At 35.5% G+C, this 288358-nt stretch overlaps 13 protein-coding genes and 1 long non-coding RNA gene across 19 annotated transcripts; 8 read left to right on the top strand and 6 right to left on the bottom strand.

Annotated features, from left to right (window-relative positions):
* Positions 1 to 9444: 9444 nt before the first annotated feature.
* On the bottom strand, positions 9445 to 12953 carry LOC146750371 (uncharacterized). Its single transcript, XM_085500861.1, has 9 exons — positions 12912 to 12953; positions 12306 to 12347; positions 12169 to 12218; positions 11547 to 11584; positions 11278 to 11348; positions 10877 to 11041; positions 10627 to 10692; positions 10124 to 10207; positions 9445 to 9714 (listed from the first exon to the last, which is right to left on the bottom strand). The coding sequence occupies exons 2-8, from the start codon at positions 12312 to 12314 to the stop codon at positions 10199 to 10201; spliced, it is 408 nt and encodes a 135-aa protein (XP_085356987.1). The 5' UTR covers positions 12315 to 12347; positions 12912 to 12953; the 3' UTR covers positions 9445 to 9714; positions 10124 to 10198.
* A 17982-nt stretch (positions 12954 to 30935) lies between these two features.
* LOC100378360 (carotenoid-cleaving dioxygenase, mitochondrial-like) lies at positions 30936 to 39592 on the top strand. Its single transcript, XM_002732578.3, has 8 exons — positions 30936 to 31008; positions 31963 to 32363; positions 32923 to 33064; positions 34060 to 34514; positions 35231 to 35342; positions 36499 to 36584; positions 37842 to 37953; positions 38915 to 39592. Exons 1-8 carry the CDS (start codon positions 30936 to 30938, stop codon positions 39067 to 39069), a joined length of 1536 nt encoding a protein of 511 aa, XP_002732624.2. The 3' UTR covers positions 39070 to 39592.
* An 8795-nt stretch (positions 39593 to 48387) lies between these two features.
* On the top strand, positions 48388 to 53547 carry LOC100377524 (patatin-like phospholipase domain-containing protein 4). Its single transcript, XM_002735818.3, has 5 exons — positions 48388 to 48451; positions 50604 to 50817; positions 51024 to 51365; positions 52255 to 52320; positions 52609 to 53547. The coding sequence occupies exons 2-5, from the start codon at positions 50629 to 50631 to the stop codon at positions 52939 to 52941; spliced, it is 930 nt and encodes a 309-aa protein (XP_002735864.1). The 5' UTR covers positions 48388 to 48451; positions 50604 to 50628; the 3' UTR covers positions 52942 to 53547.
* Positions 53548 to 55631: 2084 nt separating this feature from the next.
* LOC100377782 (patatin-like phospholipase domain-containing protein 4) lies at positions 55632 to 59995 on the top strand. Its single transcript, XM_002735819.4, has 5 exons — positions 55632 to 55733; positions 57013 to 57216; positions 57384 to 57725; positions 57866 to 57931; positions 58579 to 59995. The coding sequence occupies exons 2-5, from the start codon at positions 57022 to 57024 to the stop codon at positions 58948 to 58950; spliced, it is 975 nt and encodes a 324-aa protein (XP_002735865.1). The 5' UTR covers positions 55632 to 55733; positions 57013 to 57021; the 3' UTR covers positions 58951 to 59995.
* A 4753-nt stretch (positions 59996 to 64748) lies between these two features.
* On the bottom strand, positions 64749 to 81212 carry LOC100366968 (phosphatidylserine synthase 2-like). Its single transcript, XM_002735832.4, has 9 exons — positions 80879 to 81212; positions 78524 to 78625; positions 73734 to 73884; positions 72984 to 73115; positions 72210 to 72374; positions 69265 to 69383; positions 66884 to 66998; positions 66491 to 66636; positions 64749 to 66066 (listed from the first exon to the last, which is right to left on the bottom strand). The coding sequence occupies exons 1-9, from the start codon at positions 81121 to 81123 to the stop codon at positions 65748 to 65750; spliced, it is 1494 nt and encodes a 497-aa protein (XP_002735878.1). The 5' UTR covers positions 81124 to 81212; the 3' UTR covers positions 64749 to 65747.
* A 2162-nt stretch (positions 81213 to 83374) lies between these two features.
* On the top strand, positions 83375 to 88309 carry LOC100378022 (NEDD8-conjugating enzyme Ubc12). Its single transcript, XM_002735821.4, has 6 exons — positions 83375 to 83631; positions 85300 to 85394; positions 86619 to 86657; positions 86965 to 87068; positions 87315 to 87378; positions 88135 to 88309. Exons 1-6 carry the CDS (start codon positions 83529 to 83531, stop codon positions 88276 to 88278), a joined length of 549 nt encoding a protein of 182 aa, XP_002735867.1. The 5' UTR covers positions 83375 to 83528; the 3' UTR covers positions 88279 to 88309.
* A 3515-nt stretch (positions 88310 to 91824) lies between these two features.
* On the bottom strand, positions 91825 to 96271 carry LOC102801123 (23 kDa integral membrane protein-like). The gene is made up of 7 exons (XM_006817884.3): positions 96128 to 96271; positions 95207 to 95392; positions 94632 to 94706; positions 94385 to 94492; positions 93417 to 93521; positions 92358 to 92441; positions 91825 to 92009 (listed from the first exon to the last, which is right to left on the bottom strand). The coding sequence occupies exons 1-7, from the start codon at positions 96200 to 96202 to the stop codon at positions 91899 to 91901; spliced, it is 744 nt and encodes a 247-aa protein (XP_006817947.1). The 5' UTR covers positions 96203 to 96271; the 3' UTR covers positions 91825 to 91898.
* Positions 96272 to 96838: 567 nt separating this feature from the next.
* On the top strand, positions 96839 to 102309 carry LOC100367123 (uncharacterized). Its single transcript, XM_006817885.3, has 6 exons — positions 96839 to 97283; positions 98659 to 98982; positions 99717 to 100004; positions 100208 to 100243; positions 100433 to 100532; positions 100632 to 102309. The coding sequence occupies exons 1-5, from the start codon at positions 97196 to 97198 to the stop codon at positions 100495 to 100497; spliced, it is 801 nt and encodes a 266-aa protein (XP_006817948.1). The 5' UTR covers positions 96839 to 97195; the 3' UTR covers positions 100498 to 100532; positions 100632 to 102309.
* A 3015-nt stretch (positions 102310 to 105324) lies between these two features.
* On the bottom strand, positions 105325 to 142497 carry LOC100378169 (PHD finger protein 21A-like). 4 transcript variants are annotated; one of them, XM_085498989.1, is made up of 12 exons: positions 142313 to 142497; positions 141872 to 141904; positions 141673 to 141738; positions 120283 to 120336; positions 115962 to 116225; positions 114734 to 114874; positions 114444 to 114578; positions 114147 to 114207; positions 113252 to 113358; positions 111217 to 111360; positions 108450 to 108623; positions 105325 to 107949 (listed from the first exon to the last, which is right to left on the bottom strand). In XM_085498989.1, exons 1-12 carry the CDS (start codon positions 142379 to 142381, stop codon positions 107842 to 107844), a joined length of 1356 nt encoding a protein of 451 aa, XP_085355115.1. In that variant the 5' UTR covers positions 142382 to 142497; the 3' UTR covers positions 105325 to 107841. The 4 variants fall into 4 exon arrangements, with proteins under 4 accessions (XP_085355115.1, XP_085355118.1, XP_085355122.1 ...); XM_085498992.1 differs by having other exon boundaries at positions 108450 to 108620; XM_085498996.1 differs by lacking the exon at positions 111217 to 111360.
* Positions 142498 to 142968: 471 nt separating this feature from the next.
* LOC100367268 (nuclear pore complex protein Nup50-like) lies at positions 142969 to 161343 on the top strand. 2 transcript variants are annotated; one of them, XM_085498981.1, is made up of 8 exons: positions 143001 to 143049; positions 146057 to 146178; positions 151934 to 152126; positions 152770 to 152816; positions 155188 to 156116; positions 156279 to 156357; positions 156922 to 157037; positions 158396 to 161343. In XM_085498981.1, the coding sequence occupies exons 5-8, from the start codon at positions 155306 to 155308 to the stop codon at positions 158653 to 158655; spliced, it is 1266 nt and encodes a 421-aa protein (XP_085355107.1). In that variant the 5' UTR covers positions 143001 to 143049; positions 146057 to 146178; positions 151934 to 152126; positions 152770 to 152816; positions 155188 to 155305; the 3' UTR covers positions 158656 to 161343. The 2 variants fall into 2 exon arrangements, with proteins under 2 accessions (XP_002735880.2, XP_085355107.1); XM_002735834.4 differs by lacking the exon at positions 151934 to 152126 and having other exon boundaries at positions 142969 to 143049.
* Positions 161344 to 164057: 2714 nt separating this feature from the next.
* On the bottom strand, positions 164058 to 193744 carry LOC100367421 (uridine 5'-monophosphate synthase-like). The gene is made up of 10 exons (XM_002735835.4): positions 193359 to 193744; positions 187291 to 187551; positions 182319 to 182422; positions 180729 to 180888; positions 176749 to 176880; positions 168687 to 168820; positions 167400 to 167614; positions 167037 to 167135; positions 166030 to 166142; positions 164058 to 164966 (listed from the first exon to the last, which is right to left on the bottom strand). Exons 1-10 carry the CDS (start codon positions 193494 to 193496, stop codon positions 164871 to 164873), a joined length of 1452 nt encoding a protein of 483 aa, XP_002735881.2. The 5' UTR covers positions 193497 to 193744; the 3' UTR covers positions 164058 to 164870.
* A 317-nt stretch (positions 193745 to 194061) lies between these two features.
* On the top strand, positions 194062 to 242024 carry LOC100367576 (mediator of RNA polymerase II transcription subunit 25-like). Of its 2 annotated transcripts, none has more exons than XM_085498973.1 (18): positions 194062 to 194384; positions 212638 to 212686; positions 213112 to 213239; positions 213676 to 213783; positions 214453 to 214573; positions 215719 to 215872; positions 216863 to 217027; positions 222208 to 222258; positions 222884 to 223266; positions 227413 to 227539; positions 230238 to 230317; positions 232054 to 232194; positions 232314 to 232457; positions 233209 to 233316; positions 234239 to 234436; positions 235378 to 235725; positions 235932 to 236168; positions 240447 to 242024. In XM_085498973.1, the coding sequence occupies exons 1-18, from the start codon at positions 194266 to 194268 to the stop codon at positions 240714 to 240716; spliced, it is 2931 nt and encodes a 976-aa protein (XP_085355099.1). In that variant the 5' UTR covers positions 194062 to 194265; the 3' UTR covers positions 240717 to 242024. The 2 variants fall into 2 exon arrangements, with proteins under 2 accessions (XP_085355099.1, XP_085355094.1); XM_085498968.1 differs by having other exon boundaries at positions 232051 to 232194.
* A 10222-nt stretch (positions 242025 to 252246) lies between these two features.
* Positions 252247 to 253335, bottom strand: LOC144355164 (uncharacterized). Its single transcript, XR_013421162.1, has 3 exons — positions 253232 to 253335; positions 252908 to 253055; positions 252247 to 252787 (listed from the first exon to the last, which is right to left on the bottom strand). It is a non-coding gene; the product is annotated as an uncharacterized LOC144355164 (long non-coding RNA).
* Positions 253336 to 261867: 8532 nt separating this feature from the next.
* Positions 261868 to 275642, top strand: LOC100367679 (CD9 antigen-like). Its single transcript, XM_006818419.3, has 6 exons — positions 261868 to 262009; positions 270159 to 270374; positions 271448 to 271621; positions 273992 to 274114; positions 274612 to 274695; positions 275355 to 275642. Exons 1-6 carry the CDS (start codon positions 261941 to 261943, stop codon positions 275424 to 275426), a joined length of 738 nt encoding a protein of 245 aa, XP_006818482.2. The 5' UTR covers positions 261868 to 261940; the 3' UTR covers positions 275427 to 275642.
* The last annotated feature ends 12716 nt before the right edge of the window (positions 275643 to 288358 follow it).

The following is a 288358-nucleotide window of genomic DNA, read 5'->3' as shown; positions in this document are numbered from 1 at the left end:
TGGAATTACAACCACCGTTCACCAAATGCGGATTATCAAAATCCATTAGATCACGGTGACTTCCACCAATATAGTTTGATAAGATCATATATGCGTACAAGTAAAAAGTCAAAAGTGAAAATTGTTCAATTTATGAATAAATTGCCGTTTGTTTTTATTCTACTCAAGATTTCTGTAGTTTAATAAGTTCATCAAATAATGTGTTACGTACAGTATACTAGATGAGTATATTGCTATACTAGATGAGTATATTGCTATACTAGATGAGTATATTGCTATACTAGATGAGAACCTTCTGTGAAAAAATTGAAGTATTACGCGAAGTGCCAAAATGAAAGGCTCGAAAACGGCAAATTTGCATAAAAGTAATTTCTTGTCTTTCTACTCGTCTGGAAACCTTTTTGAAACGATATTTTTTTTCATGGTAATTCGATTAGATAATACTCGTATGTTTGACATCCCAATCGACGAAAATTATCATACTGTGATGATATTTATGGGGAAAATGCAACGAAGTTTCAGAAACCACCCGGTAAAATGGCTCCCCTTGTTTACTGAAAAAACATGGGAGGACAACGATTTAATCTAAAAATCACAAAAATAAACGCAAAGTGTTATGAATACGTGGGATTAGGTTATAAAGAAGAAATTCTAACCGCAGTCCCTCTATCTATGTGTCCTAACAGAGCTCGAAAGTTCTATCTAGTCCTCAGTCCTGTCACGTCCCGTTGGTCGCGTCCGTTGATTGAAAAAATAGTTGTTGCCGCAGCACCACCCATGTGAGCTATCTAAACTACGATTATTACGTCGATTTGTGTAATATTAATTTTCTTGGACAGCATTTCTGCTTCGTCCAAACACAGTCCCTCAACAAAGAGGGACTGTGGTCCAAAGCGTCATCGTGATCAGACTCGAAGCCAAAATCAGAGTCAGAACTTAAGAAAGCACTTGGTCGTAATATGAACCAGCATCAGATAATTTTAGGTCGAACTGTGCATCTGCATTCATGCGTTTTTTGTTTTTTTTGGGGGGGGCATGTTTTTTGTTTTTTTTACGAAAAACTGTTTACGATATAAACGTGTTAGCACCGACGGCAGCCATGTTGTTTATGTTATAACTGAGTAGAGCATACGTAGAACTCATCAACAAGAAGGAGGCAGTGATTTGCATAATCCTCCGTCAATCTATTTTAATTAGTCTCATCGTTAAGCCAACAGAAAAACAATGACACGCGTAGCTGTTTATCGTCGCATTTTTATTAATATTTAGCAGTTTTCTAAGTACAAAATTAACTATTTTGTTTTACTAGTGTGAAGACAACCTTGAAACATTTGAAAATATGCAAAAAAAAAATGTCCAAAAATACGCCACGAACCTGAGTATCACCCTTCACTCTTCCACTACGTGGTGCTTGACATAGAACTATTCTCTTAAGGTAATGTCTTGATCATTTCATTATGCGTTGAATTACGCCACCTGTGTATTTAGAAAATTAGAAATGACACACAAATGTGCAGCGTCAGCAAAGTTTATTCTCAAAAGAACCATAGGAACAGTCAAAAAACGAATGTTCAAACTTAAATCGAATGTATGAGCAGCAGCATTTTTTGCTGAGTACTTCTGCTAGATTGTTTCCCATATTTTATATGTTAGCCGTAAAACGTTCCAGTAAATCACAAGGTTTGTGTTCAATTAGGAAACGTTTCTGGTATGATATATCACAATGCTCAGTGACAATATGGTGAAAAGTTAATGTATATAATCTTTCGAGTTAACCTGTTCATATTTTGTGATGTTTTATAGAACCAAATTTGTGTCTATAAATAATGCTAATAAAATACTCAACAGTTTTTCACAAAAAAACAGGCATATAGTGAGCGCTCCTAAGCAACTGTATATTACTGCAATGATTAACTATAGCATTTCACATAGAATGTTCTAAATGTTGTGCCCTCTAATATGCAAATGGCTAATTTGAATAATTACATATACCACTCAGAAGAGTAACTGTGTTTTCAAGAAGCTTACTATCTCTATATTACATTAGTCATGTCATGTAATGACGTGCTCAAAATGTGAAATATAATAATAGTGGTAATTATCTACAACAATTATTCCATGTATAATTTTTAAGCTTTTAAAAAAGCAATATATTTTCTAGTCTGGTATTTATTCCATATCCTTTTCCATTGACAAAACTTTCATATGCAAAACATGAACTTAAACTTTAAGAACGGGGGGTTAGCTGAGGAAATGTAAAAAACAAAATGTCGGACACTGTTGATTCACAAAAGCAATATGTTGTTACTGCTCCTCATATCAAGTATACGCATATACATCAAAATGTAAATCAGTTTACACAAAATTACTGGGTGTGACTGTCACACACCCTGGATGGGGGGGGGGGGTAATTTTGTGATTTCTTAACTTCCCAGTCTCATCTCCCCATTCCCCTTTAGTTTTTTATCAGTGACATAACTATTGACTCTTGTGTAACGCTCGCGCACTCAGACACAATTACCGAAGATATTACACATCAAAAACCTACTGGCGTCATTTTGTAATGCATAACCGATGATATTGTGAAACAGTAGCTTAAATAAAAAAGTTGTTTAACCTTTTAATCAGAATGTTCTAAGTTGAACATCCACGATAATTCAGTAAAACTACAAGGCATTAGATGAGATGAAATTATCTACACAGCGCGCGTCTGCTCGATTCGGCAGTGACCACGTCAATTTTGAACTCTCGGGGCTCGACACATTTAGTGTTCTATGGAACAAAGTGTACACGACGATGCGCAAACGAAAATGCAAAATAAAAAACAGCGTTACTGGGTGGGGGTGGTAAATAGACCTCCTAAAAATGGTATGTAGCAATTTAAACATGTTTTACAGTATATTGTGCCTATTCTTGTGTTCCAGTTTTTTTATCAAAGTGTTCAACATATTCAAAATTTTGGATGATTTGCTGCCTTTGGTATTTTCTTTATTTTGATTTACCAGTGACACACAATTGAGACACAATTGCCGAGGTGACTGTATATCAAATACCCATTGGCGACATTTTTGTAATGCATAACTGATCTTATTGTACAAAGTAGCTTGAATAAAAGAAAAGGTGATTAACCTCCTGATCGCCAAATTTCAGAAGCATCTAAGTTGATCATACATGATAATGCAGGTATCAGCAAAGGTGAAATTATCAAAACCTCGAACACAGAGCGCGTGTGTATCGACGTCACTGGAACACATAAACTCATCAAAATGTACGATTATCGGTTTATATTTATATTGATTTAAAAACAAACATACCAGTAATGTTTAATTTAAGAATTAAATATGCTCTACCCTCGTCAGAAGCGTACTTTGTTTGGTCTTACTTCCAGGAAATTGTATATTCAAGATTCTGTCAACTTGCATACAGTAAACTCAAATATGCGATATTTTTTATGTCCTAATACCACGGTGAGCCATATTTTGTTACACGATTTTAGAAACTAAATCGAGTAGAAGTCTAGGTTATAAGGTTACAATTTACACAAATATTTCAACATATTTTGGACAAGCTCTAACAACTTGATACTTGATAAAGTACATCAAACAATTGTTCTTCGATTGCAAATTTGCGAATTAAACAAAAACACAGGACAAACAAAGGTCGTAGTAGCGTCAAATGCGAATATAGTTTTCACACTCAATAATGTGTAATACACAATTGATGATGGTCAATTGTGATGATGTATTGGTAATCCCAACGCCAAATTAGCAAATTTATAGTTTATTTATAGGCACTGAACAAGAAATTTAATTTGAAATATTCAAAATCACCGGAGATTGGTTCAGCGCCTTCAGTTCACACTTGGGGAATGTGATAGGTACACAATTAAACAGAACGATCCGTGTTTTAAAATTCGAATCACCAGCTTTTTTTCATCATGAATATGTTTTACGATAGACTTTCTTCAATACAAGCTCAGCCATTCGATCCATTTCGCAATTAATCTGATTTTTACCGCAGCATTCTATTTTTTTCATGAATAAATATGAAAATGGACAACAAATCCCCAAATGATACAATTACTATGCCCCAATGACCCTGCCAACCTTACACTTAGGTATTGCAGTGTTGTAACCCATATGGAACTGACATCAGTGGTAAATATTGTCGCTTCTTGTCAATGGTAGAGAGAGACCTAGCTCGAGCCATTCCATTAGAGCGCGTCCGTTCCATTAGAGAGCATTCCATTAGAGAGCGGTCACGTGACGTGTGATCACCTGACAAATGCTGGATACACGCTCTAACGGCAAATACCGTTAGGTTTAGCGAATTTACGAACCGTTACGAAAGAGTTTGCTCGTTCAAAGGCCGTTTTTGTAAAAGCGACAGCCTTGTTCGATACACTGTTCATTTACACAATCTTTCCTGGCACCATACGCACTCACACTGTTAGCGGCGGAGTGAAACGCGCCCATGTCATGCCATTAACCGATTACTGACGTCTATGTATTTCAACGCGCCCATGTCATGCCATTAACCGATTACTGACGTCTATGTATTTCATGTCTTTGGCATGAAAGCTATAAAATATATGAAATACAAGGCCTTGCTATCGTTTGAACATTTCAAATATTTAATTAGTGTAGCGTTTTTTTTTTCGCTCTTCATTCCATTACAGGACGGTATGAACCAAACCACCTTCTAACGTCGCTCTATTTACTTGAATTGATATGGGAGCTATTAAATATATTTAATACAATATATTCAAACAGTTTTGAACATTTCAATTCTTTAATTGGCCAAGCGATCGTGTCATTCCATTACAGACGAGTCGCTCTTCATTCCATTACAGGACGGTTTGACCAAAACCACCCTCTAACGTCGCTCTATTTACTTGATTTGATATGGGAGCTATTAAATATAATTAATAAAATATATTCAAACAGTTTTGAACATTTTAATTATTTAATTTGCCAAGCGATCGTGTCATTCCATTACAGACGAGTCGCTCTTCATTCCATTACAGGACGGTATGACCCAAACCACCCTCTAACGTCGCTCTATTTACTTGAATTGATATGGGAGCTAGTAAATATATTTAATACAATATATTCAAACAGTTTTCAACATTTCAATTATTTAATTGGCCAAGCGATCGTGTCATTCCATTACAGACGAGTCGCTCTTTATTCCATTACAGGACGGTTTGACCAAAACCACCCTCTAACGTCGCTCTATTTACTTGATTTGATATGGGAGCTATTAAATATAATTAATAAAATATATTCAAACAGTTTTGAACATTTAAATTATTTAATTAGCCAAGCGATCGTGTCATTCCATTACAGACGAGTCGCTCTTCATTCCATTACAGGACGGTATGACCAAAATCACCCTCTAACGTCGCTCTATTTACTTGATTTGAAATGGGAGCGATTAAATATAATTAATACAATATATTCAAACAGTTTTGAACATTTCAATTATTTAATTAGCCAAGCGATCGTGTCATTCCATTACAGACGAGTCGCTCTTCATTCCATTACAGGACGGTATGATCCTAACCACCCTCTAACGTCGCTCTATTTACTTGATTTGATATGGGAGCTATTAAATATATTTAATACAATATATTCAAACAGTTTTGAACATTTCAATTATTTAATTGGCCAAGCGATCGTGTCATTCCATTACAGACGAGTCGCTCTTAATTCCATTACAGGACGGTATGACCCAAACCACCCTCTAACGTCGCTCTATTTACTTGATTTGATATGGGAGCTATTAAATATATTTAATACAATATATTCAAACAGTTTTGAACATTTCAATTATTTAATTTGCCAAGCGATCGTGTCATTCCATTACAGACGAGTCGCTCTTCATTCCATTACAGGACGGTATGACCCAAACCACCCTCTAACGTCGCTCTATTTACTTGAATTGATATGGGAGCTATTAAATATATTTAATACAATATATTCAAACAGTTTTGAACATTTCAATTATTTAATTGGCCAAGCGATCGTGTCATTCCATTACAGACGAGTCGCTCTTCATTCCATTACAGGACGGTATGACCCAAACCACCCTCTAACGTCGCTCTATTTACTTGAATTGATATGGGAGCTAGTAAATATATTTAATACAATATATTCAAACAGTTTTCAACATTTCAATTATTTAATTGGCCAAGCGATCGTGTCATTCCATTACAGACGAGTCGCTCTTTATTCCATTACAGGACGGTTTGACCAAAACCACCCTCTAACGTCGCTCTATTTACTTGATTTGATATGGGAGCTATTAAATATAATTAATAAAATATATTCAAACAGTTTTGAACATTTAAATTATTTAATTAGCCAAGCGATCGTGTCATTCCATTACAGACGAGTCGCTCTTCATTCCATTACAGGACGGTATGACCAAAATCACCCTCTAACGTCGCTCTATTTACTTGATTTGAAATGGGAGCGATTAAATATAATTAATACAATATATTCAAACAGTTTTGAACATTTCAATTATTTAATTAGCCAAGCGATCGTGTCATTCCATTACAGACGAGTCGCTCTTCATTCCATTACAGGACGGTATGACCCTAACCACCCTCTAACGTCGCTCTATTTACTTGATTTGATATGGGAGCTATTAAATATATTTAATACAATATATTCAAACAGTTTTGAACATTTCAATTATTTAATTGGCCAAGCGATCGTGTCATTCCATTACAGACGAGTCGCTCTTAATTCCATTACAGGACGGTATGACCCAAACCACCCTCTAACGTCGCTCTATTTACTTGATTTGATATGGGAGCTATTAAATATATTTAATACAATATATTCAAACAGTTTTGAACATTTCAATTATTTAATTTGCCAAGCGATCGTGTCATTCCATTACAGACGAGTCGCTCTTCATTCCATTACAGGACGGTATGACCCAAACCACCCTCTAACGTCGCTCTATTTACTTGAATTGATATGGGAGCTATTAAATATATTTAATACAATATATTCAAACAGTTTTGAACATTTCAATTATTTAATTGGCCAAGCGATCGTGTCATTCCATTACAGACGAGTCGCTCTTCGTTCCATTACAGGGCGGTATGACCCAAACCACCCTCTAACGTCGCTCTATTTACTTGAATTGATATGGGAGCTATTAAATATATTTAATACAATATATTCAAACAGTTTTGAACATTTCAGTTATTTAATTGGCCAAGCGATCGTGTCATTCCATTACAGACGAGTCGCTCTTCATTCCATTACAGGACGGTATGACCGAAACCACCCTCTAACGTCGCTCTATTTACTTGAATTGATATGGGAGCTATTAAATATATTTAATACAATATATTCAAACAGTTTTGAACATTTTAATTATTTAATTGGCCAAGCGATCGTGTCATTCCATTACAGACGAGTCGCTCTTCGTTCCATTACAGGACGGTATGACCAAAACCGCCCTCTAACGTCGCTCTATTTACTTGATTTGATATGGGAGCGATTAAATATAATTAATACAATATATTCAAACAGTTTTGAACATTTCAATTATTTAATTAGCCAAGCGATCGTGTCATTCCATTACAGACGAGACGGTATGACCCTAACCACCCTCTAACGTCGCTCTATTTACTTGATTTGATATGGGAGCTATTAAATATATTTAATACAATATATTCAAACAGTTTTGAACATTTCAGTTATTTAATTTGCCAAGCGATCGTGTCATTCCATTACAGACGAGTCGCTCTTCATTCCATTACAGGACGGTATGACCAAAACCACCCTCTAACGTCGCTCTATTTACTTGATTTGAAATGTGAGCGATTAAATATAATTAATACAATATATTCAAACAGTTTTGAACGTTTCAATTATTTAATTAGCCAAGCGATCGTGTCATTCCATTACAGACGAGTCGCTCTTCATTCCATTACAGGACGGTATGACCCTAACCACCCTCTAACGTCGCTCTATTTACTTGATTTGATATGGGGGTTATTAAATATAATTAATAAAATATATTCAAACAGTTTTGAGCATTTCAATTATTTAATTAGCCAAGCGATCGTGTCATTCCATTACAGACGAGTCGCTCTTCATTCCATTACAGGACGGTATGACCCTAACCACCCTCTAACGTCGCTCTATTTACTTGATTTGATATGGGAGCTATTAAATATAATTAATAAAATATATTCAAACAGTTTTGAACATTTAAATTATTTAATTAGCCAAGCGATCGTGTCATTCCATTACAGACGAGTCGCTTTTCATTTTCTTATTTATTGAATCATTACATGGCGATTGAACATTCGCGTATTGTGTCCATTTCGTTTAACTTGTTTATTCTTCTAACCACCTGATAAAATAAATTAATTTTATATATATCCTACGAAAACACTTATGTAATTCTTCGTAGTACGTGTCGATTTTATTCCTTACAGTTTCTCCTCATTTCATTAGAACCAGTTTGTTTACAAACCACTGATTAAGTTAAATAATAGTTAACATATACCACTACTACTGCCTGTGCACAGAATTGCGCTGCTTGGTTCAAGTTAATTGTGGTGGTGGTTAGGTTATGAATTACAGCTATTAATTTGCTATTAATATGCTGAATAATTTGAATAGTTCATTGTTGGGACCTATTTATACCCTCCCTAGTTTGGGGTACTTACTCATAAGACAAGTGCGCATGGAACTACAGTGTTGCAAGATGGCTATCAAATTAACTACCTAAATAACAAACTAGTTTATTGAACGAACGGCTTTGGTGTGCACGCAATTTGAACCGTATCATTATCTGAGAGGGAGGATGAGAACACGCGTAAAAAATGCAAAATGTGACCTATTAACGTACGCAACCAACGTAGTTCACATAATAATCCATTTATTTGTTTATTTTATTTGAATTTGTATGCCAAATTGTTGTTGAAATACATAATGGCCAATTTTCATGAACCTGAGGAAATGGGATAAGTACAAGAACAACATATAAATATAAGAATTATCTTTGTTTGCACATATTACAAAAGTAATTACTATTGTCGATTTAGCTGAGATTTTTCTACATTTTTTAACTTTTGTTTGATAAATATAAACTTGATAGCGACATTTTCGGCGAGCCCAATGCGGAATGAACTCCTACAAAAAAATGACACGTTCTAATTCTTTAAATTAACATCTCAGTTGGTCTTTTAAGAAGCAAATTTTATAGCTATCTTGCAATGCGAGTTTACATTACTTTGACATGTATATCATGTTATTGGTGTTGTGACATTTATGATGCTAGAGTTTGATTCATCGTCATTACTTGAATATATAATCTAAATATAGTTAAAATATTGATGATGCTAGAATGAAACATGTTTATTATACAAAAGTGTATTTAATAAAGTAATGAAACGCAACGCAGTAGTAACAATTATATAACTCGTTTTAATAAGTATAAATTAAACTAACAACTTCGACTTTGTACACTATAATGTAGTGAGAGACGTACACCATGAAACATGCATATGCGACTGTAGTACACACATAACAATGAATATTTCAAATTTCAGTTTTCAGCTTGTCAGTTTGTCTGCACAAATCATCTGCCTCCTTTAAAGAAATGTTCAGTTTAACCTTGAGTAAATATGCGATACATTCTTTCACTAATACGTCATCCACAAATCTAGTTGCAAAACTGGAAAGAAAAATAAGAAATATTCCTTTTAATCAATTTGATTCATACTGTCAATATTGGGGAATAGCATTGTTCTTCACAAAAATATTAAAAAGCGTTTTTGTTTATTTAATTCTTTCATATTGAAAAGGAAAGTTATATCTGGTATCCAAATTGTCCACTGAGCAAAAACACAATTGATATTGTAAGCCGTATATATTATACATATGCAAATGTCTACTCATGTCCGACACAACTGGTCTAGCTAGATAATTACATTTCCATTTCATTCATTTAGAAACATTTCCCAGTTTCTTTAGGAGAACCGTTCATGTCGACTTTCGTATGTATTGTCTTAAATCATAAAAAGTTGTGTAAATGACAATCTCCCATGATTATGATTTGTTTGAATAAAGCAAAGTTAACTTACAACATAGGAGAATTCAATGCTTCTCTCTTCATATACACTTTTTTGCTTGTTGTACATGGCATATTCGTACTTGTTTCAAATATACTACAATTAAAAGACAATTAATTTAAGAAATACCATATAGAAACACTGTTACGACCACTTCATATTTAAATTCGTATTCAAATGTATAAGAGTGAACGAATCTATTCAAGTCTAAACAATCAACACATATACACTACGATAAATGATACAAGCATACAGAGAAAACAAATTTACATGAGCATTCATGCTACAACTGTCAAATTTCAATCATAGTACTAGCAAAATTTAGTTAAGTTTTTAATTAAATTGCGAGTTCGGATCTTGTGTTCGTTTACCTGTAATTATGTGAACGGCATATATATGACCACTTACATATTATATACACTGGGAAACATTGACGCCACAGATTGAAGAGACAACAATTTCACTCCATTCAATAAGTGTGTTTGCAAAATAACAATTTTGTAATAAGTGTTAACCTTTTGGACATTTTTTTTCTTCACCAGGTGTTCTTTTATCATTCGTTCTTTGATTTGTTCATGGACCTATGAAATGTATGAGGATGATTATAGGACAGTTAGTGGTGTGGGAAGTGGTTATACAAATAAATATACAATGTGAGATGTGAAAACAACAAATTTAACTTTATCGTGATCTCTTTATTATAAAGGAATATTGAATTTCCACAAGACAATTTAATGATACCCATAAATAATCAAATAAACTCACCTTATCTGACACGTATTCATTGCCATACCCATGTCTCACATGGGTAGTTCTTCCACAATAATTTTTGTTGTAGTCTGCCACAAACATGACGTGTCGATTTAAATGGCCAATACAATCTCCACTACACGTTATTATACCATCTGTGAGGTGTAACATTTCTTGGTACTATATTGTAAACAAATGCAAAGTATCGAACATTAGATCATTGTCAGAAGGTTGATTTGAATATTTATATTAGTTATGCAAATTACAAATGAAAACCCCCAACCCAAATAACGCTCTGTTGCTGGGTTCTTGCATAGATATAAAAGAAGAACTTACAAGACTTTACACGTTACAAAAACATAAATAATTTTAGTCATACACAAAGACTTTACGTAGTATTATTTTGTGTGTTTTACCTGATTTTCTGTAATTTCTCCAGTTATTTTGTCATTATCAAGATTTTCCATCTCTATTGATGAACTACAATCTGCAAACAAACGCAACAAACCATTGATATATCATTACATTTCAGTTATATAATCGAACTAGCATACGTTTCATGGCTTATTAGCCAGGTATTATATTAAATAATGTTGACCTAAAACGCATTTTTAACACATGACAATTAACAAAGAACCAAAATGTAATTTTTCAATATGAAAGATTTGAAAATGTTGATATTAACCTGAATCTTCAACTTCCCCAACTTCCAGTACTTGTTTCCTGTCAATAAATTATTTATTAAATATATATATTATGATATATCACCATAAGAAGTGATAAAATCAGTTTGAATTCTAAGCCTGATCTTGGCAGAAACAATGTCACTGATAAGATATATACAAAACCCCAAACCTATGATATGCATCTAAGGGTCATAGAGATATATTCTATTGATCATACAAAATGGGATAACATATCATTTACGATAAATTCAAGTGAAAAGAATGTTAGAAAAAGTTCCGGTTAGGATTAAGTATTGAAAGCAAGACTGGATAGATAGTAGTTAATTGTGGTTGAATGTTTAAATACATTATTGCAAAATATATGGAGTTTAAACTGCGGCACCACAATCCCGAGACTGCACAACTTTAACATGGGACACTAATGTTCATGTTGTTTACACTGTTTAACGGTTCGTTTCTGGTAATTTCAATACTTGTTATGTTTATATCAACTCAAACGCTGTATCATTATGTTTTCAAATTATCTTTTGAGACCAGCAATGTTTTGACATTATTGACACGAAAAATGAAAGTTAATAACCGTTCAAAATCCAAAATATTGTAGTCTTGCAATATACATACCATTGCAACAAGTCTGTTTTCACCTCTTCTCTTAAAAGCGTTGATTCGACCTACAAAAAATATTGTTTTAGTGTTATGTTAATAAAAATACAAGAAGGTAACCTGGAAAATGCTACAAAATATTCCGATTTACTCACCTTAAACATGATATCCTCACCAAGGAGACAACATTTCAGGTACTACATAACCAAAACACACATAGATATTGTAATAAGGTACAATAAAATGTAAATACAATGTTCAATTAACAAACATTGAAAGTATTATATATTCTAAAGGAGGAACAGTTCAATATGTGGTACTTTTTAAGTATAATATCAACTGATAATCAAATAAAAATTAGAGCAATCATCCTTGGATGTGGATGATTAATTGCCGTGTTTCGTTTCATTACATGAGCTCTAGTGGGGACTTAAGGCTAGAATCGTATACAGAGATGTGATATTGAAACACACACATTTATGTTTAGCCTGTTGGAGATTGCAATCACCATATTTTGTCCTTTTGAGACATTTGCAAATAAACCATTTTCTTTTTTTAATAGAAAACCATATTACGCTTTTCTGGAAGTATGTCGGAATTGCAGTGTAGTGGGCACATTATAATATTCACAATTTACACAATTAAATGATATTTACATGTGTATACACGTTTGGCAGAATGTAAGTAAGTATGATTGGTACTATATTATAATTGATTGATTTGACATAGTGTATGCGCCAGTGCACGTTATTACAACTTACCTTCAAAACAAACACGCCACAATCTTTATTATTGACCTGGCAGGGTAATCCCTAATAAATAAAATGTGATTAGGAAAAGGCAATTACAACAATGCAAGTTTATATTTGTACTACAATTACATTTAACCAATACACTGAATACAAATCATAATCAAAGAAAGCTTAGAAAGAACGTGTTGTGAGATTATCAAAATTAATTCAAAATTTAAAATTTGCTTTTCAAACAAGTAACTTGGCAAATAATTTGTGTCTGCTATTTGAGATTCATGAAACATGGAACAAATGTGATTCATACTATCAAAATTTATAATACATACAGAAAATACATTTTATTTATCATCCATTGTTTTTAGTCTAATTAGTTCCTAAGCACCTCTGTGATGAATTAAATTTAAATCTGATTTTTTTAGATATCAGAAATGGGCTAATAATAGATAATCAATATGCATGTTTATCAACATTAAACTAATCACGTCCGTGGATTACCTCAATGAACCAAATGAATTATTATACAAATTAAGCAATTATTACCAAACGCTTCAGCGTGGTATTAAGAATTTGTTTTCAGGGTTGGGTGATACCAAGGTTGAAAATGGGTGCACATATGGGTGTAATTCCTGGAATTGCAATAGAGAGGGTTCAAGCCGAAATACAATATATAGTGTTTCCATGTTTCGTCTGATATTTCTGTGGTATTCTGCTGCTGTAAATAATGCAAGATTTGTTCCGAAATTCAGTGTGTTGTGTGCACTCCAGGGTTATTCGTTTTTTTCTCAAAACACCCCTATTTTTTAATGGCAGAGTCCAATAGTTTCACCCCAACTGGGAAATCTGCATTGTTGCTTGAATGAGAGCAAATTAAACACATTTTCCAGACCGGCGAAAGTGTATGCAACAGCCAATTTTAACAGCCTGTCACGTGATTTTACTCTGAATGTCAACAAGAAAGAGGCTAGTCCATTTTACGCAGGAATAATTGGGGGTAGAGTATGTGAGGGATAGTATCAACAGAGATGTGTATACTGAAAAGTAACATCTATCCTTCTTTTGCATTACTTAGCATTTCTGTTTTAGTATACTGGTTTGAAAATGTTGAATTTGCATGATTTGCGATGTTTTTTTTAACTGAAACTCCCCTATTGATTGAATGTCGGGTTTGAAGAAGAACGGCACACCACGTGATTCGTTTGAATACAATGGTGAAGGGTTGACCCTGGGTTGACACAAATTTATGTTGAAGTTAAAAGTTTCTCCACAGAATTTTCCATTGGCAAACATGCCATGCTACTGCGGTACTCCACTGACGGGATGACTTTCGTCGACAGCGGTCGTCGCTGAGCCGCACGCTACAACTTCGCTTGTGATGTAACTTGTTAGCCGTGAATTGAATGAATCTTCATTACCGGTTAAAATGTTGTTCATTTGGCGTTGGTAATCTTTATTTGTAACTGGGTAACGTCGCAACGTCGCCAGCAGAAACATCCTAACTAAAACCGGGCACCGTATATGAAGTTCGCAAAAAACATTCAGTCTTTAGAAGTCACTTAATTGTATTGCTAGGACGTATTCTGCCGTTAAATGTATTATTTCCAACCGTTTTGCGATAGTATTTTCTAGATTGGAGGCAGCATTTACATTTCATTCAAAGTTCAAAGTTGCGTTGAGATTACGTTGATACAGTGTAACAATGTCGGCGCCGGTGATCTCTTACCAGTGCGCAACGCAGCCAAAATAAAAGGCATGATCATTTGGGCACTGCTATTACAAGACTGGTAGGAGGCAATAAATTTGGCGAAAGTATTCAAAAAACAGATTTTGGCTGTTGCCATGGTAGCGGTGGGTCAGGATTGTTTTTCCAATTAGTGATGGTACGACCTGCCTGTCAAGTATGAACAAAATCAGCCAAGCCAAAAACAAATCACAGAAGAGTTAAAAAGCCATTCCTGCTGAACAGTTACTCTAACTTCGGGGTCAACTTTCTCATTAATGAAACAAGATATCAAAAATTCAAATAGTAACTTTTTGCCCACACTCAAGCCGAGTACAATGAGCTATGTCTGAGGTGTTGTACCACAGGGAGTTGGACAAACTTATGTATTTTAATAAATTATTGAATAATAAAATGTTATATAACTTTTCTTTTACCCCCCCCCCCTTCCTGGTATCTATTTCAAGTATTTTTGTCAGGTTCAAATCGTTCACCAGCATTTTTGGCATGTTAGATGTACATCACATAGAATACTAGGATTGGGAGAAATTAATGTTTGTTGACCACCTGGAAACTGAGTTTTATAAATCCGCTGCCTGGACCCGCAGTAAAATCTCCGATTAATATGGAGCCGCAACCATCAACATCCATATACCATGAGGTTTCTGCTGGCAACGTTGCGGTGTTACTCAGTTCCAAATAAAGACTACCAACGCCAAATTAGCAAAAATTAACCGGTAACCAAGACTCAGTCTATCCACGACCAGCAAGCAACATCACAAACGAGGTTGTAGTGTGCAGCTCACGAGTCAGCGACGACCGATTTCAACGAAAGTCATTCCGTCAGTGGTGTACCGCAGTTGCACGGCATGTTTGCCAATGCACAGATCTGTGGAGGAACTTTTAACTTCAACATCTACCGTGTATCGTAGTCGCCCAGTTTAAGTTCTGGTTCTGTCGTGGTCCCAACTAAAGGGCGACAGTCGTCATAGCGACGTATACAACGCGTGTAAAATACATTGTTTATTTACATGAAATTCGAACACGCGCTGCGCTACGACCACCGCGCTTAAACATCCACGAGTTATTTATTCGGACAATGACTCACGTACAGCGACACGCGTTCTACACTGACAAGCGTTGCTAGGTCGCAGCACTGTCTTGGAGCATATTAATGGGCAATTGGGTTCCCCGATCTAAATTTCTATCCCGGTTTGTTGCACGTTCTTTTTTTAGTATGAAATAATCAAATATGGGACATGTGTATAATAACAGAACCCCACACCCTCCCCATGGCTTCGCTCGTGAAAGTACGGCAGCAGGATACACCGCATCACTCGTGAAAATAACTTCCATACGCAATGAAAGCCACGGGGAGGGTATCTGTCATAATACTTCATTATCACTAAAAACACTTTTCCCCTGAAATAAATTCCAGTGAATATGCCATTTCCCTCATACTCTATTGAGACACAGCGCAGTGAAAATTGGATTCACATGTAATGCTTGAAAACATGTCAGCAAAAATATTAAGTGAAATTCTACGTGACTTCATAATAGTTGGAAATGAACACATTACACCCGACCCTACCACTCCATATACAATGTAAACTACACCCCAAAACATCCTTTCACCCACAGTTACTACCGTGTTTCACCAGTGTATTCTATTTGACGTCAGGAGAAATTGAAATAAACAAATCAATTATAATTTCAGCCTCTAGTTGACCACTGATTAAATAAACTACCTCGTCTTTATGTCAACTTGCAGTTATTCGTTGCCTACATCAGTGACTTCAAAATATATGTTTCAATCCCAGGAATTTCACTCGCTGTTAATTGCATGCGGGAGTGCCAGTCTTTAATGAATTTCTATTGTCATGTCAATTTCTTGCGATTACTCGGAACATTAAGCTGTAACCACATGCCGCCTAGGTGCTGTAATTAAATCCTGGTGTAAGCACCATATGAACTATGAACAATGCATGTGAAGCCAGCTGTGGGGTATATTCAATCTTATAGATTTCTCATTGTTTGGTAACTATTTGCTGCAAATGCAACAAAAATCGATATAAAAAATATTACCCACACAGTATTCTACAGGTTACTTGTCATACATAGATTTAGGTCTGTATATCTTTTCTGGGTGTACATGTACAAAGTTTCATTATAATGTGATGATTATTCATAACTAAAATAGCGGTAAGCGAAAACGTAAATTATTATGCAAATTAGGTAATTATTATAGATGTATATAAACCTAAAACTAATTTGATCATCACCTTGTGTTAGAGTACATATGTACCAAGACTCACTGAATTATGATAAGTACTGTCACAGACCATCTTTATACGAAGTTTCATTGAAATGTGATTAGAACCAAAAATGATGATTTATTATGCAAATTAACTCAAAACTGAGCGGGTCTGTGTATTGTGTATTGTTTTAAGTATTAGTACTTAACATATCAAAATCTGAAAATTGATTAATTGTGCAAATTAGGTAATTAATATTTCACACATCCGTCTGTGCATCGTCCTATTTATCTATGCAAGTTTCATTGAAATGTGATGATTAGTACCTGAGATATCATTGGAAAAGCCAAAAATTGACTAATCAGTATGCAAATCAGGTTAATTATGTGCACAGCATCTATGTGCCAAGTTTCATCAATATCTAATGAATAGCTCTTTAGATATTAGTGGAACAGTCAAGGGACAGCTAAAAATTAGCTAATTATCATGCAAATAAGGTAATTAATATGTATGAATTTCAACCAAAACCTTATCAAATCTGCGCATTAGTCCAGAGCATCTATGCACCAAGTTTCATTAAAAACCAACATACGGTTCTTGAGATACCATTGGAACGGACAGACACACACACACACATACATGGAAATTGCAAAGACTCCCACGGGAGTCAAAAATGTTATTACCGTAATATAAGTAAATTTCCATTTGCTTTTTTCTCGAGTCATTATTTTAGTTTTTGATTCTTCCGATATGAATTTCCTGCAAAAATATAGATTAGATGATTAAAAACTAAGAAAGTGTTGCCGAGACGTTATAACGAGATAAAATCTTCCTCGGCTGCAGTAAATTAAAGGAAAGTAGAAATCGACATACTCCCCTTGATTATAATTTCAACAAATACTGGTTTCAAACTATAAATTATATTACATGCAAAGATTATCACTGACTTAAATCATGATTAAACAGACAAATTCTTATAACTTGTTTCTACCTTACCTGAGGGAATTTTCTATATAAGCATATTCTTTGCAAGGAAGCGAGTCATATATGAATACGTTACGCTGCTGAACATCAATCCGCTGCAAAAATGTTAAAAAACAATCAGCCGTTTAGTGGTTTGACTGCTGAAAATGTACTAGCTATCATCAACAACATCAACAGTTTGCAATATAAAGCAATATAAAAATGTTTTTGTAGTTGCTGGACCATGCAAAGTTTTATATGCATGTCAATGTGGTCATGTTCGTCATCTGCAGTAAGTCCATGAGCCTTAAGCTGTAGGGCTTGAAACCCATCATTGCTGCTTTGCAGCTATATTTAGGTTTTCAAGACACATGTCTTGGAAACCTATTGTAATCATTATGTTTTTTATTAGGTTTTAGGTTTTCAAGACGCACGTCTTGGAAACCTATTGTAATCGTTATGTTTTTTTATTATTATTCCGCCAGATTTTTCGCTAAGTGCTATTCGAACACCATTACACATATCTTGAAATTTTTTTCATATGTTTGTAAAGTTTGATGAGATCTAGTGCATATCCTAAGATGACGCATATTGGTCACGTGGTACGGCGGCCATTTTGAATTTAAGGCGGAAAATGGCATGCTCATTTAAACACCTTTCTGAGGGTCTAGGAGTCTCAAACTTTCGCTTAAAAGCAGCATTGGCCATAGAGCTATGTATTTCATGAAAAAAAAGTTGAACGGTCATGTGACTTTTTTTTCTAGAATTTTCTGAAATATTGTTTTGCATCTCATTTGCATAATTTTGATCGTATCAAAATTCCACACCATAATTTTGAAGAACATCATACATACTACAGATTAATCAAAGAATCATGAAAGTGCGACCAGTAGTTTTGGAGCAGTTGATTTATGAATATTTTTCACATTTTATATAAAATAGTCAGCAATGATGCATTATGGGAAAGGGGGAGGGCCCATATACGATACACATTGAATTGACATATATTGAGAACTATTGTATATACAAACATGGAACTAACACTATATTGAAGATATTGGACAAGAGAATTGACCAACATATAAAATGACCATATATGGTCATAGAACTCATTAAATATACATGTCTCTAATATCTCAGGCACTATTGCAAGTACAAACATGGAACCAATGCTATATTGAAGACATTGGACAAAAAGATTGACCAATACATTCGATGACCATATATGGTCATAGAACTCATTAAATATGCATATCCATAATATCTCGAGCACTTTTAAAGATAGAGACATGTACCGAAACCTATACTGAAGGCATTTGACAAAAGAATTGACCAACATTTTAAATGACCATATATGGTCATAGAACTCATTAAATATGCAAATCTCTAATATCTTAGGCACTATTGCAAGTAGGAACATTGAACCAATGCTATATTGAAGACATTGGACAAGAGAATTGACAAACATACCCGATGACTATATATGGTCATGGAACTCATTAAATATGCATGGCTATAATATCTCGGACACTATCACATATACAAACATGAAACCAACGTTAATTTTCAGGGCTATTGCAAACAGTCATTCATGGCCATGCATTGCATGTGACTTGGCATTGTGCCATGGTCTTGAAAACCGGTGATTGCTGCTATGCAGCTATATTTATGACTTATTTTTGGTTGGTGGGCTTGAGACAAACTTACAGCATAGGCACATGTAGCAACTATTGTATCTGTTATTACATAAATAAGTTGTGGTTAGGCTGAGAAAAAAAATATCCCTGTTTCTCGTTTCCACATGCATCATTTTGAACTATGCACCTTGAACGTTTTTTTTCCTTCTGAACATCCCAAAATGCGCTTGTACTCGCACTTGTCTCAAATTTCCCCCATTTTAGCTCAGGGAATAATTGATACAACTGGTTAAGTTGAGACCATAAATTGGCTAAATTCTAGAAATAGTGAAATTTTATAACATAATTTTCATTTCTTACTACCAAATATCACTCTAAGCTATAGATTTGGGAGAGGGATGTTGATTTTGTAAAATAATCATTAAGGAAATTTGAATATGTTATAGGAAGTTGTAAAACAGTGAAGTTCAAGTCTAACATTCGTATATGCACAGTGTTTTTATTTATGTTTTATTATAGATACCCATAAATATACTTTGTAAAGTATGTACCGGCATATTATTACTGTTTACGTCATATTGTTCTAATATATCAAATATAATCACAAGAAACTCATGGGCATCATTTTCCACAAGAGGATTAAATAATTCTGAACTTTTAATGTATTTCTGTATCTATGCTGCACTATTAAAACTGTTGTCACTCAAATACATCTGGATTATAAATGATTCCCATTCACATAACAAACAGGATGGTTTTATATTTTTTCTGCATTGATGGGTTTTGGATTTGGTAAGAATGTAGCTTGCAAATGCTGGAGTATGTATTTAATACTTGTATAATAACATTTTGATAACATGCAAGTCCAAGGTTTTGTATATCAGCACCAGGGAGTCCATTTATAACATTTATCCAATCAGTACTCACAATATTCTTTTGAAACAGGTGAAACTGTTTTAACAATTGCATTAGATTTGAAAATATTTCACTTTGATTTGTTAGTCTGTTAAGTTTGTTCATTAATTTATCCATAAGATTATCAACCTCATGGGTAACAACATCTAATTCTACATGATTGTCTGACTGAGGAAATACACTATTTACTTCAAGGTTTTGTTGTTTACTGTACTGTTGAGCCTGTGACTCGCATGCTCTTTTTTCCTGCATGTATTTACGTTTTTGTTCGCGTTTTAGTCTAAAACTCTTTTTTTTTTTAGGTCGAGGCATTCTAAATAATGATAATATTGGAATGACACTTATATAAATGAGCAATGTTAACTCAATAGTCTGGATATATGCCAACTTATAGTATAATTATCTTATGTGACTTAATAGGACATAACTGATTGTACAGTAATAACTTTAGAAAACTTATTGCACTGAAGAATATTCAATATGCATTATAGCAACTTATAGTATAATTATTTTATGTGAATTCTGGGATATAACTTTTTGTACATGTACAGTAGCAACTTTACAAAACTTATTCCACATAGTTTGTAACTCACTGAACAATGATGACTAGCGCCGTGTACAACTGCTTACAGTAAAATACTATCTTATAATAATGTTTAACCACAGTGGTCTTGAATATTTCACTGAACAATGAGGACCAGTACTGAGTACAACTGCTTACAGTAAAATACTATCTTATAATAATGTTTAACCACAGTGGTCTTGAATATTGACCTTGATCAGATCTAATTACCATACAATGACTTCTCACAAAGATCACATGTTAACTAATGTATAAATAAAAGGCATTTTCTAATAATGAATTCCAGATGGCCCCGATTATAATACAATGGAAAAACATTCTCAAGTCACACAATGGAAATGAAATGACACACATAGTTGTACAAAATTAACCCCATGCGGCTATTTGAGAAGATTACTGCTCAAAGTATAAACTCACATAAGTGTTTGAAAATAAATTGTCAACAGATCTAATTACCATACAGTGACTTCACACAAGGTCAAATATTAACTAGAGTAAAAACAAAGGCATTTTTCTATAATGAACTTAAGATGGCACTGGTACCAATAAGATGAAAATGTATACATAATCACACAACAATGGAAAATTCCAAAGGATTTCAAAACAAATGTTACACCATAGATTTTTAAATCCTGATACAGATTAGGAGGATTTAATTTCAAAACATTAAAATTACTTTTCTTTAACTACACTAAGCTTTCACAACAATTACGTTTTAACTGAAAAAATAATTACTACATATCTCATTAATTATGCATGTGAAGTGCACCAATATTGAACTTGGTTATCCTTACACCTTTGTTTATAAGATATATAACTTTGAAATTGATCATGTAAAAATTACTCGAGTTATTGCGCCCACGAGCGAAAACCAATCAGTAGCCATCTCTCATCAATTATGCAAGCAAAATGCACCAACATCGAACTTGGCCATCTTTGCATGTTTGTTTATAACATATATAAATTTGAAACCAATGGTGTAAAAATTACTCGAGTTATCACACCCACAAGTCACGCCAACAACAACGACGACGCCAAAATCTTCCCCTTACTATACCTTCCCTTCGTTTACACTACACTACGGGCAAGGCAAAAATCGCCTCGCCGCCTCATTCTAAAATTTCCATGAATCGAGACACAGAGATTTTTTGTTCATGGTCTTAGTGATAGGGTTTTGATCATATACTCACCACTAACACTGACTCTAGATTTCCAGTGTACAGAATATATGTGTTTTTGGACAGCATGCTTTTGGCCTTTCGTGGGACACATGGCACAGTGATATTTTTTGCATGAACAGTCATCATCGGTACATTCGTGTATACGCGTTAACAGTTCCTCTTCACTGGAAACAACACGTGGAGTGTCATCATCTATCGAATGATGCAATAAATAGGGAGAAGTAAATCAACTGGTTGTAATTTTTATGAAACTTATATTTGAGGATGGCCGTTGTGTTTATTAAATTCATATAATATCTGTGTGAAACCCAATCAAATAAAGGATGTTGATAAATCGTTAATCAACTGTGATGACATGATCGGGTATAACTGGCAACCGCGAATTTTGCATTCAGATTTCAGCACAGTGAGTTTGGCGGGCATTCTCTTTCCTTTTTCGTTTGAATATATTAAACCCAAGTACGCTTTAGATAGTTTGTCGAAAGAATAGAACCTTGCCTGCAAAACACTGATGAAATCTATCAACTCAGAAACGGTCAATTTCAGATACTTACTTTTAGCAAGAGCAGGCACGCGCTTCTGCTGTTCCGCCATTTCCAACATGAGCATCACGTGATTGTCATGACGTCAAACTGTTGCTCACGTGGCCAATTTGAATACAATTGGATTAAGGTAGCGGGACTATTATTTGCATACTTGTTTTCATCTTCTAATTGTGACTAAATGACTACAAATAGACCCAAGGAAAGTATATATTTTTAGAATCGCCAGATTTCAAGCTTTTCACAAGTGTATTTTGCATGCCCGTATCTGCATTCTACGACGCGTTACTCAATCAAAGGTGAAAAATTACCTTTTCTGTAAAAAAAATAATTACGCATTTACGCTGGCGATAAGAAGTATTTTTTTCACTTTTCCTAGTTGTTCAATAGTCTGGTAAATTGAATGTGTCTGGTCAGTTTTATTCAAGCAACGCGTTTTAAAAAATAGTGTGCTGAATTTCAATTACTGTTTTAGTCACATTGCCCCCAACTCAAACCACAACTCGTTGGTAAATAATCGATGAAATAGTTTGTCTGGACACATTCAAGTTCCTCTCATTGTCACCTTAAAGCTGTGAAAATTTGGTGTTAAACCGACGACAATAAGTATACGTTATTTTTTGTTAAAGACCTTGTATTTTGAAAAACATAAACTCCTAGAAAACGTCCATGAAGTAACAGCAAAGATTTTCAAGCTTCTTTATCGGCACAATCAATTTGTTTTCCCATCAAGGTCTGTTTTACCATGTGTAGGGGCATCCAAATGTGTAAGGCTATTAGAAACCAAAAAAATAAAGGAATGGGATAGCTATAATTGGATAAATTCGGCATATGAAAACACCAAAATCAATGATTTTTTTCAGTGGCCGTGTGACCTTGTGTCTGACACATTCATATGCAAATAACTAATCTGTGAAACAAACAGGGGCGGAGACAAACCACTCGAATGTTTAGAAACACTCATTGTGTGTCAGATAGCTACTGATAACACATCCTAACATTGCTTTGTCTTGAGTTTATCTTTGAAACTTATAGGCACACAGATTAAACCTGTATTGTTGATTTTGGAAAACACTACTGAGGCTGCCTTGCTTCCCTTCAGAAAATATACATTTTAACCAACTTACATGACATTCTATGTTATGTTGACTTTATCATATGAAAGTTTATAGTGCATTTCATCAATTAATAAATAAACATGAAAATCGTAATTTTCAACACAAATAATAGTCTCGCTACCTTAAATCGCGGCTCTACAATACAAGAGCGACTCGTCTGTAATGGAATGACACGATCGCTTGGCCAAATAAATAATTGAAATGTTCAAAACTGTTTGAATATATTGTATTACTATATTTAATAGCTCCCATATCAATTCAAGTAAATAGAGCGATGTTAGAGGGTGGTTTGGGTCATACCGTCCTGTAATGGAATGAAGAGCGACTCGTCTGTAATGGAATGACACGATCGCTTGGCCAATTAAATAATTGAAATGTTCAAAACTGTTTGAATATATTGTATTAATTATAATTAATAGCTCCCATATTAAATCAAGTAAATAGAGCGACGTTAGAGGGTGGTTTGGGTCATACCGTCCTGTGATGGAATGAAGAGCGACTCTTCTGTAATGGAATGACACGATCGCTTGGCCAATTAAATAACTGAAATGTTCAGAAATGTTTGAATATATTGTATTAATTATATTTAATAGCTCCTATTCAAGTAAATAGAGCGACGTTAGAGGGTGGTTTGGGTCATACCGTCCTGTGATGGAATGAAGAGCGACTCTTCTGTAATGGAATGACACGATCGCTTGGCCAATTAAATAACTGAAATGTTCAGAAATGTTTGAATATATTGTATTAATTATATTTAATAGCTCCTATTCAAGTAAATAGAGCGACGTTAGAGGGTGGTTTGGGTCATACCGTCCTGTAATGGAATGAAGAGCGACTCGTCTGTAATGGAATGACACGATCGCTTGGCCAATTAAATAATTGAAATGTTCAAAACTGTTTGAATATATTGTATTAAATATATTTAATAGCTCCCATATCAAATCAAGTAAATAGAGCGACGTTAGAGGGTGGTTTGGGTCACACCGTCCTGTAATGGAATGAAGAGCGACTCGTCTGTAATGGAATGACACGATCGCTTGGCAAATTAAATAATTAAAATGTTCAAAACTGTTTGAATATATTGTATTAAATATATTTAATAGCTCCCATATCAATTCAAGTAAATAGAGCGACGTTAGAGGGTGGTTTGGGTCATACCGTCCTGTAATGGAATGAAGAGCGACTCGTCTGTAATGGAATGACACGATCGCTTGGCAAATTAAATAATTAAAATGTTCAAAACTGTTTGAATATATTGTATTAAATATATTTACTAGCTCCCATATCAATTCAAGTAAATAGAGCGACGTTAGAGGGTGGTTTGGGTCATACCGTCCTGTAATGGAATGAAGAGCGACTCGTCTGTAATGGAATGACACGATCGCTTGACAAATTAAATAATTGAAATGTTCAAAACTGTTTGAATATATTTTATTAATTATATTTAATAGCTCCCATATCAAATCAAGTAAATAGAGCGACGTTAGAGGGTGGTTTGGGTCATACCGTCCTGTAATGGTATGAAGAGCGACTCGTCTGTAATGGAATGACACGATCGCTTGGCAAATTAAATAATTAAAATGTTCAAAACTGTTTGAATATATTGTATTAAATATATTTAATAGCTCCCATATCAAATCAAGTAAATAGAGCGACGTTAGAGGGTGGTTTGGGTCACACCGTCCTGTAATGGAATGAAGAGCGACTCGTCTGTAATGGAATGACACGATCGCTTGGCAAATTAAATAATTAAAATGTTCAAAACTGTTTGAATATATTGTATTAAATATATTTAATAGCTCCCATATCAATTCAAGTAAATAGAGCGACGTTAGAGGGTGGTTTGGGTCATACCGTCCTGTAATGGAATGAAGAGCGACTCGTCTGTAATGGAATGACACGATCGCTTGGCTAATTAAATAATTAAAATGTTCAAAACTGTTTGAATAAATTTTATTAATTATATTTAATAGCTCCCATATCAAATCAAGTAAATAGAGCGACGTTAGAGGGTGGTTTGGGTCATACCGTCCTGTAATGGAATGAAGAGCGACTCGTCTGTAATGGAATGACACGATCGCTTGGCAAATTAAATAATTAAAATGTTCAAAACTGTTTGAATATATTGTATTAAATATATTTACTAGCTCCCATATCAATTCAAGTAAATAGAGCGACGTTAGAGGGTGGTTTGTGTCATACCGTCCTGTAATGGAATGAAGAGCGACTCGTCTGTAATGGAATGACACGATCGCTTGACAAATTAAATAATTGAAATGTTCAAAACTGTTTGAATATATTTTATTAATTATATTTAATAGCTCCCATATCAAATCAAGTAAATAGAGCGACGTTAGAGGGTGGTTTGGGTCATACCGTCCTGTAATGGAATGAAGAGCGACTCGTCTGTAATGGAATGACACGATCGCTTGGCAAATTAAATAATTAAAATGTTCAAAACTGTTTGAATATATTGTATTAAATATATTTAATAGCTCCCATATCAAATCAAGTAAATAGAGCGACGTTAGAGGGTGGTTTGGGTCACACCGTCCTGTAATGGAATGAAGAGCGACTCGTCTGTAATGGAATGACACGATCGCTTGGCAAATTAAATAATTAAAATGTTCAAAACTGTTTGAATATATTGTATTAAATATATTTAATAGCTCCCATATCAATTCAAGTAAATAGAGCGACGTTAGAGGGTGGTTTGGGTCATACTGTCCTGTAATGGAATGAAGAGCGACTCGTCTGTAATGGAATGACACGATCGCTTGGCCAATTAAATAATTGAAATGTTCAAAACTGTTTGAATATATTGTATTAAATATATTTAATGGCTCCCATATCAATTCAAGTAAATAGAGCGACGTTAGAGGGTGGTTTGGGTCATACCGTCCTGTAATGGAATGAAGAGCGACTCGTCTGTAATGGAATGACACAATCGCTTGGCCAATTAAATAACTGAAATGTTCAAAACTGTTTGAATATATTGTATTAAATATATTTAATAGCTCCCATATCAATTCAAGTAAATAGAGCGACGTTAGAGGGTGGTTTGGGTCATACCGTCCTGTAATGGAATGAAGAGCGGCTCGTCTGTAATGGAATGACACGATCGCTTGGCCAATTAAATAACTGAAATGTTCAAAACTGTTTGAATATATTGTATTAAATATATTTAATAGCTCCCATATCAATTCAAGTAAATAGAGCGACGTTAGAGGGTGGTATGGGTCATACCGTCCTGTAATGGAATGAAGAGCGACTCGTCTGTAATGGAATGACACGATCGCTTGGCCAATTAAATAATTGAAATGTTCAAAACTGTTTGAATATATTGTATTAAATATATTTAATAGCTCCCATATCAATTCAAGTAAATAGAGCGAGGTTAGAGGGTGGTTTGGGTCATACCGTCCTGTAATGGAATGAAGAGCGACTCGTCTGTAATGGAATGACTATATCGCTTGGCCAATTAAATAATTGAAATGTTCAAAACTGTTTGAATATATTGTATTGAATATATGTAATAGCTCCCATATCAATTCAAGTAAATAGAGCGACGTTAGAGGGTGGTTTGGGTCATACCGTCCTGTAATGGAATGAAGAGCGACTCGTCTGTAATAGAATGACACGATCGCTTGGCAAATTAAATAATTAAAATGTTCAAAACTGTTTGAATATATTGTATTAAATATATTTACTAGCTCCCATATCAATTCAAGTAAATAGAGCGACGTTAGAGGGTGGTTTGGGTCATACCGTCCTGTAATGGAATGAAGAGCGACTCGTCTGTAATGGAATGACACGATCGCTTGACAAATTAAATAATTGAAATGTTCAAAACTGTTTGAATATATTTTATTAATTATATTTAATAGCTCCCATATCAAATCAAGTAAATAGAGCGACGTTAGAGGGTGGTTTGGGTCATACCGTCCTGTAATGGTATGAAGAGCGACTCGTCTGTAATGGAATGACACGATCGCTTGGCAAATTAAATAATTAAAATGTTCAAAACTGTTTGAATATATTGTATTAAATATATTTAATAGCTCCCATATCAAATCAAGTAAATAGAGCGACGTTAGAGGGTGGTTTGGGTCACACCGTCCTGTAATGGAATGAAGAGCGACTCGTCTGTAATGGAATGACACGATCGCTTGGCAAATTAAATAATTAAAATGTTCAAAACTGTTTGAATATATTGTATTAAATATATTTAATAGCTCCCATATCAATTCAAGTAAATAGAGCGACGTTAGAGGGTGGTTTGGGTCATACCGTCCTGTAATGGAATGAAGAGCGACTCGTTTGTAATGGAATGACACGATCGCTTGGCTAATTAAATAATTAAAATGTTCAAAACTGTTTGAATATATTTTATTAATTATATTTAATAGCTCCCATATCAAATCAAGTAAATAGAGCGACGTTAGAGGGTGGTTTGGGTCATACCGTCCTGTAATGGAATGAAGAGCGACTCGTCTGTAATGGAATGACACGATCGCTTGGCTAATTAAATAACTGAAATGTTAAAAACTGTTTGAATATATTTTATTAATTATATTTAATAGCTCCCATATCAAATCAAGTAAATAGAGCGACGTTAGAGGGTGGTTTGGGTCATACCGTCCTGTAATGGAATGAAGAGCGACTCGTCTGTAATGGAATGACACGATCGCTTGGCCAAATAAATAATTGAAATGTTCAAAACTGTTTGAATATATTTTATTAATTATATTTAATAGCTCCCATATCAAATCAAGTAAATAGAGCGACGTTAGAGGGTGGTTTGGGTCATACCGTCCTGTAATGGAATGAAGAGCGACTCGTCTGTAATGGAATGACACGATCGCTTGGCAAATTAAATAATTAAAATGTTCAAAACTGTTTGAATATATTGTATTAAATATATTTACTAGCTCCCATATCAATTCAAGTAAATAGAGCGACGTTAGAGGGTGGTTTGGGTCATACCGTCCTGTAATGGAATGAAGAGCGACTCGTCTGTAATGGAATGACACGATCGCTTGACAAATTAAATAATTGAAATGTTCAAAACTGTTTGAATATATTTTATTAATTATATTTAATAGCTCCCATATCAAATCAAGTAAATAGAGCGACGTTAGAGGGTGGTTTGGGTCATACCGTCCTGTAATGGAATGAAGAGCGACTCGTCTGTAATGGAATGACACGATCGCTTGGCAAATTAAATAATTAAAATGTTCAAAACTGTTTGAATATATTGTATTAAATATATTTAATAGCTCCCATATCAAATCAAGTAAATAGAGCGACGTTAGAGGGTGGTTTGGGTCACACCGTCCTGTAATGGAATGAAGAGCGACTCGTCTGTAATGGAATGACACGATCGCTTGGCAAATTAAATAATTAAAATGTTCAAAACTGTTTGAATATATTGTATTAAATATATTTAATAGCTCCCATATCAATTCAAGTAAATAGAGCGACGTTAGAGGGTGGTTTGGGTCATACCGTCCTGTAATGGAATGAAGAGCGACTCGTCTGTAATGGAATGACACGATCGCTTGGCTAATTAAATAACTGAAATGTTAAAAACTGTTTGAATATATTTTATTAATTATATTTAATAGCTCCCATATCAAATCAAGTAAATAGAGCGACGTTAGAGGGTGGTTTGGGTCATACCGTCCTGTAATGGAATGAAGAGCGACTCGTCCCCAATGGAATGAAAAAAAAAAAAACGCTAGACTAATTAAATATTTGAAATGTTCAAACGATAGCAAGGCCTTGTATTTCATATATTTTATAGCTTTCATGCCAAAGACATGAAATACATAGACGTCAGTAATCGGTTAATGGCATGACATGGGCGCGTTGAAATACATAGACGTCAGTAATCGGTTAATGGCATGACATGGGCGTGTTTCACTCCGCCGCTAACAGTGTGAGTGCGTATGGTGCCAGGAAAGATTGTGTAAATGAACAGTGTATCGATCAAGGCTGTCGCTTTTACAAAAACGGCCTTTGAACGAGCAAACTCTTTCGTAACGGTTCGTAAATTCGCTAAACCTAACGGTATTTGCCGTTAGAGCGTGTATCCAGCATTTGTCAGGTGATCACACGTCACGTGACCGCTCTCTAATGGAATGCTCTCTAATGGAACGGACGCGCTCTAATGGAATGGCTCGAGCTAGGTCTATACGGTTGTTGCTAAAGTGAAGGGTATGTTTTTTTAATTTATTTTACCTAACATTAAATTAGATTAGCAGCAACACTGTGTAATCAACTTTGTGTCACATTGAATTCACGACATGTATGTAAGTCAATTAGATTGTTTTACATTCTCCCCTACCCCGTGAAGCACGGGGTCATTCAAATAGATAGGTGTCAAGCAATCGTACTGTTGTCAAGTTGATTAAAGACAATTTTCAATTTAATAAACTGCGATTTCTTCAATTTCAAAACCAGTGGTTGTTGCGTAGAACAAATAATTACCATTTATTAGTTACCATGGGCAGTTTTTTATATACAGATAGAAGATTTGGTCATGATATTCGCTTTGTTTTTCTTTGATACTGAGAAAAAACAATGTAATGAAAACGTTAAATTACTGAATGCAAAAGATTTAGAGTAGAATATCTCTAGTTAGAGAAGACACACAATAAATGTACTTTAGCACATGAAGATCTAAATACGTGTATTTTCGTCTTTGAAACAACTGTGATTGTACCACACGCCGAATTATAAGAACGGGATTTATCAACCATGTATTGTGACAGGCATTTTGCATAGGATACAACAACCACATAACAACACGTACGACGCCCCATCTTGTTTGTAACCTACGAGTACACATGGAGTGGGGCAGTCCATTGACCAGACGAGACCTGAACTAATTTCTAAATCTTAATAGCACACACAAAAGTCGTATCTCGTCCATTTATCACGTTCTTATCAACATCGGAAACTAAACAAAGAGATAAAAGGGACGCGACTAGGTGAGCCAAGGGTATAAAATGCTTTGATTTTACAAGATAAAAAACAAAACAATGTATAAATGCAAAATACCGCGTGGCTACCACTAAGTACTTATAGTAGCGTTTCTATCGTTACTGACTATCACAAATGGTTGAACAAATTGTTATTGTTGGTTTATATCAGTTCCAAAAGTGTAAAGATGAGACATGGATAGCTATGGGTATTTTGGTCATTTATTATTAATATGACTGATTAATATTTTATTTAAACGTCGTTTTGTCAGTAAATAGAGTAGCATAGCAAATGCGCATGCGTACTGATTTACCTACGTCAGTGGATTCGCACAAATGTCAATATATAGCAATTTAAGGATTGTAATAATAATTATGAGTGAAAAAAATAGAGATGAACTTAGCATTAGAAAATCAAGGTTATTAATATTTCCACAGTGCGCATGACCGTACCTTGACAAGTGGGTCAAAGGGAATTGACTGCAAATACAAACATCGTCACCTTAACGTCCTTGTTTTCATTTGATTTCCAGCACTGAAAGGAAATAATTTGCGAATATTGTTTACATATGTTTTTAACAATATTAATGCGTTTCGTGTGCGGTTCTTTCTATCAATGTTTATACTCTTTTGGCAGGGTTGAGCCCATGTGACTATTTACGAATATGTTGTAGTTCAAGTGTATCCCAGCCCACTAGACGCAATAAACACTCATAAATACTCTTATATAGGCAAACATTATGCAAAAACCTAGCGGTGCTCATTTGTTTAATATTTCAAACACCCATTTGAGTAGGATCCTTAGGAAATATTCGGATTAATTAAATTAGCGATATATGAATTCATCTAGATTTGAAGAAACAAAATCTCTACTTACTGCCTTAATCTTCCCCTTCACATCTACTTGAGCTTGTTTTAGTTATGTTTGATAATCATGATAATCATGCAGTACTTATTAAAGTGAACAAAAACCTGTGCATTTGTTTTGAGAGGAGAAAAACATACATTTTTTCATAGAAAAACAAAACAAAACATTTTTCTCACAAAGGTATATAACATAATAGAGCACAATCCGAAGATCCCAAATAACTATCTTTCTATATGTGTGTGTATTTTAATAATAAGTTTTATAATTTATTATAACTATATTTTCATCTAATCAGGAACAATTCCGGAATGGCTAAATGGAAGTTTCTTACGGAATGGGCCAGGACTGTTTGAAATCGGGGAAGATTCATTCAACCATTTATTCGATGGAATGGCTTTGCTACATAAGTTTACTGTCAAAGACGGCAAAGTGACATATCAAAACAGATTCCTTACTAGCGACACTTACCGAAAGAACAAGGCGGCCAACCGTATCGTTGTGTCCGAATTCGGTACATTGTCGAATCCGGATCCAGCTGCGAATTTTGTGGAGAAGATGTTGTCGTATGTATGGCCACCGGTGCCGGAGGATAACTGCAATATAAGTTGGTTCAAGATTAGCGAAAAGTTCTGTGTGTGCACGGAGACGCCATTTGTGTGGCAGGTGGACCCCCATACTTTGGTGGCAACAAAAAAGGTCAATACATTGTAGTTTCCATTGAAATACATTGGGGAAAAGGAGTAAATCGATATTTTCCGGGTATCCATGGCGGTTCAGCTTCGGGATAGTATGTAAGCTGAAATGACCGTATTTTCATAGTTTCTTTATTTCATCTTAGTGAATTAATAACGCTAGTTTTTGAGCAAACAGATTTTGAAATAATGAAAACGCTTACTTGTACGAAATCCAAGACGTGTGTGCATTTTGCGTTCTCAAGATTTCTTCGAACGAACATTTTCATGTTTGCTACAAAAAACGTTAGTGTTATTTTTGTGTGTTTTTTGTTGTTCTTGTTGTTGTTTTTTTTTTTTTTTTTTATTTAGGATAAATCAAATCTATCGTTTTTATCAGCATGCAATTTGATTTCGAAATACTTAAACTGCATTTTAATGAAGGTGTAGAAGTAGTTTGTTTCAAACGCAAGCTACTAGAAAATTGTACATTCTCAAATTATGTATTCTACTCAATATGTCATATACTTCCGCATGTTAGCAATTCGGACAATGAACAGAAATCCTTTTTATATTTTTTGTAGCACGACTTGGCCAAGAAGATATCAATACACACCATGTCTTCACATCCGCATACATTGAAGGATGGCACACTGTTGAACGTCGGCAATCATTACGGTCCTGCGCCTACGTATAACGTTATTAAAATTAGTCCATCAGAAGGCGGTGAGTCAGTCTTTCCGTTTGTCGGCTAGTTCACTTGTTATAATAGACAAGCTAATTTATATTTAATCGGTGGATATGCAAACTAGAAATTATCTCAAGTTTTTTTGTTTTTCTTTCGAACAATGCAATGAATAGGGTAGATGGATGTGGTTCTAAAATAAAAGTTTAACGTTCCAAGTGTGATTGGGCGATTTTCATTGTTCCGAAGTTGTCTCCGGCCATTAAACAGACAGGATTTGATTTGATCAACTTTTGAATTTATAGATGCAATAATTTTCCCAATTTCTGACAACAGATTCTATGATGTCATACTTTACCCATGACTCTTTGCTTGAGAATCAAGATGGCTGACTACAAAATACTGATATAAAGTTGAATATCTAGAGAATGAAAAGTGATATAAAAAAACTGTAAATTGCATTCTCCTACATTTGTGGAACTTTTTCTTTAGGGGGTCATTATGTTGTTTGGATTGATGTTTCATTAATATTTTTTTATTATTATACCTTGTAGTTTTAAGTGACCTTGCTGCTGTACTTTCCAAAGTCAGTGTTGTGTCAATTAATAGAAAAATGACTCTGAGTCAATATTGAACATAGAGTAACCATGATTTAGTTTTTTTGTGCTGGCTTTGATGTTTACAAAAAAATGGCGTCTGTGACAGACTTCAAAGTTTGATTATGTTGTGAAAATGTTGTTGATTTATTCATTATATCAGTCAATAAACAGTTTTAATGGCCACCACAATAATTATCTACCTGCGCCAGGGCAGTAATTTCCCATTCGAGCCATTAAATCCGAATATTGGCCTCAACATCGGATTTTGTTTTAAATATTACACGTAAGGCCTGTGATATCTCATCGATTTTCTCTGATCTTAGTATTTCGCGTCTCGTAGAAATGCCAAAATCATTGGTAAACACGACGCGATATCTCGGACGTTTCCACAAAATAACACACTACTAATGTATTGTATTGCTTCCTACATGTCACAGGAAACGATCCATTCGAAAACACTCAAATAATTTGTTCCATTCCGGCACGTTATCGACTGCATCCGGGGTATTACCACAGTTTGTCCATCACAGAGAACTACGTTGTGTTCTTGGAGCAGCCGCTGATGACGAACGTCGCAAAGCTGATGACGGGCAGATTCACGTCCACACCTCTGAGCGGAGCACTGGAGTATGACGATAACATCAGCTCTATATTCTATTTAATCAGACACGATACCGGCGAATTGGTGGCGTCAAAATACGTCGCCGAACCGTTCTTCTCGTTCCATCACGTCAACGCGTTTGAGGATGGCGATCACGTAGTCGTTGACCTCTGCTGTCACAGAGACATGGATATAGTAAATAAGATGTCACGTAACAGCATAGAAGCTAATAATACTGATCCTGCTAATATCGAATTAAGAAGATATGTGTTTCCGCTCAATGTCAATACGGTGTGTATTAAAATATAGCGTCGGGACGGGGGGGGGGGGGTAACGCCGCAAACGTGTGTAGGTATGCACCCCTGGTACTCCTCTACTCAAACTAGTTACTCATTAGACAAATCAAGAGTTGCCAGTGTGCGTTTGTGTCGTGAGCTAATACAATACAATACAATACAATACAATACAATACAATATTTGCTGATTTTTCCTTACAAATAAAAGCTTGTTGAATGCATGCCGTAAAATTACATTTTTGTTCTATATGCTGTTATGGTTTTCGTATCCACTTGACGTCCAGTCGCTGTCTCGGCTACGTCATTCCGATCATCAGCATATACATCAGCCTGTATGTAAAATTATGCATGTATACTAGAATTACGTTGTCCGGAAAAAAATATGTGATGCTTAAAAATAATAGTAATTACATGATGAGATTGACCGTTCAAGGAGATAAATGGAAAGCAATCCCCATTACGCTTTCACACACGTCATTTTTCCACATTCTAAAGTACGATCGACAGTGACTTCAGGGCCTACTTAAAGTGATCTATCATGTCGATATTACTTCGAGTAAGTTGAGTGGACGTATTGATTATGACGATATCGTTCGTACTTTAGAATGACTCGGGGTTCGAGTCTACTATTGTAAACCTTGTTTTGAAATGTAGAATAAAAAATGGTATTATGAAATCAAAACAAATAAAGTCATTCTGTCTCGTCTACAGAAATCATCAACGGGTACAAATTTAATCACCTTAGACTACACGTCTTGTTGCGCGACGAAGAGAGACGATGGAAACGACGTGTACGTCACGTACGAGAAGATGATTGAGAAAGGTGAGTTGTCATGACGACTTATTTGTTTTCAGAAAACATAATAATATCTAATGTTTATGAACTAGCATGAAGGTAATAAACATCTATCCGGTCGTAATAGTGCAAGAACATGTCAACGAAATACAAGGAGAAACACTTCTACGTGTTTACCTTACCCGTGTCATTAGGTGAAGGGGAAGAGTATATGTCTGTACTCGTCGTCATAATAAACTCAAACAATTCTTATCAGTTCATCTTTTCAAACATCAATATTATATTAATTAGAATGAAATACTGCCTGATTTTGTTGTGATTGGCATTTATACATATATTTATATATATTTATGCGAGATATAGTGATAATTTACCGGTTAAAATAGAAAAACAAATGTCAGACATAGAAATAAAGGCAGAGAGTGAAGATATTTTGCTGATTATGAGAACCATATGTTAGTAATATACCCTCCAAGATATGTTAATATGTTATCACTTAGGGTAGTGCCGTACCCGGATAATTTTGTTTTCATTATGTAGTATACATATTTTGTTTTGATATGTTCCTGTAATATCATGGGCCTTATACAATCCATACTATGACAAGGGACATTGAGAAAAATACTTTATTTTAACTGGAATTAATTTTCGCTGAAAATACTTTTTGGATGTTTTTTATGGAATTTATTTTCACCTATTTTTGACGAGTTGAATGTAAAATATAGGAAAATAAGTATATTCGCTGGATTTTATTTTCACTGAATTATTCCTTCAGAGAAAATAGCGAAAATTAGCCGGTTCCAAGCGAAAATAAAGTATTCTACAGTTAGTGTAGTGCGTGTATAAATAGTGGTATACATGTACAATGTTATATTGTCATACTAAAAACCGTGAAACCGCGTACATACCCCGGCATTTATATCTTCATAGAGTCGAATAATCACCACGTAACAACCAGTCTTGTTTGTATTCATCCTGCATGGTTATTTGATATCTAAGATTCTGGAGGGACAAGGTTGCAATAGTTACACTATGTTTTATGAACCCTTAGTTGAATGCCGTGTAATGTATTTAAAGAAAACTAATTCACATACATAAGCTAGACATGAGAGGGCGATATATTAAGCGGTTAAAACTTCCAAATACATTCATCATTAGTATTCAGTTTTTTTATGTTTTATAGGTATGGAACTTCCGATTACTAATTACGAAAGGTACAATGGACGGAAATATAGATACGTCTATGGAGTAAGCGACTCCGCCACTGAAGTGAGTAAAACGTGCCGTTGGTGGCGATATTAATATATCATAATTCAATACGCATAAATTGATTATGGTTCCACGGAGCGAGGAATTATTGTGATTTTTTGGAAATTACTTATTTTATCAGTATCACTGTTGATATCTTCATTTGCATATTTAAACATTCATGTTGCGTTGAGTAATGATCGTTATCCAGATTTGTCGCAATTTTATTTCCGGAAATTCCAACCGTGAACGTTTTGTTACCTCTAAGTTTTATATTTCCGTTCTCCGGAGTATATGACACATCTTTTCATTTTTGAGCTGAATCAATTTGTTGTAATATCTATAAAATCATGTTTAGTTTGTGTCGAGACATGAGAAAAAGCGATATTTGCTCGAGAATCCATTGAGCTCAACCGGTGCCATATATAGCAGGTTAATCTCGGATGATTTCATTTTCAATTTGTCATGTCGAGAAATAATCCGTCATTGCTCTTAGCACAGGGAGTATCCCAATTGTTTCTACGTAACGCACCTGCTCACGTAGAACTAGTTCTTGATTTCTGTCACAAATATCGGGTTACTGACAAAAAGTTTTCCTCAAGCTTAATATAATTAGAATTTGTTTGTTAGAGACCTGAATCAGTGACTTCCGTTGTCTCGTTTGAAACAAAATGCAACACGATATTTCTTGACTCAAATCACGTTTACTGGTAAACAGCGGTGTAATTCGCCGACTTATCATATCACTCCGCGGCTTACATTTAAGGACGTTCATTTTTGGTTTCAGTACTCATGCATAAATTGTGTAGAATATGGGGTCATGTAAATGGAATTTATGCCACCATTTGTGAGTTCAGGTTGTCAAACTATTTATATATTTTATCTCGTGAAGATCACTAAACAAATATATAAATTTGGATAGGATTTGGTAAGCGTTACATGACCGGGGACTCGTAATGAACACGACCGAACAAGACTACTGCGGCACTTACACTAATACATAGTGACAGTAACAACTCATCCGAAAATTCAAAATGACACGTACGCATCTAATGAAAAGCCAAAACGATCCGAATCAAGGCGCTTCAGAATATGTGTAGTGTTTCTTTTTTTTTGTATAATAATAACAAAATACAGTATCCTACGTAAGTCAATTTTGAAAGATTGAGGGCGCTGCACAGGCGCGTGTGTGTTTTCTAGCGAGATGAATTAAACTATACAATCGTCACGCATTGATTTGTGCGTATTTATTATTTACTACATTTTCTGTATTTTTAGCTCATGAAAGTTGATCTACAAAATAAGACGTATAAATTAGTAAACCATGATGCGTACTTCCCGGCAGAGCCGGTGTTTGTGGAAGCACCTAATGCCACGTCTGAGGACGACGGTAAGTAGATAATGACCATATATGGTGATAGTGTCAAGTTATGCCACCATTCACAAAATAAACCCACATCAAGACAATGGAATGTTATGTCAACTTGCCCCCCTGAACTGTCACAAAATGGCTACTGTTTTGAGGCACTATTGGAAAACAATGTTGTTCACATGGTAATACATACTTCTTTAATAATAAATCAGGCGTGCCGTACTCAAGTTACTAATTTAAATAATCCTCCAGCTATATGTCACCAATACAATGTACTATTGGAAAACAATGTTTGTTTCCATGGTAACACGTTCTCCTTAATAAAGTCATTCTTGCAATACTTAGTAATTTAAATAGTCCTCCAGCTATATGTCAAGCCAATGCATGACTGGTCCGATGTTTGATTTCAAAAAAATGCTGAATCCTGAAATCCACTTGACTTTATGCAGAGGATGGTGAATGTATGCGTTGTGAATTCCGAACCGGTCTATAAATTTGATGACGTAATTCGACGCTCACACGAAACCCGCAAATTGGTCTGTACGTTGAATGTGTTGACCACAGCGGTTTGGATAAATTTATACTCGATTAGATATCGACAGTATCTTCTGATTTTGACGAATATTTGTTATTTTGGGGTTAAAATACTATCGCCTCAAGTATAACTAACTGTTGTTTATTTCACCTCTGTCCTACTACACATTGTGTTATTTATTTGTGAGTACTAGTAGTTGACTCTCACGACAGTGGAGCTATTTCGACCGACATGTGGCTTGTCTGACTGAGAAAAAAACAGTAGATATTGCACAAATTCAGTTGTCTGGGCAGGTAATGGCATTGGTCCAATCACGCCGTAGTATGCCATGCCAGTTGACCAAGACGTAATACTTAACCAATCAAATCAAGTATGGGATGATTTGGTACTACGCGAACACTTCTATTACAACCGAAGCAACGTCATGTTCTACTTATGTTCCAGGTGTGGTGATGGCGTGTATGGTCAGTGCAAAGGAAGACACGTGGTCTTATTTATTGGTGTTGGATGGCAAGACGTTCACGGAGATAGCGAGGGCGGAAATACCCGTCGCTCTCACGTCCGGTTTGCATGGAATGTTCTTCAAAGGCATTGTATAGAACATCCTGTCATGCTACAGAAGCTATCAACGAGCTCCGAACAGTTCGATATGCGTTACTTATCATCACATTCTCCTTTCCAGAGTTCCTTGCCGTTAGATCACCGAAAGTATAGAACTCTGCCTGGAAGATTGTTGACATCACTGCACAAAGTAATTTTCTCAATTTTTGACAACAGATTCTATGATGTCATACTTTACCCATAATTCTTTGCTTGAGAATCAAGATGGCTGACGACATAATACTGATATAAATTTGAATATTTAGAGAATGAAAAGTGATATAAAAAAACTGTAAATTGCATTCTCCTACATTTGTTGAGCTTTTTCTTTTGGGGTCATTATGTTGTTTGGATTGATGTTTCCTTTAATCAGTTTAATAAAAAGTTGTACGCCCTGGCTCGGAATAAATGTTCATTTACTAGATTACAATACACAATAACATTACTTTGCACAACGTGGTCCGCGATAACAAATTTACGTTTTTACAGAAGTCAGACACTAATAAATAGTTTGTCACGTAATTGTCTTCCGGTTTTTGAAGTTCAGTTTCATGTGAAACAAAGTTGGCCACAAAGTTGAAGCCTGCATGTGGCAGAGGTACTATTGCGACTAACGCAAAGACGTATGTGAGAGAGATTGCATGGCCAGTGCTCACCTCAATCTCCTTCCCATGAATCTTTGCGTTTTGCGCAATAGTACACGTGTTCTTAAACTGAATAAATGACAGGATGGATTAAGCATAACTAGGTTAACCAACTAGGACTTGTAGTTCGAACAAATTCGAATATGATCTTATGCAAAGCTACTTTGTTTAGTGATGATAAGTAACGCGCATTAAACTATTCGGAGTTCGTTCTCATCAAAATTCCCATGCTCATCGCGCACACACGCACGCATGCACGCACGCCCGCGCGCGCGCATCGCATTATTTTTTCGCTGTGATTGATCATTTGAGACATGGACATGTTTATTACAACTAAATATGTTTATTTTCTGCTTAATCAGGTTATAAAATACTGTGATATTTTTAAATATTCGGATCATCTTTTAATTTGAAGCAGTTCGCGCATTTTATATCTAATTATTTACGTATTATTTTAATGTGATGATTAATGTTGATAACCACAGATAATGTATATTATGCCGTGTGTGGCGGTAACACGTTGAGATCGACACCCATGTGGTTATGGGCAGAATTTGCGGGCTTGAGCTATTAATCAATCACGTGCGAACCCAGTGAAGTGTAACTATTGAGCAATAAATGTTATCATTTATATGTCTCGAGAATGCTGAGTGTGACTCTCCGGCGCGCATGTCGGTATAGAATAACACAGCACTGTCATCGTATGTTATTAACAATGTGTACATGTGTATTAGTATTTACCATTGGGTTAATGTTATGAACAGAGTAGATCTACAATATGATTGAATAATGTAACTATAGATGGCGGGCTTTATGTCAGTGACTTCAAATAGTATCCGAATATAAGGCTTTTGCGTTGAAGTGAAATAAACAGAAAGGTTAGAGTCGTTCAGAGAGATCACCAGTTTTGACATGAAGAACCAAATCGATCCCGGAAATGTTTGTACAGTGAAAAGACGACAGATACATTCATTGATAATACATTAATTACTTACTGAAGGTCGGTAAAGTTTTAAATATCAGATAATAAGTAATTTTCCGTTCACTTATATTATGAGTACAATTGAAGTTTAGAATGAGTTTATTCAGGAGGCTCAAAAGACTGTGTATAATTTTATATGGGAAGGAAAAGACAGAATTGCTCGTAGAACTATGATAGGAGGATCCGTGGTATATCATGGCCATTTCACAATGTAATCTCATCCTTACAATTAATTAAATAAACAGTTAGTATATTAGTGTTATTTTTGATTCAATGTTAACACAACTCTGTACTATGGTGTTGGTGATATATGAATTGGGTGCCATAAGATGGTACTTGATGGCCAATAAACCTAATCAAATATGTAGTTTGCATTGTACGAGTGCAAAATAAGTTATTAGGAAAATAGAATATTAGGATATTAGTACCAGCTGTTTTAGACGCATGCACATTGGCCGATCCTGTCAAATCTCGTCATCTGTTTTGAGGCGTGTCTGGTCGATGTGAAATTGCTTCAGCCATTGTGTAACAACGGAATTAACTGGTGTCTGCGTGAAAACCGCTGTAAAGTGGCGTAAAATGAATTTGTGCGGTTTTGGCGCTGCCATGATTTTCTGAATAATTCGGAGCAGCAATGGAAGCCGACCATTTAATTGATAAAAATCTTGTCCAGAATATGATTTTAAATGGCCGAACTTACAGAAAAAACAGTCTCGTATTGGAAAGCATGTTTCCGGGAAGGAGAGGTATCGAAGTGCCGTGGTGAGTAGATTTCCTCCCCGGGACGCCGAGTGGGCGTCGGTACCGAAAAGGAGGCGGTGAATATGGTGTCGAGCGACCAACATAGTAAACCAACATAATATACAAATGACAAACTTCATAAAATAAACCCAGACACGTTTCCCACACAGATGTGCACATTTTCTCAGGAGAATCTAGAAATTTTGGAACATATCTTCTATGAATGTGAATAAGTTGTTGCACTCTGGAGATACCTACTTTTTAGTTGGGGAAAAATATTAAAACAAAATTCACCACCGAGCAGAATGTGCTTAATAGTATCAGATCCAGGCGAATCGCTGACAATAAATGTTATTAGCCTGTTAGTTAGCAAACATATTTACCACTGTAAAATGACACAAGACCCAATTTCAAGGGTATTCTAACGTACATGAAAAGAGTCTATAAGTGTGAAAATTGGATAGCAAACCACAACAATAAAATGATACAGCCCTTAAAAAAGTGGTCCCCTTTAATACCATATATGGAATAAAGGGGCAAATGGTATAAACTAGAACTGCACGAGATAGACAAGTAGTAATCTATTGAATACAGTGATCTTAGGGGAAAAATCCGTCCATGTGAACCAAAAGCAAACATAGAGGTTCTGAGTGTGAACAATAAATCATTCCTCCTCTGAAGCTTTGAGAAATGTCACTTTGAAAAACTTTGAGTTATACAGGAATGTAAGCATAACTTCTTTATTCATGGATATGTAAATTTTTACGAGTACCTAAAAAAAGTAATTTTCCGTTCAACTGCTAAACTTGCTTGCAGTTTGCTGCGATTCCGATGAAAAATTCTTGAAAAATAAATATAAATTGCGTAAACGAGGGGTGAACGCGAAAGTCATGTGACCGCAAAATCCCAACATTTTTGGATTTCGCGGTCACATGACTTTCGCGTTCACCCCTCGTTTACGCAATTTATATTTATTTTTCAAGAATTTTTCATCGGAATCGCAGCAAACTGCAAGCAAGTCTATTCAACTGTGAGATCTCGCCAGTTACGTGTAAGACGTGCGCCGAACGTCTGTCGCAAAAATTGTACGATTTGATTTGGAACTTTATTTCGTAGGTGTATATTGCGTTTGAATACCAGTACTTCATCGAAATTGACCATAATCAAATGTGTAAAGCACATTATTAAGCGTGGAAATATCCCCAAAATACTTTCGCGTTTGTCGAAACCCACGCGATGTTTGACGCCACTACGACGCAATGACCATTGTTTGTCCTGTTTTCACGTTCGCTTTCACGCATAACGCGGGATCTCGCAGTGAACGGAAAATGGTCTATTACCCAACATTTATGTTTCTGGAAGGATACTATGTCGAATTACATCCGACATAGATTTACCTACATATATGGTGAAAATGGTGACAATATGGGACAAGGGGATGATAAACGAATTTCAAAAGATGTGGTAGTAAATAATTATGGGATGGAATTACTTGAATTTTGTTCAGTGACTGGATTAAAAATTGTGAATGGGAGATTATTTCAGGAAAGAGGGAGTGGCAATTTTACTTTTATATCAGAACTTGGTACGAGTGTAAGTGACTATGTGTTGACAACAGAGGATGTTCTAGTTAAATTTACTGATTTTACAGTGGGCAATAGAGTTGAATCTGACCACATGCCTTTAGAATTTGTTTTAACTTACCAAAATGAGGTGGGGGTAAATCCAACTAGGGATAGTTCGGACAATTGTATTGTTAACAAAAATGACACATCTAGGTTAAGGTGGGAGCAACAGAAAAAAACAGCAGTATCTTGATAACTTTCAAACTGAACCAATTGAACAATTAATTCTTACTTTTAACGATAGTATTATTTTGGGAAACCTTGAGAAAGCAGCAGCGGGTTTGGTGAACATTGTCTCAAAATGAACTTGTAAACTTAGCTGCTAATTCAAACTCACGGCAATTTTGACAGAAATGTCAGCAACGAAACGAAAATGTGTTTAAAATTATTACCCAGAAAGAGTGGCATGACTATTTTAAACATCTGTTTAATACAATTTTATAGGGGATGAGGATATGGCGGATTTTTTTGATTCAGTAAATGATTATGTAACAAGATGACATTGAGAACACAGAGGTTGATAATACCGACCTTGACTGCCAAGATGAAATTAAAAAGAAACTGAAAAATAATAAAGCCCCTGGGCTAAATGGAATTTCTTCAGAATTTTGGAAAATTGTTGAAATGATATTGATTTTATTTAATGTATTACTTGAACAAGGTTATTTTCCTGCGGGCAATTGGATTAATAACACCAGTGTATAAAAAAGGGCATAAGGATAACCCTGAAAATTATCGGTGCATTATGCTTTTAAATGTTATTAGTAAAATATATATGAATATCCTGACAGAAAGATTGACAGTATGGTTTGATAAATATAGTAGAATTGTTGAAAATCAGAGTGGTTTTAGAAAGAAACGAAGCACATTAGATAATATGTTTATTCTGAGCACAATTATTGATAAATATGTATTTCATCTCAATAGTCGATTATATTGTGCTTTTATAGATTATGAAAAAGCATTCGATAGGGTCCACCATATTTCACTATTTTATAAATTAACAAAGGCAGGAATGAGAGGCAGACTATTAACAACTTTGTTCTCAATGTATACACATGTTAAGGCAGTAGTTAAAACCCCACATGGTGTGACTGATCTGTTTAAAATTGGAACAGGCCTGCAACAAGGCTCAGTTATTTCCCCATTACTTCTTTGTTTTTATATAAATTATATTGAAGAAGCTCTTACACAAGGTGTTGAAACTGTAATCTATGTAAAAACTTTAAAATTAATGTATTTATTATATGCTGATGACCTCGCATTATTTAGTAAATCTCCCATTGGTCTACAGCGTCTTCTAAATAGATTAGCAAATTACTGTAAAAGATGGAGGTTAACAGTAAATTTGAATAAATCAAAAAAATGTTGTTTTTCGCAAATCTGGTAGACTAAAGAAATCTGAAAAGTGGTTTTGGAATGGGAATGAAATTGAAATAGTCTCAAAATATAACTATTTGGGGGTTCTTTTTTCTAGTTCAGGTATCTGGTATCAGGCCCAAAAACACTGAACAAGCAAGGAAAGCCATGCACAGTATTAAAAGTATTCTTTACAAATATGATGGGTTCAAACCAGCTATTGCGTTTCGTGTTTTTGACTGCAAAATTCTCCCAATCCTGCTTTATGGCAGTGCAATATGGGGAACACATAAATCTTACGATATAGAAACAGTTCATCATAAATTTTGTAAATTTGTTTTAGGGGTACACCTAAAGGCCCCAAACTGTGCTGTGAGGGGGGAGTTGGGAAGACATCTAATTAGAACACATGTGAACAAATAAATAATTCGGTATTGGTTAAAATGTATAGGTGGTGATTCCTCTGTTTTAGTAAAAGAATGTTATGGCTATCAATATGACAGGGTAGAAAGGGGATTTAATTGTTGGGCAACATATGTTAAGGATTTGTTATGTAATTTTGGTTTTGCACACGTATGGGAAAGCCAGTATGTGAATAACCCAAATTGTTTTCTGCTACAGTTTAACCAACGGTGTCTAGATATTTCCCAGCAACAGTGGCATGATCAGATTGGTAATAGTTCAAAATTATGCACTTATTCTAAATTTTAAAAAATATTAGCCGGGGAAAAATATCTGGATTCTATCACCATAAGTTTTTTTAGAAAATCTCTCACTTGTTTTAGAATATCTGCTCACGATCTCGTGATTGAAAAGGGTAGGGCATTGGGAATACCACTTGACCAAAGATTGTGTCCTCTTGGTTGTAATCACATTGAAAACGAGTTCCACTTTCTATTACAATGTCCCAAATTTGAGGAAATTAGAACTCGTTTTATACACAAGTTTTACTATTGCCCAGCGCTTGAATAGAAATTTATTTTGCTACTGCAATCTGAAATACACACACAATACAAAATCTTGCAAAATACGTATTCTACTCTTTACAAAAACGTCATAGTTTGTTGGAAGGAAATTTAACTGAAATATAAATTTAATTTGGTATTCATAAGTTTGTAATATTCAGACAAGCAGTAGCAGTGATTATTCTTGTCAAACGATCTATTTATTTATTTATTTGTGTTACATTTAAGTGTGTACATTATGGCCTATGGCCAATGGTACTGAATAAATATATATATGAAATTACAATTCAATGTACAAATAGATCCACATGTATAAATGAATTGTCTGGGGATATACTCAGGGACACAAGTAATAAGATGTCATGACCCCCCCCCCCCCGTGCCAATCACATAATGTTGTGGATGGTTACATAAATCAAAATTCGGGAAAGTTGTCTTTGGCAAAACTTTGAGTTTGAGCTTCAATTTGAGCATGCTGTGATTTCCTATATAACAAGGTGTTTGGTCAAGAACTTTGTTTTTGAATCCATTGACCATATATGACTTCTGTACGGTAATCTTTCTTGGTAAGTTTAACTTTTATTTGGGCGTAAATTGTATATTGTACAGTACAGTATTGTAACGGAAAAGTTATACTTTCTTTTGGTCGTATAGTACGTCAGAACCGTGGAAAAATCTCCCTAATTGTAATGTGTTGCTGTCGGGGAACAACTCTAGAGAGAAGCAACTCAACACGCAACCTATTTCAGCTCAATTAAGTATAGGAAGTAACGAGATCGGCTCCGTGTGCAATAGATCCGGGGTTGAAACGATCAACAGAGATATCGTAGTTATCGTAGAATTGACAACCCGTCTTAACAACTCGCGTAATTGAGACTACTGAAACCACATTTGTTATTACCGACACTTTTTGACTGCCATCTCTAAGAATATCATGCTTTCAGCGTCTCATTATCATGTTTCGGGCACCAGTGTTCTGTGGTATAAAACCTGTTGCCACATTATAAATCTAGCCAGTTCCTACAACTTTTATATCGGGCTGACACGCATTAACGACTCCCATTGGCATTACCTCATCTTGAAATACTGTTTTTTCAATTAAGGTTATGTAGTATGTAATGTGCACATCTATCGGTTGCTAGTTAAATCTAACTTTCTGTAGTATTCCGACAAAACCCTTATTTTTATTCGTATTTCAATTTGAATGAAAGTGGGGGACCTGTATTTACATGTTTGTTTTTGTACAGGTACAGCTGTCAAACGTTTTGATTGTTTGGTGGATGTTTATGTATTCTATTCGTTGTGTGTCTGTGTTTTAATTGTGTGTGTCTACAAATTTAGTCTAATAATATTCCGATAAATGTTGAAAGTATGGAAATAATGTAATAAGTATGCATGGAATTTAAGTTAAACGCTCTATGCAATGGCTGCCAGTGTCACGTATACGTTCTACTGAGGACGCTGTAATGAACGTTTTCTTTGAGTTATATTGCTGTATTGTCGTGTGTAATTGGCCGCGAGGCTCATCAGAGTTACTTTTGTATTCACGAGTATCAAGTCCTGATGAGTGATTGAATTGACGTTACCATGGCAATGACATTAAGGCGTCACATACACACGTTGTACTGGCACAGGCAAAACAAATTAAAATTAACTGAATAAATGCATGCATTTGGTAACGTGTCATATAACCAGGTGATCCGTGACAGGGATCACCAGATTCAAGTTAGAGCTGGATTTCACAAAAACTGACTTTGGTATACCAACAATTACACTCATGCAACGGTCGCTCTACGTCAACGTGTGGTGTCCAATGCGATTATGATATCTCTATGCAGGGGTTGTTTCGTCTTCGTGCCGTCTCTCTCGTGTGGGTACAGTCCATGCACATACAGTTGAACATCATTCAGTACGTTTGGAGATTTTCATTAAAGTGGCGTTAAATGAATATTATAACACTTCAAGACAAGTATATATTTAAAACGGCGTATTCACTAGAAAACATTAAAATACTTATTTTGTCAATCTGATAAAAATAATATTATATTAATTTATTTGATTATTTATTTATATTTAAATACTTACCATGTGCTAGTATTTTATTATTTTCATGTAAATTTATTTTATTTCACTTTAGTATTTAATTGAGTCTAAATTTTCAATGTTGGTACGTGACGGTATTTAGAATAATACAAAATAATATGTGCGTAACAATAGAATTGAAATCGAACACTACACGTCCAATCCGGATTAAAATTAATTCCTAATCTGGCCTTCTTTTTTCCAAATAATAATAATAATAATAATAATAATAATAATAATAATATACATTTTTAAAAATACGTCGTACAATACATTTTAATCAGATTGACGACACATCGCACGGTATATCATATTGTATTTATGTGTGAACTATAGGAGAAACTGACAAACAATGGTGTTTTACCAACCTATATAGTGCATTCCAGTTTTGTTTAGAAGCCTGCACCGAGGCATTTTGGCGAGGGTCACGATACATAACATGAGTAAGCAGCGTTTTTGGAAATTGGATGTCCACCAAGCGAGGTGTCCCGGCCGTTATGGCCTTGTCTATACAATACTGGGCTTCGTAACAAATGAGTGCTGGTATTTGGTTTGTTACTAGTGTTGTTTGCTTCATTGATTCGGCCGGTACGGCATCACTGATCTAATTACTTTTACACAAATCATTGCGTGCATTACAGTCTGTCTAATTATAGCTAATCATACAATAGACAGCGTAAAAGTTGACCCTAGTCAACTTAACTTTTATTCCGATTACGATTATCGAGTACCTTATTCATTGGTAATAATAGCTATTGCAAAGTTGCCCCTTTAATTTCAACGACTCGAAGGTGTAAATTTCAACTAACAAAAACAATTACCCCAGTAGTTTGCGTGAACTAAATGAATGGTGCGCGCGCATCACCGTTCAACAGGTTGTAACTGATCTCCAGTAAGCTAGAGGGCCTTTTACTTCATTGACAACGGGCATCGGAGACGATAGTTGGTCACAGTCAAACTCGATAGGTAAACACGGATCACAGGTATGTATCATGTAATTTTCACTTCAATACGAATTAAGAAATTGTATCCATCATCATCGGCTTACAAACAAGTAGCTCATTTCGTACGTGTTCCATGCGTTTTTTACCCGTAATGATTTTAGATATACAAAAAAAAATTAAAATGTCTCTGGGTAAATTGTTAATGTTACTAGAGCAACGCTAAACCCCAAATAGTAGCACTGTCATCGACACCTCTGTGGCTGCGTGCAGTGGAGTGTGAACAGAAACACCATCTAAGCAATGTACAGCACACTGCGATGGCGGATTCGATTGTTTTACGTTATTTTTGTGTGCAAAATATTGAAACTTGAGCAAGTTGTTAATGCGTTGTACGGCTGCCAAACAACAGGTGCTCGGGGGTATTATCGTAACCTACATAGCAGGTAGATCGTTAGGTTGCGCTGATACCATAAATCAATAAACGCGTTATTTCAGACCTATGCATTGACTGTTACGGTAAGACTGCCAGCAAACACACGTTAACATACTTCACGACTTAATAGTCTCTCGTATTTTCACGCACAGTTTAAATTTTTTGAAAAATTCGGCGTACGTGTCAGTGTTACTAGTTAGTAAATGGATTTATTATGTATCTGTCTCCGCTGTGTGTGTGTTTTTAACCGCAACGCTGTCGCTGATTCGGAAACCCTGTCTCGACACGTACGCACGCTGGGACAGAGTCTGCACTTTAAATCAAAGCAATTCAATCGTTACTAACCGCAATGTAGGGTCAACGACTTGAAAATATGAATCACAATTTTGGACTTTTTTAATAGACGAAAACCAGGTGATCATCACTAATTTTTTTACAATAACTGTACACTACTACTCGGAAAATAATATTAATTTCATGGATACAATCTTGTTTAGTAGCTCTCATAATTTGATTAGTAATGGAAATACAATAACTCCGTCAAAGACAGACGAATATCATGGCCGCTGCATCATATCGGCAACAAACATGTAAACCTTGGTTCATACTGTATTGAAATTCCTACAGAACACGGAGTTGATTACAATCACATCCTGTGACCGAAATAGCTTTCTAATATAAAACGCCATTGTCACTGTTATTGACCGCCAGTGCGTACCTAGGAAATTCGATTTCGAGTACGCATTTCAAATTACGCCGTTTCCCCCAACTCATGCCTGGGCCGATATCCTGTCTGTACGTTTTCCTAAGTCGTCTAATTTATCTGCGTAAGTTATGCACATTGTGGAAGCGTGGCAGGGGCATTTAATGTTAGATGCATCATCTCGTCTCGATAACATGTTTTGTTAAATTCCCGGGCGGCACACGATGAGTTTTTTGATAATGTCCCATCTTAGGTTTGATTGTCATCGGTATAATTTGTTTTTTCTTCGCATTGTCTGCTTTTTACGGTGAGTGTCATGTAAGGAGTCACCTTTTACTTTAGGTCACATTCTTGCTACCTTTATTGTGTTTACCTAAGTAGCCGCCATTTTGTTATTATGAATACACTGTCGAAACACTGGACACAATACCGCCTTTATCTCGCGTACACCAGCGTAAGGCTGTGCGCAGTGGCAAGATTCATTCAGCTTCGTATTTGTAGATCGATGTACCGGGGAGCACTCTGCAAACTTGTCGCCGTGTATCTGAGGCTGCAAAAACACACCTGGCTATACTTCATGACGTAGCATACATAATAGTTTACCGGACAGAGCTGTCAATGCCGTCGATTTCGGTGTTATTGATATTTAATGCCGACATTTCTAAGATTAATGTGGCATAAACGATTTACGTTCAGATAACAGATTTTAAAGGAAAAGTCAATGCAAACAACATAATGCTTTCAGATGGAAGAGCCCCACAAATGTAGTTGAACGTTATTTACATTTTTGTTATTATTATATTTCTTAGTACATATGCACGTTTTATCTTGTAGTCGTAAAACAGTAATAATGAGATAAAAACAAGAATAAAACGAGTTATCGATTCACGAACGTTTTTTAGCGATTATCGCGCTATCATAGTGTTCACACAATATGCTGACGTCGATCACGTCTTTATACGACTCTCCGCTGCGTTCAAAGGGTGCTTAGTTTCCAAGACAACGGGAATGTCGTGAACAGCTTCTAACGGTAGTGTTTTTTTTTTTTCAAACAGGTGAAATATTCATTTTGTTTTTACGATGAGTGGGCCTGATACGTTCAACGTTGTATTTTCTGGCACTTCGTTTCTTGGCATTTACAATATCGGGTCAGCCCAGTGTTTGTTGGACCATGCCAAGAATGTGTTGAAGAAAGTACAGTGCTATGGCGGTACATCGGTCGGTGCCATCGTGGCGGCCATGATGCTGACGTCTCCAGAAAAATTGCTCGTAAGTACTAAGCATTGTGGGAACGTTTCTAGAAAGTTCTATACATGATAATATTTGCTTCAAAGTCACAGGTTGCAAATTTCCATATTTTATTTGAGAAAATGTTTTTGTGGAACCCGCATTGAGCTGGTGGACAAAGTTACTGACTTGAACGATTTTCATTTAGATGGCACGTTCACATAACTGTAAATTGTTATTTATTTCAGGTTCTCATGGATGATATCTTTAAACTAACGCAAGAAATCCAAAGTCACCCACAGGGCGCCCTCACAGTCGGGTTTGACCTTACTGCTAGTCTGCGTACCATCCTCGATCGAGAGCTGCGAAGCGACGCCCATCAATTGTGTACAGACAGACTACAGCTTCTGATCGCCGAACTCGTACCAACTGTCAGACCAGTTGAATACAAGCCGCCGTCCGTGGAAGAGACGGTTCACCCTCGTTCGCAAGTACAGAAACCAAAAGTCTTTGAAGTTCGGGAACAATTCTGGACTCTCGGGAATCCAACTATCATAACTAAGTTTGAAAGTAGAGAAGAGTTGATTGAGGTACGTTTTTTTTTTCAAGATTCGTGTATAACTGCTTGATTGAGTTATAAATTAGGTGATAATGTTAACTCTAAAGAGTGGCAGTCTTCGCGCTGCGCATGTGCGACATTTGTGTTGATAAACATTGATTTTCTCCCAATCCAATGCGCTCTTCTAATGGAAATCAGAGGTATGAAATTTGACCTGAGCGCGACTTGCACTAATTACCACCGGTGACTTCTTCGATACCTTCCAATCCCCTAAAAATACATAATTAAAGCTTGTTAACGTCTCAGTTTTTACTCGTTGATCCGCGCAACAGCCAAAGTCGCCATCTTTGTTTATATGAGACCCATATAACTCGCGCATGCGTGGCGCGACGACTACGGCCCTTTAACGTTATACTGAGTTTAAACACACAAATACAGTTAGGCAGGAACTCAAGTCTGGACGGGATGGAAAGGGTGGTTTTGTAGTAAAACAGTGACACTAAGCAGTCTTTAAATGTCCAAAGAGTGAACCTATGCCGAACACAGATGACAACTTTGACAATTTGCTGTTTTATACTACGTATAAATATAATGGACTCGATGTTTGGGATCATTTCTAAAACCGATGTTCAATAAACTTTACGCACATGCATTAACGCAGTTTGAATGGGCTTTGCAATACAGATAAATAATCCTAGGGAAAGTATTTTTTTTAAATATGGAATTAAATTCTCGAGTGAAAATATGGGATAGCTGTTACGACCAATAAATTTTACATATTCGAAAAGTGACTAATTGGTGACTAATTGCATTTATCGCATTTGTAATTATTCTGGCAGCCTTACTTGATTTTCTCGTAACATTTTCAACAAGCACAGTATATTACCGTGCAATAAAGCAATTCTTGATGATACTTTCAGGCAATATTGGCAAGCAGTTATATACCTTGGTTTGAGAACTGGACGCCGCCACAAATAAACGGAAAGGTACGTATATACACGAGAACACTGTCACACGTTGTCAACAAATTGCGCCCTCTATCGACGAACCGCTTTTATAACGAGAAAGTGGAAAATGAAATGTTTTATCTGTGGCTGCCGTCTATAAAACAATTATGGTATTGAGAGAATTGCTTACTTAATTGATTCGATTATGATCCGTGCATATTCAACTTATTCAAATTATATCTTCTTACAAAATTTTTCGGCTAAATGTTTTAAAAAAACATAACGAATAATTGAAATAAATTTGTTTTGTGTTATTCTTTGTTTCAGTTCTGGGCAGATGGGACACTGGTGACATCAAGACCAATCGAAGAATTTAAGTTCTCTCCTGGTAGACTGATTACAATAGCACCGAACAAACAAGCTACGCACCAGCGCCCTCAGGACAACATCACGCCATTCTGGCGTGACGTCAGCAGAGAGAACTTCGACATGAAGCCATACAACATGTTCCGCGTTGGGGACGCCCTCTATCCGCCCAAAAAACCACAATTGGAGAAGTATTACATGGATGGTCTACAAGACGCCAAAGAATTTTTGCAAAAGTACAGATTTTTTGAACACAATCAAGATACGTTCACCATAGGGGGTGCTATTTACTAATGAGGAAGATTTACAGAATTTTGCCAAAAAACGCCTACTGGTATTACATGTTTTTAATCCAAGAACCATGTGTGTTTGTCGGGAGAGAGGGGAGGGGAGGGGTATATCTACTTTGAAATTCAACCTTGATCTCCATCGTGTAGAAACTCGGCGCTAGGTCAGGGTCCGTAAAACCAAATGACGTCACATATTGGTGGGTTGTATGTGACGTCACTGAGCTCCCACTAGCGATATAATGATCGCGTGTAAGCAAGTTGGCCGCAAAGTCGAATCTTTCCCATGGCAACGCGGAAATCTACATAGAAAAGAGATGAAGGAATTTTGATTTCAACCGTGTCCCGTTTTTGTCACTTTTATATCCTTTCGCTGTACTGTAAAAGTTTATATATTATAATAATCTGAAATCTTTGTAATCCGCCCAGTATAAGTAATGAGATATAAACTGAATTTGCAATAATGTGTTACAGCCAACCAAGTTTCTTCCAGTTTCTGGATTTCGTATCAATATATACCATATATTAATATCAATATCATGTATCAATTCATAATTGTAAATAAGTCATTTTGTAGTCATGGCAATAAAACAAATGATATTTTGTTTTTGTATTGATGGGTTTCTCTACAGCTTTGCTTCAAACTTTAGGTAAAGACTGAATCCCACCTATTTTAAAAAAACAGCTTTTTTGGAATGATTGTGCATGTATATCGAACATCATCAGAACACTAGTGACTAAGCTTTCTGTGAGTGGGCGCAAACGCAACTGGCCTTTAAATGGTGGTTCGAAATGTTTGAAGAAGATCTTCTTGATTTGGATTGTTGGGTCAAATTTTTCAATAGTGCCAGAACCAGGGTAGTTGAACTGGCTTGAGGGGGCCTTGGACCTTTGAACTCTGTGGTGGCATTCATCTGCTCTTTAATTTTAAAAAACTAGACAAACCACCATTTAACTCGTTAGCTTATTCACATTATAAATATAATAAAGAACGAATCATATATGCGAACAATACTAATGACATTCAAATAAAATGATAAACATGCGACTGTATGAGAACCGTAGTGACTAGTTGGTGTTTACCGTTATGCCATGATTTCTGCATCGATAAACCACGTCTCCAGATATACTTATAATAACAATTATTTAAAGACAATTATATAACAATGTTATGAGATAATTATCTAATTAATATTTGTAATGACATTATATAAGGGGTACAGATCATCGGCTGGAGAATTAGTACAGACATCGTATATTTGTTTCCCCCTGTTTCTCTCTTTAACCACGACAAACCATTCAATGTAAGTATAATTTTTGAATAAAAAAATTAAAAAAAACGCCCGTGCAAATTAAGATGCCGTTTTCTTGACGTATCCCAGCTTTTATTCAATATAAAGGGAGTTTCCTGCCATTAGCCTGAAGACCATGGTAAACTGAGCATGCACGTTACGCTTGACTTATATTCCACTTTCTGTCATACCGACATTGATATCGACCCGCTACGTTTACCTGCGTACAAGTGATATTTATATATTGGGTCGTACAACTCAGTAAAATAATATCTTCAAAAAACCACGTATTTCAGTTTCAATTAATCATATCAAACTGTACTATATAGTAAATAAAATATATCAACTTGAAGAAAAGCGCTCTCAACAATGTAATCGATCGACGCACTATTAATACGGAAGGACGTGACGTCACAACTTTAAAAAGACGACAGCAGGTGAACCAAACAATACGCAGAGAATCACGTGATTACCTGTCACCAGTCCCGCCACTCGAGGGGCTTGAAAGCCATTCCACTCAAACGGAGAAGGACGTACAACATACTCGCTTGAGAAGCGTGCGTGTTTGTGACCAAGTACGAAAACAAAACGTCACTTACGTCCGCATAGGTTCCCCTGACACCGTCACGTTCGCCTGCCTTGTCCGTCCACTTGGCTAATCAGTCACGCTAGCTCGGGACATGCTCGGTATATTTACCCGATGCATGTGACACTGTACTTGATCGCTATTCGTGTTTTACGAGACCCCTGCAACATGGGGACAACATTCCAAAACGTTTAATAGTTTTTAAATATTAAAATATGGTAAATATACAATGAATCCAACAAAATATCGCGTATGCAAAATACCACTCGGGTTCAAAGGTGTCTGTCATGTTGGTGACATGTTAATAACGACCTGTCTGGTGTTTTATGGATGGACGTGATCACGGTGCTATTGTTATCCCACCTAGTAACAACGGACTCACTAAATCGTCTAATTTTATGGCAGGTACATAGAAGAACTTCAGCGGTCGGATTTTAAACATTGGCTTCTATTTTTACCCGCAAAAACAAAAACGCTCAGCTTGATTCGCCATCACAGGCTCCGTGGTTAAGTTGGAGTAGCGTTGTGCGTGTTCCCTTTAAGAACACGGCAAATAAAAAGTGCGATGAATAAGGTAGAACTAACTGGGCATTACGACGAGGTCAAAGCCTCCACGCCAACAATTTTAAAGTAATCATACACAGACTCTGTGATTTAATAGTCATTCACATGTTTCCATTTGATACAAGCTATATTTCAGAATACTTAGAAATTGTGTTATCGGCCCAACCTGAGAAACTCTAATTAGTATTCTACATTGAGCAACCCGTCTATTAATATGCAAATCGTTTGTTGTTGGTGACATACTACACTAGCGATACCGACTAGTCACCGGTGTAAGCTTTACGAGTAGGGTCACGGAGCAAGACAATATCGGCATCAGAGCAGACCAGCCTTAACAACGGGTGGTTTTGTAATAAGGTAAGTAGCCTACGGCATATTTTTATTCCGACAGTTTTTGTGCTTGAACGTGGAATGAAACAAACCACACCCACGCTCACAATTTCTACCGTTATATGGGATAGTACGACTGTCTGTTCGGTTGGGTAACACAGTTACGGTATTGCACGCCACATTAACGCCTTAATTTACACAACACTGTGAGCACACCTGGCTACTGACTACCCACGGTGTTTGCACAGCCGATAGGCGTCGAGGCAACCACCAATTTACGTACAATATAAAATAATCCCATTGCGTCAAATAAAAAAAAAACTTTGGACAATGATTCTTTGTTCTAATCTTAGTAACAAATCGATCGACTTGACGGTATATTGGCAGCCATGTTTGTTGGTTACTTCGGGAAACGTGTCTCACTGTGATAAAAACGCTTCCTTTGAACACCTTGAGTTAGACAAACAGAGTGACATGTTTGGCGCCGTTTTATCGGTAATCGCAGCACCATTCCGTTGCACAGATAAATTACCGTTATTAATACTAATACAAACCTGTTCACTGTTGCGTGATAGAAAATAAATTAAAATCGCAAGCTTTGAAAAAAAAAGATGTCTGTTTTCCCCGTGTTTTGTTAAACAGACATTGTATTCGGTAAACAAGAGGACTGATTATATTACTACACGGCAAACAATACACACTACCTGCAGCTAACAGCGCTGTTATAGTATGTGTTTTTTAACTATTGTGAGAAGCTGAACCAAATGTCAGCTAGTTTTTGTTACCTGGGTTTAAGAATGAATGAATGCCGTTAGCTGTGATTCTTATTGGAGAACAACTTGAAGGGAAGTATTCGCAGACAACTAGTCGTAACTGATAATAATAATAATAATAATAATAATAATAATAATAATAATAATAATAATAATAATAATAATAATAATAATAATAATAATAATAATAATAATAATAATAATAATAATAATAATAATAATAGGGCGGGTTGATTTCAGGAAGCGAATGGGCGGATTAGGGGTGTCCCAGTGCAGGGGGTATGAATGTATGGCGAGGACAGGGTAAACCAGACTATGAATGGATATATATATATATATCAATGATAGTCAAGTCTGTATAGAAACTGCTCAATTAGTGGGCGGCATAATAATGCTTGTATAGGTTGTTTATTTGTGAGTTCGCGTATCGATTCCCTCGATTCCAGGGCGTTGATGCATGTGTAATAATAAGCCAATAAGAAAATAAATTCACTACTTGCTCAATCATTGATCTCACTCTGTATTGCTTCCAGGTCATCGCCATGTCTGAATACCTGAAGCCACCGTTCAATGTTGCGTTCACCGGCAGCTCGTTTATGGGAGCATTAAACGCGGGGTCAGCGCAATGTCTCCTCGACCACGGCAGAGATGTCTCAAAAGATGTCCAAGCATATGGCGGGGTATCTTCGGGGTCTTTAATTGCCGCTATTATGGCAATAGCACCTAATAGGTTACAGGTATGTGGGTTTTTTTTCAATTTTGATGGGGCAATATTATTCATAGCTATGTCAATGTTACGCCACCTTCGCGTAATATGTTATTATTGTCACATGGAGTATTTATCCGATCTTGAGGTACAATTGACGTGTTCTATTTTGCATTTCTCTCAATCCCTTTTTCTAAGGATTTTCTACGGTCTGTACATAGAATGGCAGAAGACATATCACAACTTCCCAGCGGAGCTCTATCCAAAGGATACGATATGATAGTTTCGCTTAGAAATGTTCTAACCGAATTATTACCCGAGGACTGCCACGAGAAAGCCAGTGGTATGCTTTTTCTTTGTTTTAGTGAACTGATCCCCGTCGATCCTTACGCTCCCCTGACCACACACGACGTCGACCAGGGTACGAGTTCTAGTGTATTTACAAGAGGTCCAAAGAGATTCCAAGTGGGGCCTTATTATTGGCAACTCGGTGAACGCATGATAGCATCGCATTATGCTAGCAAGAATGAACTAATTGAGGTAAGCCAAAGTAATTTCCAAATCAGATTGCAAGTTATTCACGTGATTCGAATTCATTGAGTACACTATTTTTGGATGCAAGGTATTCCATAGAATGTGAGAATGGGCAAACAAATCATGTTTTTTTTTAATTTTTGCAGACTTTGTTGGGGTGCATTTACGTTCCATGGTTCGAAGGGTGGCAACCACCGGCAATCAACGGCAGAGTAGGGTTTTTTTTTCTTATTCTTGTAATATTTCAAGAGGAAACGTGAATACCACATTTTAAAAGTATACTATTTCTCGTACACCATTACGTTTTTAAATTTACCAGTCACGTTCACGGAAAACCCAAGGCTGTAGTTGTCCTTGTTCTCAGTTAAATAAACTTACCAAGTACAATAAAGTTATTCTTGAAATAGAATATTGTCACCGAGAAGTCAAGAGTGACTATGCATTAAAATACTTGTTACAGTGTTCACGAAACGCACACTTTCCACCGATAAATGAGATGGCAAATTAAGAAAATTGATCAATTTTGTCATGGCCTAAATACATCCAGAGTTTATACAACATGCTGGCTTGTGCAGAAGAGTTGACTGTGGTGAGTCGGTGAGAAACGGTATTTACGCTAACTTCCCAAGAAGAACAGCACTCTGAGTTTGGATATTGTGATGACAATTGCATGTGTGATTAGATCCAACATATTTTTCATGTAACTGGCACCATCCACGGGAGGAGAAGTGCCTCTGTGGCGTAAGTTGATATTGTGGTCGACTGTCCATAAAGCCACGGACGACAACACTAGAGGGCGAAATTTATTGGGAAGGTGTGGAAATCAAATCACAAGCAAGGTGTTTGTTTTATCTTTCAGTACATGGTAGACGGGAGCCTCTCACACCGAGCAAATCTCCCAGAAGAGGTACAGTTTCCATTCCCACCAGGAAAACTCATCAGGATTCACCCTAATCCCAAGAACCATGCTAAAATGCGAGATAAGATAGCTGTTGGATGGGTTGACACCTCCGGTCAACGATTCGACATCAGCCCTCTACACATGTTCCGTGTAGGTGATGGATTGTTTGCGCCCCCACAGGGCAATCTCGAGGCATATTATGTCCATGGCTACGAAGACGCTACAAGCTTCTTGAAATTTTATCACAGTTACGAAGAAAACAGCACTGGACTGAATCCTCGTAAAACTCAGTACGCTGCAATACACTCCATTGCAGACTTGGCACCTTAAAAACCCGGCGTAGTATGCAACACTGTGTTCGCTATTTTTTCTTGTATTGCGCGTCTGTCCCGCCATAGAGATAAACAATCTGCTTACTTCTATGATGGCACGACGTTAATTCCATTAACTATTTTTGCATCGCGGTACCAGCATTATTCTACGTTTATAGTTTTAAGTATACTGTGCTCCTGAAATGTAAAAACAAAAGAAAAAACGAACGTATTCTTGTCGCTTGATGGCGCTGTCTGAATATAAAGCTCCAAATAGGAGGCTAAGAATTTACTAGTACAATGTATTACTAGGGCAATACTTAAACTGAGTAAAACTAACAGGCTTTAAATGCACGAATTCTCATTATGTCTTAAAAACTATTGTAAAATACTTTATTTTCGCTTGGAATTAATTTTCGCTATTTTGGCTGAAGGAATGATTCAGTGAAAATAAAATCCAGCGAATATTCCTTTTTTCCTATATTTTACATTTAAATTCAGTGAAAATAAATTCCATACAATACACCCAAAAAGTTTTTTTCACTGAAAATTAATTCCAGCTAAAATAAAGTATTATACAGTAACCAATGATTTCCTAAAGCTTTAAGGTACAGTGAATATGCAAAACCATTCGCTTTCAAACCAAACGAACGACTTCAATCTTCCCATGCAAGCGAAAGTGAGAATTTGCAATTGTTCAAATCCCAAGAAATCGACAATATAAAATTTATGTTCCGTCCATGAGTGTTTTGGAAACTTTTGTGTAGTTATTTTATTGATTCAATATTGTGTCGCTTTCATCGCCGCCATTTCCACGTGAATAGTTATATTTGTCAGGTTTATACCATAGCTTGATTTCAATGCAACACGCATAGTCTTGATATTACTATGAAGAACGTGTTCAGAATTGGCAGGGTTTAGTTGGCATTGAAAGATGGCGAGTTGAAAGTATGATATAGTAGACATGTTTAACTTTGTGCGCGTCTATGTGTTTAGTTGATTTGTTCATATGCAAACATGTAAATGTGAAAAATATAAATAAAGTTGTGACAAATTAGTTTGTACTTTCCCCGTATTTGTACATCTGCATTCTAATTTGACAAACCATTCGTCCTCGTACAGAGCGCTTATGTGGTCAGACAAGAAATTGAACATTTACCGGGGTAGTGTTGTTTTGATAAATATCACATGTCATAAAAATAGATCGTTGGGTGATAATGACAAATCTCTATTAAGTTAATATTTCATTTCATTTTGTTTTTATAAGCCTAACAAACATTGTTCATGCGCACATTTCACATGTAGCTTGTTTTGGGAGCGAGAATTCACATATTAGTATAAAGTGTAAGCAACTTTACGTAGATGTTCTCCATTCTCCACAAAGACATCCCTGAATGCTACACCCAATGCAATTAGTCAATCAGACAGACAACAATAACTTGTTTTTAACTTGAAATTTATATACGATTTATTGACATGCGGAACAGCAGCCAGTGAAAGCGAATTGTACATCACTGGTATGTACACAAGTTATTTACCCACTGATATGCTGCTTGTTAAAGAACTTTTCTTTTCATGGTGTGATATATAGTTACTGGACAACTTTCAAAATTCTTACGAAAATAAACATATCATGAAATTACACAAAGAAATCACCATACATGGTTAATCTGCTTGCAATAAATAACCTACAATTCTCATGTGCAGTCCAAGATCACATCTGATCTGTAAGATACATTCTTTGCACGGCTGACCCCTATGAACTGAATGGCCAATCACCAAGCACTTTCAATAATCTCCCCATAGACTCAAAAGATAATCGGGATATCACAATAACAAGAATAAAGAGTTTAAGCAAACTTTGTACAATGGAATTCAAAATAACTCTCTTAAACTTTACAATATGAACAATTATGTTTTCAAGAGATTTGCACATTTAAAATATTGAGATGCATATATGATTATTTGGTTGAAAATACAAGGCCACAGAGGGCAGTTGATCTAGGACGTGATTGTAATTTACAAAAACTGCTTACTGTACATGAGCTCACTTTCAGTATATAAATAAACGACACGATTTCAAGAACTTTAAGTATTCTAAAATGATGGGATCCAGCTGAGTGACTGCATTGAATAATTTATAGGCAACATCATATTGTATCATACTGCGGTTTGTTCGAAATTATTTTTTCACATGAAATTTGAGTATGCTCTGTGCTGCGCTGCGCTGCGCTGCGCTTTTAAGATGATATGCGAGAAACACACTTACAATAATTTGTGCCCTAGGGTAATGAAGTACCGCCATAATGAGGATGCACTCGGGATGCATAGTCATTGACAGGGAAAGACTTTGATTTGGTCAGGGAGTTATTCTTTTTTTTTTTAGAAAGATAGTAAACTTCTTTAAAACAATATCTATGACACAGTACTTCATTACTAAAGAAGCACAAACCACTGGAAAGTTGTCACATTGAAAAAAACATGTACAAATAAATTAAACTGACCTGAGGGTATGGAATCTATACAATAGGTCATCATGAGGCGAGTTTTTCTGCTTAAAGAATTGCTATAAAAATACCATAAACTGTTCATTTAAATAACATCAACTTAAAAAAAAGAAATCATGCATCATTAGATTATGAACAAAAAATATCTTGAAGATTTCAAAATTTTACCCCCCCCCCCCCAAAAAAAAATCTGGGTACTATTTATATACTTTTATACTTTTACATATTATTATTGTGTTATGTTATTAAAATTTGATAGCACACACTGAAGTATCTGTAAGAATGTTGAAACAAAATGAAAGTTGAATGAATCTAAGCAAACAAAAATTAGAAATATCGTTTAAAACCATTACAGATTAAATCTAATAGATGCAAAACTCTCCAACCTTTGAAAAGAAAACTGGACAAGAGGAAAAAGCAATTGATTTTGGCAATAGCTAAACTATAAAGACCCATATTTTAGATTCTTGAGACTGGAAGCTCATCAAGCTTTGAAGCATCAATCACATCACATCTTATACAGTTTTCAGAAATGAATATTACTTTCAAAGTTCACAGCATAAATATTAGGTGATAAATAAATAAATCTAATATGATCTATAAATCTTTATAAGTAACTTCCCACCACTGAGTTCAACAACGACGCATGCTTCAGTATGAATACATTGAGTAGTCGCTTTTAAAAAAAAAACTTAAAAAAGAATAATGTTCGCTGGGATTTTATTAAACTATATGATTATTGATCGGGGCTTCCAAGCTGCAAACTTGTTGTCATAGCAATAAAATATGATCTTAGGTTGTAGTTGGAATTGGCAATTGTGTATAGTGGACGTAATAAGAAGTACAGGTAATTAAATTACATATTCCCACGAGTTAACAAGTTTAAGAAATATATAAACTGTAGAACATGTTAGAGATATAGATCCAAAACTGCATTCATTGAATTAAAATGGCCTTGAAAAAAATCGGTCCATACATGACTGAGATCTACATGTGGAAATGCTTTGTTGATGAGTTGTTGACATTAAAATAGTTGCCATTCAATATATTGAACATATATCATTAAATAAATAAATACATGTGTGATATGATATATATATATATATAAAGTTTGAACATGAGCGATAATGACATGTCAGAAATAGAACAATCGTTAAATCAATATAGCTACCAATCGGCCATCTTGAATTTGATCATGAAACACAATTTGCATATGTCGCCCAAGATGTGAAAAAAGTTTGAATGTGATTGGTCCTGATGTATGTTCAAGATACAGGTGCAAGATACAAGTCCTTGTTTTCATCTGAACATGGAATAAAAAGCTCTAAAAACATTGATGTAATGCATCTTTATACTGACTGGACATAACGGACATAGCGTAATGTAACTGTTGTTCAATAAAATTGTGGTTAATCATCAGGCCACCGTTTTACAAAATACATAATTTGATCTGTCAAGCTCAAACACCTTGGTCGCTGCAGTTTCCAAATATTAACTTCATGCAGTTGAATGCTTAGCTTATAGCAGTCGAATGCTTAGCTGATAGCAGTCGAATGCTGAGCATATAGCAGTCAAATGCTTAGCTGATGGCAGTTGAATGCATAGCTGATGGCAGTTGAATGCATGGCTGATGGCAGTCGATTGCTTAGCTGATAGCAGTCGAATACTGAGCTTATAGCAGTCAAATGCTTAGCTTATAGCAGTCAAATGCTTAGCTTATAGCAGTTGAATGCTTAGCTTATAGAAGTTGAATACTGAGCTGATAGGAGTCGAATGTTGAGCTGATAGCATTCAAATGCTGAGCTGATAGCAGTCAAATACTGAGCTTATAGCAGTCGAATGCTTAGCTGATAGCAGTTGAATACTGAGCTGATAGCAGTCGAATATGCTGAGCTTTTAGCAGCTGAATGCTTAGCTGATAGCAGTCGAATGCTTAGCTTATAGCAGTCGAATGCTTAGCTGATAGCAGTTGAATACTGAGCTGATAGCAGTCGAATACAGAGCTGATAGTGGTCAAATATATGATGTAAGAAACTTATGTTAAATGACATAAAAATATAGAAACTGTTTATATAAGTACACGATTCTGAATATTTTTGGGTAACTACGATGTGATATGCTTATAATATAATAGTTTTTTTCTAAATTTATGCATGTACCATATGTACAGCACATACAAGAAATAAATATAGACTGGGTACATACCATTGCAAAACAAATATACGGGTAATACCAAATAATCAGTGAGTTACGGTAGATACATTTGCTAATACAGATACATGTAGTAGGGAAATCATGCAGTATAAACACCTTACAAAAAACAACTAACTCTGAAGGTGCTGAAGTTAGTGCACTGTTCGATTTCAGATTTTTTTTTCCAAAGTTCTTGTAACTGACAGTAATGCTACATTTCCAGATGACAGTTTTTGTTACTCAGTTATAGCATCATCTATAGTGAATGAACCCAGACACACGGGACACTGACTTTAAAATTCCATTCTATCACAGAAGACATTATTATTAGTAGTAGTAGATGTAATTTTAAAAACTGAGCTGCCCGGTAAGTCTGTTCCAGCCTGTAACCCAACTGGCATGTTTTAAACAAGACAATCCAATTAACGAATTTCATTAAAACACCTTGATTTGTCAACAGAGTTCCACGTTCTTTTAAAAACGTATTTTGGCATTTCAAATTACAAGACGGAAAACAGCAATAGTGAAGATACTTACTGTTGACGCAAACAACATCAAGTTCCATAGATAACTATTTTCACAAATTTGTCGGTTTTTATTAAGGCCCGAAAAAAATAGATGCGACTTTTCCTTTCCTGATATGTTTAAAAGAAATGGATGGGTTGCTGTTCCTTTCCATTATGTCTATGATAATTTGGTAGATACCCCAAAAATAGTCACAAGCTTTCATAAGTTTTTTTTTGTTATATCATAAACTACCCATTTTTAAAATCCTACTGTTACATACTACTCACAGTAAACATATGAAAATAGCATTTTTTGACAACAAATCATCATAGATCAGCTGACAGGAATACATCCGATAGAACGTAACAAGCAATAGGCTTTATAGATTTTAAAAACAGCATATTTTTAAAACTTAAAATGATGAAATCTATCTACAACAGCAGTCCAGCAGATGAATTTCAAGAACAACAACAATTATTCACAAAAATAAAAAAAATTGCAGTTGTCGTCATGAAAACACTCAAAGCTCAGTAATCCACCAAATGAGCACCAAAAAATCAAACATTCAATTCAAAAAAACTGGCAGTTTTCAAAAACAAAAAAAAAGATGTTTTACTAAAAAATAACCCAAAATTTTATTAGGAAAACTACAGTTATCAACAAAATGATCGAATAGAATACAGCCCCACCGACATGTCAAGTTTTGAAGCAATCATCCCATGGGGAGGAGAAGTAGAAGAAGAAAATGAAAATACATTTGAAAGAAAGAAAATCACCAGCTCTGCACATCTACAATGTCAGTGATGCTAAACAGCAGACATACTAATGTGTATTGCACTACACTGGGAGCTCACATTCACTATGTCATATTACGTTAGCCTTAGACAAAACCTTAAGACACTGCACTCTCAATCGATCCTTGTTATAGGCTACACAATTAAAATTATTTGCCAGAACAATCCAAAAAGTAAACTTGCTATTATTTTAGACTTGCTATGCGAAAAAAAAGAGAGAGACATTTAACATGTATTGGAATGAAGAAAATGATTGGTCCTGGTAAATAATTTGTTGATTAATTCGAAAAACTTTCATGCTCTGTAATTAGATTAAATTATCAACTGGCAATTTGAGATTCCATGAAATTCTCACCCAAATTTGGCAATGAGCGCAAAAGGCAATATTATTGTCTGTATAAAAACAAGAAATGTACAATGGCTAATGCATGCTGTGGAAGAGTTCATTTAGGTTTAGGGGTATGAAGGGTAGAACTAACACAGTTAGTAGTCGCTGTTCAGTTCCAAAAATCTTTTGTAGAGTAAAATTAGATGAAACTCATTGAAGAGATGAATGAATGGTATTTGAAAAAGTTTTGTTAAATAATATAATACATGTACCAACTTTCTCCCTTTTCAAAACACTCCATAAAACAATCCCTATCCCAATATATAATGTCTTACTTCTTCAAAAGTACAAATTAGATACAAGTCTAGCAACGCTTCACTGCTGATGAAACTATTTAATATAATGTTGCATGTATTAATGATGTGCATAACCACAAGCAAAAAAAAACACAAAAAAAAATAATTATAATTATGGCGCACATCTTCTATTATTGATGTTTCTTGTGGTCATTTTCAGTCGCCGTGGTATCGTTATAAAGAGGGTGAATGGATTCAGAGATGTCTCCATGGTCGTTCATACTTTCGGAGCGGGATCTCACTGAGTAGTAGTGAATGATATACTGACGTATAAAGAAATGCCAGATTGTCCAGACGGTTAGAGCACTGATGCCGATGAGCCAACACCAGGCAATGTGCGACGGCAATGGTTTCAAAACAAGCTGGGGATCAAACTTTAATATAATTAATACTTCCGTCCCAAGGGTGGCAAGAGTGATCCACGACTGCTGTCCAAACTTCTTACAAGTCCTGCAAAATGCAAAAATAGAATTGGAATTTGCATTTATATAATTGCACATCCCTGAATTGAATGCTAATACCACGAAAAAACATGTATAAACACATTGAGAACAATTTCAGTGAAATGGACTAACAAATTTCCATTTTGCAGGGCTAATATTCATCATATTTCCAATTCTCAAGGTTTAAGGACAGGCCATTGGAATGATGTAAACAAATTAGTATCCAACAAATTGTCACTCTTCTTGACTTCGTTTTATGTAGATTTATGTGGGAAATAGACATGCCTTTTTTTTTTGTTCACATTATTGCTATGTAACACAAGTTTGATGTAAAAGAATCAGGAATCAGGTGGTGTTACACCCTTCACGATTGTATTATGAACAATGGTTGAGGATGCACTGTAATACTGATAATTTGAACAAAGACTTACGGATCTTCCAGATATTGGTAGGTCTCACGTAGTGCACATGCACTCTCTGGTACAACCAGGAACACCCTGATAAGATTGAGATAATGTGGCGGTGCCAACCATAGAACAAACTTAAGGTAGAAATAATTCAATTTACCCAATAGTATCTGTCCAGATAAACAAACGAAAAATCAAGTCAGCAACTGTCATAATTTCAATTATCATAGCTTGATCTCCCTTGATCTGATGTAAGTGATATAATTGCAGGAAATTAAAATTGCCCATTGGTGTATGCATCATTGATTCAGTGGCCATAACAATTAAATGCAGTTATTGTTATTTTCATCCATCTTAATCATCTTGATGTTACGGAAACACTTTATCGCCGAAAAAAGTCTGACAATATTAACTTACCACTGAGATTACAGCCAAAACTGCTAGCCATCTTTTAAAACTGGCTGTGGGTTTCCAGTCGTATCTCGTCCAGCTATATGGAGTGAACTGAGCTGCTATACGCTTCACTTTCCCTCTATTGAGTTGAAATGACAGAAAGCAAGTCGGTGATGATGATTGTTGATGTCACATGATTAATTTGTTGTCTGAAGAGTTTCACTAAATTGTGCCCTCTATGGTCAATGTGAGTTGTGTGTGAAGGGAGCTGTAATTTAAACTGTCTATTATTTTATTTCCGAAATTAGTTCATTTACAGTAAACAGTTAAATACAATATTTGAGTGTGTTTCATCCATAATGTAAGATTTCGAACATTTGTTAAATTGCTGACTCTTGCTAGGGAGCAAACGCGTTACCATACAGGTCTTTGGATGCCCCATTTTGGTTCATTTTGGATACTGCTCGATGTGAGTAAGCCAAACAAAAAGTGCATTTTGGGTTGATATTGAAGGCAGTGTGAAACTTGACAAGTGTGTGTGTCAGCAGAGTAAATGTAATATATGGTGTAAATAATATATAAAATATATATATCCTAGTTTATGTCTGACCAGTTTTTACATTTCTAATAAAATCATTGCATCTTTAATTACCATATGAACTGGTCTCTCAGAATGTATTTTCACCCTTGTTATATCACTGTTCGTCACGGTAACTGACTAGTAAAGCAGCACCACAGAGCCTGGTCTAAAGATTGATTGGCAATTGGCCTTGCTGGCTAACAGACACCCAGTGAGAAACTTTTTACATTCACATTAAAATGGTCTACATTTGGTCAATCTGAACCATCAAATGAGTACATAGACATATATGTGACATTATGCATAAAGTGTGTATAGTTTGAATATGAATGATGAGTCAAGGGATGTCAGAGATACGAGTATCGGTAAGGCCCTGGAACATGTATCAAATACTCATTTGTATGTTCAATTTACAGAACCCAGTTTGAATGACATATGTCCATGCATTACTGAATTGCAGTTCTGGAATAGCAGAAATGTTTGATTTTGATGATTTCTGATTGATTCTATAGATGTAATCTATGATTCAACAAATGCATGTGCATACATGATGTTTGACGTGATGTATGTAAAATTTGAAGATAATTGACCCATGATTGCCCAAGATACAGGAACAGCAGAATGCATATGCCCGCTTGCACATGGACTCGCAGAGGTGAAATTATAATTATCCCTTTTTAGACTTATGTTTGAATGGAAACTAATGAATAAAATCAAGATCAGTGGTATAAGAACCATTTACCGTATATGTATATAATTGTCTACTTTCAGTATAGTTTGCACATTTGTAATATTTGCAAAGTAAATTTGGCATGTGGAATGTACAAGGGAAGTAAAACCGACAAATCCACCCTAGTGCTGGTAGGGACAGTCACTGAAAGCACTTCTAGGAGGAGTGGTGGTACCTTTCAAAAGGCATGAACACAAGCATTGCTACCACAATGATAAGTTTATCCTGCATACACAAGTCAAGGCTGTACCAGCTGGTGATATTGCCCTGGTCAGCTGATCATTGGATTGTTTCATTTCACCTCTCTCTGATATGGAGTAAGCTAACCTTGACCTTGACACAGGCACATGCACCTTTGATTGCTGATCACTGAGTAACCATGCATTTCAATCAAGTTATTGATATCGACAGTGTACATGTAGATTAGATATCCAAATATTCATGGTTCCAAGCAGAACATTTTCCAGCGAGTACAATTTCAGTTTTATTTGGATCTTTTCACTGTCATATAACTATCTTACCACATATAAAAATATGTAAATTTCAGATCAAAACTTAAATAAAAAGCAAATGCAGCCAAATAAAAATCCTAAGTCAGCTATAACCTTAAATACGTTTATCCACATCCTTGAGTGATTTTTTTTTTGCTTCATGCAAAAATAATAAATAAACCAGGATCAATGTATTTAATATTATCATTGCTCCATAAATTCAACAGATAACTCTTAGTAAAACTAAAACACTAAAATCAAAATGGAACGAGGCAGTCATAGATTTTATGAAGAACGTTTGCTAAATACGAACAAAAATTGATTTTTTTTTACACTTAAAAATGTACAGATTTCAAAATTCTGCACAAGCAATCACAAAATTAAAATTAAAAACTGGCAGGCAGACATTCAAATTCTAATAATCCACTTAATGAAAGAATCTGTAAACCCTGCAACATAGATGAAACTAAAGATGAATTACACCTCCTTGTTGTTTGTCCAAAATAATGAAAACTACGCCAACAATTTTTTTTCTTTCTCAGGAGTTGCTCATTATCTGCTTAAGCTGTCACTACAGATGATCCGTACATTAGAAAGACTGTACCTGTATGTGGGTATCTTCCATAGGTTAATCCAGTGATACTGCTTAATATTCAGATACTCTAACGTCTTCCATCCAGCATAAATACCAATGCTATTGCAAATTGCCGCATCCATTATCCACTGAAACAATCGCAATAGCATTAATTAACCTTTTCACCACCAGTTAGTTCCCTCTTTTCATCACGAATTCACAAAATACTGTAAAATGACTAATTTTCACTGGGTTTAAATTTCACTGATTTACCATTTCAGGCATATTCAGTGGGTTTTAAATTCAGGGTTTCGTCATTTAGATAATGTGTTCTATGCTAAATTTTACATATTCACTGGGTTTTAATTTAGCGCATTTTCCAGTCAGCGAAATAAGCTAAATTAAAACCCAGTGAATAATTACCCCCTTTACAGTAGTCCCGTTTATGGTATGCACTTTTCTTCAGAAGATTGGGACAAAAACAGTCAATTCTTTTGAGTAAAAACTAAAGATTGACTCGAATTTTGTCTGTTAGCTCCAAAATTAGGATTTATTTCCAGAATTATTGAAGAAAATAAGGAAAAAGTGCAGAAAAATTTGGGCGAGAAAGGCTGGTGGGTCAAATGTCAACTACAATTAGATATTCTGTGAAACACTGTGAAAGCATTTAATATTTTTGTCACAAGGAATGTTCGCAATTCAATCCACTTGTTTGAATTTTGTGAATTTGCGACTACCCGCTGCTTTAAGGACCTTATAGTGAAGATATTAAATTTCACAATCTCTTCCCACTTTTGAATCTCACGGCTAAATTAAAACTGTTTACATTTCTTGTAGAACTCTTAATAATTACGAGTATAGAAAACAAATTCATACTCTTGAAATGAACAATGTTGATATGAATACTCAAAGAAACATCATTTTAAGAGACAATATTCTGTCTGTCTGTATGTCTATCTGTCTGTCTGTCTGTCTGTTCAAACTATAGAGATCAGGTCAGGTCAGTATCAAAAGTTATTAAATTATATACACAGTTTGCAGTTGTTGAGCATTGGAAATTCTAGTTTCAAATAGACATCAAGACCTGGCATGACATCAGCATAATGTAATGCAGCTGTTAAATCAGGTCAATGACATAAAACTGGGGCAACCACTATTTCATTCATTGTCATACATAATTGATAGTAAATTTCTCCTCCTTTAAGAGTACATACTGGTTGCTACTCGCTGACCAGAAACAAGAACAGCAAATGCATCAATTCCATTATGAATTACAAAATGTGATGACGGACGTCCACTTTATAAAAATCAAAACTTTCAATTGCAGTCGCTGCTCAGCAAACAAAAAAGGGGTCCATTTTCAATATTGGATGAGGATGGAGGTAATTTAATTTTTGGGTTCCAACCTCGCTGTATATGTACGAGTTTAGAATAGAAATTTCAAAAAAAGGCATCCTCTATCAACAAATAGTCATAAACAAAAATTACTGCCAATCGGTTATTTGGTTATTTGTATGCAAGTATTACATGTGTGCAGGAATGCCAAGAATCAAATCATGCAAGTGAAACAGATATATGGATATATGGATCCCCACTATGTGAAATCCCCGTTTTCTGTGCACATCATATCTATTTAATGGGATTCCCACTATTCCTTCTTCACCCATGGCAAATTACATTAAAATTTGGCGACAAGAAGTTAAGTGCAAGACTAATTTCAACCGTCAATTATTCTGAGCATGTCATCATTTGTGGAAAAAAGTGAATATAAATTCAAATTTAGGAAAACGTAATGCTTTACATTACTTTAACATAGATTTCTCCCTATTTGTGTAGTGGCTTAAACAGTTTGGAATTAGCTACATTGGTTTAGCCATGGTACCGAATACAACATGGTTTTAACCATAGTAGCTAATATAGTGTTCTTCCCCAGAGCAATTTAGCGAAGAGGACTGCTACTCTAATATTTACGCCGCTACTCTGAGAGCTTGCTTGCTAAGCTGATGGGTTTACCGCAACGCTGAATAAATCCCACCTCAACTGATCTAATTTTTATAAGTTTTATTGTAAATCTGTTATGCACATTTACTATTTCTGGTGTTCATTAATTAACACATTAGACATAAAAAAAACAGAATTGGCACTCGCTAGCAGACTGAACAGAAGTGTGAAGCTTAGTTTCCATTGCGATCATAAGTAGAAAGCAAATAATGCTCCAGTCAATGTCAACCCCGACCCCTCCCACCTCGGGCGATACGGGACAAATGTGGGACATTAGACAGGGTTTACCGCCAAACTGTGCCCGTGGAGGTGGGGTAATAGCCGTGTTTCGTGTCTCGTCATCGCTAGCATCGCTAGTACTCTGCTGATAGCAAGCATGGCGGACAGTGGCGATTTGTGGAAGAAATGTGGGGGGTTTGTTTTGGGTGGGGATTTGCCTATCCATCTTGCCCCAGGAGGTGGGGCATTTCGCAAATTTGACAACAATAATTTCCAAATCCCCCACTAAACCCCGAGGTGGGGAGGGTGGGGGTTGACATTGACTGGAGCATAAACATGATGAAGTACTAGACTAGAATTACCAAGAAAACACAAATCAAGTTCGGCCAAGTTTTTGATGATTGGAAGGTGTCAAAGAAGTCGTGATGGTAATTAGAGCAAGGGCCGCCCAGGGCAAAGCTTGTGCTTGTGATTTCATTGTCAAAAGTGCATTGAACTGTGGGGGACAATCAATGTTTATCAACACAAATGTCGCACATGCACGGCGTGACGACCACCTTTTAATACTAAATTGCTATATTATTTTTTTGTATATTAGGGTTTGTTGTTTTTGTTCATTACAAATGCTTTCTCTAATAATCTTTTTTACCTATAATCTTCTTTCCACTGTCGTACATGTCATGAACACTGAAAATTGGAGACTATCAATGTTTCAAAGTTTGATAAAACATTGTACTGTTATAACCTGTACTTACATGGTCCCACCAGCATTCGCTAAAGTTTGGAAGCTGATGTTCTAAAGTGTACTCCATCAGTTCAAAGAGTATGCTGACCACGTGGGACACCCAAAAGTCACGAATCATTAAACTCGTGAACCACCATCCAAACACATGCGCAACCAAGAAAAAATCCCATTTTTTCTGAAAAGTACAACATGATTAAAATTTTAAAAAAATGGGAAAATAGAAAACATGACAATTTACACATCACAAAGATGAACAGTACAAGAAATTGCGAATAATGCAAAGCAGTATTAACAAAATAAAATAAAATATGCCTTCAGAACAAGGCCATAGTACTTCGTAGCAGTGTGTTCTCCTAACACTGACCAATTTTGTCAATCAAAATGGAATCACCAGAAATCAAGTTGAGTCAGATTATTGACTGCTGGGGAAGTTTGGTCTTCAAGAAAAAATAACATTGTAGGTAATGTCTGTACATTGTTGTACATTGTATTGGTGACTTGTGCCACAAACAAAAAATGTTATGGCCCTTGAGGTCTTTCAAGGCAAAATCTTTTATCGTCATTATGAAATATTTTCAATCATACGCAAACTCTCAATTTATGACATGATATCATTAACCAATCAGAATGCTATGTACTGATGACATTTTCCGAAAATTATGCGCTTCAAAAACAGCAAATATGATGTATCGATAAAAGTGCAATGCAATACTTGTTCATTAGGAGAGGAGAGGATTTGAATGAAAATATATTAAACAAAACAAAAAACAATATCAGAACTTACCCAAAAATTATGGAAAGGATCAGGATGGTCGGGGTCATAAAACACACAATTTTCACCATAGGAAGTTTCTGGAAGAGGTTTACCTAAATCTTTGTCCAAGTATTTTAGTAACTGTCTTGCATCATCCACAGTCTACAAAGAGATGAATAAATATAAGGTCACTGGATGTTGATGGAGAATTAGGGTGGCTGGATGGACATTGTTAAGGTCACTATGTGAAGATAGGGTGACTGGGTTTTAATTTCGCTATTTTTGCTGATAAATAAAATCCACTAAATTAAATCGATATGAATATGTAAAATAAAGCAAGTCTTTGAGAGGTTTGCATGGAGTACCTGTATGTTCATTATTAAAGCAAATCAGACTTACGATTTTCAAGACGAAGTCGAAAATATCACTTTTTACCATAAGTATTCATCAAACTCAGAGAATTGAAGATATTGTCATGAAATTAACAAATCTGTTAGAGAATTATCCAAGGTATATTTTGCGAAGAAGCCAAAAATATAAAGTTGATACCAACAGACACTCAGTAATATAAACAGTTCCACTATGTCAACTAAGTCTGCATTTGTACGTACACGCAGCCAGGTATTTTGGTTTTCATGTTAAATAAACATTTTTGTTTTGTGAGCGAATAATTCTTAGTAATGTCACATTTGAAACACTATAGGTGTTTTGAGTACTGGTCGCTAATTAATATTCATGAGCTCATTAATATTCATATATGAAGCAAGGGATACAACTTACCTGGAAGAGTACAAAGACCAAAATAAGCTCATAGATAACACTAAGCATTAATATCAATCTCCACACTGCAGGGTGGGGTCGATTGAATGGACCATCTTTAGCCTGGGTCATGCCAAATAAACAAAACACCATAACAGTCGCAGACACCCCTCTGTTAAATAACAAACAACACTATAAGCACATAAGGTGAAGTGACCAGTTGCTCAAAAATGATCCCAATATGGCATCATTCTATGCAGGAATTGCCATTGATGATGTCGCAAGTGAATAAAGAACTTTCCACTACCTCCAGAGCATTGAAGCCCTGTCTCTGTTATTTATTTATTTTATGTGATCGCAGAAGTCTTTAACATAAAAAAAATCACACAACGCAGTCACGTCCCGAAATCTGCGTCACATCAAAAATGAGTTGGCTGTATGATTTTTTTTTTCAATTATGCGACTAGGATTGATACAAAACTCTGATGGTAATCATCAACTTTCACAATAATCAGTGAAAGGTACATGTTATGCATAGAAAACAAAATGGCAGTGTTTGAAATGACTGTCCGTCTGTATGCCCTAGACAAATAACTATTCGGTCGGACTGGTAAATATTGAATCCTACATGGACCTTTCATGGCATTTCTTTCATGGCCCGCTTAAATTACAATTTTGAAAATGTGATTTTACTAAACAATATTATTGGATGATGTTATGAACGCTGTTCTCTCACCACCGGTGGCTGAAATGAAACATCATGAAACGAAAAAATGCAATTATTTGAAATGTTAAATTTTAATTACCCGTTTTGCGTATTGGCAGAATAACAAATTTTTTTTTTAAGGTATCATCAAGTTGAGCACCCTGTAAACGTGTACAACCTACCAGAAACAGAACTCAGCTAGGTAATGGTGCTACAGTAGATGATGACGCTTTAGAGCGTCAGTCACTCTGAATATAAATCAGAATTTTCAGATCAAGATGAAAGCAATTACCAGTGAAAAAACTGACATGACCGTTGTATCCTATTTCTAAATACAGTGACTCCTATGCCAGAAATTAATTGAAAATAAATCTATTTCATTTCTATATTTTATTCTTAACCTAGAATTGTTTCCGTTATTTTGTGCTGGAGAGATGAAGCAGCGGATATAAAATCTAGAAGTGATGACATTTTTATTGCTCTGTATTTTATAACAAGACTTAAAGACAAAATGTTGCTTTCAACAGTATTTTGATTCAATCGAGCTAATCTGAGCGAAATCAAGGTATTTTGCTGTTATAAATTATTCATGAGTTTATTAATTTGCATACTAAAAAAGTGACATGGCGTGATTGATAAACAGTCAACTCAGGTGATATGTTTACATTGTCTCTCCTTGCAACACCCAAATAGAACATATTAGTATATGCAGGTAATTTCACAATGGCAGCAGTCAAGAGATCAAAATCCATCCCTGCATGCACACACACGCATATACACACACAATCACGTGTTGAACACAGGCCAGAATAAGCACTGATGAATAGTTACACAAAGACGTGATATCAGGCCTTTCAAGCGTGTGTACAATTGAATACGCCACTGTTAAAATCCGACTTTTAACTCTTGAACAATTAACAACACGATGAGAGGATTATTTTTTTTTTTTTTTTAATAATTTTTTACAGGGATTGATCAATATTTTAAAAACAATTTATGGAAGAAAATTATGAAGGTCAATTTTGCATCACATGTTACAGGGTGATACCATAACATTCTTCTACGCAAATTACCCAGTATTTTACAATTTGTACAGATTTCACTTAAAGATTGTATGGGAAAATTCGGGAGAAAAAAATTAGGCTTTGCTAATGAAAATACAGCCACAAGATACAGCACATCATTAATGTCAGAGTAAAGCCATGATGTTTGGTTATATTAGCTGCAAATAACTGACAGGTATATGAATATTTATCTTGTTGAATCATTTACCAAAGCGATATTTATCTTATTTTCAATGCCCTTAGAGACAAGATTGTTCAGGAAGTCATATCCAGTTTTTCCTTCTTTTTATTTACAATCGACTTCAAGATAAGCTAGCATTTTGAGCAAGGAATTCTGATTTCTGATAGGACCTTCAATTTTCCTGATTGCTGGTTTCTTTACAAATTCAAATAATTATTTTAAGCACAAAAAAAAAAATCATGTGAGACATGCATGATCAGTCAATTGCTCATGAAATAAGTATGGAATATCTTTTATTTTTTATAATTACTTTCAAAATATTTCTCTTTTTAATTTTGATATCAAAATTCGCCTTTGCAAGCTTATCAGCTGACATGATGGAATTTGCTCACATATTTAAATATGTGCATGTTGAGTGAATTTGCATAAACTGAATGGTATATTTAAACAATAAACCATCAAAGAGATACCAACAATTCTTAGTATACGTAGAGTTGCGTGTACATGCTGAGACTTGGTTTATTGCTATTGTATTATACCATTATGATTTTGGTATACTTTTTAGAAGCACCAAAATACTAAAATGCTACAAAATCAAACGATAACAAAGCATTTTAAATTGGTCCACAGTAAAATGAGAATGAGACCTAGAAACGGCATTAACCAATTTTAGATACCTCAAAACGTGATGCTATTGAAACAACTCATGGTTCAGATTCTGACTATTTGTATTTTATAGATATCAAAAGATTTGACACTAACTGTTTTCTGAAAGAAATGGTTAAATACTACAATTTGATTCTGCTTTCTTAGAATTAAACTATATTTAACTCATTTCTTGAAAGTTACTGGTTTAGTGTTAATATTTGCTATTCATTATCCGTGCTTGAATAAGAATGACATCATATGGTATATCATAAATATATGCACAGTTTGCATTAGTCACAAGGGGTATTTTGACCAATCATAACAATGGTTTCAACATGTTCATATACTATAATGTGATTAATGTGACCGTCTCTCTTCCACATTCCCCAAAATGACCAGAGGTATCAATGAACGAAATAAACTATCAAAACAATCTCCCTTGCAACATTGCAATATTCCTAGAAACAATGATAGTGGTGTTTGTTATGCCGACAATCGTTGGAAATTGACAACACTCATTTGTTAATCAAAAGTCCCACTACAGTGGTGCAAAAATTAAATGAAGTTGTATGCGCATGATCAAATAATAATTCATTGTGCTAAAATGTAAAACGCTAATATGATTCAATAATTCACCATTTTCATATTCCACATATTTCTCTTGCTCAAAATCATTTTAAATCAAAATCCATAAATCCCATTTGAAAATGATTGTGTCCAGCAGTGTTCGAAATTAACTGAAAATCATAACACGCCCGAAGGACCTATGTCAAATTAAAACTGTAGGTCTTTCTAGCTAACTGTAGGCCCTGATATTTAACAAATAAAGACTACAAGCTTGCAATTTCAAAACCTTTATTTACTAATCAATCAGATATATTATCTGCATCCTCAAAGAGGTCATCATCACTTCTTTCATCGTCACTAACTCATCAAAATCTTCAGAAAAAAACAAGATGTGCTGAACGGATATAAATGATTTCGTTTTCAATAACTGAAACATCACTTATCAGTGTGAAAAACTAATTATTCAGTTTCGCAGCAATATTATTTTGTTCAACTTGACTGACACAAATTTCATGCATCATTGCGGTAAGTTTCACCAAGTGTGAGCCCTTTTTTCTCATCAAGATTCGCCATCCACACAAAATCAGAAAATGGTTTATTATTCTTGGCTATTGCATGTGCATCGCGGAACAGAGGGTCGAGCTTATCAAACACTGCAGCATTCATCCATCAGCAGTTTCAGCTACACTCTTTCAAGAAAGATTCGTCATGTGAATTACAGCTTGATTATGACCATCGGATCTCTGGTGATCAACAAGAGTAGAGTGTTTGAAATAATTAGTCCCCACCACAAATGGCCCTTTTGAATAATTCTGAAAACCAGAACACAGCTTGTCAGGCAGCTTACTAACCGACAGCTGACCGTAGGATCCTCGACAAGGCCGGCAATACATCACATTGTTGTTCTTGTTATCAAAAGGTAACCAGTCTTTGAACTCCGCCTGCCAGCTAACTTGGAATGTGCGTGGTTTACGCCTAGACCGTTCGTATTCTTGCTGTTTGTCACGCCTTTCTTGTGTAGTTTTCACACGTTTAGCAGCAGGCTCCTGGCAGTTTAAATATCGCCACATACTTCGATGTAGACGTAACTCTGCAACTATTGATACCAGCGTGTTCGATGCAAATCAAAGATGGTGGAACATAAAATGTAAGCGCGAATTCTATTGGTTTGAATCGGAGGCTTGATGCCATTTGTTGATCAAACGTGCAAGAAAACGCAATTTTGAAACAATTCTGGAGTTACTAGCGATATTTATTATATATTTGGTTTTACAATCATATTAAATAATGAAACATTTTTTTTTAAATATAAATTTATGGTCGGCCACAAGGACTGATGGTTTTTCACAGCTCTCGGCCCTTCACACCCACTGTCGGTGTGAGGCCGACGGATCGACGTTAATTTTGAACACTGGTGTCCAGGGGTGTTGGCTTGTTGGGATTAAAAGTGTTGTAAATTCAAAACACCACTGACAATGTTCCTAGGAATATTGCAAGTAAGAATAAGCAGCCGGAGCCAAAGATAGCAAATTTCATAATAGAATTGTAGTAAATTATGCAGCTGTTAAATGCTGTCAAATCTCAATCTAGAGACATGACAAACGTATTACTCCTTTTAACAGTATTATTATTAAACTGGACTTACCTTTTAGTATTATAAGCGAGATCATCACTAACTTCTTCAATGAGTGCGACATAAACAAACACAGCAAGCATACAGAACAGTACAGTCAAGGTGTGTGCACGCCTGCAAACCAAGTATGAAGACATCTGTGATTATTGATGGATAGAACACATGTAATGAAAATGATGGATGTTAAAACTCTGAAATACAGCAGGCTACTCTCCACGACTTATTGATTTGAAATAGGGCAATATATTCTGGGGTCTCCAAAATTATGATTCAAAACAGTCACTGGAGAGAAGTCACCATTAATGTGTCTACAGTACATTACTAGTACTTTGGTTAGACTCGCCTCAAAACCTGTCATAAACAATTTTTCTTTAATAATCTGATGTGTATGCCAACAATAAAAGTGTTGAGCCAAGAATTCAATGCAGAGAATCCTCAGTGGTCTCAACAACACAAATATGTATAGAGTTTGAGGCATTGGCCTGCAAGCTAACATTTGTTTGGTACTAAAATAAAAGTAGTTCACATCATTTATACAAACTGTTTTATATTTACAAACAACGTTGGGGCATCACAATACAACACTGTTTTATAAACCATCACAAAAAAAGTCATGATTAAAAATAAGAGATGTTTTGCATTAAAATGGTTTTACAGTAATGATATATTTAACTTAATTACGATATTATTATTATTACATTGTCATGTGTAACATTAAATTTGAATTGTCTTCATAGTACAACATTGGTCGCAAATGTATCAAAACAAACTGTATTGTAGCAAAACAACTTCAACAACATTGGAAGCAATTGCTGTACATTTATCAACAATATTGATAATAACTTGCTGTAGTGTAGTGTAACAATATTTAGTTAAACATAATCGTTCAAAGAATGACTGAAACGATAGTAAATTATCAAATCACAAAACATTATTGGCATTGTATTACTGTGTATGTGACGAAACTCAATGGTGCGGCTATCTAGGTAGAATACATACAAACTGTATGTCATAGGCTCAAACATTACACCTGAAAGTGATTTAATTTTATTTTAGGTCAAGCTCTGAAAATTTCTCAGAATCAATGTCTGGTCAGTATTAAAGTTAAAAGACTACACATTTTGTAATCTATATAATTTTTTATAGCTTAGCTAATTAATAGAATTTGGATGTAATATGCAAACAAGCATACTTTTGTTTTATTCTGATAAACTTTCAACCTTTAAAAATTACATTTTCAAGATTAAAACGAGAAGCAACTATTCTGCTGTTCAGGACCCCCCCCCCTCCCCACTCACACACACACAGAAATAGCAATAGATTTAATTGTTGCCAACCAGCCCCCCCCCCCCCAGGAAAAAAACATGCAATGCTTCAAAATGCATTTGTGTTCAATGGTTAAATCCCTGAAAATCAAGAAAAATGCATGTACATTTAGAGAACTATTTTACTTGATATGAATATAATACTAGTACTTTATTATATGTGAATGCACCCACTTTCACACACATGGTCAGGTCAGAGACACTAGGCACATTGAAACAGTATTCAAAGTGCAGAGGTCATCAGGCAGCATCATTGTCGCAATTTGGCAGAAATATTGTATTTAAAATTATTCTACACACGTTGGGGCATGATCAAGGCATGCCATTAGGGAATGATCACTGCGCTCACTTATCACTTGCACAAATCAATACTCAAGATAACAATCATCCTAACTCACACCATTTTGTAGAAATTTTAATAGCGTAGACCACCTATAATTGACTGCGATCGGAAGAGCCTTTCCTAGCTTTCCAACAATTTGCAAAAAAAAACATGGCTTGTATGTTACCACCGTCCTTTAAATTAAATAATGTTTGATAGGGTTAAGAGCTTTTTTATTGCCACGATTATAGACATTTATTTACACATGTATGCAAATATGTCTAGAAACTGACCAAGTCAGTCAGTGTCATGTTTAATATAAAAGATTAACTGTATGATGATAAAAAACAGTACCAGAATCATAGAAGGCCTGAGACAACACATGTATTTTAATGGATATTATAATTCACAAAATGCATATTAAAATATATTTAATGTTTAGCCTGTCCATTCTATAATTTTAGAATATGTAATTTAGTGAATGTCTAAAGAGCGATATTTGTGTCTTATTTTAGCTTAAAGGAGAGAAACAGTCCATGGTGACATTATTATACAAAGGGCAAATTAAGGCCGTATATCATTAACCCGGTTATAAAATCAGCGAGTCGAATCGTCCCGATGACTCGAGTCCCAAAATAGCACGATAATTTAGTGTAAATAATTGATGTTCTCACTAAACAAGGGAGATCACAGCAACACATCAAATAGCGGAACACTCACCAGAAGTAACTCGTTGTTCCATCGTCGTAAACATGCGACTGTTTCTCAGCAAACGGTGTTGATTTCGCTGTGACCGTGTGACCAACGCACCCGCATTGGGAACATACAAACGCGACGTCTCGGTAAAACTTTTGCGGCAACTCAGATTCTCTGGCGCTGTTTTGGACATTGTTCGTACTGTCTTCCATATCTGTTGGGGCAACTCTTTCGCCGTTCTTTTTGATTTCCTGGGCTAAAGATGACATGACTGGGATTCAAATAAGTGATCAATCCGGACTAATGCAACCCATCCCATGCAACATTCAGGCACGTAAATCAGCCCACTGACACTGACAGTATCGTAACACTTATATCGCGTATATTCACAGAACGACAGATACAACAATTCATTTTCGAAATCCCCACTGATTTTAACGTACAATTGACATAATAGTGGTGATGATTGAATTAGAGAAATGTTCTTCCTAATTTTTGTAACACATTATTTTACAAGTAAAATTGTGATTATCGAATCGTCGAACAACAAATGCTGTAACAACACGCCCTCTAACGGTAGCTCTAAGTCGTCTAAACAAGTCTGACGAAAATTAGGAAAAGTTGGCTGTTCCAACCATAGTCAATGTGTTTTCTGTAAACAACGTAGGGAAAGAAACCTTTTTAAAATGAAAATAATATAGACACAGTATTTATTATCAATAATATTGTTAATTCAACTATTCCACAGGGAAACTCGGCAGTTTCAAGTAAAAACACGCCAATTAACTTTTTTTTTTAATATTACTGCTAAGCAATCAGAATTAATCGTCCAGGTAAAGTAACTATTTTTTTTATTGAACCCATTAGCAATTTGAAAGCTATTAACAACAACTAGGCAGAATAAGACCAATTACACCAGCAGACAAAATGCTCTGTAAAACATGTACATGTATTAGTAATTCAGCAGTCGAAGATAAATTACATCACGTAATTCAAAATATAATTCCGAGAAAGTTATATTATTTGATAGTGCTAAGAAACAAAATACAAACTTTGAACATCCCTGTTACATTAACAAAATTGTAATCATTTATTTACAAATTAGACAATACATAGCCTTTAATTAATTTTATAGCTAAAACTCAAGATGAAAGTGAGTATTTTTAAAACATTTTTGCTACATTGCATTTTTCATCGTGTGTTGTTATGCAATGAAAATTAATTAATTGATTAATACAATTTCATAAATGTGTTTTGGGAATCTCGAATACTTTGCACCTTTCGAATAGATTGCGTACACAATCGCAAGGACACAATTTTTCGGGATAGTTTGTCTTCACTCCGATTACGAACTTATCAAATGAGAATCTATAAATTTTTATCGAATTTATAGGGGTGAACAATTTTTTAATTGTTCATTTCCAAATTATATACTCGTGTATTTGAACTCAAGTCGTCATTTGTTGTCTTACAGTTAAAAATGTCCAGTGAAATTCATTTGTGTGACTTAATGTTTTAAAAAAGCAGTGGTTTCAACAGACAAGATATTCATAAAAGCACAGTAGAAAATTTGCATTTCACAATTTGTTATTTATGCGTCAATACTATTATTTTGAATCGTCTTCGCAAAATTGATTACAATAATGACATTATATAAATACTCAAATACCAGCGCGCCCCCATACCGAGAAAATGAAGTCAGGCCTTCGTTTCCATGTGCGTTGTTGCCCGGGTTGTTGCGTTATCTTTTTTTCACTAGGGTAAAACCAACCTGTCTCGCGACGGTCTAAACCCATTTCACGTTCCACGTTTTAACAATATACTGGCATTGTGTATTGTATTCGCCCACAACAATAAAATATTGCCGCCATAAAATTAAAAAGGTATTTTTTTTTTCGATTTTTCCGTTTTTTGTTGTATCTATTTTGCATTTTCGAATAACCCATGGTTTGGGGTGGATTGGTGAAGGTTTTTTTCCCATTTTCCCTTTTTTTGTTAAAAATGTCTTCCTTTCATTGTTTGTCGTAATTGCATGTAATAAAAACCGCGAGCGAGATATTACTCCCGGGATGTATGCCATCTTATTATCATTATCATTTTCGGGTAAAGCTGATAGAAAGAAGTTTTTTCTTCTGCATTTTTTTTTCTCTTTTATAAAACATTCACGAAGCGGCATCGATTCCTCTTATTCATTTAAATGTACACAATGTCAAATACATGAGTAATCAACGAATGTTACATCATTATTGTAAGATTGTGCTCGGGACATAGCTACGGAGACTTACCGGCAACGTGTATGGCTGCCTTTACATGTTTTATTCATTGTATTTTCAGTCTGGAAATATAGCACATTCTGTATTTTATATACTAAACCAAAAATAAAAATTAACTAACTTAGTAATTTCACAAAATGTTTCAAACTGCATTATATACTCTTAATTTAGAAAGTGTCAGTCTTTGTAGCTATATTTTTATTTACCAAGTTAAGGGATTAGTTGTGTATGTCTGTTCGTCATTTCTATTTCCTGTATTTTATATCGACTTTTGTCATCGTTTAGTGGTTTTAGGAGTGACAGCGAGAAAACTTGATTTACACTCGAACTTGTCAACTTTACAGACTTTTTATCTGAGCATCACACCCAAGTGAGGTGTGGGCAGTACAATTTACACCAAGATGATCAAATTATTCTCACTGAAACAACAGAAAAAGGACGGGGACGGGTCGGTCAAGTCAAGTCAAAAAAGAGCATCGGCAGCGCAGCTGCGAATCACAAAAGGTAAAAAAAATGAACTGCTGATAACATAACCCCGGTCATTGATCGCTGTTGGAAATATATTGAACTTATTGGTTATGTTGTTGGAATGGCGTACATCAACATTGTGTCGTCGGTCTTTAATTTGGCCTACTAGTCGTGTAATTATGCCAGATATGCCATCATATGGTATACATTTAGTATGAAGACAACAGACAGGAAAACACCACTGTCTATATGACGTCAGTCGGTTAACATTTCATTGTCGGTACGTGTCAACAGAAAATGCATATTTGATTCTGTTTGAAACTGCTGACTCATTGAAAACTGTTCAGAATACATGGAATGTTTTCAAGTATTTAAGTATTATCTCTTTAACCTTGAACAAGGAGTTATAGATTTTGCAAGGGTGTCAACCGTGTGATATGCGATTATGATATCACACAAATTGAAGAAGTCACATGAATTGAGATTTATGAGATATAATCACAAAGTTACAACAAAAAAAGGTAGTTTTGTATCTCCATCCCTAACCCTAGCTCTAAGCTAAGCCCCACCCCCAATTCAGTTGCATATGCCTTTTGACAAAATTATAGGCATTCTTAGATATATACATAAACTCCTATCATCCTACATAGTTATGAAAGTTGCATACCCTCATCGTTTAAATCCATGCCTTCATTTAGTAATACACGTCTATCCACAGTTCCTCTGTGATAGATTGTGTACATGTAATGGCAATCAGCACTGTGGTTCCAAAGGTGACCAAACTCTGCCAGTGGTACAACTCGGCTGGTGGTTGAAGTCGCCCACAAGTGGGTTAAGTGTTAATGGGTCAATCAGTCAGTGAGTGGGAGGGTTGGGTGTTAATGTAACAAATTTTAAAAGTAGTACAGACAGCCCCCATTGTATCACGGTAAAATAAACTACTGTACAAGACCCCCAACAAAGATGCATGAAAGTTGTCCTAGTGCAACTTTAATAGCTTAAACCTTGAACTTTTGTTTTGTTTATGTCAAGAGGTTACCCTTTGAATATGGTTTATTATGCACTTGCTTGCACAAACTTCGATGGTCTCAAAATTATTGGTCGCATTCAAACACCAAATACTTTGTTCACAATGCAGAAACCCTATAACTGAATTATGTATGCTGATGTAATGGTCTATTTATAGACAGTGGTAATATATATAGGGGAGTTGTTCAGCACTGAGATCAGATCGGAGATCTCGTTGAATTGTATTGGAGTTTAAGTATCTAGTTATTGGAGTAGTGGAGTTTTACCGCATTATTGTACTTGATGTTTGCAGAGTATAATAATACCAGTACCAGTTGAAACCTCATCTGTTGGCTCCGTGTTCGTATGTTATCATCGCCGCCAGGGAAGTCTTTCTGTTACTGTTGCCATTTTGGTATTTGAACCATCACACCTGTACTATACCAATTACGGTAATATTACGTTGCGTGTGACAGTCACTAAGTGTAAATGTTCGCACATCGCAAAACATCTTACATTGCAATTTTTGGCTTTTATAAAATATTATTACATGCAGGAAAAAGATGTTTAAATACTAAATATGGTTAAAAAGAGAAGTGATTTGCATCGTGTAATAATTGATTTTTACATTATTGCTGCTGTGATGCTGGCCCACCGATTTGAATTTTCAGGTGTTTTCATCTTCTTTTTACACAGATATAAACGAATTGAACCTCCCGAAAACATGTGAAGTAGTGTTTCCCGATCCTGATGATCTTCTCAACTTTAAACTAATTATCTGTCCAGACGAGGTGAGTTATGTATCAACAATTTAGTTGCATCTGTTATCAATTCATAGATATAATTAAGAAAGAAAAAATGTATTATGGATTTACACTAGAGTGCAAGGGTACAACAGTAAATTCTCAGACAAGGTCAACACTGCCTTATGGCAACTGCCATGTACACTTAATTAAATAATTATTATGGTAAACTAATTTTAAAAATTCAGCAGTATTATCTTAATATAAGAAGCCATACCACATATGATCGCTGCCATCTTGATTTATTACAAGCCCCCCCAAGACGAGAATGAAAGTAAAGTATTCTTGGTAAACTGTGGCGACATAGAATTAGTTTATGAGCCCATTCTGGATGCACAAATATTAAACTAGAATTTATATTAATATCGTAGTTATATTGGGTAGGGGGAAAAAACACAATAAATATTCACAATAAAGAATGGAACAGCGACCAATAGCGACACAATAACGAATGTAAACACATGAAATGGTCAGGTAAAAATGGATGTCATTGGAAATGAATTTATAGTGTTGGTATGTATGACCCTGTAATCATAATAAGACTTGGATAGATAAATAGTTACTATGCTATGCTGCAGGCTTGAGATCAGTAAAATTAGGAATTTTGAAAGAAAAAAAATACACAGAACAGCACCTTTCAACTTTACCACTGCAACCTAGACCTAGCACATCGCAGAAATACTCAGTTCATGTATGCTGAACTGTTAATTCTTTGTATTTGTTCGTAATAAAAAAATAAATTTGTTTTGATCATAGACATATTTATACTCTAGCCACAGTTAATAAAATTGGTTATTAAAATTAATACAACCCACAATTTTAATCAGCCTGACATGCACTTTTAAGTGCATTTCTTGTACCCATTAGTGTGTTAACTGTTTCAGTATTTACTATCTTGTGTTCAAATAGAGTATATGACAGTTATTTTAAAGGCAATATTCCAATTATATAGTAACAGAGCCTCCAACTTTGGTGTTGTGAGGGCACCCAATTTTAAAGCTTCTAAGTTGCTTTGGACTGATTGTGTAGTGTAGGAATATTTGACTATTCATAACTCCATCAATTCATTTAGGTGTGTTATCTCAGGCAATCAACTCTATGGCCTTGGTGTATTTCAAGCCCTGTAGTAAGTAGGACTTGTATGATATTTTAAACTTTTTGTTTTGAGGAGAAATTATTTAATTAAGACTATGGCTTTCCTCTCACTTGCAGGGCTTCTACAGAAATGGCAGGTTTGTATTTAGTTTCAAGGTGAGTATCTTTGTGATAATTTTCCTGATCACATGCTTGATTGCTACTTTGTGAATGGAATGGTTGAGTTATCTGATAATAAAAACTTTTACACAAAATTGAAATGTTTTATTGAATTTGGTTTATGGCCAAGGTTGCGCAATATGTAAAAAATTTTCCTACAAGACCGTGCTACTCAAAAACCTAGAATGGGGGATATGCTGTTAAAAACAAAAACACAGTCCAGTTCCCTGACTTTGTTCATTGACACACTGACCGAAGTGACCATCACATATAATTTACACTCCTGTTTATAACTAATTTCCAGGTGGGTCAAGGCTATCCACATGATGCACCGAAAGTGAAATGTGAAACACAAGTGTATCATCCTAATATTGATCTTGAGGGCAATGTGTGTCTCAATATTCTAAGGTACGTGTGCTTTCACATTTGAATATTTTTTGTTTTCTCTAATGAGGATGAATAAATAATAGAACAAAAATTGCATTGCATTTGTGGGTTGTACACAACAGACATGAGTCTCTTTTCAGATAGTTTCATCTCTTATGTCAACAACTGTAATTACAAAGTTAAGTGGTGTTCATTCTGGAAATGACTAATCCCATTCTGACTTTACAAATAAAACATTGAAGTGAATAATTTTTTTAATTTTTGCAGAGAAGACTGGAAACCTGTATTGACGATTAATTCCATTATATATGGTTTGCAGTATTTATTTTTGGTAAGTACTCAATTAATTTATTCGTTTTAGTGGTTGGATTAACCATTTTTGAAATAAATGCAATGAAACCTGTCTAAAGAAATCACGAGGTTGTTTGATTCAACATTGTGTTCAGTTTATAATACCTAGGTATCAGACTACTGTTCTGCTAATAATATTTTGCTTATTAACTGCCTAAATTAAGTTAAACACAATTAAAAATTGGAGTTTTGGCAACTTTATAATGGTACAATTGTATTAAAAGAAGTCATTGGAGGAAAAAAAAAGTTATTTTGTGACTATTCATTCTTTCAACTGTTAAAAAGTTAAACCTTGTACACAAATGTTGGCGCATCATATAACAAGTCATTTGCATAGCAGTCACCAAATCAGTGATTTAATAGATTGAATGACAGTCTGCAGACTGAACATGAAAAAGTATCACTAGCACAAACATATTTATGGATTTCAAATAGATCAAAGACGATCACCAAGATCGTGTTAAGGCCAGGGGTGCCATGAAACTCAAATAGTGTTTCTTTCTCTTTCATCAAGGTGTTCCAAAAGTGGACATGACGTGACACAAAAACAAGTCTTATGAATCTCAAAGAGATCTTGGTGTTTAATTGTTTTGAAGGTCTCTTGTACTCTATGGTTAGCAATACACACTGTAACTAATACAATTCAGTGTTTCATTTTGCTCTCTATAATGTACACATAAAAACAGTTATTTGTCAAGAACCCTGTAGTTGAACATTAACTTTTTTTTTTCTGTAGGAACCCAACCCAGAAGATCCATTAAATAAAGATGCGGCTGAAGTATTACAATCTAACAGGAGGCTGTTTGAACAGAATGTTATGAAATCAATGCGTGGTGGCTATGTAGGTTCAACATACTTCGAAAGGTGTTTAAAAACGTGAAGACAGAAGAAAGAAACATTTTATAAACACAGTCATAACCTGGTTTTCCTTCTCTGCATAACTTAATACTTATACATGTCTAGACTCTAATGAAGGCGACAAATCAACATTGATAACATCCACGTCAATATTGTCACTCCAATTACAGCATTAATATGCTGATAAATTTAGCACAGAACCAATCTTGTAAATATTTGGGGGAACACTTGATGGTAACAGGAGTGGCTCAGTAAAGTCATTAAAATGTTGCGCTGTATTCATAAGAGTCTTGACCTGTTGCTATACCCACTTTGTTAATACTAATAAGTACATAATTTTCTTTGTCATGACTCGAAGTAAGAATTAGACACTAAACTAACCAGTAAAATCAATAAACATATATGTAAATTATGTATGAATTGTGGGATGGAAGACCAATACTATTTTATAGCATGTATATTCCGACTCGCTATCACACATGACATGCAAATTCTTTAGTACTGTGGAATACTTTATTTTCGCTGGAATTAATTTTCGCTGAAAAGGCTTTTTGGGCGTTTTGTATGGAATTTATTTTCACTGATTTTTGATGAGTTTAATGTGAAATATAGGAAAAAAAGTATATTCACTGGATTTTATTTTCACGGAATAATCCCTTCAGCGAAAATGGCGAAAATAAATTCCAAGCGAAAATAAAGTATTCTACAGTATTTCTCTTAACTCTTTGGGAACCATACAAAATTTTTTTTAATAATAAGGATGTTTACAATTTGTTCAGTCCCCTCCCCCTCGTAAGTGAATCAGTATTGGACTAGACAGATTTCTTTTTATTACTACTCTCTAGTGGCAACAGTTAAAATTATTTCAGTATGTCTCGTAGAAATAATATACTGGATGGTTCTTCGTTTGATAATTTCAATTCTACAATTCGCTGTTAGTTTATTGGTTGTGCCACATTTGGAAATGCTTTAATATCTGCAGATGGAGAAAGGTTGTTTATAATAGTTAAGATCTTGCTCAAAGACTATGCGAGTAAATGGTTGACTTTTGAAATGTGTGCATTTAAATTATCTTAACTGAATAAGTAACCTGTCTGATAAAATAATTACATTTCATGACACAACACAACATACACCGATTTAGTTGGTCTTCAAGGTATGCGTTTTTTATATGATAAGGTAGTTCCCTTTAAGTTCATTTATTCTTAATTTAGTCATGTGGTATAAACCGTAGTTCAAAGTCAGCTTACTATAATATAAGTTGTCCTTGCTAGGACATTATGATAATGATAATGATAATGATAATGAACTAGAGTGATCTGAGAAGCTGTTTGTTCATACTGAAAACACTAAGTACATACAGGATAGATAACACTTCTTTTTTAAGGGAGGGGGGGTCTATTGTACACAAAAACAAAATATCAGAAAGTCAACTAAATTATTAAAGGTTTTGAAAACTGGTTCTAAGTTATGAATCACATACAACTTGATACTCAGGATGGGTTCTGAGCGCTTTGCTAAGCATGTTTCAGGAATATAGTCCAACGTCTTTAAGCCAACAGTAGCAACAGTATTGTTTTTAAGTGAAATGGACATTTATGAAAGACAGAATTCTTCCATGGGCAAATTAGGGAGTCACAAACTCAGTGAATATGCTGAATACCTCAAAGAAAGCCAGACCAGCCATCTTGAAGGGATTAACTGTCCTCCAAACAAATAGACCGGTACAGTGCACTTCAACTTGGTATGATAAAAGAACTAGTCAGCTACTGTGCATTTAAAGTCTAATTTAGGGTAGATTTTCAGCATATAAATAATTTTGCCATTTTCTATCATATTTTTTGATTATTTTGTCTTTACATGATGTCTGGCAGCAGAATAATTTTTTGTGATTGCTATTGTTTCTCAGAAAATAAATCCAAAAGTTTAATAACTTATCAAGAGTATGTGTCTTTGTAGTTTGTCAAATTGCTATTGAGGGTTATTTCTGTTTTAAAATGTGTCGCATTGCTTGTAAAAAAAAAACTATACAACTGCAGCACATTATGCTTGATGTATTTGACATTTTTTTTTTTTTGCTCTCTTCATTGGTCAATTCAAATGCTTCATTGCTGGGAGTTGCGTGATCCCCAGATGATTGGTATGGAATTCAAGTTTGGCATTTATTTGGGGAATGATGCTCTGTACCATGACACTAATTGCTAGTCAAGCATAATGTGGGAGTGGAATTGAATGATGCAAGGATTGCAGGATACACTGGGTTTATACAAACCTACTAAAATCTCTGGATTTGAATTTTTTTTTTTTTTATGTAGAAACTTATTGGGAATTAGTATCCCAGACAACTCCCTGTCAACCACACTAGTTTGTACTTGCCAATTGTGTTTAAATGATTGTATTTATATTTATGCACGTTGCATATCAGCCTATAAATATTACTGCACTGAATGTGACAAGATAGGAAATTCGACAAGTGGTTGGAGTTCAAATGTACTTCAAAATTGAGCATTTTCAGAAATTATATAATGAGCGTGAAGGTCTCTAAAATAGAGTCCCGATTAGATGACACATCCTGTATTATGCACAGGTACGGCTGCAATTGTACAGATGATCCGAGAGAGTAAAAGTTTTGTAATGCATGGTACAGTACAGCTCATTCGCACAGCTTTCTGTTTGACCCTTGGGTGCCATTATTTTTTTCCCCTCCAATAATTTATTATTTCTTTCTACTTGGTTATGAATGTTGCACATGTATTTGTAGCATGGGCGTCATATTCAGTACAGTACAACGGGTTCTTCAAGGACTGCAGAAGAATGACACGTACATTGTACTGTCTTAGTCTTTTCAAGGATGTCGCTAATGAGGGGACATTTTAAAAGCACTACAAATTGATATTTTGCTGAGGTATCATCAAATAATTTGGGGATAAAAATATATATGTATATTTAGAAAATGTGTGTGCATAGGATTTCGAATTGAAAAATTGGTTGTCTAAGTTTGGTTGTCTAACAAGTTTCAGTCTAACAAATAGTGTGCCAAAAATGATATACCCTAAATGCATCATGGGAGTACTGCAATCAACAAAATTTGAACTTTGTATACTCTGATAAACTAATGATGCATGTACATAAAGACAAATACCCAAACTGGTATCTATTGAAAAATGATTTCCGTCATAGCATTAATTGGCCCTAATTAACCATTAGAAAACGCAAAAATTCGTACAATCAACCTTCGCTATTGAAAAACAAATCTTTTTGAGTACTAGTACAAATTTTCCTGACAAATACAGAATAGTATGCAAAAAAAAAAGTAGTGAAAGCGTTCACAAACACAAAAAGGAAATTTGTTGTACAAAGTGAGGAGTCAAATTTTTCAATAAATTCCAAGTTGTCAAATACTTATGGCCTGTACTATCTTCCATGTATGCACACGGTGATCCATCAAGCCTTTACACGAATATTGTTCATTGGAAATGATTTTCTCCATTAATCCCAGTCATCATCTACACATATACCCAACATTAAAGGAGAATACAGTCAATACGAGTGAAAAATGAATACGGACTTTATATTGCTTGTAAGACAAAACACTTTATTCTAATATCAATATATTTTTATGGCAAGAACATGTGTCACACATTATAACAATGTACTGCCCAATTTATTGTTATTGATTGTATGTAGATTTCGTCGAGTTCGCTGTTTTCTGATGTGGAGCAGTAGTTGAATAGCAAATATCAATCCTATCAACTGAAAATAAAAAAAAAATTGAATGTCAAAACTGGTCTTAAAATATAAAAAGCTGACGGAACACGCCTGTGAATAAACATGTGTAAGAAACTCTATCGCTGTGTCAGTCAATAAAACAATTGCCGGTACTGGTTTTCGAATAACATTATTTCATCGATAGAGGGCGTTATTTATAGGAACAGTTGGAGGGAGAACAATTTTACAAGCGTTGTATCAAGTTACGCAACGTAACGAACACAACGCGTTGCAATTGCAACCACCACTCTCTGTGGTTCAGAGGTCGATGTCACAGTGGACTGGTCATATTCATGTATGATATCAACAGCTAGATGAATGACGGAAGCATACCTGTGCTATTCCAATTCCTAGTATTATGGCATACAGTATTCGAATATACTGGTCAGCATACTGGGACACTGCTTTAGCACATCCCTGTATTAATAAAAATAGTAAATAGATAAATGATGTCTGCGAGGTGTCGCTCAGCATCCGGGCTTTTCTGCTTATATGCGGTATTCATTGGGCCATTTTTAGTAATTTTTCATTGAAGTTATTTTTTTTTGTACGAATGGTAACCAGACCTCGGTGAGACGGTAATCGATGAAACCACCTGTAATTCTAAGCACACCAATGTTTCAAACACCGAGAAGAAAGCACGGCTGTTTTTCACTAACTTGTTATGGATATTCTATACAAGAAGCTTAAAGCGGGGGAGTCGTTATCTGCTCATGTGTCAAATGGACATAGCGAGTCAATGCTTACAAATAAGCGTCTACCCATGAGCCTTTACGTTTTTTGCGTGTTTTATCGTTGCTTGGGACTCTATTCCCGCGCGTGCGCAGGTTATGACCCCCCCCCCCCCCCGCTTTAAGAATCGGTCACTTCTCTCTAGATTCACAAAGTTTTCCTGGTACGTTCATCTTGTTAAAATTTTACAATGTTTTGTCTTTCCGATGTCGTACTTGATAATCTGTTACTAAACATGGGACTTAACAACTGGACGTGTTCTTGATGTGGTGCATGCACCATATCACACGTATTGCAGATTAAGACAAGGAAGTTTTAGACTAATTTTATTCGAAAATGTGGTCTAAGTCTGATGGTCGTACAATATTTTTTTCATGCAGAGTGTTCCAGACTTAAACTGTCGGTAAACCTTAGTGATTGCCAACTAAGGTGCAAGTTGGCGTTGTTGATTGAAAAACCAGGCGAATGGTCTACATTTCATAGCATACCGTCGTTTTCACGTCACACCGTCTTCAGTTTTTGTGTGTCTACCGGTTACACCGCGGATATCATGAATGATAATGTACATTACAAGAACGAATATAAAAGATAGAGTATCGTGTACGGCAATTTGCTAATTTCAGATGAAATGTTATTTGAACATATATTTGATATATTCACCTTCGTGAAAACATCGGTGGTTAGTTTATTGTCACAAAAGAAACAGAAACAACTTCTTGGAGGGATCTCATAGTCTTCATATCCAGATGAACCGCAACATTTGAACTGGAAAATTAATAAAAAAAAGTTAGATGCATTGGCAATTCGCATCAAATGTTAGAGGTCAATTTATATAACAAGTACACATGGATAAATTATTTTATATAAATAACTACTTTACATAAATCATATCAAAATCATTGCACTAACTATAGAACACCCGAAATTTTCGCAGAGCCCATGTACACCAACAAAAGATGCAGCTCCATACACCTGTGAATTACAACGCAGTAGATTTCCAGTCTCTGTTGCTCTCTTATATAGTTACCGTTCCTGATTGGTATACTGCCCTCGGCGGCATTTGTCGCTATTATACACAGGGACTCAAGCGACGATACGGCGGCTCGCCGGTCTCCCGAGACCGAGTTTCAGTAACGGTTAGAGAGTGGAACCGACGCTAGTACTTATAAGACAAACCATTTTCATATGACGCTAAATCATAATTTTATTTACTAGTATTCGGAATACTGCGGGAACAACTCCCGTTTACTGACTACACTGACTACAAACATCGCGAGTAAAGAGAAAAACTGAAAACACAAAATATTACTAGTATTATTATATTAAAAGATCAATATTAGGTTACAAGTGCACAATATTGTTAAAAGTATTCATGAATCTAGTAATTGGCCAGAGTGTGTTTGAAAGAATTATTAATTCTGTCTCGAAAGCTGATTTTCTTGTTGAAAAGCCGGAAAATTAATATTCTGGTAGGTGCAATAAAACCAGTTTGAAATAACATATCATGTTCATATTAAAACGAAAATATGTGTTCATTTGCAATAAAACATATCAAAAGAAATCCCGTATGCTTTAATTTGATGGGGGGAGACAACCAGTGGTGGTCAGACAGTCACCAACTCTCCTACCTTGGTCTGCAACCAGTCAATAAAGATGACGACCGGGGAGTCTTCATCTCCTCGATAATAGACTTCACTCACCATGTCTGCCAGAGAATCCGTAATTTGGTCAACTAACTGCAATATAATTGGCGTACGTTTAATGTACGTGTACCAGGTTTATATCAAATCATGACGTATTACTCAGTAAGCGCACAATTGTGAAGCCCCTCACTTCGTAAAAAAAACAAGACTTGTGAAGTTATATTCCGCTCACCTTTCCTTTAGTGACCACCAAGAGAATGCCAACAGTCAGCTCAACTAGCATAATGAAAGCCATTATACCAAAATACTAAAAATATCAACGGACAAAAACTATTATATTGGATTATTAGAACCATTATATCAGCAATGCAAAACATTTTTTTTTCTAACTCTTTTTTTGTTTCAATTCCGTGAAGTAATGTTATGCCGAAAACTGATACGATCTATTGAGACAGAAAGTCGAAAGAAAATTTAACAGTTTTAAATTTTGGACTTAGGAAATGTATTTTTGATCAATGCTCAATTCAAAATGGCCGCCTGAGTAAGGATTCATGTTTCCATGGAAACAAGCTCTGATTCTTTTTTTTTTTGTATTTACATATTGTCTTTTACTTTATAGTAGCAGGTTTTTTTTAGATCTCTGTTGTTTATGGGGTAACCGGGATCTATGATTTCAACCTACTATTTATAGTTTCGTATTTGAAAGTCTACTTTTGCAGCCCCCTCCCATATCCTATACCAGGTTCGATCTCGTCCACATAGAATACTTAACCGTGAAATGAAACAATATAGAAAAAAATCGCTTACAAAGCCGAGACAATATCGGTTTTCATACTTGGCGCCACAGCATCCTAAACAACCAGTGAGACTGACGACTCCCGATACTACAATAATACCATACAAGGCAAGTCTAAAATTAACAGGACCATATTCGTCGAAACGGTGCTGGTATTTCACAAATATGCATATACCGATCACAGTGAGACCGCTAAACTGAAAATAAAATAATGATAATCAGTAAACCAAATTAATATTCACTTTCTCAAAGAAAACGATATATTTTGAGAGAGAACAATTAATTAAGTATTATTAGCTCTATGTATTATTTTGGGATAAAACACAGAATGCGTCAAAGGACGTGAACTGTAAACTGACACTTTGAAAAATGATTCATGTACGGAAAACGAAACGTCTAACTATCTAAAAGTCACTCATCTTCGCATACCGTGGTGATATCAGGCGATATAACAGCAGCTCACAGTGACTACAGGTATTTGCAGACATCCCATCCCATCCCATCCCACCCCACCACATACCACCCTACCCCATACTTATAGCAGTTATAATCATTACGATCAAGGAATCAGGGGATTGTATTTTTTATACAATAAATTAGTAACAACCTCCTGTTTTATAAATTTGGCGACTCGATTGCAAAATGATGGTGTATGCGCGAAAGGAATGTTTTTACAATTACGTCACAAAATTACGCAAACTACAATCTTCAATATTTATAATAGAAAAATCGAATTATTCTGTCACTATGTACCCAGTCTAGTCACTGCAATGCTGCCAATAATACACATAACAAGGTGTAATTACAATGAACGATGTGTAATTATTGGCGATGTGGTTAAATCGTCACCGTCACGCCGTTCTACCCAAACAATGCAAAACCAGGTCAAGTTCAAGTTGGATGTTTTTTTAATGTACGATAACGATACTCACCATCAACATTAGATTGAACAGGTACAGGATTAACCTGACGCATTTCATAGACATTCCTGATACGTATTTCGACATGGTAACGTCACCGACTATATTGACGTGCTAACGTCCTCTTCACTCTGAAATCGTGTCAAACTTTAGTACAACGCGTAATGCGATGTTGAATACTACTATTGTACCAGGTGCGTCCGAATGATTACGAGTATTGGGATTGGTGCGTGGTCAATTATTTCGTGCAGTTATGCAATGTTACGCAACCCTGCTAATTGAAATACACGTGTTTCGTCCAATATGAACATACCTTGTGTTATTAAATATATTATACAAGCAAAACTGCATATTTATTGAAAGGAATTCAAAAATAAGTGATTAGAACAATGTACCAACATTATCAGAACAGAAGTGCAACCATGTTCGACCTCAGACAAGTTAATAAATAATTTATTAGTTGTCTGAGGTTCGACGTGCAACCGTAATGGCAACTCTCTGATTTTAAAATTTCAATCAAATTTCTCAAACCATTTGAAATGGTACAATCCTGTGTCAAAGCGTATAGTCCATTGTGAAATGTATGATAGGACAGTTTTCGTTTTCACTCTTCGGGATGTAAGGCATCCAATGGGAACAGAAAGAGTTTAGTATTCATGAATATTTACATAACTGATATCCAGTCGTTGGCGGCGCTTTTCTCTTTACATAATAGGCAACAATACCATTAGCCACAGTCCGAATGACTGTATATTAGCACAACAGTCTTCACTGGTGCCGTTCCACGGACCACATCAAGGGTATGTAACTGAGCCGTGTCACATACATCGTATCGATAACTGCATCTCCTATGTAATCATTTGTAATTTGAACGAAACTCGACCGTTGAGTGACAACAAGCTTTTAATTTATATTCACGACTCTGCCGCGGGTGTGTCGTGTTTATTATAGAATATATAACCGCATATATACTGCTAATTTTACTATGAAAAGCTTGATCGCATCCATTATTGCGCTGTCTGAGTGGTCAAACTGAAATCGATGTAAACGTGTTGATTTCATCGTATTCTCTAAACGAAGATGGGACCAATGCGCAGTATTATTGGACCTGTGTGTATTACGTGTGCGTTACTAGCGAGTTTATTTCATCAGTATTCCTGCCAAATCGGTAAGTACAGCGACCACCGGTGTGTTACTATGACAATATCGCGTAGTACAATATAAAACAAACAGTCCACCGTTATTCTAGTATACTGCACAAAACATTACCCGCACCCGATTATTGGATGCTGTGTATGGTTGCTTGACGGAAAGTAATTGAGGGGCGCCATGGGTCGCTGCAGATAGAACATCATTTACACGGTTCTTTCTCTCACATGAGGGCGTTTCCCCACTCGCTATTGTAATTAATGTTGTCGGGTCACGTGGGTGATTCGTGAATAAACAACAACTGAACATATGCAGTACTGGTATGTGGTATATAAACTGATTTTCTCGTAGAATCATTTCTATCCAATGACTTTTGATTCACGGGAGAACAATATAAAAATACACTCGCAATGTTTATTCGCCAACGACATGAAGCCATTTTTCGTTTCAGAAAAGTATAATATTTTCCGCGGTAGTTTGCTCTATATTATGAGTACTGAACATTTCATTGAGTAGAGGACCATTGTATTTTTCGTCACTTGTTATTATTTTTCTTTTGATGTTATTTCCATGATTAGCACTTTGCGATTTGCAACTGTATGATACTCCAGTGGAGTGAATGGTTAAACGCATTCTTGTTCTGGTTCCGAGTTATATTAGCAATGTACCGTGACGTGAGACGGGCGCTCCCATGTATGCATTTTTACCTCCAGTTCAGATTTTGAAAGATAAAACAAAAAAAGTTACGCTTTGTTCTTCACATTGTATAAACAAAGCACGTCGGAGGCATTGTTATGTTACAAATATGAAGCTGTATTAATCACGTGACATATCAATGTTCAACTTTAGCTTTAATTATACACTATTGTAGTCACGCATAATTATAAAGGTGACTAATTGTTTTTTTATTTTAATTTTCCACTCTGTGTCAGTTACTGCATATATAAATATGACAATGTATAGTTGTTATTAAGAGAAGATTGGATATAGTAGAAGATTGGATATTTTGTCCAGTGAGCTCAGATTTCAAATAATCGCATCTGTTATTTGGCATTTAAAAGTCTGGCCTTAAAACACGAAGATTGATATATTTTCATTTCTTAATTGTATTGTCTGTACAATGAAATTACAAGAGAATCACGCTCGTGAAGTCTATAATTTTATTACGTTGCTGGCTTGCTTGGGTGTGTCTGGATTACCGCTGTTTTATTTATTGCAATCGACACTGTACAATGTGCTGTACGTTGTGTTGAAGTGTGGCATTCTTTATTGAGGGTATCGCGTCTGTGTGGGAGGGGTAACATTTGTGCTAGTGCACATTTTTTTTTAAATATATACTTGCCTCCCGGGGATACCAATATACTAACTTGCCTGTATTTCTCGTCCGTCTACAGCATCTTTGACTCTAGAACCCGATGGTGTGTATATTGTCCAGGCAGGAAGTGAAGTCACATTGAAATGTACGTCTGTCCGTCCTGAGAAGAATGTCACCGACCCGCCGACTTATCTGGCCATTCCATTCCATGGCGACCATGACCGGCCGTTGATATCGGCCGGTGGGCGAGTAGAAATGACAGAAGACATGGTGAAGTATTCAACTAAACGTATTTTATCAGATATCGATTCATCCAACGAGGGGTGGTATTCATGCCAGGCTTCCAAACACAGTGTCGGTTTAGTTGCAGAAACGGAACCAACTTATATATTAATTTATGATGGTATGTTACGTGATAATTCATATTTAAGATTGGTTAGTACAATAGTTTGAAAATAACCCATATATCTTTTTAAAAAATTGTGTAATATAAAATGCACGCGTAGTGATCTAATCCTGTCTCTTTGGAAGTAACTACAACACGATTATATTCCTGTGAATATGTGCAGCCAGAAATATAAAAAAAAACTATAAAAAAAACTTTTATAAAATAAAAATACGACATCTTTACATGCCGTGAACCATGGCCTGGATTAGTGTGAAAAATAAGCCACGTTTAGTGTCCAAAAACATTTGGGCAATGTGACGCGTTTGGGTAATATCTCATTGGCTGCAAACAGTTACAGACTTATTAAATATCAATCCGCGATCCTAGAAATAGTTCCAAAGTGACAATTTCAAAATAAATGTATAAAGCAACAGACATCATGTGACTTGTAACAAATTACCTTGATATTTGATATTGACAAGCAGCTGGTCATACATGTGCACGTGTAATAACTTTTCCTCAGTTTAATTGAATATTCAATACACCTTTATAATAGTCGTGCCCTCTAACGACGAGCCGCTTCTGTGACGTCAAAATGACGTAGATGGGTGTAAGCACCGGGTAAGCACTATATTTAGCCGTGTGGTCGTCCGTCATTTTGAATAAAGTATGACTTAGATTGTCGCCTATATACGCCACAGAAGCGACAAATCGACAAAGTGTAATCCTATCTCGTTTCTTTTGTACAGTTAACATAACCCAAATCACGGTGGAAAATATCACTCTTCTGAGCTGCGAACTGGAAGGTGTCGACGCTGAGGGCGATACAACTATCAGATGGACGCGAAACGGGACGAATCTCACCTCAATCGCGGAAATCGATGACGATGATACCGATTATATGATGTACAATGATACATTGGAACTGATAGACGTCAACGCAGTGGATTACGGGAATTACCAGTGTATCGTTACCTTTCAAGTTGGAGATGAAATGTACACAGGGACGGGGGATTTCCAACTTGAAACGATTCGAGGTGCGTACCCATAGCGTTTCAGTCGCACTGCACGTCGTCATGTAATTAATTTATGTAAATGGAAAATATAATAATTTGCTATGCTACGATGAGCATTTAAAGTGATTAAAAACAGTGAAAAACAATTTAAGATACGTGTTTTAAAGTTTGCTTATATGACATATATCTCTTTTAACATTGTGTTTTTTTTATTTAATTTTCAGACAGTGAAGATGACAACGAAGAAATATCTTTGGCAGGTAATATGCGTAAAATATTTGCATGCCGAATAATTTAGACGTTAAACAGCCGGTGAAAATTCGAATTCGCTTTTATCTCACCGCCGTCCCCAAGTGTGACGCAATCATGTCGCCAGTGTATATGAACGGAGTACACGTGCAATTGTCCAGCAATAACACTGTCGTTATGCATTTATATTCTCTATACAGAAACACCAGCATGCAGCGTGATGATTCTCTCTGCCAGTCTGTATATGACGATGATTGTGTGGTAACAGTCAAATTACTGAGTTTCACAGGTGTCATCTTGGTACGTATTGTGTTATCTTCCTTGGCGCATTTTAGTATCGCTAAATTATTATTATTATTATTATTATTATTATTATTATTATTTTGTTTTTTGATTCAGGACAAAAGACGTTTCTGTGATTGGTCCATGTACACAGATTTTATATATAAATGAAGCTGCACAGGCATTGTTTACACAATATATATTATACGATTTTAATAGCACTTGCATTGCCACTTCGTCTCACACAACTTTACATTGGTAACATTATTAGTATTTACTGCAATAACAATCACATGCCATCGGAATGGCAGTACTCAATTGGATGGGATACTTACTCAATAGAACCCACCGCATAAACAGATACGAACGAAAATGTTGTAGATTTCATAATTAGTTCGTGTCTCGAAAAAAACATATTTCGGGGACCATTTAAATTATTGTTCCATTTGTTATTTTTGATGGCATGGATTATCCAAGAAAATTAGGTTTAAAGCCCAGTGGCGGATCCAACAAAATGTATTGGGGGAGGGGGGGGGGGGAGTCCAAGCTTCGCTTAAGATATACGGAGCGTATATCGCAGAGAAGATATGCGTAATCCAGATGATATGAATCGTCATGCGTTGGGGGGGGGGGTGCCCCCCTGCTCCCCATCTAGATTTGTCACTGCGGTGGTCGTCGCGCAGCGCGTGTTCGAATTTCATGTAAATAAACAATAAATTTTACACGCGTTGTATACGTCGCTATGAGGCCCATATCAAACAGGACGCGGCGCGACGACTACCGCCCTTTAATTTTAATTCGGTCCTAACCTACTTAAATTAGGAGAGATACCAAATGGCCCGAAAATAGCATAGATAGGAGGTAAGTATAATCGAACGCTCTCACTTTGGACATCGAATAAACAGCGTAAATAAGAATCAATGTGATCAACGCATAGTGATGATGTATATTGCTGATCAGAGTACAGTTTTCGAGTCTTTCCATCATCTATTGTTTATATTATAGTTATTATAATAATAATAATTTCACAGCATAATTCAAAAGCTTGGTGCTGAAGTTTAAATTTGGGAATCAGGGAATGGACATTCATTTAGTTCCTTGTTGTTTTACGCAACCACTTGTTATTTAATGCGATCTAGTTTCTTTTTTAAATTTTTGATACGTTTTATTTATTGGATGGTTGTCACGTTCAAGGTTGAATCTCAGATCTCATTTACTTGTTACATTGCACATATATACATTAGTAGTTTATTATTGTTCAACAGTTTGGGGACAAGTCAGTTGTTCGCATGATTTCCACTGATATTGTCAGTGTGAACTGTGAAGGAAGGCATGCTATTTCATATCCCGGTTTCCAATATCCCGAACTTGTAGATAGTAGACAGCGCCACCTAGTGGCAGAGAACTTCAATAGTACTGGTATGTACTTTTCTCTCAAATTAGTTAATGGCGAACTACCAAATTGATTTTTTTTTGTATCCCACCACAAATTATTCTAAGGGTTGTAGTTTAAGTTTAGTTTTTATGAAAATTCGTTAGAAATTATTACAACAAAAATTATATCTTGTAATTTGCATATTAGATTATTTGAACACATCATGGGATTTCAGAAATGCATCATTACAGGTTTGAAATAAAGACTTTTAATTATCTCTGCCTTCTCTGCACATGTTTAATTCATCAATGAAATTGGTTTCATCAGAATTTTAGGGTATATATGGTTTAATATTTTCTTTGTAAAAAAAAAACGAACCGATTTCAATAAAACTTACATAAGATAAGTTTTTGATTCAAAGTTTGTTTTTCAATGTGAATTATTTAGATAGTTTATGTTGTGCTTCAGATATTATTAATTTTGTTATTTTTATTAAATTTAACTATGTTTATGACCCCCAAATATAAACAATTTTTAATTTAATTTATTGGAATAGATGCACAACTGATATATGTTTAGAGACTACTGAGCTTCAGTTTCTCTGGAAAAAAACATAATTTCTGTAGAATAAAATTATAATTTCATAAGACAAAACAATAATTTTGTAAAAAAAAAATATAACAAATCAATGTATGACAGGACATCTGTTTGCAAAATGAGCTTGTTGTTATAGCATCATCAACAGAAACAACAACATCCACTACTACCCCTCTATAAGGTAGACGCCTACTCATAATTTTGAGAAAGTTAGTCATAAATCGGATGGCAATGTTCATAAGCTTATTATGTAAAATCCTATGGCCACATGAAATAGCATTCTTTTGTGTGTTACAGTGACATATTTTGAGAATGTTGTCATAATATTTTTCAAAAATTGGTATTTTCAAAACTATTCCATTGAACAAAATGTTAAATTACATTTTTTTACACTTTTTAAAAGCAAGATTTTTGAAATAATTCAAAACAAGCAACCTTGCAGTCGGTAGATCTCCTCTGTAACCTTGCAGTCGGTAGATCTCCTCTGTAACCTTGCAGTCAGTAGATCCCCTCTGTAACCTTGCAGTCGGTAGAGCCCCTCTGTAACCTTGCAGTCAGTAGATCCCCTCTGTAACCTTGCAGTCAGTAGATCCCCTCTGTAACCTTGCAGTCGGTAGATCCCCTCTGTAACCTTGCAGTCGGTAGAGCCCCTCTGTAACCTTGCAGTCAGTAGATCCCCTCTGTAACCTTGCAGTCGGTAGATCTCCTCTGTAACCTTGCAGTCGGTAGATCTCCTCTGTAACCTTGCAGTCGGTAGATCTCCTCTGTAACCTTGCAGTCGGTAGATCCCCTCTGTAACCTTGCAGTCGGTAGATCTCCTCTGTAACCTTGCAGTCGGTAGATCCCCTCTGTAACCTTGCAGTCGGTAGATCTCCTCTGTAACCTTGCAGTCGGTAGATCTCCTCTGTAACCTTGCAGTCGGTAGATCCCCTCTGTAACCTTGCAGTCGGTAGATCTCCTCTGTAACCTTGCAGTCGGTAGATCCCCTCTGTAACCTTGCAGTCGGTAGATCCCCTCTGTAACCTTGCAGTCGGTAGATCTCCTCTGTAACCTTGCAGTCGGTAGATCTCCTCTGTAACCTTGCAGTCGGTAGATCCCCTCTGTAACCTTGCAGTCGGTAGATCCCCTCTGTGATTGACAAGTGAAGAGGGCAGTGGCAGTTACTAGGTGGATAAGAGAAGTGGCAATGGTCACTGGAAGGGCATATACCGTAAGAGGAAAGGTATTTGTGTATGGTAATGTGTGGGTACATATAATTGATAGACAATATGACAAAGCGACATGTGATCTTGATCTTTCCTAGAAAGATCTTGGCGAAGGGGTGACCTGCTGACCCTCAACACACACGCAATCAACATGTGACCTTGAGATGATCCTGATCCGGCCTTGAAGATTTTGGGGAGGTGTTTTAGTCCCTTTCGCCACTGTTTAATATCACCCCTATAAAAGCAGCAAACATATAAACATTGAAATGACCTTGACCTTAATTTGAGCATTTCTGAAAAACATTGGCCAATCCAGTTCATTTTCCAAGACAATGTGTGCTGAGAAGCCTAGCTTACAACTACTTTCTACAGACTCCATGCATGGCCCACATATGTAAAGTGAAAAAAAGTCCCCAAAAAATAATAAAAAAAAAATCTTCCACAGAAAGGGAGATATCATCACCAAATGAGCAAACTTGAGTGAGCACTAGTCCATCTGTCTACATTATGAATTTCAAAGCAATGTGGGCAGGCGGTTTCTGAGAAGAAGTCGAAAATGCACAAAAATTAGCAAAAAAAAAAAAATACACTCAAAATAGACACTCATTATGTCTGAATGTAATTCATGTTAAATTGCAAAGCAATCTGACAAGCGGTTGTGGAAAAAATAATTTTTAACCATAAATGACAAAAATATTCCCCAAAATAGAGGTTTACATGCGATTTCATGAAATAAACCAATCTGACAGAGGGGCATCCCAGGTAGGTGTGATATGAATAATGTAAGGCAATCCAGCTGACGGTTTTGGAGAAGAAGTCATTTGTATGAAAAAAGTTGACAGACAACGTACAATGACAGGTTGGTCAACCCATGAGCTCCTCTCGGTCATCTTCAATGAATTCTGGGTATTTGCATTTATAAATAGGATTAGGTATTTTAATATGGTTTATATGGTTTAGAATGTATGCATGTAATCTGGTATATTGTCTACTCAGATATGGAGCAAGTGAGACAGGGTTTACAATGTATGCATGTAATCTGGTATATTGTCTCCTCAGATATGGAGCAAGTGAGACAGGGTTTACAATGTATGCATGTAATCTGGTATATTGTCTACTCAGATATGGAGCAAGTGAGACAGGGTTTACAATGTATGAATGTAATCTGGTATATTGTCTTCTCAGATTTGGAGCAAGTGAGACAGGGTTTACAATGTATGAATGTAATCTGGTATATTGTCTACTCAGATATGGAGCAAGTGAGACAGGGTTTACAATGTATGAATGTAATCTGGTATATTGTCTACTCAGATATGGAGCAAGTGAGACAGGGTTTACAATGTATGAATGTAATCTGGTATATTGTCTACTCAGATATGGAGCAAGTGAGACAGGGTTTACAATGTATGAATGTAATCTGGTATATTGTCTACACAGATATGGAGCAAGTGAGACAGGGTTTACAATGTATGCATGTAATCTGGTATATTGTCTCCTCAGATATGGAGCAAGTGAGACGAGGTTTACAATGTGTACATGTAATCTGTTATATGTTCTGGTAACAAGATATGTAGACATTCAATACAACTCAGAAATACTCAAGCAAACACTATCAATCATGACAAACCTGGCATATTATATCAATATTGCACAATTTTATTTTGAATAAATCATCCTACATTTCATCTAATATCAATAACTTACAAATATTCATACAGATAGCAGCATCTACACAAAAATAACATTAATAACAGCTCTTTGCAAGTCCTTAGTATTGGTCTTACCACTACTCTTGTTCAGAAAATGACACAATATATACTAAAATTAGTTAAACTAATGTGAAATAATAAATTAAATGCAAATTATCAAAATTCCATGCATGATGTTTAAAACTGGGCCCAGGAACAGTTATATGTGACCAATATGAGTGCACTTTACCCACAATGCACCTCATTCAATATGACAATTACTGGCCATCAATCATACTTTAATCACATACATAAGTACAAAGTAAATTTAAAACCATCTTTATAAAAAAAAAAATATTCATGTCAAGTTGAGAATCTCATCTAAAGTTGGCAACACTGAAGAGTGAAATTAAACGGCAGTATAAATTACAAGGAAGAGAAACATTGTGAAGTTTTATTCTCTCAAATTGGTTGCATAGGAGCACTGACAATTTACAATAATTTTGATTTACTAGTAAAAAAAAAAATATGAACTGGATTGAAATCCAAGGCACTGGAATGACAGGAGATGCTTCACCTGTAATGAGCCACTAAAATGAGGTCAACCAGTTTTAACATCAGTCTAATATTCTATATTCTGCGACCGGAGAATATAACATAGCTGCCGAATTCACTTGACTGAGCCACTTGGTCTATTTCTCAGGGGAATCCCTGGGTCAACAAGACAGATTTGGAGATTTTATAGAAATAACCATCTAAACCATGTGCACACTAACTTTATTCAGTTGTAATCAAGCACGATAACAATTTACCAATACTTGTAATTACAAAGTGGAAGGAAATGGGAAAACAAAAGACTATCGTTTGAAGAAAGTTCTAGCTCTACCGAGTGAGTGAGATTAAATATGCACTTATTTTGCATATCGAAAAGTGTGCTCCAAGCTGAAAAAAACACTATATATACTATTTATATATATAGTAAAACGTTATTGATATGTTTTGATAAGTAAACAATTCCAAAATACATTGTTTGGAGAGTGGGGACAGGTAACCAAAATAAAAAAAACAAAAACAGCCACTTTTATTTTGTTTTGAAAATATCTGTAATCTTTGACATGGAACAACTGACATTGAACTCTGACCATGTTTTAAATATTATAAAATGTTCATGAATTTCTGTTGATGTACATTATCACAAAAATACATCTTGTTCAAGATTCAATTCGTTCATTATAAAAAAAAAATAACTAACAATGACTGAAAGTTGGAGAACAAACAAAAATAAGGAGATCTAAAAAGCATTAAAAAGAGCTATATACTATGTCTTAAAAAAATGCTAACATAGAGGGCGCTAAATACAGACTAGTCTGTCTAGGTTGTAGGTGCTTTTTCGCAGACAATCTACACTGTAAACAACATTAACGAATAATAATAGACACTTGATTATGATGGACTAAATGACCGACATAATTCACTGCAAAAATGAGAAAAAACCATGAAGAATAAATTTCAATTAATTATACAAATCATTTATACAAACAATTCAATGTGTTTTTAATCAATATACAAATTCTATTCAATTTTTGCAATAACAATAAACAATGAAAGAAGGATTGGCAACAAGCAAGCAGCCATGCACAGAATTAGGTGTTAACAAGTGAGAAAGCACCAACAAAATATCCCACACTCGTCAATTCACCATCAGAAATCTACAAATTATGGGAATATTAAACAGAATAAAGTATTTTTTTTAAATAACATAATTAGCCAAAAGAAAAAGATCTGTTTTGGTCCAAAGTTCCTTAAAAAATGATACTGTAAAATGACTAATTTTCACTGGGTTTAAATTTCACTGATTTACCATTTCAGGAATATTCAGTGGGTTTTAAATTCACGGTTTTATCATTTAGACAATGTGTTCTATGCTAAATTTTACATATTCACTGGGTTTTAATTTAGTGCATTTTCCAGACAGCGAAATAAGCTAAATTAAAACCCAGTGAATAATTAACCCTTTTACAGTACCATGATTTTTTTCTTTTTATTCATGAAACATCAAAAAAGTTGATCTGTGCATGCATGAACAAGATATGGCACCATAAACGACAGCTACATTCTTCCCCGAGCACGTCATTTATAACTGACGTGCATGATAACCAGAAACAGATCTATTTTATTTGGCCTTATGTACAATTCTTATCCATCACCAAAGGAATATGGAGATGTCTACTATGACATGTTGTTAAGTTAATTGGCACTTATGAAATTTTTAAACTGTCAGAAAGAATAACAAAGAAGAAACACCAACACAACATTGTTGCAAAAATATTTTCGTTGCAACAAAACTGATGGTATTTTTAGAGTGGGAAATTAGGGACACTCACTGGTGCATTGTCTATACTCATGGAGCAGCAGTAGCGCTGGAAAATAAAGATTTACAGCAATTATTGAGTTATCAAATACTATGAAGGAACAACCTGGAATATTTTGAGAAAGTTTTTCAACTTATCAATAGATGTCTGTGTTTTCTTGCTGTTATCGAGGAGTTCTCCTTTCGACTTCATCTCGTGCTGCAAAATTAATCAAAAATAAATCAATTAGAAATTTATCCCAATCACCAAATTAGCAGATGCCTTTTATTGAAGGTCAGATAACAGACTAGGCACATTGTGTATTGAAAGAAAACAAAAAGCACCATAGTTTGAGGGCAGTTTCACAAAATTAACACTTTTAAGAAATCTTGTCACAGCTCCTCACATGTTCAAGTAAGTGAAGCTGTGATCAATTTATTCATTCATCTTGGTAGTATTGATACCATAAATACACAAATAAAATGTACATGGCGTTTCTAATACTAGCACACATTATAATTGAATTTAATAGAAAATTGTACACATATTGTAAATACTGTGTGGGATCCCTAATATCAAACATGACACGGTGGAGTATCTTGGAATCATTCTATCAGCTTGGTCATGATATACATGAAGTAATAATACTGAGAAACGAGCTATATGCCATTTTAATATATAGTCAAGAAACAAACTTTGAACTACAACTCGGTACTCACCATAATTTTTTCCTTGAGCTGCTGTGCTTTTGTTTCAAGCTGACCACGTTCTGATGCAAGCTCAGATTGTCTTTTCATCAGTTTCTTCTTCTCCTCCTCCCTAGCGGCTTTATGAGCAATATACGAATGAACAATAGCCAAAGTACCAGGCCACTGACCATCATTACCAGCCTGCTATGCGAATAAACATATCATAATGTCAGCTGTTGCACGTAGCAGTTACATATTTCATATCTGATAGACATAGTTGAGATACAAAGCTTACAGTGCTAATAAAGACCTGACTTACTTACTACTATATGTTACTGAGGAACGTAACAAGTTATTAAGCAGAATAACAAATACACGTTAAGGGCATGTCAATAATATTAAGTAGGAGATTCCAACATAATTCGTGAAGTACAAGCAAAACGATGCAATATGTGCAGGGTATCAAACAAGCAGATGAGTCAAACGTGTGATGACATGCACTCCATGCCAAGGTAAACAGGAAAGTTAGTACAGTACAACCTGTCTAAACCACACCCCATTTTTCCCGCAGTTCCTTCTCGAAGAATTAGCTTATACAACCGGGAAACCTGTTTGTTTATGTTTGTCCCTCTAAGTCTTCGGTTTAGACAGGTGTCACACTAATTGGAATTTGTTTGCTACTACACTGTGGTCCAGTCAATTACAGCAAATAGTATGTGGGGTGTCAAAACACTTCTATAGTAAGCAATGCAGCTTCTCAGAGGAATGGAATCTCACAAATTGTGTACGTGTGCATATATATGTACATTGCTAAAAAAAACTTCACTGTCAATATAGAATAATAGAGAGGTCTGCAGAGAAGTATTGTGTTTTAGCTGATGAAATATGGCAAGTTTGTTATCTGTTTTGAGTTTGATATCAATACTTTCTCTGTTAAACGTTGCTCATGATACAATGTGCAAGTTGAAAATGTTACACAAGTCGCACAAATAACAAGTAATTTAACAAGATGGTAGGCTGATTGGTGATCCACTCTGCTAAAAAAAAAGGCATTTATTGGGTGTTGCCATGGTAATGGTAGGACAGACTAAAAAACTTAAGGCACACACTCAAGCAAAATGGATTGAGATATGTCCTGGGTTTTGACTCAAAGATCTGTATGATGATTTTTTGTGAAACTAAAATTCAGCTTTTCAGGCCACAGTCATTGTTACAGTAGGACAGAACTAATTTTTTACAAATTTGTCCACCTTTCTAAAGCGCGACTGTGACCGGCCTGTCAAGTTTGATCAATATTGTCCCAGCCTAGCAAAGCAGAGCAGATCGCCAACAGGATAACCAATGTTCTTAATTTTAACATATTTTCTATGTTAGAAGTGCACATAAAACCAATATTGCTTTTATTGTAAACTGGATTATTAAAATACTGTAAAGGCATTAATTTCACAATTTTGATGATATTCACTGATTATTAAAATTCACAGATTTTGAAATGAAACTATGAATTCTACTGTAATAATGAATATTCACACACATTTAATTTAGCTGATTTTTACTTTTATCAGCGAAATTAAAACCCAATGAATAATTTATACTTTTACAGTACATTGACGAGATATATGTCTTTTTCGTAGGCTATTTTCCAATGTAGTGGCAAGAAATTGAATTACTATTGGAAAAGAAAGTGATGTTAAAGTCAAATTTCAATGACATTCTGTAATTTTGGCTCATTCACGGTGAAATAACAAAGCAGAATATTTCTATAAAAGAATCAAACAAAGCTATGATAGTGATGTGAAAACAACAATGGACAATTAATGTAAAGATCAGATAAGCTCAGACATCAGACAGGTTATATGCAAGTATATTCGGGCATAATGTTATTTAGTCTGTCCTATATTTTGTCATTTTTAGGTAAACATTTACTGAAAAATATTTTCAGGTAAAAGTGCATGATAGTTGAAATTTATTTTCACCGAATACACTGTTTTAATGTGCTACATTAAAGTTTTTTTCCCCACACAGTTTCCTTGGGTTTAACGCACATTTTTTGCATTTTACTTTAACTGATGTTCCCCTGCAGCGAAAAATAAAGTACAGTAATCCACAGTATTGAGTGAAATGCAAAAATGCAATGCTAGTCCTAGTGGCTGTGACAGGGTTATTAGCAAGATATCTGCTGTTAAAGACCAAACAATAAGTGAGATAACTGTTTTGATCTTCTAAATTCAAGGTCAAATAATAATCTCTGGTGGAAAATGCTTCACGACTTCATGGTGTAAGTTGGAAAGATGGAAAACCTAGCTTCAGGAAAGTAGGGTATTACAGAAACGTACGAATAAGACAATATTAATGTTGCATCAGATCATTCAGAGTTAGCAAACAAAATGTGAATGTTTAGTAAATACTCTCCACAATTGGTGCATGAACACCATCAAAATTTCACACAATTCTCAAGAACTTAATATGTCACACAGTGAATGTTGCATTGTATGATCAGTATTTTAAACAATTTTCATCACAGATTTCACAATTCAGCATCAATATGAAATAAGTGAGCAACACCCCGACCGGCTGCATGTACACGGACATGATATGAACTGGGAAGGGAGGGGTGGTGCTCCCCCAAATGATATAAACAGTCTGATGTCATGAAGCGTTTGCATCTGGTTTTGGGAATCGGTGACAAACATACATACATTAGAAATAAAACAGGATTGAAGTGCTGAAAATGGGTGAGAGAGTGAAGAAAATGAAAGAGAAACTAAACAAAAACAAACAAAAAAACTAGCAATACCTGGCATTGGGGACAAATCCATATGCCAGCAGGTATAAAGCTTAAGGGGGGATCTAAACAGCCAAGGTGGTATACTAGGCTGCAGGTATCACACATCAGTAATTCACCACTTTGTTTACAAACAGCACAGATATCATCATGTCCCTAGTAAAAGGCAAGGTACAAATGTCAATAAAAGAAAATCAAACCAGGAAAAACAAAGTTTTCTTTTTCAAATCATGCAAAACAAAAAACTACACATGCATTGAAAAAAGGAAGTGAAACCAAAGTGATACAAAGAAAGGTGGGTAGGGTTAGGAATAAGAAAAGAATGATCAATGAAACTGAGCAAGTTGTTTATCCATCACCTCCTTAGACTTTGTGAAATCTACTAGCATTATAAATATATGTTACTACTTTGAGGCAAGAACCTGCATTTTAATGGTCAAGTACAACTGCATTGTTGCCAGTCAATAAATAATGCTACCCTTAATTTTGAATATTGACAACAAAGGCAGCCAGACAAGGGTTACAAGAAATCAAATTCAGACATTCCCAACGAGTATTCACAAGTGTCCAAGATATAATGTTTGTACTTTATACATGGGAATCACAAACAACCTTTGTTGATTTTGGCTCAATGTATCGCCTGCTGCTATTTTCCCCATTCATTTTGGCTATCCATGGAGGTTTTCAGCAGACAATGTGTTGTGAATTATAAAGCAACACAGCTCAGATTTGCTGCCAAGTAGAAGCCAGTTCTCCTCAGTTGAAACTGTGACGCATGTAATGTAGCTTAATAAAAAATACCCGGATTACCATGGACCAATGGCAAACAATGTGCAATCTATTAAACCACTCACCATAAAGTTCCAAATAACAACAGTAATAAATCATTGAAACATTAGAGCAATTCAGACAGGAAACGTTTGAAATTTCAACCTATGCTCAGTTACCAGCAAAACGTAGGCTTACTCTGGGAAACAACTGTCAAAATTTTCAACGTGGAACTCTATGGTAAATTGCCAAGATAAAGACATTGACCACCAACTTGCAACAATGCAGGTTCTTCCTTTGTTATAATATAATATAATATAATAATAATTACAATAATGTTTGCTTCAATGTTACTATATATTTGAGATTATCAGATTATTACTAAATATTGGTTAGATTTTGATTAAGCAAGTGAACACAATTGGCAAAACTAGAACACATATCAGTTCCATCTGCTGAATTGTTAAGCCTAGCATGCATATAACCAAGTTATGATAAGCAGCAATGCAATAGAATTTTACCGATGAGCTCATGCATTTTCCCCTTTGCTGTAAATGTAAAAAAGAAGAGGTAGATGTGCTTTATTAAACTCTGCATACACATCAAATGAAGCTTATTATACACCACTTTTGATAGCAACTATGAGTGATAGAATAACCCTCCACATACTCAACATGTATTAAATAGAATATGATACACTTATGTTCAGAAACACTCAATAATGTCCCATTGGACACACTCTTTTAATTGGTGATTCAGAATGCCACTTTGAGAGTTTGAAATAACAAGCACCATTTTAAAGCCCAGATTGCAGTCAAATGGAGATTTATCATATGTCCAACTGTACGCCACAAACTTCTCTCGCATGTGGTTACACAATTACGCACTACTGAATGTAAATTGTTCATACATACATATCCAAAAACGAGAAGCTGAATGCTTGAGTTATATTTGGTACATGCAAACTGCACATAGAGAGGAAGGCAACAGACGCCCCCCCCCCCCCAGAGCCTGACCTCTTCTCCTTACAGATGAAATGATTATGCTACTTTTTCACATCTTGCAGAATATCAAATGAAAATGCGATAAACAAATTTTTCTCCTTTCAGATCATCACTAGAAATAGAAATTGTCACAAGATTTACCTATTGATAACAGCAACAATTTACAAACTGAAACCGACAAGTGAGGTATGTCTGTGGCGTACAGTGGCAAACTTCAGGATGTTGTACATCTCAAGGATTAGAATGCAGAATGACTTAAAAGTTTGATTACTTACATCATTCATGTGTGACCTTTTAAAATTTCCATTGTAATGGAGAATTGAGTTTTCTTCGTCTTCAGGTGAACTTGGTCGACTACCGTCAGAGAACTTTGGTGGACGACCTATAGATATTAGACAAAACAACCTTTATTAGACAATCAGTTTACATAGCTGGTCGGGGCAAACATATTTTAGAATAGAAAACTTTAGAAATATTTTAACTAGATAAGTCAAGGTGCGCCGCTACATTTCATGTGTGAAGGAAGTTCTGAATGCATTTTAACTATGTTCATAATGTTAGATTCGTTGTCCAACGATGAAATACCAAACAATATTACCACTAAATCAAAGTGTACATACAATAGACCAGTTCGAGTTTCTCAAAGTTTCCTGGTTGCCAAGCAACCATGTGCGCGAAGAGGGAAGAAGGGATCGAATCAACATGGATTCATTTCCAGTCAGCAGGAATATGCAGTTTTAGAGAGTTAATTTATTAAAGGGTGGCAGTCATTGTGCCGCGTCCTGTTAGCTATGGCACTCATAGCGACGTATACAACAGATGTAAAATACATTGTTCATTTACATAAAATTCGAACACGCGCTGCACGACGACCACCGCACACCACTCAAAATGAATAAAGACAAACTATTATTTATATCATCACGATGTTTGTACAAGCTTTTGTCAAATTTTTCTGGGAAACCACATACAAACATGTATATTAAACTTGGTGAAAACTGGTGCAACTTGAGGCAACCATGGAACACGCCCCAGAACTTAAACTTGTCTATTGCATTTATCAGCAATCTGTGGATTGCAACCAAATTTTTTTTCTAGTTTCTGATAAATTGAAATTATATTTGCCATATTGCCTTGTGAAGCCGCTATAATTAGATGATAAATATTCACCTCGTCGTTTCTTTTCATTCGTTGGGTGTGCACTCAGGTAGGATCCAACATGCCTCTTGCGCTGCAATTAACAAAACCTGAGCATTAGTAAACAGAATTATTGTATAAAGCTAATTCCAATGACAGTAATCATATGACAAACCAGTTAACATCAATAATCTATATCTTAAATTATTCATTTCTCTAATAAAAAACTTGTGCATATTTTGGATATTTTTTCACAATAAAAATCTAATAAAAGCAGTTGACTAGACAGTGATAACAATTTCTCAAGCTTTGGTAAACTATTCCACTTACATCGGGCTCGTACTGACTGTAATTGCTAAACTGAGGGTTGGCAGTGCTTCTTCGCTTTCTCTCGGTTCTTCGACTATGGATTTCTGCTAATGTCTGAGGTGTAATCAGCCCTAGAGACGCCATAAATTCAACTTTCTGGAATAAAAGAGAACAAAAAAATAAAATTTCAATCAAGATCCAAATTATTGAAGTATTTCTTATCTTGTCAAAACATACAGCTAAGTAGCAAACAGTGCATTGTACTGGAATTAGAGAAATAAACAAGATAAAAATATATAGTGTGAACTGACCTTTCCTTCCCCAGGCTTCATGTGTGACTTTGATACAATATTTTCTGCTTTGGACATATCTACTAGTGGATTGGCTCGCGAGTACATTCCTTTGTCTGGTGTGGATGGTCGTCGTTCAACTGAACTATGATATGTTGATCGCTAAAAATAAACAACTCAGTCAGTAAGAGTAACTGTATCCAAAATTTATAAACTATATGGAAATAAAGAATAACAGTACCGTTTTACCCCGGGCACGCGCCCAGGGACCTGAACATACAAAATCGGGAAAAATTGGGGGTGGGTGCTTACCCGAGGACCACCCCAAAAAAGATTTTAAAAAGTTGTTTTTGTGATCGTATGATAAGGTCTAATAAAAGAATGCTTTCGTACACTTTGTACACGTACTTATTTCTTGATTTATGCGAGGTTTCAATAAACGTGAGCACTCGGTCAAGAACTGTGGGAACACAAAGACACAGGGTCGAATTTCAAGAATAAAACTTGTTTTATGTCAGCGAATGAAGTTGTATTACTCACTGAAATTGGCTACAAAGTATGGTAAGTATTGTAATCAATGCACGGTTACTTTTTTAGTCACCGTGATCAGTGCAAGTCGAAACGGCCGGGAAAAACTACTGCTTGTAATCCAAGATGGCGATGACCTCATTAGCATAATTTTGTTCACGCACGTATTGATAGATCGCATCGTAATTACTGAAGAATAGCAGACAGGGAAACAAATAAAATGTTTACAAACTATTGTGAATACATAAACATATCCAAATGGCGATACATAAAAAACATACTGAAAATAAACTCTGGTCGACCTCATTAACATGATTTATTCACGCACCCACACACGTGACAAAATTATAAAAATAACGATGATGCAACAAGTTCCCATCGTCGGCATGCCTCATTATGGTTATCGTAATGGACTTGAGGTCGGCAAAATGTTTTTTTTTCACCCTGGGCGTTTAACCGAGGATGTCTCTAACATGTAACTTTTGTGAAAACAGGGGGTGGGCACTTGCCCAGGGAGGGGCGCGTGCCCGGGGTAATACGGTAGTAATATTTAGTGATCAATGTGACATACTGAAAACCAATTCTGATTGGATGATGCAACACCATCAAGTTTTAGAGAACTGGACAACAATTAACAACGAGGACAACAACAGATATCTTGTATATCCCACCTCACCATCCATTCATACTAGGGGCAGGAAAAAAAATACCCTGAACATACCCGATTGTGACTGAGTAGCGGAGGTGGCCTATTAGACTGTGATAGAACTCTATTCAACTGTGGTACCCTGAGCGGTGCACTTTGAACACGGGCAGTGGGGCTTCTGGCGGCCATGATGGAAATTTTCGAAGATTGTGTAGGAGAAGAAACAAGCTTTGGGACATCGGGTTTAGATTTCTCCACTGTAACTGCACTCTTGACATGTATTTGTTGCCCCATCTGTATTATAGTTGATCGGGGTGCTTTATTCTCGCTTCGAGATACCTGAAAGACAAAAAAAAATATGGATGAATCCAATCAAATTAGACGATACATTCATCAGTACATTTTTACCCGAGGGATAGCATGTGGAAGCCATTGTGTAATTCGGGAATTACAAAATATAAATGCAGCAGTCATTCATCAACTGTTTTTTAATTTTGCTTTATTCACCTACATTTTTGCTATATAATGAAAACAAAGTATAAAAACAACAACTCAGTTTCATACAATGGAAATAGTCATTTCAAATAACATAGTAAACATAGTGAATTATGAATAACAAATAGTAAAATTAAAACCCTGTGGAAATTAGGCACAAACTAATTTTGTAGACAATGTTAAAACTAAGTCCTATTATGTTAATGATGTACGTACAGCAAGTCCAAATCTAGGTATTGTTAGGTTACTGCCTTGGCGGACGTTGACGCACTCAAGACAATTAAGACTAAGAGAATTTTTTTTCTCATTTTTTTCACCCTATCAAAATTATAAAACTCCACAATAATAAGTACATTATTTTCAATCATAATTGTGAGAGAAAATATACTGAAGTTGCACTGTAATCAATTATAAAGCACAATTGGGGTCACATGGCTATTACATGAAGGATATAATCGTCTAAATACACCCGAATTGCAGCAAATATGTACTGTGTATTTCAAAGTATTCTCTGTTTGACTGAATAGGGAGGCTTTTTCATTATTTGTTTGAATTTCAAATTCCGAATTACTATGTGTGGGTAGTGATTCTTCAAAGTTTTTAATGATTTGAAAAACACAAAACAAGAACAGGGTAGGTATATTACTGAGCTCAGACAAATGCAAACAAGACCAGCAATTTGAAAAGATGTGGTAAAAATAATCAAATGTTTAGGATTAAAAACAAAAATTCGGGCTTAACCTAGTTAAATATAAACTAGATAGGCCAGATCTATGAAATCTACACACTGCCATGTGTGATTGATGGATGGGGGTGGGTGGTGACAACAAACATCACCATGATGCATACAAATACATAGAAAATAACTGGGCACACCATCACTTAATATTCTGCATTATTATCAATCCATTTTTGTGAGAAATGTAGAACATGTAGGTATGAATTTATGAAATGGATAAGAGGACACTTCGCCTGTGTGTCTATCTGTGTGTGTTTAAGTGCATATACTAGGAGCTTGTAAAACATGGGAATATAAAGGAACCGTATGTACTCAAAAGTTAACACAGAAATCTCTGGGGAAACAAATGGCTGAAAATAAATGTGTCATGTTAACTGCTACATTTCAAACTAAAGAAAACATCCAATTAAAAGAGAATATTAATTAGAAGTATACAATTAATCAATGTTGAAAATAAGAAGCATGGTAATTAGTTAAAACAATTACCATCTTTTCTTATTGTCTTTTGCACACAGTCAAAGAACACTACAACTAAATTACTGTGGAATACTTTATTTTTGCTGGAATTAATTTTCGCTGAAAAGGCTTTTTGGGCATTTTGTATGGAATTTATTTTCACTGATTTTTGATGAATTTAATGTGAAATATAGGAAAAAAAGTATATTCGCTGGATTTTATTTTCACGGAATCATCCATTCAGCGAAAATAGCGAAAATAAATTCCAAGCGAAAATAAAGTATTCTACAGTAACTTACAAATGTACTTTGTATGAGCATTAATCTACACTGTTGAGTGCTCCCCTCTCACCCCCTTACTCTCACATACAGGCAAGCTTATTAAAATGTTTCAGGTCAAACTTGTCATGCTCACTGAACAAGTACACAATTATCTGCCTAATTTAAAATGCATTGTATTTGTTCAATACTTTGCAGCAACAGTATAGTACAGGGCATTATAGTTAGCTGATTATAAAACAGGAATTTGCTGGCTCAGTATTCTTCCAAAATTATTTAAAAAAAAACTATGCACATTATTTATGAGGCACTTCTGAACAGTGCAAAATGCAAGCTAACATAAATTAATCACAAAGGAAATAAGGAGTGTGACTAAAGAATTTCTTGGATGTACATAATGAGATATAGATATATGAATGTAAAAAAAAAAAATATAAAATATAAATAAACGTTAAGATATGAGCTAAAACACGAACCACACAACTTTTCATATTATTTTCCAGCAGCTGTAAGTAAGTTGTAAGCTTAAATTAAAACCACAAGTGACGTATAATGACCGAAAACTAAAAAATTGAGATGAAGGCAATTGTCAAGGCTGCCCTATCTGACTGTCGTGGTGTCCGAAAATTTTGACTACAGTTGCAATTTGACCAAGACATTTTTCAACATGCTTTTCTTTGAAAATTGGAGCCCTCATAATGCCAAACATCAAGGCCTGCTGCACATGGAGGTGCAGAGAAGGTTCAACTGAATGATTATAGTAAATGTACATCAGTTTGGAACAAATTACAGTTTTAGAACCTTATGTTTGGAAAAGTGTGCAGTTGCTCTAACACTATCAATTACACAACAGATATCTACAGCAGAAAATTTCAGAACAGAGCTGAACATCCTGGTTACCAAGACAAATATAAAAAAAAATATACAAGCAAAAAACAGAATTAGCATCAACAGGGGTCAACTTAAATTACCCCCACAACAGGATTATGATTCAAAAGCTAGAATACAACAAGCAGATATCAAGACCAATTGAAGGCAACAATAACAATAATATCAATGCATTTACGTATCAATACTATAATTTACTAAATGTCTGATGAGCAAAATGACAATTCAACAAAATACTTCCCAAGAAAATCTATTACCTCCATATTTTGCAGACAGTTCTAATCAGTGATGGTGTGCTAATAAATATTTAATAAACAGCCATGTTTCTTTGAGAAGAATTGTATATTATATAATGAATTAGTAATATTTTTTTCTTTTATACACAGTTTTCACAGTATCTTTTAGAGAGAAAGAGTGATTTTTTTTTAAACCAAAAATATATCAAGAAAATCCAATATTTCAGTCTATGTCTACACACAAACTCATGTAAATGCATATAAATAAGTCAGCGCGACCGCAACACTACTAGTTCAAGTTTAATATGTTGGGGACACACACAGACAAAATAAAAACAAACAAATAAAAAAACACCTACCATAGTGACTGACCTAACTGCTGTCAGTGAAGAAGATCTGCTGACAATGGCAGAGTCATCCCACATCTATTGTCATGCAAATCATGCTATGATGTCAATGGACGAGCTGTAGTATTATATACTAGTAGCAAGTAATCACTGAACACTTTAAACTGTTATATATTTTTTTTTGCTGCTATAATTTTTTGTGGTTTGATGATTGAGGAGGGCACACAGAGACAACGTTTCACGAAAGCCACTGTAACTTCACTTGGCAATGACCAATATTTCAAACTGGTGCAAATGAGTGTCTTGTGAAATTAAAATTAAAATTTGGGCCGGATATGATTTTCTAAACTAGAGCCAATCTGAGAGAAGACTGCCATCTCATCATAAGACGTCAAAACATCAGGGTTTGGAGTTGAGAGAATACTCGTTTACCATATTTTATAAAATTGGCTTAGCTAATATGAATTGTATAGGAAAAATCTGTAATTTCCAAAGAGCATCAAAACAAATTCCCCGGGCATCAAGGCAATTGTCTTTGATGCCTGTGTGAAGCTCTGAAACATTATTGTATGCTAATTATTTACATTAATCAAAACATAAACAATCAGTACTTAATATTTATCAATGTTTTGCTGGCAAAAACACTCTGATTATATCTTGGCAAAAAATAAGACACAGTTTCATTGCTGTGTTGATTTATCGTCATGGGAAATACACAGCAGTATAATTTGAGCTTTCTCAAAAGAAGCCAATTCTAGTAATTATAAGGGGCATAATGGTATTTTTATTACATACATGCAGCTATTCAACACTGACAAGGTCGAAGGCATCCATTGTAAATTTCATATTACTATTATTGAAATAAGCAGATCAAAAAAATATTGCACAGAAAAAGATTGGTACTCTGGTTGAAAATAATATATATGAAATTAGAACAAACGTTATAAACTTATTTACCTGTGCATTATCTTTGACACCATATTCTTTTCGGAGTTGCTGAATAACTTTTTTCTGAAATATGCAAAAAAATAAGAAGTTGTTACTAACAATGTAACATCACCATCGCCAGATCAACTAAAATATATGCCCAATCATTTATTCATAATTATATACAAATATGCAGATATGCAGATTTTGAACAAAAGAAAATTCTTATTGTTTGCGCACTGTGTAGACTTGACAACAAAGCTGACCTTTTCACAAAATAAAGTGATGATTGTTGACAGTGACATTGAAAATGGCTAATTTTAGGTTAATGGGGCATTATGCAAATGATAGAGAATTTAACCAATTACAGCGCAGAGTCTGACCTCTGTTGTGGTATAAGAGATCAACAAACCCACTCAGTGATGTGGATAATAATTTCCATAAGGGGATGCGATCAAATGAATGTAAAATAGTAAACAAATTAGACAGACAACTTTTGATATGCAGTCACAATGATAGTATCTCTGTAGCATATTTTATCTACTATTCAATATATTTAAATTAATAAATGTAACAGAAAGCCCCAACTCTACCAAAAAAGTAGGTCTAGATTAGAATCAATTTACAACCCATTTGTTACTCATCTGAATATTCCAGCAACTAAACTGACAGTAAAACCTCAGACATCAAAGATGTAGACACATAAAAAATAATAATAATATTAGAACCCAGATTTCTGTCACATGTGGTCCTAACTCGCAAAGTAATTACTTTTTTTGGGTTTCCTTTTATAGAAGAGAATAGGACACCTGTTCCAAGTTGGATAATGAGTTACTGAGACTGTCTTGTAATGTAACCAAGGCAAGGACATGTGGGCAGAAATAATGAGATGTGACAAATCACTTCAAGGTATTCAGTAAGAAGCATGACCTCTGCAATCACAGGAGTACAGACTGAAAACTAACAAACAGACAGACAAAAAAAAAATGTACAACCAAGGATATGGGACTTTATGGCTTGCAGTGGAGAACTGAGGGACAATTCTAAGGCACGTTAGATCAGTAAAAGACAGAAATACTTCTTCTATACTGAAATTGGTGTATTGTTGATTGCATTGTTTTTACAAAGAAAAAATGCTGCTGGCACAATTAAGAGTAACACTAGCCAAACACAAAATTAACTATCAATACTCAATAACAAACTTGATAGTGGCATGAAACTTTTCAACTGCCAGAAATTGGTGTACTTGATGAAGGGAAGTCTTAATTCTCACAATAGAAGTAAGTAAAACGTGTGCATAAAACAACTTTCAGCCAGCTTATGTGGTATAAACTACTGTTTGACAACACAATAAGTTAGACATGATGTTAAATACATGTAAGTAGAGAGCAGCTGGTGGAAAGATAACCACAATGAAACACAACTGTGGTATCAGGCACACAGGAACTCATTAGCATATTTACCCAACTGATTCTAAACCAAATCAAAGAAAGCTTAGAAAGAACTCCCATGTGCTGAGAGTATTGGAGACACATTAAATATAATTCGAAATTACTTAGCTGAAAACTAATTATGCAAATCAGAAAATTAATATGACCAGATTTGAGTGTAAAACTAATGAGTTCTGCGCAATGTAACAGAAAATCTATGTCTCCAAGTTTAATTGAAATGTGATTAGAACCAAAAAATTATGAATTATTATGCTTATTAGGGAATTAATATGAACAGATTTTTACCCAAAACTAATTAGGTTTGTACATTGTCCTAGAGCATCTTTATACTAAGTTTCATTGAAATGGAATAATTAGTACCGTGAAAACTCCAAAATTTCGACCCCTCTAAAAATTCGACCGCCTATTTATTTGCCGGTTTCTGTGTTTTATTTACCTACAAATTTTCGACTCCACTAAAAATTGCCGACTCATTCTTATTCGAAAATTGCGACCAGTTTTAGTTTTCCCCCAAACGAAAAAAAAAAACGATGTGAGCGTTCAAACGGGACCTTCCTCGAAGGCATGAATCCGGGTTTCTGATTGACTGAGAGATTTTTATTTTATTGGTAACGAAAATATATTCTAAATAAACGAAGTTTCAAATAAAAACGAACACAAAAATCTCGGCATGCTGCGTTTCTGAATTGTTGATTATTACTGTACTCAGTAGTGATTATAATAATGTACACAAAATAAATTTGTTGAATGGTTATGAAATAGAAATAAAAGTCAACTTAGTTTCATCGTAAGCGAATGATTCCGGTCTCGTATAAACGTTTGATGCTGTAGGATATCCGCCATGTTCTCTTAGGTCAAATAGGTCAAATCGCTAATTAACCAATCAAAAAGCTGGATGATGCCAACGTGTTCAAATTACCATAGCTTATTTAAATATGTTAATGTTATTGAACGCAATGCGGAAGAAATTGGTGTTGTAGTACGATATTTTGGCTTGGATTTTGATGCGAAAACGGCATGATTTTTTTAAATAAAAAAATTAGTTGTTTTTAAAAAATAAACTGGTCATCTGAAGAATAATTTAACATTGTTCACAGTGATAACAGCTCATTCTCGAAAGGAAGCTTACCCGCTCACGCTAGTCACGATAAAAATCATACACGTGTACTCTTGAATAGACAAACGTCAATGACTACGGTAAAACTTAGACTCTATTTTAGCCGGCAGGATTGATTGAAATGTCCGAAAAATGACGCCAAAATACACCTTAAAAGTCCCATTTTATTTTCTTAAATCCCATTTTATTTTTTAATCCAAGGGCGAATTTACGGCAGAATTTGGTCCCTCAAATAAGAGACACGTGAGCTTTGATTCTAACCGGATACATTGCACTGGGTCGGGGAGATAGTTTGCTAAACTTCCATGCATCTTTTGTCCAATGGGTACCTGTACTTCGAACATTCGCAAGTTTTTCTAGGTAGTGCGAGACAGCTTTGTCTTTTGACCTATTAGTTTTGTGCTGACCTCTTCTCCGCGTCTTGATGTTTTGTTTTGCTTGTCATAATACTCACTGATTGATGACTTTGTTTAGATTTTGAGTTACAACTCGGCCACGACCTTTGCTTTTACCGTGAAACATGAGGAAGTTTACGTCAATTGACGGACATTGCATTTTTTAAAAACTAATGAAGCACACTGTCTATCATCCCCATTTTTTCATTTGCTGATTTCTATTCTGAAAAATTCGACCGTCCGAAAATGCACCTTAATTTTGACTATAAAAACACGTCACATATCGAACACCAATTATTTAAAACCGGTCAAAATTTTGGAGTTTTTACGGTACTTTAGATATCAGTGTGAAAGCTTAAAATTGGTTAATTATGCAAATTAGGTAATTAATATGTACAGATTTTAACCCACAATTATTCAGGTCTGTCTATTGTCCTACAGCATCCATGTACATTCATTGATATGTGATGTATAGTACCTGAGATAGTGTGAAAGTTGGTTAATTATGCAAATTAGGTGATTAATATGCACAAATATTTACCGGAAACTAATTGGGTCTGCATAATTCTAGATTCATTGAAATGTGATGATTAGTACTTTAGATATCAGTAGAAAAGCTGAAAATTAATTATGCAAATTAGGTAATTAATATGCACAATTATTTACCCTAAAACTAATCAGGTCTCTGCATAGTCCTAAAGGATCTATGTACCAAGTTTCATTGAAATGCGATGATTAGTACTTGAGATACCTGTGGAAAAGCTGAAAATTAACTAATTATGCAAATTAGGTGATTAATATGCACAAATATTTATCGAAAACAATCAATCTCTGCATAGTCCTTGAGTATGTAAGTACCAAGTTTCATTGAAATGTAATGCTAACTACTTATATCAAATGCTGAAAATTAATTAATTATGCAAATTAGGTAATTAATATGTACTGATATTACCTTAAAAACTATCAGGTCTGTGCAGTGTCGTATGACATCTATGTACCAAGTTTCATTGAAATGTGATGATTAGTACTTGAGATATCAGTGGAAAAACCGAAAATTGACTAATCATTATGCAAATTAGGTAATTAGTATCCACGGATTATTACCAAAAACTAATCAAAACCTAGCATTAGTTCAGAGCATCTATGTACCAAGTTTCATCAAAATCCAATGAGTGGTTGTTTAGATATCAGTGGAACAGTCATGGAACCACTAAAAAATAGCTAATTATCATGCAAATTAGGTAATTAATATGCACAGATTTTTACCAAAAATTAATCAAATCTGCGCATATGTTCAGAGCATCTATGTACCAAGTTTCATCAAAATCCAATGAGTGGTTCTTTAGATATCAGTGGAACAGTCATAGAACAGCTAAAAATTAGCTAATTATCATGCAAATTAGGTAATTAACGAGCATGGATTTTTACCAAAACCTAATCAAATCTGCGCATTGGCCCAGAGCATCTATGCACCAAGTTTCATCAAAAACCGATGTATGGTTCTTGAGATAGCAGTGGAACAGTCGGACACACATACACACACACACACATACACACATACACACATACACACATACACACATACACACACACATACAGACACACTAACTGCAAAGACTCCCATTTTGTGCTTCGCACATGGGAGTCAAAAATGTCGGGGCCCCTCCCCAACATGTGTTGTAATCATATATTCAATGACAAACCCAGAAATTATTTATGGTAGAACTGAATTTTGTGATAGAGCCCCTCAATGGTTATATACATACTAAGTGTAAACTTTTTATATAATTTTCGCCAGTCAGATTTATTACTCTCTCAAAAAAACAAACATGTTTGTTGTTAATAGACAATTTATTTGTAAAAAAAATAATCAGTGATTCAAAGTAGGATAAAGGTCAATCAATGAGTAGTATAGAATAAATGGAATAATGGAATATGCCAGCTAAGTTGCTCACTGGTTTGTTATGCAGGATACTGAGATTGTTACGTGATTGGAAGAAGTTTGGACAAACTAACAACAGGAGAAGCCAGACTAATATTGAGGGGATTTTTAATAACAATAGAAAATGCATTTCTTTTTCAATTTATTTCATACAATCGTATAAATGGCTGTATGACAAATGGTAAACTTTGGTAAACTAAACAAAATGCACTGACGATATCTCACAAGTGGCACATCCTTGTTAAAATGGTTAGATCTAATCAATTCTAATAATCACCTAATAATTTTGATATACAACCAGTATAGCCAACCAGTCAGCAATTTAGATGACAATGTTTTGGTGTTTGAACCAATGTAGCGGTGATACTATTTATTTAAGGCCAATTGTTATGCAAACTAGCTTCAATTAATATGCAAATTAAATCATAACATCTTTTGTTTGTCACTTAGTCTAGTTAAATACATATATGTACAGTGGAATATTCACCCTCAACTTGCTTTTTGCGCAAAATCTGGATCAACGAATAAATAAAGAATGCAGTGTTACTTAATCAGAGATCTGTTGAAAAATGTGTTTTTACTTTTTTTCCCCTTGCTGCTACCCTGAAGTTGCAGGAAGGTACTGTAAAATCTGTATTAGAAACCGCGGCTTCTATCAAAATGGTACAATGTAATAGAGGGGATGCGGCTACTATTAGAGCACCTACACATATGAGAAATGATGAATTTTTGGTTCTCAATTATTCTAAAAGAATGGGTGCGACTTCTATTAGGGATGCGGCTACTAATGCAGATTTTACGGTAGTCCCATAGTGCATCTATCGCTACTTGTGAGTATAACTGTTAGTATTCCATTGATACGTAAATCAAATCTTTCTCAGCTGGGAAGCTACGGTAATAACTCTTACTGATGATCAGTAAGATGCACCAGTGGAGTACCAAAATAGGGCTTTATTTATTTAAGTAATGGTATTGTTCAGTCTCTTCGATCATAGTTCCAAGATTTAACCGCTAATAACTAAAAAAACATCGTTGTGATAACTTTCCCCTTTAAAAACATCCTGTATAGAGAGGGTGGTGTTGGGTAGTCACTGGTGTAACCAGACATTCAATCTGAATGTTACATGTACGTCTTCAGCTATTGACCAGTCACTACATTTAAAAACAGGAGAGGCAACCAACACATTTCTGTATACAATTCTAAGGTTAACAAAGACACAAATTCAAATATTATTTTTTATAGATAAGACAGAATTAAAAAAAAAAAAAAATCAGAATTACTGATCTAACAAATATATGATGCAAAGATTAGGTCGTAGCACACACACATGTTCTTAGTAAAGCCAGTAAAGTTAAAAAATAATATGGAAAGGATAATTGGAACCAGACAAAAAAAATACAATTTCATAACTAAAATCAATACAGTATGTAAAAGTTATGCAGTATTAATCAAGAAATACATGTCCGCTCTGGCTAAATAACATTCAAAGTAAATCTTTTACATTGCCCCTCCATACAAAGTATTAGGAATACCTAATCAGAATCACAGCAACCAATTTGTTAATCGTAAATATAAATTTTCAAGAAAATTATGCAAATTCTGTTTCCATGTTGAACACAATTTCTGCAATTAATCTTTTATAGTGAGAGACTCAAATACTTCAAAGGTTAGAGTCAACATAATATATTAGTCTTTATATGTACCAGGAAAATAAAACCCATCAGGGCTTGAACTTCGGCATTCTGAAGAAACAAGATATCAAGGATAATTGAAACCGTGGAGGAATTACCTGACTATTTTGAAAGGCTTCAAAAGCAAGTCAATTTTGAAGAGCATCAATCAAAGTCAGAAGGGGTGGCATGTGCAAAAGCACCAATTTTTTGAATTTCGTGCCCTCGTCACCATGGTTTTTTTTGTGAATGACAGTAATATTATAACCATTAATTTCAAATGAAATTATTCAGTTCATAAGTTCACTTAGCAGAAAAGTGTATGCATTCAATAAACACAGCATTTCATGGCAATCTTGAATATACCTTGTCTCACTATTGTATTTTATATTTTAAAGTAGTTTAATTTTACTGCCAATAGCAAGTTTTACCTGCACACTGCTGTTATGCAGAATTTTGTTACCGTACTCGACTGAGTTAGTACCCATGCTCGGCTGAGCACCCACCCCCCACTTTTGGGACATTTCCCTTCATAAATGCTCTAATCATGAAACTTGGTCTTTGATCATTATTTAACTTTTCTGAATACTATGTTGTGAATGCATAGACCACGGTAATCGTGCATAAACTATGCTTCGACAATGATCTGTTAATGAAAGTGAAATGCAGTAAATACTTCATGCCTTATTCAGTTTATCTATAAACAAGCAGCCTCTCCGCTGAGATAGCTCCGCTGTTAGCAATGCACATTTCAATTAAAGAACAGAAAGTATCATTAAATCAAAGAAAGCTTAGAAAGAACTCCCATGTGCTGAGAGTATTGGAGACACATTAAATATAATTCGAAATTACTTAGCTGAAAACTAATTATGCAAATCAGAAAATTAATATGAACAGATTTGAGTGTAAAACTAATGAGGTCTGCGCAATGTAACAGAAAATCTATATACCAAGTTTAATTGAAATGTGATTAAAACCAAAAAATTATGAATTATTATGCTAATTAGGGAATTAATATGAACAGATTTTTACCCCCAAACTAATTAGGTTTGTACATTCTCCTAGAGCATCTTTGTACTAAGTTTCATTGAAATGGAATAATTAGTACTTTAGATACCAGTGTGAAAGCTTAAAATTGGTTAATTATGCAAATTAGGTAATTAATATGTACAGATTTTAACCCACTATTATCCAGGTGCATGTACAAACATTCATTGATGTGTGATGATTAGTACCCGAGATATCAGTGTGAAAGTTGGAAATTGGTTAATTATGCAAATTAGGTGATTAATATGCACAAATATTTACCGTAAAACTAATCAGGTCTCTGCATAGTCTTAAAGGATCTATGTACCAAGTTTCTTTGAAATGCGATGATTAGTACTTGAGATACCCGCGGAACTAACTATGCAAATTAGGTGATTAATATGCACAAATATTTATCCGAAACAATCTCTGCATAGTCCTTGAGTATGAAAGTACCAAGTTTCATTGAAATGTAATGCTCACTACTTATACCAAAAGCTGAAAATTAATTAATTATGCAAATTAGGTAATTATATGTACTGATATTACCATAAAAACTATCAGGTCTGTGCAGTGTCATATGACATCTATGTACCAAGTTTCATTGAAATGTGATGATTAGTACTTGAGATATCAGTGGAAAAAACGAAAACTGACTAATCATTATGCAAATTAGGTAATTAGTATCGACAGATTATTACCAAAAACTAATCAAAACCTAGCATTAGTTCAGAGCATCTATGTACCAAGTTTCATCAAAATCCAATGAGTGGTTGTTTAGATATCAGTGGAACAGTCATGGAACCACTAAAAATTAGCTAATTATCATGCAAATTAGGTAATTAATATGCACTGATTTTTACCAAAAACTAATCAAATCTGCGCATATGTTCAGAGCATCTATGTACCAAGTTTCATCAACATCCAATGAGTGGTTCTTTAGATATCAGTGGAACAGTCATAGAACAGCTAAAAATTAGCTAATTATCATGCAAATTAGGTAATTAACGAGCATGGATTTTTACCAAAACCTAATCAAATCTGCGCATTGGCCCAGAGCATCTATGCACCAAGTTTCATTAAAAACCGATGTATGGTTCTTGAGATAGCAGTGGAACAGTCGGACACACATACACACATACACACACACACACACACACACACACACACACACACACATACTTGTATTGCAATATGTTCCGAGGACTTCATTGGATTAACTTTTAATATAGTTGAATTAACTTTTAATATAGTTGTGATATGAACTCGATTAAAACGCGTTCCTATATAGGGTTGCATTTTAATTGGAGTTTAATTAAACTCAATTACAATGCAATACAATGGAGAATTGCATTTTAATTAAGTTTAATTAAACAAGAGTTGAATATCCGGTGACTGAACATAGAAATGTTTGCGAAGCTTAGGTTTAGTATCGGGGTAAGGTATGGTACAATTATATTAATATTAATATAACGTGAACCATACCTTCCCCCGATACTAAACCTAAGCTACGCAAAACATATTAATAATCGAATTAACTATTAATATAAATTATGTTTTCCGAGGACTATGAAAAAGGTCCTCGGAAGGTGTGTATGTCCTCGGAAGTAGGTATATATCTGTATTTTTGTCCTCGCAACATATAGCAATCCAAATACACACACACACACACACACACACACACACACACACACACACACACACACACAGACACACACACACAGACACACTAACTGCTTCGCACATGGGAGTCAAAAATGAACAATATGTATAGTATCAAAACAATCAGACTTGCGGTTTTCAACAAGATGTGGACAAAAATCACTTTTTACCAAAAATTACAAAAATATTCATCAAAATTAGAGAATTAAAGATATCATCATGAAATGAACAAATCTGAGTTAGAACCACATGTAGTACATATATGTAATGTCAAAGCAATTGGACTTGCGGTTTTTAACAAGAAGTCGAAAATATCACTTTTTACCAAAAATGACAAAAATATTCACCAAAATTAGAGAATTGAAGATATCATCATGAAATGAACAAATCTGAGAGAAGTCTACCCAAGGTACATATACACCAAATATTAAAGCTATCATGCTTGTAGTTTTCAAGAAGAAGTCGAAAAAGTAAAACATTGACACGGACGACGACTGACAATCACTCATATGATAAGCTCCGACAGTCAACAGCGGAGCTAAAAATTTCTAGTTACCAGTTTTTGAAAAAATCATGCTGCATGTTGCTATCCTTTTTTAGTGCAATACTATTACATGAACAATCGAAGAATGTCAGAGATATGGCTCTAAAACTGCATTCACTAAACAAAATGGCCACTAGTTGGTCATTTTGAGTCAGATCTGACAAACAAAGTGAGGTGCATTAAGGTCTCATAAAGTTCAATATACATACCAAGTTTGAACAAAATCTGTTTATGCGTAAACAAGATCCAGAATGGCAAAAATGCTTGATTATGATAAATTTTTAACATTACTACTATCACAATGCAGCTATCATGATAACAAAATGAATGAATATGTACGTGTGACATGATATATGACATATATACAAAGTTTGAACATGATTGGTCAAAACATATCAGAGATATGAAACAGCATTTAAAATGCTCACAATATAATGTAAGTTATATACCAAGTTTTAATGAAATCTGTCCATACTCGGCCAAGATCTATTTTCGGAATGGCCATCTTGAATTGGATCATGAAATGAATGGACATGCATACAGTGTTCTCCCCACATAGAACAAAGCATGGCGGCACCGCCATGCTTGGCGACCCGGCCGCCACGCTTGGGCTCGGACCGCCATGCTTACAACTTCACCGCCATGCTAATAGGATGCATTGTTTACGTCCATTTGACCCGCTCACACGTAGCACTGCATAAATTATCACCGTCTACGCCACGGCGGTTTGAACTTGCCGGGACAAATTAAACAGTCCCATTGTTAAACACGTGTGAAGTACAGACACTGTCAATGGGGAACAAATTGTCACTCAAGTTGCAAACACCGAGATGCTATATGACAAAACATGTAAAGGAACAAGCAGCCTATCGGCTGAGATAGCTCCGCTGTTAGAAATGCACATTTCAATTAAAGAACTGAAGACATCATCAGAAAATGAACAATATGTATAGTATCAAAGCAATCGGACTTACAGTTTTTAACAAGAAGTCGAAAATATCACTTTCTACCAAAAATGACTAAAATATTCACCAAAATTAGAGAATTGAAGATATCATCACGAAATGAACAAATCTGAGAAAGGTCTACATGTAGTATCTATATATGTAATATCAAAGCAATTGAACTTTTGGTTTTTAACAAGAAGTCGAAAATATCACTTTTTACCAAATATGACAAAAATATTCACCAAAATTATAGAATCCAAGATATCATCACGAAATGAACAAATCTGAGAAAGGTCTACATGTAGTATCTATATACGTAATATCAAAGCAATTGAACTATTGGTTTTTAACAAGAAGTCGAAAATATCACTTTTTACCAAAAATTACAAAAATATTCACCAAAATTAGAGAATTGAAGACATCATCACAAAATGAACAAATCTGAGAGAGATCCACATGTAGTACCTATATATGTAATATCAAAGCAATCTGACTTGTGGTTTTTAACAAGAAGTCGAAAATATCACTTTTTACCAAAAATGATAAAAATATTCACCAAAATTAGAGAATTAAAGATATCATTACAAAATGAACAATTCTGAGAGAGGTCCACATGTAGTACCTATATATGTAATATCAAAGCAATTGCGGTTTTTAACAAGAAGTCGAAAATATCACTTTTTACCAAAAATGACAAAAATATTCACCAAAATTAGAGAATTAAAGATATCATTACAAAATGAACAAATCTGAGAGAGGTACACATGTAGTACCTATATATGTAATATCAAAGCAATTGCACTTGCGGTTTTTAACAAGAAGTCGAAAATATCACTTTTTACCAAAAATGACAAAAATATTCACCAAAATTAGAGAATTGAAGATATCAACATGAAATGAACAAACCTAAGAGAGGTCTACCCAAGGTACATATACACCAAGTATCAAAGCATTCAGGCTTGTAGTTTTCAAGAAGAAGTCGAAAAAGTAAAACATTGACACGGACGACGGAGACGACTGACAATCACTCATATGATAAGCTCCGCTCGACAAAGTCGACAGCGGAGCTAAAAAAAGGTGATGCCGCCCGGCTAAAACGTACAATCACCGCTAGCACAGCACAGAAACGGAAGCGTGTAGAAACACAGAAACGGCGTGAGGCTGGTTTTGATGAGTCGTGGAAAAAGGTCAATTGTTCAGGTAAGATTTCGTAATTTTAGAAATAAAATGCCAGTGTGTGTATGTTTTTCCGATCGTAAGAACACCGAACATGGTAGGCCTACACCGATTTCAATCAACATCTTAGACACGAGGCTGGTATAGACACGACATGAAAAAAAAACATCACTCGTTACTGTCAACTTTTTTTAGATTATTTATGGATATCTTCATAGATTAATGGGTACGCGTATGTTATAATTTGTCCAAGCAAAAAAAAAATCAAATTTTGTAATCTTCCGGTCACATGTTGACCTATGTAGGTATTTCCAAGATGGCGGCCTGTCAACGTCTTGCGAACGACAGCTGCTATCATCACGCGCTATGATCGATGGAATCCCGATTTGTATACATAATTCTATTGTTACGTTTTAATTTTAATTGAATAGTGACCTCATGTTTTTTTTCCTTGAAATTCCCGAGTCTCCTTGTCGTTGACCTGACAAAACCAACATTTAAACAACATGTTTTGCAGACGAAATGCTATCCATACGGCACTGGGTTCCCGATCGTGGCACAATAGATTCAATCGTTATGTTTACATTTATTTGAACCTCAATCCTCATTGTTTTTTTTTTATTATTTATCATTTTTTCCCACTAGGAATGTTGTGCAGTTAATGCTCAAAGTACAACATGATTGCAAAGAGTGGATCTTCTTTATGGAACAAAATCCTGTGCAAGTCTATGACGATCGAGTTTAACTACAGTAAGGCAGCCAATGTTTGGAGCACAACAAAGTCAGAAGGATTAGTTTAGACTAAGTTTTATGGAACAGTTCACATTAAATGACGATCTTGTCAAATTATGGTATATTATGTAAAGTATTATGTAATTTAAATAAAGTCTCTCATACATTTTAATACTGTCTTGTATGTTTGTTTTTGTGAGAGTGAATCCTGAAAAATATGCAAATTAGTATGCAAATTAGCATGCAAATTAGACCGCCATGCTTGCCTCTGAGCCTGGGAAGAACACTGATGCATATGTCATCCAAGATATGATGTATACTGTATGTGAAGTTTTAATGACTATGCATGTCCGAGATACAGGTGGGAGACTCACATACACATACATGCAGGCATGGAGGTCAAAACTCAAGTCCTCATTTTCAGTAAAAGAATTTGAAAAAATTAGAGGCTTGGAGTTATTTACGATATTTACCCCTGTCAGATGAATAATGTGTAGCAGCAACACGAATAATACATTCAGTAAAGCAAATAATGTTACTTAAATGAAGATTACTAATTACTGCAAACACACTGATATTATTCAAATCTTATTTCTGAAGAGACTTTATATACAGATTTTATATTTACACAAATAATAATATATTATACAACAAGTCATTGTCAATGACACGTCCCCGTTCCGTTCATATTTGAGTGACATATACATTCAAAGCAAATCATGACCGAAATGCACCTGCATATGTACAACACATTGTGCTAAATCTGAACAAAATCCATCCATGCATGACTGAGATCCGGTTCTGGAATTGTGAAAATACGCGATTTCAATGCATTTTCGGCCTTAAAGCGGCCCCCATTTGGCTATCGTTAATGAGATCATAAAACAAATACACATACATATTTGTGACATGATGTACCTTGTGTGTGTGAAGTTTGAACTTGATCAATCCAAGCATGTCTCAGATACGGATCCAGAACTGAATTCTTTAAAACAAAATGGCCGCCAGTCGGCCATTTCGAACCCGATCCAAAAACAAAAATGACGTGCATCAAGGTCCTATTATGTTTAATTTATGTACCAAATTTGAACAAAATCCGTCCATGCATAACTGAGATCCGGGTCCGGAATGGTGAAAATGTGCGATTTTGATGCATTTTCGGCCTTAAAATGGCCGCTATTCGGCTATCGTTAATCGGATCATGAAAAAAATGCATGTGCATATGTCCCATATAATGTGTGATGTATGAGTGAAGTTTGAACTTAATCGGTCCATGCATGTTCGAGATACAGGTGATCAAGGACCCACGAACGGACGCACACAGGGCAAAACATAAGTCCCTGTTTTCGGACTGCGTCCAAACGGGGACTAATTAGTATACCTGTACACATATGCATGACTGATTGTATATAAATTTAGACCATGAAAGTAGCTTTTCAGTTTGGCTATTTTTGTGCACAAGTCTAGAAAGCTGCATACTGGGCACCATTCAAAAAAGAAACTAAAGCAGGACCTGCATACATTTGGAGGAATTAATTCATAGACATACACACATGTGACACAGTTGATCAGAGTACTGTAAAATCTGTATTAGAAACCGCGGCTTCTATTAAAATGGTACAATGCAATAGAGGGGATGAGGCTTCTATTAGAGCATCTACACATATGAGAAATGACGAATTTTTGGTTCTCAATTATTCAAAAAGAATGGGTGCGACTTCTATTAGGGATGCGGCTTCTAATACAGATTTTACGGTAGTATTACCATGAGCTTGACCTTCATTTTCTTTTGAGTATTTTTTTCAAAATCTACATTCCACATTGCTTTTAAATGGCTAAAATTTTTAAAAACTATTGTAACAATATTTATATTTCTCAAATATTGAGCACATCTGTGGTATAAAGGAGTTAAAGTTAAAATTTATATTTACTATATGCTGGATAATTCCACTATGACTTAGTTTTAGCAGATACACTCCTTATATTTACATACGCACTACGAATACAGCAAAGGTTTATGTAAACACAAAGTGTGATTTTCAGCTGATAACCTATCACCAAGCAGGAAATATCACCCAATATTATGAATTCTTATTCAATTATTTTTTTGAGGTAAGACCCAGTACACATAAAGTGGTACATGTGATGTAGTTGGTAATCTCACTACATTTATCAGTCTCAGCAGCTTTCACCTATTTTTAAGTTACTTTCCAATTTTGCCAGTAAAGGTTGCAATTGGACTGTGACAAATGACCCAATTTCATGAGTCAAAAAGAATTATTTGTCACTAGCATGTTGGCAAATAGTTTGTACTTTGTAATGGTGCATATGCTTGACATTTGCAAGAAAGTGTCGATAGAAATTATAATTTACATAATATATGTAGTTATCTATCTATTATCTTCACTTAGCTATTTTGAACATTTCAACCATGGAAATGAACTCTTTCTGTACTTGCACTCCTTCATTCACTCCGCAATTTAAATTCACTTGCTTTTGAAATTCACTTGCATACAAATTTTGTTGAAGTTTGTTATGACCTTGTCTGACAAGTTACTATCAGCTGTGTACAGACAACTCATGACATCCCAGAGAGAAACAATACTTAGTGCATGTTGTTTACACTGTAACAACTGGACAATCATTACAACTGAGCCGCTTAGTATTATGGATGATCAGCATATGAACTAATTAGGTTTTTCTTCTTAATTTTGGAAGGGGGACAAAAACAAGCAACCTGTCGGCTGAGATAGCTCCACTGTTAGCAATGCACAAAAATATCACTTTTAACCAAAAATGAACAAATCTTAGAGAGGTCAACATGTAGTACCTATATATGTAATACTGTATCAAAGCAATCAGACTTGCGGTTTTTAACAAGAATTCAAAAATATCACTTTTTACCCCAAATGCCAAAAATATTCATCTAAATTAAAGAATTGAAGATATCATCATGAAATGAACAAATCTAAGAGAGGTCTACCCACTATACATATACACCAAGTATCAAAGCATTCAGGCTTGTAGTTTTCAAGAAGAAGTTGAAAAAATAAAACATTGACACAGACACCGACGACGAACACCGACGGACAATCACTCATATGATTGGCTCCGCTCGACAAAGTCGACAGCGGAACTAAAAAAAACTAAATTGTACACAGCCCAACTCAATTAATATAATTCCCTTATTAAATAAAAATTACAAATACAGTGGATGCTGGGAATGTACATACTTTTCATAGATCAATTAATTTCTGGTTTCAGAATAGGCATAAATAAGTCAGAAGTGAAATCCCAAATGTCGCAAATAAAAAATTCAGTTGAACAAGGACGCGATGCTTTGCTCCACCAATGTTTGCATTACAAGTTGTGAATTGTAGACATTAAATTTAACTATCATGAGTAATATCTAAATAAAAATACTGTGGAATACTTTATTTTCGCTGGAATTAATTTTCGCTGAAAAGGCTTTTTGGGCGTTTTGTATGGAATTTCCTTTCACTGATTTTTGATGAGTTTAATGTGAAATATAGGAAAAAAAGTATATTCGCTGGATTTTATTTTCACAGAATCATCCCTTCACCGAAAATAAATTCCAAGGAAAATTTTGTATTCTACAGTATTCAGTTTTAAGCCACTGAGAAGCTTTGTTGCAGGTCAGCTTTTCCAAGAAGTATGGAACAAGGCTTGAGGCAATTTCATGAGTATTGGGCTTGGCATTGACCCCAACTTAACACATCTAAAAACTAGCACAATAGTTCTTAACCTTATCATACAATGTAGTACTTCACTCATCCATGTAAAGTGAGGAAAAAACGCTTTTAAATTTGAACAAATACATGCACTTGGGGAATAAGTGCTCTTTTTTACTGAGCTTGCAGATGTAATAAATTACAACTTGTAGATAAGTAAGGATTTATGGGTGGGGTAGGGCCGGGGTGATTATAAGACTTTTCAGCATAATCATCTAATGCTTGTATTATACAGATTTGTCAGTCTGCTAAGAAATGAAAAATAACATTGGAACTCTAGCATAACATTTAAAATAGGCAAAATTGTATTGGAAAAGCATACCATTCAATAATTCAATGTAATGACCTCTGCTATTCAAATCATAATTCATATTAATACTAAACATATCTTCATATTCATGGATTTTTAATATAGACTATAAAGTAGGAGAATATCACCAGTCTAAGGCACTTTTGAGAGCTCAGATATTTAGGGTTAATAATATTGGACTTGAAGCCTTGCTAACGCACGAAGAGAAATGGATAATCACAGCAGTGACATTTGCTCCCAACTTGAACACAGGATTTCATCAACATACATTCATCAAACAAACACACTAATGTGACTTGGGCACTAAGTTTTATCTATCTAAGTCAAAAATAGCAAAAAAAAAAAAAAAAGTCGGTGACGATTCTGATGAATCATATCTATCAGAAGGTTAAATACTCAATAGTGTCTACCAAACCACCCTTAAGTTATCACCATGCATGTCAGATACATGACAGCACTGCAGGGTATAATCTACCAATCTACATAAAAGCAAAAGTCCAACTAATAGTTTCTACAACCATACTCAGAATCATAGTGCTTATATTTGCAAACTAACAACAAAATGCATGCATAATTTATAATACAGTGACGTTTTGTCTGTTAGAACAATAAATGTTGACATGCCAGAAGAGATAGTACCGTAAAATCTGTATTAGAAGCCGCATCCCTAATAGAAGTCGCACCCATTCTTTTTGAATAATTTAGAATAAACAAGCAGCCTATCGGCTGAGATAGCTCCGCTGTTAGCAATGCACATTTCAATTAAAGAACTGAAGACATCATTAGAAAATGAACAATATGAATAGTATCAAAGCAATCGGACTTACGGTTTTTAACAAAAATTCGAAAATATCACTTTTTACCAAAAATGACAAAAATATTCACCAAAATTAGAGAATTAAAGATATCATTACAAAATGAACAAATCTGAGAGAGGTTCACATGTAGTACCTATATATGTAATATCAAAGCAATTGGACTTGCGGTTTTTAACAAGAAGTCGAAAATATCACTTTTTACCAAAAATGACAAAAATATTCACCAAAATTAGAGAATTGAAGATATCAACATGAAATGAACAAACCTAAGAGAGGTCTACCCAAGGTACATATACACCAAGTATCAAAGCATTCAGGCTTGTAGTTTTCAAGAAGAAGTCGAAAAAGTAAAACATTGACACGGACGACGACGACGGACGACACCGGACAATCACTCATATGATAAGCTCCGCTCGACAAAGTCGACAGCGGAGCTAAAAATTCATCATTTCTCATATGTGTACATGCTCTAATAGAAGCCGCATCCCCTCTGTTGCATTGTACCATTTTAATAGAAGCCGCGGCTTCTAATACAGATTTTACAGTATGTAATGAACAGAAATATTTGAAATATATTGCAGAAAATATAACAAGTATTCAGATCAAATTTCAAGTAATTAACATGCGACTGCATCAAAACACAAGTGGTTTTGGGGGCATTGACACTTCTCCCTCAAGTGGAATGACACAAACCAAGTTCTGACAAAATCAACAAAGATATGTCTGGCTACACTGTTTAGAGGTTGCATGTAACCCCTGCAGGCCAAAGTTCATCAATACTGCAAGAAAGGTAATAGTGTATGCATTATGTTACATCTAAGAACTCATCCCTGTGAAGATTTGAAATAATTGTTGTTCACGTGGTTGTAATATCCGCAACAGAGTAGAGCAGGAAACTTGAGTTCTCAAATAACAAAGTCATTTTCATGCGTTGTATCTGTATCACCCATCAAATTAAAAGAAAAGTCCTTTTGCCACCATCAAAACATAGTCAAAGAAATGTGCTGCTCATAGAATATTTACAGTCAAAGACTGACAGCAAAGGAATACTAGGTATGGCAGGATATACTAGTCACCAATTAGAAAGGTCACAACAAGTATAGGACATATCTTCATGTACATTCAAGTGCTGATCAAATTTAATGATAGGCAAAAACCAACTGCAATGGCCGGAACAGATGGGAACAAACCAATTATCCAGGAGACTATTACCAGCAGAGAAACATTCTTTTATTAGAGCTGACAAGATTATTTTAGTCCAAAACGGTGACTTAGTGAAGCCACAACAAAAACCTTGAGGAAACCAGAATGAATAAGATATGAAGGCTTTTTCTGTATGGTTATGTTTGATTGGACTTTTGTGTTACTTTATAACAAGAAAATGTTTGAAAATAAGAATTCAGAATGAAGCAGTTAGCGAATATGATAATACATTATCCATTGATAAGCCAAACTCGCCAATGATAATGGGATGGATATTTTTGGAAAAATATATCTGCTATTTGTGTATTTGGTTGAAGGAACAGACTGTGTGAAACAGTATACAAGCACAAAAAACTCTACGGAGGATGCAAAATAATCTAGGATGGTTTTAACTGCAGGAATTCCAAACCTAGTCACAAACTACTATTTGGGGGGTGATACCTAGCAAGTTTGTTTATGAACATCATTCACTGGTGAAAAAACAGTATTTACAATGGGCAAATCTTTTTTTAGGTTTCAATTCAAACATCTTTGGTTGAATGTTGATAATGTGGCACAGTGATCCCTGTCCTTGGTCGCTCAACCCAGCACAAGGTTAATACAACAATTTTAAGACTAAAGCTATACGAGCAATGAGTGGTTTTTGTATGCATATCATGACGAAGCGTAATATTTAAACAGCGTACACACTGCCTCTAGTGCAAATTCACCTAATTTAATATTATTCTAGTACTGAAAACAAAAAGTAATGACCTCTAGAACAGTTTCACAAACTGTAAGCTTCAAGATAAAAACATGAACTATCAATATATCTTTTTAGCACTACCATCTACTTCTCTCACCTGCTAAATAAAAGTTCACCCTGCCCCCTCCTTCATAACAGCTTAAATTATGACTAATAATTTCTTACAGAATCTGAAGATGACAGCAATGACACAAATTAATCAGAAATTTCACATGCAAGAAATGTTCACAACTTTGTCGATTTCACAAGACAAATTGCCAAAGTCAACTTTCTCCTTTCGTTTGAAGAAACCCAATGATATTTTCACTCCTACACAAATTTGAGATTATCCGAAAAATTTAAGTAAATTAAGTTACAGTACTTTCTGTTTGCCACTGTCATGGTATTAAAGCAACCAAGTGCCAACAGTCATTCTTGTCCCGCGTTACAAGTGTTGGTGCTCCTCCCATGGAAATGGGAGTGTAATCTCAAAGAGTTGAAGATGGCTTGATTCCCTTGCCACAGAAGACCTTGACTTCGAGATCAAATATTCATGCAACTTTTCAATTTCAACTAACATGCTTCTTACAACCATGATTTTACTGGATTGGTCAAAACTTGAAATCAAATTTGTATTTCCCCTAATACAGAGTTGACTTGCCTCTGAGAGTCCAGCGCAATAAAAATATGGAAACTCAAAATGGAGGAACACAGCTTGTTACCCAAATATAATATACTATCTCAGTTTCTTGAAAAGCAAACACTGTATTTGTCAGCAGGGTAAAATAAAACTGGCATTGGTTCATTGTTGTGAATGCTATACACAAAAGACCCCTCAATCACCATGATACTAGATTATAATATGGTTGGCTTTATAATACATTCATTGACTGAACCGAGCTTGGTAAGCAGGAATTGCATCAACCAATTTTTACTCCCTGAATTACCTAAGACATATTCAGTTTACTAGACAGTGACTGCACATGCAGCACATTGGTAACAATAACTAATATTTTTGTGTATCTCCTCAGAATAAAAAAAAAAAAATTGTTGTACACTTGAATGATAAATAAAAGCAAGGTCAAACATAATACTACAGAAAGTACAGTTTATGCAAAAATAAATTTAAGAACCATGTATACTCATATACTAGAGACCAACAGCAAGTGATTCTCATTATACATAGAAAAGTAAACAATCAAAACAAGTAAATATAATATCATAGGTGGATTTAATTTTTAATGGGTTTAGTTTTAGCAAATTTTATGTTGGTTTTAAATTCTCTGGTTTGCCAATGAACGAATAAAAAGTTAAAACTTGGCAATATTTACCAGGTTTTCATTTTATGGCATTTTAGTGTTAAGGGAAAGTTAAAACCAAACACAAAAATAAGCCTAAAACAGTCCATATTATATTTTCAGTACAATACACTGTTTTTTGTTAAACTATGTGTGATAGTAGATCTGCACAATACCGTAGTCAGGGTTTTACACTTTGACCTGGTTGATATAATATGGATAGAATATGTAATCATACAAAAAAACTCTGGGTAGGTGAATGAAAACAGTAAACATGTTTAAAAACAGTAAAAACATCATTAATTTGATGATGATGTGTATATTATCTTCATTAAAAAGGTACCCAACTACATATGTTAATTTATTCACAACTATGAATATATTTACGAGTTTGTTACATTCATTCGTTGACCCCGGTAGAATATAATCCTTTCCAAAACTACATTCAATTTTATATATATATTTGACATCGTCGTAAACGATTTATTTAAGAACGAGATTCTTATTTCCCGGAATTGAGGGTGTGATGTCATTGTTTATCGTCAGTCCACTTGAATAATGTCTCAAGTTACGCTGAATAAACATACAGAAAACTACCGAGAACGTTTCTTGAAAACAAAAACAGAAGCCAGGCAAGAAAAATATGGCATACCTGTTTCTCGCTGAGAGCGGTGATTTTTGCTTGGCGGTCGTGAAGCTGCCTCTGCAGTTCGGCATTCTGTGAGGGGCACAAAAGAAGAGAACTGGTTGTTATTTACAAAACGCAATGACAAAAGAGGACGGAAAGGTCAACTTTAAAGTTCACTAAATACGAGAATTTCCTCGACAGAAACGTAGTGATGATTTCTTACCTGTGGGTCGTTTTTCATCTTAGCAACTAAAATCTGTAAAAATGAATGAAATGTTGAAAACATGAGTAAAATGTGCGGGTAATAAAAATGTTGTGCAAGTTTTATTTTTTTATTTTTAGGTGGACAAAAGGGAATGTAAATTTTATCTGATGTCTGCTTCATCGAATATGCGTACAACTCGCTCGTAATCACTCTCATTGCAAATTCAACCCGATCGCCGATATTTAATTTAAGCATCACCGTTGTATATATGATATTATTTATGTGGTACGACATGGAAGCCTCCCAAGCAAATATGTGACGAAATAATCAGGAAAACTTTCATTTTCAAGGCGATCGCGGCATATAAAAAATAAAAAATACAGGCCACCATTTCCAGTGGGCCACATAACTTATTTTTCACCATTCATTCTCAACAAGGCAAAAAATACAACTTGCTACCTGATGACTCTGTATCTCCTTTCTCAGCTGCGATTGCAGACTCTCTAGCTCCGTGTTGTTCATCTTCATGGGTAACACTTCCGAGTCGATGAACTCGAAATGTGTTAAAAAAATCCAAGTTTTGGTAAAAATTGAACACCGGGAATCTCTGGAGTGAAGCAAAGTAATGTTACAGACAGTGCAAAGACCGCAGCACAATCTTGCGCCAAACTTTAACTTTAATTTTTAAACCTCTGTCGTGATATGTTAATTTAAAAATTATACACACGTCCCTTACCTATTTCTAGAATATTTATAAAACATAATACATGAGAAACAACTTGCAAAATAATATAAAACCTTCAATATTCTTTGGAACTATTTTATTAAGTTTATTAGCGCATTTCTACAACTTTATGCAGGGCAGAGCAGTGCCGCGCCACCGGTGTCCAAGACTAAAGTTCCCGGATGCTACGAACTGTTCACAGCTGTATTAAGGATTATTTTATTGCGCAGAGTGGTGTTTTAGTATTGTTGGCACTGAATTAGGCATTATATTTTACACTAGTTGTTACTTGTATCTACTATTTGGAAAACAAAGTTATTGTAGGTTTGTTGAATATGTGTTTTCCTGTATTAAATTATTTATCGTCATTCTACCCAGCGGACTAATTACCGCATTACGGTGGTAGGACTACTTGTGGGAAACGTGATTTTCAAAATGGCGGCCTCCATGAAACTTTGAGTTTGTCACCGAGGTAAGAAATTAAGTGGGATAGTAACTTATTTCGATTTTGTGTAGTTCCGTGTGATCCAAGTAAAGAGTAATCTAACTGGAACAAGTTTGTTGCACAAACAAGTGTATTTCTGTACCCTAGAGAGAAAGATATTCCATTAACCTTGTCATCCATGTGGTATGTTGACAGTGCTGTCATCATTGACATGACGTTGTAACCTGTCATTCATTGTGACTAGAACTTTTTAACATTTCTGTTGTGTAAGAACTACATATCAAGCGGTTGTTTGTTGTGACATTTTTTCATAAAACTTTACTTGAGAGAGCCAGAAAATAGTAAACTCGAAAACAAATAACACTACAAAATTGTACACATAAAACTTCAGACCACAGCACAGGCGCTCTGAACGTTTCTTGGCTAATAAAAAATGACCTAAAGTGAGATCGGCTTAGTTAGTCGCTCGACGCTACATTCCCCCACTACTCTTTTAATAACACAAGGTAGGAAAGCGTTGACATCGAAACTTCCCGAAAATAACACGATTTTCCAAATTATTTTTCGATCCGCTTCACACAACTCAAGCATGATATCGGTAGAAATTATCGATCGACTTACATTACCTTTATTCAAACTAAAACTGGTTAAATCCTGTGAAAATCGCAAAACACCAGAGCAATATGAATAAACCCATCTACGCGGATATTTTGAAGCAGAGGCCTGAGCATGGGTACATCTTTAGAACTCCGCATGCTCGGGCCTCTGCTTCAAAATATCCGCGTAGATGGGAAATAACCAGCATTGAGAAAGTTGATTGAAAATTGTACTTTCAGCCCCTTCTTGATGGCCTGAATTGAAATCTAGAATTATATAAACAGAGATTCATGGTAAATTGTGTACATTTGAAAGCGTTAAACTAACAATCAGTCAGATTTCACACACTAGCAACCAGTGAGAAGACGGCGTTCAGTTCGATTTGCATAGGATTTGCGTTCGATTGACGTACAAATTGAAATATCTATAATTCACACAAAAGTTTATATATAGCATATTTTGTGTAGGAAAAATAGGGATCAACCTATTTTTTGGGAGAAAATCATGGTTATAAATAGTCCCACAGTCTCGGTCACATTGTGGGCTCAAACAAGTATAAAATAGCCCTAAAAACAAACGAGAAACGCATAAATATGTTTAAAAGAAAATTAATCTTACGAAAAGTCTCAAACTATCACCACTATCAAAAGTCTCAAACTATCACCAAAACAAATAAAAATTTTTTTATTTATAATTGTCCTTTGACCTTCCACACATTTGCAGACACGTCAAGGAAAATATTGTTAAATTAACTGAAATTGCTTTGTATCAACATTTGAGTGAATTTATAGGTATTTCAATGGAGGACGTTTCAATCATATGCGAGTCAAACTGAACCCTGTCTTAACACTCAGCACTAGCAACAATTTTACTGCAGTGAAGTACTATATGCTATCGCTTAAATGTTCAAGCAAAAAATGGTAAAAATATCAAATGACACTCGTAGCAGCGACATGTTGGGCTGCTTCTACATGTAGGCGAATAAGTTTGTACTAGACTGCACATGTTTTTTGGCCCATATGCTGTACTGCAGCTGTGATATCTCTTGTTTATGGCAATACACATGTTGAGGAACTAGTCAGTCTACTAGTATCCTTTATTGAAACTTAGCGTGTTGATACAAAATAACTAAAGGAACTGTTCACAGCTGTATTTGGGATTATTTTATTGCGCAGAGTGGTGTTTTAGTATTGTTGGCACTGAATTAGGCGAGGTCACACCGGGTAGCCAAAATATGATCACCATACCACTGGTGATTGCAGCCAGAGGCATTCTGTTTTGGGGATAATGAATAGGAGCTAAAAAGGGGATATACTTTTGTCACCAATTTTTTTAGACTGGTGGCGGTGATTATATCGATGAATGGCTCCTTTTTAGCTTCTGTTTATTATCCCAGAAAGGTACCAGCACCGGTGGTCACGGTGGTGATCCTCGGTGTAGATTGAATACGATAAAACATCCCCAGACTTCATGGCATGCATCACGACCAATTTGCATAACAATACAACTAATTTGCATAATTTTTTCCAGTAAACATTGCGATACAATAACTGTGTTACTGTTATTATAAAAATTAGTCAATCTACAATTAATTAAAGACAAGATATTTTTATATCTGATATATTTTATATCATTTTACTGCATTGTATTTTATATTTTTGTCTCAAATCAAATAAAGTTTGAAATAAAACAGCATAAAAAGAAAAAAAAAATGGAAAGACTTTTGTTATAGCCAGTCAGTAAATTTAATGTTATCCATGGATGTACCTAACTGGTTTATCATTATTTTGTGTACAACAAATACAGTCAGTTTTAGTCACTGTCAGATCATATTAACGTTGGGGAAAACATTTTTGGTTAAATTTATAAAGTTGGTGAGATTGCAAATATCAAAATATGTTGAAATTAATAAATCAATATTAGTAATGAGAAAAAAAAAAGTTCTTTGGTACTAGGCACCCTATGAATAAGGTATTTCTAGAGGTCAGGGTTTGTTTTTTCTTAGCCTGTCTCGTCTGCAGTTGAATAATTTTTGCTTTGATTTATTTACACTTTTCTCTCCATTGCAACTTGTGAGTTGTGACAGACATAATTACTAGTAAGTTATATCAAGCATTTTCACCTGAACCGGCACTGCCCGTATTTGAATTTTTAGTATTTTTAACAACAAATCTGATTGGTCGATAACTTTGCGATTGAATATGTACTCAAACATACACACTTCTGGATAAAATGACCTCACAGGTTTTTTGAGAGGAATGTATGGATATGAAACTCCGCGAGCGAACAAAGAGCTTCAGTACCTGCAGACATCTGAAATGCTAATTGCAAATCTGTAATTAATTTTAAATATTCTCTATTTGTACTTCATGTCTCCAATACTCGCAGTACAAAAGATTTTTTTTAAGATTTCTTTGATTTTCTAAATTTCTTTCAGTTTCAATAATATCCAAATTCACCAGAACCTTTGCATAAAATTCAAGATACACTATGGCGAAAAGAGCAGCAACAACGCAGTTAACTGATAGAAACTGGGAAGAAGAAGATCCCCAGGAAGAGGTAATAAGTTTGTTCATAAAATAATGTGCTTGGCTTGTACATGCCAGAAACCTTGTCTTAAAGTGCCTGTGAAATGGCTGCTATTTTCACGTCTAAAATTATCCATTGATACATAAATATTATTATTTTTTTATGTTTCTAAGCATGAATTATTTTTTTAAGTGAAAAAATGTGTTTTAAACTCAATCTGCGGCAACTTTATTTTTGTGTATTTTAAAACGAGGCTCCTCATTAGCTTCATATTTGCATACAGAAATTCCCCTTGTGACGTCAGAAGGGGAAGTCGCATGGCAGCTTGCATTGCCGATACGTGTAAATAAGGCAAATTTCTTCTGCAGTTTTCTCATCTTTGACTAAATTTTCACTTATATACTTGTTCGTCGAGGAGGAATGGACCATAATGAACACATACTATCAATTTTTGTTGCATGGGGTTGAGTTAGATGTGAAATATATTCGTTCTGGTATAGCTGGTTACCATGATCGTCAGCGGCGCACGTTTGTACACTGTTGCTGGACAAAAAGTGGAAGTAAAAAAAGAACAGAGGTGTGAATTCGACATTCAACACAAACCACCAAACAATTGAGAAACTTTTAGCCTTCGAAAATGAAAACAATAAGCAGTGTGTAAGGGCTGTGTAATTTCCTGTTTGTCCGACGCTTTGTTTTCGTGTCACTGTCAAAATTATTGCTACCTTTAACTTAACAGGGACTAAATGGTCTCTATAAAACGATAATCAGGATCGCAAAAAAGTCAACTCATTTGAAACACTTGCCAGACGTCTCTCTCTCTTCTGAAATCTGCCTCGGTGATCATGGTCCGGAATCTATTTCTTTCAAAAGTGTTGCGCCAGGTTTATGTTGTCGGCGTTTCTCTTTAAACCTAGTTGTTTTTTTTCATGAACGAGGACAGTTTTTTCCAAAAAATGAATCTGAGGTTAAGTGGCTTTCGTCCACTGATGTCGCACCTTCGGATCGATTAGAAACGTGTGAATACTTACACTATGACTATACGTTTCACTGCAACTGCCCACAACACAACATCTAAAAACTCTCTCTCTCAAAAAAAAAGAAAAGAAAGAAAAAAACACTGACTGAAAAATGTATATCGTTTAAATGTATACTGAATGACCAGTGTTGGTGGCGCACTTTCGGCGAGAGTCGGAAATCCGGAAACAGTCGACTGTTTCAGGATAGGTGGGCGTGGCTACAACATGAGAAATATTCCAAATTTTCTTGGATACGAGTAATCATTTTCAGCAAAAAAATCAATAACTGCCCATTTCAGTGGGATACATATTTAAAATGAGAAACGTGAGGGTGGGCATTGCACAAACACTTTAATACCGGTTCTAAGACGCAAGCCGAAAATGGGTCAAATTCTGTCCATCTGAATGCTCGGCTCAGTTTAAATCCATCGTTTATTGGAGGAACAAATTGACCAAAAATAATAGCACATTGCATGTTAATTTTTCGAAAATTGAAAAATCCTAGCTGTTGTATTTATTAGGTTTGATCGATTTCCATTATGGAGCAAGTTTAACTTGTGACCTTAAACTAACTTGTTCAGAGGCCACTCTCATCACTGTACTTGAGTTACATAAATAATGCATTCTTGGTGTCGGAGTACAGATTGTGGCAACAAGTGCAAGACATGGTCGCTGGAATAGTTCTCCACCATTTTTCACGAGAAGGGCTGTCTTTTGATTGTGAATTCTTATTTTAATTTTACCCTGCAAGACGTGTACCTTTTCACACTATCAATTCTAATTTCTTTCTATGCTGAATAATCCAAGAACATACTAATTCCTGTATTTTGCGATTCGCTATAATTCTTGAATTCCACAACACACCATACTGTACCATCTGTGCGAGTGAGTACTGATGCCAAAAAATTTTGTTATCTCTTTCTACAAATCTCCTATAATATAAAGCAATAATTTGTTGTGCTTGTTTCTTGTAAAATGAAATCGAATCTATTGCTTTCCAATAACTAATTAATAATTTCCGATAACTCTCATTATTGCAGACCAAGAATGTAAATCACCTTAACCACTTAACCAAGCATTATATAAAATGCTGACATTCATTTCTGGGACTGCAGATTATAATATATGTATGACTAATTTGCATAATAATTTAGCTTATAATTAGCATATAATTTACATAATTTATTCACAATGTTTGTACATTTTTTTTAAATTTTTCGTTAACTGCTTATACATTAGTGCACTATATTTTAGTTTTATATTAAATTTAGAATGAAAACACGAGTCATGGCTTAAATCAGTTTTTAGTTGTCAGTACAAAACTAGATTATGGGAAATCGCTTTATGATGAGTTGTACCCACATAGAGTACATATTCATTCACCTGTTTGCAGATGTTCCTTGTACCACTTTATAATCAAATAACAGGGACTGTGACATTCATGTCTTGTTTCCTAAAGAATGTAATACATATTTCATTTCAATTAAGATCGGCCTGTAAACAAATTAGGGTATAAACATTTTGTGACATTAGACATTGAGAAAATTATGAATAGGTTATCAAATGAGGTTGGGATTTCAACCCAAGCAGAGTGGGTCCAGTCTCTGCATGATGGTACAGATTAACACTTTTTTCAAAATGTGCGAGAAACCCATATGAAGATAGCTAACTGCTGGAATCTTATTCAGTAGCTGGATTAGTAAAAGATTGGTATTTTCTTAGGCATTTAAGGTAGCGAGACTATTATTTGCATACTTGTTTTCATCTTCCAGTTGTGACTAAATGACTACAAATAGACCCAGGAAAGTATATATTTTTAGAATCTCCAGACTTCAAGCTTTTCACAAGTGTATTTTGCATGCCCGTATCTGCATTCTACGACGCGTTACTCAATCAAAGGTGAAAAATTACTTTTTCTGTAAAAAAAATAATTGCGCATTTATGCTGGCGATAAGAATTATTTTTTTCACTTTTCCTAGTTGTTCAATAGTCAGGTAATGTGAATGTGTCTGGTCAGTTTTATTCAAGCAACGCATTTTAAAAAATAGTGTGCTGAATTTCAATGACTGTTTTAGTCGCATTGCCCCCAACTCAAACCACAACTCGTTGGTAAATAATCGATGAAATAGTTTGTCTGGACACTTTCAAGTTCCTCTCACTGTCACTTTAAAGCTGTGAAAATTTGGTGTTAATCCGACGACAATAAGTATACGTTATTTTTTGTTAAAGACCTTGTATTTTGAAAAACATAAACTCCTAGAAAACGTCCATGAAGTAACAGCAAAGATTTTCAAGCTTGTTTATCGGCACAATCAATTTGTTTTCCCATCAAGGTCTGTTTTAACATGTGTAGGGACATCCAAATGTGTAAGGCTATTGGAAACCAAAAAAAATAAAGGAATGGGATAGCTATAATTGGATAAATTCGGCATATGAAAACACCAAAATCAATGATTTTTTTTCAGTGGCTGTGTGACCTTGTGTCTAACTCATTCATATGCAAATGAATAATCTGTGAAACAAACAGGGGCGGAGACAAACCACTCAAATGTTTGGAAACACTCATTGTGTGTCAAATAGCTACTGATAACACATCCTAACATTGCTTTGTCTTTAGTTTATCTTTGAAACTTATAGGCACACAGATTAAACCTGTGTTGCTGATTTTGGAAAACACTACTGAGGCTGCCTTGCTTCCCTTCAGAAAATCTACATTTTAACCAACTTACATGACATTCTATATTATGTTGACTTTATCACATGAAAGTTTATAGTGCATTTCATCAATTAATAAATAAATGCGAAAAACCAAAGCACATTTACACCCACACAATAAGCAACATATATTTTCAAAAACAAAGTGGCAGATATTTATTTGCTTCACACAGTGTTATAAACACTTTTATTTCGGGCACTTTTGTAATACTGTGGAATGCTTTATTTTCGCTGGAATTAATTTTCGCTGAAAAGGCTTTTTGGGCATTTTGTATGGAACTTATTTTCACTGATTTTTGATGAATTTAATGTGAAATATAGGAAAAAAAGTATATTCGCTGGATTTTATTTTCACGGAATCATCCATTCAGCGAAAATAGCGAAAATAAATTCCAAGCGAAAATAAAGTATTCTACAGTATTAATGAGCTCAGTCACAGTGCAAATATTTTTTTTTGAGTCAAAATATTACGTTTCACAATTTAGAAGAGTTTGAATTGAAAAATGAAACATTCTCGAAATGCAAATGCTGCAGACTAAAAAGAAACAAATAAACTGTAAAAGGTTAAATGAAACTCATTTGAAACGTTTCAGCCAGAATTATGTTCAAGACTTTCATTATCTTATTTATTACAAAATTCTCCTTCAAAAAATCGACCACGTAATTATTTGGCGGATTGCTGGTTAATATTCCGACCAACACCTTCTACAACATTTACATTTACAGTATTAATGAACGAACAAATAACACTTCCAAACGATCATCAAAGTTACGATGTGACATAAGTTACTTCGCAATGTTATACACTGGTTATACCAATAATTCCTCTTACCCAGTCATGATGCCATGCAAAAATTACCTCTTTTTTTTTATATGAAAAAAACGTAAAATTTGAACTAGTTTTATCGGGAGAAATTATTAGTCCCCGTTCGGACGTAGTCCGAAAACGGGGACTTATTTTTGCCCTGTGTGCGTCCGTGCGTGCGTCCGTGATCACCTGTATCTCGAACATGCATGGACCGATTAAGTTCAAACTTCACTCATACATCACACATTATATGGGACATATGCGCATGCATTTTTTCACGATCCGATTAACGATAGCCGAATAGCGGCCATTTTAAGGCCGAAAATGCATCAAAATCGCACATTTTCACCATTCCGGACCCGGATCTCAGTTATGAATGGACGGATTTCGTTCAAATTTGGTACATACATTAAACATAATGGGACCTTGATGCACGTCATTTTTTTTTTCGGATCAAGTTCGAAATAGCCGACTGGCGGCCATTTTGTTTTAAAGAATTCAGTTCTGGATCCGTATCCGAGAGATGTCTGGATTGATCAAGTTCAAACTTCACACACACAAGGTACATCATGTCACAAATATGTATGTGCATTTGTTTCATGATCCCATTAACGATAGCCAAATGGCGGCCGCTTTAAGGCCGAAAATGCATTGAAATCGCACATTTTCACCATTCCGAACCCGGATCTCAGTTATGCATGGACGGATTTCGTTCAAATTTGGTACTTACATTAAACATAATAGGACCTTGATGCACGTCATTTTTTTTTCCCGGATCAAGTTCAAAATGGCCGACTGGCGGCCATTTTCTTAAAGAATTCAGTTCTGGATCCGTATCCAAGACATGTCTGGATTGATCAAGTTCAAACTTCACACACACATGGTACATCATGTCACAAATAGATATGTGCATTTGTTTCATGATCCGCTTAACAATAGCTGAATGATGGCCATTTTAAGACCGAAAATGCATTAAAATCACGTATTTTCACAATTCCGGAACCAGATCTCAGTCATGCATGGATGGATTTTGTTCAGATTTAGTACAATGTGTTGTACATATGCAGGTGCATTTCGGTCATGATCTGCTTTGAATGTATATGTCACTCAAATATGAACGGAACGGGGACGTGTCATTGACAATGACTTGTTTCTGATCACTTGATCACTTCAGTAAGAACACAGACCCGCCATGATAGTTGTGACGCATTAGTTGACTGGCATGTGTCCTTTGACCCATTAGGTAAAAAACGCCATTGACCAATCAGAATGCCGCATGGTAATGCCGGTAGAACCCGAAGTTTTCCGAGTGATCGTGAGATCATAAAAATTACATTGCGGAAGTAAAGCGATGTCGTAGCACGATGTGTTGGTATGGATTTCTGATGAAAACTGCATGATGGTTTTCGAAAGAGGTGATTAGCAATTTTTAAAAGGTAAAAGAAGTCTTGAAGGAAGAGTTTTTACATGATTCACGATGATAACAATTCAAATGTATTTTACCCAATCACGCAACAAACACGTCGTTTTTTCTTGAGTAGCGTAAAACTGATCGTGAACTCTGCTTTGCCCATGTTACATCGGGGTGGAATTGATTTTGAAGGAATTTTAGCTTTTAATCTAAAGACTGCGTCTATCGTCAGAAAGTATTTACTTACAAAGAGGTGCTAATTTTACAAAATTGACTTGTATTGTTTAAAGCCGCTGCCACATCGTGGGACTATGTCTAGTATTGTTTACAAATTATTATCCACAACTGGCAGGATGCGTGTCGGTCGGTATTTAAGTATAATAACAATATGACAATAGTCCTGGTCGGAAGCGTTTCCGTGGTGGCCGCTAATTTTGAGTGCTGGTCGGGCTGACCAGCGTGTCGAGATCCCTAATGAAAAAAGCACTGTGGCAGTCTTGCTAATCACCGTGGCGGCAAATCGAAGCACTGTTGCGGGACTGCCACACTGTTTACATCCTGGGGAGAAGACTGTTAATTCCCTGTTTTCTTTTATTGATTCTTAAATTTTAATTTAGAAATAATGTGATATCATTAACTAATGTGTTTTGAATGTTTTATTTTATTAGGCTGGTACATTCTCAGTTGCTAGTGGGGAAAAGTTAGCTAAAAGACAGTAAGTATGGATTATGTATGGTTACATAATGAAAGTTCATTATTTTAAAGGCACATTAAATTGCATTAGACGAATCAGCTGTGGAGGTAATATATTTGTTGCAAAACATACAAAGGCTGAGAGTAGAGAATTTATGGCAATGGCCTTCCTGGCCAATGAATGGTGAACACTTGATTTGTTGATGTTCTTAGGCAAGACATTTTCAGTAATTCTCCTGATGAATTCATGTTCTTGTTTCATTCAAACTCTACATACTCTGTTTTGTTCTGCATTAGTTACTTATTAGTTCCCATCAAATGTTGTTCAAAACGGGGACTTGTATTTAAGTGTCTTTTCGTCTGTGCATGTGTCAAGCATCCTTTCTATGACATCCTGGTATTAATTTTGTTCAAAGTTGCCACAAAGAAGTCGTATTGGAATATTCACATATCTATTTATTTTTTGTTTAGTTAACCATTGATTGTCCCAAAAAACTACATGTATTATCAACTATTTCTCAGGCATGCCTGAGTTGATTTCATCCAATTGCTATTGACATCGCTCAAAATGGCCAACTAGTGACCATTTTTTTTCAACAACAAAAAATATGTCAATTGAATACAAAAGAGAACACAACACAACATACACAATAAGTATTACTCCCTGCTCTGGGTGCCTTTTGATTACCTTCAAGCTAAAAGTCGCCTGTCCATTAGACTGGTTTCAGTGTTCTCCCCAGTAATTTTCCATAGAGTCGTGGCTAATTTGCATAATAATTAGCATAAATCAACATATTGTTTGTCATAAAAAGAAAATGGGGAAATAAAACATGTACAATCTGTATACAATTAATGTATACAATAAAAGTGCACTGCATGTTTAGTATTGCAAATGTCTTGCAGAAATACTGAGTTTTCTGTTTCTTTGCTTGGCCCAGCAATCAGCAACTTTATAAAACCCTGTTCTTTCCCGGTAAATTAAACATTAGGTTGATGATTCTCAGTGCTTATCTTCCGTTTCTGTTGTTTTCCGGTTAAGTACAACAACTTTTACGATTCACAATACTTACGCTACTATGTTCGAGCAGTAATAGTTTTTCTGGCTGAAATTATCCATCTTTATGTATTTTTTTTAATCATCGATGTTGTCTGTTCAACACAATTGTGAACAAGTCGAGACAACGGACGTCTGAATTACGAATCGTCACCATTGTTATACCACGTAAAATTGAGGCTTTTCCTCCAAAAAAATAACACAAGTGTCACTCCAATTTCCTCACGTTTCTTGATTAGAATTCCTCATTTCTTTATAAATATATTATTTTCTATTATGCTTCACTTAATTCATCGGATCTGAGCACAATATGCGATCTGAGTGGGAAGTTCATGCTCGCTGGATCTTAAGTGGGTGACGCCATCTTGGATTCACGATCACGAGGTCAAAATAGTTTACATCATAAATATATATTTTTCACATTTTGATCTCAAAAAACAAATACATTATCAAAAATAATGACAAAAATCAAAACCTAGAATAATAGTACGACTACATTTCTAAAAATAATAATGAAAATACGTTTCGTACACACCGAAAATATGTGGCTTTTGACCCCAAGTGTGACTATATCATTTTGATATGAATATACGTTTGGCAAAGAGCATATGACACCGGGGCTTACGGCTTTGTCTTTATAGAACTGCTTTGTTTTTTTAAAACGATATCCAACCAATGAGAAACAACAGGGGATTATCATGGGAAATTGGCGTTAATTCAATGCATTTGTAGATTTAACTAATTAGCCAGGAAACTTTACAGTCTGTGAAGATATCAGATCACTGAATAAATAATAGAATCGCGGAGGAAACACATAGTGTCGTGGGCAAATTCGATCGCGTTGCGGCCTGCGACGCTGTTTTGGCCTTTGGAGAACACTGGGTTTGTCAAATAAGTGTTTCCTATACATTGAAGTATCTGTTGAGATCAAAATTCTTGGTACATCTTGTTTAAATTGTGAGTGAGTAGACATTTGTAATCTTCTTTATTCACCTGTAGTAGACGACGTCTGTCTTCCTGTCACAGCTAGCTATTGTAGAATACTTTATTTTCACTTGGAATTAATTTTCGCTGAAGGAATGATTCAGTGAAAATAAAATCCAGTGAATATACCTTTTTTCCTACATTTTACATTCAACTCGTCAAAAATTAGTGAAAATAAATTCCATACAAAACACCCAAAAGGCCTATTCAGCGAAAATTAATTCCAGCTAAAATAAAGTATTTAACAGTATATCTGCCAGTCTGAGATTGTTCTTAATTATTTTTCAATGTCTAATTCACTGGTGTTTGTTATATATAACATCAACAACAATTTTTTTTCTTCCCTTTTTAACAGAATTAAAAAAGCTAAACGTCGTGTTGGAGGTACTGAAAGTGATTCTGGGTCTCCAGCTTTTAAAGGCTTCTCGGGCTTTGCTGGTCTTGCTGAAACATCTAAGGTGAATTTTGGGGAAATGCAGTTCAAGTCTGTGTCAAATGGAACAAATACAAAGTCTTCAACACCATCATTTGGGGCAGCTACTTTTACATCCTCGCAACCCAAACCTGTCACCACAGTCCAGACTCCAGAAATAAAGATTACTCCAACCATCGGTATGTCAATAAAAACTAAGTCACTATTGGAAAAAGAGAGTTACAATTCTGAGTACTGCAAGCGACTGAAGGAACTTAATAAATCTGTGTCTGCCTGGATTGAGAAACATGTTGCAACAAATCCTCTCTGTGACCTGACGCCAATATTTCAAGATTATGAGAAACATCTGCGCGAGTTAGAAAAAAAATATCCACCAAGCAGCAGTGAAAGTGAGACTGAAAAGGAAGAATTTCCAGGTGAAAGTGAAAAAAAACCCTCTAAGATGAGTAGTGATGTCGGTTCTAAAGTGTTGAGTGGTGCTGACACTGGCATAGAGTCGATGAAACCAACTTTTAAGTTTGGCAGTGTTAAAGAAGATTCATCAAAGGACACTGCCAAATCAGGTTTTCAATTTGGCAGTGGTATTGTTAAGGAGGACTCCACAAAACCAAGTTTTCAATTTGGCAGTGTCAAAGATGAGCCTGTCAAACCAATGAGTTTCAGTTTTAAGAAAGCTAGCGACTCGTCAAGTAGTGAGGGCAAAGGTTTTCAGTTTCCATCAACACATGGTGCTGCTGCTGGTTCTTCTTTCTCCTTTGGTGCTGCTGGTAGAACTGGTGGCACAACTTCAGGTTCTGGATTTTCATTTGGAGTTAAGCAACCCTCAAGTTCTGGTGGCGATAAGGCTGCAGGTAAATAACTTGCATTACTTGCTCACTGGATCTATTTATTAAATGATATTGTCACATGGTGACTCTGGAATTGTTACATTACCTCAACCTGATGAATGGATATGGCATAATAATAAAATAAATGAAGTTTTAATGTGTACCGGTACCATATTTTTTTCATAGAGAAGATAAGCGAGGATGAAACCCCACCTAAGAATGAATTTACAGAGGTAAAAGAAGATGATGCTCAACATTCAGTAAGGTGAGAATATAGATAAATATGTAACAATAGATTGTCCTGAGCTTAATGGGCACAGAACTCTGACAAATTCCGACTCTGTGGGCTTTTCTTTCAATTTGCAATTCATATGCGCAGGACTACCCCCTGTAATCATTGTATGAAGCATCTACTCATGTTACAAATGGGTACTATTTCAGACTGGAAGTATACATTAATACACATTGTTCGTTGGAGAGGGGGGGGGTTACTGTCCATGCAAAAATTGTTTCATAAGCACCAACGTCTCATGTTAATGTAGCAAACAAATTTTAAAGTGCAACAACATGATATAGGGTCATAAAGATTTTCAGTGGATTTGGATGTATTGGAATTGACCAGAACATTTATTTCAAAATTGCTCTAATTTTGCAGAAGGCATAGAGTGGATTGCTAAAGCCCCCTCTTCTGAATGGTTTGATGCCTTTCATAATTTAAATCAGCCACAGAAATTTTGGCTTTGTAATTGGCCGACTCTCAGAGTTCAATTTTTGTGAATGTGATCATTATCTTTATCTTAAATTGATTTTTTTGACTTTCTTTTGTTAGGTGTAAACTGTTTTTCAAGAAAGAAGCCAGCTATTGTGAGAGAGGCGTTGGTATGCTGTATCTCAAAAAAATAGGCAATGTCTTGCAACTACTGATAAGAGCAGATACAAATTTAGGTTTGAATACATTAATCACTTTTAAACCCTTGTCTGATGCAGTTGGAAATGAGCACTTTTGCTTTGAGTTCCATACGTGCATTAACCCAACACTGTTTCTGAGACGTGCTAGGATTGATTATTTAGAAAGTTGGTTCACAGACGAGTGCATGTTGATTTTTTTTCTTTCTTTGACCTTTGACAGACTGGTATCAATTTTAATAGATTTCGTTAAATGGCAATATTCATACCTATAATCACTTTATATACAAGATTGTTACCGTATTTATCCGGGTAAGACCCTATGCCCGAACAAACACCCACCCCCACTTTTGATGTAATAAATAAAAAAAAAAAAAACTTATTTTTGTTCATTGTATTAACAGTTTACCTCCTTGCAATCTGTTGTGATTCTGATACAAAATTTTGAAAAATAAATGTCAACAACTATGAACTTTTGTAATTTTACTGCGTAAATTATTATTGATCTTTTATGGCTGTTGATCCGGTATTTGTCAAAACCGGAAATAATTCATGCGTATGGGGCGTGTTTGTCGACTGGGATATTCCAATTCAAATGAATCTTCACCGACGATTTTTATTATTTCTGGTTTATTTGTCACATTCTAAGCAATAAATTATTTCTTGTTACACTTCTAATGCTGCATATTGTTCATTTATTTTTGTTGCATGTTTTTATTTGCCGTTTTACTCCGTCGCAGTTCGATCTGCGTGTTGCCAATTTTCGCGTTTTTTCGTTTTTTTTTTGCCGGGGATATCCGGACAAATGCCCACCCCTTCTTTTTGGTGATTTTCCATGTTCAGGACCCTGGGCTCTTACCCGGATAAATACGGTACAGGCTGAGCTATCTCATTGGCAATGACTTCGTTTTGTTTCTCGTCATTGGCTGAAAATTCATCTTATTTGCATAAATATATAATTTATCAAAATAGAATATCATGATTAGAATAGAATAACTAATATTAGAAATGGCTGTAAGTGTTTTTTTTTAAAACTTTCTTCTATCTAGGCTAGATAGCACCCTCCTAGGGTAAATTCTTCTGTGAATCTGGATATTATGTTTTATATTTTATAGCGATTGGTTAATAATGTCAACTGAACAATTACAATCTTGGTTGCATCTACCTTGACAGCCGATCAGTAATATTGAATTTTAATGCTGAAAATGTTGTTACTTGACATGTTTGGTTTCATAGAAGTAATATGCTCACAAAGTATTTATGTTGCTTCCAATGCATTAATTCATGGTTGTTAGTAAAGATGTTAGTAATCTGATGCAACTGCTAGGAAATAGTGATTTTTCCATGCCACATGAAAACTGCAGTGATTTACAGTTCTTTATACTACTATTTTACAGGAAATATACTATTAAATATTGGAGTACCACCATCAATACCAGTCAGCAGACAGGGAAAGAACAACCTACTGCTAGTCGCACCAGCCAATCCTCCAGTTGACAAGCAATGCCCTATGTGTGAGAAAAAGTATGTGAATCCGCAGGAGAGCAACAAGTGTGAGAGTGGATGTAAAGCGGAAGCAGTCCCCTTGCTGATCCGGGTGAAAACTGGCGATATGGCAGATGAACTTTTAAATAAAATTAATGAATTGAAAGAATAAGTTATCAATTTTGTATTGAAGACAAAAGAAATTTTCTGCTTGAGCAGTTCTTATATGATTTGTAGAGACAGCTTGGTGTAATATATTTGATAATTTACCTATATCACCCAGACTCTCACCACACAGCACTAGTATGCAAATACACACTTGAACATTTTAAATATTACTGCTGACTGAAGTCATATTTTGAGTTTCATTAGGATATATTGTTGCTAAACATCCATGTCTTGGCATGTGGAATGCACTCCACTCCTACCTGAATGCTTTTACATTTTAAACTTGCATAGTAATGAAACGTATCTACCTTCAATATGTAAGATGCCTATATTCATTTCAGATTATCATATGAATATACAATACATTTTCTCTGTCTCAATAATTGAAAACAATGGCTTACTCTGGTATTAAATATTAATTCATATACCAATACATGTATATATTGTGCTTCCCATTGCCAGTCATCTTTTATATTTTTTTTTAATTGGTATTCTGTTGGAGAATAACGATGCTGCCATCAGCTTCCAGCATATTATGTTAAATAACACAGGAATTTTTTTTCAATTTTTGCAATGTTAAATGCCATTTCAGAAAGACTGAAAAGGGATACTATATCGTTGTGCCTTTCCAACAATCACGAGTGCCGAGTACGCAGATACATAAATGACTGAGGTGTTATGCCTATGGTCAAGTTGTATTTCAATGATCCAGTATACAACTGTTACTTTACACTTCTAATAAAGCAAATACGATATTGAACACTATCATGTGAATATCCAATACATAGTTTTTTGTGCTTACCTTTTATGTCTTGTCGGAGTATGGGAGAAATGACTAATAAACCTGAGAATGTAGTTATGGCAGTTATGCCTGTCTTCAAGTATGTCTTGTGACAAGTACCTGGTGGATATATTTTTTTTCTCTCTCGCAATTTTATATTCTTTCTGTGAATTACATTTATTTTAAATTAATTTTTGTGGAAAACTGATTTTGTTGGACACTGTCTGATGTCGATAATTATAAGCCGATTTGCCTCTTTCTGCAAATATAAATTCCAAGAAAAAAAAAAGTACAATACTAGTATTACTAAATAGTTTGTTCTTTATAGCTATTTTATCTCCATTCATATTGTTATCTGGAATCCAACCTTATTTGTGATATTCTTTTTTTTGACTCATGTGTGCGAAGCACAAAAAGGGAGTCTTTGCAGTTAGTGTGTGTGTATGTGTGTGTGTGTCCGTCCGTCTGTTCCACTGATATCTCAAGAACCATACATCAGTTTTTGATGAAACTTGGTGCATAGATGCTCTGGGCCAATGCAGATTTGATTAGGTTTTGGTAAAAATCCATGCATATTAATTACCTAATTTGCATGATAATTAGCTGATTTTTGGCTGTTTCATGACTGTTCCACTGATATCTAAAGAACCACTCATTGGATTTTGATGAAACTTGGCACACAGATGCTCCAAACTAATGCGCAGATTTGATTAGTTTTGGGTAAAAATCTGCAATATTAATTACCTAATTTGCATAATGATTAATCAATATTCGGCTTTTCCACTGATATCTCAAGTACTAATCATCACATTTCAATAAAACTTGGTACATAGATGTCATAGGACACTGCACAAACCTGAAAGTTTTTAGGGTAATATCAGTAGATATTAATTACCTAATTAGCATAATTAATTAATTTTCAGCTTTTGATATTTCAAGTACTAATCACCACATTTCAATGACACTTGGTACATAGATGTCATAGGTCACTGCACAGACCTGATAGTTTTTAGAGTAATACGAGTACATATTAATTACCTAATTAGCATAATTATATTTCAGCTTTTGATATTTCAAGTAGTAATCATCACATTTCAATGAAATTTGGTACATAGACATCATAGGACACTGCACAGACCTGATAGTTTTAGGCTAATATCAGTATATATTAATTAGCTAATTTGCATAATTTTCAGCTTTTGATATTTCAAGTAGTAATCATCACATTTCAATGACACTTGGTACATAGATGTCATAGGACACTGCACAAACCTGATAGTTTTTAGGGTAATATGAGTACATATTAATTATCTAATTTGCATAATTAATTAATTTTCAGCTTTTGATATATCAAGTAGTAATCATATTTCAATGAGACTTGCTACATAGGATTATGCAGAGACCTAATTAGTTTTAATTGGATATTAATTACCTAATTTGCATAATGTTCCACTGATATATAAAGAACCACAAATTGGATTTTAATGAAACTTTTAAAGAGAACTATGCAGAAACCCAATTAGTTTTTGGTAAATATTTATGCTTATTAATCTCCTAATTAACATAATTAACACTGATATCTCAATTACTGATCATCACATTTGAATAAAATTTGGTACATAAATGCTCTAGGACAATAGACAGGCCTGATTAATTTTGGGTTAAAATTTGTTCATATTAATTCTCTAATTAGCATAATAATTCATAATTTTTTTGTTCTGTTCATATTAGTTACCTGATGTACATAATTAGTTTTCAGCTTTTCTATCAATATCTCATGTACAAGTAATTTTGAATTAATTTTTAATGTGTCTTCAATACTCTCAGCACGCGGAGTTCTTTCTAAGCTTTCTTTGATTTTGTTATGCAATTTATTTTGTAATGTTTTACAAATATATTGAATAATGACTACTACTGTTATCGTATCTGGCATGTCAGTGTGTGAAATTGGGTGAAGCCTTGTTCTACATGAACATAGCTCTACAACTCTGTCAGTGTCATTGCTCGTTAAATTTTGAAAAGGTCTATGATATGCGTTAGTAACTTCTCAATTCTTCTCGTATGTATGATGCAAAGTGGATACAAGCCCCTTGTTGTCCCACAAGGTTTGGGGCCATCAAATCTGGATCGTGTTCTTTCATTTAGTTAACCTAATTACACGCTACTTGCGTCAGGTAGCATCAAAATTAGATTTTGTCATTCCAAAACCTGTCCACGCTAGTCAGAAGATTTGATTATTCCCTTATATGGGATAAACTACATCACCAACACGTGTTATTGACGTCACATTCAAACGCTCATTTGTTTACATTGCATGCAAATGCACTATAGCAGTGAATCCAGTCAATGAATTCAAATGCTCACATAGCACAATACGTTTTTGGGCTATAATCTCATTAAATTATTACAAGCATGCAGTAAAGGATCACATGTAGATATTATCTCTATGCTCCCTTCATGATAACCTTGTATCAGCAGCAATGCATGGTGTGAAACAATTCATAAGCAAGGTATTGAGAATAAATGGAATGGACTGTATGTACATGTGTACGGTGGGGGGGGGTATATGATGTAAGCTAATTTTTAAAACTTTGATACTTTGTCTCAAGATGGCAATACCAAGCTTATCCCATTATTGTTTAGCTTATTGACTAATTAACCACGTCTCCAAACTTGCAAGTTTACCATCCAAGATGGTGGCTTGCATTCCAACATAGTTAAGTATGTCTAGAAAATTTTGCCTTGAAATTTTGTGCCCTGAGATTACCAAAGTTTGAGTCTTGCACATAAATGCACATTCAAAAATTTACCAGCATACCAAGTTAAATATTAGATACCAGTTAGTACCAGTTTCCTATTGTTAGACTCTCCAATTATATTCTATGAGGGCAGTATTGTTTAAGGTTCTCCAGTTGTTCCATATGAGGGCACTATACTAACTCCAAATTGCCAGTTGTGCAGGAGGGCAGTATACTCTGAAGTTCATAGACCGATTTTCGCCAAACTTGCTGCATGGTTAATAGGGGTCGGCAAGGGATATTTTCGTAAGCTGTAATCAAGTGTTTTTAATTTAATGAATATTTTTGTCTTTTTTTGTAAAAAGTTGTATTTTCGACTTCTTGTTAAAAACCGCAAGTGTGATTGCTTTTATGTTGTACATATAGGTACCTCAGGTAGACCTCTTACATTTGTTCATTTTCTAATATCTTCAGTTCTTAATTGAAATGTGCATTGCAAACAGCAGAGCTATCTCTGCTTGTTATATCCTATAAAAACGTAAAATACCCTTATTTCCTGTAACCTTTACCAACTACCCCCTCTTGCAGCAAGTCTCAGAAGTATTGGGGCAGCCAAATTTGCAAACTCGCTAGCGAATTGGCTAACTGCTTTGGTTTTGACTAAACAGTTAGCTTTCGAGTGTGAAAGTTTGTTATTTTGCCCCTTATTTGTAGGAAACTGTTTCTCAACTTGTCTATTTAGTTTCAAGCAGTGTTCAAGAACGTTAACCTCATATAATACATATCGGTGGATTAATTGCATTTATAATATTATCACGCCAGCTGACTGTGGCCATTTTCGAGCTCAAATCATTCAGGGGGATCCAGACATGTACCAGCCTGAGGATGCGTAAAAACATTCTATGTTCCCTAATGCAATATAGACTCGCCAAGAGTAGACGCGATCACAAACCGGCGCCAGCGAGATTTGAAAGCCAACCGTTTAGTCAAAACCCAAGCAGTTAGCCAATTCGCTAGCGAGTTTGCAAATTGGCTGCCCCAACACTTCTGAGACTTGCTGTAATACATATACTGTAAAGGGGGTAATTATTCACTGGGTTTTAATTTAGCTTATTTCGCTGACTGGAAAAATGCGCTAAATTAAAACACAGTGAATATGTAAAATTTAGCATAGAACACATTATCTAAATGATAAAACCGTGAATTTAAAACCCACTGAATATGCCTGAAATGGTAAATCAGTGAAATTTAAACCCAGTGAATATTAGTCATTTTACAGTAGTCCCTAATTTTTCTTGTTTCTAAACAGCCAAAATGGCTGATTGGTGGCCATCTTTGACAAAATATAGCCCAACAACCTACATTTTACATATGTAGAGCATTATCAGTTGTGCTGACCAATTTTGCTCAAACTTAGAATACAGGTGGCATACTGAGGCACATCTATTATTTTTCAGATATTTCTTTGAAATTGGCCAACTGGCAGCCATTTTGTTCATAACTAGAGAGTAGAATTACTAAGTTTATTCGGTTTTGTTACAGAGACAGTATATTATTTCACAAAGATGCAATATGGCTAATCATCAGCCATTTAGTTTGACGAAAATCTGCAATTTTAATCCTTTTTCACACATTTTGGTTTATTCACACAGTCCAACTGATGTGAAAACTAAGGGTTAAGTAATTGCCTTTTCGTTGAAAATAATGAGGCATAATGCACACTCGAGATCAGAAAGGCCCATGGCTATGTATTTGACTTTTCGCCCAGGGGTCCTTGTAAGTTGCCTTCTTGTACCTCCCCTGATTACCCCAATCCCAAGTGTTTTCCAATCATTTTTTGTCAACCAGCATGCAAATTTCTGATAATAAATGAAACTCACTAATCAGTTGCTTGCAAGTTAGTTTTATTAACAGGGACACGTACATGCATATTTAATAACAATGGCAAACACCATTTTATATTTGAGTGTCAATGACACATGTACGCAAACCACAGTACGATAGCCTCTATAACTACTGAAAATACATTTCAGATGACATAATTCAAAGATTCGGCTAGACCCATACTCTACAGGCTAGGCTATATTTATATTGTTACGCTTATGTGTTAACAATTTTGAGCATCAACAAAGTAGAAATTGATAAATGGTGCGAGAAGCAGAGTGTAGTTCAACCAAAGTGATGTTTACAAGAAGTTCATAATGTATTTATTCATATCATGTATATTGGATATGTATTTATTTGCATAAATAAAAATGCTTATCCTCAGACAGTAGAATAGAAAATAAATATCAGATGATAATGAAAACATTCTTTTAATGAATTTATTTATAGTACTGCTCCACAGATTAGTATTTATAGGGGGTACTTGTCATAATTGAAGTCATAGACAAACTACCGTAACTCTACCAAATTCAAATCCTGATATGCATATAAGAAAAGATTTATCGCCATAAAGAATAAACGTCTAAGTGTTGAACGACCAAGAGCAGGGAAAGTTAAAAGTTGTGCTAACACATGTAGCTCAAAATGAACAATTTAATGTATAGTACTATTTTGTAAATATACATTTCATCTGAATATGCCTCTACCTTCCAACTTCATTTGACTAGACTCCCTAACTTGTTTTCTCATTTGAATAAACCCCCTAAGGTACAACCTATGAGGTATATTCTCCCAATAGTGAATGAAACAAAAAGGTCATTGTTCAGTGATTGTGAAATCCACAGACTGTTTGAGATAAGCTTCATATCCAGCTTCCTTGAAGAGTTTAGCTGCATTGGATGGATCATCCGCCTGTCGGAGAAATAAACCACTATTAGCAATAGTTTACAGACCTGCTGGTCATCTAAAATGTCAGTTTTGAGGAGCTCACAACAATAATCTAGTTCGCAGACCAACTGCAAGGAATATGTGTTGGCAAGATGGTGTGTTACTTGGCTTCAAGTCATTGCAAATCATCGGTCTCCCATAAAATCAGAATATAACAATTCCAACTACTGAAATGTTCAAAATCACTAAATGGGGTAATGCCAGATTGCACAGACAGCCGACTATGGGGAATCTCCTGGATAGCGCATGTTTGTGGCAATAGTGTAATGTCTAACTGCCGACACCACATATCAGCTCACTCATGATGTAAATTCAGATCATATTTGATATATTAAAACATTGTTTAAAAGAATAACGTTTCAGATTATGCATATACTAAGACAATGAAACTACTTTGTTATCTATGGACTTTTTGTACATTATTTCTGTTATGAGAAAGCAGTTAATTCATTGGTATCTAGGTCAGACTTTTTTTATTCCTTGTTTCGCGAGTTTTTATAAGGGAATTTTTTTGAGGAGGGCAAAGAGAAAAAAAAAAAAAAAAAAAATCTTTTTTTCCATTAGATTTGCGTGATTCTCAAGGAATTGTAAGTGAGATCATTGATAGGAGAGAAGAAATGAAATAAAATTTTATTCCATGTATAACCTTCTTTCTCATCTGCGCGAACTTCAGTACTTCGATCATGATACTCCCACGAAAATGCAACTTGGATTTGTTATGCGGCGGGCGAAAAAAAACATGAAGATTAAAATAATATTTTTTTAGCATTTTTTGCGCTTACAAGTTGGCGGGCCTGAGAAATTACGCTGAAATAAAATTATATTTTTATTTCGGTGTCGGTATCGGTGTCGAGAGGGATCGGTAACTAACAGCAGTCATTTGTTTTCTTCTGAACATATTACAAGCTCAGCTACATAAAATAATTTTGCTTAAGTACAATAACTTGAAACAAGAACATTAATATAGTTAAGTAATTCAAACCAGCATGTTGTCAGTAAAGATGCACGATACATTTTGTTGACTTACCTTATATATGCCCCTTCCTACAATGATGATGTCACTGCCTCTGTCACCTATCACAATATTGGGTGTCAAATATTGCTGACCTAGGGAGTCCCCTCCAGCTGATAACTGGACACCTACAATGAATAACTTTGTTTAAGTATGATGTCATCAAGCATTATGCAATGTGATATAAATTATTCATGAAGTTGTTTCAAATTGGTCAAACAAATAATGAAATACTACTGTAGATGCCAAATTAAACAGGAATTCCAATGACCATTGTCAATGATGATTGTTTTGACTTAAGCATGTTCAAACCTATGCTCCACTCAGATTCAAACAGTAAATGGATGAAACCAATTTCAATTTGGATTTATGATTTTGGATTCAAATTGAAGTAAGATCGAATCTTTTGAATGTTCTACTGTATTGTAGACATTCATCATTACCTTTTAAAATTCACTAACTTTTCAAAAAATATAGAAAATGTGTTTTATATTCTCTCACTCAAAATGAATATTGACAAAATATAGTTTATATCTTTTTGTATGCGCCTTTGTAAAATACTTCTGGGGAACAACATACAAGAATGTGTATTCAACTTGTCAAAAACTGATGCAAACTGGCTCAAAGACGACAAGTTCTAAAATCGAACCCCCCCCTTTCCATCGTGAGCTCGTTCAGTAAGGTGGTGACCATGGAACATGCCTGGAAACTCAAAACTTGCCTAATGAACATAGGAAATTAGTATTTGATCACAAACATACAAAGAATGTCATTGCAAACTTAAGGAGTGCACCGACTGGATGAAATGGAGTACTTGATGAATGAAATCTATCATCTAAGCCTCATTTACACTTGCTCCGTGACCTCTCGAAGTTAGACAGTAAAAATTCGTCATTTATGCAACTTTAGACTATTCAACAAATTAAAAATATTTACCTTGACTTTTCCAGGAGGAAATATCAAGTTGCTCATTGCAAAATTTGCTAAGCGAAAAATAATCTGAATTGAACATTTTTTTTTACCTGGGGTCATGTGAAGAAATCTGGGGTCGTCAGTAAGTCGTGAAGTACAGATGAAACCAATGACAAAATCTGCTTGTTCCTCTGCCATTTTGACCGTTGCTATGAGTAAAAGACATCAAAAGAGAATAAAAAATGATCTATGAATGTTTCGTCACGGGTTGAAATTATTTGACACTACAATGTCATATCTATGCTACATTGAAAATATATGGCGGTTTGATAAATGCCAATCATCATTCTTACATTAAACCCGGAAATGAATACCATCCAGTCATTGGTAGTTAAGTACAGAACACTCACGCACTAGCGTTGAATTGTTTGTTATTGTGCTGTTGATATATTACTATCTTTAATCAGTTTTACCTTTCGTATATTCTCCAGTTGCTAGGTTACCAGTAGAACTCATCTCTGCAATAAGAAGACATCCTCGGTTTTTTGGCAGCCCAACGTCCTTCAATCCCTGCACTACTCCATCTCCAGGTACTGAGTGTGCATTTGTTATATGTGCCCACTGGTTTATTTTATACACACCACTACTATATTGATGTTTTACTGTGTTCCCAATATCAGCAAATTTCCTACAAAGACACCACAATAAACATGAGTATTCTTTTAATTTGGCTCCACTTCCATATGCTTTAGAGAATTGTTAGTTCAATGGTGATTCTACTGCCATGAAGAATTGTCTAGCATGATTGCTATGTAGCTAGCTAAACAGATAGCTACGTTTCTATATTATAATAGATCATTTATAAACACGCCGTCATAATACTGCAGCACCTTGCTGAATCTCTAGTTGTTTTGAGTCACCAAGTAAATTCAAATGCATATTTACGAATCCACACGACTGATTTCGGGAATTCATAATGTGGACTATTCAGAAAAAATGAAATCAGATCAATTCCTTATTTCACTAGCATAGCACACTGGTAGTTAAATGTACACAATGTATGCAAGACTTTTCAGTTTGATATGTATAGCTAGAATTCCAGGCAGAAGATGATTTTTCAGTACTTCCAGAATATATAGAACATAGAAAGAGGAATAAGTCCACTGAGCATGAGTTTTATCGAAGTATGAATCAGACTTGCAGAAGACAAAATTTGCATTTATACATCATACATGTATGCACCTCAGTGATCTAAATTTGTCATACTAGTAGTGTTGAATCCATTTCACATGTGGTGTACATATCTTACATTGGGAATGGGTCCTCTCATAGGTGGATAAACACACCTGACAAGTCTTTGTAAGACTTCATCACATGTGTGAGTCATGGGAAAGTTTCGAAATAGTCCATTTATCTCAGGCACAATGAGGGTCTTGAAGGGAGTGAGGGACCAGATGGGTTCTAATATTTATCTTTTCAAGCATTTAGAATGAATGTATCCCGGTTATCAGATTCATTTCAATCATGCATTATCATGTGTCGTAATCATTCAATACATTCACCGTTCAGCAAGAGACAATAGTGTTCTGCGAGAACTGATTTGTTGCAATAATGTGATATATTTACGATTTATATTATGTTTATGACCTACACGACAATTAAAACATGTTTATGTACGAGTTATGTGATACTGGTCAATAGACATTACAAATTTTCACGATTTAACAAAAACTAGAAAGTCTGTAATAAAAAATACTTACCTATCTTCGAAAATTAAAAAATTATGCTTATCAGCAAGTTTTTGTAAAGCTGTTACGAAATCATCGTTAAAATCTTCTATGATATCTACATGGGTTTTAACTATACACACATGTGGACCAACTTTATCAACAAGCTGAAAAAACAAAAATAATTACTTTAAATAATATTTCAATTCTCTTCAAACCCTTACAATAGTTTTTCAAAATCAAACTTAATTGTTTAACTCTTACACCACTTATTTCATTGTCCCAACCCTAACTCTCACATCATTTGACTCATTACCCCAACCCTAACTGTCACACCACTTGTTTCATTGTCCTAACCCTTACTGTCACACCACTTGTTTCATTGTCTCAACCCTAACTGTCACACCACTTGTTTCATTGTCCTAACCCATACTGTCATACCACTTGTTTCATTGTCTCAACCCTAACTCTCACATCATTTGATTCATTGTCCCAACCCTAACTTTCACACCACTTGTTTTATTGTCTCAACCCTAACTGTCACACCACTTGTTTCATTGTCCCAACCCTAACTCTCACACCATTTGTTGCATTGACCCAACCCTGTCACACCACTTGTTTCATTGTCCCAACCCTAGCTGTCACACCACTTGTTTGTTTGTCCCAACCCTAACTGTCACACCACTTGTTTCATTGTCCCAACCCTAACTGTCACACCACTTGTTTCATTGTCCCAATCCTAACTGTCACACCACTTGTTTCATTGTCCCAACCCTAACTGTCATACCACTTGTTTGTTTGTCCCAACCCTAACTCTCACACCACTTTTATCATTGTCTCAACCCTAGCTGTCACATCACTTGTTTCATTGTCCCAATCCTAACTGTCACATCACTTGTTTCATTGTCCCAACCCTAACTCTCACACCACTTTTATCATTGTCTCAACCCTAACTGTCACACCACTTGTTTCATTGTCCCAACCCTAACTGTCACACCACTTGTTTCATTGTCCCAACCCTAATTCTCACACCACTTGTTTCACTGCCCCAACCCTAACTCTCACACCACTTGTTTCACTGCCCCAACCCTAATTCTCACACCACCTGTTTCATTGTCCCAACCGTAATTGTCACACCACACATATCATTGTCCCAACCCTAACACTCTCCCACACTTATTGCATTGGTTGAACATTTGAAAAAAATATGACAGATCCTTACATGCTATTATTTCAGCAACATTCTATTTTTGACTCTTGATCTATTGTGAAAGGTCAGTAACACAGAATTTCCGTGCTCTTCTCCAAATATGAAATGAAATTACCCTGTTTCCTAATTTCCACAGGTGACTTAGGAAAATTAACCGTTTAAATTCCATAATGTTCTATAACCTTTTTCTCAGAGAGGAAATGAACATTATTTCCCATTGGCTACATGTCTTGATAAAATATTACGGAGGTTTACGCTTTGTGATTGGTGACAACAGGTAATATTGAAAGGGTGAAGCAAATAATGGATAAGCAACTGGTGTGATATGAGAAGATATTGAGACAATTATAAAAGTGCTAAACGTACATATATTTCAAAAAATGGAAATGAGCGAGTATTTAAAGGAAATGGTTTAGTGTTAATTATTGTTTTTTTCCCTCATGTCCTTGAACATTTATATAGTGTGAATTATATAGCACTCGTTTCTGTCTTCACAATAGAAACTTTTCAAGCATCCATTGCGCTTTGTGATGAATGAATGAATAAATAAATGAATGAATAAATGAATGAATGAATGAATGAATGAATGAATGAATGAATAAATGAATGAATGAATGAATGAAATTGATATGTGCATAGAACTCTTAGGAGTGGAAATGTGGAATTGGGGGCATTTCGCCCATTTACCACTTCGCCCGAACGGTTTCGCCCGATTACCTGTTCGCCCGATTACCATTTCGCCCGATTGCCATTTCGCCCGATTGCCATTTCGCCCGATTGCCATTTCGCCTGATTCCTCGTATGTTTGGTATTTACGTGTAGTCAAAACAAGATAACGTAGAAGTCGAAATTTTTATAAGGTGACGAACATGAAGTTTACAACGGGGTTGTAACGTAATTTTATGCCGTTTTATGCCATCTTGTGTGGGTCATACCATTTGTGTATCGGGAGGAAACAATGAGTTGAGGGACAGTCACACCTTTTTGTTTGATGGTGGTAGTTCCTTTAGTTAAATGCACCGCGACCCTTTAAAAACACATTTTTTTTTGTATAAGAAGGTAAACCTCTGTTTTTAATGTAATTCCAATCTGATAAAACTTTATTTTTCCTTTAATATTAGCATTTTTTGGTAACTTGACACAGTAAAACACAGAGCTACAACAATTCAACAAATTGGGTTGAGGAAAAACTTTTGAAATATTTTTCTAGTATTGTGTTTGTTTTCCCCAGTTTCACTTCCAATATTGCATGAACTTTTTGTTTCCTGGAAGGGGGGAGCAATGAAAGTAAAGATATAATGCATAATTTACATTTACATTACATTTATTTATTTACCCTCGAATAAAAATATAGTAGCACACAGGGTGCTAATACAATCGAGCAATATAAAAACACACACTGTACAAGACAATTACAAGAAATCACAAATACTAAAAATATATATATTAGTACATGTATTACATATGGAATGTCTACGTAGAAATTGAAATACAAATTAAAAATTTACATCTTTGATTCTTTTTTTAAAAATAATGTAATAATAATTTTATTATTCAGTGATAAAATGTCTTGAAAAAAATAAAACTCAACCTAGAAACAAACTTCCAGACAAAATATTTGAAAATAGTTATGGCGAATAAATTAAAACTGCTTTAGCAAAATGTTAATATACTTCCAATCACATCAGGACACCTAAGTTAAATCAGGCCCTAATACTATATTAATTATATACAATGTTGTGTTTCTATTTCAATTTAAAAGTATGGTCGAATTTTAAAATAAATTAGTGTAATTCTGGTCCTAATACTTTATTAATTATATTCAATGTTGTGTTTCTATATTAATTTAAAAGTATGGTCGAAATTTAAAATAAATTAGTGTAATTCTGGCCCTAATACTATATTAATTATATACAATGTTGTGTTTCTATTTCAATTTAAAAGTATGGTCGAAATTTAAAATAAATTAGCGTAAATCGGGCCCTAATACTTGTCTGTATTGAGTATTACTGTTCGGTATAACGACAAAAATAAATAAATAAATAAATAATATAAAATTGAAGGTGCTCAACTGAACTGGTATGATATATAAAACTCTAAAGTGCTTAATTAATGAACTATAATGTTGAGATATATAAAACTTGAAAGTGCTTAATTAATGAACTATAATGTTGAGATATATAAAACTTGAAAGTGCTTAATTAATGAACTATAATGTTGAGATATATAAAACTTGAAAGTGCTTAATTAATGAACTATAATGTTGAGATATATAAAACTTGAAAGTGCTTAATTAATGAACTATAATGTTGAGATATATAAAACTTGAAAGTGCTAAATTAATGAACTATAGTGCTGAGATATATAAAACTTGAAAGTGCTTAATTAATGAACTATAATGTTGAGATATATAAAACTTGAAAGTGCTTAATTAATGAACTATAATGTTGAGATATATAAAACTTGAAAGTGATTAATTAATAAACTATAGTGCTGAGATATATAAAACTTGAAAGTGCTTGATAATCAGTAGTGTCGAACAGTCAATAATAATAGCGCTGTTGTTGAAAAAGTCTGGCAGAGATGTTCTCTTGATGGATATCAATCGAAGTGGTTGTAGTCCTCTCAAGACGTCATTATAAACACTATTTGGACGCTGTGATTGGCTAGTGCATCATTAGCATATCTTTTCCTGTGGGAGTGTCCACGATAAAATTAAGGGGCCCCTCATACGAGCGTTCACTGTGACGTCACTGGTAGGCTAAATCGAGATCAGCGATTGGCTGGACACGCAATTTTGTTTACCAATGGACGAAATACGCGGGTGAGAACATTAACACTCAATGATATTGTGCTAATACTTAACACCTATTTCCTCTATTTAACAAGCTATGAGAGGGACACAGAAATCGGCCATCTCTTTGATAATAGCGCGTCCGCCACAAAGCCAATTCCTAAAATTAAAGCCATTTATAACGTTAAAAATTCAAGCAAAAAATGTAAAAGTACTAACTGAATCTCTAATGAACATCTCTTAAATATTTCCATATTGGCGCTCCATGATTTACAACAACACTTTGATTTTTTGACCCGGCTTGCACCAACAAAATGGTAGAATTACCTAATACCATTTAGGTGTGGGGGAGGTGGCTGTGGGAATGGGTGGTTGAGTTTTCAAAGAAGGGGAGGAGCTAGCTTGCGTTAATCACTGCTGTTCACACTTACTCAAGTACTAATCATTTACTTTTATCTCTCTTTCAGGGCAAAGGCTTGCTAAAAAAATATGTTTATTGAGACAAATAATGTGTGTGATTATGTGTCATATTTTTACGGTATATCCCTTCTTGGAGGATGTTTTGACCCTGAAATAGGCCGTTTTGTTTGTTTTTTTTTTGTTTAAATGCCGTGCCGAAATGGTTTTAATTTAGAATGCCGTACCGAAATGGTTTTAGTTTAGAATGCCGTATCGAAATGATTTTAATTTAGAACGCCGTATCGAAATGGTTTTAATTTAGAATGCCGTATCGAAATGGTTTAAATTTAGAACGCCGTATCAAAATGGTTTTAATTTAGAACGCCGTATCGAAATGGTTTTAATTTAGAACGCTGTATCGAATTTGGTTTTAATTTAGAACGCCGTATCGAAATGGTTTTAGTTTAGAATGCCGTATCGAAATGGTTTTAATTTAGAACGCCGTATCGAAATGGTTTTAATTTAGAACGCCGCATCGAAATGGTTTTAATTTAGGGGGGACTGTTCCGAAATATGGCGTAAAATGTTCGTGACTGCCTCGTTGTCAGCTCTTCCATACCGCTCCCTCCACATGAACTCAATGAATGTAACAATCTAGGAATCGTACATTTACCCAAAGATACTAGAAAAGTGTTTTTGATTCATCTTACATCTTGGTTTTTATACATGCATATGCATTGAGTTTATTTATATGTCCATTTCTTACGTTGTGTGTTACGTATTGATGGCATCCGGTAGAGGTCAGTGACCGCGTCCTGTGACCCGCAAGTGATCCTTTGTCGTTGGTAATTAACATAAAATGGCGTGCTTTTTGTAAGTCTGCAAAAAAATCTTAACTAAGAGTGGTTCAAAGCAGCCTATATCCTATCTCTGATCTTTATTTTTAAACCTAAAAGCAGCCTATCTCTGATCTTTATTTTTAAACCTAAAAGCAGCCTATCTCTGATCTTTATTTTTAAACCTAAAAGCAGCCTGTAAAATAAAACAAAGACAGCATGTTACTAATTGGCCTGTCAATCAACCACATCATGCTAACTATCCCGCAGCCACCTCCCCACACCTAAATGGTATAGTCCGACACGCAAGTTATTGGCAATTCAATTGACCACATCCCAGATTTCAGACCGTAAAGCAATACATGTCAGTTCCGCTCAGGGTCCGCATTTTTGTGGTTGGTTTGGATGTGTTTCCATGCGGTATTGCGTAAATAAATTAAGAACAGAAGTCGGAATGTAACAATGTAGCAAGATGTTTTATTTTGTCACCTTGTTAAATGTCCAACTTCTTTTACTTTTATATGCTAAATATATAAACAATGACCTATCGGTTGGCGGCAGATCATTGTTTAAAGAAAAAAATTCACAGCTAAAAGAAGGTGTAAAGAACTAGAATAGAAGTGAGTACGTGACTGATGATGCCGCGCCTGTACGTAAGTGATAATAAAAAAAATCGTCCCATGTTACGTTAAGTCGCATTATAATCAGTCCCACTGATAATAAAAAAAAATCGTCCCATGTTACGTTAAGTAGCATTTATATCAGTCCCACTGATAATAAAAAAATCGTCCCATGTTACGTTAAGTCGCATTGTAATAAAAAAAAATCGTCGCGTGTTACGTTAAGTCACATTGTAATAAAAAAATCATCGCATGTTACGTTAAGTCGCATTGTAATAAAAAAAAATCGTCCCATGTTACGTTAAGTCGCATTATATCAGTCCCACTGATAATAAAAAATCGTCCCATGTTACGTTAAGTCGCATTGTAATAACAAAATCGTCGCATGTTACGTTAAGTCGCATTGTAATAAAAAAAAATCGTCCCATGTTACGTTAAGTCGCATTATATCAGTCCCACTGATAATAAAAAAATCGTCCCATGTTACGTTAAGTCGCATTGTAATAACAAAATCGTCGCATGTTACGTTAAGTCGCATTGTAATAAAAAAAATCGTCCCATGTTACGTTAAGTCGCATTGTAATAAAAAAAATCGTCCCATGTTACGTTAAGTCGCATTGTAATAAAAAAATCGTCGCATGTTACGTTAAGTCGCATTGTAATAAAAAAATCGTCGCATGTTACGTTAAGTCGCATTATATCAGTCCCACTGATAATTAAAAAATCGTCCCATGTTATGTTAAGTCGCATTATATCAGTCCCACTGATAATAAAAAAATCGCCCCATGTTACGTTAGGGGTCCGGAAAGAAAACCCCTTAGGAAAAAAAACCTAGGGAAAAAACCCCATAGTGAAAAACAATTGTTTTTTATCACCAATGCTTGCACATTGTCAGTATTTTGCTTGCACATTGTCAGTATTTGCATGTAAAATAAATGGCAACACATATTTTCTGCTATTATTTTTAGAGTATGTTAATGGTCTCATGGGGGATATGGTAACCTTCGTTCTTAGGTGTGATCAACAGGTGTTAATTTGTGTCAATCCTATAGTTAATGGAGTGGCATCCTTCGATCTTGTCTATTGTACACATTTAATGTGTTTCACATTTGGTAAATATTTAATAAATAATGATAAATAACAAAAATACTGTGTAATAATGCTTGATGTTTACTTTTGCCTTTTCCTGTCCATCAATCCACCAATCTATATCAAAGATTTAAAACTAAATGAACAAGACTTATCTTATGTAAAGATCAAAGGCATCCCTCAACAATATATAGAATTAAACACTTAACAAAACACCAATGAATAGGCATTCAAGATCAAAGGTTGCCTATAAACGTAAGTGATTGACACAAATTAACACTAGATGTTCACAACTAAGATCAAAGAATAACACAATGAGACAATAATACACTAGTAACATGTGTGACCATTTATGTCAATCCAGTGAATATAGTTATGAGAAACAAGTTAGTAAGTCTTCCGTACCACGTGCATTTTTTCTATTTGTTTCAACAGATTTTACGTCTTTTAAGGTGTGGTTGAGTTATTCTTCACCTAAAGCCAACCTCGTCGTTTATCAACTTGACTAATATAACTCGCGAATCACCGTCGACGTTTTAACAAAATACTGTTACAATAGTTTCATTGTTGTGTACGGTAGAATTAATTTTAATTTGCGCATTTTATACCAGTGTAATAATTGCATCGGTTAAATACGACTAAACGACTAAATAAAAGTAAATGTGGAAATACTGTGCTAAGTTGCCGATGCATACCTGTCCCATTGCCTGTCGGCCACCCCTCTATTGTGAATGGGGATGACTACCCGCAATGGCGGACATCAGTTGCAGTGTTTGCATCGGCAAGAAAACCCTGACTAAAATGCGATCATATGGTAGATTTTATGCATTTTACCAGATGTACATTTCGAATTGAAACCCCCAGTAGGCCTAGTGTGTAACATAGGTAAATCGGGCGAAAAGGAAAACGGGCGAACCGGTAATTGGGCGAACCGGTAATTGGGCGAACCGGTAATTGGGCGAACTGGTAATCGGGCGAAGGAGTTCGGGCGAAGTGGATTTCGGGCGAAGTGACTGTACCCCGGAAATGTGGGATCTTCATCACATTATCACACTACACATGGATAAATATCTGTTCTGTCACTTTGTACGCATAAACTAACCAAATACAAAGTTATACAAAATAAAATGTTCAATATCAACAATACCTCCAACACTTGTTGACATTTAGTCACATCCACTGAAAATGCTAGGTTCGTTTGTTTGCTGTCCATTATCTTCAGTAATTGCTTTGAAAGTGGATGGGCTACTATTTCGGCACGTTCATGATAGCGAAGAGACTGAGAAAATAAAACCAGATATTGTTACTTCATATCTGTATGTACAAAATTGTTTATTTAGTAGTAATATTTGTACTGTGTTTGCTCTATTAGAAGCAGATCTCCAATAGAGGTGCATATGAACTAAAAATAGCATTTATTGTTGGAAATCGGAAACATTAAAATATTAATTATTTTGACCATAGAAATACCGCTGTAATTTATGTACATGTAATAATATGGTACTTAAAAATTGTTCAAAAGAAAAACAAAACATTAATTAGTAAACATAGTAGACTTAAATAGAATTCTTATAGGATATTTTTCAATATTCATACAGAACAAATTCCAATAGAAATCTTATAAGAATCCTATTGGAATTTAACTAAAGTGAACTAAAAATATTGCTGGGATTGCTCTTAAAATCATTTTTGTGTGTGTGCGTCTGTGTGTGCGTCTGTGTGTGTGTGATTTCCAGTGTCTTCATGTATTAATTCTTCTGTGATTTTTTTGGCTTGGCCGATTTTGCTCAAACTTGGCAGCTGAAATCTGAAAAAAATTCTGGTCCACCATTGCAGTAACAGCCAAAAAAACTGATTTTTGAATAGCTTTGTGCCAAATGTATCTCCTCCTACAAATTTAGGATTAACACCTAGGACATAGCTCAAGTGCGGGCAAAAAGTTACTACATGTGTATTTGATTTTTTTTTTTCATTACCAAGAAATTTGACCCCAAAGTTGAAGTAACTATTCACCTGGAACAGCTTTTTACGGTTCTGTGATTTTTTTGGCTGGGTCGATTTGGTTCAAACTTGGCAGGCAAGTCACACCTTCATTCTAGTTAGGTGGTAAAATCTTAAAAAATTCCTGGCCCACCATTGCCATGGAAACAGCCCCAAAAAATGTTTTTTTTTGAATACCTTTGCGCCAAATGTATGTCGCCCTACAATTCCAGGACAAAAAAGCTTGGACATAGCTCATTCTACTCAGCTTGAGTGTGGGCACAAAGTCACTATTTGGTTTTTTGATTACCAAGAAATATGACCTCAAATTTTGGGTATTTTTTCACCAGTAATCGCTTATGTGATATTTTTGGCTTGGCAGATTTGGCTGGCAGTTCATACGTCACTAATTGGAAAACAATTCCTGGCCCACCACTGTCATGACAACACTTTCGCCCCAAATGTATTTCCTCCTATCAGTCTTGGAATAGCAGTGTTCAAATGATCATGCATTTTATTTTGGCCACGTTGCGCACCAACAAAAGATCACCAGTGCTGACATTGTTATACTGTAACAACGTAATGCCAAAGAAACTTTGAATGAACTGTAAATGCTGCGTTTATTCAAAGAATCTAGAAAATACAATCGCAAAATGGTCGAAAATAATAATTACAAGCCATGTATGGCACAGTCCCCGTTAGTTATCACATTTAAGATATATAGTTTTGTTTATAGTAATATAGCTGGAATATAACCATGTCAGGAATATGATTTTTTAACATTAAAATGATTGACATTTGTATCTGATCGTCAAACAAGTACTTGTCCATATTGAGAGATATTGCTCTGGAACAGCATTCAAAATCAGCCATTTTGAATACATATACCGTACTCGACCGCGTTAGCGCCCATGCCCGGGCACCCCCCACTTTTGCGCAATTTTTATATTTGGTGTCACATTCGGCAAAGCGCCCACCCCTTCAAAATGCAACTAATTTAAAACTTGGTCTTGCATAACGAATCTTGGTAATCGTTTTTATATGATACAGCGTGGATATCGATCGCTGTGAACAGATTGTGAATGCGTAGAACACGGTAACCGTGCGTAAACTACGCTTCGACAATGACCTGTTAATACAAGTAAAATGCGGTAAATATTTCATGCCATATTCAGTTTACCTCTCAAAAATGGCTAGTTACTAGTTTTTTGGAAAAACCATGTTGTTTATTCGCTGAAATCAATTCCAACAGACCGTACTTCGACATCGATAATTCACTTCCGCATTGCGTTACCGGAAAGTTTGCGTCAATACAACACGGCATTCTGATTGGCAAATAATCGACTTGAACCATTATGTCAAAGGACGCTGCTTCAGGTCAAATGCAAATGCATCATGGCGGAAAGTGATTTTCATCGAGAGTTTGCGTACGATCCAACACCTTCATCAGTGGAGATAGTATGACAATTTTGACTTCGACTGTGTTCCAACAGACCCAAATGTTTTTAATTTCGTAAATTCTGGTGGTACGTAATTAATATTGTATAATAAAATTTGCATATTTTTTGTGATAATTTCTGTTTCTTCATTGTGAAAATCAATGACGACTTTATAACTAATTTCGTAATTTGATTTTCCCTCAAAGACGTAATCTGTCACTTGATGAATCAAATTTTTCATTTGCACTCTTTTTCGAGGGGGGTGCTCGGGTAAGCGCCCACCCCTAAAAAAAATCATGATTTTCTGAGTTGAGGCCCCTGGGCGCTAACGCGGTCGAGTACGGTATATATAACATGATGTATAACGAATATATCAAATTTAAATATAATAAGTCAAAGCATTTAAAGAGATATGGCTCTAGAAGCCCAATCATTAAAACAAAATGGCCTCCAGTCAGCCATTTTGAATCCAATCTGAAAAATAAAATGATGAGCATCAGGAACCCGTAATGTCTAATATATGTACCAAGTTTGAACGAAATCCATCCATAAGTGCCAGAAATGCTTGATATTTGATGATTGTTTAGCACAAAAAAGGCCACCATTTGGCCATTTTGAATAGGATCGTCAAACCAGTATATCTGTCTATCTATGACATGATGTATAATGAATATTTAAAATTTGAACATAATCAGTGAAAGCAAGTCAGAGGTATGGAACCATATTCACTAATTAGCTAATACAAAATGGCCGCCAGTCAGCCATTTTGAATCTTATCTGAAAAACAAAATTATTTGCATCAAGGTCCCATAATGTCTAATGTATATACCAAGTTTGAACAAAATCCATCTGTAAACAGCCGAGAAATGGTTGATTTTTAGGATTTTTTAGCACAAAAATGGCCGCCATTCGGCCATCTTGAATCAGATCGTGAAACAAATTGATGTGCATATGTATAATATCATGTATGATGTATGTGTGAAGTTTGATTGTGACGCACGCACAGACGCACGCACACACGCACGGAGGTCAAAACACAAGTCCCCGTTTTCGGACTGCGTCCGAACAGGGACTAATAACAGCAGAATACATGCTTGTAATAAAATGACCTATGAAGACTGAATGTTTTTTGTGAACTTTGTATACGGGGCCCGGTTTTAGTTATAAACCGACGTTAGCTTCCTACCATGGTAACAGCCGAATGAATGCGTTGTGTGACCAATGAATGGGACAAATTAAAAATTCCATGATGTCATTCCTAAAATTCCTTTAGGAAAGTGGCCAAAATGCTGAAGGATTCTGTAACAATATTTTCATAGAAATACTTTAGAAACCTATAGGACTAATTCTTATAGGAATCATATAGAACATTTTTGTATAAAAAAAAAAGAACATTGTTTGTGACTGTCATATAAAATTTTATATTACTGACAAATCCAAGACGATGATAATCACTTCAGATTTTACCAAAAATGAAAATATGCATTATCCAGTTTTAGGTACAGGTACATTAAATTACCTCTGTTACAAGTACGAGTTAAAATCCAAATTGTTAATGTTCTACTTTCCAGAGACTAATAAATCTAGTGTTGTGCTCCCGTGGTCATAAAATATACTCCATAAATAAGGTAACACTCCATTAGTGTGATTGACCAGTGTTGCCCCTCACAGGCCAAACTAAATCCATTCATGAGTACAATATTCTCACCTTTTTGCTTTTCTTGGATACTTGTTCTGTTAATTTTACCCCGCTTGTATCAGGTTTAAAAATGTTCTTTGCTAGAAAATCATCCACTTGCTTGACAGTTGGAGAGTCTAATTTACCATGTTTTTCAAGAATTTTACAAATACCCGACATGCCACACACGCTGCAATAAATGTAATATATTTCATATTTTGCCAGTATCAAGTCACTATCAATGCCACAGGAGAAATGTTTTTCACACCTCAGATAACGTATTATTGTCTTTTATCTGATCACAAATTGAATTGTTATGGACAAGTATTGCTACATGCATAATATATGCGTTCAAATTGAATATGCAAATTACTGGTCACGTGACCATGTAAATAGTTCCTGAATAAATTTTTAGTTTATGGTAAGTATGGCCGCTAGTCGGCTATCTTTGATCTGATCATAAAACAAATTGTCATGGACATGTATCCTAATATGTATAACGTATGTACCAAATTTTAACAAAAACTGACAAAGCATGTCCAAGATATTTTCATTTTCAAAAAACAAAATGGCTGCTAGGAACGAAACACTAAACCACAGCATGTGCATAAGTCCCACATCAAATACTCAGCACAAGAAAAAAATGAACAGTTTAGGTCCAGAGGGTTCTGAAATACGACTCTGGATGGACAGACGAAGAGAGACCAATTTATAAGTCTTTGTTTCAAACTTTGTTCGAACAGGAACTAAAAAAACATCTTGTTCTTGATACTGGTGACATGTTTAATGTACAAGTAACACTTTATCATCTGGTCAATGCTACAGCAAGTAATCCATAGACAATGTTTGAAAACAACAATACAGTCCAGGAAATCAGCCACAAATTAATAATTATTGAAAATACTCATACATATATTAGAGAAACATTACTCAACAGGTTTGACATTATTTTTGACCTTGGAATTGATTGTCTTCCAAATTACAGTAGGACATATGGGTAGACACAAATTTCAATGAACTACCGTACTTGACCGCATTAACAACCATGGCCGGTCAAGCGCCCAACCCCCCACTTTTGTGCAATTTTTTTTATTTGGGTCACATACGGCAAAGCGCCCACCCCTTCAAAATGCCACTAATTTAAAACTTACAGGTATACAGGTAACTTCGACTGTGTTTAATCTTGTAATTTTGGGTGGTACGTAATTAATATTGTAATAAATATATTTGGGACCATTTCTGTTTCTTCATTGTAAAAGACAATGACGATGCAACTAATTTCTTAATTTTATTTTCCCTCAAAGACATAATATCGCCTTCAATCTGTCACATGGTGAATTAAAATTGTCATTTTAACTTTTTTGCTAACGCGGTCGAGTATGGTAATTTGTCATATAGGAAGTATTGAATCATGTCCATGATACAATTGTAGGTGTAATTCCTCTCATGTCTGTTAACATGAAGAAATATAAACATTACCATATAATCAGTACAAGAGGATGAATCATTTGCAACCATTTTTTTGGAAAAAGTCTCCCATGGCTGCGTGCCTGAGCGTAAGACCTCATTACCATGTATAAATTACTAATTAAACTTTATCAGTTAATATCTTTCACTTGCCTGTATAGATTGATACCTTTGTGTTCAAGTCTTTGTTTTCCTCCCTGTTCTCTGTCTAATAAAACCACTGCATCTGTTACTACAATACCCACTTTACTTAATGACTGAAATAAAGAAGTGAAATGTTTTGGCATATAATCTAATATTATAGATCTGTCACCGTAATGCCATAAGTTACAGCGTGCCGTAATTTTGCGGTATTTTACAGGGTATTTTCATCCTACCATATTAGGAAATGTGAATTCCAATATGGAACAAGTCATTGTCAATGACACGTCCCCGTTCCGTTCATATTTGAGTGACATATACATTCAAAGCAGATCATGACCGAAATGCACCTGCATATGTACAACACATTGTACTAAATCTGAACAAAATCCATCCATGCATGACTGAGATCTGGTTCCGGAATTGTGAAAATACGTGATTTTAATGCATTTTCGGTTTTAAAATGGCCATCATTCAGCTATTGTTAAGCGGATCATGAAACAAATGCACATATCTATTTGTGACATGATGCACCATGTGTGTGTGAAGTTTGAACTTGATCAATCCAGACATGTCTTGGATACGGATCCAGAACTGAATTCTTTAAGAAAATGGCCGCCAGTCGGCCATTTCGAACTTGATCCGGAAAAAAAAATGACGTGCATCAAGGTCCTATTATGTTTAATGTAAGTACCAAAGTTGAACGAAATCCGTCCATGCATAACTGAGATCAGGGTTCGGAATGGTGAAAATGTGCGATTTCAATGCATTTTCGGCCTTAAAGCGGCCGCCATTTGGCTATCGTTAATGGGATCATGAAACAAATGCACATACATATTTGTGACATGATGTACAGTACAGTTCTCGCGGAAGCTTTGGCTTCACTTCAGCTTCACCTTCGCTTTAGCATCGCATCATTATGGCATTGTTATGGCTTCAGCATCGCTTCAATGTCGCGACATTAAAAAGTTAGGCGATTATCGCTTCGCTTCATTGTGGCCTCATTATGGCGACAATGTGGCATCAGCATCGCTTCATCAAACAAAGAAGTACTGTACTCATTTCCTCCAAACCTCTTGACCGCTTCCGCTTTTGATCGGTCAATTTCCGTTTTATTTTCGACCGTGCAAAAATTCGGACTACTAAAAATTGTCTGGTTTTCATAGATCACGGTTACTAGTTTAGTAACCGTGCATAGATGTTGAACAACCGTCAAAAGTTCAAATACTTTTTGTTTTAACTATCTATAATTATATGCACGCAATCTGACCCTTTGACCTAGATTTGGCTGGGATTGAATATTTTATTTTAGACAATATTCCGACGTGACGCACTGCTACAAAATGTATTCAACAGAAGTACAACATGGTTGTCTGGGTTTCTTTTCCTGATTGTGTTGAGTTTACGATTTGTATAATTATTGTTGTTTCCCCCCAAGCAGAAGACAAGCCGAAGGACCATGAAGCTAAATAGAATTCCCACGCATGGACGTGGACTGAGTGAAAGAAAATATTTCTCAGGCTAAAATAAAAATGACCTACTATTACACCTCTTTGTGTATTTGTCAATTTTGTATATATCTGATATGACCGTATGATCGTAAATACCTAGAAAAATCTCGTCTTTCGTTAATAATTTCATTTGTTTGAAATGTCTACCGACCGTAATTTGTTTCTTCAAACGGTCCCGACGTCCGTCATTCAACACAATCAGCATTTATTTATCGCAGTTCATGGGGATCATGTCTCGTAATTTGCGGGCTGTACAACCAAATAATTAAACAAGTACTATTTATTGTATTTTTGTTTTACCTCGCGAAACTACAACAGAGCGTAGAGTTGTCGCGGTTAAATAGTCGCCTTGAAATCGATGGAACTTCAACTACTAGTATCCATTTCTCACCTTGAAATAAAAAAATCGAAGAGCATCGGGGGATATATTATTAACCAGTCTTACGAATCGCTAGCTTTATTTTATTCAAATTCATAAAATTCACGAGTTTTCGACATTTGTTGGCAACTTCCGCGCTAAAATGGTTGAAAATGTGGGTGTGGTTTTCTCGCAAAGTCCTGTTGATAATACGGACAAATATGGTTCTGTGACCCAGGTCGTGCTCCGATCAGGTGACTCTCAGCCAATCAATGATGTTGTAACAAAACATATTTAACGCAAATTGAAGGGTCGTCGTACCATCCAATCTCCATCGTGATTCACAATTTTTTTTTTGTGCTGTGACAGGCTTCGTAATTATTCACTGAAAAACATCGGTATATTTTGACAAATGGGATTTTACCTCAGTTCAAAAAAAAACAGAAAAAAAAAAACAGGGCTGAGATACAAATCAGTTTTGCAAGTTGGGAAATAAGGTAAACCAGCCTGGGGTCGATGATTTTCAGTATCGAAGGACTTCCGTGTGAATCATGATTTTCAAATTGTTCATCAGCTGGTCACCAAATATTTACGGCCACACTAAATGGACACGTTTTTTTCTGAAGCCCAATAAATTATTTCTGCATGTCAAGCGCTATTCGATTTTTTACAGGGCATGTGGCTCGTTTTCATTCGAAAATATATTTGTGAGAATACTTTTAAAGTACGTATAGACTGAGCTCAGATCACTGATCGTGACTTAACTTTGAGAATTGGTTGTCAAATTTTACCAGACCGACGCCACCACAACCATCCAATCATATGTTGGAAATGTACGCACTTGTTTTGGAACTTTGTATCAAGATGACTGGCGACAACGCCGACGCACCAGGCGGCGTACGTGTGTATTGCATGTTTTAGTAGTCCGGGCATGGGGTCGGACTCGGCTAAAACTAAACGAAACATAGAAAAATACCACCGAAATGAGGAATCTGAATCTGCTCTTCTAGCAGCAAAATGAGCGAAAAAAGGTAAATTTTATGACAAGAACAATTTCACTTCGTATACAGCAAATTGTGTTGTATCAGAACGACGATTGCATCGTGTGATTTGAATTTATCACGATTTTCCTTCCAGTCAATATGAAACTCGCCACCTTGCCGATTGTAATGTACTTCGCAAAGTTTTTGGTGCCCAATACTCGCAACACTAAAATAATTAAACAAGATATCTTTTTAAAATGTCATTTTACTCTTGATCATATTATTTTATTCGCCTTGAATTTCAAATCGATTACATATCGAACTTCTGTACATGTTTTTGTCTACTGCCCTTCTGCGTGCAAATAATGAGGTCATACTCATGTCACAATAAATTGAAGCTGATGCCATGTTGATGCCATGAGACTGCGAAGCTGAGGCCACGATGATGCCACAAAATAGCGAGGCGAACACAGCTTCAATTTTCAATGACGCGAAGCTGATGCCACAATGATGCGATGCTGAGGCGACAATGAAGCCATGCGTAGGCGACAATGATGCCACAAAAGCCAAAGCTTCCGCGAGAACTGTACTGTACCTTGTGTGTGTGAAGTTTGAACTTGATCAATCCAGACATGTCTCGGATAGGGATCCAGAACTGAATTCTTTAAAACAAAATGGCCGCCAGTCGGCCATTTCGAACTTGATCTGATAAAAAAAATGACGTGCATCAAGGTCCTATGTTTAATGTATGTACCAAATTTGAACGAAATCCGTTCATGCATAACTGAGATCCGGGTCCGGAATGGTGAAAATGTGCGATTTTGATGCATTTTCGGCCTTAAAGCGGCCGCCATTTGGCTATCGTTAATGGGATCATGAAACAAATGCACATACATATTTGTAACATGATGTACCTTGTGTGTGTGAAGTTTGAACTTGATCAATCCAGACATGTCTCGGATACGAATCCAGAACTGAATTCTTTAAAACAAAATGGCCGCCAGTCGGCCATTTCGAACTTGATCCAAAAAAAAAAAATGACGTGCATCAAGGTCCTATTATGTTTAATGTATGTACCAAATTTGAACGAAATCCGTCCATGCATAACTGAGATCCGGGTCCGGAATGGTGAAAATGTGCGATTTTGATGCATTTTCGGCCTTAAAATGGCCGCTATTCGGCTATCGTTAATCGGATCATGAAAAAAATGCATGTGCATATGTCCCATATAATGTGTGATGTATGAGTGAAGTTTGAACATAATCGGTCCATGCATGTTCGAGATACAGGTGATCACGGACGGACGGACGCACGGACGCACACAGGGCAAAACATAAGTCCCCGTTTTCGGACTCCGTCCAAACGGGGACTAATGATTATGTGCGTAAGTGTTCTCTAATAATAAAAACAAACATGGCTGCCACGAGGCGGGTTTGACCGAACTCCACACAAAGAAGTTTGCTAAATCTTTTCTAAACGTTTTGGATTTTGGCATTCCCATGATGTATCCTTGGAAGGAAAAGATGTATAATATTATTAGGTTATTACGAAGATATCTCAGAAGTATGCACTCAGACAGTATGCCGTGCATCGACCTCTGCTGCGCGTCAGTCGATACTTTAGCTGTACTGTCTTCATGCATACTTTGAGGTATCCTAGTAATAACCTCATATTATCCAAAATATTTCAAAAAAGTAATATTCTTTTTCAGAAATCCAAATTGAATGCACATTAGATCATAGGTGTAAATGGTCAGGGAAGTAAACAGGCAACATGATTTAGCCCCTCAAATAACGTTTCTATTTTCTTCTGAATGTCCACTGTTCCAAACACCTTCTCTTTACAAGTTAGATAGATGGGAGAGTGGACATAATAACGAAAAAAATTGGACAATTATTTGCGAGAGAAAAACAAGTCATGTCGGTGTCTAACAGTTGGCAGCCATTTGCACATTCACTTGGACCATGAACATACATGTATACCTAATATTTTGTTCAAAACCACTTAAAAAACAGTGGTTCTTGCTGTGTTCTGTTCAATATGGGACTCATAGCAAAATACACAGCACATGTATAATACACTGTTCACATAAAATGCCAAACATTCCCCATTTAAACGCAGATGAAACTTACATCAGCTGTTTCCATGACGCTGGAACCACTGGTTACGACATCTTCCACGATGAGACATGTATCTCCGGGTTTGAATTTACCTTCAATCATCTTTTTTGTCCCATAATCCTTAGCTTCCTTACGGCGAATCAACATTGGGACATTGTGATTGGCAGACATAATCGTTGCTAATGGTAACGCAGTGTACGGCACACCACAAAGCAGAACGAATTTAGCATTGGGTTTTTCAGCAGCTTGCCATAAGAAGTCAGCAACCTCATTCTAGGAAAGAAAAAACACAACAATAAGGTTTCTATTTTGCAAATTTGTGTGCATTTTTCTATAATATTATTGTAAATTCTAACAAGTTTTAACAAATAAAGAAAAAATATACCCCTGATTCAGGATGTTTATTTGAGATGAAACTCAACATTAATCAGAACCCTTATTTGTTTATAGGGAATGTTATTAATTACAATAGGCGCACACGTGTTATCATACACTTTATAAACTGTTTAAAAAATGTTTGCAATTTTAAAAGAAAGAAACTACTACTCAAAAGAAATATGGATTACTTCAGTATTGCAACATTGGTGTTCATCCTGAGTAAATAACAGAATAGAAAATGTGCGAACCATGTTCCGCACATTCGCCGGCCTGAAATTAATGCGAGTTTTCTCGTAAAAGCAGGAACCAAACTACCGTACCACTCACGATTATTATGCAATGAAATACACTTTTTACATGCATATTTTAAGAAATGTCGTTGATGCCCGGTAAAAACACCCTGGGCCTATACTCGGGGATGCCCTCAACTTGTTAAATGTCTAAAAACAGAGGGGTGGGCTTATGCTCAGGGAAGTACAGTAATTAAGTTTTGCAGAAGCAAAAATTTTCCACTTCCTTTTTTCAAAATTTGTAATAATAATAATTCAGTAATACATAGATGTTAAGAGTGTACCGTAAAATCTGTATTAGAAGTTGTACCCATTCTTTTTGAAAAATAAGGAACCAAAAATTCACCATTTCTCATGTGTGTAGATGCTCTAATAGAAGCCGCACCTCTTCTGTTGCATTGTTGCATTTTAATTAGAAGCCATGGTTTTTAATACAGACAGATCATGGCAATGTTCAAAAAAAAACTGAAAACAAAATGGAGATAAAACTAAATATTACACATACTTCTCAGTAGTGACCTAACTGTAACTTCACTATACATAATAATCATTAACAAATTACTTAACATTGATAATTCAATATGGAGAATGTCCTGCTTTGGTAAATAATTTGAAATTCAAGAAAAATTTTAAATTATTAAATTTGTATGGTAACCCTTTTAACACAATATTCTCAACCCAAATTTGTATTCAATTTAATAATTTGCACAATTTTATATATTTTTGTCTTTTGACAAAATATCCCATCAATTTAAAGTGTTAAAATATTAAAAATTTATATGAAATGTGACAATGTTTGTCATAATGGTACTAAAAATAACAATTTAAATTTATTAAAATTTTCTGAAACCTTAGAAATGTTTTGGTGATTTACAGATTGTATATAAACGAAGGAGTGGGTGGCATTGTTTCTATGGAAATAGGAAATTTTAGTTTCTCCCAACAGTTCTGTATACAAATTGGGACCATTTCATGTAAAACAGTAGAGAATTTGCTATTTTTAGCTAATACATGTATATTGAGATGTATGTACGTCATTTTTTTTTCTGAGAAATATATATGGTTTGAAATAATTAATGGAAGCAATTTTTCATCACTTAATAATGTGCTATAATCTTTTGATTATGGCTGAGTTTGGTTTTGTTCACATAGGAAATATTTGTACTGACATTTTATTGTGATTCATGCACTTTTAGGTGGTGTTTTGGGCACAATATACCGGTAATAATTTTTGGTATTTTATTCAAAACAAATAATAGAAATAGAATACATGAATATTCCAGTGTTCGCACTAGCCCTACATACATTTTGATTGCGATCACACAAAATTAAAAAAGCCAGCATAATTCTATATCAAGCCTGTGTAGCAAACCCTCTGTGTTTAGGTCCGTGTGTTTGAATAAATCCATACCCTAACCAATACGGTTATTATTCTCAATTACTTCTTTAAATTTTAGATTACACCAGTGTAAACTGGTTACACGGTAAAAAGAACACTGTTGTTAAAATTACTGCTGTTCTACAACACTTTTAGATAGTGTTTTGGGGAACAATATGGTCATTTTTGGTAAAAAAAAAATTATTTGGGCAGGCATGGAGCAAAAAGTGGTTACAGCAAGTCTCAGAAGTAATGGGGCAGCCAATTTGCAAACTCGCTAGCGAATTGGCTATTAAACTGCTTTGGTTTTGACTAAACGGTTGGCTTTCGAATTTCGCTGGCGCAGTCTTGTAGTCTGGGCGAATCTATATAACAGTAGGGGATGGTCATCATACTTTAGTTGGATGGCGATTTCGCTTTCAAATATACCAGGAAAAGTGTTCTATGTTCTTCATGTAATGAGGTGTTCATATACAAGTGATTGTCCACGCAAAAACAACGAATGAGATCGAATTTTTTGGCGACTGGCTTATGTTACCCCAATGGATGGTTTGGATGTGAAAGTTTGTTGTTTTCTGATTTGTAGGAAACTGTTTCACAACTTGTCTCTTTATTTTGTTTCAAGCAGTGTTCAAGATGGTTACCCCATATAGTAAATATCGGTGAGTTAATCGCATTTATCATATTATCACTTGTACGCCAGCTGACTGTGGTCATTTTTAAGCTGAATAGGGAAACAACTTATATCACGCCTCGCGTAACAAAGCAAATCATCAGGGTAATGTTCCAGGCTACGTAAAATCATTCTAATGACCACATGTCGGCGTCAGAAAGATTCAAAACCCAACCGATTTGTCAAAACACAAGCAGTAAGCCAATTCGCTAGAGAGTTTGCTAATTGGCTGCCCCAATACTTTGGAGACTTGCTGTAATAAGGTTGTTACAAGACACATTGACCTCCGCTACATGCCAGTTGATGCGATCATTGTTCTGCCTTTGTGGGTACTTTGCGATATATGCTGGAAAGAGTTCCTTTTCCACCCACCCCTAACCCTAATTCTATAGTTATCAGCATTTTATTTTACCATAAGTAATTTTACTTAGACTTTAGTTATTTATGTATTTTCTTTTGTCTCGTGTGTGTACTTGCGTTTTATTATAGAATAGAATAGAATAATGCTTTATTAATACCGTAAAGAAAGAGTTAACATTTCCTTTTAGGTTTTCAGATTAATAAAGTAAATAATAAAAGTACATGAAATATAAAAATTGATTTAAAAAGAATTCAACATTAGTGAACAATTCAACATTAGTGAACGACAAGAATACTACAGACAAATATTAATAATATAAGAAATATTAAAATACTGTGATATGTAAGTATCACTGTGTGTAGCATAGAATATGTAAAAAAAAAAAAGAAATATAGAAGAACATGACAAAATAAAAGAATTAGTCTTGTTTAGATTTAACTAAATATTTGCAGAGAGTGATAAGATGGTTTGTATTTGGTGACTGTAGTACAAGTTTAAATTGTTCTTTTTTGTTTAAGTTTTGGTAATCACTGTTAATTTCTTTAAGGATATTATATATGTCATCTCTGTGTTTTGTGTACAGTTTACATTCTAGTAAATGATGTAATTCATCTTCTATCTCTTTACAGTGGGTGCATAATCTGTCTTTTATCAGTGTTTTTGGTTTTGTGTACCTTCCTGTTTCTACAGCTAGTTTGTGACTACTTGTTCTAAATTGTGCTAGTATTTTGATGTAATGTCTGTTATCTATGTGTTTTATGTAATGTTCCATGTCTAGTGTGGTTTTGTATGTACTGTAAGTGCGCAGTTTTGCATCATCTCTTTTATTGTCATTGTTCCATGTGTTAGTGTAATATTCTCTAATTGAAATTATCACTTCTTGTATTGTTATATTATCTATATTACATTTAGTATATATTTCTAAGTTGTCTTCTAATGACTTCAACCATGACCCCGGGTAATTATTTTTCTTCATTTCCTTCAGTGCATAGTATGCCAAGTTGTTGTAGTCAAGAGTTATTAGGTGTTTATAATACCTAACTGCTTGGCAGTATATTTTGGAGATAAGGGGTTCCCGTCCCATTTCCATCCTACAGGCTATTTTGTTTGTCTTATTATTTAAATTTAAAATTTGTCTGCAGAAACGGATGTGATACTTTTCAGTTTCTGTCTTATCCCATGTAGCAGGTTTGAGAAGGACACCCCAAATTTCTCCTGCATATGTTAGGATTGGTAATTGGGTCATATTTAACAGCTTTAATTTAATATTAATATTATTTGTATTATGTAAATATAGTTGTGATTGTATACATTGTGCTTTGTATGCTTTGTCTGCTAGTCTATCAGCTGTAGTTACAATATTACTATTTGACTTAAAAATTACTCCTAGGTACGTGTATTGTTCTTTGACTTCTATTTCTTCTTTTCCATAGGTGAATTTTTGTGATAATATTTTACACCAGTTTTTCCTGAATATGACAATTTTTGTTTTTGATGTGTTGACTTGTAGCCCCCAACTAACTGTATATGTATGAAGGTAATTTAGTGCATTTTGTAGCCCTACCTTTGTAGTAGACAATAATGCAATGTCATCTGCATATTGTAGACAGTTAATATGTTTACCATCTAAGTCTGGTGCTGGCATTTCAATATTTGACAGTCCTTCAATAAAGTCATTCATAAAGATGTTAAACAATGTTGGGCTTAAAGGGCAGCCCTGTTTAACACCATTATCTAGCTTGAAATGTGGTGTTATAACATCTCCTAATTTTATAACAAAGTCCATGTTTTTGTACATCATTTTCATAATGTTATATACTTGACCGTTGATGTTATTTTTCAGTAGTTTATATTGCAGTGCTGTTCTCCACACTGTATCAAAACATTTTCTTAAATCCACAAAGCAGCAGAATATTTTTTCCTTTCTTAATTGATATTTTTTAATAATGGTGTGGAGTGTCAATATATGGTCAGTAGTGCGATGTTTGTTACGAAAACCTGCTTGGTTTGGATGTATGGTGAAGTTACTTTCTAAATAGCTGGATATTCTTTTGTTAATAATACTACTAAATATTTTAGCAATGATGTTACTAACAGATATACCACGGTAGTTATTAACATCCATTTTATCACCTGTTTTGTGTACTGGTGTTATAACATTTGTGTTCCATGACTGTGGATAAATACCAGTTTCCAAGATGTGGTTATACATTTGTTGTAAAGCTTGTTTCACTATTTTGTTGCTATATTTCAACAGTTCTCCTGGTATTCCGTCTGGTCCAGTTGCTTTATTGTTTTTCAGTTTTCTTGTTGCATGAATAATTTCCTGTAATGTTATAGGTTTGTTTAGTTCATGATTGTTGTCCATTTCTTTCTCTAGCTGCAACAGCCTGTCTTCGATTTCTTTTATTCTCTCAATGGGAGTTGTATCATTTCTACTGATTTTCTGAAAATGTTCAATCCATGCTGTATATGGAATTTCTTTTATTGAACTGTTTTCTTTTGTCTGTATTAATAAGTTTATCTTCTTCCAAAAAGTTTGTACTTCATCGTTCTCATCTGCTTGTTCAATGTTTGATAATAATTTTTGTTGTTTCTCTTTCTGTAGTTTCTGTAGTTATATTTAATGTCTTTTGAACACAGATAATATAACAAAATATATTATTTAGTGTCAAATAAAATAATTCACTATACTATACTATCAAGAAGAGACATGTACAATTGAATTGGAGCACATAGGTGAGGGTTAGAGCATGGAGCTCCATGGTTAGAGTTAGGGTAGGTGTGGGGGTGGTGTGCAAATGAACTCTTTCCAAATTGTATACATACTTCAATCAGTCTTTGTTATGCTCTGTATATTTACGGTTCAAATTAATCTCTGAAACAATATGGTCCTTTAAATAGATTAGTCATCTGTTTCACTGTTTGTATAATTAATTAAGATTTTAACTAATTGCTCAAATTCTAATTGATCAAATTGCATCGTATTCATTTACTCACCATAAGGCTAGGGTAGGATACGATCACTCTCAAGTCAAAATAAACAGGCGATTGTATGCCACTCTTCAGCGTGAAGGAGCCGAACTTCAGCGCTTCGATTTCAAACAGTTTCAAAACCAAGTTGTCCACGTTTTCCATGCTCGCTTTTTCTTCGATTTAACTCACGCGGCAAATGTGGGAATCATAAGTCACTTGGAGGTTAAAGTTCGTTAGATTTATATCCGGGTCAACATACAATGACTCTCAGCTGCTTGTTGAATTATTGCCTTGGCAAACGACTAATGGCGATGATAATTTGAAATGTACGTAGTATAAATAGTCATGGTTGTCACATATCGAATGTAGTATCGCGACGGATCAGCGATAATATGTCACGAATACACACGCGTCTCAAAAAGAAAGTGATCATCTAGTGACATTTGAAGGCGCACTACATCAAAGCATGTCTCCGCCTACACAATTCCATATAACAATATCCCTCCCTCTGGAGATTTCGTATATATACCTGAATATATTGTTTTCAAAGTCATTTTTCGTACAGTATTTCCTATATTTTATAATTATATATCATATTATATAAGTGAAATGGTTTGTATAATATGATGGAACAAAAATATGCCAATGCATTTGATATAATTAATTTATTCAGTTTCCGGATGTAGAAGGAGTATGGATATCTGCTGGAATATCCATATCAGTTTACCTATTTCCGCAAGATGCCTCATTCGTAACGCAGTCAGTGTAGTATTTTGGACGACTCAGGGGATGTCCCTCGAATTCTCCGCTAAACTTTACATCATCGGGACAATTTCACAAAGAGAACTTGTTCTCTGTGGCGAGCCAAGGATATACTCACTGAAAAATTGCTGAAAACTGCCAAAAGGACCATTGTGAAAAATTTCGAAAAATGGTGGTGGCTGATCAAAGCACGTCCGCGTGTGATGTAGTGTTCGTGGTGGAAGGCACCGCAAATCTTCATGCTTATTTCGAGTACATGAAAAACTCGTACATATTGCCGACCCTCGAGTAAGTATAATTTCATAAGGAAGTTCCGTAATTTTTTTTCCGGAATCCAAACCCTTTCAGGTGAAGTTTAAACGTGCCCGTCACCGCGAGTCAGTGGCATTGTAAACAGTGGTCACTTTAACGAAACAACACCGATGAAGAAATGTTTAAGTACACACGTTGTTGATTTTCAACAAAATCACGCGTCATAATTTTACGGCTTCATGGTTTCATCCTGTGTGCGGATGTTAGAATGCTATGGGTCAGTAAGTAATGTAACAAACTAGCGACCCGTTTTTTTTAAATATTCTTACGACATGCTTCAAATAATGCTCTTTTCCCCCTGACGAATTTTATCTTCATTGGAGAGGTATCGCACCTGTCGCATGTGACGTCTTATCAAAAATGTTATCTGATTGTTTTACGTTCGTACTAGTTCGTAGATGTTACACGTACTCAGTACTGGGAAAAAGACGTACATATTTACGATGCAACTGTTTAGCGTTTCATTTGACGGGGTGTTATTACTTCACCAGGTGTGCCGTCACAGTTATTTCACACTGGTATCGCAATGCATGTTATTAGAGGAGATTGTTGTTCAGTTCGAAATGAAGAACGCCAAAACTCTCATGTTTACTTTGCTAACATGTGAGTGACAATCGCAGTGTTTACCCATAGAATGCGATCAGAAAACCATTCAAATATTGTGATTTCTTTTTTCTAGCAAAGTAACGGGAATGTTTTTCAAACTGATTTGATCATGGTGGTTCATAAATTGATTAAACGAATTCGTACATCCTCCCCCACATTTTTATAATTATTTGCTTAAGCAGAAGTGTGGCAATTATTACAAGTAACTGGTTTCGATATTGCTGTATACCCCCCCCCCCCAACACACCCAACACACATACACACTTACACACTTGTTCCTGGCAAACACTGAGGGGACTGAGAAACTTTTTGGCAAGTTTGTTGGAAAATGGTGTTTTATGCAGGTTTTCAGTTTACTCATTTGTTAACATTTTATTTTGTGCAAAAATCACCCCCTCAAAGTTATCAAATTATTATCTGAATGTCTAACAAGCAGGATTTGTGTCTATAGAATTCATCCCTACACACGTTTGGCAGTGGGACTTTTGCATGACTGCACCCACCTTGCTGATTTTTTTTTATTTATCTGTTCTGTCAATACAGACGTTTGTTTTGTATTACCCCTGGAGTCCCTTAGCCCATTATTTAATGAGATTTATTTGTAGTGCTCACAGTACTGAACTGTGATTAATAGGCCATTAGCCGTAACTTCTTGATTATTTGACATTTGAATAAAAAAAAAATCAATGTTCAAGGAGTCTCTTTTTGTATAATTCAAAAAGAAAACAATGAATACAAAAGTTGGTTTGTACATGGATAGAAATATGTTAATTTTTAATTTATTGTTTGAACACTACCCTAAGATGAAGTTAGATTATTTGTTACCTGAAAGTAGTGTGCGATTTATTATAACAAAGTACTTTTAGAACTTACAACTGGGTGTAAATTTACTGCAACTGCAAGAAAGAATGGAACAGGAACACTGCAGTATCTGGCCTTATGTTGCTAACAATACCTACATGTACATTAAAACAAAGTGTTGCCACAGAAGCAATGGCTACATTGTTAGCAATATAGCCATATCATTAGCAAAACGGTGTCTCCTACAACAATTCTTTCTGGTGTTCACAGTAAATGGTTAGTGTACTGTCAGATTTTATGCAAAACTTAGCAATTTCTGTGCTTGGTCATTTAAACTGGGGTAGCAAAGAATTGATTTGTTGAAATTCAATTATATCTCAGATTTGAATACCCATACCATATTAAGCTTTAAACCAAGTTTAATTTTAAATTTATTGGATAACACGCTTCATGCTGATGATTTGGTTTTCCATTACACCAAAACTATTCACTGATTACGTATTCCCTTGTTTTTCAAATTCCTTGTCATGTATTGAATCACTTTCATGAGTTCTGTATGTGTCTTTCAAACTGTCATTGAAACCACCACCGCCTCTCTCTCTCTTTATTAGCTTTATGTACAAGCTGTCAGTTGAAATTATTCGTCTGGCTTCTGCTTACTGTTATTCGGTCATAAATGGCATATTACATTTAAATTTGGCTGCAACAATTATGCAAAGATTAGGAAACATAATGTTTTTTATGAAGTTTTTGCAGTAGCATATCTTTTCCTGGTTTTCAAAGTGAGTGAATAAGTTGACAATTGATTATAACAAACAATGTTGTATTAGCCATTATGGTTTATCTCCAATCTTTCTCTTCTTTGAAGGATTAGCATTCAAATTTTAGTTAATCTCTGGTCTCTATTTGGTTATGGGTGTAGTACATGTCATTGACTTGTCCAGAGTTCAAATAAATTCTGCCTAGGATTGAACACTAAAAAAAAAAGGGACCGCACCATACCCTGGGTGAGTGTGACATGTACTCAATAGGTGGTTTGATAATCATCGCCAATAGATGTGACTTTGGGGGCATATACTGTAAAATAATTTTATCTGTAATTAATTTGCGTTGAAAAGAATTTTTGGTGTTTTTTGTATGAAATTTATTTTTGCTTATTTTTGACATGTTAAATGTAAAATAGAGGAATGTAAAATATTCAATGGATTTTATTTTCAATGAATCATTCCTTCAGCGAAAATTAATTCCAAGCGAAAATAAAGTATTTTACAGTAAGTTACTATCAGCTGGCTCAACTTGATCTTTTTGATGTCAGAATGATACATTAGGTTGGTATATTATGTTATGAAAACTTTAACACAACCTCAACCTGCTTGGATAATAGTTTCTCTGACAAATCACGCTGTGTAAAATCTAGATTACATTTCCAATTTGCTCTTAATAAAACAATCAGAATACACTTCACTAGTTGAAATTAAGGTCATTAACCTGTCCCAGACAGATAGATTTGCTGAGACAGGTAAATACACAAATTGCCTGTCCCTGAGGAATTTTGCATTGAGAAAGATATCAAGTTTTTCTAAATGACCAATTGAATTGAGTTGCAGTTGTTTTTTTAAAACCTACCCAAAAAATGAACGTTAACCTGGAATGCTGATTCATTTCATTTGTTTTATTTCATCATGCTTAGGGACAGGTACATTACATCATCTATTTGGGGAAGGCTTATTTATTCACCAATCTGTCTAATGGATCTTTAATTTTTAATATCAACTCCTGAATAACAGTATTGCTGAACATAGCAGTAACAAAATGCGAATCAATGAACTTGTGGTAATCGTCATGTTTATTTTCTGTCGCTGAGACAAAAGAGCTTTTGTGAGGTATCACCACTGACATTTAAAATGTAATCATGACAGGTTATTTAATCATAAATCAGTTGTTCATTTATATAGTATTGATTCAAGTGACGTCATGGTCTTGTCTTTTCTACCACACTTGGTGTAGGGTAAGTTGAGATGTATGCTGTGCTGTATTGGGCATTTTATAATATATCTCGTCAGCCGAGTAGATTGGATCATTTTATTTTGACTGAAAATGAAACTTGTAAGAAACGTCCAACCCTGTGCTGTCGTGACCCCATACTTTATTGTGTGGACATAGTAGGTGTTGTTTGCCATCATCGTGATTTAACGCCACACCCCCACGTCACCCCTGCAGCTGCGCTGATATTTGTAATCACGAAGCTGTGTTGTGATTCTTTGCTGGTGGAGGATCAATCTGATTAAAATAAGATCTTTGTGTATGTTTGTTTACTTTTTTTTGATTTCTTTGAAATTAATTTGCTCATACTCACTAATCATTAATTGCTAAGAATATTTTTTTGTCTGATTATATTCAAGGGGGAACAATGTCAGACAAAAAACAAAGAACATTAAAGGGAATTAATGATTAAAACAAATAAACAAACAAAGATACTATTTTAATCAGATTGAGGGACAGCTTAATTGTCCTCAGCGATCAGGCCTGAGTTTCCAAACTGAAAAAAAAAAAACTAAATGTAAAGTTCTACAACTACAAAAATAAATGCCGAGGCACTTGTTACATGATTTGCAGGAAGTTTGGGTCAGTTGGTTTTGAACTATCTGGAAAAATTATAATCCATGATAATTATCACTGTCGCGTCTGGTTTGGTGGGGATAATATGAGGTTATTACGAGGTTATCTCAAAATATACACGAAGATAGTACAGCTGGCGTATCGACCGACGCGCAGCAGACTTTAATTCAAACTGTTACTATTGACACAACAAACCCATTCTCTAACATTTTTATAAATATTTATAAATTTTACAAGTCAAACTAAGACAAAAGGTTTCTGTTAGCTGATGAAATTACATTGTAACATTTTCTAATGACATCATTGCTCGCATCTCGCGAGATCTCGCAGTTGAACGAAAAATCACCTATTGCATAGACGTAGTGATGTCTAGTCTCATTTGGAATGTTGTGAATATGTAATGTCTAGCTACAAAAAACTGATGTTTTTTAGTATGTTATTAACTAGGCAGGTCTAACAACATGGCTGGTCTGTAGATTATACTCATTAAATATACCGGAAGTTGACTAGTTTTTGGTATTCAGTCGTTGGATTCCAAACACGTTACCAATAATATAAAATGTTCTTGAACAAAAGTTGAACAACCTTCTTTTTGTTGTTACTACATTGCTGCATATAAATATTTCAAAACCAAAGTTGAACAACCTTTAGTCTTTTGTTGTTAATTCATTGCTTTACAAGGGGTCTTTACTTAAACATCGAAGAACTAAAATACTATTGAAATTATTTCCGAAATCAGTTCACCTACCGGTATATGAACAATTTTTGTTGCCCACAATCCATCTGGTGTTGTTTAATTTGTATCCCTCAAGACTGTGAATACAAATGGTCTTTTTTGAAAAAAAAAAATATGCAGGTTTATTTTCCCTTACCAATTTTATTTAGCCTGACTTTAAAGTGTCATACACATACATATATGGCAGATGCAATAAACTATATCAGTACGAGTAGTTTCAGTGGCTTTTTTTGAGCGAGTGACTCATACATGGGTGTGACTTCATACTGTAGTATATCAGTTTAGTACAATCAGTCAAGCATGGTCTGATCCACTGGACATGTGTCAGTGCATTGTCTCAAATAAATATGATCAGGGATAATATTTTAATAAAAACATTTTTTTTTTCTTGTTTGGAAATTTATCATCAATCTGTTAGATTGCTATTGGGTGGTAGTAATTGCACACTCTAATATAATTGTAATTTTTTCTGTATAGGTTGAATTCAATTTTTTGGGTCAATATTTAATTTTGAATTAATGATTATGATTCTTCATATTAGCTTGTTGGCTTTTCGCTTGCGTCAGACTTATTTTTATCCCCCTGACATATACATATACAATGTATTTTTTTACTTAGACTTTCGTCTATTTTCTTTTGTTTCATGTGTATACTTGTGTTTTATTATATTTAATGTCTTTTGACAAAAGATAATGTACCTAAATATATTATTTAGTGTCAAATAAAATATACTATACCAAGTATTTTTTTAAACAAGGGAACAGGGGCGCAGTGCCCTCATGCCATGGCCATGTGCCCCATCACCCTGGGGAGCAGATCTTCTGGCAACCATAAAATTATGAATGACCAGGCATCACATGTGGCCACAGTCTTCAACTGTGACCTGTCTGATAGTAATTTTGGCCCCAAAGAAGGCATAGAATGCTCCATTTTAACTTAGAATTTTCAAAAACTCTACACCCTGGTAGGGAGAACCTATCTCCCCCACTTGGTGGGACCACTAAATTGCAGTGCTCCCTCTTGCAGTTTTTTTCTAGAAAAAACCCTGCTTTACTATACTATACATGTACAAAAGTCTTGCTCTCATACCATGGACATTAAACTACACTGCACACATTTCTGTTCTTCATATATAGCAGTTGTTGAAATGATTCATACCCTCAACCTCAAACATTGTTCACAAAATGGTACACTGAACCAAGCGAGTTCTGTGCGCTTCTGCGTTTGTATCGCTTAACACTCGCTCTTGTTGTGGTGAACATCTATTTCTGGCAATGTGGAGTTTGGAAAAGAGTGCCTGTGAATGTTCCATGCATTCTGCATCTTTTGATCATGTATCCTGCAGGTTTTAAACTGTCCAGTCTGCATAGACTTGTGCTTGCTCTGTTGTATTGAAAGCCTTATCCAGTGAACAGGCTTATTTTAACTTCATAAATCAAGTAATTGAGTTGTGATCAGTTTGCATCTCCTGCAATTGACAACACACAGATCGAACTGCGGCAGGGAATAGAACGGCAAATAAAAACATGCAACAGAAATAAGTCAACAATATGCAACATTAAAAGTAAAAAAAATAAATTGCTTATAATGTGACAAATAAACTAGAAATACTAAAAATCGACAGTGAAGAATCATGAAAACGCATGAACTCAAAATGAACTTAAATGTCATGGGTTAAACTGCGTAAAATTATTCCTGGTTTTGACAAATACCGGATGCACAGTGAAAATTTCAAAAGTTCATAGTTGTTTGAAAAAATTTCTCAGATATCTATTTGTAGGTTTATTACCACCTGCGTCAAAGTCAAAACCCTCAAAGTCAAAGTCTGCGTCACTGTCGCCATCGAACAAAATCCCTCCAGCTTTGTCCTAAAGTTTGGAGTTTGCCCTATAATCCATGTTGTCTGTCAGCTTGGTACTTTTAATTCATATCTAATCACAATAAAGAGACAAAACGACTCTGCTGCAATGACACACAATGCTTTTGTTTACAGTCTGTCGACCATTTTTGATCTTTAAGCATCTACTTTACTGATTGACTGAGAATGAAATCACAACTAGTGTTTCACCATAGAGGTCAAGTCAACATTGCTCTCTTATCAGACTCAACGAGTGCAACACTTGCTCCACACTTCTCCATATACTGTAAGATGTGCTTGAATCGTTTCTAAGGCGGTACAAACCAAACTGTCGTCCCATTTCAGGGCCGCGACATATTTCAAAAAGAGAACTGTTTCTGCTGTATTATACATTTTTGTAGACTTACTGTTATGATTCAGATAAATGTAGAAAAAGAAGACCCCCTAGTCGTATGCCAGGACATGACCACAATTTCTTTATTGTATTAAAAGTGGGGGGTGGGCCCGGGCATGGGCACATGGATAAATACGTTAGTAGCCTAAATGCACACAGTAGATATTCGTAGTCTAAATGCACACAGTGTATATTCGTAGTCTAAATACACACAGTGTATATTCGTAGTCTAAATACACAGTGTATATTCGTAGTCTAAATGCACACATATATTCGTAGTCTAAATGCACACATATATTCGTAGTCTAAATACACACAGTGTATATTCGTAGTCTAAATGCACACAGTGTACATTCGTAGTCTAAATGCACACAGTGTATATTCGTAGTCTAAATGCACACAGTGTATATTCGTAGTCTAAATACACACAGTGTATATTCGTAGTCTAAATGCACACATATATTCGTAGTCTAAATGCACACATATATTCGTAGTTTAAATACACACAGTGTATATTCGTAGTCTAAATACACACAGTGTATATTCGTAGTCTAAATTCACACAGTGTAGCCTACTTTAGTATACGTTATACTAATACAATGACCCTAATTTCTGAGACAGAATTGTAAACAGACACTGGAAGCGATTGCTGGAGTGTATGTCTGATAATAGGTCATACTACATGTGGAGATATTGTTGAATTGATGATATTAAATTCTGTTCAAATCTGCCCACTTGCTTTCCTTCCTCATTTTGTTTAATTTGAGTTTAGTCGTGGGAGTTTGACTCTCTTTATTACTAAAGAAAATTAATCTGTCTGATTCAAAGTGTGTAGATCATACTACAATGTAGCTGATGTATTTATACCAGTAATTTTAGCAATTTAATAAAATACTCCTTACTCTTCATCAAAGTAAGGATCTGATTTTATATACTTGATTTAATGTTTGATTTAACCTTTTTACCACCAGACTTTCTCGCCCAAAATTTTCTTTTTTCTTGTATTCTTCAATATATTCCTGAAAAATGAACCATAATTTTGTAGCCAACAGACAAAATTTGAGTGAATTTTCAGTTTTTATTCAAAAAATGTTGCTATTTTTGTCCCAATCTTCTGTTTTATGAATTTGTGATGAAAAGAAGGAATGGTCATGAAAAGGTTAGGGTTTGACATGAATGGGGGGGGGGACACCCTTTTTGAAGCCTAAAGTGATAAATACCGCACTCCTTAGTAAAATGATTACAGAAATATTCTGACAAGCTATAAACAGGCAGTCTAATCCTTTTTATGAAGCCCTGCCTAATGTGTTAATTCAGCCATGTCTTAGTATTATTAGAGATTGACCAGACATGTGCATGTATTCTAAACTGTGTGCATGGCAATGTCATTCTGATAATTGTCTGGTGTTTTTCTCGAGGTGTTTTGGATGTATGGCCCACCCACCAATTTGTTGTACCACCAGGTGTATCCTGATTATACATATAACGAAACACAGTTAGTTTTTGCTAAGTATATGTAAATTATGATGTCTATCAGAAATTTCAGTTTGTGGGTAATTTGTGTTCTTTGTGCTACTATAAGGCCACACTGATTTAATTTTATGGATGACATCCTCTGAAGACCCCAAAACTAATGCGAGAGGGCGAAAAAGAAAAACTTCGGCCAAAAAAAAAAAAAAAATGCTGCTAAAACCACAGGACTACGGAGCTATTATTACGAATTTAACCACAGTGTATCAAAAATAACAACAAGTCTTAATTTGTAGGAGGCACATGCTGATGTACACATTTCGTACTGTATTACTGTCACAGATAAGTCAACAAAAATTTAGATGCAGAAAATTATGTACATGTATCTTGATGAAAATGCGTCATATGATCAAAATATCACTGAATGTGTGTGCAAGCAAATTATCTGAATCAGAAAATGAAAAAAAAAAAATATGAAACTTTTCTTCACCCCAAGGAGCTTCTGCTGCTTTCGTTGCAGTTTTGTTGACTTCAATGCGAACAAAGCAACCGCACTGATTTGTCGCCTGATCGACTTTTAGGCCACCATACACCTCCACTCCTCTCCCATTTCTCTCATCATTGCAGACGAAACGCGGGACAGCCACTCTGGACAATATGTTCTCAAAGTTGTCTGGGCGAAACTCGCTTGCCGCTACCGACCTCTTGTATAGCTGTGTAAACGTCTCCCTGGCCAACGCCAATTGCGTACCAGTCTACAACAATCCCTCTGTTTCACCTCTGAACTTTTATGCTCACGTATTTTGGTGGTGTGGTCGCCATGTTGGATCAATTATGGCAAAATTTGCATGTTTTGAGGCAATCTTATTTGCGCTTTACGTAACGCACATCTAACTGTGCGGAGTTTGGTTTTGAGGTAGTCAAAAACGAGTTTTACGACAAGTCGGCGCTTTGGGACAATATGAGTCGGCAAGTTCCGGACAGAAAACCGATCTGTGGAGACTCGTCGTCGGAGATGCGCGCGCGGATGTCATCCATAAAATTAAATCGATGTAGCCTAAACTACCATCAAAAACAAAGTTTTCACCTGTTTTCATTGGTCAAATACATGTATATCATATGAAGGATGCCCTGAATTATTAAATCATCACCTTCTGAGGTGACTTTATTATTCCACTGGGATTTATGTTTGGACATTTGTGTGTTGTGATACATATGCACGTCCATTCGTTCTGCGGTTTGATTCAAAATAACCGAATAAAATCCTGAAATCGCAAATTGTAAATGTGTCTAGAACCACTTCTTGAACAGGATGAACAGGGTGATTTTATTCAAATTTAGCATCATGATCATGTATTTGGGTTACAGGTGCATGTCATATTTTTAGCTCCGGTGTCATCAAAAATGACAGAGCAAAGTTGCTCATATACATATAGGTGATGGTCTGTTGTCATCTGTCCATCGACAATTCTATTTTTAACTTTTTCTTGAAAACTACCAGCTCAATTGCTTTGATACTCCATATGTAGATACCTAGGGTGGACCTCTATCAGATTTTTACATTTCATAATGATATTGTTAAATTTCTATTTTTAGTGTATATTTTTGTAATTTTTGGAAAAAAAATTATATTTTTGTAATTTTTGGAAAAAAAATTATATTTTCAATTTTTTTTTCATGAAAACAACCACCTACATTACTTTTATACTTGGTATGTTGGTTGCTTGGGTGGACCTCTGTCAGCTTTCCCCATTTTGAGATGATATCTTCAATTGTCTATTTTTACTAATTATTTTTGTTATTTTTTGTCAAAAATTTTAAAATTTACTGCTTAAAACTGCTACTCCAATTGCTTTGATACTTGATATATGTGTACCTTGGACCTTTATTAGATTATTTGCTTCTGTGATATTGGGGGAACGCTCAAGACTCTACTGAAACAACAGAGCTATTACAGCTGTCAGGTTGCTTGTTTTTAAGATTTAAACAAAAATGGACAACTGGTACCCGGTAGTCATTTTGTTTTTGTTCAAGTCCGTGCTCATTCCTCCTGATTCTGTTGAAAGTTTGCACATAAGTACTATACTCATTGGTAATGCTCGTTGGTAGGATCAAATTTGTCACATTAATAGCCATTTTGTCTAAAATCCTAAAAATAGCAGTCTGACAATTTGTCCGTAATCATTTCTCACAGATAAACTGGGCTTTGTATCAGAATCATACATACTTTGTCACAGATGCATATCATTTTAACTATTTTTCTGAGATGGCTTGTACATTTGTATGATTTCGTTTTGTATGATTTCAAATTCAGTGCAATGATTCCACATACTGGATTTACATTTTTTAGTGATGCAACCAAATATGCTCAGCCCATTACACTACATTGCCAGCAACAAACTGATCACATCACAGCACTATTTACTCAAATGTACACCTACATTTCTGGATCGCTGCCAGAGATGGAATTTGGCATTAAATACAGCACTTGGAATTGTCAATGCTTGGGTTTTTCAGATCAGATTCAAAATGACTGACTGGTGGCCATTTTCTTTTAATAAATACTTCTTGAACTTTTAATAATGTGTAATCCAATTACTTGTTGATTCAGTGACTATTGGTTGTAGGCCAATTTACTGAAAATCACAAATTAAGTTACTTTTACTGTAATAGTGTACACATCAAAAAATTATGCATGATGTGGCATGTGTATTCTGTTTCGTTTGAGGGGAGATAATCTACTTAAAAAGCCACAGTTGTTCAAAACTGAAATTTTATGAAAATGAACAATTTTATTTTACATGTGTTGTATACATTGCAATTGATTTAAAAAAAAATGTGTGTGTATATATATATATATATATATATATATAAATTTCAGGTGACTTACACAATTATGTATAAATTCAGCCAGAAATCTTCTGGCTGGCATTACATGTATCAGAGATTTTTGACTCCCATGTGCGAAGCACACAATGTGTCTTGGTAGTTAGTGTGTCTGTATGTGTGTGTGTGTGTGTGTCTGTATGTATGTATAGTATGTGTGAATAGAAGCTCTGGGCCAATGCACAGATTTGATTAGGTTTTGGTAGAAATCAGTGCATATTAAATACCTAATTTGCATGATAATTACATAGTTTTTAGCTGTTCCATGACTGTTCAACTGATATCTAAACAACCACTCATTGGATTTTAATGAATTAATTGTCGGTTAAATAATTACCTAATTTGCATAATTAACTCATTTTAAGCTATCACACTGATATCTCAAGTACTAATCAACAATGAAACTTGGTACAAAGATGTTCTAGGACAATGTACAAACCTGATTAGTTTGGGGTTAAAATCTGTTTATATTAATTTTCTAATTAGCATAATAATTCATAATTTGTTGGTTCTAATCACATTTCAATTAAACTTGGTACATAGAGTTTTTGTTACATTGCGCAGACCTCATTAGTTTTACACTCAAATCTGTTCATATTAATTTGCTGATTAGTATAATTAGTTAAGTACAAGTAATTTCAAATTATTTTTAATGTGTCTCCAATACTCTCAGCACATGGGAGTTCTTTCTAAGCTTTCTTCAATTTTGTTTGTACACATGTCTTTGAACAAAGGTGCAGAAGATGAAAAGGCTTTATAGGTTTTAAATTCATTTAAAACATTAAAATCTAATATACATATTTACTGGGTTTTTAAATTGAGCTCATTTATAATTGTAACTAAGAGCATAAAATGAAACCCTTTGAATAGTTAGGTCTTCCGGAGTAGCTTTTTTGAGTTCATTCAACTCACTCTGCATCGCATACCACAACTGTGAAATGCTCTGTCATGAAAGGTGAATGCTTGAATAATGGTACTAATCCCAGTGTCTATCGTGTCGTCACCTTTTGTACAGCGTACAATGTCGCCCTTATACATTTAGAATCAATCAGGAATGCAGCCTAGATGATTATTGACAAGTCAGCTGGGTTTAATAAATCACAGCTACATTTGTACAACCTGTCTGCCGTGCTTACATTATTTAGACGAAATACTTATACATACACTGGTGATTATTTGAAACATTACATTGTGATTGATCGATGGACACCACATGGAGCCTGTAATATCAGACGATAGATTGGCAGTGTCTGAGGTCAATGTATCAACAGACAAGCAAAATTATGCTTGAATCTACTGTACCATATTTGCTTTTTTAATTTATATTGCTAGGGCCTACTTGTGTAAATGCCAAAGTTGTGTCGTTGTGTAAAAAATAAGTTACATTTTATAAATAGAACTTATTGTTTCACTAAAAAATTTAATCAAGAATTGGGGAGTATAATAAAATACCAGTGAAAATTGCGATTACGAAATTCTTATTTAGGCATCAAGCAAAGGTGAAGGGTCATCATTTGGTTCCAGAATACACACCAATAAAAGATGACATTTTTTAGTTACCAGAAAACAAAATTTGTCGGTATTTTTCAAAGGATAACAAAAACTCTGTGATTATTATTTTGGTCACCAAATGTATCAAACCCACTACTTGGCTTTGTACCAAATGGTTTTTTAGTTCGCTTCATGCCTAAAGTGGGAGAGTCGCCACCTCGACCAAATAGGTCAAGTTTTTTGAATGTAACCTGTTTTTATTGGTGTTGTATTGTAATTCGTCGTCATTGAATTTCCTCGGAATATGTTATGATTTTGATTAACAACTTTTGAAAGACAAACAATGTTACAAATCTTATTTAAAAACTTTCCTGGTCGCATACATGTACATGTGTAATAACTAGTTATGGAGACAAGAATGTTTGAAATATTCACAAAAGCTACCTATATATAATTCCGAGAAGAAAAAAGTTTTGCTTCTTGTCATTGCGCACGGCAAGTCGAAACCTGCAACTCCCATGTTTTCTGGCAATTTCACATACCAGTGAAAAGCGCCACATACTGTGGAACGGAGAAATGTTCATTGCGTTTACCTTGGACACATTTTCTCCTTTTCAGACAGATTTTGTTGATCCAAATCAACATTTAATCCACGGATTTGAAAGCATTATTCAATGAATGTTAAGCTTTGAACGTAAATTTTGTTGTAGGATTTAAAATATTTGATAAAATTTGAAACTGCGTTATTTTATTTTTTTAGGGAGAAAAAGGAAAACCATATAACTTCATTTGTTGTGTTCAACGTAGTTCATGTCCAAAAGTGCGTCCCCCAAAAACACTTAATGAATATTTCATGTGTCTGCAAGTACAATGAATATATAGGCACTTAATTATGAAATGAAATATGGCGTCTTGACAATACTGTATTGTTGTGGATGTCATTTATTAATGAAATTAGCCTTGCATGCAAGGTGCCATGTTGTCGAGTATCACTGTACAATGCATGACAATATTTGTTTTGATGAAATTCTAAAGTTGCCTTTCTAATATGTGATGCATCATTCCCTATCCTATCATATCTACTTTTGATATACATGTACTGTAAATAAGAATAATTATTCACTGGGTTTTAATTTTGCTTATTTCGCTGACTGGATAATGCGCTAAATTAAAACTCAGTGAATATGTAAAATGTAGCATAGAACACATTATCCAAATGACAAAATCGTGACTTTAAAACCCACTGAATATGCCTGAAATGGTAAATCAGCAGAATTTAAACCCAGTGAAAATTAGTCATTTTACAGTACATTGATAACGGTCAGTTTTGTTGAAGTAAAGATACGTCAACGTCATATTCCTCTCTGAAAAAATGAGAATTTCAACATTGACTGTAAAAAAAGAGAATTTCAAGTTCAAAATCAAATCATTTGAATTTTGCTGCATGATCTGGCAGTGGTCATAAAGTTGTATTTTTACATCAAATGAAATTTTTGAGTTTACTTCATATTTTTTTTTTTTGTATATTTTATGTTTTAGCTTGTTCTCAAAGTGATGTTTCTCATAGTGTGAATATAACTTCATATTTATCAAACACAGTATTTGAACAAGTATAATAGCTTTCATGCACAAATTTAATAAATTTAATAAACGTTTAATACTTACACATAATTTAACAAATAAAAGTCGTACACAAACATCTGCTGTTTTGTCACATAAAACAAGCTTTTTAGTTGTATTTTCGTAGTTACATTACCCTACCATCCATCAATAGAAGCCATGTTTAACTGTCTTTGCTAGGGCCAATGATTTTAAGATTTTAGGAATAGTTTCAATTTTTAAAGTCCTCAGACATTTCTTGTCAGTTTCATGACTGGGATAATAAATCATGATTTTCACTGCCTAAGTGTTTTTGGATGATAAATCACATTTTATTGTGTGTAGTACTTCAGTGTGGGTAACCACGGAGGAGGTTACTTCACCCTATATTTAAGGATTATGAAAAGACAAAATAATTACAATAAAAACAAAAACTCGCTGCAAAATAGGGACAATAATTTGCAGACTGAGTACCAAACCATTATATAAATGCTTTCCAAATATTTATATATGTATATTCAAATAAATACTAGAAAAATATTGGCTGTTTTTTGCTATTTTTATATTGATAAATATATATAACCAGCTCATAAATATGACTAAAGGTATCTGAATATTAAAAATTTAACAATATGTTATTCACAATAAAGGCAAGGTCACTTACACTGGCTATACCAGTTGGGTACACTGTACATCCCTTGAATTGTTTGCCATGCCTATTGGTTTTCAAAGTAACAAAAATTCGCTCATTAATTTTCAGTGCCCTTGTCCTACATTGTCAATACACTTGTAGTGTTCTCTTGGAAAAGACCGGAAACATGGAGTGTGAAATATGCATGATTTGAGGTCATCGCCTTGTTTGCTGGAGTTGAAAGGTCGCACATTTTTTTTTTTCATTTGAGTGCCCTTTTTAGCTCCGCTGTCAACTTTGTCGAGCGGAGCTTATCATATGAGTGATTGTCCGGCGTCGTCCGTGTCAATGTTTGACTTTTTCGACTTCTTCTTGAAAACTACAAGCCTGAATGCTTTGATAGTTGGTGTATATGTACCTTGGGTAGACCTCTCTCAGATTTGTTCATTTCGTGATGATATCTTCAACTCTCTAATTTTGGTGAATATTTTTGTCATTTTTGGTAAAAAGTGATATTTTCGACTTCTTGTTAAAAACCGCAAGTCCAATTGCTTTGATATTACATATATAGGCACTACATGTGTATCTCTCTCAGATTTGTTCATTTTGTAATGATATCTTCAATTCTCTAATTTTGGTGAATATTTTTGTCATTTTTGGTAAAAAGTGATATTTTCGACTTCTTGTTGAAAACCGCAAGTCCAATTGCTTTGATATTTACATATATAGGTACTACATGTCGACCTCTCTCAGATTTGTTCATTTTGTAATGATATCTTCAATTCTCTAATTTTGGTGAATATTTTTGTAATTTTTGGTAAAAAGTGATATTTTCGACCTCTTGTTGAAAACCGCAAGTCCAATTGCTTTGATATTACATATATAGGTACTACATGTGGACCTCTCTCAGATTTGTTCATTTTGCAATGATATCTTTAATTCTCTAATTTTGGTGAATATTTTTGTCATTTTTGGTAAAAAGTGATATTTTCGACTTCTTGTTAAAAACCTGCAAGTCCAATTGCTTTGATATTACATATATAGGTACTACATGTCCATCTCTCTCAGATTGTTCATTTTGTAATGATATCTTCAATTCTCTAATTTTGGTAAATATTTTTGTCATTTTTGGTAAAAAGTGATATTTTCGACTTCTTGTTAAAAACCGCAAGTCCAATTGCTTTGATATTACATATATAGGTACTACATGTGTATCTCTCTCAGATTTGTTCATTTTGTAATGATATCTTCAATTCTCTAACTTTGGTGAATATTTTTGTCATTTTTGGTAAAAAGTGATATTTTCGACTTCTTGTTAAAAACCACAAGTCCGATTGCTTTGATATTACTTATATAGGTACTACATGTGGACCACTCTCAAATTTGTTCATTTCATGATAATATCTTTAATTTTCTAATTTTGGTGAATATTTTTGACATTTTTGGTAAAAAGTGATATTTTCAACTTCTTGTTGAAAACTGCAAGTCCAATTGCTTTGATATTACATATATAGGTACTACATGTGGACCTCTCTCAGATTTGTTCATTTTGTAATGATATCTTTAATTCTCTAATTTTGGTGAATATTTTTGTCATTTTTGGTAAAAAGTGATATTTTCGACTTCTTGTTAAAAACCTGCAAGTCCAATTGCTTTGATATTGCATATATAGGTACTACATGTGCATCTCTCTCAGATTGTTCATTTTGTAATGATATCTTCAATTCTCTAATTTTGGTGAATATTTTTGTCATTTTTGGTAAAAAGTGATATTTTCGACTTCTTGTTAAAAACCGCAAGTCCAATTGCTTTGATATTACATATATAGGTACTACATGTGTATCTCTCTCAGATTTGTTCATTTTGTAATGATATCTTCAATTCTCTAACTTTGGTGAATATTTTTGTCATTTTTGGTAAAAAGTGATATTTTCGACTTCTTGTTAAAAACCACAAGTCCGATTGCTTTGATATTACTTATATAGGTACTACATGTGGACCACTCTCAAATTTGTTCATTTCATGATGATATCTTTAATTTTCTAATTTTGGTGAATTTTTTTGACATTTTTGGTAAAAAGTGATAATTTCAACTTCTTGTTAAAAACCGCAAGTCCAATTGCTTTGATATTACATATATAGGTACTACATGTCAACCTCTCTCAGATTTGTTCATTTTGTAATGATATCTTTAATTCTCTAATTTTGGTAAATATTTTTGTCATTTTTGGTAAAAAGTGATATTTTCGACTTCTTGTTAAAAACGACAAGTCCAATTGCTTTGATATTACATATATAGATACTAAATATGGACCACTCTCAAATTTGTTCATTTCATGATGGTATCTTCAATTCTCTAATTTTGATGAATATTTTTGTCATTTTTGGTAAAAAGTGATATTTTCTTCTTATTAAAAACCACAATCATTTATGGTTAAAAATTATATTTTTGAATTCTTGTTGAAAACAGCATGTCCCATTGCATTGATACTATGCATATTGTTCATTTTCTAATGATATCTTCTGTTCTTGAATTGAAATGTGCATTGCTAACAACGGAGCTATCTCAGCCGAGAGGCTGCTTGTTCTTACATGTATTTATTTGTTAATGCCTCCTATGGGATCACAAAAATTAGTTAGTAGTTATTATTAAAGTACAAGAAAAACACAGGACTCAGATATGCAGATTTGTAAGTTGGGGTTAAGGACCTTGATGTGTCTGTGTAGTCATATGCAGGATATAGGTCGCCTATGACCCATATTATAATACAGACGTCTTGGTTACAGTAAGGCATATGCACATGTAATAACTATACAGAGTGATGCATTTGTATATTTATTTTTTTTCTCGAGTAGGTAGGACAAAATCCTGTAGTGTTTTTAAATGCAGGTGCCAGATGCTTGCCTTAAAGCAATGTAACAAGCAAATTTATTTGTCAATGTGATGCATTGGTATTCAAGTGCAGGGTAGTAACTAAAATATAGATAAAATCATAAGACTGTGATGCAATATGAATATGCAAATGAGAAGCATAATGAACCAACATTATGCAAATGAGCACCTTTATGACAATACAGAATTGCAATGTAAAAGTATATCTTCTTGGTGGTAATTGATACATGTGTTTTTTTCTGCAGATATTTTAATGGTGGTCCGGTAGTTAAATATGGTGACTTTGGCCCTAAGGTAACTGAACACTAATATATCAGCTGAGATTTTCATGACTAATAATGATTCAATGCTTGCTACTAATTAAAATCCTAGACAGGCAGTCAAATTGGAAAAATACGCTCCGTTGTATTATTTGAATATATAAGGAATTTGTTAACCCACAAAAAACTTCAAAAATTAGGTTAAATATGCGTACATGATGTGGAGGTTGTTAACCGTATAACGCCCCAATTTGGCCGCCAATACAATCGGTCGTAATTATACACATCTAAATTCACACTAATGATTATTGTTGATTTATTGCAATATGAATTAATGCTCATTACGATTAGCGATTTTTAAAATTAAATTTTCTTGTGTGGTGCGTATCTAAGTTGGGAGGATTTAACACATTATGATATGGGGTTGGATTTGATAACAATGAATAAATCTGTCTTTAGATTGGCGGCAACACATTCTACTCTTTGGTGGTTTACAACACAGCAGACTGCGCTCCCAACCAGTCATGCATCTGTACGGATCCCACTACAAAGGCATGGAAGCTACTTGACAGTTTTGACAACATAGAGTAAGTGTTTGCTGGACAAATCATATTGTTTTTGTTTTTTAATTTAATTAGAAATTTTCCCTCAGCAACCGCCCGAAAAATATGAAATATCGGGTCGCGTTTTTTTTCCCCATATACCTCGGCTATTTACGCTATTTAGTTTTCACAAGTTTAAAAGAAAGAAAAAAAATTCCGACTGACCGACCCAATTTTTCAATTTTCCGACTTGAGGGCAACATGAGTTTTTTTTTTTTTTTGGCCTAATTAAAGATTTAATGTTCGCAATATTTGATACACAACCCTGGGAGTAGAGAATTGGTGAGCGTCATCATACCCTTATGCAAGTTCACTGATGGTGATAGTAAGTTCCACCATCATTTCTCTCTATGTTGCTCCCAAAACTACAAATTTAAGTATCTTTGTTTTTATACGATGTTCTGCTAATTATTGTTAATAGGTTTATTTCGGGAGCTGGTGAAAAGTTTAGTTTGATTTCTGAAGGTTTGGGCACGGCCTTAACGCTGTTTGACGATATGAAATCTATGCGACAGGGACATAGTACAAGGTGAGTGTAGTGTAAACCAGGTAGTGTAATGTAAAAGAGTATATACATGTAGCTCAGTTATGTATTTATCATATATACTACCAGAGGTATATTACTTGGGGTTTGCAATTCGCATCGTACTGTATGGTGACATCATGCCAAGATTCCATCCAAGCGAAAATGTACAGAAAATATAGTTATCGTAATCTGTCATATCGTGAGCCGCTATTTTAGTCCACCTGGACATCCCAGTATCCTAGTTACCTCAGGCATGCGCATTCGTATTTTTCTGAGTTGGAATACTTATGTGAGAGCGAGATTGAAACGGGATCTTAGTATCATGTCACTGTAGTTGCAAACCCCAAGTAATGTACTCCTGATACTACTTATATTTATTATTCACTATCATTTTAGAGAGCTTTAAATTTGTAGCATCAATTGAAAATGGTCACCTGAATTAACCTAATTCTGGGTGCATTATTGAAGAATGAAGTTTTATTTATTTCTTTTCAGCAAACATGCTCTCACTGTTGTAGAACCCTCACCCATATCTTCCCACACACAAAATTAATGAATGATATTCTATGTTTAGTAATTTTTCATTGAATAAGGATGGGCAAAATATAAGAGTTGTTATTGTAGTACATACCTTACCTTAATCACCGTAATTTCTGTATGTAAACTTTACAGTGTACAGGTGCAGAAGCATTGTATTTTGATTTGTAATTCGCCACCATATCCACTGCCGAGTCAAGAAAGCTTTCACTACAACGGTCTTACTTCAGAACAGTTGGCAGCCATGCTAGCAGAGGTAATATTTTGCAATGCCTTTTTTCCCACAAAAGTACTGACTTAGTTTTGGTAAAAAGTGTTATTTTCGGTTTCTTCCTGAAAAGTGCAAGACCAATTGCTTTGACATTTAATATATAATGCTACCTCAGGTGGATCTCTCTCAGATTTGTTCATTTCATGAAGATATCTTCACTTTTCTAATATTTGAAGAATAGTTTTTGCTATTCTTGGTGAAAAAAAATGTTATCAACTTCAGTACACCTTGTGCATCTCAAAAATTGTAGATTTATACTTATTCAACAGAATTATTGTTATATACATTATTTTTAATTGTGTTACGATTATTTTCTATATCAAATCTATGCCTTTAATCCACTTCTGCACATTTCTTTCTTATACTTCTATTCTATTCTATTCTATTCTATTCTATTCTATTCTATTCTATTCTATTCTATTCTATTCTATTCTATTCTATTCTATTCTATTCTATTCTATTCTATTCTATTCTACTGATTGCTATTGAAATGTACATCACTGACAGAAAAGCTATATCAGCTGACAGACTGACAGACAGTGTTTGTCCTTATTCCCTTTTCCACTGCTTATTTTCCTTCCAACTGCTAGTTGATGCACCTGTTGGCCAGTCATGTTACAAGTAACATTTCATTAGTAACCTTAATTGCTGGATACCATTCATTTGCTACATTCTTCTTTTGCTTTTTGTAGTTACTTTCATTCTAAATTGTAATTTTCTTGTTAATTTTTGATGAAATGTAAATACTGTAAAATACTTTATTTTAGCTGGAATTAATTTTCGCTGAAAATTCAGGTGTTTTCTATTATTTATTTTCACTGATTTTTGACGAGTTGAATGTAAAAAATAGGAAAAAAGGTATATTCGCTAGATTTTATTTTTACTGAATCATTCCTTCAGTGAAAATAGAGAAAATTAATTCCAAGCGAAAATAAAGCATTTTACAGTAATTGCCCATTTGGAAAGATATACAGGTTTATTTTGTGACAGAATATTCATTTTGACATTCAAAGATACTTACTATCTATTGTAGCTTAATTGCCAGAATAATTCATTTCTTAAAAATAGTTGCAAAATCGCCATGTGATCTTGTGTACTACAATTTACTATTTTTTTCTCTCTTCATTCAGAGGGGGATCCATTTATCAATTCTATCGCCACGGAAACTGCCAGAACTCCAAAAATTATATGACAAGGCTTGCGGAGAGTTACAGATCGTTGCAACCAGAGACTATGCTACAGATCCCCGTCACATGATTTTGCTGAAAGGGTATCAACTTGCAGGTCAGTCAAGCATGGAGAAACATTGTTATTCTCATAAAATGGCTGACTTCATGTGAACAGCTGATGTCATGTGATCTCAGTTGTCTAATAATGGACACGATTTAATTGTTTTCTATTATCCTGAGATTTTAGAACAAGCTGTTCTAATTGGTATAGTTTCTTGCCCTATTGACCTTAGTTTCCATGCATTAATATTCGCTGCTAGACACCCCCATTATTTCATGTTTTCAGGGTGTCTCTTGATCCTTTGAGCACCATTGTCAAGTAATGGCACGTACATCAACAAAAGGATTTTGTATAGTCTCTACACATAAAATATTGATAACAAAATAAAAGTATTATCCAAAACTGTCTGCATGGCCCAAAAATGTGGTGAAATTTACTGAAAATTTACAAAATGCAAAATATTTGCACTGAATTTCGGGCGAGAAAAATAAATCTGACACTCAAGAGAGTTAAAGAGGATACCACTGGGCCAGGCCATGTTTACTTCCACAACAGTATGGCTAATTCAAGTTGTATAGAGTATGAAAATAGAGCTGTATTTGATTTTTTCACGTTAGCAGCTCATTGGTAGACCCCGGTACAATACAGCAGGAGAGGGGTAGGGAGTATCTTGCTATACTAATCTCACAGTTAATTGAGCTGCTGGATTGAATCAATCTAAAATTGTGTGAACAATAATATCCTATGAATCAGTGGTGCAATTACAATGAACAACAGCTCCCGCCTTTTTATGTGTTTATGAAAGCAATGAGGGAAATTAGATTTTATGCAGTCATGGAATGGACATATGTGATGTGTGGAAAAATAAATCAGGAATCCTACATGTTCATATCACATTGCTTAAATACAGACTGATGGCAATTCATCATTTGAGCGCACAGTTCATCGGGTTTGTTTATCTGAAAAAAATACTGGTTTGTTTTTTCAAATTATTTAAAATATTTTGGAATACAGCATAACATATTGTTCCATTTAAATTGACAGAAAGAACAGCTGCAAACATTACTGATGCCAAAGAGGTTGCCATAGTGAAACCAGTGCCCAGCAGTACTGCTGTTACCATCCCAACAACAATTCCACAACCACTGAAACCAACTATTACGGGAACCGTGGTAACAAGTGGCATCACCACCTCAAAAATGGCACCAGGTAGGGATAGTTTACACCCCGGCAGAAATGTTACCGTGGTAACAGATTCCGACATGGACAAATTGATACTTCATACCTTACTGTTACATTGATGCATCGTGTTAACAAATCATACTTAATAAATTATTGTAGTATCACACATCTAACGGCACTGTGATATACTTGCAACATTCAAGCAAAGTTAACATGTACATATTTTAAGTACGTAATAGTACCAAAACCCATAAATAAAACAGCTCAATTTGATGAAAGTGATTTATGGTGTGGTATCTCAGTAGTGAAAACACTTTAACAGAATTGTATGTCATTTTTTTTTATTTATTGAGCTTCAGCTTTGCAAATAAAAATAGTTCTACAAACTTGAATAGGGAATGCACACCTGAACTAGTCATGTTCACTGTCACAAATATACGAATCACACAAAATATACAACCCCCCCCCCCCCCAATATATAGTTCATACACCTGCTCTATGTTTATGTCCGGCAACTTATTTTTCATGTTAGTCTGACATAATATATTTATATGAGTTTGCATGAGTTAACCCTTTCAACACCAGTTCCTTTTTTTATCACAAATTCACAAAATAGTTCTGTTTATAGTCTTCAGAAGATTGGAGCAAAAATAGCCAAATTTTTTGAGTAAATACCGAAAATTCATTCAAATTTTGTCTGTCGACTCCAAAATTAAGACTCATTTTCGAAAATATTGAAGAATATAAGAAAAAAGTACAGAAAGATTTGGGCGAGAAATCTGGTGGGGAAAAGGTTAAATCAACCTTGCATGTTACCGTTATATTCAACACTTTTGATTTAATGTTAGCATCAACATTACAAACTTTACATAGGATTGTGAGTGAATTTACTGTCCTATGATAAAATACAATAAATTATCTGTTGAACATTTCAAACATCAAATTCTTTTTTTAGCTCCGCTGTCGACTTTGTCGAGCGGAGCTTATCATATGAGTGATTGTCTGTTGTCTGTGTCAATGTTTTACTTTTTCGACTTCTTCTTGAAAACTACAAGCCTGAATGCTTTAATACTTGGTGTATATGTACCTTGGGTAGACCTCTCTTAGATTTGTTCATTTCATGATGATATCTTCAATTCTTTAATTTTGGTGAATATTTTTGTCATTTTTGGTAAAAAGTGATATTTTCGACTTCTTGTTAAAAACCGCAAGTCCAATTGCTTTGATATTACATATATAGGTACTACATGTGTATCTCTCTCAGATTTGTTCATTTTGTAATGATATCTTCAATTCTCTAATTTTGGTGAATATTTTTGTCATTTTTGGTAAAAAGTGATATTTTCGACTTCTTGTTAAAAACCGCAAGTCCAATTGCTTTGATATCACAGATTCACAAAATAGTTCTGTTTATAGTCTTCAAATTCTAAAAATTTTCAGTTTCCAGCAGGCCGAAAGGAGTTTATATAGTATATTGTTTCCAGTTCTAGGTACTTGTCGGCTAAAATAAACACTCACTACACTTATATAATTCAGAGTGAATAGAGTGAATTTAATTTCCTAGGAATTTTTATGTTTTGATGATTTAATGGCGTTTTTCAGGACTACATTTTCCCTGCTACCAAATTTTGTGATTCTCACTGGCTGGTTCCTGAAAATGTGTCTGTCACAAAATTAAAGCGTGTCACAGTAATTGCGAGTCTAAAGTTGCTAAAAGTGTTGAAATGTACAACCTTATTTATTTGCAGTGTTATATAACAACATATGTGATCCATATGCATTAAGGTATAGATGCATGTTTGTGGGCACTAGGAGTGAATTTTTGTTTAGCTCCGCTGTCGACTTTGTCGAGCGGAGCTTATCATATGAGTGATTGTTCGTCATCGTCGTCCGTGTCAATGTTTTACTTTTTCGACTTCTTCTTGAAAACTACAAGCCTGAATGCTTTGATACTTGGTGTATATGTACCTTGGGTAGACCTCTCTTAGGTTTGTTCATTTCATGTTGATATCTTCAATTCTCTAATTTTGGTGAAAATTTTTGTCATTTTTGGTAAAAAATGATATTTTCGACTTCTTGTTAAAAACCGCAAGTGCAATTGCTTTGATATTACATATATAGGTACTACATGTGGACCTCTCTCAGATTTGTTCATTTTGTAATGATATCTTTAATTCTCTAATTTTGGTGAATATTTTTGTCATTTTTGGTAAAAAGTGATATTTTCGACTTCTTGTTAAAAACCACAAGTCCAATTGCTTTGATATTACATATATAGGTACTACATGTGGACCTCTCTCAGATTTGTTCATTTTGTAATGATATCTTTAATTCTCTAATTTTGGTGAATATTTTTGTCATTTTTGGTAAAAAGTGATATTTTCGACTTCTTGTTAAAAACCGCAAGTGCAATTGCTTTGATATTACATATATAGGTACTACATGTGGACCTCTCTCAGATTTGTTCATTTTGTAATGATATCTTTAATTCTCTAATTTTGGTGAATATTTTTGTCATTTTTGGTAAAAAGTGATATTTTCGACTTCTTGTTAAAAACCGCAAGTGCAATTGCTTTGATATTACATATATAGGTACTACATGTGGACCTCTCTCAGAATTGTTCATTTTGTAATGATATCTTTAATTCTCTAATTTTGGTGAATATTTTTATCATTTTTGGTAAAAAGTGATATTTTCGACTTCTTGTTCAAAACCACAAGTCCAATTGCTTTGATATTACATGTATAGATACTACATGTAGACCTTTCTCAGATTTGTTCATTTCGTGATGATATCTTCAATTCTCTAATTTTGGTGAATATTTTGGTCATTTTTGGTAGAAAGTGATATTTTCGACTTCTTGTTAAAAACTGTAAGTCCGATTGCTTTGATACTATACATATTGTTCATTTTCTGATGATGTCTTCAGTTCTTTAATTGAAATGTGCATTTCTAACAGCGGAGCTATCTCAGCCGATAGGCTGCTTGTTATTTTTGGCTTTTGTTACCCAGACAGTCTTGGCTAGATAGTGTTGAAATTTCGGAGCATTGTCAATGCTGGAACATGCCCAAAAATGGATTTTAAAATATAGGGAATCGAGGCACGCGTATGTGATTAAAAGTTCCGAAAGTTTGTTTACGTTGCTCTTTGATTGACAAGTCACTGTTGATGTTATATGCAAATGAGTTACTGGCCTCAGTTATGGTGCGGCGATGTGTAACTTCCTGTCCGCGACCCTGTTTAACTTACCTCAAGCGCTACCAACTAGTCTTGCAAACTACGTAGACGCTTCCAGCATGCAAGCGGAATACAAAAAACATACAGTTGTAAATGATAAGTAAGTTTTTTCACCCTTATCTCACAACATGTCGACAACTTCTAGCCTGGCAGCTTCCAGTGGAGTACTGTTAAATATTTTGTTTTTCACGCATTTTTTTCTCCGAAGGCATTATAAAACTGACTAATTTTACATTTGTCGTTTCGCTGTAACTATCACCGTGCTGATAGCATTGCGATGTAGTAGTGGATAAACACCATTCAGACCATTGATGTGCTGTCATCGATAACTAACTTTTCAGTGGCAAAATACACAAACGTGAAATGCCCGGTTACTTAAAAATAAAAAATACCCCGAAAATTACAGAAATTACAGATGCTGTTTTTAAACACCACGGAAAAATCACGCACTCTGCGATGCCATCTTGGTTACCTTAATCGGACACCCCCTTGTCAGCTAGCATGCATCTGTAGCGATGTCGCAAAGTACGTTGTACGGCCGTGCTCGGCGACCTCTGGTACTATGGCACTCTATGAATGAGGTATTTCCAGAGGTCAGGGTTCGTTTTAATTTTTATTGACCCATCGCGTCTGCTCGTAGTTGAATGAAACCTGTTTCGATTTACAATAGTTGTCTTTCATTTCGACTTTTTCTCACTGGCGATTGAGTACAAAAACTGTGAATAGCCGTTGTGTAGCAAAATATTACGGCCCATTTCAACCTGGCCGTCTAACTTCGCATGATCCATTTCACTGGAGATCGTGAAAAACTGCGTCATACAGAGTATTTGTTAAAGGTTTGAGGAAAGGTAAATTTAGACTCAACCCACCCAATGGGGATCGCTATGTTTGTATAACTGTATGAATATCTCATCGGCTTTACGTAATCCATTGTGCCCCTCCCTAAGTGGAAAAGATAAGACGACGCCATGACAGTTTTCACGCAAGGTTTTGACTCCGCGGACGATTTTACGTCCGTTTCCCTAGTATTCTAAATATTTTTATTTTATTTTTTTATCTGACATTTGAACATCGGCAAGCGTCGGTGTATGATGGATTTTGGCATGTCGTCGTGATGCAATAGCCATTTTTGTGGAAGATTAACGTCACTTTCATAAAACGGCCATTATCTCCGTTCGTGTTTTCTGGTTGGTTAGAGAGATTGAAAATTAATTAGCTCCCACAGTTTTTGTCAGTTTGTCTTGACATTTTCACACTATTTTGACAACGTCTCTACGAACAAAAGGACGTCTGGGCTTATTTTTAAAGCTTCGCATTCTCGGACAATGACATTCGAAGTGTGAAATACTGACCGGCATTGAATATACGGCACACATCCTGCTTGACAACTTTGTAATATGAAAACAGAACATACTAAATATACGCCTGGACGCCCATTTGTTAATAAACAACTGATCAACGTTGTGTGAAAGTTTCACTCAAAATAAACAAGAATTGTGGGAGCTATTTAGATTTGAACTTCCATGGTAAACTGAAAAACACAAGTGGAGATAATGGCTAATTTGCATAACCATTCACTCAGTAAGAAGTTTGCTAATGCTCATAATTAAAATGGCTGTAACAGTTCCAAATTTAAACCTATTATAGTTTTGTAAAAAGTTAAATATAGTGCATAATATGGAGATCCCGTCATTACTTTTTTTTCACCATGTTTATTTTTGATTATTTATGTACAGCCTTGCTAAATCTTGCTAAGCATTCAAAAGTAAGAATGTTTGTACCAGTTTTCTATATTTTAAAATCGACTTTTGAGTATGTTCCACTATTCACAATGCTGTGAAATTTTAACACTCTATAGCCAAGACTGTTTGGATAATAAAAAGCAAAAAAAAAGAAAATTCACTCTCAAGTGCCCACGAACCTGCATCTATACCTTAAATAAATATAATTTCATTTAAATTATTTCAGCTGCAGCCCAGAATACAACTGCAGTATTTAAACCACCACCTTCAACTCAAGGTAATTAAAGTTTCAATGATATTTTACTTATAGTAAGGATTTTGGTGCTCTGTTTGTAATATGATTTTCCTATGTAGAACTATATTTTCGTTTGTTATCATGTTTGTGCTTCTTAATGTTTTCTGCTGGACCATGTCCATTTTTCAAGTCGTATTTGTACAAGCTGGGTAGGATTTTTTTTATTTAGGCAATTTTTATAATTTGTATGTCACTTTTTGTATTTTTTGGGGCACGTTTGTTTTTTTCTAGGTCACCTTTGATATGTCTGTTACATTTGGTCTATATCTAGGTCACATTTGATTTATCTAGGTCACTCACTTTTGGCAATACTGTGCCAAATTTGGTCATTCTAGGTCACTCGATTTTCTAGGTGTCATATACATGTGAAACACTTTTTAAATTTGTTTCCCATTTTTCCTTTTTTGTACATTTCTCACCTTTTTTTGTATCACATATTTCTCTGTAATGTTTAGTTCATGTATTTACAATGTTCAAAGTGTTTTTGTATTGAAGACATGAGGGTGCCCTCGTTGGTGAATGGAGAGTGATGTACTGGTTTATACGATATTTAGTTAAAAAACTAACAGTATTTTTACAGTCAGTTTAATATAAGCCTTTTGTTTAGTTCCTGTAGTTTCCACTGCTACAAGTCACCCTTCACCTGGGCAACCAACTACAATTGTAACACCTAAAGCACAGCAACAGCAGCAGCCACAACCACCAGCAGCTCAACAACAACAACTACAGCCACAACAACCTATACAGCAGCAGCAGCAGCAACAACAACAACAACAACAGCAGCAGCAGCAGCAACAACAGCAGCATAAAATTGCTCAGTCGCAGCCACAGCCACAGCAATCAACACTTGGCCAAAATCAATTACAGCAGCCAAGGGTTACTGTGTCGTATCCTAATATTCCCACACAAGTGCCTACACCAATAAGGCAGCAGTCGAACATCACCGCTTCAAGTGTTTCGTCAACTCTTAACCCACAAGGCAACACTCAGGTGAGGAAAGAATACTTAACTGTTCCTATCAAAATTAAGCATCACTGAGCGGTTCTGTAGTTCGGTTGTGAATTTCAGCATTTCAGGGTTACGTCAGGAATGGAATCACGTGGGATTTTCTGTTCAACGAACAAAAAGTCAATATTTAATGCGAAGCGATTTCTGAGACGCACATCAGACTCTTGATTTGTATTGCCATTAAGGTTCCTCCATTTTGAATTTATAATACATATGGTTTACTTGTGTTACCACTGCGTCCACCATAAACATTACGTACTTCCTAGGTTAGTTGTACTTGTACTTGAAGACAAATTCAAACAGCAATGCTTGGCAGGATTTAATGTAGTAAAGACAAGAAGTAAATTAGTTGATAAATAGCAAGTTATGTCAGATTTCGTATATAGGGCATATCTCCACTTATGTGCACATATTTCTGTTGAAAAGACAAAAACGTATTGTGCGTAAAATGTAAATTTGATGGCGAATTCAGATAGCAAATGCAAACACATTTTGTCATTGAGATTTTAATAATGTTTTAAAATACAACGTATACAAAACATGCTCTACTTACTCACTCCATTTTGTGCATCATCTTTCTCTGAACCAAAAATGATGACTTCATATTTGCACTTCATACTCCTTATCCCTATAACATAAGATGCGGAAAACATTGAAAATAAAGACAATTTCATATTTTAACTTTTGAGTAGCCTTCTTCCTTGAAATTTGAAAATTCTTTTTTTTTAATGTTTTTGACTCCCGTGTGCGAAGCACAAAAAGGGAGTCTTTGCAGTTAGTGTGTCTGTATGTGTGTCCGACTGTTCCACTGATATCTCAAGAACCATACATCTGTTTTTGATGAAACTTGGTGCATAGATGCTCTGGGCCAATGCGCAGATTTGATTAGGTTTTGGTAAAAATCCATGCTTATTAATTACCTAATTTGCATGATAATTAGCTGATTTTTAGCTGTTCCATGACTGTTCCATTGATATCTAAAGAACCACTTGTTGGATTTTGATGAAACTTGGCACATAGATGCTCTGAACTAATGCGCAGATTTGATTAGTTTTGGGTAAAAATCTGTGCAATATTAATTACCTAATTTGCATAATGATTAATCAATTTTCGGCTTTTCCACTGCTATCTCAAGTACTAATCATCACATTTCAATAAAACTTGGTACATAGATGTCATAGGACACTGCACAAACCTGATAGTTTTTAGGGTAATATGAGTACATATTAATTACCTAATTTTCATAATTAATTAATTAATTTTCAGCTTTTGATATTTCAAGTAGTAATCATCACATTTCAATGACACTTGGTACATAGATGTCATAGGACACTGCACAGACCTGATAGTTTTTATGGTAATATCAGTACATATAATTACCTAATTTGCATAATTAATTAATATTCAGCTTTTGATATTTTAAGTAGTAATCATCACATTTCAATGAAATTTGGTACATAGATGTCATAGGACACTGCACAGACCTGATAGTTTTTAGGGTAATATCAGTATATATTAATTAGCTAATTTGCATAATTAATTAATTTTCAGCTTTTGATATTTCAAGTAGTAATCATCACATTTCAATGACACTTGGTACATAGATGTCATAGGACACTGCACAGACCTGATAGTTTTTAGGGTAATATCAGTATATATTAATTAGCTAATTTGCATAATTAATTAATTTTCAGCTTTTGATATTTCAAGTAGTAATCACATTTCAATGAAATTTGGTACATAGATATCATAGGACACTGCACAGACCTGATAGTTTTTAGGGTAATATCAGTATATATTAATTAGCTAATTTGCATAATTAATTAATTTTCACCTCTTGATATTTCAAGTAGTAATCATCACATTTCAATAAAACTTGGTACATAGATGTCATAGGTCACTGCACAGACCTGATAGTTTTTAGGGTAATATGAGTACATATTAATTACCTAATTTTCATAATTAATTAATTTTCAGCTTTTGATTTATCAAGTAGTAATCATCATATTTCAATGAGACTTGCTACATAGATCTAGGATTATGCAGACACCTGATTAGTTTTAATTGGATATTAATTACCTAATTTGCATAATGTTCCATATTTATTTATGCTTATTAATCACCTAATTAACATAATTAATTAACACTGATATCTCAATCACTGATCATCACATTTGAATAAAATTTGGTACATAAATGCTCTAGGACAATAGACAGGCCTGATTAATTTTGATTAATATTAATTCTCTAATTAGCATAATAATTCATAATTTTTTTGTTCTGTTCTGTTCATATTAGTTACCTGATTTACATAATTAGTTTTTAGCTTTTCCATCAATATCTCATGTACAAGTAATTAGTCCCCGTTCGGACGCAGTCCGAAAACGGGGACTTATGTTTTGCCCTGTGTGCGTCCGTGCGTCCGTGCGTCCGTGATCACCTGTATCTCGAACATGCATGGACCGATTAAGTTCAAACTTCACTCATACATCACACCTTATATGGGACATATGCACATGCATTTTTTTCATGATCCGATTAACGATAGCCGAATAGCGGCCATTTTAAGGCCGAAAATGCATCAAAATCGCACATTTTCACCATTCCGGACCCGGATCTCAGTTATGCATGGACGGATTTTGTTCAAATTTGGTACATACATTAAACATAATAGGACCTTGATGCACGTCATTTTTTTTTTTGGATCGGGTTCGAAATGGCCGACTGGCGGCCATTTTGTTTTAAAGAATTCAGTTCTGGATCTGTATCTGAGACATGCTTGGATTGATCGAGTTCAAACTTCACACACACAAGGTACATCATGTCACAAATATGTATGTGCATTTGTTTCATGATCTCATTAACGATAGCCAAATGGCGGCCGCTTTAAGGCCGAAAATGCATTGAAATCGCACATTTTCACCATTCCGGACCCGGATCTCAGTTATGCATGGACGGATTTCATTCAAATTTGGTACATACATTAAACATAATAGGACCTTGATGCACGTCATTTTTTTTTTCGGATCAAGTTCGAAATAGCCGACTGGCGGCCATTTTGTTTTAAAGAATTCAGTTCTGGATCCGTATCCGAGACATGTCTGGATTGATCAAGTTCAAACTTCACACACACAAGGTACATAATGTCACAAATATGTATGTGCATTTGTTTCATGATCTCATTAACGATAGCCGAATAGCGGCCATTTTAAGGCCGAAAATGCATCAAAATCGCACATTTTCACCATTCCGGACCCGGATCTCAGTTATGCATGGACGGATTTTGTTCAAATTTGGTACATACATTAAACATAATAGGACCTTGATGCACGTCATTTTTTTTTTTGGATCGGGTTCGAAATGGCCGACTGGCGGCCATTTTGTTTTAAAGAATTCAGTTCTGGATCCGTATCTGAGACATGCTTGGATTGATCAAGTTCAAACTTCACACACACAAGGTACATCATGTCACAAATATGTATGTGCATTTGTTTCATGATCTCATTAACGATAGCCAAATGGCGGCCGCTTTAAGGCCGAAAATGCATTGAAATCGCACATTTTCACCATTCCGGACCCGGATCTCAGTTATGCATGGACGGATTTCATTCAAATTTGGTACATACATTAAACATAATAGGACCTTGATGCACGTCATTTTTTTTTCGGATCAAGTTCGAAATAGCCGACTGGCGGCCATTTTGTTTTAAAGAATTCAGTTCTGGATCCGTATCCGAGACATGTCTGGATTGATCAAGTTCAAACTTCACACACACATGGTACATCATGTCACAAATAGATATGTGCATTTGTTTCATGATCTGCTTAACAATAGCGGAATGATGGCCATTTTAAGGCCGAAAATGCATCAAAATCACATATTTTCACAATTCCAGAACCGGATCTCAGTCATGCATGGATGGATTTTGTTCAGATTTAGCACAATGTGTTGTACATATGCAGGTGCATTTCGGTCATGATCTGCTTTGAATGTATATGTCACTCAAATATGAACGGAACGGGGACGTGTCATTGACAATGACTTGTTTTGAATTAATTTTTGATGTGTCTTCAATACTCTCAGCGCACGGGAGTTCTTTCTAAGCTTTCTTTGATTGTATTTTACAGTCTCCAACTGCAGCATTGAAAGCAGTTCAAGAAGTAGTTGAGATTGCACAGGCATCACAGTATAAAAACCCACCGGTTGCCCAGGTAACCCCAATGAGGTGGCCAGCAGATCTGCAAGGGCCAAGAGGTATTGTTATTTTCTTGTAAATTAGAAACACAAAAACATGCATATTAAATATGGTATTTGATCTATTAAAAGAACATCATCAATGGAAGTGTGTTTTAAAACAAGAATTGCATTTGTTGCGTATGTAGTCATTAAAATAGGACTTATTCTCCAAGAGAAACACCTCTGCAGTAAACTACTAATAGTGCAAATATGGTATATGTGTGTTTAAACATTAAACCGCGGGTCCGGATGTATAAAAGGAAAGATGGCCGCCACTTTTCAGTATGCAAATGACACTCAAGCGTGAAACATCTCTTCGGGGTGCTCTGCAAAATCACTCTTTTCGGCAATATTAACGCCTGTGGTGCTTTATTTCCATGTCGTACACAAACATGAATATATCCGTGATACAATTGCGATGTTAATTTACGAGTTCGGTGCGATGTCAGTGTGATTTCCGCGTAAAAGCGACGGAAAAGCATGATTCAAATAGTCGTTTTGACTGCTCAAACCGACTGTCAGTCATAGTTTCATGCAAATGTAAGGTGTTAATCCTGAGTTGTTTGTTCAAACTCTAGGTATGTTTATGTAATTACGGAGTTGATCATGTAAGTGATATCGTGGAGTTAATGCTGTGAGCTGTTTTTCTGTCCGTCCATCGCAGAGGACGTCGTCAGCGCTCCACAAAGCCGTCCGACCCGAGCGAGTGCGAATCGCACGAGCTGGGGTGTGCGCGAGAGGGGAGGGGAGAGACTTTGCGTGAACATACCAATAACTTCCGTAGTGTGTGTGCGCAAAGAAAGACATTCGCGGTTACAGGGCTGGGAAATTTGCTCAATTCCTATTTTCCAGTGGCAACAGAGATGAAATAGGTCAGTTACGAGAAGGAAAATAAAAAAAATGGTTTTCACTCTGATGTCGATGAAAAGAGTCGAGAGAGTCACAAATACGTCCCCGACAATATGTCGAGTATGCTTCTCAAATTTTTCTTCGTTCCAGAAAATTTAAAAAGCGCAAATGTGTCTCGAAAATAATGTAATGTTCCCTGAAACATATCCCCCACAGTGAAATATTTAGCCCTTTTTGTCATGTACTAGTATATATTCGTGTATATTTGGCGTCAGACTACTGGGTATGCCCGTGCCACACAGCCGTATACGTATAATAAAGTTTTTGTTGTTGACGTTGCGTATTGCCTAGCCAACAAGACACATTATGGCAAATGTTGTACGATAACTAAATTGTGTAGGTCATTCAAAAAAACCACAGTTATTTCATGGTGCAAATAATCGGTAGTTCTCTTTTTGAAATATTTGTTGGCCCATAAAAGGGATGTTTGGTTAGTTTGTATCAATGAAAGACACACATTTTTCAGTACCAGAGATGACCCACATAAGGCACGCCTGGATGATTGGGATACAGTCCACGTATCTGTCTTACAACACACTCCGGCATCACTTCTCTTTGTATGACCACAACGTCATCAGCCCTCATAAGTTGCTACTTGCGCTGGATGTATCTTTCGTCAGTCCACACATTTCATCGTCCTAGCATCGTCCAATACTTTTTGTATAAACGACTCCTAATAGCAGCGTTGTTGTCACATGGACCCTGGCCATTTCCCAACCAATCTTGTCTGTTTGTTGTCACACAAGGTTGACACAAGACAAAACTAACACTCGTTTTGCCCGACGACTCTCAAGAACCAGATCAGGCTCCAATCCACTATCGTCTAAATCTAGTTCTTCCTCCGCCTGGTTCTTGTAAACTAAATCCTAATCAGACTGAGGGAATAGAGCGCATATCACAGCCTCTTGAGCTTCCGAGACATGTATAGACATGTATGAAAGTTTCGGTCACAATTTACCACCCTGACTTTTTGGCAACGAATTTTTGCCAAAAGTTTACCTATAACTATTTATTGATGACCCGCACATTGCATGTTCGATGTATCTATATTGATTTACTCATAACTTTGCCTATTTAGATTTTTTACTAATAACTGGCCTGTTGCAAGTAGTACTCATTATATTTATAAATAAACCCACGGCAACATAGCACAGTACGTAGTATAAATACATCACGCTCGTAACGTACAGGTTGTGAATGAATAAATAAATACATTGCATAAGAGGGTCGCACTTGTAACATATTGGTACAATAGCAAGAGCGCAAGGGCATGAGCTCGGTTCAGAGATACCATTGAGAACCTTACAATGCCGTAATAACGCCATTTACAGAAATTGTGCTTTACAGTTGACCACGAGCAAAACAAAAGTGCGTAGGCCCCGTAAACGTCGAACAACGGGATTCAGCAAGTCCTTTCAAATCGGATAATAGCGTAATGCATGATGTTAGTTTACGGAATTAACACCTTCAGTTTAAATGATAACAGCTGTGTACCAAGTAAACAATTGGGCGGACCATTCAAATTACATTTCCCATGACGCACTGGTGCAATCCCTGGGATTGCGGAGCCGCGCTTTAAGGTTAAATACCATCAATTTGGTTGGTTGTTTGTTTGTTGTCAGACGCCTCAAATAAAAGATAACTTATTTTTTTTCATTTTGGACTGAAACTCCACTGTGAGCACTTACCTAGGCTGTCATCGTTTCCACGTTACATCACAACAAATAAACACATGGTCACATTTTTTAATTTTTTTCTTCAAAAATCTGTTGTATCACTCATTTACATATTGCTCTTTGCATATCAGCAGTGGCTGGAATCCAAGCAACTACAAGACTACCAGTACCAAATGTGTTAAATATGCCTGGAGTGACGACGCAACAACAGGTATGACTAGATTACAAACTGCCTTAATAACTCGGGAGATTTTCGTAGCATTAGATTTTGAAAATTATGGATCAAGCAACATTCAAAAAAGCCTCCTATGAATTTCAAACCAATGTTGACAGTTTTCTGAAACTATGGTAATCAACCAGCCATTCACCCTGCTGCTACCAACAGGTCTTGTCAACAAAGATGGATGCAATGCACTTTGCTTCAGAAGATTGGAACAAAAAGACAAATTTTTTGAATAAAAACTGAAAACTGACTCAAATTTTGTCTGTTGGCTCCAAAATTTAGGTTCATTTCCCGAAATATTGAAAAATTTCTGAAAAAAGTGAAGAAAAATTTGGGCGAGAAAGTCTGGTAGTGAAAAGGTTATACTGTCTGCTGGCGGCCATTTTTTCAAAATTCCTAAAATGATCATTGACAGAAACATTTTCTTTTTAATTCATTTTCATATCATGTGTTGTATGATATAAAAACCCTGTTGTAGTCATGTTTTTGTCTGATTTATTCAATTGAAATGAAAAAAACAAATTTCATCTTTTTTTGACAGTTTTCTAAAATCTTTCTTTTATTCACCCCCATGAAAGCACCCTCACGATGTGTAAATGCATTGTATTTTATTAAATTTTATATTGACAAGCAACATTTATATCTCATTGATTACATTTTGCCTTGACATTTTTTTTAGCACGAAAAAGTCTTTTCCCATAATTTTCTGAAAATGTCTTTATAACTGAAATCATACTTTTTAACTTGTTCTGCATATTAATGTGTACAAGATGCCACAGAACTGTTTCTTCTTGCAATGACCTGTTCTTGTATTTTTTTTTAACTGAATCTTCAATTCAAATCACTGTAAAATGACTAATTTTCACTGGGTTTAAATTTTACTGATTTACCATTTCAGGCATATTCAGTGGGTTTTAAATTCACGGTTTCATCATTTAGATAATGTGTTCTATGCTAAATTTTACATATTCACTGGGTTTTAATTTAGCACATTTTCCAGTCAGCAAAAGAAGATAAATTAAAACCCAGTGAATAATTAACCCTTTTACAGTAGTTCAAATCATAGTTTTGAACTAAGTTTTTACCAAATTTGTCATTTCGTCACCTATCATGGGATTTTCTTGATATTCAAACTGTCTTGGTACGTACTCCACATGTAGATCAAATTATAAATGATTTCTGCAAATTCAGGAAGCTGGGGTAGCAGGAAACATTCTATAGAGAACTGGTGGTGAAAAAGTAAACTAGACAATTTTACATTTCTGTATTTTTGAAATCTGCTTAAACACTCTATATACTGTAAAAGGATTAATTATTCACTGGGTTTTAATTTTGCTTATTTCGCTGACTGGAACTTGCGCTAAATTAAAACCCAGTAAATTTAGCATGGAACACATTATCTAATTAATTTAAATGATAACACCATGAATTTAAAACCCACTGAATATGCCTGAAATGGTAAATCAGCGAAATTTAATCCCAGTGAAAATTAGTCATTTTACAGTCACCATGCCTTGAAGCTGTTGATTTGCGAGTGCATCAGTATTAAAGTGCATGTCTGAGAAGTTTGTCACACAAAGAGAACTTGATAATTAAATGGTTGTGAAATGCGTTTACTTTTTTTTAACATGCTTGATGCTGTTAGGAACTTTAAATAACAGTTGTGATCTAGTCTTGCATTTTACTTATTGACCATGGATACTATTTTGTTTTATTTACAGCAGATAGCAGATCAAATCGGTACAATGTCTGGTTCAATAAATCAAACAACAGCAACTCAAATACAATCAGTTCGACCACAGCAAGATGCACAGACACAACCACCGCGGAGTATAGTTTGGAGGGGCGACTTGGAATGGCAAGAGGTAAAAACAAAAAAATGTCTTCAGTTTCAACAAAATCACTAATTTGTCATTTTGGTTCAAAGGCTAAGGTTATGATTGTATAAAAAAAACGCATTTAATTTTTTTCATCTTTTTTGCAGAAACCTAGAGGAGCTTCCCAGGACCCCTCAGCTAGAGTTACACGATCAGTTGCTTGCAATGTTATTGCCAGTCAGGCTGATAATTTACAGGCAGATAAGTGGCCTAATAAACTAGTGATGCAGCTGATCCCCCAGCCACTGTTGGTGAGTGTAATATTATACATGTTTGATACGCATTGCTCTTCTTTTACCAGATCTGGTGCAATAAATAATAAATCAATAAACCTTAAATTAGGTATTTTCATTATACATCTGTCACCGTTAACCCCATAAGTTATAACGTGCTGTAATTTGGCGGTATTGCACTGGGTATTTGCATCTTACTATATTAGGAGATATAGATTCCAATAATGAACAACTACGCGTATAAACATCCTCTAATAATAAAAACAAACATGGCAACCTCTTGCACAAAGTTTGCCCCCCCCCCCCCCCCCCCACACACACACAAAAAAAAAGTTGGCTAAATCTGTTCTAAACTTTTTGGATTTTGGCATTCCCATAATGTATCCTTGAGAAGTAATTATGTATAATAATAAGGTTACTACGAGAATATTGCAAAGTATGCACTTAGACAGTACGCCGTCGCATCATTACTCCCACTGTACTGTCTTTACGCATATTTTGCGTTATCCTCGTAATAACCTCATATTCCTATAAAAATATAAGAAGTCAAACATGTTTCGATTAGAATTATTAATCAATATAATCATATTCTCATTGTTGGTCTGCTTTGTGACAATTCAACTGTGCCGGTGGAAGCCTTGTTTTATTATTTTATCTATTGCATTGGCTGTAATTAAAATATACTATTCGGTGGCAGATGATTCACCTTGATGTGTTACTTTTCACTGACAAGTAATGTTAAGACTGTGTATTTGTTTTGTTTTTACAGCATTCGCTTGGAACATTATTTCGCAACTCTCGATCAGTAATATTTCAGTTTTCACCAAGCGACCAAGAATCATTGAAATCTCTTTATAGGATAATGGTTGGAGGATTTGTAAGTACTAGAATTTTTTGCAGATATTCAAAACCTTTTAAACTTATGTTTTTCTTTTATGTAAAGGTTAATGAATTTGTAATGAGTTTGTAATTCAGCAGATTGTGCAATTTTCGCGAAAAATTTTGTGAATTAACCATTTCACCACCAGACATTCTTGCCCAAATTTTTCTGCACTTTTTACCTTGCCCATATCATTAGAGATGAAAGTGAAAGGTATATTAAGGGGAAAATGTCTGTTGTTGTTGTTGTTGTTAATAGTTATTGTGTGCACAATAACTTTACTCATTCTATTCTAAACTATATCAAACTAGTCATCTAATTCATCTGTAATAAATTTTTCCCTTTAGTGCAAAATGTGTGAAATTATCATGCAAATATTGAAAAAGTAGTAGTCAAAATTTTAACTGTTTCTACTTGACTGATTACTGGTGATAAACATTCAGAGGTCACTGGTCCCCGTGGGGATATGGGTGTATGTGTTTAATGAAGGAATATCATTTATCTTGTAGTCAATATCATTGGTAATGTACATGTACCTCTCAAATCCCATGGGAATACTAGACTGGGTTTCAATCAACTCATGGATTGGATTGTTCCACAGTCCAACAGTTGCAAACATACCAATAAAATATATAAACTAATTTAACAGAAAACAAGATGTCAGATAATTGTTATAAAAAACCCTTTGGGTGCAAACTAAACAAATTTGTCTATTTTTGTCCCAATTTTCTGAAGAAAAGAACAGACTATAACAGGACTATTTTGTGAATTTGTGAAGAAAAGAGGGAACTGGTGGTGAAAAAGTTAATAAAAAATCCTAGGATGTTTCGTAAAAACATGTTTACACGAGTTTAAGTCATTACGTTACATTACATTACACTGCATGGTGGTTGTACCGGTACATCTTGTTATTTTATAGGCGGGATGTGTACATTTCAACTCACCTCAGCAATGTGATGTTCGAGTATTGATGTTACTGTATATTCAAAAGAAGCGTCAATTCATCGGACTCATACCAAACGATCAACCCAGTTTTGTTAATGGTATCCGTACAGTGATAACGAATCATAAGAACAAACAACAACAGAAACATGCAGCAGAATTACAGTTACAGAAGGTGAGGACAATTACTGGGTTAAATGTGCTTGGAACTACAGTTTAGCTATCAAGTTTGGCAAAATGGCTATCGAATTTGCTACCTAATTAGCAAACCTAGCTAACTGATTTGCAGCAAGTTTGGCATGTACAATTGGAACAAATGGTAATGGTGACCCTGAATTCAAACGATAAACTTCTATTCAGAAGTTTTAGGCAGTCTTTTAGCTACAAACTAATCAGTCAAAATTGGTCTTTACGTCCCAGAAAACAAAGAGAAAGTGTCATTTCTTGAGTGGACATAGCAGAGATTACACAAAATCAAATTATTTAGTTTCTCTGGCTAGCATACATTTTCTTCACAACAATTTTGGGAATAGGGTAGCACTGCAGTGTTAAAGCCCAGCCTGTACACCAATGTATTTCATTATAAACTGAATCATTTTGTAAACACTGAAACCAAATGCATATTTCTGTAACTCCTCCATCATTGCAGCATCTTTCATCATTGCAGCATCTTTCCTCATTGCAGCATCTTTCCTCATTGCAGCATCTTTCCTCATTGCAGCATCTTTCCTCATTGCAGCATCTTTCCTCATTTCTGCATCTTTCCTCATTTCCGCATCTTTCCTCATTTCCGCATCTCCGCTCATTTCCGCATCTTTCCTCCTTTCCGCATCTTTCGTCCTTTCCGCATCTTTCCTCATTTCCACATCTTTATCATATCCTCATTTTACAATTTTGCTGCATCTACTACAGGTAGCCTGCATCAAACGAATAACATTACACAAGTTTTCTGGATCTGTCAGAGTTGTTGTTAGTATGGTGGCTAGTGACATATGATTGCCTTTGTTCTGTGTTCCAGCAATTTAAACAAATCAGTTTAAACTAACATAGCAAACGATGCAACAAGAGATATTGAAGGACACAGTTTACTAGATTTTCTGTTTGCCATTTCCACAGTTACATCAGCAGCAGCAACACTTGCAGGCACAGGCTCAAGCGCAAGCACAAGCACAGACATCGGGTTCAGTAACGGCATTGCAGTATACACAGCAAACACTGGCGTCTTCATCAGCTGGGCAACAACCATTACAACACATTGGGGGTGGAGCGGCTACTGGAGCTTCCATGCAGAACATGACACTACCTTCCCAAGGGTCTGCAAGTGTTTTGTCATCAAGTATTCCTTCTCAACAACAACAACAACAGCAGCAGCAACCACAATCACAACAACCAACACCACAACAACCGGGATCTACAGGAATGCCACACAACATAAACATTCAGTCTCAACGGGAAACTAACTTGGTAGGTGGGAGTATTTCTCTAATAATAATAAGTAAAACGTAATGCAGCTTAAGTTTTATCATTCACTTGTATAGAGAGTTTCATTTAATACCAAACGGAAAGGGGTCTATTTAAATACAGTAAAGAATTTTGGGAGAATATTTATCATGTTTTGTGAAAATGGATTTATGAACGACTATATTGATTATATTTTTACCCTTTTGCAGAGGAAAATACAAGCTCTCCAAAAAACTTTAGAAATGGCGCAGAAAAAAGACATGGAGTTAAAGCAGCAACAGGAGCGTCAGTTGAGGCAGTCACAGTTACTAGTGCAGAGACAACAAGTACAGAGATTTCAGCCACAGCGGGGACAAACACCACAGATGCCTTCCACGAATCAGCAATTGAGGCATTTACTGCTTAACCAGCAACAACAACAGCAGCAACAACAGCAACAACATCAGGTATGAACTCGGCAAGTGATAAAACCACGCTGTCTCTGATGCTGCTTGCTGCCATGTTTAGTTAAAAATAAAATTGGTGCCATTAGGTGCATGTCATATCAAAAAATATATAGAAAATATATTTATTGCAGGTTTGTTCAGAAAAAGCTAAAACTGCAATTTTAGAACATTGTTTGTTTAAATATAACCACACAAGATGGCTGGCCAAATTTTACTGAAATATTTTTTTTTAGGCACAATTAAATGGGCAAAGTGACCATAAGTGAGGCTAATGTCACATAAAATGCGATGTGAAAAAGGTTGAGTAGTCATTTCATTAAAATGTCTATGTGACTATTGAAACCTTTGACGCTCAGTATTATGGGGAAATGATGCATAAAATCATTGGTGAAAGGCAGTCTTCAAGAATCCTGGCTACTCGTGGTTCCAAAATGTTGACATATTTGGGTTGGGGGTGGGGCAGCCCTGGTAAGTTGTCGTCCTGTACCGGTAAATCCTTAGGTTCACTGGATGAAACTGGAATTCAATAAATGGCGCCCTCTGGAGACCTGAAACAGGGTTCCCAGCCCATCAGGGAAATCAGGGAAAAATATTTTTGATTTTTCCAGTCAGGGAAAAGTCAGGGAATTTGATAAAAATGTCTAAGATCAGGGAAAAATCAGCAATTTTCCCAAAACTCAAAAGTAGTCAGTCAAACTTTGTTATTTTGTTGTATATAAGGTGCAAAAGGTATGATGAGACAGCATTATCTCACAAAGTGCAGCATATTCTCAGACATTTCTGCGTTTCTAATTAGTAGCTTACATTGTAGATGTACAGGTTCTAATATTTGCTAAGCACTATTTCCAGAAGTTATCATGAGAGTAGCATAAGTAGATAGATGATTCAGTTTTATGTACTAACATTTGGTAAAATGGCACTTGTGTGTTTATCAGTACCAATATTTTCTTTGCAGGCAGGTACATTGCCCCTTTCCTCCTTTCCGCATCTTTCCTCTCTTCCGCATCTTTTCTCATCCCCCCCCTCCCCGTTATACATGAGTAGTTCCTTCCAAGCTACTTAGCTTGACATTTGATGTGTTAAAACAATTTGCCACGAGACTGATACATATATACCCTTGTCCTGAAGAGGGAGTCTTATGTGAACACTTCCTTCTGGCATATAAAGTGGTCACACATGATGGGAGCATTGTATTACCTTCACCCTTGTCAGTGTTACCAGCCATTTTTTCTGAGGCAGGACACTACCCGAACAATTATATATACTTGTTCAAGGGTTACAAGTTATTGTTTAAGTGTAGTTTAAGTGTAGTTTAAGTGTAGTTCAATTTAATCCCAGGAAGAAATACAGTCATCCATTTGTAAATTTGAGATGGACTTGTGATATCATCATGTACAAAAAAACAATACATCTGTGTACAGAATATCCTCGTTGTTCTCTATTCAAACTTTACTAAAAAATAGTTGTAAATACCCACAGACTTCAGTAGTTTTTGGTATCATTGTATAAAGTACAGTTTAGCTGATTAAACCCTCTATGGCATGAAGATCTTCATGCAAATGCACATTCCAATTATGTAACCAGTGTTATAATAGGTGCCTTAAGTTTATCGTAGGGTAATGCTGTGATTAATTGATACTTTACTTGGATTACCTTGATTCAACCTCTGTCTGCATAAGGCAAGGAAAGGATGGCTGTAAGGGGAGAAGGGAGGCCATTACATGCCTGTGTTAATAGTACTACCGTACTCGACCGCGTTAGCGCCCAGGGGCCTCAACTCAGAAAATCACGATTTTTTAGGGGTGGGCGCTTACCCGAGCACCCCCCTCGAAAAAGAGTGCAAATGAAAAATTTGATTCATCAAGTGACAGATTACGTCTTTGAGGGAAAATCAAATTACGAAATTAGTTGAGTCGTCATTGATTTTCACAAGGAAGAAACAAAAATGATCACAATAAATATGAACATTTTATTACAATATTAATTACGTACCATCAGAATTTATGAAATTAAAAACATTTGAGTCTGTTGGAACACAGTCGAAGTCAAAATTGTCATATTATCTCCACTGACGAAGGTGTTGGATCGTACGCAAACTCTCGATGAAAATCACTTTCCGCCATGATGCATTTGCATTTGACCTGCAGCAGCATCCTTTGACCTAATGGGTCAAGTTGGTTATTTACCAATCAGAATGCTGTGTTGCACTGAAGGCAATTCTTCGGAAATTCCCGAAGACTTTCCGGTAACGCAATGCGGAAGTGAATTATCAATGTCGAAGTACGATCTGTTGGAATTTATTTCAGCGAATAAACGACATGGTTTTTCCAAAAAACTAGTAACTAGCCATTTTTGAGAGGTAAACTGAATATTGCATGAAATATTTACCGCATTTTACTTGTATTAACAGGTCATTGTCGAAGTGTAGTTTACGCACGGTTACCGTGTTCTACGCATTCACAACATGTTCACAGCGGGCGATATCCACGCTGTATCATATAGAAACGATTATCAAGATACGTTATGCAAGACCAAGTTTTAAATTAGTTGCATTTTGAAGGGGTGGGCGCTTTGCCGAATGTGACCCCAAATATAAAAATTTCGCAAAAGTGGGGGGTGGGTGCTTGCCCGGGCATGGGCGCTAACGCAGTCGAGTACGGTAATTACTTTCACATTATAGTGTCTTATACTGTAAATAGTTTACTGCAACAACATGTACAAAAACATATATGACATATATGTTAAATGAGTTGAAATAATTATCAGGGAATATTGAGATTTTATCAAGGAAAAATCAGGGAATTATCAGGGAATTTTGTTTTCTTGAAATGCTGGGAACCCTGCTGAAAGCAAACACACTGCCTTCTTTTCTCACTAGCAAGTGTAAATGGCAGTATACAGTGTACTTGCTATGCTTTCAGTTTTCGCATTTTGGCAAATAGATGTTAATAACACAGAAAAAGACCGATAGTTACAGCTATTGCGGCTTTAAGTATTCACTCTGTGGTTTGATGTTTTGTACATTAGTGAGAGATGCCAGTTGCCAACTACTGTAAAACATTTTATTTTCACTATTTGTGTAAATTTACTGGGCTTTTAAGTTCACGAACATGGCCGAGAAACAATGACCTCTACTGTTATTAGTCCTCATTCGGACGAAGTCCGAAAACAGGGACTTATAATTCGGTCTCCATCTGTGCGTCTGTGCGTCCATCCGGAGTCATATCCCAGAATCCCTTGGACCGATTCCGTTCATTCTTTGCATGTGCCTCGTACTTTATGTGGGACATGCAGTGGTTTAGCAATTCGATTCAAAATGACCGACTGGCAGCCATCTTGTTTTTTGAAAATGTTTTATTTTGGACATGCTTTGTCAGTTGTCATTCAAACTTGGTACATAGATTATACATGTTAGGTTACATGTCCATGACGATTTATTTCGCAATTGGATCAAAGATGGTCGACTGGCAGGCATCTTGTTTTGTTTTTTTATGCGGTATCTTGGACGTGCTCTGACAGTTTTCATTCAAATTTGGCACATACATGTACTTTATACATGTTAGGATGCATGTCCATGACAATTTGTTACAAAATATGGTCAAGGATGGCCGATTGACAGCCATCTGACTTTTTGGCCTTACTACTATATTTCCACAATTTATATACCATTTTCATTCGTATTTGGCACACACATCATACATATCAGTGTGTTTCATAATCAGATCAAAGATGGCCGAATAACGGCTGTTTTTATTTTTGGCCATATTACTACTACACGAAACACGTGTTTTGTTGTAAATAAACAATCTGTTGTATACGTCACTTGAAACTCAAGTTTCAAGGACACGCTCGTGACAACCCCTCCGCTTTAATACGACGAGCACAAAGAGAACTTTTAAAAATTTAACGGAGACTGTGTCATTTTCAATGACTTGTTTTATATGTTAAAGGGCGGCAGTCGCCGCGCCGCGTCCTGTTCGATATGGGACTCATAGCGACGTATACAACGCATGTAAAATACACTGTTTATTTACATGAAATTCGAACACGCGCTGCGCGACAACCACCGCGCTTTAACATGGATTTAATTCAGCAGATTTTACTTATCAGCGAAAATATTGAAATTAAAAACTAGTGAACAATAACGGCGTTTACAGTACTCATTTTTGTATTGACCACAACATTTTTCAAGGGAACAACTTTTTGTTTTGGGTTACAAAACCTGTTAAGATCTTGTTAGAATAAAAATTCTTACCAAATGTTTTTTTTTTCATGCAGCAGGCAACTCAGTCATCTGCTCAGCAGCAACAGCAACAATCTGTCTCCTCCACGACAACGCAGCAGCAGCAGCAACAACCATGGCAACAACAGCAATTCCTTCAACAGCAACAGTCGCAGCAAATGCTTCTTGGCCAGCAGCAGAGAGCAAGACAGTTAGGTCTAACACAAACAATACAACCTCAACAACAACAGCAACAACAACAACAACAACAAAGTAGTGGTCTTCTCGGAGATGAAATGAGTTTATTTGACCTTTTAAATCCTTAACAAAATTATCAAATCCTACCCACCTTTTCTGTATATTTTTTGTTTAAAACTTTTAAAAAGTACATTTCTTTTAAAAAAAAAGCTGCAGCTAATCAACAAAAAACCAGAGCCATTTTTGTGCTGTATTTTTGTAAATTTATGTAAAGATGATTTATTATTCATACCCTGCCATTGTCAAGTTCAATTGTCTTTCCACTTTATATATTCAATTTTAGATTCAAAACAAGTTTTTTTTTTCAAGAATAAAAAAGCAAGGAGCGTTTCTATGGAAAAGTTATTATAAATTAATGCATTTATTTTAAGTTGCCATGGTATCCCATTTTTAAAATGTACAGCAAGGATATCTTTGTTTGTCACCAATAATACTGTATGTGATAATCCTGTTCTGCTGTGTTCTTTTGGCACTACCAATTTCTATGTTTTGTATTAAAGCGAGGGGGAAGTCACCTGTGCATGTGTCAGATGGCCATAGCGTGTCATTGTTTACAAACAAGCGTCTACCCAGTAGCCTTTGTGTTTTTTAGCGCGTGTTATCGTTACTTGGAACTCAATTCCTGCGCGTGTGCAGGCGACGACGCTCTCGCTTTAAAGTATGCACTTAAATGATACTACCATGTTTGGTCATACAGTGTCCATATATGGTACTCTCATACCCATTTTTGGTAAAGTTCCCCACTCATCATAGTCGTGCTTTCAAAAAATTACATTGTTTGTGTATGGTAAACAGTAATTATGTGAAGAATCACTGAAAACATTTTACCTGTTCATACACTAAAATATTTTGCATCGTCAGAAAATCATTTTGTTGTCCAAAAACAGAAATTATGATATTTATTATATGGTCTTTAAAGCAATAATATATCCTACCAGAAGTTCATATCTGATGTGCTGAGCTGTTTCGCTTTTATCTCCAAAAAGCAGGAAGGATTTAACAAGCAGTAAATTCATTTTTCCATGATCGAGTCGCAGGATTTTGGTTTTTTACATGAATAAAATGCATTGGTCAATTCAAAACTTGAACATACATACATACATGCAGAAATTGATATGCAAATAAATGGTGGTACCCAGCAACGACAATAAGATGTGACCCAGTTTAGTTTGTACTTTTGGAAACTTCATCTGTGTTCTACCTTTGGTAGTATCTTGAATTAAAAACCATAGTAACAAGAATTGATAATTACCACTGAACTGCGTTATTTAGAAATTTTTTTTGTTCTTGCGTACTTTTTTGGTACCAGATTGTATTAAAAGATTCTTATGGAAAGCTGAGAGAATTATTAAATTTTAAATCATTTTATCAATATATATTCTATAATTTGATGCCTATTTATTTAAAATGAGTGTTTGAAAAAACCCTAAACACTGAAATTTAAGTGTGCGGAGCATTTCTGTCAAAAATATTTAATTTTTTTTAAAATTACAATAACAGCCTGGGGAGGTAGGTGGTCAGTGTAGTAAGTGACACTAACAAATACACATATTTTGTTGTCACTAAATATTACTACCCTTATTGCTACTGTTAAGATATCTTCCTATATTTGACAAGACTGAGTAGAGTCTGAATTTCAAATGCAGCAAGGCAGGCATCAAATCTACATCAATACAAAATTTATATTCAATGCAACACTTGCAGATGTGAAGCACACAATGGGAGTCTTGCAGTTACTCTGTTTGTCTGTCAGATTTCAATGAAAATTTGGGTCAAAATCTACGCATGTTAATTAAGCGGTTAGTGAGAAATCTATTTTTTGAAAATTTGGCAACTATAATATTTGTTTCAAATTTTAATTCACTTTGGGTACAGATGCTACAAGGCAATTTTTAGAGATTACCTTTGGGGCTTGGAGACCTATTGTTATAGTTTAGATTCTTTTGTTTCCCAACTTTGTGCATCTTTCTAACGCCTCTGCAGTTGGTCTGTCTGTCTGTATGTGTGCGTGTGTGCGTGTCTGGCCGTTACACTGATATCTCAAGAACCATATGTTGATTTTTGTTGAAACTGGATGCATAGATGCTCTGAGCTAATGTGCAGATTTGATTAAGTTTTAGTTTAAACCATTCATATTAATTACCTAATTTGCATGATAATTAGCTATTTTTAGGCACTTCCATGACTGAAAGGACCACACATTGGATTTTCGTGAAACTTGGTACTTAGATGTTCTCGACTAATGCACATATTTGATTAGTTTTGGGTAAACATGCATAATAATTACCTAATTTGCATAATAATTAATATCTTTTTTTATTCTAATTAATTTTCAATTTTGGTCCTTATTAGTTGAAACAACACACACACCCAAAGCTATGCATAATAATTCATTTGGTTCATTGGGATACTCCACAGGCATAATTAGTTTAATGTTGAAAAACAAGCATATAAAATATCTAAACACTATTAGCCCATTTCTGATATCTTAAGAAAAATCAGATTTAAATTGAATTCATCACAGGGGTCCTCTGGAATTAATCAGACTGAGAACCACAGATGTAAAAACAAATGTATTTTTTGTAAGTCTTATAAATTGTGATAATGTGGATCTCATTCTTGTGCATATCAAATAGTAGACAAACATTAGTTGCCAAGCTGCTTGTTTGCAAGGCTAACCTTAAAATTTTTAATAAATTTTAATGCGTCTGGTATACTTTCAGCACACAGATTTGTGGCCTTGTTTGAAAAAAACTACTGAACACAATTGTCTCAAATTATCTATACTAATAGGGCATATTGTGAACTTGTTGACCTGACATTTAGACTATTGAAGGGGAAATTTTTAATCTCATCTGCGAATCTAGGCATTTTGAATTTTCGTCTACATATTATTTCCAAGTTTGATGTATAATTTCGTTTTTGAATATATTTGAAAACATGAGAATTTGAATTTGCTAATGTATAATGAGTGTATATATGTACATTATGCCACATTAGTAAATGACAGCAAAACCAGTTTGAAACAGTGTACATCTGTTATTTGAAATTGAGAAGAGAGCTTTTTGATTCCTGTGTGCAAACACACAAGTGTGTGATTTTCCTGTCTGTATGTCTATCTGTTTTAGCAGTATCTCAAGAACCTCTATTCAGATTTCAATGAAACTTTGGTATATAGATGCTGTTCGACAATGTGCAGACTGATTAGATTTGGGTTGAAATCTGTTCATAATAATTACCTAATTTGCATAAATATTTTTGGCTTTTCCACTGATATCTATAGTGCTAATCATTACATTTCAAAAAAACTTGGTACATTAAAGTTCTACAACAATTCACAGACTTGCTCAATTTTGGGTTGAAATATGTTCATATTAGTTACGTAATTTGCTTAATAATTCATAATTTGTTGGCTTAAGGTAGCGAGACTATTATTTGTATTGAAAATTACGATTTTCACATTTATTTATTAATTGATGAAATGCACTATAAACTTTCATGTGATAAAGTCAACATAACATAGAATGTCATGTAAGTTGGTTAAAATGTAGATTTTCTGAAGGGAAGCAAGGCAGCCTCAGTAGTGTTTTCCAAAATCAACAACACAGGTTTAATCTGTGTGCCTATAAGTTTCAAAGATAAACTCAAGACAAAGCAATGTTAGGATGTGTTATCAGTAGCTATCTGACACACAATTAGTGTTTCCAAACATTTGAGTGGTTTTTCTCCGCCCCTATTTGTTTTACAGATTAGTCATTTGCATATGAATGTGTCAGACACAAGGTCACACAGCCACTGAAAAAAATCATTGATTTTGGTGTTTTCATATGCCAAATTTATCCAATTATAGCTATCCCATTCCTTTATTGTTTTGGTTTCCAATAGCCTTACACATTTGGATGTCTCTACACATGTTAAAACAGACCTTGATGGGAAAACAAATTGATTGTGCCGATAAACAAGCTTGAAAATCTTTGCTGTTACTTTATGGACGTTTTCTAGGAGTTTATGTTTTTCAAAATACAAGGTCTTTAACAAAAAATAACGTATACTTATTATCGTCGGATTAACACCAAATTTTCAAAGCTTTAAGGTGACAGTGAGAGGAACTTGAATGTGTCCAGACAAACTATTTCATCGATTATTTACCAACGAGTTGTAGTTTGAGTTGGGGGCAATGCGACTAAAACAGTAATTGAAATTCAACACACTAATTTTTAGAACGCGTTGCTTGAATAAAACTGACCAGACACATTCAATTTACCAGATTATTGAACAACTAGGAAAAGTGAAAAAAATACTTCTTATCGCCAGAATAAATGCGTAATTATTTTTTTTACCGAAAAAGTAATTTTTCACCTTTGGTTGAGTAACGCGTCGTAGAATGCAGATACGGGCATGCAAAATACACTTGTGAAAAGCTTGAAGTCTGGCGATTCTAAAAATATATACTTTCCTGGGTCTATTTGTAGTCATTTAGTCACAACTAGAGGATGAAAACAAGTATGCAAATAATAGTCCCGCTACCTTAATCAATATGTTGTGTTCTAATCACATTTCAATGAAACTTGTTACATGGATACTCAAGGACGATGCCCAAACCTGCTTAGTGATGGGTTACTTAAGACAATGCAGCGATCTAATTACTTTTGGATTTATATAGATTCATCATAATTGCATAATAAATTACTGTTTGACTTTCCACCATTAATCATCACATTAATAATGAAACTTGGTACATATGTGTCTGAAACAATACACAGATCCAATTAGTTTTGGGTTGAAATCTATGCATAATAATTGCTTAATAATTATCAAATTTTCTACCTATATCTAAAAAAACTTATTGCATTTATTATAAGACTGGGTGGAAACAATTCTGAACATCTAGTTTTGGATTGAAATTCGAGCATACTAATTTCCATAATATGCATAGTCATGTCAATGAAATTCGGTTCACAGATGCTCTGTGTTAACCCACAGTCGTGATTATAAAGTATTATGAAGTTCACAAATGTGGATCACATTATTTTCACGTTGTACATCTCAAATAACAGACAAATATTAGTTGCCAAGCTTCTTTTTTTTTTTTGTCTTTTTTCTTTCTTCTGTACGAGTAATACTAGTAGTATTCGAAATGCGTTTATTGAACGACGCCACCATGCGCCTGTGCGTTACGAAACTGAAACCGTCGGCGAGGGCACAATAACTATCACCGACCATGTCCAGACAATGTCAGGCTGTTTGCCTGATTTTTCTATCAAAAAAAGGTGTGTGAATAGAAATACGTCACTCATCTGGGAATTAGCGGGGGTCAGATATGAAACGACGTCCACCTTTTCATTTTGTCTTGTGGTTGATACAATACTACAATTGAATTGGGAGATTTTCCCGCAGTTTCATTTCATTGTCAGGTCGAAGATATCACTCTGCCTGGGATGCGTACATGTACAATGGAAATTCTTACTTGATATGACAAAAATTTGCACGACAATGTCTCCAAATTTTAGAAATTCCTAGATGAATTCAGGCCTTAAGTTGAATTATTTGTTGTGTCGTACAGAAGAAATACACGAGTCTAAATACGTGTATATATGTCAAGATCAAAACGACATATTGTCCAGTAAACTCGGTATGTCCCCTTAACCGTGACGAATTGGCGTATTTGCGCATGCTGTCATTGGTATATGCAACACAAGATAACACAATTCAGTAGCTATTAAATTATTTGTATGGACATTTGGACTTCATTTGTATCTGCATGCGGCCCCTTCAGTGTGTATTTACAAATTAGTTGAATGTCGGGTCTTCGTATAAAGTATATTAATTATGAAATGCGACTTGTAAAAAAGATGAAAAATTGAAAATTGCACATCATTAAATGACAAACATTTAATAAACTTGTTTCACGATTAGCCGTTATTACCATAATGGGTGAAATCTGTGGTAAATGGCGGCAAAACGTGTCCAGAAACCGCATATGTACAACTTAATATAATCGATATGATATTTTGGTACATTTTCGAATATTCAATTGCAAATAAATTGTTTCATTTGGTAGTCGTATTTATTTTACTGTTTCAACTGTTTCAGCGTGGTGAAGAACGGACAAGTGTATTCCAAATACAGTGTACCAGTATCTGTTGTTTGTGATATAACTATGCACTTTTTTCGTATTTTTGGCCAGCAATTTTACACTGCATATTTCAGATTTTGTGGAAACTTTTACTTTAGAATTCAATATACCGATTGCCCGACATTTCATTGATTCGTGTATACATTCCCGCATGGCATGGAGCTACCATTGACGGTCAAATGTTCATTTGAACCAAAGCTCTATGATTGCATTCAATGTTTTATTTAATATTCAAGTTACCAGATTATCATCTCGTTTATTAAAGGACGCCACCAAGCGGACTCTGACAGTTACGATCGTTTTAATCATGAAAGCACTCTAACCGCAAGCGCCACAGGACGGTGTTGGACCCGATACTATAATAATTCCCGATACTGTAATAATTAGTGATAATGTATCATTAACCGCTAACGTAACACGAATTAACCGATATTGTAATAAAAACCGATAATGTAACAACTCGCAACCAATAATGCAACAAAAAGAGCAATCGATAATGTAACACAAAATAACCGATAATGTAACACAAAATAACCAATAATGTAACACAAAATAACAGATAATGTAACACAAAATAACCAATAATGTAACACAAAATAACCGTTAATGTAACACAAAATAACCGATAATGTAACACAAAATAACAGATAATGTAACACAAAATAGCCGATAATGCAACACAAAATAACCGATAATGTAACACAAAATAACAGATAATGTAACACAAAATAACAGATAATGTAACACAAAATAACTGATAATGTAATAGATTTTTTTCAACCGAAAATGTGACACAAAATAACCGACAATGTAACACAAAATAACTGATAATGTAACACAAAATAACTGATAATGTAACACAAAATAGCCGATAATGCAACACAAAATAACCGATAATGTAACACAAAATAACAGATAATGTAACACAAAATAACTGATAATGTAATAGATTTTTCGAACAACCGATAATGTGACACAAAATAACCGACAATGTAACACAAAATAACCGATAATGTAACACAAAATAACTGATAATGTAATAGATTTTTTTCAACCGAAAATGTGACACAAAATAACCGACAATGTAACACAAAATAGCCGATAATGTAACACAAAATAACCGATAATGTAACACAAAATAACTGATAATGTAATAGATTTTTCGAACAACCGATAATGTAACACAAAATAACCGACAATGTAACACAAAATAACCGATAATGTAACACAAAATAACTGATAATGTAATAGATTTTTTTCAACCGAAAATGTGACACAAAATAACCGACAATGTAACACAAAATAGCCGATAATGTAACACAAAATAACCGATAATGTAACACAAAATAACTGATAATGTAATAGATTTTTCGAACAACCGATAATGTGACACAAAATAACCGACAATGTAACACAAAACAACCGATAATGTAACACAAAATAACTGATAATGTAATAGATTTTTTTCAACCGAAAATGTGACACAAAATAACCGACAATGTAACACAAAACAACCGATAATGTAACACAAAATAACTGATAATGTAATAGATTTTTTTCAACCGAAAATGTGACACAAAATAACCGACAATGTAATACAAAATAGCCGATAATGTAACACAAAATAACTGATAATGTAATAGATTTTTTGAACAACCGATAATGTAACAAGATGGCAGCCGATAATGTAATAACAGTGTCAATATATTTTGGCGTGTTTGGCTATCATAGAGACGACACGTATACAACTGTACTGAGTTTATTTGTATTCACATGTTCTCGTCGTTATACATTTCTGTAAATTCCATCCCATCATATCGACAATTACAAAGGGTAGCCAAATGTTTTCTGTTTCGTGTCACGGTGTATGCACATAGTCCCATAAGGTCCGTCTCAGAATCGCAAACAAGTAAAAATATAAATAAATCTATGCAACTTAACTGGGTTCGAGATCTAATTATTATCCAATCGCAGATGTGAATTCACGTAGTAGGCGATGGAATGAACATTGCCTTCGATGTGTCGCTTTTTAACCTTTTTTACAATAGAAAGGAATCCCACGAAACGTAGTAAGGGTGCTTGCAAATGTTACTGGTTATCGCCATGACATCGTAATTGGCAATTGTATACTAAGTATGATACGTTCCGTATTAGCTTCGTTTAATATTAGTGTTGTCGTTACGGAATGCCTAGATAGCTCAGGTCAATACTCTATGGAAGTGTTATTAGCTTGTAAATAAACTATGAGGGTTATGTAAACATACGTCAAACAAATGATTAACGCACTTATTAGCATATCCACACCTCCAATAAAGCCCAGGGGGGCTAATTACCCATTTCATTTCACAAAATTTAAAAACTCTTTACACCTTCTCAAAATGGTCCTCTACATTTTCTTGCCGCTAAAAACAAAATGATATATGTTTGATGGGACATATTAATACATTATCGGTAGTCATCTTGTTACGTTATCAGTTGAAAAAAATATATTACATATTATCGACTGCCCTTTTTGTTGCATTATTGGTTGCGAGTTTTTATCGATTTTATTACAATATCGGTTAATTCATGTTACATTATCGGTCAATGCCACATTATTGTGAATGTATTATATTATCGGGTCCAACATTATGTTTCCCAGGATTTTCGTTCTGTCGCCGAATGAAGACATGGAAAATACTAATGTTCCAACAACAAACAATACAACGTGCGTGTCAATATGCATGCTTCGCAATGTCAATGACGAATTTCGCAAATATTCCGACAATTTCATCAAATTGGACCCCAATATATTGGCGAGTGATACCTAAATATAGATTCAGACATTGAAATGAAATTTTGAAGGTAAGCACAAAATCATAGAGTGCCCCCAACAGGACAAATAGTAGAGAGGATTTTACCTTTCTTTATTAAATCTCAAGACAACTAATAAACACAAGGGCGATAAGACTTGATTTCCAAGAAAGCAGGTCGTTTGGATCGAACGATTTCTTTGGTTTCAAGTTCGTTCTATGCCTAGAAACATAGCAACGTTGTTATTTGAGTGAATATACAGAACATGTTGTATTCAAATAAAGGATTTTGATATGCCAATGGAACAACTCCTTACTGGAACGTCTCCTGTACAAATAGTCCTCTACTCTCTAAAATTCTAAAACTTACGAACTTACTAACATATTCGAATCACGATTCACTCGCTGCACACTATTCTGATCTCGTATGGCCATCATTTACAAAAGATTGAAGGGGTAAAATAAATGCGATCATTGTACGCCTAACCTTTGGCGTTAAGCGGTTAAATAAATGTCATTATTGTTCTCTCGTTATTGGTATTGGAGTTATTACACTCTGTTCGTCACTCGACCTTCCAACCAGATCAATGTCAACACGGTGCACGATAACCTAAATAACGGTATTTGGTTAATAGGCTTATTATTAAGTTCAGCTGAAATATCGCTTTCGCTTTCAGGACTAGTTTGTCAGCGGCTGCTGTCAGTGACGTATTCGAAATTAGCATAATCGAAAGCATCACATACGTGCACTCCACTGACACAAATTGTGAGCGCTCGTTACTTACTTGATCAGTCCATACAAAAATCGTAACCAATCCGTGACATATGGTGGCCATTCGTTTATTCTATTGTATAAAGCATTAATAAACTTGAGATTAGGGCAAAGCGTCGAATTCCAATGTTGAATATGATGCACAGAATTTCAAAAATACCAATATTTTGATGTTCTATTTATTACAACAAAACAAACATTTACACTTTTGAAATTAATGCCCTCTGAATGAATTATGATATATTGTACGCAAATTGTTCAACCAGAAAATGAAATTTGGAAATGTGCTTCCGATTTCTCAATTTCGCTGCAGGTCTGTTGGAAAGTTCGCCCAGATCACGGTGACGCCGATTGATACAACGTAAACGTGTGGAAAGAAAGAAAGAGTTAGAAGTGTTGAAAAACAATATAATTGATTCATACTGTAATTACGAAATTGTCTATTCTCGGGGTGGTGCTATGTTACAGAACGTTCTCGGTTGCTAAGTCACACACCAGTATACCATCATGACGAAATTTATATATGTTGTAGGGGTAATGTTGTTATACTATTCGCGAGTCTTAACAACTAGCTTATAGCCTACAGTTTTGTTGGATATGTTTGCATTCGACCAGTTGGCTGTTCCTAAAATGATAATGGAACGTACCAGGGAGTGTAGAATAGTGGCGCCTCTTAGTTTTGGTATACGAATACATTGTTATAATATTTTGTTGTAGCTTAATTAATTGATAAGTAATACTGTTTGATGTATAGCGATGTTTTTAGCAAAACAGCGAAATTGCCCAGCGAATTATTCTCACGGTGACAAGTAACAAAGAGGGGATATTGGAACACCACACGCTAAAATCGCATAAAATAGCATAGTCATTTCCTTATTTTGGAATAGTTTTGTTGTAAACCACTCATAATACGCACTATATACCATGGCGATTGGCAGATAAGTAGACCATTTATCCCAGCTTATGCTCACCAATCAATATATATTCAACCGTGATTGGGCAATTATTATTCACACCTTTTTTCGGGATATCAATAATCATTATTATTTGAGAGGCTTTGATACTTGTGATACACTGTGTTTAAATAAAATACATGGATGGTATGTATAAATAAATACATCACACAAAAGGATTTAGACCATGCACAATTTATTGAATTATTTAAAGGCCGACGTAAAGCTAGTGAATAGGAAAAAAAGTGGATTCAAAACAAACAAACAAAATATTCGTCACAGAAGCTATTCAAACAGAGATTATTTTGGGTGAGTGTACACCGATTATTTACAGCATTCTTAGTCATTAAAATATGCTGGTATGATACATTGGTGTAAGTCATTACTGTAAACGTATAACATTGCATGATGGAATTGAAAAAAAATGAAAAGCTGAATATATCATAATAACAAAAACAATGTTAAAGATGTAGCGCGTAATAGTAAACAATTAAACTCAATTATAATTTGTGTCTTCTCATGTCGATATATTAAGCAATGATGTATTAAAATCTAATTGTGAAATGTACATATTACGTAAAGGAAATAATTCGATTATATGAGATTATATTATACATGCGTATATGTACCATGAGTGTTTTTGTTATTAGATAACAGTTTGTGTTAATTTCTACAAGCCATGGTTACGTTCGAAATGATCATAATGAAGTTCCATGCACTGCTATCATGGGTGGTGGTTTACCAAATTAGGTCCCACAATATGAATACAAAATATTAATACTAAATCTTTCGAAATTCGGCATTAATTCATTTCTATGTTGGAGAAAAAATAAACGAAAATGGTGAACATTAAATGGTACTTCAATTTTTAACAAGAGTATACTAAATCAGATGAGCGACTGCCACCTGCACTGGTTTGCCAACCATCAAATCCGTCAACAAATTCGGCTTGCCTGTTGTGCGATTAGCGGAGTTTTTGTAATGTTTCCATCCCGTACAACATCAGGAAAATAATAACAATGTAATATCAATATACATAAGAAATATAGAATATATTTTTTTATTAGTAATGCCAAGTTGTTTCTATCCAACACACAAATCAGTTGAGAACCAGAAACAATACTTTTTGAAGCCAAGTAGCGAATATTGTATTTCATTCTGAACGACTTTTGTCTATTCACGGGGATTAAGATATAGTTATTGTTATACTGTTAGCATGCACTAAGTTAGAATGTGTGAGTTACATACGGAAATAATCCTACTACGGCGATTACTGATTACAATTGGAGATTCTTTCTAATAAACGATTAATGTTCAATTATATATAACTATTATGCCATCACTGTCCGTCTTACAGTAACATAATACCAATTCCGAGGGTGAATTTCGGATAAAACTGGTCCAGCGTTGATACTATGCTTCCGGTGATTTCACCTCTCGCTTCACAGGAATTTTCTCATTCACTAACTCATCGATGTTGATTTCTCTATAAGAAAGATGGCAAGGACTTGTTGAAATAGATAATAATGTATAAAAAATGTATAAAAAATAGTCATTAAGGATTTATACTATATTTGATTCATCTATTGAATAAATATTCACTCACTTGATGAGCTCCCGATCTACTTGCGCGAATCTGCGACGTATCCATGTTTTCCCCTCACTGTCATCAACAACCATAGCAACAAGAAGCATGCCAATTATCCACAAAACCAGTATTGACCTCATTGTGATAAATAAATGTCGAATATACTCTGTAACATAAAGAAACACAGCCATATTTTCATTTCAGGCTTTTATCCTTTTTACTTCTGCACATCACAATAAATACGATCAGTATCATTTAATGTACATCTAACCGTGGGGCTAAAATAATTACTACCTTATATTAAAATATGTTTGGATATTTAGAGCAGTAACAAATTCTCACTTCCGGTCCGGTTAGACTTAAAATATTCACTTTTGAGGTATAAATTTTGGTATGTGTTGGTTCTTGAATATTTCAGTTTCGTCGTCCTGTACTTCGTTCAGTAATTCGGACTTCCCAGATTGCGTAAAAACGGATAGTTTCGCGATTTTGAAAAAGAAAATGCCTGGTCTAAATCATTTGCTGAGAGACGGCCGGTTAGGTATGTGCACCCAGCACATGAACCTAAAGGCGTTCGGTAATCAAACAAAAAATGACGTTGTACTAAAAGTACATAAAGTACGTTCAAGGTCTTCATTTTTTCATAGCATAAAAACGACTTGCTCCCTCGCTTATTGTGACACCCTCATATCGACTGATTTCCAATCCCCTCAAAATTCAACAATGGTTTGGTCCCCTATTTTACCCTAGGATTCGAAACGCTACGATTTTTATGCTTCGCGTGTTTTTTTGCCAAAAATTACGTTTGGGTGTTTGTTACACTGCCGTCCCTATAATCTTCTGATAACGTTTTGGTTCAAATTCACGATAACTATCGCCGAGAAAATATCTTTCAGTTTATTTTGTAATCAACTAACATACCGGAAATCAAACCAGCGTAACAATGAGTTTGACTTTTGTCGCCATTTAATTTTTTCTGAACTGCATTAAATTGCGTTCGCCATGCTAGGCAATGAAAACAACTATTTACGCTAAAAGTACGTTCAAGGCCTTCATTTTCTCATGGCATAAACACGGTTTTCACCCTCGCTCAGTAAAAGTAAAATATGTTTGGGGTCGCAATCACCGGTAAGTAGTCTCATCTCATGGTTATTGTCATCGTCCAAATAATTCACGTCCCGAATTTTGGTTTTAGCATGAGTTTTATATAGTCCCGAAAACTCGCAAAAACGGGACTTCACTTTAGCCTCCAGAGTGAAATACACCACGAATGTTTGTTCCTCTGGAGTCTGTAATGAAACTGAATTCATGTCCTTCATTAGAATTCATAATGGTTTGTGTATCACTGGGTCACACTGGTCACTGCGTTTCCCAGAATCTTGCTAATATCGATTGGGTCACAATCGCTGTAGCTATCGCCGAGATACATAGTCTCTTGGTTGTTTTTTGGCCGCGAACGTTTCTAGCTCGGAAATACAAGGGTGATAAGACTCGATTTTCAATGGACGATTATACGACTTCTTTGTATGCCTACAAAGTTCGAGTTCGTTGTATGCCTCGAAACATAGCAACGTTGTTATTTTGGTGAATATAGAACATGATCTGTTCCAATAGATTTTATCTTTTGTTCAGGTTATATAATAAATTCTTTAATTAATATTTTAGGGGTATTTTTGTGAGTGGACCTGTATATATTAAAATATACACACCATTAAAATGATAAAAACTTCAAATACAACCATAGTACATATGCAAAGTGAACTAAATTATCGAGTGATTTTGGATTTGTTAAAAATTTTCCACTTTATCGAATTGGTCGTGGGAATTGCGAGTTTATAAAATTGTGAACAATTATTTTCGTAAATATCACTGACCGCAAAATACGACCATTGTATTGAATATACTTGTAGTATGTCACTAAACAGTATAGCAAGCATGCATGATGCAAAGCCTAGTCTACGAATGTTTCTCGGTCAAAGTAAGAAACTACGGAGCAATATAATGCATGAGTCATATTTATTAACTCCTCTCAGAATAACTTCACAAATCATAAGAACAGCTCCCAAGGATGGTATTCCGCTCCAAAATTAACACCAGTTGTTAATGACAAATAAAACTCTCAACTCTTTCAAATGGTATATATAACTTGATGGATAAAAGTTGTATTTTACCCGTGTAATTACAATAATTAGAGCCAATTAAAAATACTGTCTCCCAACCTGCAACCTCACGACAATAGCGATTTAAACGTATAGCTACATATTAAGCACAGCACAACGAGAACTTTTGTTTTCCGTACATACACTTAATACAACAATATAAACTGTTGAATATGCACTTGGAGAACCGTCACGGCATAACAAATTACGAGTTCATGCAAAACCAGAAAAATCGTGAATTAACATTTTGTACGAGCCATATTTAACAATCAATCTAGATGGCTAGTATATATCTGACCAAAGTAGATGAAAAATGAAACACTAGCAACTACCGTAATCGTAGAAATACAGATTGCAACTGATCTAATCCTTACTGAACTGTGAAATATATTGAACAATAATTAGGTCATGTGACAGATGGTACTTATTTTGAAAACATCTATTGTATGACTAATGTGCATGCCACACGTTGTACAAATTCATTCATTTGATTACAAATATTATTTGATATAAAACATCACAGCATGTGTCTTTTATTCTCATACAATCCATCACTAGTAAATATCATAATATTATAATAGTAGATCACAAATTCCACAAGATGCTACTTGCTACTTGAGTATGTTTTGTTTAATTTGGAAAATGAATGAGAATTCTTGTTTATTATGCTATTCCGCCGCAGTAAATGACGGGCCGGGCACCATTATGTCAGATCTCTTTGTTTCCCAAGTCATGCTTGTGTCGAGCAGATTTATAATTTTGTATTTTTATTTTCATTGTATCTTAATCTGCTCCACACGAGAACGACGTGATAGAACTAGAGGGCTGACACATTTGTTGGTTGCTATAGTAACACCTTGATACGTCATCTGCGCAAACATACTTTCTTTCCAACAATTGGACGGACACACCTGCAAATTATTTATTTGGCGTAATCGAAATATGATATGCCCTGGACTATAAACGATATAGTCAATGATATTTATTAGGATATTATAGAAGCATAACTATGCTAAACAATTATGAGATGCGTAATTCAGTACATATAATTTTAGTATAAATATTAGCCTCAACACCGAAGTAGAACGATGTAAAGCATCCCATTAAACGTCAGGGAATGGTAAAAATAACTAATGGGGAAACGGCATGCTAAACAAAATAAACTCAAGATTTTACTAGCGCATATGGGCTCCTGTCCTCCCCAAAGCCCAACCCTACGTCCTCGTCGTGGAAGGTTGAAACAGGTAATGTTTGCTAACAGGGCTCTGGTGAAGCTTGGTAGGCTAATCCCCCGCTAAGTGGATAACTTGGATTACAGAAACACAGACAGTTGAATTCAGAACCAAGACTCGAGGTAATGGAGCCTCAGATGAAGGTAGCATGAAGCTGGCTGGTGAAAGCTGCAAGGAACTGGTCGGTGGAATATCCTGAATACCAAAGAGTCTATTAAATTTGGAACATGGAATGTGAGAACAATGTACGAAGGAGGGAGAAGCGCAGACATAACATAAGAAATGCAATCATATGGACTCCAGATTCTGGGATTAAGGCATTGCAATGGAATCCGCAGGGGAAGAGAAATAGAGGAAGATCAAGAAATACCACCATCACCAGGCCAGCCCAGAGCAGAAAAGAGTGGAAGGAGACTATCGGTGGAAGATATGGGCTTCTGTAGGTTTAATTTATTTGTTTTATGCTACAAATAAATGAAAGCATAGTTTTTAAAAACTGCGAAATAAGTTTACGACCATTCCGCAATCGCGTTTTTTTTCGTAAGACAGTTCCTCAATGACGTTACAATGTTCTGTCTGTTTGCAGTTTGCTGTTGTTGCTGTTTGCCCTAGGGTATACCACGTATTAACGTGCTTTTCTCGCTGCACTGATTCGTAGCACTGTACTATAAGGTTGTACTGTAATGTGCACACAGTATGTTAGTATACTGATTTTATCACGCCCAGGAATAAACGAAAAAAAAATCTTTTTTTCCGTAGATGTATCATGATTTATATTTCAGCTTAATAGTGGTTGCCATGGCATCTGCTGATAAGGGTTAAATGACGAGGCCAGTCGGCTTAATAGTGGTTGCCATGACATCTACTGATAAAGGTTAAATTACTGATAAAGGTTAATGATGAGGCCAGATGGCGGAACTGGTCGAGACCAGCCGACACATCTCATGAGTTTGCAATTTTGAGCTTATGCGGTACTTTGGTCGTAACCCAAAACTAATGATGTTTGCGATTTTAAACTTGTGCGTTGTCTTTGTGGAATGTTATTGCAAGACTATTAAAACCCATAAATATAAACTGACGTTGACAATATGATAGTGGTTTTCCTAATATAGTGACGATTAATCAATTGTATTATGATGTGTAAAACTTTCATGTGATTGGCTGTTTGTTTGAAGGCAAGGCCTTAAAGTCTCTTATATGGTATTGCAATTGGCTAATGGTTGACAAGTAATAAAAGGTGATTTTAAGCTGTCTCGGAGAGAAAGCTGGAGACAAGCAAAGAATCGAATGCGACATGCACTGAGCTTGTGTGTGTTTTTGTGAGTCTAGCGTGGAGAACAATCGAATCCCGGTTACCTAAGTGAAAGGTTTCGAAACATCAAAAGTACCTATCACAGATGTGCCAAGCTAAGGATTACGATAAACGTGTTTATACTAGTCAGGTACCATTTGTTTGGAAATAGTTTTGTCGAGCACATGCTTTTGGTTCCAATCAGAAAATATTGAGTAAACAAGTTAACAGAGCCCTCTATAATCTGAAGAGCTGTCTCAATAAATTAACACTATGTTTGTCAACATCAAATGTGCGACCTTTGTCAAGTAGGGGACATTGGAAAATGGTTTATAACAATTCTATGATAATACACTTGTCATTGCCATGGTAGGAGAGGGTCACTGGAAGTGTTTGCGATGTTGCAAGGATTTCTTATATTCGTATATATTAGGTTGTGAAGACGAATATAAAGACCATTGTAATTTAATCAGAATGCATTGGATCAGAATGGAATAGTCGGCTTGCCAAATAATCATTTACACCCCTGCCAATGATTTGAAATATCTTACTTTTAAAGATCGTAGTAATCAAGTTAAGCATCAAGTTCGGGCGTGCGTGTGTAGTGCGTAACAATATTTAAATAATAACTGACAAAACAAATGAATGATATTGCTGAATCGAGTGGTTGTTGTTTTGTTCAGCTTTTAGTGTACTTTCTCGAGATAAAATATTGTTATGGTGTAGGATCATTTTTTTTGTTCAGCATGTTTAGATGTATAGAATGGAACTGGCAGATTTGTCAGAATCGTTTAATTATTCCAATTATTGTACATTAATTTGTCAAGTAACACCATATATAATATTGTTAAAATGACATGCGTTTTTGGAAATTTATAAATACACAAGCTGTCACCCAAACAATCTAAACACAAGGACATATGACATTGACACTCATACATAGGTCAATGTGGGCAGCAGTACATGGAATTATCTATCCCGGGGTACTTACAACAATTAATGTACAAGAAATGATATATAGATCTTAAGGTTAACCCCCAAGAAGTGATATCAGGTGTTTGCAAAAGAGTGAATATATCCTACCTTACAGGTAGCACACACTATATACCAATCTGAGTAGTCAGTTCATATAGGACAAATGATGTTAAAGCAATCGGAAATTGTCTACTGAGGTGTTTTGTCCCGTATTTTGATGTTACTACAAAGGCGAGAAAACGTCATACACCTATGTAGTTGTTTAAAACGTAAACTGAAAAATGCACGTTACTTTTTACTGTTCGTAAATAGTTATCTTATAACACAAAATAATATAAACTTCATAGGAAATATAATTCAACCATTTGCTAAACAACTGGTATACAATTATAATGTCCGTTCGTTTCGGTATTTTTTAATAAACAAAATGACATTTATGATCGTGACATCAAACACCTCGTGACATGACATATGACATGAAAGTAGTCAATGCTTTATTAATATGTTTATCTATGGGTTATGTAAACGTACATTTCATAAAATTATGCAACGTACATTTCAAATATTAAGGTAAATAATACTTTTTGATTTTAGGAAAAATAAATGACACACTGCTAAGTATATATGCATGTCAAATGTATCACAATTTGTAAATTAATTTCGACTGGCTGGACACGCCTTAATAAGGGATGTATTATTCTAGTCTTCTTTCTTTTGTTTGTTCATCACAAACATCGTAATACCCACAGACCAAACTAGCGCTATTAGGACGTTTTTTGTGTTTTTTTTTTAAATGGATGCCTGTTCGGTTGTCTTCGATAAATTACAGACAGCAGAAAACCAATACTGAACTTAAAACAAGTATTTTCATACTTTCCTTGAAACTATGTCTTTAACATTTCTACTTCGTATTCAATCCCCATACCAATTAATCCCGCTATTCAAACACATTTTCTACAAGGTCGACTTTTAGTTTGTGTCGTCAAGGTAACGGTTATATCGCGGTGCAATTTTGAATGGTCTGGTTTCGCTGTAAATTTGTTCTCCTTGTAAAACTCTGGGTTTGCAGGGATGGAGTTTATTTAAATAAGGAAATGTTCACTTATGTACTACTGGGGAGTCTAATATCTCGGGGGAAGGAAATAATGGGTTGAAATCCTGAATATTCTCACTGACTCACATACAACACACTAAAATAGGGTCGTGAGAGAGGAGAAGAGACTGATAGAGAGGTTTTGTTCAATCACCCTCGTACGGCAGGTAGCAGCCATGAAAATGTCACACTTTTAGTGAAATAAACACATATATATTCACATGTATAGTCTTCTTTGTTAATGTGACTATAATGATGATTGGGGTGTCCAGGGAGGATTATGGGTAACGTAATATTTATTTGTAATCTTGCATAAAGTGGTGAACTAATAAATGATTATAAATGCGGTTTCAAATATGGTCCAGATTTGTAACCAGTTAATACACCATGAACACTAAGTGCACTGTTCCCATTCTTAGATAGCAAGGGGGAAATTCTGGCCTTTCGGCTTCAAATCCAATAGATACACCTTGCACGATCCAGTCTATGATCTTCTCGTTATGTTGTTTATCTGCATAGAAGTGCAAACAAGTTGTATACAATTTCTGCAGTTGATTAGCTGGTAGTTGTCACAACATTTATTATATTTATGTTCCCGTTTAGATTTTGCATATTTACATTCATTTGTTTGCTATAAGAACCGTCATTCATTCTTTTTTTTCACAGCTCTCGCTTTCTCCGCTGCTTGATTCTTCAAGTGGATTTAATTTGAGTTGTTTGCGTTCATACTGGAAGATGATTGTATTCTTTTCAAATGTAATTTCCACTTTTTGTCATTGTTGATAAGTGGTAGCTATTACTGGTGCGACACGTGCGCATGAAACTACAGTTCTGCCAAATGGCTATCCGATTTGCCACCTGTTTAGCAAACTAGCTAACTGATTTGCAAAAACTTTAGCATGTACTCGTGAAACGAATGGTTTTGGTGTGCCTGCGATTCGGACCGCACCATTATCTGAGAGGGGTGATGAAAACACGCGCTAACAAACATAATAAATGCATATCGTGACGTATTAATACACGCAATCAACGTAGTAAGTTACATAATATAACATGATTTGAAAGGAAAAGACTTTGTATGCCAAGTTGTATGACTGTGCTCCCTGTGGAAATGGAAAAAGTCAACTATCACAAGGCGCCGACGGGTTTTGAAACAAATCAGTAAAAAATAGTCTTTCAAGTTGTGTCCAAGAAAGCTTTAGACAGTATCATTTCATCGTTCTTTAGTGGACGAAGTATGGTAGAAATTACACGGCATCGGATTAAATATATTTAAAAAGAAAGACATAACCGATCCAAGTTGCTTTCGAGTAACCAATAGCATGTAATCGTCCACTGAAGGTATTTTGTTTGGCCGAAATCGAATAATTTATTTTGTTATTCCAGCCGGTATACAGAATAATACACTCTCTTTCACTCAAAAATAGGGATATACAAACAACCTTATTTGTAGCCCGGCGTGATGATTGGTCCTCACCGACGACCTCAGTACGACTAGCTTGCATTTACAGTGTAATTCCGTCAGCGAGGGCACTGTTTATTCACACCATAGTAACAACACGCTGCACCGTGAAAACGTCTGATTATCGTGCAAGTTATTCGCTGTGTATATGTTTGATAGTTTGACTAACGGCACACAACATTAGGTGGTTCAATCATATGAGGGGCGCATGTTCATCCTAATCTCCGCATGGCAGACCATCGTTGCGTGCAATTTAATTTAAAATCGCAAATCGTTGTTTAGTGGTGGCCCGTGAAAAGCAACGACGTCGCTTATAAAGTCGTCGATGAGGGAATGTGAAGAAATGTTGCGGGGAGGGGGACTGCAAATGTTTGCGGCACAACACCTTAGCAATTTGATAATTAACTGAAACTGGTTCAGACTGACCAGCGTTGTGTTCGAGTATTGTCATATGAGTATTACATTACCGTGGTAACGGACTTCGCCAGAAAACGCAGCCCGTAAACGACATTTGGAGATAAAACCAACCTATTCGTTTTCAGATTCCGTACATTATTCGGATGTTATTCATTCTGTCCTTGACATACAGTATGTCGACGTAGTACGAGTGGATGAGTCCATCCTTACGAACGGTTCACATACGTGAAGATAGTTCCCATGGTGTAATTGTACTGTGCGCGTATCGTTTTACGGCTCCCGTTGATTTGTTGTCACGATATATTAATTGCATTTACGGCGTCTTCTGCGCCATCACCGTTGGTTGCATTCCCCCAACAAGATGTCTCAGTGAGAGCTACGAACCTTCCATCAGACTGTGCCTGATTACAGAACTTTTAAAGATGGCGGTGGAAGGAGGGTGTATGACATTTATCAAATACAGCCTTTTTGTTTTCAATCTGGTCTTTTGGGTAAGATATAACTTTGCTTACTAGCTATAGATCGGGGCTGTCATAGACCTTTTGGTTATCTTCAACATCGAACAAAAAGATCTGAATTCTTAAACCACGTCTATTTTAGAACGGATCGGCCAACCATTGTAGTATATGAAAATTTTACATTAGTTCATGTCGCATTTCTGTCTAGCATGCGGTCGTCTCCAATGATGTTACACCGTACAATTTACTACTGTGCTGCAAAACGGTAAAATGGCCTCAATGAAACCCTACACCGCTGCCATCGTATGACCTGCTTGGCAGTCTAGTGTAGAATGAAATCATAACATCTACACGTGCCTCAAATATAAACCCAATGTTTAGTTTCTTTAGGTTAATATGTTACATTTGGTGATGTCATTTCAAAAAAAAATTCTAATATTTTCAGTATATACTCCATACTATAAATTGGTATAAGTTGCTTTGCGTTGCGGGACGTTGCGCTGCGTAATAACAAAGCGAGTGAATGAGGCGAATGTATTGCTCTTATTGAATTCAGTTTTCGTCACCAAAACCCGATGAGAGTGCTTATCACTGTTTGTTAACCACATCGGCGTCCAATGTACTCCGTGTCAAACTATTTGTTACTGAATTCACTGATGGCGTTTTGTTTAATGCAAACTTTTCAGGAAAGAATGATTCAAAAGTTTTGTAAATTTCATGTTTTATTCGAATGTATAGTAAATGTTAATTTCCCGTGGTCGTTCTGTTATATAATATAAACCCGCCGCTATTCGTTTATAAGCCCAAAGACACCATAACTCCCCAATAGTCGGTCTATGTTCATCGGGCTCCGCTTCCGCTCTTTGGTCTTCGACGGTCTGACCCGGCCCGCTGTACATAAACATTCCACTGGAGTATTTGGTTTCGTGATTTATATTAACTCCACGCCATGTGCACGCGTCAGTATCTATAAAAATAAACAAAGATAAAAAACACGGTTTTCTAGGTAACAAATGACGTCAATCAGTGAACGGGGTTAAATAAAAAAAAGTTTCATGATCTGTTTCAATCAACACAAGTGAAGCACGCATTGAAGTCGAACGCTATAACGCGATACTGCCAAAACGATTATTTAATTAATTTGCGGCATTATATCGATTAAAGTACGTGACATTGACAACGTTTAAAGATCACTGTTTGCAAAACACGCATGAATTGCGCAGATATGACCGTTCACGTCCTCCTCCTCTTTTCACTATTTTGAGAATTTGTGACTGTTTCGATATTACCGAGTCATGTTGGCATCTCCTAACTGGCGCTCTAAATTCTGAACATATTGAAACACTTAGACTGAAAAGACCGACGAAAATGAAAAAGAAAAAAAAAATAGAAGAAGTATTACTAGATTTACTAATATAGTTTATCACATCTCACTGCTGTTACGCATGCTATGATTGGTTGAGACCCGGTCACATGACATGGAATAAAAATGAATATTACATGGTATATTGCACGCCAAGTGGATTTTACATGGGTATATCACATGGATGACGTCACTGAAACTACTGCGCAACGATAGTGCGCATAACAAATTGTCGTTCACTGCACTGGTGCTGCTCTGGCCGCTGTTGCTTTCGGGGTTGCTTTTAGGGTTTTGAAGGAACTAAATTAGCCATCCGAAATAGACAGTGAACGTGCCAGAATGGATATTAAGTAAGATACTCTGTTTTGATGTATAGCGTATTTTTTAGGGACGACGTCAAAAGATCGATGTCGGATAAAAAACTGAATTCCTTTAGTTTTTTCCAAACCCCCCTACCCCCACTGAAACTTAATTGATAAATACTGGTCATGGCGTCAGACTACATTCACCATTAAATACAAATTGATAATCGGACAGTAGTATTGCATAGCAGTTGGTTGTCGGGTGGGTGTAAAGAGAGTTTACAAATGCACCTCATTTGACGCACAGATTTACGCTCGAACCAAACCATTTTTCTGTTTTTTTCCCTTTTTCGGTTATTTCTGTCCATGATTGGATAGAAAAAAAAAACGAACTACAAATACTCCAAGATTTTTTTGACTTCATTAAAAAATAAAATCGTTTTTGTCGGATGGAAACTTTTTGAGATCAAAACCCCCCACCCCCAAACTAAAGGAAATAAGTTTTTTATCCGACATCGATCTTTTGACGTCGTCCCTTATTATATGGAGCGAAAATGTACGGCAAAGCCGCCACTGAAACGTCGCAGCCGGGGTCGCTGCAGCGCGTTCTACGCTGTGAGCATTTCTACGCGTTCCACGCCGATGCTAACCGAAAACACTCTAAAGCTGTGTTGGCTTGTGAATAGGTGTGGTACGTTAGTGAGAAAGTAATTTCAGTCACTTCCACGGCGCTCTGACATTTTTATCTGTATAGTGATCAAATAACTTGCGTTTAAGAATTTCTCAATTCATTTCAAAAATGTAATTCTTGATAATTTTAGTGATCCACACTGCTGAAACACGGTTCAAATAAAAAGACTATCCATGGCTGAAAATAACATTTACTGAGTGTATTTCGTTGTTTTTCAGCAAACAATGTATGTATGTTATTGAGTAATGTGAAACTTGTTATAATAGATAAAATAAAATATTGCATACTTCAATATAAGTGTTGTTATTTTGTGGGAGAGCGGGTGTGAGTGATGTATGGTTGCTGTGATTGTCATGGTGGATGTCTGTTCGATGTGATAAAATAAATAACACATGGTTATTCGGGCAATATCACGATTTGTTGTCTGCCCTTGAGCTGTTGGTCATGACCATAATATTGATGATGCCCTCGCCTTCGGCCTTGGCATCATCAATATTATGGTCATGACCATCATCCTTTGGGCAGGCAACAAATCGTGATATTACCCTCACAAGTATGTGTTATTATTTAATTATCACATCTCACTGCTGTTACGCATGCTGTGATTGGTTGAGACTCGGTCACACGGAATAAAAATGGATATTGCATGGTATATTGCCCGCCAAGTGAATATTTAAGCAATAACCCCCGCCGAAGGCGGGTATACCACGAGATATTGCACAATTCACGACATATATGCACGAGCCGCAGGCGAGTGCATATATGGAGTGAATTGTGCAATATCAAGTGGTATACCCAACTTCGGCGGGGGTTATTGCTATTATATTATACCAGTATATTGACAATTCGATAAAACTTGTAAAAAAAGAGTTTACTTTCATCTACTAAAAGATCATGATTATGGCCCTTGAACATGAATATTTATAAGAATAGTATGTAGTTGTATGCTGAATGCATACAAAAATTACATGCGCAACACAGTTCAAATTGAACACAAACTAATTTTTATTCCACATGAAAAAAAAACATATCCACGTTGAATAGAGCAGCGTAAACACACAAATTAGCATAACAAAGGCTGACCTTTCTGACCTTTTACTGACGCACAACGCGATTTGAAATACAGGGTCGTGTACAGTTTGGATCATTTAAACAACGGATTTTCCACGTTTTCATTCCGGTTTTTGTACAATTTGAACTGTAATTTGCCCATTGAAAGTACAGTTGTGAAATAAACCGGTTTTGTGACTCATCATACTACTTGTAACTGTGGATATTTGACGTTCAGCGGTACGCGGCGGGACGCGGTGTATCATGTACGGCGACCGGCACAGCGACATCAGTTTCAACATCTGACCTGGATATCTTTGGTATAACCAAAGTTTTGTGACAGTATGACTGACAAGTTTTGTCGTTGTTCTGGGGTAAGTTTGATGGTGTAAGATCGGATTTTCGCATCGTTTTTGTGACACGTACATGATATGCCTTGTCTCAACTCCGGCCGAAAGACTTTGCACGCCGCGCCGTCGCTCTAATACAGTGGTTGGTGTACACTCGGCACAAATCTGTAGCTTTCGAAATTACCTTCATCATCTCATGTAATTTATTTACCCATAGTGAAGAATTACAATACCATATATCGTCGTCGAATCCTGCGTTGTCCCGTGTTTTTTGAAACAGATGGCAATTACCCGGGTGCACTGCAATTTTGTCAGCTGCCGCTACCGGACACCGGTTGTTATTGGTGGCATACATTTTTGCCTGTGACTCATAGTTTTTTGCATTTTTATGTCAATAAATCCCTCAATTATATCTTGCACTTAAAGATCATGTTTTCTTTGTTGGAAGTTCGCAATCCATCTCAAAGTAACAACACTGAGAACATAGCGTTCTGGCGTTCGTGTAGGCACCTCACGGTGTTAAGGGACGGTGGTTTAGGTTTGTGTGGCGAACGACAATCACCCAACGACCGACGCTCACAACTTGGATCCCAACATTTACAAAAAGCAATATTATAGTTATATAATATATTTTTAATTCAGTATTTTTTTCAATATTCTTCTAAAATTCAACCACTATATTTCCCTAAAAATCAAATAATACCGGTTTTATGTATTTCCGTATTAAACCTGTAGTCAATTCATGTTCCAGGGCCACTTGGTTTAGCCGTGCATTATCAGCCAATATACCATGGATTGCATATGCAAATTTTGTGTTTGGACCAATCAAATCAATGGATTAACACCATCAATATACTGGTATAATATAATACATGGGTATATCACATGGATGACGTCACTGAACTACTGCGCAACGCTACTGCGCATAACAAATTGGCGTTCGCTGCACTGGTGATGCTCTGGCCGCTGTTGCTTTCGGGGTTGCTTTCAGGGTTTTGAAGGAACTTTAGCCATCCGAAATAGACAGTGAACGTGCCAGAATGGATATTAAGTAAGATATTCTGTTTTGATGTATAGGGTATTTTTTATATGGAGCAAAAATGTACGGCAAAACCGCCACTGAAACGTCGCAGCCGGGATCGCTGCAGCGCGTTCTACGCTGTAAGCATTTCCACGCGTTTCACGCCGATGCTAACCGAAAACGCTCTAAACAAAGCTGTGTGACTTGTGAATAGGTGTGGTACGTTCGTGACAAGGTAAATTCAGTCATTTCCACGGCATTTTTATCTGTAGAGTGATCAAATAACTTGCGTTTGAGAATTTCTCAATTCATTTCAAAAAGTTATTCTCGATAATTTGAGTGATTCACACAGCTGAAACACGGTTCAAATAAAAAGACTATCCATGGCTGAAAATAACATTTACTCAGTGTATTTCGTTGTTTTTTTCAGCAAACAATGTATGTATGCTATTGAGTAATGTTAAACTTGTTGTAATAGATAAAATAAAATATTGCATACTTCATATATAAGTGTTGTTATTTTGTGGGAGAGCGGGTGTGAGTGATGTATGGTAGCTGTGATTGTCATGGTGAATGTCCGATGTTATAAAATAAATAACACATAGTTATTCGGTTAATATCACGATTTGTTGTCTGCCCTCGGGCTGTTGGTCATGACCATAATATTAATGATGCCCTCGCCTTCGGCTCTGGCATCATCAACATTATGGTCATGACCACCATCCCTTGGGCAAGCAACAAATCGTGATATTACCCTCACAAGCATGTGTTATTATTTAAATATGACATTTTAGATGACTGACTTTTCGATGAATATTTATGAGGTTTAATCAAGGCTAGATTATAATTACTCTTATAGTGAACTGTTCTCGACTACAATTAACACTAGATCAAGGACAGTGGCGGCGCAGCGCGTGTTCGAATTTTATAGAAACAAACAATGTTTTTTACACGTGTTATATTTAAATAATAACACATACATGTATTTGTGAGGGCAATATCACGATTTGTTGCCTGCCCAAAGAATGGTGGTCATGACTATATTATTGATTGATGCCAGAGCCAAGGGCGATGTAATATCCATATTCAGTCATGTGACTGATTCTCAACCAATCATAGCATGCGTAACAGCAGTGAGATGTGATAAATGTCGATATGAGTTGCATGTCGAACAGGACACGGCGCGACGACCACCGCTCATCAGTATTGAAGATAACCTTCATCATAATAATATATAATAACTATCTATTACTAGGTGAGAGGAACTTGCTATACATGGCAATTACATTACGGACTGTTTTGAAAATAATATTTACCAAATCGCCAGGTTGGTGTTATCAGGAAATACAATAACAATTAAAATGTATATTAATGCAAAAACGGAAGAAAACATTATTAATTGAAATATCATTCAAGTAGACTTACTTTAGTTTTTGCCTTTTTATTTTCTTTCATAACCTCGGAAATTTTCTGTCGTTATCGTTGTCGTCGTTAACACTTATTTGTAGTCAGGATAATAATCTGTTTTGGCTTCAAACTCTTTCTCAGACCCTTGATTATTTATTATCAACCAGTGTTTTATCTTGGTGATGTGGATGGCTCTTATACTTTTGAAGATATTGGTGAAAATAGGCTTCACTGGCTTAAACATAAGGAGTGATTTGTAGTTGAAGATTGTAACAGATGAAAACGTGAAACAAACACTAGAGTATTTAGCTGCAATTAAATACGGATCATGAAGATCAATTCGGCCTAGATTAAAATGTCAAAACAAGTAAAATAAATAAATAAATAATAATAATAATATTCTCACTGAAATATATATTTATTTTCATCTCAATCCGATTTTTCTATCCAATCATAGTCCACTAATTGTTATCTATTCACTTGATTCATTCTATTCACCTTGCTATCCATGCAATGGTTTGATTTGATATTTTCCCACTTTTAAAACGACTCTGTGTGATATTTTAAAAGTATATTTACATAACCCGATAATAATCGAAAAACAAATGTTTTATTTACTCTTACAAACTTGTGCACATGTCTTATATATAAACACTTATAAAACAAGTATATTCAACACTACGACAATGACTTTCCGTTTTTTGACATTATGAAATTCCTTCGTTTTTTGGCAGAAAAGAACCTGAACAAAATTTATTTTGACAATAAGATAATTCAGAAATTTATATTAAGAATAATTCATAACGAAATGTATTTCCTATGCACCCTTAAATAATTTTAATAATTACTGATTACACAAGAATATTACAGAAAAATGATAATTTTCTATATTCTGTGTATTTTATTTGTCTTGAATTATTAATAAATATGTAGTGTGTTCAACAACTCAAGTTCAACAATAACTTTATTAAAGATGATTTTACTTGTAAAAATGCTGTATTTTTCTGCATAAAAACGAAAGAATTTCCCAATGTCGCAGTGTTAGTCGGATGTTTTCGGTTAAAACAGTTTTATAAACACAAATGCGTTTTCTACATTATCACTTATTTTCTTGGTGTGAAACAATTATATTCTAATGTTTGATTGCAACATTGTTGGTGCTTTTACTTTCTGAAATGCTTGGAATTAAGCAGTTTTAAAATTCTCTGATGTGATTCGACCCACCACCAAGTTCTCTAAATGCGGAAACTCCATTAGGCCACAAGGAACTTCGCCACTCCCGATCCCTAGTTTCTAGTTGGTAAGGTCACATGGTAGTATATACAATTAATTCTTTCACAACCTGGTACTTGGCAGTTCAAGTCCCAGACTACTAGTATAGTTTAATTTCTTTTCAATATTATTAGTACAGCTGGCATAAAGTTGGTTTCATTGATCAATAAATGTTCAATCATTAAATACTTTAGTGACGCATTTATGTTCCCGTAATTTTGAAAAAGAGTATTTTTGTGAAGGTATTTTGACATGTCCGGGCATGTGTTGTTTAAATTTCTTCAAACTAGATTAACCATTGTGGGTTGTTGCTGTTCGCCACATTGATTTGTAAATTTGATTCACTGTCAATTCTACTTCGGTCGTGTATACGCATACGTGCCTTGAGCAACTCACTTAAAATTTGATACATATGCAGCACAACCAAGCATTTTGTCACCTGATCAAAAATGGCCGAAAGTGGCCATTTAAGCTGTAAAAAAACTAAAATCTTATCTCGTACGTGCTTCTAGCAACACTAACATTGTCAATAGACAGTACATACATACATAGGCACATCGAGGATATGGTATGTTTTCGAAAATTGTGAATAAATTGACAAACTAGCATTTAAACACGGTGACAGCAAACAAACTCTAAAACCCGACACATGAGCCTGTCTCCCGCCCCTCCCACCCCAGCTAAAGAACTGATCTGAGCATACTCTACTTTCCATGTACTTTACAGATGGCTGGTTTGACAGTTCTGGCATTGGCATTATGGCTCCGTTTCGACGCGGAAACTACTAAATACATAGACCAGTTGCAGTCCGTGGAATACAACACAGCACAGCAATACTACAACGGTACTTACATCTTAATATCTGCCGGCATTCTGGTAACTGTGGTAGGATTCTGTGGATGTTGTGGTGCTATTCAAGAGAACAAATGCATGCTAATTTTGGTAAGTAATTATGGCGAAACATATATGAAAGTGTAGCGTAACATATTGTCGTCTAGGGAGAAACGCGGTGGCTTTATCAATGTCAAAATCTTGGAAAAAACGTATCCGGACAAATTGCCGAAATATAAAATAAAATAAATTGAGGTTTCAAATGTTCGGCGAAAGCGTTTGCATGGCTCGGAACCCTTATTCACGCAACAACTAGCATCGGCACTTCATGTTTGTGTAAGTAATGTACCATTCTGAATAAAATTAGTTATTTTTATTTGTTCTATTAGCTCCGCTGTCGACTTTGTCGAGCCGAGCTTATCATATTAGTGATTGTCCGCCGTCCTCCGTCGTCCATGTCAACTTTTTACTTTTTCGACTTCTTTTGTAAACTACAATTCTTATTGTTTTGATACTTGGGCAAACCTCTCTCAGATTTGTTCATTTCGTTATGATTTCTTCAATTCTCTAATTTTTATGAATATCTTTGTAATTTTTGGTAAAAAGTGATATTTTCTACTGCTTGTTGAAAACAGCAAGTCCTATTGGTTTAATACTATACATATAGGTACCTCAGGTAGACTTCTCTCAGATTTTTTCATTTGTTAATGATATCTTTAATTGAAGCGTGCATTGCATCTCAACCTACAGGCTTCTTGTATTTTATTTTAATTTATTTTATATAATATTTATTGGCTGCTATTTTTTTTGAAGTTTTGATAATCAAAAACAAAATAATAAAAAATGTATTACAAATCAAATCAAATCAAAATACACGCCGGACATTATATACGTGGGTTAATTTACAACAATCATTAGTTAAACTAGCATAGGTTTGAGAGCATAATTTATTTAGGAATAAAAAAACGAGGCTACATGCCATTTGAGCTCTTCATTTACCGTGGTTTCACCAAATTAACGCGCGCGTGTGCTCGTGAGAGTGCTTGGCTAGTTACCCGACCTCTCACGATGCACGAGATCTCCAGGAAACACACGGCATGCGTTTGCGGTTGTCGTTATTCATATAAAAAAAAAACTTTTACAACAGTAATAAATAATTTTTGCACGATTTACTTCCTTTGCAGTTTTTTATCAGTTTATTTTTGATATTTTCGCTGCAAATGACAGCTGGTATCTGGGGTTATGTCAACATAGGCCAATTAGAGAATCTCTTAGAACATGAAACGAAGATCACAGTGACCGAGAAGTATCCAAACGACAAAGCCACTCGGTACACCGTGGATTATACACAGAGAAACGTAAGCCTTTTTATTGCATTTGCTCAGTATATTTGGTAAAATGTTTACTTCGATACTAAATACTATTTTGGGGCAGAAGCACTTGGAATGATCGACGAAGCACAGGCGGGATTTAGGAAAGGTTACTCAACGTTTGATAACATTTTTATTATGCAGTCAATCATCCAAAAATACATTACCAGAAAACGGGGAAAATATTATTGTGCGTTTGTCGAATTTTCGAAGGCTTTTGACACTGTTGATAGACAAAGGTTGTGGTATATTCTGTTAAGGGGGGGGGGAGATATAAACGGGAAAATTTTAACAATATTGTCCAGCATATATTCAAACGTGAAATCTTGAGTCCGCGGCCGAAATGGAAAAACCGAATATTTTGACTGTCCTGTAGGCGTTCGGTAAGGCTGCATGCTAAGCCCTTTTTTATTTTCCTTTTTCATAAACTGTCCTTTGAATTGCAGCAACGCAATGATCATGGCATACAGCTCTCCCCCGACCCTGTCGAACTATTTTGCTTATTATTTGCAGATGGTGTAGCAATGTTTTCAGATACGGTGATCGGGTTGCAAAGATCTTTTAAAATATTAAGTAGTTACTGTGACAGGTGGAAAATGAAAGTGAATAGGGAAAAAAACAAAAGTTGTGTTTTTTTAAAGCTGGTGGTCACTTGTCTAAGAATGAAGAATGGTTTTATAAAGGTGAAGAAATCGAGGCAGTTTCCTACTATAAATATCTTGGGATTGTATTTTCTTGTAGACTTCTATGGTCAACAGCAACAAAGGTTTTAGCACAACATACCAAAAAGGCCATGTCTGCCATTATGAAAATAGGTGACAAAACAGGTCCGCTAAATTATGATGTATTTTTAAAAACTTTTTGGTGCCAAGATTTTCCCAATTTTAAACATATGGTGCTGAAATTTGGGGGTTTCGACAGTATGATTGCCTCGAACTAATCCAGTTTCTTGCTTGCAGGTATTATCTTGGTGTCTGACAAAAATCCCCAAACAGTTGTTCTTTAGGCGAGTGTGGGAGGTATCCCATTTTTCTATATACCGCGAAACGCTGTGCAAAATATTGGGCAAAATTAATTAACATGCCCCATAATAGATATCCTCGTAAATGTTATGATATGCTTTACAGTATAGAAGTCTGGAGTTGGAAATAAGCATGCATGGATCACTGATATAAAGAATTTGTTGTTTATTTGTAATATGCAAAATGTTTGGTACACTCAGGAAGTTAACAATACAAGCTCATTTATGGAAACATTTACTCTTAGATTTACATGTTACTTGCAGCATAACTGGCTAAGTGACGTATGTACGTTTGAGAAACTCGTGACATATCGCGAATTTAAACAGCGCTACAGCGAGAAAAATATCTTACTTCGGTCACTATAAACTCCCACAGAAAAACCTTAGCAAGTTTTCGTTGCTCTTCTCGCTTAGCCTGCGCATTGAAACTGACAGGGGAACACTTGAGAGAGCGGCTTTTTAAAGTCTTTGATACAAATCGAATTGAAAACGAATACCACTTTCTTTTAGTATGCCCATTTTATTCTGAATTTCGTCAATTGTTTCTTCCAAAATACTATTTCAACCCTCCATCTTTTCATAATTTCGTAGAATTATTACTTCACAAGAAACCAATATAATTAAACGTTTGGCAGCCTATGCTTATCACACATTGAAACTTAGAAGCGATATTGCTGATTTTTTGTAATTTAAGAATATTTATGTATATACTTTTATGGGCCAATGGCCTTGAACTTGTACATAAAGACCACATATATATATAATAAATTAGTTTTTTTACAGCAGCCATGATGCCAGAAGTGTTAAATACAGATTGATACAAAACACACTTAAAACAATTCCATGTACTCTGTAGACAAACAAGACACCAACACTGAAAATAAAATCACACTCTTGTAGCTATCAATAAGTTTCAACTTCCCTGGACAACTATAAAACTCAAGTTGGTAGAATGACTAATTTGCATAATCATTTAGTCAAATTATTTGTTGTTTTTTTAATTGCACGTTTTTGTCATTTCTACTCATGTTTGTTTGTCGCATGTTTGTCACGTTTGACATTTGTGCATTTTGAATCGCATTTTTAACTTGTCTTGATATGATATGATGTAATGGGATGGGTCATCGTCGACGTTAAAGTAGATATTACCTGGAAATAACACGTGTGTTACGTTTGTTGTTATAACTACCTACCAAGTCATTCTTGTAAAATATTAACGATGAACAACATTAAGGTAGTAATCGTCTCCGTGCATATATCTCTCAGTTTAAAATGGGACACACTTGAGAAATACATTTGTGCATTTATTAATGTTTTGTTTAATTATTTAATTTCAGTTGCAATGTTGCGGTGCGTACAATTACCGTGATTGGCTCACATCCAATCAAGATGTCCCTGAATCTTGCTACTGTGAATTTGACTGTGAGGGCGTGGTCACAGATGACAACATCTACAGCTTGGTAAGATTAAAATCAATGTCCAGCATGATAACACCATGGACACAGTCATTCACTACTAAACCTTCGATCATTGCACATTTAGATATTTTCTCTATTATGAACACTAGATTGTGATTATGTAACGTACACCCCTCCCCCTTACTGAATGTTGTTTGGTTCAGTAAGTTATTATTGGTGTTGTTTGCAGCATGGAGCTCCGTGTGCGTAGCTAGCTGACATGGCAATGAATGACTTGGATTGTTTGTTAAGGGATATTGACATGCTTTGCTTTTAAGACAATATGCTAATTGTTGTCAGCATCTTCAGCTTGCTTGTATAAAACACGTTTGTAATATTATGTGGGCAATAATATGTGTAGGCAAATAATGACTTTCTTGGTGAGTTTGACGACTCTGATTGGCTGCTTCGTAGTACGGTAGCTGATGTATATTTGCATATTACGACAAGGTGTGGATTTATAGTACAACTGATATAAATAATATAATTCTATTTTCCAGGGTTGTACATCTGCCCTCTATTCATTCTTTGAACGTAATCTATACATTATTGGTGGAGTTGGTATTGCTATTGGACTTGTACAGGTAGGGTGAACTTATTGGACTAATGTTAGACAGGATTCTGTGGAATTAATTTGTCCAATTTTAAAAGAATAACAGAAAAATTATATGTAAGCATGCGAACACATACCACTGCAAGTACTAGCATATCATGATGACGCAAAAATGTCTTGCTGACATAAAACTATGAATCGTAACCTACATCTTGCATCAGAATGCTGTGTTTTAGGTCTTCCTTTAGGCACAAATAATCCGCTTCCGGTGACCGAATCTGTATCATTTAAAGGGCAGTTGTTGTGTTGATAAACATTATCTCCTTACAATCCAATGCGCTCTTCTAATGGTTGAAGTATGAGATTTGACCGGGGCGCGATTTGAACTAATTACCACCAGTGACTCCTTCGATACCTTCCAATCACGTGAAAATACGTAATGGAAGAAGCTTGGTAACGTCTAAGTTTGTACTCGTAGATCTACGCACAGTGATAGAGGGACTGTGATTTGCGCAACAGTCAAAGTCGCCATTTTTGTTAATATGAGACCCATATATCTCGCGCACGCGTGGCGCGACGACTACCACCCTTTAACGGCTGTGCGTACAAATACGTGCACCCAATGCTGGTTTTTGGACAAGGTATGTGTCGTGTCATTCACCATTTATATACTTTCTCATCTTTTTGCAGGTACTTGGAATGATCTTTGCTGTACTACTATGCTGTAATATAAGAAAAAATAGTGACGCCGAATACGTGTGATATTTGCTGACACAGTGGAGGGGTGAAAACTATACTTCAACTCCCCAACGACTGCCACACATTTGCTTTCGTTTATATTCATCACGTTTTCTATTCACTCCCGGGTTGTTTGTTAAAGTTTAAATATTTCTGTCGGTGAGGGCGTACCTTTTTAATATGATCACCTTGTTATTCAGATCCGAAATTATTGCATTGCAAACAAATCATATGACAATATTTTTTTGTTTTTCTTTCATGACGAGTCATGTCAAATCCCGGACTTATATATATATTACACCACAAGCTGTTGTACGCTGCAATTTCAAAATAGATTATTACAGTGGACAGGGTCTAGTTAATCATAGCACAATAGTGTGATTTGTAGTTACAGTCAGCTTTCGCATAAGTGGTAATCTAATACAAACAACACATTTTATACACGAGAAAGCCATTCTGAATCCTCGGCCATGTCAATAACTATCGTTAAATTCGTTGCGTTTATTACATTGTCACTCGTACACCAGACGACTATGTCTGTAAACAACATTTGAATTTTAGTAAAGGAAATTTTAATCTAACAACCGAATGATGTTTCTGTATCCTTTATAAATCTTTTTATTAATTTTACTCAAATCGTGTAATGATCTAGATGACTCTAAGTATGCAACAAATAATTAATTGTCCTGTATCCCCAAAAGTCACACATTCTTGTATTTTTGGGGTTGGGGTGTGTGCAAATGAGATTTCTTAATGTTCCCTCAAATGCACACTGTTGTTAAATGTATACATATTATAGCTCTTAAACAATAACAACTATATCCCCCAAAAGTATCCGGTTGTGTGAACTTTCAGAGCATGCGTAATACGTAATGCCTATTGAGGCTGCACCTTGTGTCGTATATTAAATTACGTGTTCATCTTAAAGAACACGCCGTTGTTCAACTTCTTATAGATAGGACTGTGTATATTTGGAATTCAAATGTCTCTACAGTGGGTAAATTAATGTTAGATATATTAAATCCCTCAAATAGTATTATTTGTTACTGATGCACGAAATGCAATAACACCATAGCACACCACGTTACGCTATGCTTCAACACCATATCACACCACGTTACGCTATGCTTCAACACCATATCACATCACGTTATGATATGCTTCAACGCCATATCACACCATGTTACGCTATACTTCAACACCATATCACACCACATTACGCCATGCTTCAACGCCATAGCACACCACGTTACGCTATACTTCAACACCATATCACACCACATTACGCCATGCTTCAATGCCATATCATACCACGTTACGCTACACTTCAATGCCATAGCACGCCATGTTACGCTATACTTCAACGCCATAGCACACCACATTACGCTATGCTTCAACACCATATCACACCACATTATGCCATGCTTCAACGCCATAGCACACCACGTTACGCTATACTTCAACACCATATCACACCACATTACGCCATGCTTCAATGCCATATCACACCACGTTACGCTACACTTCAATGCCATAGCACGCCATGTTACGCTATACTTCAACGCCATAGCACACAACGTTACGCTATGCTTCAACACCATATCACACCACATTACGCCATTCTTCAACGCCATATCACACCACGTTACGCTATACTTCAACGCCATAGCACGCCACGTTACGCTATACTTCAATGCCATAGCACACAACGTTACGCTAGGCTTACACACCATACCACACCACGTTACACTATACTTCAACACCATATCACACACACATTAGGCCATGCTTCAACGCCATATCACACCACGTTACGCTATAATTCAACACCATAGCACACCACGTTACGCTATACTTCAACACCATATCACACCACATTACGCTATGCTTCAACACATTAGCACACCACGTTACGCTATACTTCAACACCATAGCACACCACGTTACGCTATACTTCAACACCATATCACACCACGTTACGCTATGCTTCAACACCATAGCACACCACGTTACGCTATACTTCAACACCATATCACACCACATTAGGCCATGCTTCAACGCCATATCACACCACGTTACGCTATACTTCAACACCATATCACACCACATTAGGCCATGCTTCAATGCCATATCACACCACATTACGCTATACTTCAACACTATAGCACACCACGTTACGCTATACTTCAACACCATATCACACCACATTACGCTATGCTTCAACACATTAGCACACCACGTTACGCTATACTTCAACACCATAGCACACCACGTTACGCTATACTTCAACACCATAGCACACAACGTTATGCTATGCTTCAACACCATAGCACACCATGTTACGCTATACTTCAACACCATAGCACACCACGTTACGCTATGCTTCAACACCATATCACACCACATTACGCCATGCTTCAACGTCATATCACACCACGTTACGCTATACTTCAACGCCATAGCACGCCACGTTACGCTATACTTCAACGCCATAGCACACAATGTTACGCTATGCTTCAACATCATAGCACACCACGTTACGCTATACTTCAACACCATATCACACCACATTAGGCCATGCTTCAACGCCATATCACACCACATTACGCTATGCTTCAACACCATATCACACCACATTACGCTATACTTCAACGCCATACCACACCACATTACGCTATGCTTCAACACCATATCACACCACATTACGCCATGCTTCAACGCCATATCACACCACGTTACGCTATACTTCAACGCCATAGCACGCCACGTTATGCTATACTTCAACGCCATAGCACACAACGTTACGCTATGCTTCAACACCATAGCACACCACGTTACGCTATACTTCAACACCATATCACACCACATTAGGAATGCTTCAATGCCATATCACACCACATTACGCTATGCTTCAACACCATATCACACCACGTTACGCTATACTTCAACACCATAGCACACCACGTTACGCTATACTTCAACACCATATCACACCACATTAGGCCATGCTTCAACGCCATATCACACCACATGACGCTATGCTTCAACACCATAGCACACCACGTTACGCTATACTTCAACACCATATCACACCACATTAGGCCATGCTTCAACGCCATATCACACCACATTATGCTATGCTTCAATGCCATATCACACCACATTACGCTATACTTAAATGCCATATCACACCACATTAGGCCATGCTTCAACGCCATATCACACCACGTTACGCTATGCTTCAACACCATAGCACACCACATAACGCTATACTTCAACACCATATCACACCACATTAGGCCATGCTTCAACGTCATATCACACCACGTTACGCTATGCTTCAACGCCATATCACACCACGTTACGCTATGCTTCAACACCATAGCACACCATGTTACGCTATATTTCAACACCATATCACACCACATTAGGCCATGATTCAACGCCATATCACACCACGTTACGCTATGCTTCAACGCCATATCACACCACGCTAGGCTATGCTTCAACACCATATCACACCACATTAGGGCATGCTTCAACGCCATATCACACCACATTAGCCCATGCTTCAATGCCATATCACACCACATTATGCTATACTTAAATGCCATATCGCACCACATTAGGCCATGCTTCAACGCCATATCACACCACGTTACGCTATACTTCAACACCATATCACACCACATTAGGCCATGCTTCAACGCCATATCACACCACATTAGGCTATGCTTCAACGCCATATCACACCACGTTACGCTATACTTCAACGCCATATCACACCACAGTACACTATACTTCAACACCGTAGCACACCACAGTATGCTATGTTTCAACACCATATCACACCACAGTACGCTATACTTCAACACCATAGCACACCACAGTACGCTATACTTCAACACCATAGCACACCACAGTACGCTATGCGTCACGCAATAGCACACTATGTTACGCTATACTTCAACACCATATCACACCACAGTACACTATACTTCAACACCATAGCACACCACAGTACGCTATGCTTCACGCAATAGCACACTACGTTACACTATGCTTCAACACCATATCACATCATGTTACACTATACTTCAACACCATAGCACACCACAGTACGCTATACTTCAACACCATAGCACACCACAGTACGCTTATACTTTGACACCATAGCACACCACAGTACGCTATGCTTCACGCAATAGCACACTACGTTACACTATGCTTCAACACCATATCACACCACAGTACACTATACTTCAACACCATAGCACACCACAGTACGCTATGCTTCACGCAATAGCACACTACGTTACACTATGCTTCAACACCAAATCACACCATGTTACACTATACTTCAACACCATAGCACACCACAGTACGCTATGCTTCAACACCATATCACACCACAGTACACTATACTTCAACACCATGGCACACCACAGTACGCTATGCTTCACGCAATAGCACACTACATTACACTATGCTTCAGCACCATATCACACCATGTTACACTATACTTCAACACCATATCACACCACAGTACGCTATACTTCAACACCATAGCACACCACAGTACGCTATACTTCAACACCATAGCACACCACAGTACGCTTATACTTCAACACCATAGCACACCACAGTACGCTATGCTTCACGCAATAGCACACTACGTTACGCTATGCTTCAACACCATATCACACCACAGTACACTATACTTCAACACCATAGCACACCACGTATGCTATGCTTCACGCAATATCACACCACATTACGCTATGCTTCAACACCATAGCACACAACGTTACGCTATGCTTCAACACCATAGCACACCACGTTACGCTATACTTCAACACCATAGCACACCACGTTACGCTATGCTTCAACACCATATCACACCACATTATGCCATGCTTCAACGCCATATCACAACACGTTACGCTATACTTCAACGCCATAGCATGCCACGTTACGCTATGCTTCAACGCCATAGCACACAATGTTACGCTATACTTCAACACCATATCACATCACGTTACGCTATACTTCAACACCATAGCAGACCACGTTACGCTATACTTCAACACCATAGCACATCACGTTACGCTATACTTCAGCACTATATCACACCACAGTACACTATGCTTCATGCAATAGCACACCACGTTACGCTATACTTCAACACCATATCACACCACATTACGCTATGCTTCAACACCATAGCACACCACGTTACACTATACTTCAACACCATAGCACACCACCGTACGCTATACATCAACACCATAGCAGACCACGTTACGCTATACTTCAACACCATAAGACACTACATTACGCTATGCTTCAGCACTATATCACACCACAGTACACTATGCTTCATGCAATAGCACACCACGTTACGCTATACTTCAACACCATAGCACACCACAGTACGCTATACTTCAACACCATAGCACATCACGTTACGCTATACTTCAACACCATAGCAGATCACGTTACGCTATACTTCAACACCATAAGACACTACATTACACTATGCTTCAGCACTATATCACACCACAGTACACTATGCTTCATGCAATAGCACACCACGTTACGCTATACTTCAACACCATATCACACCACGTTACGCTATGCTTCAACACCATAGCACACCACGTTACGCTATTCTTCAACACCATAGCACACCACGTTATGCTATGCTTCAACACCATAGCATACAACATTACGCTATGCTTCATGCAATAGCACACCACATTACGCGTATGCCTGAACACCATATCACACCACAGTACGCTATATTTCAACACCATAGTATACCACGTTACGCTATGCTTCAACACCAGAACACACCACGTTATGCTATGCTTCAACACCATATCACACCACATTATGCCATGCTTCAACGCCACATCACACCACATTACGCTATGCTTCAACACCATATCACACCACATTATGCCGTGCTTCAACGCCATATCACACCACATTACGCTATGCTTCAACACAATAGCACACCACATTACGCTATGCTTCAGCATCATAGCACACCACTTTACGATATGCTTCACGCAATAGCACACCACGTTACGCTATACTTCAACGCCATAGCACACCATGTTACACTATACTTAAACGCCATATCACACCATGTTACGCTACACTTCAACACCATAGCACACCACAGTACGCTATGCTTCAACACCATATCACACCACAGTACACTATATTTCAACACCATAGCACACCACAGTACGCTATACTTCAACAGTATAGCACACCACAGTACGCTTATACTTCAACACCATAGCACACCACAGTACGCTATGCTTCACGCAATAGCACACTACATTACGCTATGCTTCAACACCATATCACACCACATTACGCTATACTTCAGCACCATAGCACACCACAGTACGCTATGCTTCAACACCATATCACATCACGTTACGCTATGCTTCACCCAATAGTACACTACGTTACACTATGCTTCAACACCATAGCACACCACAGTACGTTATACTTCAACACCATAGCACACCACGTTATGCTATGCTTCACGCAATAGCACACTACGTTACGCTATGCTTCAACACCATATCACACCATGTTACACTGTACTTCAACACCATAGCATACCACAGTACGCTATGCTTCAATACAATATCACATCACGTTACGCTGTGCTTCATGCAATAGCACACTACGTTACACTATGCTTCAACACCATAGCACACCACAGTACGCTATACTTCAACACCATAGCACACCACGTTATACTATACTTCAAAGCCATAGCACACCACGTTACGCTATGCTTCAACACCATATCACACCACATTATGCCATGCTTCAACGCCATATCACACTACGTTACGCTATACTTCAACACCATATCACACCACATTATGCCATGCTTCAACGCCATATCACACCATGTTATGCTATACTTCAACACCATATCACACCACATTACGGCATGCTTCAACGCCATATCACACCACGTTACGCTATACTTCAACACCATAGCACACCACGTTACGCTATACTTCAACGCCATAGCACACCATGTTACGCTATACTTCAACACCATAGCACACCACGTTACGCTATACTTCAACGCCATAGCACACCATGTTACGTTATGCTTCAATGCCATAGCATACCACGTTACGCGATACTTCAACGCCATAGCACACCACAGTACGTTATTGTTCAACACCATATCCCACCACATTATGCCATGCTTCAACGCCATATCACACCATGTTACGCTATGCTCCAACACCATATCACACCACATTATGCCATGCTTCAAGGCCATATCACATCACGTTACAGTTTGCTTCAACACCATAAGACACCACATTACGCCATGCTTCAATGCCATATCACACCACGTTACGATATGCTTCAACACCATAGCACACCACATTACTCTACGCTTCAACGCCATAGCACACCACATTACGTTATGCTTTAACACCATATCACACCACATTACGCCATGCTTCAACGCCATATCACACCACGTTACGCTATGCTTCAACACCATATCACACCACATTAGGCCATGCTTCAACGACATATCACACCACGTTATGCTATGCTTGAAAACCATATCACACCACATTTGGCCATGCTTCAATGCCATATCACACCACATTAGGCCATGCTTCAATGCCATATCACACCACATTACGCTATACTTCAACGCCATAGCACACCATGTTACGTTATGCTTCAATGCCATAGCATACCACGTTACGCTATACTTCAACGCAATAGTACACCACAGTACATTATTGTTCAACACCATATCACACCACATTATACCATGCTTCAACGCCATATCACACCACGTTACACTATACTTCAACACCATATCACACCACAGTATGCTATACTTCAACGCCATATCACACCACGTTACGCTATGCTTCAACACCATATCACACCACGTTACGCTATGCTTCAACGCCATATCACACCACGTTACGCTATGCTTCAACGCCATATCACACCACGTTACGCTATGCTTCAACACCATAGCACACCACATTACTCTACGCTTCAACGCCATAGCACACCACATTACGCTATGCTTTAACACCATATCACACCACATTACGCCATGCTTCAACGCCATATCACACCACGTTATGCTATGCTTCAACACCATATCACACCACATTACGCCATGCTTCAACGCCATATCACACCACGTTACGCTATGCTTCAACACCATATCACACCACATTTGGCCATGCTTCAACGCCATATCACACCACATTAGGCCATGCTTCAATGCCATATCACACCACATTACGCTATGCTTCAACACCATATCACACCACGTTACGCTATACTTCAACGCCATAGCACACCACAGTACGTTATTGTTCAACACCATATCACACCACATTATGCCATGCTTCAACGCCATATCACACCACGTTACGCTATACTTCAACACCATAGCACACCACGTTACACTATGCTTCAACACCATAGCATACAACATTACGCTATGCTTCATGCAATAGCACACCACATTACGCGTATGCCTGAACACCATATCACACCACAGTACGCTATACTTCAACACCATAGCATACGACATTACGCTATGTGTCAACGCCATATCACACAACGTTTTGCTATGCTCCAACACCATATCACACCACATTATGCCATGCTTCAAGGCCATATAACACCACGTTACGCTATACTTCAACGCCATAGCACACCATGTTACGTTATGCTTCAATGCCATAGCATACCACGTTACGCGATACTTCAACGCCATAGCACACCACAGTACGTTATTGTTCAACACCATATCCCACCACATTATGCCATGCTTCAACGCCATATCACACCATGTTACGCTATGCTCCAACACCATATCACACCACATTATGCCATGCTTCAAGGCCATATCACACCACGTTACAGTTTGCTTCAACACCATAAGACACCACATTACGCCATGCTTCAATGCCATATCACACCACGTTACGATATGCTTCAACACCATAGCACACCACATTACTCTACGCTTCAACGCCATAGCACACCACATTACGTTATGCTTTAACACCATATCACACCACATTACGCCATGCTTCAACGCCATATCACACCACGTTACGCTATGCTTCAACACCATATCACACCACATTAGGCCATGCTTCAACGACATATCACACCACGTTATGCTATGCTTGAAAACCATATCACACCACATTTGGCCATGCTTCAATGCCATATCACACCACATTAGGCCATGCTTCAATGCCATATCACACCACATTACGCTATACTTCAACGCCATAGCACACCATGTTACGTTATGCTTCAATGCCATAGCATACCACGTTACGCTATACTTCAACGCAATAGTACACCACAGTACATTATTGTTCAACACCATATCACACCACATTATACCATGCTTCAACGCCATATCACACCACGTTACACTATACTTCAACACCATATCACACCACAGTATGCTATACTTCAACGCCATATCACACCACGTTACGCTATGCTTCAACACCATATCACACCACGTTACGCTATGCTTCAATGCCATATCACACTACGTTACGCTATGCTTCAACGCCATATCACACCACGTTACGCTATGCTTCAACACCATAGCACACCACATTACTCTACGCTTCAACGCCATAGCACACCACATTACGCTATGCTTTAACACCATATCACACCACATTACGCCATGCTTCAACGCCATATCACACCACGTTACGCTATGCTTCAACACCATATCACACCACATTTGGCCATGCTTCAACGCCATATCACACCACATTAAGCTATACTTCAACGCCATAGCACACCATGTTACGTTATGCTTCAATGCCATAGCATACCACGTTACGCTATACTTCAACACCATATCACACCACATTAGGCCATGCTTCAACGCCATATCACACCACATTACGCTATGCTTCAACACCATATCACACCACGTTACGCTATACTTCAACGCCATAGCACACCACAGTACGTTATTGTTCAACACCATATCACACCACATTATGCCATGCTTCAACGCCATATCACACCACGTTACGCTATACTTCAACACCATAGCACACCACGTTACACTATGCTTCAACACCATAGCATACAACATTACGCTATGCTTCATGCAATAGCACACCACATTACGCGTATGCCTGAACACCATATCACACCACAGTACGCTATACTTCAACACCATAGCATACGACATTACGCTATGTGTCAACGCCATATCACACAACGTTTTGCTATGCTCCAACACCATATCACACCACATTATGCCATGCTTCAAGGCCATATAACACCGCGTTACGGTTTGCTACAACACCATAACACACCACATTACGCCATGCTTCAATGCCATATCACACCACGTTACGATATGCTTCAACACCATAGCACACCACATTACTCTACGCTTCAATGCCATAGCACACCACATTACGCTATGCTTCAACACCATATCACACCACATTACGCCATGCTTCAACGCCATATCACGCCACATTACGCTATGTTTCAACACCATATCACACCACATTACGCCATGCTTCAACGCCATATCACACCACGTTATGCTATGCTTCAACACCATATCACACTACGTTACGCTATGCTTCAACGCCATATCACACCACGTTACGCTATGCTTCAACACCATATCACACCACGTTACGCTATGCTTCAACGCCATATCACACCACGTTACGCTATGCTTCAACGCCATATCACACCACGTTACGCTATGCATCAACACCATAGCACACCATATTACTCTACGCTTCAACGCCATAGCACACCACATTACGCTATGCTTTAACACCATATCACACCACATTACACCATGCTTCAACACCATATCACACCACGTTACGCTATGCTTCAACACCATATCACACCACATTACGCCATGCTTCAAACGCCATATCACACCACGTTACGCTATGCTTCAACACCATATCACACCACATTTGGCCATGCTTCAACGCCATATCACACCACATTAGGCCATGCTTCAATGCCATATCACACCACATTACGCCATACTTCAACGCCATAGCACACCATGTTACGTTATGCTTCAATGCCATAGCATACCACGTTACGCTATACTTCAACACCATATCACACCACATTAGGCCATGCTTCAACGCCATATCACACCACATTACGCTATGCTTCAACACCATATCACACCACGTTACGCTATACTTCAACGCCATAGCACACCACAGTACGTTATTGTTCAACACCATATCACACCACATTATGCCATGCTTCAACGCCATATCACACCACGTTACGCTATACTTCAACACCATAGCACACCACAGTATGCTATACTTCAACACCATAGCATACGACATTACGCTATGTTTCAACGCCATATCACACAACGTTTTGCTATGCTCCAACACCATATCACACCACATTATGCCATGCTTCAAGGCCATATAACACCGCATTACGGTTTGCTACAACACCATAACACACCACATTACGCCATGCTTCAATGCCATATCACACCACGTTACGATATGCTTCAACACCATAGCACACCACATTACTCTACGCTTCAACGCCATAGCACACCACATTACGCTATGCTTCAACACCATATCACACCACATTACGCCATGCTTCAACGCCATATCACACCACATTACGCTATGCTTCAACACCATATCACACCACATTACGCCATGCTTCAACGCCATATCACACCACGTTACGCTATGCTTCAACACCATATCACACCACATTACGCCATGCTTCAACGCCATATCACACCATGTTACGCTATGCTTCAACACCATATCACACCACGTTACGCTATGCTTCAACGCCATATCACACCACGTTACGCTATGCTTCAACGCCATATCACACCATGTTATGCTATACTTCAACACCATATCACGCCACATTACGGCATGCTTCAACGCCATATCACACCACGTTACGCTATACTTCAACACCATAGCACACCACGTTACGCTATACTTCAACGCCATAGCACACCATGTTACGTTATGCTTCAATGCCATAGCATACCACGTTACGCGATACTTCAACGCCATAGCACACCACAGTACGTTATTGTTCAACACCATATCCCACCACATTATGCCATGCTTCAACGCCATATCACACCATGTTACGCTATGCTCCAACACCATATCACACCACATTATGCCATGCTTCAAGGCCATATCACACCACGTTACAGTTTGCTTCAACACCATAAGACACCACATTACGCCATGCTTCAATGCCATATCACACCACGTTACGATATGCTTCAACACCATAGCACACCACATTACTCTACGCTTCAACGCCATAGCACACCACATTACGTTATGCTTTAACACCATATCACACCACATTACGCCATGCTTCAACGCCATATCACACCACGTTACGCTATGCTTCAACACCATATCACACCACATTAGGCCATGCTTCAACGACATATCACACCACGTTACGCTATGCTTGAAAACCATATCACACCACATTTGGCCATGCTTCAATGCCATATCACACCACATTAGGCCATGCTTCAATGCCATATCACACCACATTACGCTATACTTCAACGCCATAGCACACCATGTTACGTTATGCTTCAATGCCATAGCATACCACGTTACGCTATACTTCAACGCAATAGTACACCACAGTACATTATTGTTCAACACCATATCACACCACATTATACCATGCTTCAACGCCATATCACACCACGTTACACTATACTTCAACACCATATCACACCACAGTATGCTATACTTCAACGCCATATCACACCACGTTACGCTATGCTTCAACACCATATCACACCACGTTACGCTATGCTTCAACGCCATATCACACCACGTTAC

Source organism: Saccoglossus kowalevskii, chromosome 1 (assembly GCF_978046115.1).
Source record: "Saccoglossus kowalevskii chromosome 1, keSacKowa6.1, whole genome shotgun sequence".
In the NCBI taxonomy this organism is placed as follows: Eukaryota; Metazoa; Hemichordata; class Enteropneusta; family Harrimaniidae; genus Saccoglossus; species Saccoglossus kowalevskii.
Note: the sequence above shows the minus strand (reverse complement) of the source record. Positions and strands in the feature narration are given on the sequence as shown.

What these genes read in the sequence shown, in the direction of transcription:
- LOC100378022 (XM_002735821.4), top strand. Translation starts at nt 83,529, where the DNA reads ATGATCAAATTATTCTCACTGAAACAACAGAAAAAGGACGGGGACGGG. An exon ending in TAATTATCTGTCCAGACGAG is followed by an intron (nt 85,395 to 86,618) that starts GTGAGTTATGTA and finishes TCTCACTTGCAG; the next exon opens with GGCTTCTACAGAAATGGCAG. An exon ending in GTTTGCAGTATTTATTTTTG is followed by an intron (nt 87,379 to 88,134) that starts GTAAGTACTCAA and finishes TTTTTTCTGTAG; the next exon opens with GAACCCAACCCAGAAGATCC.
- LOC100377782 (XM_002735819.4), top strand. Translation starts at nt 57,022, where the DNA reads ATGTCTGAATACCTGAAGCCACCGTTCAATGTTGCGTTCACCGGCAGC. An exon ending in TAGCACCTAATAGGTTACAG is followed by an intron (nt 57,217 to 57,383) that starts GTATGTGGGTTT and finishes CCTTTTTCTAAG; the next exon opens with GATTTTCTACGGTCTGTACA. An exon ending in CACCGGCAATCAACGGCAGA is followed by an intron (nt 57,932 to 58,578) that starts GTAGGGTTTTTT and finishes TTTATCTTTCAG; the next exon opens with TACATGGTAGACGGGAGCCT.
- LOC100367576 (XM_085498968.1), top strand. Translation starts at nt 194,266, where the DNA reads ATGGTGGTGGCTGATCAAAGCACGTCCGCGTGTGATGTAGTGTTCGTG. An exon ending in GACAGTTTTGACAACATAGA is followed by an intron (nt 213,240 to 213,675) that starts GTAAGTGTTTGC and finishes TATTGTTAATAG; the next exon opens with GTTTATTTCGGGAGCTGGTG. An exon ending in GAAAGGGTATCAACTTGCAG is followed by an intron (nt 215,873 to 216,862) that starts GTCAGTCAAGCA and finishes TTAAATTGACAG; the next exon opens with AAAGAACAGCTGCAAACATT.
- LOC100378360 (XM_002732578.3), top strand. Translation starts at nt 30,936, where the DNA reads ATGGTTGAACAAATTGTTATTGTTGGTTTATATCAGTTCCAAAAGTGT. An exon ending in AATTAGTCCATCAGAAGGCG is followed by an intron (nt 33,065 to 34,059) that starts GTGAGTCAGTCT and finishes TACATGTCACAG; the next exon opens with GAAACGATCCATTCGAAAAC. An exon ending in TAAGCGACTCCGCCACTGAA is followed by an intron (nt 36,585 to 37,841) that starts GTGAGTAAAACG and finishes CTGTATTTTTAG; the next exon opens with CTCATGAAAGTTGATCTACA.
- LOC146750371 (XM_085500861.1), bottom strand. An exon ending in GAGAAATTACAGAAAATCAG is followed by an intron (nt 11,042 to 11,277) that starts GTAAAACACACA and finishes TTTACAATATAG; the next exon opens with TACCAAGAAATGTTACACCT. An exon ending in ATGAATACGTGTCAGATAAG is followed by an intron (nt 10,693 to 10,876) that starts GTGAGTTTATTT and finishes TACATTTCATAG; the next exon opens with GTCCATGAACAAATCAAAGA.
- LOC100367421 (XM_002735835.4), bottom strand. Translation starts at nt 193,496, where the DNA reads ATGGAAAACGTGGACAACTTGGTTTTGAAACTGTTTGAAATCGAAGCG. An exon ending in TTTTTAATTTTCGAAGATAG is followed by an intron (nt 167,615 to 168,686) that starts GTAAGTATTTTT and finishes GTGTCTTTGTAG; the next exon opens with GAAATTTGCTGATATTGGGA. An exon ending in ATTTCTTCACATGACCCCAG is followed by an intron (nt 166,143 to 167,036) that starts GTAAAAAAAAAT and finishes TATTCATTGTAG; the next exon opens with GTGTCCAGTTATCAGCTGGA.
- LOC100366968 (XM_002735832.4), bottom strand. Translation starts at nt 81,123, where the DNA reads ATGTCATCTTTAGCCCAGGAAATCAAAAAGAACGGCGAAAGAGTTGCC. An exon ending in ATCCTTTCCATAATTTTTGG is followed by an intron (nt 72,375 to 72,983) that starts GTAAGTTCTGAT and finishes TGTACTTTTCAG; the next exon opens with AAAAAATGGGATTTTTTCTT. An exon ending in TGGAAGATACCCACATACAG is followed by an intron (nt 66,999 to 69,264) that starts GTACAGTCTTTC and finishes TCAACTCAATAG; the next exon opens with AGGGAAAGTGAAGCGTATAG.
- LOC100367679 (XM_006818419.3), top strand. Translation starts at nt 261,941, where the DNA reads ATGGCGGTGGAAGGAGGGTGTATGACATTTATCAAATACAGCCTTTTT. An exon ending in TGGATTATACACAGAGAAAC is followed by an intron (nt 271,622 to 273,991) that starts GTAAGCCTTTTT and finishes ATTTAATTTCAG; the next exon opens with TTGCAATGTTGCGGTGCGTA. An exon ending in TTGCTATTGGACTTGTACAG is followed by an intron (nt 274,696 to 275,354) that starts GTAGGGTGAACT and finishes ATCTTTTTGCAG; the next exon opens with GTACTTGGAATGATCTTTGC.
- LOC100367268 (XM_002735834.4), top strand. Translation starts at nt 146,110, where the DNA reads ATGGCGAAAAGAGCAGCAACAACGCAGTTAACTGATAGAAACTGGGAA. An exon ending in GAAAAGTTAGCTAAAAGACA is followed by an intron (nt 152,817 to 155,187) that starts GTAAGTATGGAT and finishes CCTTTTTAACAG; the next exon opens with AATTAAAAAAGCTAAACGTC. An exon ending in GATGCTCAACATTCAGTAAG is followed by an intron (nt 156,358 to 156,921) that starts GTGAGAATATAG and finishes TTCTTTTGTTAG; the next exon opens with GTGTAAACTGTTTTTCAAGA.
- LOC100377524 (XM_002735818.3), top strand. Translation starts at nt 50,629, where the DNA reads ATGAGTGGGCCTGATACGTTCAACGTTGTATTTTCTGGCACTTCGTTT. An exon ending in GTAGAGAAGAGTTGATTGAG is followed by an intron (nt 51,366 to 52,254) that starts GTACGTTTTTTT and finishes TGATACTTTCAG; the next exon opens with GCAATATTGGCAAGCAGTTA. An exon ending in CGCCACAAATAAACGGAAAG is followed by an intron (nt 52,321 to 52,608) that starts GTACGTATATAC and finishes TCTTTGTTTCAG; the next exon opens with TTCTGGGCAGATGGGACACT.
- LOC102801123 (XM_006817884.3), bottom strand. Translation starts at nt 96,202, where the DNA reads ATGTCGAAATACGTATCAGGAATGTCTATGAAATGCGTCAGGTTAATC. An exon ending in CCACCGATGTTTTCACGAAG is followed by an intron (nt 92,442 to 93,416) that starts GTGAATATATCA and finishes TTATTAATACAG; the next exon opens with GGATGTGCTAAAGCAGTGTC. An exon ending in TAGGAATTGGAATAGCACAG is followed by an intron (nt 92,010 to 92,357) that starts GTATGCTTCCGT and finishes TTTTATTTTCAG; the next exon opens with TTGATAGGATTGATATTTGC.
- LOC100378169 (XM_085498989.1), bottom strand. Translation starts at nt 142,381, where the DNA reads ATGAAGATGAACAACACGGAGCTAGAGAGTCTGCAATCGCAGCTGAGA. An exon ending in AGATGAAAAACGACCCACAG is followed by an intron (nt 141,739 to 141,871) that starts GTAAGAAATCAT and finishes TGCCCCTCACAG; the next exon opens with AATGCCGAACTGCAGAGGCA. An exon ending in ACAGTCAGTACGAGCCCGAT is followed by an intron (nt 114,208 to 114,443) that starts GTAAGTGGAATA and finishes TGTTAATTGCAG; the next exon opens with CGCAAGAGGCATGTTGGATC.
- LOC100367123 (XM_006817885.3), top strand. Translation starts at nt 97,196, where the DNA reads ATGGGACCAATGCGCAGTATTATTGGACCTGTGTGTATTACGTGTGCG. An exon ending in CCAACTTGAAACGATTCGAG is followed by an intron (nt 100,005 to 100,207) that starts GTGCGTACCCAT and finishes TTTAATTTTCAG; the next exon opens with ACAGTGAAGATGACAACGAA. An exon ending in CGAAGAAATATCTTTGGCAG is followed by an intron (nt 100,244 to 100,432) that starts GTAATATGCGTA and finishes TTCTCTATACAG; the next exon opens with AAACACCAGCATGCAGCGTG.